The sequence below is a fragment of the Pagrus major genome, chromosome 5, assembly GCF_040436345.1.
Source record: "Pagrus major chromosome 5, Pma_NU_1.0".
Lineage (NCBI taxonomy): Eukaryota > Metazoa > Chordata > Actinopteri > Spariformes > Sparidae > Pagrus > Pagrus major.
Window position 1 is genome coordinate 40094965 of NC_133219.1, and position 288358 is coordinate 40383322.

The 288358-nt window shown below is 41.3% G+C and overlaps 14 protein-coding genes, 2 long non-coding RNA genes and 3 pseudogenes across 23 annotated transcripts in view; 7 read left to right on the forward strand and 12 right to left on the reverse strand.

Annotated features, from left to right (window-relative positions):
* LOC140995583 (transmembrane protein 150A-like) overlaps positions 1-6453 on the reverse strand; it is a 13855-nt gene extending 7402 nt beyond the window's left edge. The window contains exons 1-4 of one of the 2 annotated variants that reach the window (XM_073465640.1): positions 6410-6453; positions 1639-1908; positions 200-247; positions 12-98 (exon numbers count right to left, since the gene is read on the reverse strand). In XM_073465640.1, coding sequence (XP_073321741.1) covers positions 12-98; positions 200-247; positions 1639-1703 — 200 coding nt within the window. In that variant the 5' untranslated portion in view covers positions 1704-1908; positions 6410-6453. Of the gene's footprint in view, positions 1-11; positions 99-199; positions 248-1638; positions 2084-6409 lie in introns of those variants that run through there. The other variant, XM_073465639.1, reaches the window with a different exon arrangement.
* Positions 6454-12973: 6520 nt separating this feature from the next.
* Positions 12974-14831, forward strand: LOC140996487 (potassium voltage-gated channel subfamily V member 2 pseudogene; annotated as a pseudogene).
* Positions 14832-27799: 12968 nt separating this feature from the next.
* On the forward strand, positions 27800-30153 carry LOC140995726 (purpurin-like). Its single transcript, XM_073465802.1, has 5 exons — positions 27800-27913; positions 28880-29016; positions 29139-29251; positions 29345-29557; positions 30143-30153. Exons 1-5 carry the CDS (start codon positions 27800-27802, stop codon positions 30151-30153), a joined length of 588 nt encoding a protein of 195 aa, XP_073321903.1.
* Positions 30154-30683: 530 nt separating this feature from the next.
* On the reverse strand, positions 30684-37661 carry idua (alpha-L-iduronidase). The gene is made up of 14 exons (XM_073467218.1): positions 37362-37661; positions 36695-36835; positions 35679-35761; positions 35305-35412; positions 34641-34736; positions 34061-34263; positions 33426-33605; positions 33048-33264; positions 32744-32953; positions 32527-32648; positions 32271-32396; positions 32114-32190; positions 31448-31548; positions 30684-31337 (listed from the first exon to the last, which is right to left on the reverse strand). The coding sequence occupies exons 1-14, from the start codon at positions 37496-37498 to the stop codon at positions 31237-31239; spliced, it is 1902 nt and encodes a 633-aa protein (XP_073323319.1). The 5' UTR covers positions 37499-37661; the 3' UTR covers positions 30684-31236.
* A 1117-nt stretch (positions 37662-38778) lies between these two features.
* Positions 38779-58487, reverse strand: LOC140996738 (poly [ADP-ribose] polymerase tankyrase-1). Its single transcript, XM_073467217.1, has 28 exons — positions 57988-58487; positions 56014-56238; positions 54986-55081; positions 53730-53766; positions 53041-53116; positions 51238-51258; positions 48444-48538; positions 48291-48357; positions 47502-47688; positions 47171-47292; positions 46322-46413; positions 46031-46109; positions 45767-45938; positions 45434-45513; positions 44786-44931; positions 44500-44665; positions 43914-44133; positions 43614-43723; positions 43274-43462; positions 42888-43134; positions 42721-42803; positions 42382-42502; positions 41900-41997; positions 41445-41519; positions 41229-41334; positions 40757-40943; positions 40462-40618; positions 38779-39974 (listed from the first exon to the last, which is right to left on the reverse strand). Exons 1-28 carry the CDS (start codon positions 58436-58438, stop codon positions 39888-39890), a joined length of 3792 nt encoding a protein of 1263 aa, XP_073323318.1. The 5' UTR covers positions 58439-58487; the 3' UTR covers positions 38779-39887.
* Positions 58488-59002: 515 nt separating this feature from the next.
* Positions 59003-86651, reverse strand: LOC140995390 (GTPase IMAP family member 8-like). Of its 3 annotated transcripts, XM_073465374.1 has the most exons (7): positions 69247-69302; positions 68473-68544; positions 68230-68285; positions 66007-66066; positions 64641-64700; positions 62470-63735; positions 59003-61797 (listed from the first exon to the last, which is right to left on the reverse strand). In XM_073465374.1, exons 3-7 carry the CDS (start codon positions 68246-68248, stop codon positions 60122-60124), a joined length of 3081 nt encoding a protein of 1026 aa, XP_073321475.1. In that variant the 5' UTR covers positions 68249-68285; positions 68473-68544; positions 69247-69302; the 3' UTR covers positions 59003-60121. The 3 variants fall into 3 exon arrangements, with proteins under 3 accessions (XP_073321475.1, XP_073321476.1, XP_073321477.1); XM_073465375.1 differs by lacking the exons at positions 68473-68544; positions 69247-69302 and adding an exon at positions 86556-86651; XM_073465376.1 differs by lacking the exons at positions 64641-64700; positions 66007-66066; positions 68230-68285; positions 69247-69302 and having other exon boundaries at positions 68473-68522.
* LOC140995408 (uncharacterized) lies at positions 59003-209192 on the reverse strand. The gene is made up of 2 exons (XR_012178777.1): positions 208619-209192; positions 59003-59643 (listed from the first exon to the last, which is right to left on the reverse strand). It is a non-coding gene; the product is annotated as an uncharacterized lncRNA (long non-coding RNA).
* Positions 75098-79842, reverse strand: LOC140996672 (GTPase IMAP family member 8-like). Its single transcript, XM_073467133.1, has 4 exons — positions 79207-79842; positions 79054-79098; positions 77230-78435; positions 75098-76584 (listed from the first exon to the last, which is right to left on the reverse strand). Exons 1-4 carry the CDS (start codon positions 79715-79717, stop codon positions 75098-75100), a joined length of 3249 nt encoding a protein of 1082 aa, XP_073323234.1. The 5' UTR covers positions 79718-79842.
* Positions 88916-131959, reverse strand: LOC140995389 (GTPase IMAP family member 8-like). 3 transcript variants are annotated; one of them, XM_073465371.1, is made up of 8 exons: positions 98371-98447; positions 98089-98183; positions 96620-96679; positions 95792-96430; positions 95643-95687; positions 95497-95556; positions 93816-95018; positions 88916-91696 (listed from the first exon to the last, which is right to left on the reverse strand). In XM_073465371.1, the coding sequence occupies exons 3-8, from the start codon at positions 96630-96632 to the stop codon at positions 89997-89999; spliced, it is 3660 nt and encodes a 1219-aa protein (XP_073321472.1). In that variant the 5' UTR covers positions 96633-96679; positions 98089-98183; positions 98371-98447; the 3' UTR covers positions 88916-89996. The 3 variants fall into 3 exon arrangements, with proteins under 3 accessions (XP_073321472.1, XP_073321473.1, XP_073321474.1); XM_073465372.1 differs by lacking the exons at positions 96620-96679; positions 98089-98183; positions 98371-98447 and adding exons at positions 127238-127297; positions 131888-131959; XM_073465373.1 differs by lacking the exon at positions 95643-95687 and having other exon boundaries at positions 95766-96430.
* LOC140995406 (uncharacterized) lies at positions 104457-105828 on the reverse strand. 2 transcript variants are annotated; one of them, XR_012178774.1, is made up of 3 exons: positions 105738-105828; positions 105196-105286; positions 104457-104550 (listed from the first exon to the last, which is right to left on the reverse strand). It is a non-coding gene; the product is annotated as an uncharacterized lncRNA (long non-coding RNA). The 2 variants fall into 2 exon arrangements; XR_012178775.1 differs by having other exon boundaries at positions 105695-105755.
* On the forward strand, positions 108760-111678 carry LOC140996673 (GTPase IMAP family member 5-like). Its single transcript, XM_073467134.1, has 5 exons — positions 108760-108766; positions 109035-109088; positions 109245-109886; positions 111487-111579; positions 111668-111678. Exons 1-5 carry the CDS (start codon positions 108760-108762, stop codon positions 111676-111678), a joined length of 807 nt encoding a protein of 268 aa, XP_073323235.1.
* On the forward strand, positions 111737-115810 carry LOC140996677 (uncharacterized). The gene is made up of 2 exons (XM_073467138.1): positions 111737-112674; positions 113214-115810. Exons 1-2 carry the CDS (start codon positions 111816-111818, stop codon positions 115808-115810), a joined length of 3456 nt encoding a protein of 1151 aa, XP_073323239.1. The 5' UTR covers positions 111737-111815.
* On the reverse strand, positions 123682-125698 carry LOC140995393 (uncharacterized). Its single transcript, XM_073465381.1, has one exon. The coding sequence runs from the start codon at positions 125656-125658 to the stop codon at positions 124147-124149; it is 1512 nt and encodes a 503-aa protein (XP_073321482.1). The 5' UTR covers positions 125659-125698; the 3' UTR covers positions 123682-124146.
* LOC140996682 (GTPase IMAP family member 8-like) lies at positions 136506-150406 on the reverse strand (annotated as a pseudogene).
* Positions 167652-192235, forward strand: LOC140996683 (uncharacterized). Its single transcript, XM_073467147.1, has 13 exons — positions 167652-167756; positions 170934-170997; positions 171457-171525; positions 174603-174659; positions 174888-175457; positions 175732-175800; positions 176815-176871; positions 177100-177666; positions 181182-181195; positions 182578-182608; positions 187201-187254; positions 187460-187516; positions 187745-192235. Exons 2-13 carry the CDS (start codon positions 170970-170972, stop codon positions 189805-189807), a joined length of 3636 nt encoding a protein of 1211 aa, XP_073323248.1. The 5' UTR covers positions 167652-167756; positions 170934-170969; the 3' UTR covers positions 189808-192235.
* On the forward strand, positions 201459-206441 carry LOC140995395 (actin, non-muscle 6.2). Its single transcript, XM_073465383.1, has 9 exons — positions 201459-201645; positions 203440-203564; positions 203650-203778; positions 203867-203977; positions 204456-204540; positions 204711-204872; positions 204968-205159; positions 205512-205693; positions 205941-206441. Exons 1-9 carry the CDS (start codon positions 201474-201476, stop codon positions 206082-206084), a joined length of 1302 nt encoding a protein of 433 aa, XP_073321484.1. The 5' UTR covers positions 201459-201473; the 3' UTR covers positions 206085-206441.
* A 44-nt stretch (positions 209193-209236) lies between the features above and the next one.
* Positions 209237-232010, reverse strand: LOC140995387 (uncharacterized). Its single transcript, XM_073465369.1, has 6 exons — positions 231898-232010; positions 229120-229199; positions 227298-227351; positions 226498-227142; positions 212718-213905; positions 209237-212600 (listed from the first exon to the last, which is right to left on the reverse strand). The coding sequence occupies exons 2-6, from the start codon at positions 229157-229159 to the stop codon at positions 209467-209469; spliced, it is 5061 nt and encodes a 1686-aa protein (XP_073321470.1). The 5' UTR covers positions 229160-229199; positions 231898-232010; the 3' UTR covers positions 209237-209466.
* Positions 232011-235923: 3913 nt separating this feature from the next.
* LOC140996684 (GTPase IMAP family member 8-like) lies at positions 235924-239569 on the reverse strand (annotated as a pseudogene).
* A 32003-nt stretch (positions 239570-271572) lies between these two features.
* Positions 271573-288358, forward strand: part of LOC140995386 (protein mono-ADP-ribosyltransferase PARP14-like) — an 18610-nt gene continuing 1824 nt past the window's right edge. The window contains exons 1-20 of one of the 2 annotated variants that reach the window (XM_073465366.1): positions 271573-271823; positions 273249-273331; positions 275353-275380; positions 275843-275899; positions 276108-276275; positions 276584-276709; positions 276808-276909; positions 277659-279840; positions 280236-280421; positions 280628-280703; positions 280850-281086; positions 281421-281642; positions 281888-282002; positions 282140-282289; positions 282837-282899; positions 283077-283262; positions 285078-285281; positions 285511-285629; positions 288013-288248; positions 288341-288358. The exon at positions 288341-288358 is cut by the window's right edge and continues 254 nt beyond it. In XM_073465366.1, coding sequence (XP_073321467.1) covers positions 271640-271823; positions 273249-273331; positions 275353-275380; positions 275843-275899; positions 276108-276275; positions 276584-276709; positions 276808-276909; positions 277659-279840; positions 280236-280421; positions 280628-280703; positions 280850-281086; positions 281421-281642; positions 281888-282002; positions 282140-282289; positions 282837-282899; positions 283077-283262; positions 285078-285281; positions 285511-285629; positions 288013-288248; positions 288341-288358 — 4742 coding nt within the window. In that variant the 5' untranslated portion in view covers positions 271573-271639. The remainder of the gene's footprint in view (positions 271824-273248; positions 273332-275352; positions 275381-275842; positions 275900-276107; positions 276276-276583; positions 276710-276807; positions 276910-277658; positions 279841-280235; positions 280422-280627; positions 280704-280849; positions 281087-281420; positions 281643-281887; positions 282003-282139; positions 282290-282836; positions 282900-283076; positions 283263-285077; positions 285282-285510; positions 285630-288012; positions 288249-288340) is intronic. The other variant, XM_073465367.1, reaches the window with a different exon arrangement.

A 288358-nucleotide genomic window follows, 5' to 3' on the forward strand; every position in this document is an offset into this window, starting at 1 on the left:
GCGGAGCAGACCTGATGAGGGGGATGTCCTGGATGGTGCAGCAGGTCTTGGGGAAGCCTGGTCGGGGCAGCTCCTCTGTGCACGTCACATTGTAAGACCTGCGGCAGAGACACAACGAGTTCAGTGTCCACGTTTTAATAAACAAACATGTTGGCTAATAAAGAGTTTTTCTTCTGATCGAAAGAAGGAAATCACTCACCAGTTCTCCACAGGACAAACGTGGTGATTCATCACAGCCATGGCATACCTGTGGGCCACGAACACACCACCATTTACAGCGAGGAAAGACTTGTGTCAGACACCTTCTTCTTCTTCTGCATTATAATCCTTAAAATAAGGTGTCACATATCTACGGAAGCCCTGAGGGCCAAGTGAAGAATGATCAGCTTTCTACGTCTGATCTAAATTGTTTTCTCTCGTGTGTTTTTCCAGGATCATTTTTCCAGGTTAGTTTTTCACTCCGACTCACACATAAAAAAAATCCTCCAGATTTTTTTTCACACAATTATTTTCCACAACTCTGTCACAAATGGGGGGGGGGATTATTGGGAATAAAATTATTATTTTCTTATTGCCCATTTGCTTTCACGCATGACCAAAAATAATAATTGTAAAAAATATATTCACTTGGTTTCACACATGAAAAAAATAAATAAAAAATACTATTTTTCCCACCCAACTTGACCCGGTTTCTTTTCCTCATAATGGGAAAAAAAAAATAAAAAAAAAATTCACACATGAAAAGAAAATACCAGATTTTTTTTTGGCCCAATTGCTTTCACGCATAACAAAAGAAACAATAAAAAATGTAAACTATATATTCACTTGGTTTCAAACAGAGTGAATATGTAGTTAGAACATATATATATAATTTCCTCCTAAAATTTATTTTTACTCCATCACACATGAAAAGAAAAGTAGAAGAAAAATTTCAGGAGGATTTTTTTTTTCCACGCAGTTCCACATCTTGTTAACTTGGTTTGACACATTAGATTTTTTTTCACTCTGTCACACATGACCAAAAAATTACAAATAAAAAAAAAAGTCCTCCTGAATTTTTTGTTCACTCCGTTTCACACATGAAAAAAATGGAGGAAAAAATTCTCCAGATTTATTTTTTTTGCAAACTAGTTTTTACGCATGACAAAAAAAATTATATATATATAAATAATGTTATTGTCTTCTTGCATTTGTGTCTTCAATTTGTGTGAAATGGTTTGAATATTGATGTTTTTCAGTGTATTGTATCAAAGTTATAAAATTAAATTATCATGTTTAAGTGTCATGTCTTTGTGGATAAACACCCGTGACTCCTGCAGAGTCATTTGACCGGGGAGTGGATGCTGATTGTACACATTCACATTACAGACAAACATCAGTGGGTTTCTTGCACAGTGTGAACGAGTTAACAGCGTTATAATCCCTGCTGAAGTTTATACTGGTCTTGAAAAAAGGTTCGCTCAGCAGCACATGAATAAACTCAAATATTAATCAACGTTTCTGTTTGCAATGCCCATCTTTAATGTGATCATGTAAATAGCCTGTGATGTCCACAGCCCCGTAACTCTGCACTTGCAGCCCCGTCAGTACACTTGATAATGTGACGTCACCGTGTTTCACTGTGTCGCTGTAACTCACACGATCCATATTCCTGTGATGGAGAAGGCAGACAGGCTGACAGGCAGGACGATCCAGGCAGTCATTGGGCTGGCAGTGAGCTGGCTTTGGCCCAAGCATGGGGTGAGAGGGGGGCTTCGGGCGGGAGCGGCGACACGACGGGGGGGATCAGGTGGGGGGTGGGTGGGTGTGCACTAACACACAGGGAAACACACAGGGGGAGACATGAGAGGAAAAAAGGGGGAATGGCACAGCTCTTCTGCTCCACAGGGCCCCGCAACCAGCAGCAACCTGCAGGGACAGTGAATACAAACTAGTGTTATTACTGATATTAATGTTATTATTGATATTAATGTTATTACTGTGTCCTGCTTGTGTTTGCTTGTTATTGTGTTGTTTGTCTTTCCTGCACTGTAACTGTAACGTTTACTGTAAATTCTGATCGTTGTTTCAAACTCGTTTCTTGATTTTTAGTTGCCAACGTTCACACCCGGCCAGCAGCAACAGATCAAAACCAGCCTCTTGGCTGATTGAAGCATATTTACAGTAATGTCCGTTAACATGGACTGACCCGGAGAAATAAACTGGATAAAATTCACTCAAACTCTGCAACTATAATGAGTAATATTACTTCCGGAGATACTTTGTATCTTTGAGTTCAGATAGACGCTAAATAAAGTCATCTGATAAGATGTGTGTTTGCACGCCCGAAGCATTTAATCAAACTTAAACTCCTGCTCTAAACAAAATGGTCCAGAAGTAAGTAACACATTTGTCTCTGCTACCTTTTCTATACTTTCACGATGTTTTATGGCGACTTCTCTTTAACTCTGTTGATTACATAAATGCTGTTAGACAGTCAGACACGTCGCCCCTGAAGAGAAAGATAAAAGCTTCAGTCGAGGACTCAGCCAAGGTCAGCGAGCAACAACACCGGCTGGATCAGTTTACACGGCGTACAGTCACAAGTGTGTCCTTGGCTCAGAGGGAATATACAGTGAACTCAGCTCCAACTAATCCAGAGAAAAAGGAGCTCTTGTTCCTGCACAAAGGTCAAACTCGCAAATACGCCCACGTTGAAATGATGTTACCGCTTTTATGCAACTTTTATAGATCTGTCTTAACTTAATTATTTCAGGGTTGAAGAAAACGTCGGCACAAACGTTACAAGCTTTAACCTTTGCTCTAATTTGACTGTGTGGTCTTGTCATTTGTGATCTGATCATGTTTAAATGTTTTAATCACTCAGTACAGTGACAGTTTTAGACGCTCGCCCTCTTGTTCAACATTTTTACATATATTTTTCAACCGATCATCAGTCAGTTACATATTGGCTAACTCGTATGTTTCCATGAACTTCTTTCAAAACTTTCAGTATGCAGATGAAGGAAAACCAAAGCTGAACAAAACTGGAAGTCTTACTTCTGCCAAGCCAGTGGAGACACTTTGCCTCTATAGGAGTACATTTTGATTTTGGACTATTACTTTACTGTTTATCCTCAGATTGACTGATAATCTATCGGTTTATTAAGCCATTTTATAACTTCCCAAAGGTTTCTTGAGTCCTCTGTGATAGCAAACTGAATTCCTTTGAGTTTCTGACAAAACGAGACATTCGAAGACGTCAGCTTGTCTGGGAATTTGCGATGGCCATTTTTAACCACTAATAAGTTAATTGTTAAAAAAAAAAAATCAACAGATTAACTAAAAATTAAAATAATTGTGACTTCCAGCCCTTCAGGCAATGCTAACGTACAGGCTGGCAGCGTACCTGTGCTCAAATATACTTACAAATGAAATTAACGAAAAATTACATTCAGAAGGTTTCAACAAGATAAATGTCAGATATTTAAAGTCCATTATAAATTCAATTAATGTCTATTAAACATCCAGACTGGCAAAGAAGTACAACGGAAAATGAACACTGAATTTAATGGAACTTTATACAAGTAAAACATAATCAAATGCATTTTTTAAGGATCATAAAAATTGTATTTAAGACACTTTAAGGCCGGAGTATAGATGGTTTGAAGGGAGGGTCTGGTGTGGTTAAAGGTTGGGGCAAAGACTTTGCGGACAGCATGTCCATTGATACCCCCCCTCCTTATACTCTGAAAGACAATGCGTCATCCGGCCCAATGACCATCTGCCACACAGGCTCCTCCATCTGTACAGACGTCATTAAACAAACAGACGTCCACTCACACCGAGTTTATGATCGTTTGACTGCAGATCACCAGCTTTGGTTAATCAGTTTTGTGATTTTGTGCTGATGACAAACACTCGTCTCTCCTCTTTGGTTTTCATCTACATCTGCGTTACAGTGTTTAAGTTAAAATAAAATATTTAGCCAAGATGGAGTGACTTTTACATTAATCCAAAAACTGTCTCGTAGTTAATTTTTCTTTTGTCTTTTTGTTCTAGGTTCACATTTAATGTAACAGTGATCTGGAAAAACACAGCCAGATTTTGTACAATATAAACACACCGTCGTTCTCCTGCACTCAGCGTTCAAGTGGAGCCGAGTCCTCTTATGGTTTGTTCCCTGCAGTCCTTCCCTCCTCTGAATGTACACAGACAGTATAGATAATCAGCAGCAGAGTGTTTGTAAAGCCTTTTGAAGTGCTGTCAAATACGGTGCTCTGAGGCCCGAACGCTCGCTGCAAATAAAGGTTGTTGTAATGTTCGCACTAGATGGTGAAGCTTGCAACCCACAGAAGACATAAAGGAAATTGTAAAAACATGTGGTCTGCAGGACGTGCACAAAAATCACCTGACACTGTTGAAGCGGAGGAGGAGCAGGAGTCTGTTTCATATCAGACATTTAAGATTTTACTAATGAAAACGTGGGCTCTGATGTGCATTGTTCTTGTGACAACACCCAGAGAGATCGCTCACTTTCAGAAAAATAACAATAAAGACCGACCTCTGCTCAACCTTTAGGGCCGATGCTGATATTGGGGATTTTAAAAATCTGATACCAATATATTGGTTGATATACGCACATTTCACGGTGATACTTCAAATGTAGTTTCATTTATATATCGTGCAGCCCTGATCCACACAGCTGTGATGGTCCAGGTGACACGGCACAGAACATTATTTCTCTGTTTATCATTATTATTAAAATGAACGACATTTCTTTCCAACAGCAGCAATTAAATGCATCACATTGAAATGGTTAAAACCTCCCAACACACATTTGGACTGAGCGGGACAGGAAATTTACCAGATGGAACGAATAACGTACTCCTTGAGACGCCACCGATACGATAACTGATAATTACCTGACTCTCACGGCCGATACCGATAAAATAACCGATAATAGAAACCAACATTTTCTCTTGTGCACACCTGAGTGTAAGGACGGCTCAGGTGCTCGTGTCTACATCACTGGCTCGACACAGGTGCAGCAGTGCATCTCGAGCTAAAACTGTAATAAACTCAAGTTCACAAAAAAAATTGTAACGACATTTCAAACTCACAGTTTCCATAAAATTTCTATTGTCATATTCTTCAAAAGGCTTTATAGGAACATGGAGGGTCGTGCACGTACAAGCAAAACGTAACGTTAAAGTGGTGATCGCCAAGATTTCCACAAGCAACAATTGCAGGTGTATTTCTGGACCTCCAGTGTCACCTGTGTGACGTCAGTCTGTCGCCAGGTGGAAAACAGTTTGCACCTTTTGTTTTAAGTTTCATCGTCCGCTGTTATCGATCTTTTCTTTGTTTGTTTGGCCACAACCGTTAACAGCAACGTTAACCGTTAACTCCCAACGCTAGCAGAGACCAGGACAAACAAAACTGTTACGTCGCATGTGAACCACCTCCTCTCTCTGGCCGACCGACCGCTGCCGGGTGAACGCGTCACTAACTCGTCACTAACGCGTCACTAACGCGTCACTAACGCGTCACTAACGCGTCACTAACTCGTCACTAACTCGTCACTAACGCGTCACTAACGCGTCACTAACGCGTCACTAACTCGTCACTAACGCGTCACTAACTCGTCACTAACGCGTCACTAACGCGTCACTGACTCTGCGCCGCTTGTGACATCACAGTGTTCATCTTTGGTATTACAGCAAATGCAAGAGCTTTCATCAGTGGGTCAGAGGCTCAATCATCATCGTGTTACCTCATTCAGCGGTAGATAGTCACTGAACAGATATTTATTTACACGAAAGTCTTCCAGATTATTACTTTAAACTCTTCAACATTTAATAAAAGACAGCAGATACACTGATGAAAGTTCCCCGACAGGCTGCAGATGCTGCACAGTGAGACATACAGTACATTTATTAAAAAGCCTCTCAGAAACAGCTGATTAAAGCAGGATACTGAGTTAATTAAAGGAAATACTGTGTGTGTGTGTGTGTGTGTGTGTGTGTGTGTGTGCAGGGGGGCCATGACACCCCCCGCCCCCCCCCCCGCAGCCATTCACAGGAAATACTCGCCTCTGTACTTGTGAGTACTCGATACAACTGTGACAATATACTTTAATAAACACAATCATATTTTTTTTTATCCACTTAAACCGGAGCAGCCGGACCGACACCACCGAGCCCGGCAGCCCGCTCTCTCTCTCCAGAACCGGGAAACGGCAGCGCTAGCCTGTTAGCTTCCTGCTAGCTTAGCTGTTAGCTCGCACTTTAGTTGTCTTGACTTGACTCTTGGCCGCATCTTGATTTCCGCTAACAAAAGCGATGCGCGGCCGAAGACGGGACAGTTTGCGGACGCGGACGGCGACGGGACGGGGACAGACAGAGGACACAGACGAGCGGACACCTACCTTCAACCTGCTCTGCCCACCACGGACCTCAACAACCTTGGTTTCCCTTTAAAAACAGCGTTTTCTCAGCAGATGATGCTAGCGGCGAAAACAGCGTCCGGTTGGGATTTTCAAAATAAGACGTCGTGATAGTGGATCTGAGGAATCCATAAATTACAAAAGCATGTTTATTTATTTCTGTCTTTCTTTTTCCCACAAACACACTCCTTTGTTTTAACATGAGTGTAGAAATGTAGAAGACACTCACAAACACAATAATCACATATGTTGGAGGGAGTTTATCCTGCAGCCAATAAATAGAGATACCTGCAGAATAAATCACCTTAAATGTCACATTTATTTACATAAGTTTCACTACGTGTTCAATCCTGTTTATCTTAATATGATTAGTCTTTCTGATGGACATGACGCTTTTATTGTTGCGTATTCTCTGGTCTGATTGTGGTTGAACTGTAACTTGACGCAGCTCTCAGTGTGGTCAGGCCCTGATGTGTCTGCTCCACTGTGAACTTTGATTTAAATCTGCACTGAAGCACTAAACTTCCTACAATTTAAAAACAAAAAAGAGAAAAAGATGTTTGTAGGACCACAAACCTGTAAGTTTATCTGGCTTTTGATCCACAAATTAATGTTAGGCAGGCTGGTGGTAATAAGAAAGTTACACATTTAAAATGTCTTTGAAATTACCCCCAAGTTACCACAACAATATCTCAAAATGTATTGAATATTACCCAAAATGATCTCATAATAATATTCTGCTATTTTCCAACCAGCAGAAAATAAATAACTAATCATTTCTTCTGGAAAACTCCCAACTGGTTCCTGTCTGACTTCTGCAGCTCATTCTCACTTATTTCTATAATTCAGCAGCTCAGTCCAAGTTTGAAACAATTTTCCAAAGTGTCTCTTTTTTTTTTTACAATCACCATAAATTGCAGATAACCAACAGTTACAATCAAGCTACTAATCTCCATGATGAATGTGAAGGTGGCTCAGAGATGTGATAATTATATTAAATGGCTGAATTTTGCAGTCGAGCAGACGATTAAAGATCAGTTTCTGCAGAAGTGGCATCATGAACTCCAGCGTATGTCAACATGTGATCTATAATGTGAATTGTAAGAGGAGTTCAGGTTTGAAAAGTATTTGCTTTGTGAGAAATTGCAGCACGCCCGGGCTGTAATCTCAGAGTTTCTAAAACAACAGGAAGGTCTGGACAGGAATAAAAGATTTTGTTCATGATGTAATAATAATTGCCTGGTGGACGAATATCATGTTTTATTTGAGTGTAAAAACTCAAAAATCGTTGATAATAGAAAGAAATATTTGCCAAAACCCTTTGTTAGTCATCCGTCAATGTTTAAACTTCTGTTGTAACTGCAGACTGATAAACCAAAGATTGTAAATAAACTAGGAGCATTTTTAATTAATGTGTTTCCTTTCTTTAAATAACTTGGCCTGTGCTGAGAGTCTGTTCTGGTTGTTTACGACTGTATTATGGTTTTGTTTTGTGTTTGTGCTCCACATCACGATGTAGTGTTCAAATCTGAAATCATTAAAAAAGTTTCATTTCTTAATTACCTATCGAGGCCTAATAACAATGTCTTCACACATGTCAAGCTAAATGTCACACATTTTGAGATGACAATAGATTAGTAAATGAATTATTAACAGGAAAAATGTTATTTTTTAAGTGCCTGTGTATAATATCTGTGTATGTGTGTGTGTGTGTGTGTGTGTGTTAGAGAGGTAGACAGAGAGAGATTATTGATTGTTAAATTGGTGAAAATGTAAATGGTTTAAAAAATGACAAACTATTTTTTTTATTTTATTAACTGCTTGTTTGAAAATAGAAAACTATTATTAAATCATGTTGGGGTCATTTTAATACATTTTGAGGTAATTCATGTGGTGATTTTGGGGTAATTTTGAAGATTTCTTGGTAATTTTCTACAAACTTTGCTTTGCTTTTACTGCAAACTGTAGTTTACAACTCGGACCGACCTCGACAGAGTCAGACTGAACACAGTTTCAGTTTGGAGGCTCAACAGGACAGTTTGTCTGATGATCACTGTGATGTCACCCTCTGCTGGAGAGAGCAGACACCACACGCTACACAACTACACATTAAACACACACAAACACATGTCCACTGATGTCTCACAAAATGCTGATGTGACACATTTAACAACCTGAAATCAAAGCTGTGAACAGACTGACCTAATATTTAGATACACAGCAACACATTTAAATGTATTTACGAGACAAGTCTTTAGTTCAAACAAATAAAATCCCAAGTGAAGTCATTTTTTTTTCCAGCCGTGACCAGTTTAACCTGCAGTATCTTGATAAAGACAGAAGACAAAGTATTAATATTTGTCTCATAATTAATTATATTATTGGCCAATTAATCTAACCTTTTCAAACAGCATGACAATGAAGTGAATTTTGATTTATAATTATTGATATCCAGTGAAATAAAATGTCATCAAACAATAACAAAACAAATAACTTCACAGTTTCTTCTCAATAAAAAAAGAAAAGAAAAATCCCTCCTCTCACTTTTAAACAGCAAAAATATAATTCTGGTACGAACTGGGATCAAATGTGGAAAAACATTTCATCACTGAATCTGATAATGAGCTGAATAATTTATATTCGTGAGGCGCCGCTCTGTGTGTTCACGTCCTGTACTCTGTTGTTGTTTCTGTTGTGGTTGTCGTCTGTTCGTTAACTCTTGTTGTTTTCTGTGTGTCTACTTGTTCACAGATGAAATGTCAAAGTGTAAATAAAGAAACTCACAGCCAGCAACAAAAACACATTTTAAACACAGACGAGTCATTCAAGTCATCAATACTCAAGTCAAGTCAAACGTCTGAGTCGAGTCTCAAGTCAGTTATTTTCTGTCCAGTCAGCATGTTTTGTACTAGATGTGGTCTTTGAGATGATTTTTAATCAGCTGTTTGAAGGTTAATACACATCTGAATCTCACTCTCAGCCACACACGGCGTCACACTGAGCTCCTGAACGGTCGGGACGAGTAAACAGACACAAATAATCTCCTCACAGGTCGGATGTGTCATCAGGTGTCTATTCTTGCCTCCACCAGGGAGGCTGTTTTCACTCCGGCCTGTTTGTTGCTCGGTAGGTTGAAAATGTAATTTAAAAATGTTTTGCTCTGATGCAGCATGTAATCTGTAAAGTAACTTGTGACTAAAGTAATCAAATAAATGTAGGGGAGTAAAAAATACAGTATTTTCCTCCAAAATGTAGTGAAGTGGAAGTACAGAATGGAAACACTCAAGTAAAGTACAAGTACCTCAGAATTATACTTAAGTATAGTACGTTTTCTCAAGTACTGCACTGAAGTACAAGAATATTTTCTGTTACTTTTTACTTCCACTTCATGACATTTTAGAGACAAACATTGTACTTTTTTACTCCACTACATGTATCTGATTACTTTAGTTACTAGTTACTCTACAGATGTAGAGTTTACACAGAAACATGAGATCAGTGTATAAAATATGATGCTGTGTTTTAGATTTAACTGCACAAAAGTATTTAAAATGAGCTCCACCTCAACCAGCTGTAACATTACCCAGTGATGGGATGTAACTAAGTACATTTACTCAAGTACTGTACTTCAATTTAGTGAGAGTAGAGTATTTCCATTTTTTGCTACTTTATATTTCCATTATATTTATATAAAGTACCCAAACATCATACTTAAGTAAAAGTAAAGATATGGTGCTCAAATGTTACTTTGGTAAAGTTAAAGTAACTCATATTAAGAGTACTCGAGTAAAAAAAAGTCTGAAATGATCTGATATTAAATGTATTTAAGTATCAAAAGTACAAGTAAAATTAAAGTACGGGTCGACCGATTGTCAGATTTGACGTTCAGCATTTTCCTGATGATCAGAATCAATGTTTGAATAAAATAAATCAATAAAAAATGATTTGGCTCTGATGCAGCATGTAATCTGAAGAGTAACTAGTAACTAAAGTTATCAAATAAATGTAGTGGAGCAAAAAGTACAATGTTTGTCTCCAAAATGTGGAGTGGAAGTACAAAGTAGCAGAAAATATAAAATACTCAAGTAAAACACAAGATCCTCAAAACTTTACTTGAGTAAATGTACTTAGTTACATGCTATAAATACTCATGCTGGTGGTGATTTCAATCTGTTATAACTCAAATGTATCATCAGCTGAAAGAAGTGCCTGATCGTACCTGGAGGAGGTTGATGTGTAAACTGGGACAAAGTTTTGAGTCTTCGTGGAGTAAAGTTACATCTTAAAACAAACTTGAGGACGTCCAGCGTCTCCTCACAGTCGCTGAACAGTCTGTGTGTAGGTGTAAACAATGTAAATGTGACGGGAGGCTTTATAAACCTACACGAGGGATTAAAACCTACATTCTTGTCTACTAAGCAGCTTTGAAACGACGGCATTTGATCCGTAAATCTTGTGGACAATAGAGACGGACAAGAAAAAGCGTAGAGACCACGAGAGCAGATGATATTAATCCTACCACGTATGGAGAGAGATCCATTAATGCTTTTGTTTTGTTCTCCTGCCTCCACTCTGACCGGATCAATGAGGAAACATGTTGAATAGAAATAATAATAATAATAACTGGAGGGTTCCTGACCAGTTATTAACTAGAAGTTGGCTGATGGGGTTTAATAAACAGAATGACCACCTACACTCACCTCAGCAGTCATCTGTGAGGTCTCATACTGTGATATGATCGTCCATTTAGTAAGTTAAGTTATCACCCGTGCCTGATCACTGGATTCATTTTAAGTCACATCTATAATGTTTTATGATTTAAGTGCATCAGAATGTATCGTGTGTTTATAAATGAAGTCAGAAAGCATCACGAACACATTACAATTCACTATGAATGCCCTCAAAACACACTATAGATGTGGTCGTCATAGAAAGTTGTCTGTAAAAATAAAGAATGATCCACTGTGACAATATTTCATTATATTTTAAGGAGTTACAGCATCTAAAGCAGAACAACGTGACTTTAAAACCACTGACATATTCAGTTGACATGTTAAATAAAGCACAAATAGAAAAGAGTCATAAAGACACTTTTGAACACTAATATTTCAAATGTATTGATGAATTTTTATGTTTGTATTTTATTATTTGTACGTCTTTTGGGCCTGGTTGTCATTTAAACGATGGCAGGCTTCGACCACACCCTCACACATATTTCATATATTTCCTTCATGTGTTTTGTGTTAATGAGTGTGAAAAATAAAACTGACTTCATGTAAATACTTTAAAACAGGAACAGCAGCTGGAAATTGTTCATGAAAATGTGTTATGGAAAAGTAAAATACTTAACTGGAAAATTGTTTTTGTAAGACTACTGAAACTTTTACAGACAGCTTCTTTTTCTTAATATTTTTTTAAATCAATTTTATTTTATCTTTGTGTGTTTGTTCATTTTGTCTTTGTTTGTTTTTTGCTTTGTTTTTAGTTGTTTGTGAAACCTTAATGTACTACCGTTATTATCACTATGCTTCTTCTTCTTCCTATTTTTCTTCTTATTATTTTTATTATCACTATTATTATTATTATTATTGTTGTTGTTGTTGTTAATGATGAAGACGTTCTGTTCTGTTCATTGTCATAAAAACTCAATAAAAACTTAAGATGGAAAAACAATTAATAAATAAAACAGAATACTGACACAATAATGTCACAACATCTAAAGTCAGCTAACGTTACATAGTTTCATTTAAAAGACAAATTAGCAGCACAAACCGTTACAAATACTGTACATGATTTAGTTTATCATATCTAATAAAGATGAACATTTCCTCTTCTCACCGCGGCCTCCTGGTTCTGGTGTGACCTCGGTGGTTTGCATGACAAATCCAGTTTATCTCTGGTTCTTTAGACACACTACACTAACGAGACTAGCTTAAGTCTGGCTGCTCTATTTAAATGTCAATTCTTTAACAGCTTAAAACCTTAATTGTTTTAACGAGTCATCGGTGGCTGGCACCAGGAATGTAAATAATAATGAGGTTCATGTGTGTGTGTGTAGTTCATAACATCATCAGCCTGTTGCTTCACAAAACACCTTCTGTTAATCAGCAGGACAATAATCTAATGTCCAAGAAGAAGATTCGATCTGCAAGAAAAGTTATGTTAGATTCTTGTTTTGAGTTGAATCACCACCGCGTATTTGTTCAGGTAATGTCACAACTTTATTGATGTTTCAATAAAAATGAAATGGTGGTTTCTTAGAGTCCGCTGCCTCGACTCACTTCAGGTCCTGAAGACACCTGCACCCCTCCCAATCAGGAAGTAGGCTAATGCTTAAAGCCTTTATCCTCTTTTATTATGCATCCACCAGCCTTCCTTTGTTCCCCTTCAGTACGGGAGTCTTAAATCAAGCATTGCATAAAAACAAACATCATAAACAATTCATTGTAAATTTGAAAAAGACACTTCACCAAAAATAAAAAAATGTGAAGGATTCTTGTAATTTATCTGCAAAGAAAATCAGAATGAAGAGTTTTATTTTCCCTCAATGAACGAGAAAGAAACAAGACACATGGATGGTACTTTCCAATCGTAGCCTTCCAATGTGACTTCCTTGAGTAATCTGTGGGGATTTCATAAAGATTAATGCATAGCACAGTGCTTATGCTTTCATAAATAAAAGTAAGGTAAACAGCACTGATTGTTGCTTATTATTTTCTTTAAATCACCCAAATCAGCTGCAGGAACTTTATGCTCATATCATAAAATATTTAAAAACTAAAAAGAGGGTGCAGTCATGATGGGCATGTGGTGAGATGTGCCACACAGCCAACGTCATGTGAGCCAGGCAGCTCAGCAGGGGATAATAGTATTTAGATGTCCTGTAAGCACGCGGATCCTCTCAGTCAGCAACATTAATGGGGCCATGAGGCATCCTGCTCATGTCCTCCATGCTTAGGTAAAGGGGTATTAGACAGCAGTAATGCCGGCTGGTCTGAGTGCTCTGTCTGCTGTGTAGTCTGGGGGGGGGATGGACATGGGGACCTCCAGCAAGGTGGCAAACTTCTGGAACAGGAGGCAGAGTCTGTTCTCCAACTACAAAGTCACAGATTCGGACATTAATCGAAGACCCTCGGAGATCGCTTATCCACTCGCCAAAGAAAGCTGCGTGAAGACATGGAACTCCATGCAGGAGCTGAGCAGAGACATCTACGACATCTATGCCGAGTATGAGGATGAAGGGGATGATGGCGCTCCGTGTGGCTACTCCAGACAGACCTCACCCAAGAAGAACTACATGATCAACATCAATGTCGGAGGGAAGCCATATCAGATAGCCTACAAGACGGCTGCAAAGTATCCAAAGACCAGGATAGGACGACTGGCCACCTACACAGACCACAACATGAAGCTGGACCTGTGCGATGACTACACTGTGATCAACAACGAGTACTTCTTCGACAGGGACCCGGACGTTTTCCACAGTATTTTCAACTTCTACAGGACCGGAGTGCTCTGGATCAAGGACGAGTTGTGTCCCCGCAACTTCCTGGAGGAGATCAACTACTGGGGCGTGAGGATCAAGAACACCCACCGCTGCTGCCGCATCTCCTTCGAGGAGAGGCAGGATGAGCTGAACGAGCAGCTGAAGATCCAGAGGGAGCTGGAGGCGGAGGTGGAAATTGAGGAGAACGAAGAGCTCTTTCATGACATGTTCATGGGCCAGAAGCGCCGAGCAATCTGGAACTTGATGGAGAAGCCGTTTTCGTCCATCAAGGCCAAGCTAATGGCGTTGGCCTCCAGTGTGTTTGTCCTGATCTCCCTGGTGGCCATGACTCTCAACACGGTGGAGGAGATGCAGTACAGAACTGCCACAGGTCAACTCAGTGGTAAGACATACTGGGAATACGTGGAGTCCATGTGCATCGCCTTCTTCACCATGGAGTTCCTGCTCCGCCTGGTGTCCACGCCTGACCTCAAAGCCTTCAGCAGGAGCGTGCTCAACACCGTGGACCTGATCGCCATCCTGCCTCAATACCTGCAGGCCATCCTGGAGTTCTTCGACAACGAGGAGAACTACATGAAGCACGAGGCCGACATGCAGGCGGTGGGGCAGGTGGGGAAGCTCGGCCAAGTGCTGCGGATCATGAGACTGATGCGAATCTTTCGGATCTTGAAGCTGGCCCGACACTCCACAGGTCTGCGAGCATTTGGCTTCACTCTGCGTCAGTGCTACCAGCAAGTGGGCTGCCTCTTCCTCTTCATCGCCATGGGCATCTTCAGCTTCTCTGCCATGGTTTACACTGTGGAGCACGACATGCCGCAGACAAACTTCACCAGCATCCCTCATGCATGGTGGTGGGCAGCTGTAAGTACATCTATTTAAAGTCTAAAGGACCAGGAGGGAGTGACAACACAGGTGAAAGGTTCTTAAAGATCCTATTTGTAACAATTCCCAACTTGTCAAATACTGATGTTTGGGATTGTAGGTCGGGCTGGCCGCCGTCCCAAAGTGCCAGTATTTAAAAAGTAGGACTGAGACTCAAAAATTAGCTTTCTTACAAATTGGACCTTTAAAGCAACAGTTCACAAAAAAGAAAGTTCAGTCACTGTCTACTCACGTTCATGTGAATAGAAAGATTGTAGTCCAGGAATTGTTGTCTAGATCTGGAGCTTCTCCCAAACAACTGAAGAAGCTGGATTTTAAAATGTAAAAACATAACCAAAAGAACAAACATAAAATGGTTCCATACAGCTCGTCCAGCATAATCCAAAAGAAGCCCGGGATCCCAAATTGAATTGAAAAGATGTTTATGAAGCTGAAATCTTCACTGTAGCTGCTAAGCTAAAAGCGTTAGCATGCACCCCATCTGAAGTGGATGCACAAGCTTGACTATGCAAAGGGTGTAAATAGTCTTTTTGAATCAGTCAGCGATCTCAGGGCTTCCAGAAACTTGGATTGTGTAGGACAAGCAGACCCAACAATTAATCGATTAATCGTGAAAATGATAGAAAGAATAATCTACAAGTGAAAAATGAAAAGTTAATGCAGCCCGACAATGCTGTATTTCATTGTACGCTGATGATGTTCTGTTGCGCTTGGAGGTTGCCAAAATTTGGGATCTTGGGGCTTCCGGAGACTTGGACTACACTGGATGGGCTGCATGAAGTGATTTTATCTACTTTGTTTTGGTTGTTTTTAATATTATAAATCAAGGTTTGGGTGAAATGTTTTTCTGGACTACGATCCGCTCGGGGGTGAAGAGATAATGACCAATGAATTTTTGGCTGGACTGATAAAATCACCTAGCTATGTAACAGACCTGAGCTAACCTCTTTATATAAGTGAAATAAAGTGTCCTGCTATTGAATTAGTTTAATGCTGACACAGTCCCTGATTGGTGTGTGAACTGTTTAATGTTATTAGATTACTGTGCAGCACTGCCTGGCTTACTAAACACAATGAGGTCAACTCTCCTGCAGGACGTGCCAGCTCAGGCTTCACTGAGTGTTGCTTGTTTGGTCAATAGAAAGTTCAAACTATAGATTCATATAGTAAATGTACTGATTCATTAATGTCAGTACGTCTTTACTGAAGTTTGATTTACTGCCTGTTGCCATTAATAAACCCGTGAACAGATCGTTCCCCTCCCTCTCAGACCGAGTGGTAGAATCTTTTAATCCAGGGGAAGGAAATGATAATCCTCTTAATCATAGTAATGGTTATAGTGAAGGAAACTGTGAGTGCTGCAGATTCTGCTGTATTAATGTGAACAGATGCAGAGGAGTCATTGAAACACTCACTGCTGTCTGTTATTAACTATGATTATGAAGAGATAAAAGCAACATACGTACATTTAAAGAGACAGTTCACAAAGAAATCAAAACCGACAGTGTTCCTCTTACTTGTAGTTCTGTTTACATATCTAGATTGTTTTGGTGTGAGTTACAGTCTTTAAAGATGTCTGCCTTCTTTCCAATATATAGGCACTAGATGGCACTAAAAGCACCAAAAAATACATTTGAAAAACTTAACAGCAATGTCTCCCTCCAGAAATCATGACCCGGTATTCAAGCTAATCCAGACCTTGTTGTCAGCAGTTTCACGAAGGAACTATTTTCTTTACGTATCAAAGCGCTGAAGGAACAATGTGTCGACTCACGGGGGATGAAAACATAAACGGTGTAATGTTCACCAACCTCCTGTCAATGAGACGCTGCACACTTCTTCTAAGAAGTAATTCCTGCATGAAAGTTTAGCAGTTGAATAGTTTTGATTAAAGGACTCAAACTACAGTTGCTTTTGCTTTTCTTAATCTTAAACTGTCATCACACTGACAATAAGTGTTTTTTATTCAGAACCTTTAAGGGTTCTGTAACTCGGTACATATCTGACCCTCAAAAGCATCTCAGTAAGTAAATTTTATAGGATAAAAATATCCTTAATTAAACATTTTGAAAAGGCCAAAAAAATAAACAAGATCTCATTTAAAATTAAAGCTAAAAACTATATTTTAATTTTAATATATTTTTCATTTAAAATTTAATGGCAACTTTGCCGACAGAATATTACTTTTTTTTTACTTTTATTTTTACAGAGTAGTGTTGGAAATACTTTAATACAGATTAGTATTTGCAGTGTCTCCAGTTTAAATCCAGTCCTCCTCTGTTTCTTCTAATTATTCTTTTCTCTTGCTGCTGAATTTGTAGACAACATGTGTCCATGAACGGTCCATTAAACAGAACTCTGTCTGAACCGGTCTGCTGCTCAGGTTTTCTCTCCATCACCACTGACTGCTCTCCTCCCTCCCCTGCAGGTCAGCATCTCCACCGTGGGCTACGGAGACGTCTACCCGGAGACCATCCTGGGTCGTCTCTTCGCTTTCATCTGCATCGCGTTTGGAATCATCCTCAACGGCCTGCCGATATCCATCCTCTTCAACAAGTTCTCAGACTATTACTCCAAACTCAAGTCCAACCAGTACACGGCCTCGCTGAAGAAGCGAGGGAAGTTCAGATTCGCCAACAGGACCGGAAAACGGCTCAACCAGATCTTTGGAAGCCCTCACTGCCACGCACACTGACTTCTCTGGGTCTGAGTCTGCATGTGTGTAAGACTGCGGTGAATACATGGAAACAGCTACCAGAGACGAAGTGGCACACCTGACTGAGCGTTTGTTTGTTGGGAAGCCAGTGAGGGATCACCCAAGCACATGGCTGTCTACAACCTCTCTAAGCCAGCTGGGAATGAAAGGAAATATGCAGCAAGGAGGAGAAAGTGAAGTTTAAATGTTGGATTTTGTTTACAGAAACGACCCAATCGCCAGAGTAAATGTTGGAGGAGAATGTTTCTGCAACGCAAATTTAAAACTTTTCATTTCTTTATGTTGCAACTAGGTTAAGTTTTCAGTCTTATGTGGTGACAACGCTGTGTTAATGATCTGGTTAGGTTGATGCACAAAACCACTTGGTTACGGATACGAAAAGATCATTTTTTTGGCCTAAAATACCGGCTGCTGTCGCCACAAACATGGCTGGAAATGTCCCGACTTCTTATCAAAACTATCTGATGTCTGTCCACACAAAATGTCTCGCAGTATTGTCACACTTACAAATGTTAAAACGCTGTTGTCCCTCATCAAAACTCCAACAAATGTATCCGTGGTTTTTGCAGGAACATAAACTGCCAACGTCTGATCCTGGTGACTGGGCCGACATGGCACCATATTGTTGTTACTAAATAGTCAGAGGCATAAAACCAAACACTCCATTTATACAGTGTGACTGCTTTTCAAGAAGAAACACAAGGAAATGAAAGAAAAATCAACATCTCCTATCAGGATTTATTTGGAGGAAATGTTTATAAAGTACATTTACTCAAGTCTTGAGTTCATTTTCTGCTACTTTATACTTCCACTCCACTACATTTTGGAGGCAAATATTGTACTTTTTTACTCCACTACATGTATTTAGTTACTCGACATCAGAGCCAAAGTAGTGCAATTTTGAATTAATTCATTTTAGCAGCAATCAGTTAGAAGAAACAAAGATTCTGATAATCAGAGAAATGCAGGTCGAGCAGCAGAAAACAGATACACAAGTGATAATGTCTGATTTACTTTTACTTGTTCTTTTTATACTGACGTACGTTAATTGCCAGAAAATTACTTTTGATACTTAAATACATTTAATTTCAAATATAAAATTCATATGAGTGACTGTCACTTCTCACTAAAGTCAACACCTCTTCACTTTAACTCAAGTGTGACTTTTGGGTACTTTTGACTGCTTACTTCTGTTACTGTCGTCCAGAATGAGACGATGATTTTTGTGACTTCAAATCAAATGTGTGAAAACATGTTTTATAAGCAGTCGTTCAGGAACCAGCATCGATCTGAGTAACAAACATCAGCTTCTGTCTCTGTTGCAATGTTTTGATGTGCTGCTGCTTACAGAGTGTGCTACACCTCCACGGACAGGTGCTGCTACACCTTCACAGACAGGTGCTGCTACACCTTCACGGACAGGTGCTGCTTCACCTTCACAGACAGGTGCTGCTACACCTTCACGGACAGGTGCTGCTACACCTTCACAGACAGGTGCTGCTTCACCTTCACAGACAGGTGCTGCTACACCTTCACGGACAGGTGCTGCTTCACCTCTACAGACAGGTGCTGCTACACCTTCACAGACAGGTGCTGCTACACCTTCACAGACAGGTGCTGTTACACCTTCATGGACAGGTGCTGCTTCACCTTCACAGACAGGTGCTGCTACACCTTCATGGACAGGTGCTGCTTCACCTTCACAGACAGGTGCTGCTACACCTTCACAGACAGGTGCTGCTACACCTTCACAGACAGGTGCGGCTACACCTTCACAGACAGGTGCTGTTACACCTTCATGGACAGGTGCTGCTTCACCTCTACAGACAGGTGCTGCTACACCTTCACAGACAGGTGCTGTTACACCTTCATGGACAGGTGCTGCTGCTGCTTCACCTTCACAGACAGGTGCTGCTACACCTTCACAGACAGGTGCTGCTTCACCTTCACAGACAGGTGCTGCTTCACCTCCACGGACAGGTGCTGCTTCACCTTCACAGACAGGTGCTGCTTCACCTCCACAGACAGGTGTGGCTACACCTTCACGGACAGGTGCTGCTTCACCTGTTTGACCTGTTCGGTAGTTTTGCCTACAAAGTATGCAGTATGATTTAAATGCCACTAAGTCACATAATGCAGTGTGACGCTCTGCTTCAATAAACATTTTACTGCTCACTGAATCTCGTCCTCATTGACTGCAAACGTCTCTGCTGACCTCTTCTGGATGACATCTGCTATTGCAACAAACCTTTTCTCGGTGTGTAGTAGGCTGAATATTTTAGTTCAGTAATAATTACAGGTAGTGCAAGATATGGATCCTTTCAGCTGATTCCAATAAAATAACTTATTACATTTTTACATTTTAAAAATAAGTTTCATAACCTGTATTTTAAACACACCTGAGGGTAAGACAGACTCACATATACTGAGTAAAGACTGATGTTTAATTCTTCTTCTCCTTCCACTTCTTCTTCCACTTCTTCTTCTATTTCCCAAAATCAGGCTGATAATTTCTTGGTCTGACATATATCATGCATCCCTACTATTTACTATTAATGCTATTAAATAACAGAAACAAAACATAGAATAGAGGGATTCAGCATTTTCTAACAGCTGCTGATTTGAGGCAGATGCATTAAAGCAACAACACAGACTAAATAACACTTCAATTATCTCGAGGGGTAAGATTTGTCGAGACTGTTGGAGATATCATGGAAGATGTGACAGGTCTCCGATCCCATCATACTGGATTGATTAATAAAATGAGATATGGGATATATAACAGGATGTGTCTGGAGAGCGATTAATAAAAAGACCGTGGCTGCAGCGTTTTACGATGGAGAGAAAGCACATGACACAGTTCTCTGAGGAGACAGTGAAGGTCTTGATCGGATAATAGATTTTTTTTCTAATAGGAGAACTAAACATCTAAAATAAGATCATAAATAGTTTCTTCTTGACAATACAAAGATGTGTTCCATATTTCTATATTATTTGACATTATAAATATGTACGTATATCAACTAACTAGTCAATTCTGTAGTTTTGGTGAAGAAATATTAAATCAGAAGAGAAAGATCTTCATTGGCTGATATTGAACAAACTAAATAAACAAACTGAGCTTAAAGAACAACACAATTTCATACTTTCATAATTTCATACTTTGTTTATATGTGGCGGACCCTGCCACCTTTCCTCAACAGTGTTCTGGGACCTTATTTTCCTCTAAGAACAGCTTGTTTCTTCACTTATGGAAACTTGTATTATTACCTCATTAATATTGTAAATATTAAAATTCTGAGCTTGAATTTCACAGTGCCCTTTAAAGGGGCTTTATTGGCATGGGACATAACCAAAGCAAGGTTAAAATAAAAAAATAAAAAATGTATATAAACAGAATAAATGTGATTTTCCCTGTTAGTAAATCATATAAACAGATGAGTAAAAAATAAATTACAAACATGTAGACTTGCACTTTATAAATATATATATATATATAATTATATTATATAATATATATATATATATGTATATATATATATATATATATATATATATATATATATATATATATATATATATATATATATATATATATATATGAGTATAAAAACAAACTTTAATTTCTTGGAGAATGATCTATAAATCGCCACTGAGGTGATTTTACTTCCCTCCAGCAGGTGGCAGCAGCAGCAGCAGCAGCAGCTCCACGATGACGACATCTCTTTATGAGCTGCCGGTAAAAAGAAAAACACAGAGAAGAAGAAGACTCCTCCCAGAATCCTGTGCGGTGATAAAGTGACCTCTGCTAGCTGTTAGCCTGCTGTTAGCCTGCCGGGAAACTATGGCTCCTCCAGTTGCAGTGTCGCCTCTGATTAAGGTTCGTGTCGCAGAACATCGAGTATAAAAATGTTTATTCAGGTTCTGATGTGAAATTTAATTTGCGATCGTTTTTCAGTTCGTCGCTGCACGGAGCCGCTAACCTGCTAACCGCTAGCAAGGGAGCCTGCTAGCTAAGAGCTAAGAGCTAGTTGTATCGCTGCAACGTTATTGAAACAAGACCTGATAAGTAAACACCGTTGTTTTGAAGTGGATCATGATGCATTTGTTGAATGTTAACGTGCATTACCGGAACATTATGTTTCCTTTGACATTGCTAAACGCTCAGACGATCGGCTCCATTGAAACTTAGCAGCGCTACTGACTTATAAATAGAAACGTCCTTGGATATAAAATAACAGACATTAAATCCACCAGAGTGCAGTTTATAAACGACATCCCGTCCTTTATTTCTGCAAAAGTTTACCTGCAGTAAAGTATTTAATTCACCTGTAACTCGTCATGTTTTAGACTCAGCTTGTCGCCCGCTGCTGGTACTTTCCACCTCTTACAGGCTGCAAACAACAGATGGACAAGATGTTCAAGTTCAGGTTTTAATGAAACGGAAGCTTCTCGGTGGATTCTGTTTTTGCCGAATTCAAGACTTGTTTCCAACCTTTCTGCAAACCTGTAATTGAACTGCGTCAGATGTGTAGTTTGTGCCCATGACCAATGTCTCATTAAACTACCGCAGTAATACAGGGAGTTCAGTGGGTGAAGCAAAGCTCAGAAGGGCTGAATAGGATTTCTTAATCTAACGCTTCTTGTCTGATTGATTGAAATATAATCAAAAGCTCAATATGTCCAAGTGTAATATTAACATCACAAGAAGCTGCTATTTTTGATAACCTGTGTGTCAAACAGCCTTATAATGAATTACCTACACATGTTCTCCAGATGTAAGAAAACAGACGCCAACAAATGTCACATCATCATCTTTTAAGAGTTTCTACAGTTAAAATGAAAGTTATGATGCAAAAAATGATTGTTCCCACTAATTTTGAGTCATATCTGTCAGAATATTATGCAGCTTTAGCAACTAGATGTTCTTGATTGGTTATTTTTATTCATGTAGAAGTGACGAAGCCTCTGAGTGAGTCCAGTTATCGTCACCTTCATATTATAAAAACTTTCTTTCACCTGAATGACTGAGAATATATGAAGACTTTGCCGTGACGGTGCGACTGGTATTAATTTGCATCTTTTTCTCCTTCACAGACGGCAAGATATTCAGCTTTGATCGCTGGGATCATCTACGGCAAAAGGAGATATGGTGAGTTATTCGCAGTCGTTGTACACAGTGTACTTCACTGGAACACCTGTGAGATACAACCATGTTAAACACTCAGCAGCTTGGTGTCGCAGTGTTTTAGCACTGTTGCCTCACAGAAAGAAGGTCCTGGGTTCATATCCCGCTGAGATTTCTGTGCAGACTTTGCATGTTCATTGCATTTTCCATATGTTGTACATTGTATGATATGTGATCTCTGAGGTGGAGAGAAAAGAAATACTGCGAGAATCACAGATCCTGCTTTGGCTTTTGATTTTGATGATTGATGGAAGCTCATTTAGATCGTAACAGATTTTTGTGGCCAGTGACCGTATTAAAAGTCCAAGTGAATTAAAGGCTGAAACATTTATGTTCAATTCCTGCTGCGTATTTTTAAAAGAGGATGAGACACTTCAGACTCGTACTCGATCATTTCCTTGATGAATGTTTCTTTCTTGTTTTACTCAGACCACCTGAAGCCGATTGCAGCAGAGGAGAGGAGGATCGAGGAGGAGGAGAAAAAGGCTCGTGAGGAGCAGGAGCGTATTGCCAAGCAGCTAGCAGAAGGTAGCGGCCTCGTCCATCACGTGTCTACACGTTCAATCATCTGCATGTTGCTCTTGTGAATCATATTTCTATCTTCTTCTCTCCTCACAGCGAGTGAAGACACCATCCTGAAGTAAAGCTGCTGAGCTCTCAGAATTTTCTATGTGCAATCTCCAACCTCTGCCTCCTCCTCCCGGAGCAACGATGGCGACGTCGTGTCCCGACCTGTCAGACACTCCCGTGTTGTGGACGTTTTCACTGTTACCTTGAATATTACAGCTCCTCTCTGGACCACACAGTGATGTAAACTTAGTTACATGATATGAAATAAAGCTCTTTAACTCAGCATTTTTAGACTGCAGATGCAGCCGCACTCATAAGTTATTAAGCTCACGTTTGTAATGAAGCAATTCCATAAATACAGAAGAACATGAACATGTAGTCTTTGTCTTTGTTTACGAGCGTGATCTGATTCTCCTCCAGTCACTGTTACAGATGTTACAATAAAATTATTTTATCACATTAAACACAGAGGTTTTTAATTTAAATCATGTTCTCCTGCTTCCCAACAACTTTCAGGATCACTAAAGGATCTTCACTTATTTTCAGGTTTGTTTTGATACGATATCAGTATCTGAAATGCCTCCGATGCTGCAATTGGGCATTGACGAGTATGTGGATCTATGAATCTTTCCACTTACCAGAACTTTTCCCTGTTCGTGTCATGGATTTTCCCCAAAAATCATGTTAAAACTTGTGTGTACGCATGTGCGTCCAGGACCACATCGAAGCATCGCCTGCTCACCTGACCTCCTCTGAAACAACAAGCAGCCACAGACAGAATGGATTACACACCGTCTGATCTCTGTGTGCTTATGTTTGGTCTGTTAACCTGCCAAAGTGAACAGCTGATGTTTGTGAACACACTGTTTCAACTGATCCATCCATTGAACTAGTTACCACAATATCACCAGACTCCCTTAACAAATCACGCAATTTAAAGAGTTGATGCATTCGGACAAAATTAACAAACTTTGAAAAACCTTGCTACAACAAATTCTAACTCATCGTCTCCTTCTTGTAAATTCAGCATTAAATGAAAACAGTAAGTTGTGTGTTTCCTTGTAGAAAGTGTCAGTTTGTGGCAGCATGGCTGCACCAGCCTGTCTGCTTCTGTGTCTAAAGTGCTAAAGTCTGACCTGCCAACATTTAGCAGCTGTTTGAACACACTGTTTACACTGATTTCACCATTTACACTCAATTTATGAAAGAAGAAACATTTTATTGACACTAAACATGTCACATTTTACAGACACACTAAACAGTAACCAGTATAGGCGACTTCTTTGTCCCCAGACTCCCTTAACAAATGTGTCAGTTTAGTGACTTAAAGCTTTCAGCTTGTGATCGGATCGCTCAGGATGGATTTTAATACCAGGTCTGATTTCACTAGAGATGATCCAAATAAGAAACAAATCTCTTTTAAATGTATAAAACAAACACAAATAATGCCTGTTCTGATATTTCGTCTCTGACAATCAGCTGTTCTTCTCGTCGTTATGCAACCTCACAGTGACCTAACGTGGCTCCATCATGTCAACCTGGTCTCACCTCCAGTTAAGTAAGTTTGTGTCAAGAGGATCATTTAAATGTAGCTTTTGTTTTCAGATTAAAGAGTTAACACCGTTGACGGGTCACGTGTCAGACTGACAGTTTTGACAGGACGGAGCAGCCCAGAGAACTTACCTAATGTCCTCAGGACAGGTTATTATTGGACCAACAACAATGTCAGGCCGACTAAAAATACAGCTGAACTTACTGACATGCTACGAGTCTTTTCTCAGCTCTCACCTACTGTCGTTTACCAAAATACCTCGTCAGGAGCGGCGAGGGGAGTCATCGCATGACTGGATTACAGGGACCTGCTCACAGCATCTCTGGTGTCATTTTTAAAAAACAATAAAAATAATAACTTGCCTCAAACGTTGACTTTAAGTGTTTTAATGACATAAGATTTCAATTAAATTCTATTAACCAAGTTCAATTTAAAGTGTCGCATCTGATGCAACGTTGTTCTGTCAGGTTGAGTCGATGTGAATAAAGTAAATAAATTGAATGAGACTTTTAGATAAACCTTAATTTCTTTATTAAATTATTATTATGTAGAAATGGAACTTTTATATAAACGTAATGTGTTTTTTAAGAGTTTATTCTAAAAGTAATGAATTCAAATTAGTTTTCTGTTTTTCTGTAACAGACGTGCGACTGTTTACACTGAACTTGTGCCGTAAATTCAGACAGAAATGTGCTTTTAATTAAAAGCCTTAAAGTCACTGAGGCAGAGTTAAGCAAGAAACTGAATAAGACATGAGAGATGATGAATTAAAACAAAACAACGTGAGCTTAGAAACATTAGCAGGTCTATAAATAGGCTTCAAAATGTATCTTTCTTGAGAAAAGACAGAAATTATCTTCATAAATTCATGTGAAGCAGCACTGTTTGGATAAAGTTGTGTAACTGGAGTAGAGCCGCTCACTGTGGTCGGTGCTGTGGCTGTTTTAACGGCTGTTGGTGCAAAACTGGTGTAAACTTCCTTCATCACGCCTCAGCTGTTCCCTCCGTCACGTTTCCACCTGGATTACAGGTGGAGGCTCTGGCAGCACTCAGTGTTGAGGAGAAGTGAACAACGAGTCATTAAACTGGAAGTTAAACTACTTTTTGTGGCGTTAACTTCTGAAACTACAAACACATCTAGGCCATAAAAAGCAAAGGACTCAGTTTTTCTCTGCTGTAACTCAAAGCTGACTTTCCTCCACTTTCCCGTGAACACTGGGGTTTTTATTTTTTTTTGTAAACCAGACTAGATTTCTTCCTCGTGTAGTTCAACTTGTTCCAGTGTGAAGTCGTTGGTAGCTTTCAAAGTAGCTTCTGCATTAAGATGGTTACTTAACTGAGCGACTGACAGCAGGCGAACAGCTGAGCTCCTGCTGACATAACATGACTTCATGGCTCTGAGCTGCTTTTTATGTTTCATAAGGACTAAAAATGTTATTGTTCTTTTTTTTATTGTTCGTTAATGTGAAAATGCTTCTTTGTCCTTCATTTTCACATCTTTTATCTTCAAACTTTGTGGATTTTTTACATTTTACATCAAAATAAACCGTTTTGTCTTCAGTCACTCTGAACATGTTCGATGGCTGATGAATTAAATAATTTGAAAATGTGCTACTTTATAACTAGTAACTAAAGTTATCAAATAAATGCAGTGGAGTGGAAGTATAAAGTAGCAGAAAATAGAAATACTCAAGTACAAATACCTTAAATTCTGCTTAAGTACATGAATGTACTCCGTTACATTTCATCACTGCTCAAAAATAAACTGCAATACTCATGAAGTTTTTACAGTTCGGTTTTTATGTACTTCAGTAAATATTTGAGGTACCTTTTCTTGACTATTTCCATTTTCTGCTACTTTATACTTCTACTCCACAACAAATATTGTACTTTTTACTCCACTACATTCAGGTAGATAATCTGTCCTCCCATAGTAAACAGTATATTAATATATGTATCTCTTACTTTTAGTGATACTTTTGTTATTTAGTACATTTACTTAGTTACATTCCATCACTGCCCAAGAAGAAAATGGTCACGATCATGACTGACGAGCAACATTTTTACTTCTTTTTTATACTTCAGTACAAATTTCAAACTACAAATACCTCAAAATTGTACTAAAGTACAGTACTGGATTCATTATTCTGTAGCCGTGACATCAACATTTACTTCATGATGATACTCTGAAGCAGAAAACTTGTCTATTTACTGTTTAAATACATTAAACATCAGATTTACTCGAGTACTACTCATATGGGTGACTTGCAGTTTTACTCAAGTATCACGTGTGGGTACTTGTACAACACTTTGCTTGGGAGCAGTAGATTGTAGATTTGGGAATATTTTACCTGAAGATGGACGATAAAAACAGGAGAAGATGTCTGGATTCAAACAAGCCAAAATCATCTCAGTGCTTCAATCAGCCTGCATCAGATTACTCTCTCAGCATGTGTCAACAAATCTTTACAGGCGCACCTGTGTGCTCAGGTAAACACCTTCGCCGTGGACGTGTGACTTGAGGCTCAGGTGGCGACCTCTTGACCCCGGAGCGTCTGCCGTTATGTATCTCATTATAGAGCCCTCAAACAATTACATAAAGCCTATACACCGCTGAAAGCGAGCGATCATCAGCTTACTGAGGGGGATTTCGTTAACTGGATTAACGCTAGATTTAAACTCTGCATTTAGGTTCAAGAAGTGAAAATAATCAGTGAGCCCGTCTGTGCTGTGGGTATAAAGAGGCTCGCTGCCGTCTTCTCACCACACCGCAGCAACTCTGCACTGACAACTTCCTGCCGCTTCGATCTACACTCAAGGTAAGGAGGAGTTTTATCTCTTTAGCTAGACACTTCAAACTGTGCTGAAAACTGCATTATTCTATGGCTAAAGTAGCATGAAGAACTGTAGATGAAGAATAATCCCACGTTAACGTGCTCGGCTTTGGTTCTGCCAGGATGGACTTCCACATGTTCGCCCTGGTGCTGCTGATCCTGGCCTGCGTGGAGCGGAGCCTGGCCTCCTGCGTGGTTGACAGCTTCACAGTCAAAGACGACTTCGACCCCCAGAGAGTGAGTACACAAAAGTCACTTTTAGTTAGTTTAGTTAACAACTCCTGGATCCAAAAGAGGGAGGACAGTTGTATTCAGAACTCCAACAACTAAGCACAACCAACAGCACAAGTTACTGAAAGAGTAACAGCAGCAGTGTTGTAGAAAGTAGCCAAAAGTCGTGCTCGAGTTAAAGTGATGATATGGTGTTAAAATATTACTTTGGTAAAAGGGAGAGTCACTCATCTAAAAGTCTTTTAGTGTCTGATATTAAATGTACTTAAGTATCAAAAGAACAGTAATAACATCAGTCGTGAACATTGAAGTTCGTTCTTCATCTACTCGAGTTCTGTAGTTTAGTACAATTTTCAAGTATTTGTACTGTGAAACTTTTACTTACACTGAAGTTTAAAACCAACCAGTATAAATGTTTTTTCCTGGTCAGTGTTGGAATGTAACCAAGTGCACTTAAGTATTGAAAGGAATTTACTTAAGGGCCAAAAGTAAAAGTATATTAAACATATTTACATGTATGTATACACTGTATACTGTGGGCTAACGGATTATATGTCTGAACGTAGTGGAGTGAAAAGTACAATATTGCCTCCAAACACACTGAACTAAACAGTTTTTTCCTTCTTTGAGCAACGAAGCTTCTGAATCAGAATATACTTTGTTCTGTGGACTTTGGGATTTTCTTTCTTTAAGTCTTTAAATATATGAATATTTAGTTTTGCACTTAAGGTTTTGTGTTTTTGTTATTCTCATTTATTCCATGTGCACATTGTATATTTTGATTAGTGTGTATCCTTTTAAGTTTGATTTAAACATTCAAAAAAATAATAGCAAGATAAAACCTGATCTTTAATGCCAGGAGAGAGAGCAGGACTGCATCTTCGAACCAAATTATAATAATAGTAAAAATAAAAGTCAAACTTCTGACACAGTTTGTGTATCATATTGATCTCTGTGTTTTCCCCCTGACAGTATGCAGGGAAGTGGTACGCTCTGCAGAAGAAGGACCCTGAGGGTTTGTTCCTGCAGGACAACATCTCTGCTGAATACACTGTTGGAGACGACGGCTCCATGGTCGCCTCCTCCAGGGGCAGAGTCACTCTCTTTGGGTGGGTGTTTGTCATTTAAAGAAATCTATCTAGTAGCAGAGTTAAACTTACATGTCTAAATACTTAAAGGTTTCCATCCCTGCTTAGATGTGCGACTGATTTAATCTCTACTTGACATCCAGGTTCTGGGTCGTGTGTGCCGACATGGCTGCTCAGTACTCCGTGCCCGACCCCGGCACCCCCGGCAAGATGTTCATGAACTACCAGGGCCTGGCCAGCTACCTGTCCAGTGGAGGTAAGCCTCCTCAGGTGTACACACACACACACACACACACACATCATCTCTCTCACAAAATCAAGGCTGACTTCTCTCTCTCTGCTCTTTCAGGTGACAACTACTGGGTCATTGACACCGACTATGACAACTACGCCCTCACCTACGCCTGCCGCAGCGTGAAGGACGACGGAAGCTGCGAGGACGGCTACTCCCTGGTCTTCTCACGCAACCCCCGTGGCCTCCCCCCCGCCATCCAGAAAGTTGTCCGCCAAAAGCAAGAGGAGATCTGCATGGCCGGAGAGTTTCAGCCGGTGCTGCAGTCCGGTACGTACTCAGTCCATCACATCCAGCTAACAGAGCGACCGTTGAGCAAAAGGATTGAGTTGATGCACATCTTTATCTTTAACAGTTCACCAAAAAATAATTAAATTCAGTCGTTATCTTCTCACCCCAATGCTGATAGAAAGTCGAGGGAAGTTTCGTAGTCCACAAAACATTTCTGGACCACCAGAAATAATTACTTAATAATAAAATGGCTCCATACAGCTCATCTGGTGCAGCCCAAGTCTCCTGAGGCCCAAAAGATCCCAAACTGATTTTAAAAGAAGTTATTTACATCCTTGTTCCAGCCGAAAGGTCAGCATCCTCAAAGTACAACAGAACATCATCAGCGTACAATGAAATACAGCATTGTCGGGCAGCAACTAACAATTATTGTCATTCTGGATTAATCTGTTGATTATTTTCCAGAGTAATTGTTAAATTGTTTGGTAAACTTGTCCCATGCACCCACTTCAGACACATTAACACGTTTACAACTAATCTGAACTGCTTTTATTCTCTATGTTTGGAGTAAATGTGACACTAAAACTGACCTAACACTGTTTCCTCTCCTCTATTTCTGAACAGGAGCCTGCTAAACTCGTGCTGATCTGGAGTTTGTTCAGCCCTTCATCAGACTGGATTGATCATCTGACCCCAAGTGAAGATAGAGCACCTCTCAGAAACACAAAGAGGAGAATAATCCTTTTCATCTAAAGATTCGTTCCAACGTCACAGGAAAGAATAATCAGACAAATCCAATTCAACCTTTTTAAAAAATGTCATTAACACCACCAAGATGAAAATATGTATCCAAGCCAAATCCAATGTAAACTATGACTGTTTGTACAGTATTGTCACACTGACGGGTAACATCTGCTCTGTGGAAACATCCTTTAATGGTGACAATAAATTTTGTAAAGAACCTCTGTTGCACTTGTTTTTGTAAAAAACGACTGTCGGGAACGTTGATTAGTGATCAAACTTTTACTGATGCAAACATATAAAACACAAAGTATAAAAAATAGAAAATTAAAAATCTATAAACAGATTACAGATAAAAGATTAATGCATCCATTTGATTTGTTTGTCTGATTGTAACAGTGAGATCAGTGAATGATTCATCTCATTGATCAGTGATATTATTTATTTTTTGTACCAATAACAACATACAGGGAATCATAGTGATATAAATCATTTAACAATTAATTATATCCAGCTAACAAGTATTATGTGTGTATGCAAATGCATCATACTTGACATATTATTGTTCTGGGCCATTGGGCTGTTGTCCAAAATTATTAAAAACTAAAGTACCAGACATGTATTAATCCACTGTTTTAAGATCACCAGCCATGATAATCAGGTTTCTGTGAGCTTGATGCTGCCAGCAGCGAGTTTAAAAAGGTTTCTACCAGGACAGACTGTGTTCACTCCCTTTATCTATGCGCACAAGTTAATGAATCTACAGCAGCTTCAGAAATTAATGAATTTGGGCTGATGATTATTATATTCAATCACTTACATTCAATATTCTTAAAGTAGTCTGAGCAAAAACAAACTAATGACCCAGCCTGTGAAATGTAACGTCTGTATCATATAATCATCACACTGACCTCTTTAAAACACACCTAAGTTGTAGAAAACAGTATAAAACACCTGAAATGAATATTGACCTTGGTCTACTGCTCCTCTGAGTACCTCTCTGGCAGCGAGTACGAGCCGGGCCGTCCCCAGTAGTCCACAGCTCGAACTCTGTACAGACCTCCGACCTCCTGGTCCACTACACAACACAACACAACACAACACAACACAACACAACACAGTTTATGTAACATGTAGTTTAAAAAAGGTGAAGTAAATTCAGTTTTGTTGCTTTGAAACAATTCTCACCAGGTGAGTGAACATAAGAAGTGAAAATGGTGTCTCGAGAATTAATTCTGCTGAAATCCTTCTGGTCTGAGGAGAATTCCACCTCGAACGTCTTAATGCATCTGCAGACACAAAGACATTCAAACTCATCAGCGAGGGAGGAAACAGTGGCTCCTGTTGTTGTGGTCACATTTCATGTCATTTAACAGTCATACTGAGGTTAATCTGCTGCACAACTACAGGAGCCCTGAGGGGACAGTAAGGAGAAAAAAATCTGTTTTTGTTTTGATCTGTGAAGCTTTGGCAGCTGATTTTTTTCCCCTTTTTTCTTCTCAGGATTATATTTTAAGTGGTTGTTTTTGTAGTACTGGTTTCAGCCACCAGGCACCGCCACCTGCATTCATATGTTCTACTAGGCGAGTTTTATTTCATCTGGGCCGGGGCTTCAGGCCAAAACCGGCCCGCTGTAAGGTTCAATGTGGCTCGTCAGATGATTAATCGCTGTTTATATTTTGGGGATTTTTTATAATCTGAGCATGGCAGGAAGAGTGACACTTGAAAATCTTTCAGCTTCTGAGAAGGCACTGGTGGCGTCACCGCTGCTTTTGTTCAGGCATCCAATCAGTTATTAGATTATTTTAGCTGCCAAAACTTCCCAAAAATAAAGAAATAATCACGTTCACCTACTTGGAGTCAACACAATGGTCCGACCACACGATCAGGACTTGTCCTTTGGTGATGCTGATGAAGCGTAATCCATTGACCTGATCACAAAGTCGGAAAAGTTTATGAACGTCTCCTCTGGAACACTTAACACTGTTGTTCACGTTGTGCTGGTACTGACCTGGTCTGGCGCTGCTTTGGGCCGAGCACACACATGGACGAGGAGGACGGAGGGCAGAGACAGTTTGGCTTTCAGAGTCAGAGTGTCTCCTGCAGGAACGTCCCACGGTCCGTCGACACGAGGCTCCTGACAAAATCACATCCGACGTGTTAATTAAAGCTGCACGGAGCAGGATGTTCAGTCCATGAACACATCTGGACTCTGAACACTGTGAGAGGAGGAGATAAGTAGAGCTGGGAGCATCATCTGATCTCACCTGAACGCTCCTGAGGCGTCTGAACTGTTGTGCTGTGGGGAAGTCGGGGCTGCTCATGCTCCTCCACAGCTCGTACGGGTTCGTCACGTTGTTGTCGATGTAATAAACAACATACACCAGACCTGGAGACACACAGACAGATTAACAGGCAGGACTGACAGGAACCGCTCACTCGGACCTGAGAAGATTCTCTCCAGCAGCATTTTGTCAAACGTACCCTCATGTGCCGCCAGTCCTGTCAGTGACACGGTGACATCGTCGGTGTCGGTGGAGGTGCTGTTGTCGTCACTGTTGTAGACCAGCACCGCTGCCTGCCAGCTGTCTGAGCCGCCGGGTGATTTTGGTTTGTGGCTGCTGGCGAGAACTCCCAACGTGCTGCTGTTGGTTCCTGCTGAGCTCTGAACCTGAGCCAGAACCTGAGTCTCTCCTGAAAGATGAATCACACACAGGGAAAAAGATCTGTTCAGACCGGGTATCAACATCCATCCTTTTGGTTGAAAATGCCGTAAAGAGCCGGTCACCTAACAGAGCCAGCAGGCCCATGACGGTGAGGACGGGCTTCCTGATGAGCTGCACGTGAGGCGGCTGGGTGTTGTTGACCTGGAAGCGGGCGGTCAGCGTGCGCTGGGTGAACTGGTGCGGGTGGAAGCTGAGGAAGGCGTTGTCGTTGCTCAGCAGCGTGTAGTTGATGGTGCTGTTCGGGTCTGCCAGCAGGAGGTCCTGGTGCTGGTGGATCACCTGTTGGAGGGAGCAGGACAGGATTATATTCTATTTTTATTTTAAGTTATATTTTGTTTTTACTTGCTGAGGTTTGTGACAGAATCTAGTTCAGTTGACACTTCTGTCGATCTTCACCCTCCGGCGTACAAACACGATGTCGCTCCGTCCCTCCAGCTCACCTTCACCACCATCGCAGCGTAGGTCACGTCAGCCCTCCACTCCTGAGGCCTGGACCAGCCCACCAGCGGGTCGGCCTCATCGTTGAACACCGGCAGACTCCTGAACCGGGGGAACCGCTCCTGGATCTCCTCCATGGTCTGGACCTCCTGCTGGAGGATGGGCAGGGACAAGCCTCCTCCCTGAAGGACAGAGACAGGAAGTCAGCTTCCACAAATAATTAAAGGCACAGGATGTAGTTTCTGCTGCGACGGATCTCCCAATCAAAACAAAGCATGTAAGAAGCGTGGGATGATGGGAGATGTTGTCTTCAGTACGGAGCTCTGGAAGGGTGAAAAAAAGAGATGTACATACTTTTGCGAGATCTTGCAAAAAACACCATTCCAGATGAAAATCTATATTTTCATTCACGTTACGTTTGGTCTCCAACTCCTGGAGATCAGTGCTTATAATAAAAATACTGATGTCTGAACTTTTTCATGTCACAATTGTCAGGAATAGGTCCATCTGGACACTAAAACTCTTCACTGGAACCAAAAATAACCTCATTCTTTCTGGCAGCTGTAAGTATTTCCTTTGACAGACACAAATCTAAAACCTTAAGGCGACTCCCTGTCAGTTTGTTCTGAGTCCTGACCTTCTTGTGCAGGGCGATGTAGTCGATCCTGACCCCGGTCTCTCCAGTGAAGACGTTGGTGCCGTTGTAGCAGTGCTGCAGCATGGCCCAGCAGAACGGTGAGTGAGGAGGAGAGTGACAGGAGTCTCCCGGACCCCCGAACCTCAGGAGGCCGCTGGCAGCACGAAGACCCTCCGAACAGGCGTCATAGTAGTTGAGAAACCCTGAGGAGAAGTTTGTGACACCACAGAAGAGCTCATAGACAACACAGCACTGCAGGCTGGTGGTCAAGTTCAATGATGTAAAACAATCTCATTAATCTCAATAACTGCAGTTTAGTATTTTCAGGTGACAAAAGCCTTTAAACAGCTGTTCAACACAGAGTATTTCTACTTAACAGTATTAATGAGGTCTGTACAGGAACAACAATCAACAATTGTTTATCATTTCATGTCTGTTTCAGCATAATTTAGGTTTCAAATAAGCAGAACCCCTGGTCCGGTCATTTTTAGAGATTTTGATGAAGAAATCTGTGATAATATATCTTTAAAAACATAAATCATATGACATGAAAGTGTTGTAGGATGCACAGCGGCTTCACCTTGAATTGACACGCTGACGTTATCAAAGTCGTGGTTGTTGGGTTCGTTCCACGTCTCAAAGTTCCACTGAGAAACACTTCCCAGGCCGAACTTACCTGTAATTTATAATCAATAATGATGAACGATTAAACAAAATCAAACATGACATCACATCATGCAGGAGCACGGTCACACAGAGCACATTCAGTTTTAGTTTACTTATTGTTGTTGGTTATGTAAATTTATTTATGGAGATTTATACCTGAATGTTTCTGAGAAGGACAAACAGGCTGAAATTATCCAGCAATGTTTGATATTAATTAGAAAATACAAATCTCAGCAATCAAACAGATACATAAATATAAACTTGCCTTATTTTTCTGAGTAACATCGACCAAACTAGGCTGAAAAGTCTGTCACGTCTCATCTCACGTATTTTTACTGACCATGATTACAGGATACGGAGTTGATAAATATCCATACTGAATATCTGAGATGTGGTTTTTCGCTCCTTTTAATGAAAATTGTAAATCTTATCTCTCAATGTTGTGTTGATTTTTTACTTGTGGTATCGAGTATCAACCTTTTTCAAGGTATTGTATTGAAGTTAGAGATTCATGTATCCTGACAACACAAGTATGGAGCACAAACAACATACAATAAATACAAACAGCTCTCACTCACCGATGTACCTCTTGGCGATGAGATAAACCAGATTTCTCCACTCGATCACCTGAGATTTGTCCTCGAAGTCGGTGAAGTAGTTTGAGACGCTGCCCATCAGTTCAAAACCTGAAAAAAAGGAAAAAGATAATAACAGACAACAGAGATCAGCTGATATCAGATCCGACCAGCAGAGCTTTTTGATCCGTAAACACCGAGTCACATCCGATTCTGCTCTGATCGACGGGAGGAGAGCTCAGAGTTACTTTTAAACTTGTGGGATTAAAAAGTGGATTTATCTTCTCTCCTGTTGATCGACCTGATCTGGGACAAAAGTGCCTCAATGTTGTTCACTGAACATGACGTAGGATCAAAGAAGAGACACTTTTCAATACCTGGTCGGAGGCCGTTAATCCACAGGAGATCGATCAGCTGGTCCAGTTTAGTGAAGTTGTACTGAGGTCGTCCACCAATATCTCTACAACAACAACATCACACAGCTGTCACTCGTCACAAAACCAGCAACAGAAATGTCATTATACAATCCTGTGTTGCATAAAGATAATTAATTTTGAATCCATCCATTGGTATCAAACATCCGTCCTGAGTGATCCGATCACAAGTGGACGCTTTCAGTCATTAACATGCTTCTCACACACAGACGTCACCTCCCGGCTCTACATGCAAATAAACAACACTGGGACAAACAGACATGATGTTTCTACTCAAAGACAGAAAGAAGTTCATGTAGAACATCTGCTGAATTAACAAGAAGGAACAAATAAGTCAGAATCAGTCAGAGACAGAGTTTCACACAGTTTATAAAGTGTCTCCAACTCAACAACTCACTAAACTGACACATTTGTTAAGGGAGTCTGGGGACAAAGAAGTCGCCTATACTGGTTACTGTTTAGTGTCTTTGTAAAATGTGACATGTTCAGCATCAATAAAATGTTTCTTCTTTCATAAATTGAGTGTAAATGGTGAAATCAGTGTAAACAGTGTGTTCAAACAGCTGCTAAATGTTGGCAGGTCAGACTTTAGCACTTTAGACACAGAAGCAGACAGGCTGGTGCAGCCATGCTGCCACAAACTGACACTTTTTACAAGGAAACACACAACTTACTGTTTTCATTTAATGCCGAATTTACAAGAAGGAGACAATGATTCAGAATCTGTCAGAGACAGAGTTTCACAAAGTTTGTTAAGTTTCTCCTCATGAAACAACTCTTAAAATCACCACATTTGTTAAGGGAGTCTGGTGATGATGTGGTGACTGGTTCAATGGTTGGATCAGTTGAAACAGACGGTGTGTTCAGGGACAGCTGCTGCTGACAGTGACAGGTCAACAGAGTACAAACATGTCATTTACATTACACTGAAGCACCTGGAGATCAGACAGTGAACTTACTGTGCGGTGACCAGCTCCAACATCCAGTGTATCCTGACCTGCTGGATCCCTCCGTGGGGGACCGAGCCCACGTAGGCCAGGTTCAGCTGCTGGTCGATGCTCAGGTCAAACTGGTGGGACTGGGTGTGAGGGAGCGGAGGGCTAAACACAAACAAGAGCCTCTGAATAAGCGTCTGATGTGGAGGATGTAGTGAAATCTAGTGGTGAGGTTACAGATTGCAAAAAAACTGAATATCTGTCCAAAATATTGCACATTTTAACGTCTTATTTTAATTAAAAATATTCAGAAATAATTGAACAACCACTAAATCCAATAAAAGGGATGTGTCTCATTCAACCAGTAGAGGGCGACATTTCTGCATTGATTTTGAGTCAATAGTCACATGACATGGAAGCTATTGAAAAAAATGCTTAATTTTCATTAAAAATATTAATATAAAATATAACGAGCACTAAAATCTTTAATAAAGTGCTGTTTCCTAATCATCCTGAGTAGTATTACAATTCGGCATTGATTTTGAGTCAACTGGTCACATGACCTGGAATCTAGGTCAGTTTTTTCCCGATGTCAACATTAACGTTGCTCCAGTCAAACGGTGCCTTGGTGACATCAGAGTGTAATTATTCAGGATGACTTGAGAATAAACCCAGTTCCTGTTGGACCCACCAGAACCCAGTGCTCCTCCAGAAGTGCTTCAGCTCTCCTGCCGCTCTCTGCACATCCACCCTGACGACGTGTGAAGCCGCTGAAGTGTCGCTGAAGTTGAGCAGAAACACCAGAACAGAGAAACTCGTCCGCAGCATCTCTGCGGCTCAACATGGCCGCCGATAAAGACCCGTGACGTCAGTGCTGACGGCTCCGCGTGCTCACACACCAGGTGAGAGTGACAGAAAACTCACCTGAGACACTTTTCTTACGTTTCTGCTCGTTTCAACACATTCAACAGACTCGTGGACGCGGGGAGCCGTCGCAGTCAGCTGAGCGTGATGACGTTTAATTCGTGCGACGCTGTTGTTTACGGAAGTAAAGTTTGTTTTGATGAAAAAGAGCCAATTCAAAGTTTTCACAACAAATTGTTGATGTACAAAAATACTTAATTAAAATGAGATATGTGTGTAATTAAAGTTTAGTAATTATACTATAGACTGATGTAAACAAGATCAATAAGTCAAGAGTTTAAAGAGTTATAAATGATAAAATGATGATATAAATTTTTGTTGTCTTGATTTCTGCTCCTTGTTTTGGATCTTTGATTTCTTTGCTCAACTTTGTGTTTTTTTCATTTTTGTGCCTCGTCACAGGAAACATTTTACTACACTTTGATTTACAACTCCTTCATTTAAACAGGAAATTAAGAACTTTTATTGTGTTTGTTTTGCATAACTTATTGTTCTAATTGGTTGTTTTAACTTATTCATATTCATCCTGGTTTGTTTAGCTGTTCTGGCTGCATCTTTGCACAAAAAGTGCTGCACAAATAGTTATTATCAGTATTATCACTATCTGCATCCAACAGCCCGACAGTACTGCAAAGACTTAAATGTTGCACCTGGATCAGCTCCGGCGTCTGTGGTTGATCAAGTTAAGTCCACAGTCGAATAAGACCTGTTTGGTTGCTCGTTTGATGTCATGTTAGAAACTGTGACCTCATGGAACTTAAGATCTCGTGCACGATGAAGACAAACTTAACGAGGAACTGCCTCACAGTTGTTTCCCTCCTGCAGCCGCCGATGGCGAAGAATAACAGCAGCACACTGCAGATTATTATGACGTCACAGTGAAACTGACCTTTGAGACAGAAAATGTCAAAACTGTTTTAAAAGAATTTTGTCAAAATGATCATATGAATCGTTGTTTAATGGGCGAAAATGTGTTTTGTGAGATCTCGGTGATGTTTAACAACCAAAATCTAATCAGTTCATCCTAAAGTCTGAGTGGATCTGAAGAAAATCCCACGAGACGTTCTCCTGATATTGTCCTCACCAGACTGGAACGGACTGACAGACCATCAGAAAACACAAAACCTCTGGTGAGGAGGCGTAAAAACATGCGGCAGCTTTGTAAAGAAACATGAGACAACAGGAGCTGTTAATGGGACATTTATTTTAAAAAAAAAAGTTGGGAGAATCAAGAAGGCATGAAAGGAAAATTCATGTCATTTACAGTCGAACTCAAAGATACTGTTAAACAGCAACAGTTATACACAACCATTTACACAACCTGTACAAATATTTTTTTCCCGCAAATTTTGCATTTTAAATTCAAAATAACTTAAATAGGTTTCTATGTAAAAGTGCAAATCCTTATGATGTGTGAGCGAGACCATGGCGACATGAAGGGTGCTCTGATGAGTTCACTGACCAATCAGCTGCTCACTTGTAAGGCATCACAAGCACATTTACTGACTCCACTGTCACATATACAACGCGTTTAATGTACAACACCTGCAGGATCCCCCTCGTGTCGTTCTGATGCCTTACAAACGAGTCTCAACGTTCTCCATCGAGCACATCCAGCCCTGAATAAAACCACTAAAAACGTTTCAGCTCAGTGTTCGTAGTGTTCTGGGGTGAAGGGTCACAGAGTCAGCATGACAACAAAGAACTGTTTCCTGTGTAGTGTTATAGGTTAGCATTAAAATCACAGTTACCAGAGGCCTTTCTGTACACGGCGGGGCAGTAGTAGTCCACAGGTTTCAGGCTTTGACAGAGAGACAGTGTGTGTGTGTGTGTGTGTGTGTGTGTGTGTGTGTGTGTGTGTGTGTGTGTGTGTGTGTGTGTGTGGAGGTGAGGGGTCGGTGATTCTGCACAGTCACAAGGCATGAGGCGACAACGAGTGTTAGATAGATCAAAGTCTCTACAAGCATCCTCCTGATTGGTGAAGAGGAGGGGGAGGAGGAACTAACCCACGCACGCTATTGGGCCTCACATGCTTCTGTATTAACATGCAGCCGATGCAAAAAACGAAAAACAAAAAAACGAAGTGTGTCATCACGACGAGTAGGAGAGGATTATACAGCATATCTGCTCATGAAGCACTGGTCACCATGGGTTCTACTGGACTGCAGACTGGAAATGTGTTCGGTAAATAAGAGGTGTTCAGGCATTTGTAATACAAAGGAGGAACAAAACGAGCATCCAGTCTTTGTGTGTGTGTGTGTGTGTGTGTCTGTGAGTGTGTGTGATAAAGTAACTAGGACTTCTGCTCAGCTCCTGCAGCAGCCTGGGCCGCACTCTCCGGTTTAAGGATCTGGTAGGTGATGAGGTACTCGGGGTAGGCCTGAAGGAAAACAAAGACAAATCCATGTTCAAGTTTATGATCACGTTGTGTCCAACAACAGCAAACCGGCGGTTTGTTTGTACGTATTCTTGATGGTGTTTTAGAGTTTGTCATGTCCTGTAAAACAATATAAATATGTTGATGACTCGGAGTGTCACGATTTTGATTCCAGATCACAAATGGATCAAAATGAGCTTCAATTTTATCATCGAAAACAAAAACAGGATCAGAGATTCTCCCGATTTTGTTTTACCATTCCCGCCCACTGTCCGTGGAACGAAAACATCAAACCAAACAACACTTCAAGTGCTATTGGTTCCTGTAAACGTCTGTTCATATCTGTGACAAGTCCCGCCCCAGCTGCCTGTTTTCAAAGGAGTCTATGCTGCAGCAGATTAAACTCCACCGGCTGTTTGACGGGAACTTTAATGTGATAAAATAATGTCTCAGCTGAAACAGGATGTAGAGAAACAAACACTTTGTTTACCTGCTCTCCTCTGTAGATGACGTACTCGGCGTAGGCCAGGCCGTTAACGCTTGGCCGCCCGATCACTGAGTGGTGTCCCGGGGGGGCGTGGGCCATCTTCATGGCACTGAACTGTAGGAAGGACTTCCCCAGAGTGACTCGACAGAACAGCATCTGTCTGAGAGTCCAGATGAGGAGAAACAGTCAGACATACGTGTCTAATCCCAGAATATTTCATCTAAAACCTTCATTTTGATAAAGAACAGGACCAGGACATATTTTAGTGTTGTGGTTTACTCTGAAAGGGTCAGGTTACCTGTGGCACAGGTAGCAGGACCGGTCTTTGTGCGTCGGGCAGCCCGTCCCTCCACCGATGCCGTACACGTACTGATTGCTCTTTGATGAGTTCTCTGCGAAGTAGATCCCGGCTCCAAACATCCCTCCTATGTAGGCGTGGCGCTCGTCGAAGCCTTTGTGGATGATGGCGTTGATGAACGGAGAACCTGAAGGAGCAGGATGACATCACGTACAGGGACAGACAGGAAGTGACTTACTTTATTAGAAACCTTCAGTCAGTGATGGTTAGTGTCCACACGCTTCATCTCTGCGTTTCAGCTTTTTGTACAGACGTGAACAGAGTTTTAGGTAGCTGAAAATTGAGCTTTTAGAAAACTCCCTTCAGGGTGGAGATATTCAGAAACTGTTTTAGGTTTTGTTTTTGTGAACAATGCTACACACACACACACGTTGTGTTTGTAGCATTACTGTCAGACGTGAACTCAGATTACCGTGGAACAACATCCGCTCGTTGTGATGGTTGTGGTTCTCATCTGCGATCTCCTTCTGCCGGTGGGTGTAACGCTCCCTCAGCTTCTTATTCACCACCTTCTGAATCTGTGGACGAACATCACGTCGGGTCAGATCGCTGTCATCACATTACATTGATACAAAAATAGCTGCTCACAAGAACAAACAGAACAAGCAGAGAGACTCGTGGTTCGGACCTTGATGATGTTGTATCTGCTGAACACTCCGCCTGCGTTGCCTCCGTCTCTGTGCTCTCTGATGGTGCTCTGCATCTGAGGGGGAAACAACCAGAACACCAGCATTTATTATCAGGCAAAGCTTTGCTGCTGCTTCTCAGTTTATCACCCCTTTCATGCACAGCGCAGACAGGCTCCTGGAAGCCATTTTGAGCCGTTAGTAAACCACCACTGACTACAAGCCCAGCTGATGATAATCTTTGAGTCTCTTTGTCATTTTGAGATGCAGCATCATAAATTAAAAAATGGCAGAGAGAGGAGGAGATGCACCAAGTTCCTCTGAAGTAACTGTTAAATCCTCTTATTCTCAATAACATGTCAAAAACACTTTTATCAAGATTTAAAAAAACATTTCTCTGTGACTGAAAATCCAGCGGACGCTGTGTGAAGTCAAACAGAGAGTGAAGCTGACCCACCTCCTCCTCCACTGACTGGTACTCCTTGTCGTCTGGAGCCAGGTCGATCAGGATGGTGCCCTGGTTGGCACAATGGAATGTCAGGTACGGGTTCGCACCTGGGAAACAAAATACAGTTACTCAGAGCATCAGGTGATAACTGAACACAGCCTGACACTGTCTGTCCTGACTTTGGGAAAATTAAACGAGTTGTATTTTTAAGTCGTTTATACGTGTTACAGTTGGGCAGTAATATTGCTATCCCTCCTGACCGGCCGGCTGCTGCTGCTGCTCTTGGATTGTACCAGTACTATAGTAGTGTCTCTGGACTGGAGAGAGCGAACATACTGGATGTTTGGAGGCTTAACGGCATCAAACATTGGATACCAACCAGCCCTAGCATGTGTTGGGTTTGAAACTGAATTGACTCCTTGTGGGATCTAAAAAAATAACCCACCATTCCTCCGTGATGCTTAACAGAAAAGTAAAAGATGCACGTTTACCTTGCTGGCCGCCCAGCAGCCTCTCTACACCTTTGATTAGCTTGTGTCGGTGGCCGTAAGCGTTAATTCCAATCTCCTTCAGCTCCTCGTGACCCATGTCGGCCAGAACATCCAGAGTGATCTGGACGAAGGAAATGATGAGACATTAATACCACCACAACCTGGAGTCTGACACAGTGATTTATTATACCAACTTATACTAACTGAGAGAAATTGTGACACTTCTAATAAACACAAGCAACACGAATGTTTCTGCCGGCTGCATTTGATAATCTTCACTGGACTGTTTGTCTGAACGTTTAAACTTCAGGTACATGAGGAGTTCTTGAGGTATCTGACCTGCTCCCTCTCAAAGATGTCCCTCAGGTGCTCCAGGCCCAAACTCTTCAGGAACTGACTGATATTCATGTCCAGCATCGCCACTGTGAAAAACAATTCATCGGGTCAAACAGGGTTCAGTGTCAGCAGCTCTGTAACCGACCAGTACTCAGTATGATTAAACTCACTCTCTCCTTCCTTGCGGTCGGTGCCTGTGGCTCCATCTGCCACCCCGGATGACCCGGCAGCAGCGGCAGCAGCCAGCTCAGTGAGCGGGCCGGCCAGGTTGTCTATGCTGCTGGCGGCCGACAGACAGGACGGTGTGGAGGCGGGGGAGATCACCGAGGCGCTGACCACCGTAGCCTGAGGCTTAAAGCAGCTGGGCAGGGCGTCTGGAGGCATGGCGTCCATCAGCAGGGCCCGGATATCATCAGCCTGCAGGGACGGAAAGAAAACGTTCCAGTTGATTTATTTACTGTAGAGTGATCAGTTTGTCAGTGAACAAGAGAATAGAAGTAGCAGTGTGACGCTCGTGTAGCTACAGAAGTACTGAATATAAACCAGGAGCTGTTACCGTGGCCAGGTCCAGGGCAGTCTGGCCCTCCTGGTTCTTCATGGTGGGGTCGGCTCCATGAGCCAGCAGCAGCGCACAGAGCTGCGTCCGTCCCTTCTGGGCCGCCTCGTGGAGCGGCGTGAAGGCCCATTTGTCTGTGGCGTTCACACACGTGTTGTACTTAATCAGCAGGGCTGCGATGTCCACGTGCTGTGAGGAAGAGGCATCAGAGAGGAGGTCAGTGTGGAGGACACGTCAAACAACACAGAAACAATTCAGGACCACCAACACAACAACACAAGCTTTACACGCCCACAGGATCTGTATTTGATGTGTTTGTGTTCATGTTGTTGACACTGACCCCGTACGAAGCAGCATTGTGAAGAGGGATGAGGCCTCCTTTGTCCTGGGCGTTGACATCAGCCCCGTGCTCCAGCAGATACTCTGCCACCTCCAGGTTGTTGTATCCAGCTGAGGAGAACAAACATGTGAGTGAGGTGCAGCACGTGAAATACTCTTAACATCTATTAAACACAGCCAGACTAAATAAAGAGGACAAAGATCCTCGTGTGCAAAAAACCGTCAGGATGAGAATTTGTGATCCTGATGGATTTTTGCTTCCTGGCAGTGTGTGTAGCAGCACGCAGCTCATCCTGATCACCTGCGAGGTGGAGGGGTGTGGAGTTGCGTCCCTGTGTGTCTCTGCAGTTGATGTTCTCTGGCGAGCACAGTTTCTGGACTCGGGCCAGGCAGCCCTTCTTGGCGGCGTCCAGCAGGGCGGCGTCCCCCCTCAGCAGGTCCTGGATGTCCGTGTCTCCGTCTTTGACCATGTCCAGCGGCATGTTGCCGTCACGGTTCTTCTTGGAAGGGTCGGCTCCGTGCTGAAAGGAAGAGTTTTTCATTGGACTATTTTATAAACATGTTTGGTTTATGTGAGACTGAGCGGCTCCTGATCAGATCTCACTTCCTGCTCTATATGCAAATTAACACGTCCATCACTGGAACAAACACATCAGCTGCTGACAGGTTAACAGAGCCAAACATGTTATAGTAATGTGGTCACACGTGGCCCAGATCCTCAGTTTGTCTTTGTGCATTCAATCCTGAACTGTCCACCTCTGATCGGATCACTCAGGACAGATGTTGAAACCTGGTCTGAAGTCTCTAACTCTTCTTTTTGCCCTTATGATCATCATTGTAACAATAACTAACACAGGACACAAATGAATGTAATAATGGATCCTCACTTTGAGTAGCAGTTTGCAGATCTCATATTTGCCCTTGGCTGCAGCCTCGTGCAGCGGCGTGAACTTCCACAGGTCGGCCACGTTCACTGAAGCTCCGTGTCTGACCAGCAGCTCAGCCACCTCGTAGTGACCGTAGGAGCATGCGTTGTGGAGAGGAACCAGACCGCTGGAGGAGCAAAATCACATGTTAAACTCTTCATACCAGAAGGAGGATGTGATGATTTGTATTTGTTAAATATTAAACATGCAGGACATTTCTGGGTAAGATGGCAGTAAAAGAACCGACCCCTTGTCTTTAGCGTGGACGTCCGCTCCGTGGTGTAGCAGGTATTCAACGACAGCCACTCGGTTGTAACCAGCTGCAAAGTGGAGAGGAGTGGAGTGGCGGCCCTCCAGATCGCGGCAGTTTACATTCTGGGGGGTGCAGAGTTGCTGCCGTGTAAAGAGACAAGATGATGATTAGCAACTTGACGGTGTGCTGTGATACAGTCCCTCCAGGAATTAACGATCCCTGTGAATTCTGAAATGTTTTACATAAATTTGGGGAAGATCAGACAACGTGCACTCAAGTTACAACAAAGTCCTGTTTCATAGCAAAAAAGGCGTTGAACCAGCAACAGTGTCCAATGAAAACTCTGCCTCACTTCACAGATCGACTTCAAGACTAAAGTCTGGACTTTATACTTGTATTTACCAAATTTCATACATGTAACTGTTTAAAATATTTACTTTCTCAGACCGATGCCAAAGATTTTCTCCACAAAAACACAGATTCTGAGCATCTTCAGTCCTTCAAAAGTGTGAGTCGTTTCCATAAATAATAATAATAAAAATAATCAGAGCAATTTCAATAGAGTCCAAGCACTAAAAAAAGATGCAGTGTCCAAAACCCAAAGTGCATCCACTGCTGGTACAAACACTACAGTGAACTCACCTGCACTGTGTCCAGATCGCCTGCTTTGGCCGCCTCCAGAAACCTGTAGTCCACGTCAGAGTTACGTGTGGGAACGTTTTCTGGGGAAAAAAAGGAAGAAAGAAATTCAAAACAAAGCAAAACGATCAAAGCTGGAGTCTGTCTGGCGTTTCATTCATTCATCTGAGCAATGAAAGTCTCCTGGGAGATATACACCAGGAGTCTGCAGCTTTAAGACACATACATTTTATGTTTTTAAGACCTTTTCAAAGCAGTTTTAATCAAATCTCACTCTCATTTTTTTAAATAAAGCAAACAGTCTTAAACAGTCAGAAGTGCGTCGGCTGTGATTACCGTTGAGAATCTGCTGCACGGCCTCGTTGCCCATCTGAGCTGCGGTGAAGCCCTGCAGGGACACGATGGACGGGTCGGCACCGTAGCTCAGCAGCAGCTTGCAGGTCTGGATGTGACCGGCCAGCGCAGCTCTGTGCAGAGCCGTCTGTCCGAGCGTGTCCACAGCGTTTACCTGGAGTCAGAGGAGCTGCCGTTAACACAAACCTCACAGGCTACACAACAACAAGAAGAAGAGACGTGTACGAACAAAACACAACAACAGACCTTTGCTCCATGTTTCTGCAGCACCTCCAGGATGTCGTTGTGAGCTCTCTCAGCAGCAACGTGCAGCGGAGTCATGAAGCTACAAGACACAACGGACAGGAAGTTACGACCTGTGGATACTGTCTGTGTTGTTTTTATTTTCTTCTTCACACACAGTGAACTCTCTCATCTCAGTCGTCTAAGCTTGTGATTTGCACAGATTTTTAGGGGACTTGTTGGTAGCTAATATCTCACCTTGATATTAGTGCTGTTAAATCAGTAAAATGTGAAAACTAAATGTTGTGGACTCACTCTTTATTCTTCTCATTGATGTTGGCACCTTTACGCAGCAGCAGCTCGGTCACCTGCTTCCTCTTGGGGTGCGGGGAGGCGACGGCACAGTGCTGAAATACAAATACACTGGATCAGTGCGCTGGAATTAGTCAATCACACAGCCAGTCGTTGTTAATCAGACAGAACTTTCACTTTTAATTCACCAGGTGAGGTTTGTCATTGATATTATTTCCTCTATTAGATGTTTGGTTTATAACATTTCAGAAAATGTCCAAAATGACGTCCTCAAATGTCTTGTTTTGTTCACAACCCAAAGATTTTCAGTTTTTCAGTCACAGAGGAGCAAAGAAACCAGAAAATATTCACATACAAGAAGCTGGAATCAGAGAATTTAGACTTTTGTACTTGTACTGTATAAAAAACCCTCAAACTGAGTAATCGATCATCAAAATAGTTGACGTTTAATTTAGTAGTTTTTAGAGAACATGATGGTGGGTTGACTCATAATCAGGAGAGAAAAAACATTGATCCAAAAGATTTCTTAATGAAGAAACAGGAGTAAAGATTTTTTTGATAGTTTCGTTTGCACTTTCTCTCAATGTCTCTGACAACTATCATTCTGCATCTCTGGCCACAAAACGATCTCCCGCGGTCATTTTTAACGGGTTAACTGTAAAATATTTTGCCTACATTATGTTTTTGTGTTTTTAACAAATGTTTGTAAACCACATTTGAGAGATCGTTGCATGAAAATGTGCGTTTATGTATACAATATGTGTGTATCAGTTTCGGTCCATTGGGACGCAAAGAACAGGAGCTCAATCAGCACAGCAGTCGATTTAATCTCCATTAGTGTTTGTTCCTCACCAGCGCCGTCTCGTTGGTCTGAGGATGTTTGAAGCTGATGATCTCCAGAGCCAGAGTCTTCTTCACTTTGGCCATGTCTGCCTCCCGAGCCGCCTGCAGCAGTGAGTGACCTTTGAACTCGTCTACAAAACAAAGAGAAGGAAACGGAAAATGTGTTCAATGGTCTGACTCTTTAACTGCAGCTTGAGTGATGTCATGCTTCTTATTTTAGGAAAGAAAAGGCTTTAGCTGGTTCGTGCACTGAGCCTGTAGTGGGCATGTTTTCTGTGTACGAGTAGGTTTCCACTCATCGTTGTGTGTTAGTGTCTGCGTGTGCTGTGTGAGAGCTCACAGGTGAGTCTTTCTTTGAGCTCGGGGGTGGGGGCCATGTCCACGGCGCTCTTGCTGTGACAGTTGAGCAGGGTCGGGTCGGCGCCGTGGCTCAGCAGCAGGGAACACACCTCCACTCGGTTCTTGGACGCCGCCTCGTGGAGAGGAGTGAACTGCCACAAGTCCATCGCATTCACACAGGCTCCGTGCTGCAGAGAGACGACAGCAGATATTAAAGAGCGGCTGAAAATACTTTTCCATCCTGCAGGATCATCACAGAATAGCTGCCAACAATGTTTCAGCGACAAACATGTTTCACCATGACGGGCTGGGTTTTCACCAGAAGTAACTGAACATGACTCTTAAAATAGCTGAAGGTGAACAGTGATCAGTAAAACTGGACTCCCTAAACACTGTGTACTTCGCCCAGATGGTTGTGGTTTTGCAAGTCGAGCAGTCGACGCTTCAGCGATCTCTGTGAGAAAGTCGTTTTTCAATATTTCAGCATTCAACATCATCTATGTACACGGAAGCTGATATTCTGCCTTGTCAGACCGTTTGTGTGGTTTAATGAGAAGTTTCCTGCAGGGAAACCTTTTGGGAAGGTCGGTCTTCAGGTGATATAGTGTAAAAATACTCAGTATCACATTACTCTGATGAAGTGGCCGAGTGGACGGTGCTAACGTCATTTGTGTGGGTGAAATTCTAACCCAAAGTGTAGAAAAGAGACTCAACAATCAACAGCCTGTCTCCAGAATCACCTTCTCTAACTGTAATCACTGCATGAAGTGAATCTGCTCTGTGGTCTTACTTTAAGCAGAAGTTCGGTGACCTCGAAGTGACCGTAGGAGCAGGCGTTGTGAAGAGGAACCAGGCCGCTGCAGAAACAAGACTCTCAGGTTAATGTCACAAGTTATGGATGAAGACAGGTCAGTGTTCGTGGTCTTTTCTGAAAAAGTCTCACCCTTTGTCCTTGGCGTGAACGTCGGCTCCGTGCTGGAGGAGGAGCTGCACGATGCGGACTCGGTTGTAGCCGGCAGCCAGGTGGAGGGGCGTCGACTGTAAGAGAGGAGAGCCTGTTAGCAGACAGACGGCTGGATGGTTTAGTGTGAACTGCCTCCGATGGCCACGCGAGCAAGCGGCTGATTAGGGCCAGAAGCAGTGTGCTACGGCAGGCTAGGCTCTGTGAGTTGCAGATGAATGGCAGATATGATGATGATGCAAAGTCAATAAGAGTTTGTGGGCAAATCCAGCGACAAAATTCATTTTCTGTCCATGTTGTGTCTGTCTGACCTGAGCGAGTGACAACAAGCAACCTCATTACTCATCTAGCTCCACTTCCTCCTGACAAGGTCAGCAAAATAAAAGATTCCTCTCCGTCTAAGGAGTTTAAAATTAAGTTTAATGTGGTTAGATGACAAGAAAGAATCACTAGTGCAACTGTTAGACTGTTAAACTGAAAGTAGCTGGGAGGGGATTACGGTTGGGCGATGACAGCTGGTTACCTCAGTTGTTTTTGTGAAGAGTAAAGTGCGTTCAGGTCATTTAGAAGAAGTGTAACGATTCTGAAACCAGAACTTAAACCAGGACACAGAAGGTCTCGAGTAGCTTCCAGAAAACTCTGACTGTCAGTCCGCGGTTATCAGCTTCCTTCTTCTGTCAAGTGACTGCTCTCCATCTGGTGCATTCAGGGTTGCTTGGAATTTACATTTTGAGCTGCATTAGCGAGAGCCGTATGAAAACGGTGGTTAAACGCTGAGTTTTGCACATCCTCAGTCTTCTGGTTTACTTTAATGAAAGACGAACTCAGTTGATCATCAGCTGTAGTCGTTGCGACAACAATCTGCCTTCGTCGCTGCTGCTAGTTTTCTGATCCCTTATACCCGCCCCCACTAACAAAAATGAGCTGACGGGATTTTCACACCACCGACAGCCGCCGACCTGCAGGAGGATTCCCCCAGAAAGCAAAGCGTTTTTTAAAGCTGCTGCTTTTTCTTTTCCTGCACTAACTTGCAAATCTCTATATGTAAAATAAAGCTGGGGGAAAAAATATGGCTCATAGTTTGGTGGAAATGTCCAATTTTTCTTCTGGATGTCCTTCTATGAGGCTGGTGCCGTGTTGTTCAGCTTCTGGCACTCAGACATAAATATTATGAGCTCCTCCATGTTTGTGTCTAACCCGTCTTCTTCTATTCGCTTGACTTACACCAAAATCTGTGCGTATTCACGTTGGCTGCAACCTTTTCTTAGTCCAACCGCCACGGTCAAAACCACTTCCCCTGTGTGAAAAGCCCTTGAAGCTGTTTTCAGAATCGTTACACTCCTGATATTTAACCAAAGAGAAATCAGAATATGGCAAAATGTAGTTCTGTGGTTGTTAATCTTTGAGTTTTGGTTCAGAAATATTAAAACAGCAGTTTGTAGTTTGGGGAAGAAATGTTAATCAGAAGAGAACGATTTGTTTCTGCCTAAACTAAATAAATCTTTGTTTTCAGCACTGAAATGTTCATGTTCTACTTTGTTTATATGTGGCGGACCCTGCCACCTTTCACAGTGTTCTGGGACCTTATTTTCCTCTGAGAACAACTTTTTTATTCACTTATTTAAAACGTTTGTATTATTAGCTCATTAATATTGTAAATATTAAAATTCTGACTTTTAGTTTCTTCTCCAGAACAACACTGAGCTCCTTTACATTATTTATGACTGTTGTATCTTAAAGAAGCTGAACCTGCAGTGAAGAGAGAAACTTGATTCAGTACTGGACTCAGATTTGATAAAATGCTGTCAAAGCCCAACTGTAACAGGATGAAAAGAAGCTTCGATAAGCAGGCTGAGTGTTTGAGAAGCATCTCTGCAAGCTGTTAGCGACTCAAATCAAAAAGGCTTCGCGTCGGCCGAAAGAAACGTTAGTCTGAGCAAAGCTGCAAAATCAACTCCAGTGGCGTTTTTTCTCCATTTAAAAATAAAACATGTAGCTCAGGTCAAGCTTACGATCAAAAGAAAGGACATCGATCATTTCAGTTTCCATGCAGTGATGTTAAAATAAAGCTCAGAAAGCCAACTGTTAGAACTGAAGCCACAGTGATAACAATCAGACAGACGAGAGTCGAGTCATGGAGGCATCATTCAGTGTGGGATGACACGAGCAATCACACGTCATTACAGTGGAGGGTGGCATAGCACTAGTGACAGGTGACAGGTGAAGTCCATTCATTACTGCATACCAACTGATCCAACAGGCCACGTGACACAAAACTCACAGACACATATTTAGGATTCGCTTGACAAAATGCAGAAGGGGCAGGCCGTCAGGCATGCATGAGTGATCATCATCACAAAGAAGAAAATCAATCAATGAATCAAATACAAGCCAGATCAGATACTGACTGAAGAGAGCGAGTGATTGGAAGTTGGAGAAGTGTGGGTGAGTGTGCAAAGGAGAGGACAGACGCCGAAGAAAGCAGGCAGTGGACATTTTGAGCTCCTCTCCAGATCCAAAAAGATGAGTCGTCACCATGACACCAACCCAACACACTCGCTCACGCACACACATGCCACGCACACACACATACACACAGAGGAGCATCAGGGGAGGATACATGAGTGACCCGAACACCCAGGTCCATGATGTGCAATTAACAAGTGACAGCCAGCTTATTGGTCAAATAAAAACGATGGATTAAAAAAGGAGTAAAACAAAAATAAAAGATCACAACAGTGCATCAATCAAGTGGCCGTTATCAAGGTCGACTTACCAGCATTTTTTGGGATGTTGACTGATCGACAAATGTTGCCAGAGTCACACGGAAAACAAAACGAAACAAAAATTATAAAATGACAGTATCTTTTTTTCACAGCAATTCTTTCCTCCCTGCGTTAATCAATGAAACACAAGTCCAAGATATAAATCAGTGTTTGATCCGTCGTTATGGTCTGAGGTTAATGTGACACCAGGCCAGAGAGGGGAAACCACTCGTTTTCTCTGTGGCTGCGTCAAAACGGGTTAATGTCTGCTGCTTGACTCCCAGACCAGATCTAAACTGACATACTGGCTCAGATCATGCAAAGAAGAAGGAGTCACACTGTGGAAGAAAATGTGGTTAGAAAGGGATGAAAAGGTCAAAGCTTATATACCGTTAACGACAAAGGATCTGTATGGCAAAGTGGAGGTGGTGATTACAGTCTGTGAGTTATTAACAAAAATAAGACTAATCTGGTCAGATAAGACAGAAAATACTTCAGTAATAAACAATAAGTTAAACAAACACAGACAAAAACAGTTGGAGTTACACATCAGTGCCTGACATGACGTCAGAATGAACTGAAATAAACAGCACTGATAAATGCGATGTTAGAAAATAAGTGAAGAAACAAAAATATACCGTATCATGATCTAAACTCTGCTTATATTAGAGCCGGGCTACATTTTCTGTTCGGTGAGTAAATCTCTTTTTCTGCGAGCGCTCCGCCTGCTTTGTGCGGCTCTTCAGAAAAGCTCTGGTGACGTCAGCGTGGCTCTTTTTTCTCTTTTTCTAGACCATAATATTCACTGTATATATTATATTTTCACTTCCACTTCCTTTCTTGTTCTCTCACTTCAGCATTTTTAATAATTAGATGCTGAAACTGAAATCATAACAACCTGTTCATTTCTACAAAGTCAGATTTTAAGTGCAAATCTATAAAATAATGCACCAGGTTGGACGGTTTCTTGATTTTACATCATCAGTTCAGTAACAGCCTATCGACACTGAATAATCTGCAAAGTAACGAGTAACTTAATTTATTAAATAACTGTGGAAGAGTGGAAGTATAAAGTAGTAGAAAATGGAAATAATCATGTAAAATATCTCAACGACACTGAGATTTTCATTTTTGCCGCAAACTGTTCCAAATATCTGTTATTGATATAATCAGTATTGCTATCGCCTCGTAAAGGATAGTCAACAATTTCCAATAACAAGGAACAAGTGATGAGACACAAAGAGAAATAAACCTACATAGATTTCAAGATCACAAATAGATTTACTCCAGTATCTTGTTTAAAAAGCGATAACGAGGAAGCAGAGACGATACTGGCGTCGAGACGTCCAGACACGTTGAAGACTGAACTCTAAACTGTAAACAAAACGACTGGTTCGTCTACTTTGGTTCAAGAAGACGAACACATGAATCTAACCCGACGACATCAACAACAGAAGTGTCAAATTAATGTGGTTAGTGGTGTGAAAGACGAACTGTTACGACTGAAGCAAACAGATGTCAAGATGATCTGATGAGAGAAAGAAGAACATCTACAGTGTTTATGTTTCACAGTTTTTGTCACCCAGGTGAATAAATCCTCTTTTTACATCTGCAGCATCAATAAACAGCCACAAACAGACTGGAGTGCTTCTTCTTCTACTCAAACTGACTCAGAAACCTTCCTGTCATTTTTATCAAGAACTTAAATAAACTAAAAAAGAACATTTTTCAACCCTGCACATCGTGTTGCATCAAATGTGTCCTGACAGATGTCCGTCAGGTGTCATGTGGTGTTTGACTCGTGGCTCATTTACCTTTCGACCGTCGCTGGCATGGCAGTTGACGTTTAATGGAGTCAGCAGTGCCATCAGCTTTTCTTCGTTTCCACTCCTGTAATAACACGCATGAAAAGACTGATGTCATCAAGTATTCAACATCTTAAATCACTTCATCCTGGGATTCTTTAATCTACGTGTCTTTCCACAGGCTTTCAGGGACGAGAAACTAAAGTACTACTTTCTGGGCTTTGAAAATAACGTTCAGATTGAAGAATTGTACATTTACTTCTCCTGGATTTTAATGTTTTTTACCTTTCATTACATGAATTTAAGAAGTTAAGGTTCCGGTTTAGAAGCCCGAACAGAATAAAAATACTTAATATAAACACCTCAATCAGAATAAAGAGGCTCAAACCGAACACAATCTCGCTGGGTTTGCCTCGATCACACAAGCGCCAAAGAGATAAAATATCCGGCTCGGTAGAGGAATGCATGGCGTTACATCACTTCTGCGTATGTCACACAGCCGTTCTGATTAAATTTGTTGTTGCATGTTAACATCAGAGCCCATTAATCCCATCACAGGTAAACAGTTCACTCCAAATCTCTGACTGAATGAAGAAATATTGTCCATGTAAACACAGACAGTGACATCACATGTAAACACAAAGAGCAGACAGCTGCACAGTTTGTCACAGTGTGATGAGCGTCACACTGACACTCACCTGGCTGCTTCCAGAAGTTCATCCTTCTTGTATTCACCTGGATGAAAACAAACATTCAGATTAGAGCCGGACATCACAAACACTTTGAACACATTCTCACAACATGTGAGTGAACTGCTTGTGGTATGAAAGCTATCGCCGCCCATGTGTGTGTTGTGAGTGAGTCCACTGTGGTTTGTGTAGCATCCTGTGTTTGTGATAAACCTGCTGTGTTACTGGAACACGTCTGGTCCCATGTCGGGATTAGGATTGTTCCTGATGTCCTGTTTTAATGTTTTTAAACCCTGTTGTTGTTGTTGTTGTTGTTCAGTGATTACGTGTTGTCTTGTGTTGTGTTATTTATAATGTAATGTTTATTTTCTAATCAGAGATGTTGTCTGTCTCCTGCACCGGCACCACAGATATCAATTATCTTAAAGTTAACTCTGAGGAATTATCATGGTTTCATGAATATGATGCATTAATGTGTTTCACTAAACTGCAGATGTATAAAATCTATTAGTGTTTTAATTAGAGGTTTAATTGTATTTTGTCCGAGCAACATTTCTTTGTTGGCTTTTGTTTTTAACAGCTGCTGCACTTTGAAAACAGAAACAACAGAGTACAGAATAATAAATCTAAATAAAAACAGGTCAGGTCAAAGTGCAGATTTCGTAAAAGGTAAAAGAAAATTCGAGGTGTTGGACCTTTTTTCCTCAAGTTTAGCAGAGCGGATATCCGTCTTCTTGAACAATGTCCTGGTCTGTCTTTGTGTATCCAAAATACTCCCAAACCAACAACTGAGGGCATTTTTTGGTGGACACAAGCTTCAGTGTTTAGCTAATGTCGCCTCCTCAAATACAAATGAGGGGAGCTGCTCTGAAGACGGCATCAGTAACTTTGCTTACTTGAACTTTTTGCTGCTCTGCATTTCAAGCGGCACCAGGCTTTTTCCTTCTGTATTTGTTTAATTTCCTCACTGTTCAGCTGTTGTTCACAGAAATATAATGCACCATAATGTCTCTTTATTGAGAGCAAAGACAGCGCTACACTCAGTGTGACATTTTAAACCGCTGTACAATGTGAACGTTTGATGTAATGTGATACAATGATGTCAGGACAGGATTGTGTGTTTCTTCTTGTGTGAATGCCGTCTGACCGTTACACTTTCATGACTTGATGACTATCTGCAAACTGAAGCTTCATTCAGTCTGTTCACATGTTTTTTTGCTGTAAAAATGCAGGTTAAATCTAAAATGTAACTGAGAGGGACTGACCAGTGAGGACAGCTTTGGCTGAAGGGTCAGCGAGATCCAGAGCAGATTTGCCGTCAGTGTTGCGGATGTTTGGATCAGCGCCGTGTTGGAGTAACACTGAACGGGAGGAGAAGATAAAGAGAATACGTTAATATTTGTTCTTAAATCTTTCACATTCCCACCGTGCTGGTCGTACTTATGCACTAACAAATAACTTGGTCACACAACAAAACGGTTGGTAGACGACACCAAACCTGCCAACGGTAGAAAAACAAAACTTTGTGTTGTTTGTTAAATAAAATTCTGATTTTTCATCACTTCTAAAATGTTTTAAAAACCTTTTTCTTCAAGTCAGACGTCTGCATCAACCCGTCAAGCTTTTTAAAGCCCTTAGCATCTATGAGACATGATGCCGGGCTCAGGACCACAGGAGAGTTAAAGTCCTGATCGATTCAGACATCAGCTTGCATTTATGCACTTAAGGAGAAACTTTACTGATCTTATTCTCTCTCTCTCTCTTCCCCTCGAGATCTGACGTGATCTCCAGGGGAAGCAGATGTAAACAAAATGGAGCCTGACGTGGTGCTATAGTTTGAAAAAACAAAAGAGGAGGATTAAACGAGTCTGGATGCAAGATTGTTTGAAGAGATGCAGTCAACATGAGGCATCTGCTCTTCAACAAGAACTGGAAGTGAGATTTTAACAGTTTAAATATCAGTCAACAGTACGATGCTAGCTACGATAGCCTCAGGCTAGGATGTTTACGGTCGCTTGGCAGCACCGTGAGCTGCTCCAGGGCGTCTCTATCGTTAGTTGTTTTGGTCCCAAAAGTGTTCATTATATTTTTACTCTTTAATATCAAACATGTTTGAAATTATCAAGACGGTTCCAGACCAGACTTCTTCTCCGATTGTCAGAAGGGGGAATCTGGGATAAATCATCTCAAACTTTCTGTAGTCTGAGCCTGAGCCCGGTTCCAGACAAAAACAGTCTCGTAAAAACATTCTCAGACTTTCCTGTGCTGGGAAATAATCAACAGGGATCCTTACCGATACAAACATCAATCTTTCCCTTGATGGCAGCCTCGTGTAACGGAGTGTAGTTCCAGTTGTCTCTGGCGTTTGGGTCGGCGCCCTGACACAAGAGGAGGCTGACGACCTCTGCGTGGCCGAAGGAGCAGGCATTGTGCAGGGGGATGAGTCCTCCATCGTCCCTGGCGTGAACATTGGCTCCCGTCTGCAAGAGATGCTCCACCACATCTTTTCTGCCAAAACCTGAAAGGGGATTAAAATGCATTTAAAATGAGCAGCTCCTCGATATGAAGTTAGGAGTGAAGCACATACTCAAACTAGCCTGGCTATACATCTACAACTGCAGCAGAACAATGGGAATTTTTAGGATGAACCCACGTAGTTGTTTTTTCAGATTAAAAGATCGGTATTTAAACTCTGTGATTTTGGGTGCGTGTGTTTTTTCATCAACAGAAACACAAAGTAACTACACAGCCACCAGGATGTAGTTCAAATAACATAACTTCTTCTCCTCCCACCTGTCACAGTCATATGTGAACAACGGCTTTATGCTCAACGTGTCTATGAGAGGGTTGATATTGATGATGGCTCATGTGGAGAAAAATTTGCTAAATGCTCTACCCCTAAAAATCACTACTGAATAACCCTATAGAATAATATATATATTTTTCTGAGCTGAGTAGGACTGCAACTAAAGAATATTTCCATTTCGATTAATCCATCAATTAATCGATTAGTTGTTTGGTCTATAAAACATCATAAAGTGCTTAAAAGGTCAATCAATGTTTCCAAAACATCTTCCCCAAATGTCTTTAGTTCACTGGAGTCAGAGCATCTTTACTTTTTAATCTCTTACAGATGCAGTATGTAGTGTAGGAAAAGTGAATATTTTACAATATTGATAAAGTAAGAATACAAACTCAGAAGTATATATTATTTCCATAACTTACTTAAGGACAATAAGAGGATAAAAAGAAAATAAGGTCCCAGAACACTGTTTGAAGCTAGAGAGGTGGCAGGGTCCGCCACATATAAACAAAGTAAAATAGTATAAGTTGTGTTGTCCTTTAAGGTCAGTTTGTTTATTCAGTCATGAAAACAAAGAAAGGTAAAGACTTTCTGATTTAAAATGTCTTCCCCAAAACTGAATAAACAAACTGACCTTAACAGGACAACACAACTTATACTGATTGACTTTGTTTATATGTGGCGGACCCTGCCACCTTTCTTTCGGAGTTTGTATTATTACCCAATTAATATTGTAAATAGTAAAATTCTGAGTTTGAATTTCTTCTCCAAAACTACAGATCGCTCCTTTAATTCTCGTCTCCTTGCTCCTTCTTGTTTTGTATTTAGACTCAAGCCAATTAAATGTCAGATGTCACGAAAACAATTAAAATGTCATTATTATGAAGTCATACATACATGTGTATTTCTGCGTTTGTATTATTGCCTCATTAATATTGTTTATATTTACATTTCTCATTTCTTCTCCAAAAACAACATATTGCTCCTTTAAGACTGTTAGCCTAGCCTAGCCTAGCCTAGCTGCGTCGGAGGCCGTTTTGTGCTACCTGGCTAAACGCTATGTTATCGGGAGTTACGTCCTGTAAATATCGCCGATATGTCAGTTTAATATTTAAAATAAACTAGCTGGTTGGCTCTACTGGCTTATTAAACCAGACGTGATGAGCTGTCAGCAGAGTAAACGGTGATAAATCACGTTGGCAGTAAACACGTCGACCCAAACACAACAACAACAGCAGGATGCTAGCTGCCACGGGACGCTAGCTGCCACAGATGCTAGCTGCCACAGGCTGTCACAGGACGCTAGCTGCCACTGGACGCTATCTGCCACAGGACGCTATCTGCCACAGGACGCTAGCTGCCACTGGACGCTAGCTGCCACAGGATGCTATCTGCCACAGGATGCTATCTGCCACGGGAGGCTAGCTGCCACAGATGCTAGCTGCTGTTAGCTCGGCTCGTTACCCGCAGCGAAGTGAAGGGGAGTGGATTTCCGTCCAGCCATGTCCTTCGCGTTTACATTCACCGAGTCCACCAGCCGCTTCACCCTGGACACGTCCCCGTTGCGACAGGCCTCGAACAGCTCCCTGAAGGCCCCGCCGATGCCGCTGCTGCCGTCAGTGGGGCTGGCGGCTCCGGAGCCCGGGCTGGAGACGCTGCTGCTGCCGCCGCCGGAGGCTGTCGTGGTGAAGCTCGCGCTGCTGGCGAGCGCCGGGGCGGGCAGGTCCGGGGAGGCCAGAGGCGCGTCGATCCCGCCGCTGCATTCCCTGTCGCTCTCCGGGGGTCCGACAGCCGCGGTCAGCAGAGCCATCGGCGGAGAGGCCGGAGGAGCGCCCGAAATCGAGCCGTTTCTCGGCGGAGACTGCAAAGTAGTCTGCGGTTGTTGCTGCTGCGAGGAGCGACGAGGCACCGCCATTACAGCAGCTCTCGGCGACAATAAACGCTGCTCCGCCTTTCCGGTGAAAGTGGTCGCGCTTCCTGTCAGCTGTTCCCTGCGAGGGGGGGCGCGTGAGGAGGAGCAGTCCGGTGCTCTTATTTACAGAGACAGTGAACACATCTCCATCCAACACCTGCGAGAGCCTCGATACAAACAGGCTCCATGTTTGTAAACAAACAGGCTCCATGTTTGTTTACTTAAGTCTTTTCTTCAGGCTGATTTTAAAGGAGCAGTCTGTAGTTTCATCAGAGTACTGAGGACATTATTTACTTATGATCCTCTTATTTATACTTTATTAAGTTATAGAAAATAATATACACCTCTGAGTTTGTATTATTACCTTTTCAGTGATACAAGGTAAAATGCTCTGATTGTAAATATGTGGCGGACCCTGCCACCTTTCCAGTTTCTAGCAGTGTTCTGGGACCTTATTTTCCTCTGAGAACAGCTTGTTTTATTCACTTATCGAGGAAATACATATTTCTGAGTTTGTGTTATTACCTCAATAATATTGTATAAAAAACATTCATTCAGTCTATAATGTCATTCTTTATCATTTTTATTTATCTGATGAGCAGTTTATATGACATTAATATAAAGTATTTGACATCTAAACATTTCATTTCACTTCACAAACATCACGTTCTTTCTCATTTTCTTTCTTTACTGAGCTGTTGTCTGTTTTTAATCTGTAAATAAATCACACAAACAATAAAAGGAAAAAGAAAAGAAAACAATCAGCAAAAATTGAAATTATTTACAACTCAACCGTACAGAAGAAAACAATTAAAACATCATAAATACTTTCTACGAAGTGAAAATGTGTCGACATTGTGCCTTTTTCGCAATCACAGAACCGAGTGTCTTTATCATCATTACGCAGCAGTACGTGTCCGCTGTGTGTCTCATGAAAAACATAAACAAACAAAAAATAAAGCTAATGGAGGTGAATACATTTTTTTTTTAAATGGCACCATCTCTACAATAAATGCAGATTTTGCCAAAATGTAAATAAAACAAACTGAAAACGGGAGATCCTGAATCTTACACATTAAAAAAGTATTTCCAGTAATGCAGATTTATCACGAGACAAAACATCATCAACATTTTGTGATTTAAACTCAACATACAGAAATAAGAAGTAACCAGCTTTGACGGATGCTTTCCAGTTGTTATCAGACCTTCTTTACTCTCAGATATGGGATCATATCAGGCTCAAAGTCCAGTTTCACTTTGAAACAGCAGACTTTCTGAAAAACTTCTGAACTTGTGTTCGATTTGGAAATTTTTACTGCATTCTGTATTAACATCCTGTTTGACAACATTTTGACTTGACAATATATTTCTATATACACAAGTTGATAACATTAAAATAAACAAAAGGTTCTGATAAATACTGAGTAGAACTTTATCTTCTCCATATAAGACGACCTTAGAGTCCATTCTTGTCTCTTATACCACGTTGACTCACTGATTCTTTAAAGTTTTTGTGGTCACTGTAGATTAGGCTGAGGGCAGAAAACTCTTTGTCACAATCTGTGAGACCAAATTCAACTCCAGTCAGTGAGGAGTCCAAACAACACTGTAAGAGCAGTTCTTGACCTCACTGTGAATGATGTTAATTCAAAGTTTACATCTGACTCATCTGAAGCTGCTCGGTCCTCATGAAATGCAACATTCGTTGTGTTCGGTCAAAGGTTTCTGTATCAAGTTACTTATTTCTTTTTCATGTTTTTGCTGCAGATTTTTCTTTTCCTCTTCAGTTCTCACCCGTTTCATTTCTTCTTCATGTTTTTTCAGTAAGTCATCAATTTGTTTCAGATTTTCTCTCTTTTTGGTCACAAATTTCACCAAGTCAGAAACTTGACTGAGATGTTTTTTCCTCATCTCTTCTTCTTTTATCCTCATTTCTTCTTCATTGTGGACTTTAAGAGCCTTTAAAAGGTCGTATTGCTCATCTTTGTCCTTCATTTGTTCCTCATGTTCTTTCTTCTGATCTGCAAACTTCTTGTTGTATTTCTCTTTGAACTCATTGAGCTCTTCAGCTTTCTCTCTGGCTTCTTCGTCATACGTCTTCTTCAGATTCTCCATTTTCTGCTTAAACTTCTCCTCCATGTCTTTCTTCTCTTTCTCCTCTTGTTCTCTTCTGATTCGGTCCTCTTCTTTTCTTTTCTTTTCATCATTTTCTTTTTCTTGTTCGTATTCTTCTTGCAGTTTCCTGAGTCTGGTTTGTTCCTCCTGTCGTCTCTGTTCATCTTCTTGACGTCGTTTTTCCCACAATTCCTTTTGTTTTTTCTCCTCCTCCTCTCGTTCTCTCCTCATCTCTTCTCTGTTCCCCTTCAGCTTTCTGTCAATGTTTTCCTTTGATTCTGACTCTGATCTTATTTTTTGCTCCAAAGCTTCAACTTTTTGTTTCCACTCCTGTTTCTGACTTTCTTCCTCTTGTTTTCTCTTCCTGTCTTCTTCTTCTCTCCTTTCCTGTTCTTTCTTTCTCTTCTCACGTTCTCTGTTGATGTTTTCTTCCTTTTCTTTAAGTTGATTTTCTCTCAGTTTTCTCTCCTTTTCTATTTCTGTTCTCTGTTCATCCATTCCTCTTTTCATCCCTTCCATCTCTTCCTGATATTTTCCTTGAAGCTCCTCCCTCTCTCTCCTCATCTCTTCTTCCTTCTCCTTCAGGATCCTCTCCATTTCTTTCTGTATCGCTGCCTCGGCCTCTTGCAGCATCTCATTAGTGTAGCAGCTGCCTCCATTTGTCTTCACCATGGTGTCGATCTTGGTGATCAGCTCACTGACCTGCATGTGGTTTCGTTTATCATAGTTATTAAACACGTGGTATCTTCCTCCACAGTCAGCAACTAGCTTTTTGAAAGAATCATCACATTCTTCTTCAATATATTCTTCAACAGATGTCTCGTCATCAACCAGTTTATCTCCTCCAGTCAACAGAATGATGGTGAACCTCTCAGCATTCTTCCCAAAGCCTTCCTTGATAAGTTTTAATGTCTCCTTCTCTTCTGGTGTAAATCTGCCAACTTGTATCACCAGCAGGAAGACATGTGGTCCTGGAGCCAGAAGACTGATGCATTTCACCAACTCCTCATTAACCTCTTCATGAGACAGAGTTGTGTCAAACAGACCAGGAGTGTCGACCACAACGACTGGACGACCGTTTACTACAGTCTGTGCTTTCTGACAAAGTTTGGTGACTGATGTTTGACTTGATTTGGCTTTAAACTCCTTTCTTCCTAGAATGGTGTTTCCTGAAGAGCTCTTCCCGCTGCCAGTCTTCCCTATCAGCACAATCCTGAGACACTCTGGGCTCTGTTCTTCATCAGCACCTGTGAAATATAAAGACATGGAGTTACTTAAAGTGAAACTCTCGTCAAAATGCAACCTAGGCTTTTTTTGTGAATGTACCCAAGTCAAACCTTCGTGTAAAAGCATAATTACGATGAAAAAGCCAGATCCAAATCCTGCCAGCTCCATGTTATGTCGCACTCGGGGATTGACGCTTCTCGACTGGCAGGACGGCGGCGAGCGGAGCAAGCTACTGCTAGCGTGAGTTGTTCAAAAACCTTCTTTTTAGTAAACTCTGCGTACACAAACAATGTTCTCAATGCTTGTGTTCATGTGTAGAGACCCTGGTGATACTACAAGCAAAGATTCATGTTGTGTTGAGTCTTCTTAGTGTTTTAAAAATAGCGATTATGATGCTACCATAAGGTTGCCCCTAGCACGCAATTGAAAATGATTTTGAACCGAAAACGAAAATACGGTATATCTTAAAAGTGGCTTTTTCGTCGTAATTATGCTTCTACACAAAGGTTTGACTCGGGTACATTCACAAAAAAAGCCTAGGTTGCATTTTGGCGACAGTTACAATTTAAATATTACAAGTTGGGACATTATAGACTTTGGGTTTAATGCCCAGGGAATGTTTTGGGATAGGAGAATACAATTAAGAAAAATATAATTTATTACTATTTATATTAAAACATTACAGTACTTACAGCTGATGATGCTTTTTGTCCTCAGGTCCTTCAGCTCAGCCTGCAGTGTGGTGATGTTTTCCTCTTGTTGTCTGATCTTTTCTATTTGAGCAAATGCAAATGTTTCTGTTGTGAAGCTGCACGGTTTGTCTTTATAGGGTCTCAGTCTCATTTTATCCACCATGTCCAACAGCTCTGGGATCTGCTGCTTGTTGCTGATGTTGAGAACAACAGATCTTCCTCCACAGCTCTGAAGGAGCTCCTGGATGTCTCTGTCCTTTCTTACAAAGTTAACAACAGCTGGAGCTGTAGGATCTGACTCCACAGTGAACAGAATCATGGTGAAGTCATTGACTCGAGAGCTGAATGTGTTCTGGATGGTCTTTAACTCTCCCTTGTCTTCATCAGTGAGGGGACCCACAGGTAGGACCAGGATGAAGGCATGGACGCCCTCAGGATCACAGAGGGAGATACACCTGAGTGATTCCTCCATCACTTCCTCCTGAGGTTTTCCACACAAGGCAGGCAGCTCCACCAGGGAAACCCAACGTCCACACACCTCTCCCCGACTCTGAACACACTCTGATGAGATGGAGGCTGAAGGACCTAAAATGGCTTCAGCTGCTGAAGTCTTCCCTGCTCCTCTCCTCCCACACAGAACCAGGTTTAAAGCTGCTCTGATGTCTTCAGACTTTGGTCTTCGCGACATCATCAAACCTTCAGCTTCGTCTTCAAACACATCACGGCTGATGTGATCTCCATTGTTCTCCTTCACTATTTGACCCAAGCGTGTTAACAGCTCTGAATGCTCAAGATTCCTCTCCTTCAGGTATCTGTATCTACACATTCTGATCATGTTTTTCAATGGTGGGTGCTCCATGACCTTTTCCATCAGACCTGGACTCTCCTCTCTGGGTGTTGATATCAGAACCAGTGAATGATCAAACGCTTGATCACTGAAGTGTTCAAGGATTGATTGCAGTCTCAGTTTGTGTTCCTCAGTGAAGTCTTCAGGCTGCAGAACCAGCAGGAACACATGAGGTCCAGGTTTAGAGTAGCTCTCACAGGTTTCTACATGTTCTGTCAGTTTGTCTTCAGACATGTTGGGATGCAGCAGATCTGGGGTGTTGATCAGAACTATTGCTTTCTTCTTTAACATTGTACTGACTCTCTGACAGCGGTCTGGTTCTCCCTCAGTGTTGAACTTCATCTCTCCCAGTATGAAGTTCCCCACTGAACTCCTCTGAGACCAGCTGTTCCCCAGCAGAACCACCCTCAGCTCAGACACTGGAGAGACAAGAATGAAATTAAATGAAAAATCATCTTGCACACTTGCATCTAACTGCATACAGCCTTGTAGGTCTGCCCCTGATTGTGTACCCAATTTCCCCCCATGGGAATCAATAAAGTATTTCTGATTCCAATTGTGAATTAGAAGCCTCCTCAGTCTAGCCTTAATCCAAAATGAATAATTGGATTTATAACCAATGAGGAAGTCACAGCTTTTTGAGGTGGACTTAAGTGACTATGTCAGCAGTGAATTCAAATTAAATCACATGCACGTTTATACTGTAGCCGGGTGGAACTAACACAGGTGTGTGGTCTAGTCGGACCTAGTCCATCAGTACGGATGGGTGATTATGAGATAAAAGGCACCTGTTGGCAACCCGTGCAGGCGATTCTCGGCTTTGTTTGATTCTTGCGGAGGGCTGGCAAGCTGCCTGTTGTGTGCTCTGTGGGTGAATAAAGTTGGCTGACTGGGACTGCGGTGAGTCTCGCTTTGTGAGTATAAGTTAACTGCGCGGGATAATGTTGTGGCATCCTGGGTGCACTTCACAAGATTTTTTTGTATGCTTAGTTGTGCATTTATTTTGTTTGTAGATTTTTTGTAGCATGAGTGCCCATAGTTGTGAGGGGAAATCTGACTGGGAATCTGCTGTATAGTTGGTGGGTTTAATATATTCATTATATTTAGGCCTATATTATGTTGTCTTGTATGGGATTAATGATGTTTGGTTTGGTTTGGTCTGCAGTTAGTGAGCCACTGCCTTGGTGATATTTATTTTTTTGTTTGCTGTTTTGATTTAAGTATTATTAATTTCTGTATGGGGGGGGCGCGCCACCTACAAACACTGTAATTCTTGATGTTAATACAAAGAAGAATAATTCTGACTCAGGTCAGTTCAACTCACAGTTGGGTGGCAGTAATCCATAGCTGCCTTCTCGCCTCAGTGGTCTTAGATCACCTGTCACTGTGAAGATACAAAACACACATTCACATGTTTATTCACATGTAATCTTTTATTAATGTGACACTTAATGATTATTAAAAAAAACAAAGATGTGCAGGAATGTTGTCTGCCTTTGATCCGGACAAGGTCTGCAGGCAAAACTCTGATCACAGAAAACATAAGAAGAAGACTGAATGACAATATGGTACATCTCGGAGAAACATTTGGATATTGAGAGAGAATTAATCCAAAAAACATCAACCATCTTTGTCCAGATTCAGTTTTACAGTTTGCCTTCACAGTGTTCTTAATATTTGTCCACCTTAAGTTTTTTCACCAGCGATTTTGCTTTCCCAACAGGAGTTGAGCTACTTGTGGACGAGGGATGTTGTTCATGAAAACAGCAGGAAAGCAGGAAGCAGGAAACAGCTGATCACAGCAGTCAGTTCATCACTTCATCCAAGGACGTCAAGATGAGCAACTGGAAAGCTGCTGAGATCCGGGAGATGCCAACCATCACAGCCGAGAGAATAGTTAACAATCGGATCACGGGGACTGTGAAAGATGGTATTTTGTATGAAAAGGTCGCAGAGGAGCTTAGCCGACGTGGCTTTCGCCGGGAGAAGATGCAGCCCAACTTCGTGCCTCACGTCACGTCACATGTTTACGCCTACCCCGTGCCAGCTTTTTTCAAAAGGAGGAATATTACGCCTCCGTTTTACAAAGACAAGGCAGCAAATTGCAGCCTTTACCTGGCCGCAAATGTGGCGCATTTTCTATCTAAAGGGGCTATTGTCTTCGCCTTGGAGGGTCGCTTTTCAACCAGTTCCTTGTCAAGGCCTTTTTGGTAGCAATTGTCAATATTTTAAAGAGGTAAGTGTCTTTCTTTTCAATGACTTCAGCAGGTATAAGTCCCAGATATACAATCCGTGGATCCCTGGGTACTTTTAGGTTTAAAATTTCCTCCATTATTTGAATGACATTGTTCCAAAATAATTGTATTCTTACACATGACCAAAAGATATGGGAGTGATTGGCGTCTACATGTCCACTCCTACTCACCTTTTGCTGTTGGATTGCTGAAGGTTTTTGACCACCCAGTTCAGGGCAAAGAAACAGCTAATCGACTCCTCTCACTCAGACAGGGGGGTAGTTCAGTTGTTATGCTATTGAATTTAAGATTTTGGCCGCTGAATGTGGGTAGGATGAGATTTCACTACAGGGGATGTTCAGACAAGGGCTCTCAGACATGATTAAGGGTGAAACACTGTAATTCTTGATGTTAATACAAAGAAGAATAATTCTGACTCAGGTCAGTTCAACTCACAGTTGGGTGGCAGTAATCCATAGCTGCCTTCTCGCCTCAGTGGTCTTAGATCACCTGTCACTGTGAAGATACAAAACACACATTCACATGTTTATTCACATGTAATCTTTTATTAATGTGACACTTAATGATTATTAAAAAAACAAAGATGTGCAGGAATGTTGTCTGCCTTTGATCCGGACAAGGTCTGCAGGCAAAACTCTGATCACAGAAAACATAAGAAGAAGACTAAATGACAATATGGTACATCTCGGAGAAACATTTGGATATTGAGAGAGAATTAATCCATCACACATCAGCACCCTGGTTAAAAAAGCACAGAAAAGTCTCTCCTTTCTATGGAAACTTAGGTTAAATTCTGAAGCAAGACTCTGGTCAACTTTTCCAGAGGAGCAACAGAAAGCATCCTGACTGGAAACATCAGCAACTGGCATGGTTCATCACGGCCCAGGACAGGAAGGCTCTACAGCGCCCAGAACATCACTGGTACCATCTACAGAGCATCAGTGAAGTGAGACCTCTGCACAGAGCCCAAAGATACTAAAAGACAACACCCACCCAGCCACAGTCTGTTCACCCTGCTGCCATCTGACAAGAGATACAGAAGTATCTGCTGCTGTACCACCAGACTACAGAGCAGCTTCACTCCTCAGACTACAGAGAAGCTTCACTCCTCAGACTACAGAGAAGCTTCACTCCTCAGACTACAGAGCAGCTTCACTCCTCAGACTACAGAGCAGCTTCACTCCTCAGACTATGAGGCTCCTGAACTCATCCTCAACACTCCACCATAAAAGATAGTTATTTTCTTGTGGAGCGTAAAATGATGACAACTTACATTTGATTGTAAAACCTTGTGTTGTAGATGACAATTTAATGAACCTTGAACCTTGAGGTCTGCTCGCAACCTGAACCTGGCGGTTCTGGACAAAGTATCAGGTTGTAGGTTTGGCCTGTGTTGTTGCAAAAAGGTTCAGGCTCAAGTTTGTTTATTTCAAATAGTAATTATTAAGAAATGCATCTCTTTCTGTCTCTGACTGTGCCATTCCTCTCAGTCCATGTGTGCCTCAGAAGAATTAAAAAAACGAGACTGTAGTCGAAGCTTTGCTTTACACTGAACTGTCAGTAATGAAGGAAGTAAACAGAAATATAGCTGCAGGTCCTGGGTCGGGCTTGGATCTTAAAATTTGGGAGTACAGGCCGGTTCACTCAGGCCAACCCTTAATACATGGAGTCACTGTGATGTAGTCAGTGATGGAATGTAACTAAATATATTTACTCAAGTAATCTAATTAAGAACAATACTGAAGTACTTATACTTTGAGTATTTATGTTTTCTGCTACTTTATACTTCCACTGCACTACATTTTGGAGGCAAATACTTGACTTTTTACACATTTATTTGATAACTTTTGTTACTAGTTAGTTTGCAGATTACATGCCTCATCAGAGCCAAATCAAATTAATTTATTTTATTACCAATCAAAGAGAAACAGAAAATCAGAAATGCTGGATATCAGTGTGATAATCAGCCAACATAGTGTACAGTATGTATATATGTATATTTGTTATTGAAAACAAAACCTGAACTGACAAAGGAAACACTGACATTGAAATATGTGTATCTGAAAGTTGTTCTGACAATGAAACAAATATTTGGTCCTGTTGAAAAATAAAACACAGACATTAAATATTATTTAGTTTCTTTTAAATTAATTATCTTGATCTGTTTTTCAGTGACTTTTTCTTCATGTCTGTCTTTTTTCAGTGTCACTGGTTTTCAGTTTTAACGTTCTGTCATGGTTTTGGCGTGGAGAGGAGGGTCTGAGGGGAGGGGCAAGTCTGGATATTTATATTTATCTGATGAGACTTGAAATGAAAAGTGTAAATGGGGTCAAAGACTCAGGTCTCAGTTTTAGGCCTGAGCTCTAGTTTACATACGTAGTAAATGATTGTTGAAGTTAGACTTTGTTAACAGTATTTACAGTCACATTAAAGACTTGGTCAGAGGCAACATTTCATCAGATTATAGATCACAACACTTCTTTAAATCACACTGCAAATAAGGAATAAAATATGATGCTTCAGAACTGAGGTTGTCCGATCAGATAAACTTCATTCAGGACTCACAGACCTGATTTAAGGTCTGAGGACAAAGTTAATATGTTGACAGAGAGAGAAGACAGTGTGTTATCAGGACTAATCAAGTCTGACTGGACTGACCTGATCCTGCTCCCTCCATGATGACACTCTGCTGGAAACCTCAGAGACTCATTCACCTGGAGGGAAGAATGATCAGAATTTATGTTCTGATACCAAACTCTCTGTTTCACCCAGACAGCCATGATTAACTCATGATAGTCAGCTTGATTTATATGAAGTCAAGTCACAGTAAAAGTTATCTGATGACACTTCATCATGAATCGGTGTTAAGTTAATGTCTTTGTACAAACAGTGAACTCTTACTTGTGTCAGTGTTGCTGCACGGTGTCCTCTGATCTCTGAGGAGTGAAGTCAAACACTTTGTCACCAACTGTCCTGTAACATGTCATCATCATCATCATCACCATCATCATCATCACACAAGAATACAAACATCAACAAACACTTTATACATTCTATTTATTTAAGTTCAGTTCAGGTTGGGTTTTAGTCGGGCAATCCAGTGAGTGAAAACCAAGCAGCAACCTGCAGGTCTGAAAAACTAAGTCAACGCAGAAATACCAAAAACTGCAGTTCCTTGAATGGACACTTGTAAAATCAACAACCACAGACACTGTGTTGAGTTCTTTACTTGGTGTTTATATGTTTGGGTCTGTCTGATTGTGTGTGTGTGTGTGTGTGTTGGGTGTGTGTGTGTGTGGGTGTGTGTGTGTGGACGAGCAGTGTTAAAATCATTTTTAGATAAATAGCTTCATATAACATATTTTAACATGTATTTAAATATAAACTCAGAGAAACACTTGGTTTCTTTTTACAAGTGTCCTTAATGTCCACTAATGTAACTTTAATGAGTTATAACTCTTCTTCCTGCTCCTGTTGAGGCGCTGATCATCTAAAATGGCGGCGTGACATATTATCTCGGCCTACATGAAATAAAACAATAAAAGCTTAAAGAGATTATTCAGTTGAAAGTCGACACAGTGAAGTTACTGTGATGACAACAAGCTGTATCCTCTTTAACAGACAGGCTGCACTCATTGATTTCTTCTATTATTCTGGTTTTAGTCGTTTACTCACCTGCTGAATTTCGTGCTGCGCAATCACTGAGAGAAAGACGGACTGATGATGAAAGTGAAAGTAAAGAAAACACGCGACTCCAGAACATGTTCAGATCTGTCTTAAAGGTATATGAGCCTCAGTAACAAAACATAATTTGAAAAATGGTTTAAATACAAAACAGGCTAGAAGTGTATTCAAGAGTACCAGGCAGCTTCTTTTAAACTAAAGATAAGAGCGTATGCTTCCAGGTTACTTTTAATGCAGGGTAGTTATCACACAGATATACTGAACACAATTACACGTAAGTTTACTTGGTTTATAATGAAAAGTACACAGGAAAGTCCAGGTAGGCTTGTAATCAACTTAACCTTTTGATGGAGATATAGGCTCCTTAAATAAGAAGTATTCTCGCCTTATACTCAAGGTTTCTCTCACTACAGTCTGTATTCATACTGTGTGTTTTATTTTGAAATTAGACGGCTTCTGAACTTAAAGAGTAATATGAATGACAGCTGTTTGTAACTGAGACACTGAACAGCTGTAAACTTCACACTAATACCCAGTGTTGGGCAAGCTACTTGGAAAGTGTAGTGAGCTAAGCTACCAGTTACTCTACATTAAATTAAGCTTCACTACACCGAAGCTACCCCCCAGAAAAATGTAGCAAGCTAAGCTACAGCAACATGGCAAAAGTAGTTTAACTACATCGAAGCTATTTTTTTTTTTATATTGGAACAACTTCATTCCAAGGCAAAGCTATCTCAGTGATCAATAAAACTGTCAATCAGCTCACGTTCCATTTCCATGGAGGCCATTTTAGTTGGGTGGACCCTCTACAAAAGAAATAAAATTCTACAATTTTGTATATTGTATTATTCAACTACCAATGCACACTTAATTCTAACATCCATGGACAATCATGCACCTTACTACCATAGCAATATCCACCTGACTTGCACTAATGTACAGTGTCCTACACTGTAGCACATTAACATAATTAAACAGTGTATACTCAGCAAATAGTATATTATAGTTATAGTTTTCATTAGGGTTCTCTAGGCTGTATTCTAGTTTCAGCTTTTATATTTATATTTTATATTTGAGTTAGTCTATTTAGTTATTTATATAATTCAGCCTTTTAATTGTATTTGTTTCTTTTACCTACCTCATTGTTTTTGTATTTTGAATCATGTCAAGTGGCTGTAACACTTTAAATTCCCTTTGGGATTAATAAAGTACTCTATCCATCTACCAGTATCCCATATAATTGGCAGTTTCAAAAGTGGTATTTTTAGGCCCACTCTGTACTAGTAGCTATATCTACATACATTTTAAGCTGATAATTTTGACTAACCACCATACTTTGATTTTGTGTTTCTCTGTTCCCTCATTTCCCCACCTCTTACCTCCTATATGTAACGTTACTGTATTTGTTTATTATTTAAGTTTGTCTTTTGCAAGTTGTTAGCTGATGTTTGCAGACTGCACTGACTTGTGATAATTAGCTTGGTTGGCGATGGTTGTGTTAGCTTATTCTGGAATCACCTGAATGTGTGTTCTTAAATTTGTGTTCGAAGTCTTGGACGTTGAGAGCAGCTTCTTCTTGGGGTTGCACAGCAAGCACCTGAACACATAATTTTTCTCTGTTGTTTCATTCAAACTCATGTATTTCTCGAGGTACGGCCACGGCGACTCCCTCGGGATCAATTCGTCTCCGTCCTCCTCACCCTCTGCCATCTTTCCATCAAGTATCGTAACTCACTCAAGCAAGCTAACTTGTCTGTATTCCCCTGCAGCAGAGACGTTGTAGCCAGCCCAAGGATTGGTCCGTGATGTCACCGTCATACGGAAGTGCTTCTGTCGGCTCCACATACACGGCCGTGTATGGCGGTGGCGTCACTGACTGATCCTTTTATTTCAGACCGCAGCAGAAAGCTCCGCTACGCTGAGCTTCAGAGATGTTTGTAAAAATGTAGCTTGTGTGGACGCTACCGCACTACTTGGTTAATAAAAGAGCTAAGCTACTGAAAAGCTATTTGATTCAGAAAACAGCGACGCTACCACCACGCTACTGAGAAATGTAGTTAAACTAGTAACGCCGCTACTTGTAGCGACTCTACTGCCCAACACTGCTAATACCTCCAGTGTGTGAAAACATGCTTCAGTGACTGGACTCACTGATTTAAGTCAGAATAATGATGGAAACATGTTTCTAAACCCTGTCGTGGTTTCAAAAGTATTTAAAGGCATGAAGAGGAAATGTAAAATCAGTAAATGATGAGGAGAGTTAAAAACAAACAGGTCAGCAGCACGAGATCTAAAACTGACTTCAGATTAATGTTAGAGCGCCACCTGCTGGACAAAACACTGTCAACACACAGGAGCTGCAGAGGATCACAGTGGATCAACTCTGTATCAGCTGAAGCGTGCTGATTGTGATTGGACAGGGGGTGGACACAATGGCCGTGTCCAAATTCAGGGGCTGCAGCCCAGGAAGGGCGCATTTGAAGGCCAATTACGTCACAACGCTGCGCGAAGGCTGTCCAAATTCGAAGGCTGCGCCACATGCAGCCCACACATGCAGCCTTCCCCACCCTCGTTTAGGAGGACGCACCGCTACTATCCTTCGCGGCCTCACATATCCCAAGATCCTTTGCGCACCGCTGCTCAGTCCGAAACAGAAGAGGAAGCAAGAGAAAATGGCGACATCAAGTGGCGCAGACATGACATTTAAATTTAAGTAATGGGTTTATACTCGGTTTTTACTCATTTGAACATCCAACGCCAGATATGTTAAACTTCAAGAGACTATAAAACCTCCAAAGTTTAACTTTCAGTTAAAATACGTGACGCTGGTACTGCTGTGGTAAACATAGTTGTTATTCACCAATGGGTTCATGTTTATTTTGTAATGTTGATAATTCAATTCAGATTTGACACATTGTACACACACAAATAAATGTACACGTTTGATAGATTTGAACCAAAACAGACTTTAATGCATGAACACCTGGTGACGCAACCAGGAAATACTCCGAAGGCTAGACCGTCCCATTTAACAACGGTGGACGCGGCCTTCAAGGTCTCTCCGAAGGCCGCGGCCTTCGTGGACCGCTAAGGCCGCGTCCTTAAAGGCTGCAGCCCCTGAATTTGGACACAGCCAATAACAGGAACACTCAGTCTAATGCAGGATGACGGTCTGTCAGAGGTGTTGATTCAGCTCAGCGTCTCTCTGGAGGCTGCAGCTTGTCGCTCTGGCTCCAGTCTTTTGAGGACCTGCTGTGATCTTTGCTCAGAGGTTTCCTGTGTTGGGACCTTCATGTGAACTCATGATAAATGGCTCTTCTCCTCTGATCACATCACTTCTCACAGTGTCCCAGACGGATTCGGCAGCAGGTCACACAGCAGCTGTCTGATCAACTGTTGGTTTCATGAAGACTTAAAGAACAATAACTGTTCACACACACAGCACCACAAACCACATGCTGTAAAATAATCCTGCAGCTGAATCAACACCTGACCATTGTATCCTTCATGAAAGGAGGATTTGTTGCAGGACTGTTGGATTAGACTGCATCAGTTTATACGCTGCGACGGACAGGGTTGGGAGGGTAACTTTCAAAATGAGTAATTACAAATTACCAGTTAAAAAAATATCAGCAACCTAATCCAAGTAGGCTATCACGGTATTAAAGTAATGTAACTTGATTCATTTCTGTTACTTTTGGATTACCTCAATGCCAAACATATAAAGACAAGAGAAAAGACATATCAGTAAGATGACTGTTATTTAATCTACACAGGAAAACATGGTGGCTTAAAATACCTGCTTTGGGCACAAACACAGCTGCAAATGTCCTGAGGTCTCTCTAAAAACACCCGGGTCTGTCACCTTGACTCAAACACAGCTGGAGACGGCCCTGCTTTCTGCGAAAAACATCTGATTTTGGTGAAGGAGTCAAAAGTGAACACATTGTTTCCTCCAGGAGAAGTTCAGATACTTGTGTAAAAACAGACTCTGGTAAAAGTAGGAGTACTGATTCAGCTTCTTTACTCCAGTTAAAGTAATAGAGTACAGGCTCTGACATGTACTCAGAGTATCAGAGTAAAAAGTCTCCCTCTGAAGGACATTTGTGGTCAAAGCTACTGAAGCTCACGTCATATTAATATAATTCAAAGACTATTAAAGTTAAAGGTAGAGTCAGTAGGATTTGTCCCAGCTGTTCCTGAACGCACCACAAAGATAGTTGATAGTTGAGTCTCATTCCCAGGACGTCAAACAGCCACATGTTGGGTTGGTAAAGCGTCCCGAGCAGCAACAAAGTGAGAAAATAAGAAAACACTTCTCTGTACACACTGTATACTTGCATCCACATGAAAATATATAAAACAAGGAGAAACTATTTGCTTTATGTAATAACAAAATATCTAGGGGATTTACTTGAGTGTTTAACTCATAGATGGGTCTTTTTTACTGTTAGGATAACATGAGACACATTTAATCTGTGGAAATGACAGTTAGGTCCAAAACGACTAAAACTGACCAACATCAGCCTCTCAGTCCTGAAGTAATCTATTACTGAGGTTGATTCAGAAGTGCAGCTACAGATTTGATGTTTAAGTGTTTTCTACACAAACAATTCCTCATTTTAACTGCACAATATCAAGTGTTTCAGCTGCTGAAGTTGTTATATTTGTACATGTGTAGTATACAGTAGAACTCTTCGGATACTTTGAATACTTTGAGAGTATCTCAGTGTCAGAGTATCTAAAGATGAAGAAAATACAAAAATAACTAGAGAGGTGAATAAAGACGTGTTTCAGATTGAAGCCACTTCCTCCCTCAGTGTCTCCTGAGGTAGAAACAAAGCAGTCACACTGAACTACAGGGAAATACTTTATTCATCTTTTATAATGACAAAGAAACCAAAGATCACATACAGAACTATTTAAGATTCATCTGAATTGTTTTAAGTTGTTTATTTTTATTTAACATGGAAGAAAACAAAGAAAAATATAAACATTCAGTCTATAATGTCATTATTTATCATCTTCATTCATCTGATGAGCAGTTTATATGTAAATATATAATATTTGACATTTAATTTCACCCACAAACATCATGTTCTTTCTCATATTCAATGTAGAACATCTGTAGTGACAGAGAAAAAAAACATCCAGCTGTTGAAGTCTTTCTTTACTGAGCTGTTGTCTGTGAAAACTAAAAGAAAACAATCAGCAAAAAAGGAAATTATTCACAACTCAAGCGTACGGAAGAAAACAAATAAAACATCATAAAGACTTTCTACAAAGTGAAAATGTGTCGACATTGTGCCGACCTGTTTTCACAATCACAGAATAGAACAGAATTTCTTTCCACAGCAGTACAGTGACATCAGTCCGTCCACTGGGTGGCACATGAGAAACACAAACAAATACTAGTTTAACTGTAGTTAACTGTTCCTCTCTAGATAATTGTGAACCAGAACTACTTAATGACTGATGTCAGAGATTCATATTGAAAAAGTTTCCTTCTCTCACTTTTCTGTGAAAAAGTGTTTCCTGTGTCCATGGTCTACATTACAGTACAACCCACTGCTCCTCCTGAGTTTGTGTTTGACAACACCAGTGAAAGACTTCGTCCTTCAGAGTTTCACTTCTTAAAAGGAAACAATGAAAGAAACCAACTCGATTTGTCCTCTTCACTCAGGAGTTTCTGTATCAAGTCATTCATTAGTTTTTCATGTTGTTCCTGCAGATTTTTCTTTTCCTCCTCAGTTTTCACTGTTTTCATTTCTTTTTTGTGGTTTTTCAGTAATTTATTGATTTTTTCCAGATTCTTTTCATTTCTGATCACGTTTCTCAAATTTCACCAAGATGTTTTTTCTTCAAATCCTCTACTTTTTTTCTTCATCTCTCCTACTTTTTTCCTCATTTCTTCTTCATTGTGGGCTTTAAGAGCCTTTAAGAGGTCGTATTGCTCATCTTTGTCTTTCATTTGTTTCTCATGTTCTTTCTTTTGATCTGCAAACTTCTTGTTGTATTTCTCTTTGAACTCATTGAACTCTTCAGCTTTCTCTCTGGCTTCTTCTTCATACGTCTTCTTCAGTTTCTCCATTTTCTGCTTAAACTTCTCCTCCATGTCTTTTCTCTCTTTCTCCTCTTGTTCTCTTCTGATTCGATCCTCTTCTTTTCTTTTCTTTTCATCATTTTCTTTTTTTTGTTTGTATTCTTCTTGCAGTTTTCTGAGTCTGGTTTGTTCCTCCTGTCGTCTCTGTTCATCTTCTTGACGTCGTTTTTCCCACCATTCATTTTGTTTTTTCTCCACCTTCTCTCGTTCTCTCCTCATCTCTTCTCTGTTCTCCTTCAGCTTTCTCTGAATGTTTTCCTTTGATTCTGACTCTGATCTTATTTTTTGCTCCAAAGTTTTGACTTTTTGTTTCCACTCCTGTTTCTGACTTTCTTCCTCTTGTTTTCTCTTCCTGTCTTCTTCTTCTCTCCTTTTCTGTTCTTTCTTTATCTCCTCACGTTCTCTGTTGATGTTTTCTTTCATTTCTTTAAGTTGATTTTCTCTCAGTTTTCTCTCCTTTTCTATTTCTGTTCTCTGTTCATCCATTCTTCTTTCCATCTCTTCCTGATGTTTTCTTTGAAGGTCCTCCCTCTCTCTCCTCATCTCTTCTTCCTTCTGCTTCAGGATCCTCTCCATTTCTTTCTGTATCGCTGCCTCGGCCTCTTGCAGCATCTCATTAGTGTAGCAGCTGCCTCCATTTGTCTTCACCATGGTGTCGATCTTGGTGATCAGCTCACTGACCTGCATGTGGTTTTGTTTATCATCGTTATTAAACACGTGGTATCTTCCTCCACAGTCAGCAACTAGCTTTTTGAAAGAATCATCACATTCTTTTTCAATATATTCTTCAATAGATATCTCGTCTTTCTTTAGTTTATCTCCTCCAGTCAACAGAATGATGGTGAACCTCTCAGCATTCTTCCCAAAGCCTTCCTCGATACGTTTTAATGTCTCCTTCTCTTCTTGTGTAAATCTGCCAATTTGTATCACCAGCAGGAAGACATGTGGTCCTGGAGCCAGAAGACTGATGCATTTCAACAACTCCTCATTAACCTCTTCATAGGACAAGCTATTGTCAAACAGACCAGGAATGTCGACCACAACGACTGGACGACCGTTTACTACAGTCTGTTCTTTCTGACAACATTTGGTGACTGATGTTTGGCTTGATTTGGCTTTAAACTCGTCTCTTCCTAGAATGGTGTTTCCTGAAGAGCTCTTCCCACAGCCAGTCTTCCCTATCAGCACAATCCTGAGACACTCGGGGCTCTGTTCTTCATCAGCACCTGTGAAATATAAAGACATGGAGTTACTTAAATATTCACAGTTGGGACAGTACAGATTGTTGATGAAGGTTCTCAGTCATCCAGGTCATGGGTATTCTAAGTGCTGTATCGTAGGCAACTGGACTTGTTTCAGTTTCTTGAAGATGTTTCACCTCTAATCCAAGAGGCTTCTTCAGTTCTTACTAACTGGAGGGGAGTTTGCAGGCTTTTAAACTCTGTGTGGGAGTGTCTTTACAGAGTCGTTAAGGACACGTGCAAGCTCTGAGTTTCAGACTCGTTAGGGCCTACTGAGTTCCCTCCCCAGACAGCTTAACAACCATTCACACCTGGGCTCACCTAGCCCTAGCAACCCACATGAAGGCCGGTTGGGTCAACGACCCACAAGTTGCCCTAACGACTCTGAAACTCAGAGCTCACAGTGTTTAAAAGCCTGCAACTCCCATTCAGTTAGTTAGAACTGAAGAAGCCTCTTGGATCAGAGGTGAAACGTCTTCAAGAAACTGAAACAAGTCCAGTTGCATATGATACAGCACCTAGACAGACAGTGTAGATTGTACAATGTCCAGTGGATGTTTTAGGATAGAAGAATATTATTAACAAAAGTATAATTCTTTATTATTACTATCTATAATTTACAGTACTTACAGCTGATGATGCTTTTTGTTCTTAGGTCCTTCAGCTCAGCCTGCAGTGTGGTGATGTTTTCCTCTTGTTGTCTGATCTTTTCTATTTGAGCAAATGCAAATGTTTCTGTTGTGTAGCTGCACGGTTTGTCTTTGTAGGGTCTCAGTCTCATTTTATCCACCATGTCCAACAGCTCTGGGATCTGCTGCTTGTTGCTGATGTTGACAACAACAGATCTTCCTTCATAGCTCTGAAGGAGCTCCTGGATGTCTCTGTCCTTTCTTACAAAGTTAACAACAGCTGGAGCTGTGGGATCTGACTCCACAGTGAACAGAATTATGGTGAAGTCATTGACTCGAGAGCTGAATGTGTTCTGGATGGTCTCTAACTCTCCCTTGTCTTCATCAGTGAGGGGACCCACAGGTAGGACCAGGATGAAGGCATGGACGCCCTCAGGATCACAGAGGGAGATACACCTGAGTGATTCCTCCATCACTTCCTCCTGAGGTTTTCCACACAAGGCAGGCAGCTCCACCAGGGAAACCCAACGTCCACACACCTCTCCCCGACTCTGAACACACTCTGAGGAGTTGGAGACTAAAGGACATAAAATGGCCTCAGCTGCTGAAGTCTTCCCTGCTCCTCTCCTCCCACACAGAACCAGGTTTAAAGCTGCTCTGATGTCTTCAGACTTTGGTCTGATGGTCTCTTCACTGAAGGTGAGGAAGGGTCCCCTGTTTTCATGGACAATGTTCTCAATCTTCTGCATTAATGACCTGTGGTTGTCTTCAGACATGTTGTACTGTCTTCCTCCACAGTCTTTTAGGAGCTGATTCAGAGTGAAACTTGTTTTCTTCCCCCCATGCGTCACAATGACCATCGAGTGTTTAAAAGCATCTTGACCAAACAAACTCAGGATGAACTTCAGAGTTTCTCTGGTCTTCTCTGTAAACTTGGAAGGATTCACTAACAGCAGGAGAACATTTGGTCCAGGAGGACATTGACTGATGCAGCTCTTCACCTCTTCTCTCATGGTCTCCTCAGACAGACTGAACATGTGTGTAGTTTTCACTACAGTTAGAGGATTTCCTCTCCACTGTCTCTGGGCGGCCACAACTTGTTTGGAATGTTTTTGTAAATGAAAATCTTGATTCTTCAGGATGAAGTTACCAAGTTTTGTCATTTTGTGTTCACTCTTCCCCACCAGTACAATCCTGAGTGCAGACACTGTAATAAAGGAGAGGGGGAAAGTCACAGTTTAGGGTTGATGGCAGGTGAGTGGAGCCAAATTCAGACAAGAGGAAACAGGAGGCAGTGTGATTGAAAATCGTCTGTAACAGTGGTTCTCTCTTTTTGGGCCAGCGCCCCCTCATCCATCATCCAGGTCCCTTTTTGACCCCATCAGATAAATCCTGATCGAGGAGAAAAACATTTTCTTTGTGTTTTTCACTTTTCTTGTAATACGTGTAGGCTACTTATTATTTCTGTTAATAAAAAACTAAATAGAAACAACAACACACATTTGGTGGTCTGTCACTATAGATCAAGAGTTGAATGTTAATCTAGCCAGCCCCTCCTCCCCTCTGACACTATGAAGATAATCTTGGCACAGGGAAGACACACGGCGGGCCTGCTACTAAGTAAGTGTATTATGGCCCGATGCAACGATACACATTGCTGGATTTATTTAGTTTACTTGCACCGGTTGCTTGTGCTGTCAGCTGGTGATGGAGTATGTGATGTGGACCAAAGTTCATCAATGTTAAAAGACAAAACCATCAGTATTAATTACAGTAAATCAGCTTCCTCTCTAACTGCATGATAACTAATTCCCAGTGTACTCACAGTTGCTGACTGAAGACAGTTTGCTTGACATGAGATGTTTCAGCCCTGTAAAAAAGAGAAACACCATCAACTGAAAAAACCTGAACTTAATATTGAAATCTGATCATGGATGAGATGTTTTCATCACATTATAAAAGTAGTTCTGTCACTTACCAGCATCTCTAACAGGATCAGAGTTGACGAGGACTCCTTCACCTTGTTTCAGGCTTTGATGACCAGCAGGTAAATCAGATGTTACGTCTTTGAAAACCTCACAGCTCACATGACCTCCATTATTCTCCTTCACCATTGTGTCTATGAGTGTCAACAGCTGTTGATGGTCAATAAGCCACAACGATCTAGATCTACACTTTCTGATCATGTCTCTTAACGGTCGATTTGACATGTATCGTTCCATCAGACCTGGACTCTTCTCTCTGTGTGTTGATATCAGAACCAGTGAATGATCAAATAATCGATCACTGAAGAGGTTCAGGACTCTGCAGAGCTTCAGTTTGTGCTCCTCAGTGAAGTCTTCAGGCTGTAGAACCAGCAGGAACACATGAGGTCCAGGATCAGAGAGTCTCACACAGATTTCTACATGTTCTGTCAGCTTGATTTCAGACATGTTGGGATGCAGCAGATCTGGCGTGTTGATCAGAACTATTTCTTTCTCCTTTAACATTGTACTGACTCTCAGACAGCGGTCTGGTTCTTCCTCAGTGTTGAACACAGTTGTTCCCAGTATTAAGTTCCCCACTGAACTCCTCTGAGACCAGCTGTTCCCCAGCAGAACCACCCTCAGCTCAGACACTGGAGAGACAAATAGTTTAATTATTTAATCACCTTTATCAAGTAAAATAAAATAATTAAAGAACTGTTGCACTAATAACAATTTACAGTCAACAGCTTTTCTAAACTCTGAGAATGATAAACTATTAACAGTGAATTTAAATTTTATTAAGCACAAGAATAATTCTGACTCAGTTCAGTTTGACTCACTATCAAGAAGCATACGTTCAGAGCTGCTCCTGCGTTCACGAGGTCGAAGTTCATCTGTAACTATAAGATACAGAAACACAAACATTCCTTCAGTCATTCTCTCTTTTTCATGTAATCTCTGATGGACATGATTTGGATACAATGGCATCATTCAAATGTGCAGTTATTGTGGGGTTTTGTATTAATAACTGTGATTTACCACTTCTCTACTCTTAAGAATATCTTCTGTCATGTTCCTGTTTGGGTTTCTGTGATTTCCTGTTTTATTTTGAAATTGTGCCCTCGTGTGTTGCTTTTCATTTCCTCCTCTTGTGTGGTTTTCCCTCCTGTTGTCTTGTGGTAATCACCAGTCTGCTTTCCCTCCACACCTGCTCTGCATTTCCCTCTTTAGCCTTTCCCTCCTTCCAGTGTCTTCAGCTTTTCCAGCCTATCAGCCTCTTCCCTGTTTCTAGTGTTTGTCCGTTCATTTCCCTCACCTGTTTTTCTCCGCCTCACTCCACCTGCACCTCATCCCCTCGTTAGTGTTGTTTGTATTTAAGCCTGTGCCTGTGTCCCAATTCAGGGGCTGCATCCTTCGAGGGGCACATTTGAAGGCCAATTACATCACAACGCCGTGTGAAGGCCGTCCCAATTGAAAGGCTCCTTCAAATGCACCCCACAAATGCAGCCTGCCCTTCCCTCTTTTTGGAGGACGCACCGCTACTATCCTTCGCGGCCTCCCATATCCCAAGATCCTTTGCGCTCCCGAAACAGAAGAAAGAAAGAAGGAAAATGGCGACATCAAGTGGTGTAGATCGTCACTTTCGCGGGCCTGGGCAGCAGAAATCATGACGTAAGGGTAAGGGGTGGGAACATCTGGTGGCTGTATCTGATACAAGGGCTATTCAAGTCAGGTGCCAAGCCAGAGGACGCAGGGTAGATGTTTGGACGTAGAAGACAGGTGAGTCTCATCGCGACCAGCTTAAGCAGTCCCCTTTTAACTCCATATTAAAGTAACACCTTGTAGGTTTAGGGACCTAACTCTTTATAATGGAGAGCTGGTCCAGTACCTCCTGAAAAGGGGGATCTAACACAGGTTAAAGAGCCTGTGGACCAGAAAGTCCTATGTGGCCGTGCCATCTTTCCTGCACCATAGACATAAGGGGACAGATCCACCATCCTTCTACAGATAGACACCGACAGTCACACTTCAACCTAAAACTATTCCTCTGCCTAGCCCTTATATACCTTGACAATAAGAACAGCTCCATCAGGATGCTGTTTGTTGACTTCAGCTCAGCATCCAGCACAATCTCACCCATGAAGCTGACTGGAAAACTAAAAACTCTGGGCTTCAGTACAACACTGCAACTGGATATTGGACTTCCTCACAAGCAGAGCCCAGAGAGTTCTGACTGACAGCCACATTTCCTCTATATTAGTGTTAGTGCTCAACACTGGAGTCCCCCAGGGCTGTGAGCTCAGCCCCCTCCTGTCCACACTGTAGACCCATGGCTGCACTCCCAAACATCAAGACAACTCTATTGTGAAGTATGAGGACGACACCACCAACATCTGCCTCATTATAAACAACGATGAGAGTTCATATCATGAGGAAAACAGTCTTGCAGAGCGGTGAAAAGAAAACAATGTAATGCTCCAGAGGGATGGGTACTGAAGCCTGGTATTAATCGGGCCCTGGGGCTGAATTTAGAAAGGCCGTAGTATCAGTAAGCGCCAACGTTATCGGTTCTGCAAACAGTTTTGAAACAATGAAGCCAATCCTGAACACAGATCTGTGTGGGAGCCTGTCCTGTGCAGGGGGCGGGCTCTCAATGCCTGTCCGTCACTTCACACAAACGTTGGCACAGAGACACAGACACCTGCTCTGAGTGGTAAGGACAGAGAGAGACTGATATTCAGAAGTTTGGTTATACTTCATGAGAATCCATGCAGATGATGCTCATTGCCACAAGGGCAACAAGTCTTTTGCATGTCAGGGCGGGAACATGAGCAATCTTTCAAAACATCCACATAGAGAAAGTTCATCACATACAGACAAGAGAAATGCACAGTTTGACAGCCTAGCTCGTACTTCCTCTCCCGTGTTCCCATCTACCTCAGGTATGTTATGTTAGCAGGAGCCCACAGAGTTAGTTAAATTATACAGATATGGGCTGATAACCATTAGTAACCATTAGTCAGCTGAATGTTTAGCTATGCAGTCATGAATTCTGACTGACAGGTTGACAGCATAAACTTTCAGCTGACTAATACTAAAAGTTATTAACCCATATATGTATGTATATACTGCAGCCTGCTCATACGTGTTACCACTGGATTTTTTGATGTTGTTGTGAGTAATTTAATTTTTTTTACATTTCTTTAATCAAACATTATAGAGTCACTAATAGTAAATTGTAGGGATGTCCCGAGCCGATCTGCGGGATTGGGACCGGGGCCGATATGGGCATTGTTTCACTGATTGGGATCGGCAATTTTGAACGTGGACCCAAGCCCGAATGTTTTTACGTCAGCTGTAAACGGAGCACAATTTGTGGAAGAACGCAGACGCGCGCATAATGTTAGTCTGGCAACCCTGTGGATAAAATGTCTGCAGTGTGGAAACATTTTAAATTAGAAAGTGAAAGCGGTCCAACGGCAACATGTAACATCTGCAATACGACCGTTTCGCGAGCTGGTAACAAAAGAGCTGCATTTAATACTACATATTTGATACGGCGCGTAAAAAACAAACACTCAAAGGAATACAACGAGTTCACTCAAGCAATACAGGCAAAGGCATCGAAGCAACAAACACTCATGGATACTTTCAAAAGGAAAGAGAAATATCATGAGACAGCGACATGGCCAAAACTATTACAGAGAAGGTAATTGAATTCATCGCTCTGGATAACCAGCCCATCTCCGTGAGAGGATCAGGGTTTAGTTACTGACTTTGTTTACTTGGTTGTTTTTGTTAAAAAACAAATGAAAACCAATGTTGCAATAACATATGCAGAATAAGAAAGAACCATATGAAAGTGTTTACTTTGTTTCAATAAAATAAAAAAACCTATTAAGGAACAGCTTGGATGCAGGTAATTTTTTCTTAATGCAGCTGTATTCTAGGTATATCTAGGAAAATATTAGTTAGGGCTAAGTATCGGATCGGGACTAGGTATCGGCAGATACTAAATATTAAATGACTCGGATCGGGATCGGGGTAAAAAAAACTTGATCGGGACAGCCCTAGTAAATTGTCGAACATGGCTGTTAAGACAAGTTAAAAATGTTCATAAATGACTGTTTTGATTTATATTCACATTATACTCTATGGTAATTATTTGTTCAAAATAGTGCGGGCTCAGTATTCAAGAATGTTTATATAGAGTACAAGAAAATAAAGCAACTGTTCTTAAATTGTTAAATTTTTTTGTATTAAAAAGGTAACAAATAAAGGAACAGACCAATAAGCAGCATTGGTAAGAGTAGTGGTACCGTTAAAATGTTAACAATACCCATCCCTACTGTTTAACAATAAAAAAAACCAAGGAGCTGATTGTTGATTTTAGAAAAAAGGAGTCAAAGACACACAACCCTGTCTACATCAGTAGAGCTGAGGTGGAGCAGGTGAACAGTTTTAGGTTTTTAGGAAGGCTTAATTCTGGAGCAAGATTCTGGTCAACTTTTCCAGAGGAGCAACAGAAAGCATCCTGACTGGAAACATCACAAACTGGCATGGTTCATCACGGCCCAGGACAGGAAGGCTCTACAGCGCCCAGAACATCACTGGTACCATCTACAGAGCATCAGTGACATCAGTGAAGTGAGACGTCTGCACAGAGCCCAAAGATACTAAAAGACAACACCCACCCAGCCACAGTCTGTTCACCCTGCTGCCATCTGACAAGAGATACAGAAGTATCTGCTGCTGTACCACCAGACTACAGAGCAGCTTCACTCCTCAGACTACAGAGCAGCTTCACTCCTCAGACTACAGAGAAGCTTCACTCCTCAGACTACAGAGAAGCTTCACTCCTCAGACTACAGAGCAGCTTCACTCCTCAGACTACAGAGCAGCTTCACTCCTCCGACTACAGAGCAGCTTCACTCCTCAGACTACAGAGCAGCTTCACTCCTCAGACTACAGAGAAGCTTCACTCCTCAGACTACAGAGAAGCTTCACTCCTCAGACTACAGAGCAGCTTCACTCCTCAGACTACAGAGCAGCTTCACTCCTCCGACTACAGAGCAGCTTCACTCCTCCGACTACAGAGCAGCTTCACTCCTCAGACTACAGAGCAGCTTCACTCCTCAGACTGTGAGGCTCCTGAACTCATCCTCAACACTCCACCATAAAAAATAGTTGTTTTCTTGTGTAGCATAAAATGATGACAACTTACATTTGATTGTATCAACCTTGTGTTGTGGATGACTTATTGAATTAAATGAACCTTGAACCTTGAGGTCTGCTTGCAACCTGAACCTGACGGCTCTGGACAAAGTATCAGGTTGTAGGTTTGGCCTGTGTTGTTGCAAAAAGGTTCAGGCCAACCCTTTTCACATGGAGTCACTGTGATGTAGTCAGTGATGGAATGTAACTAAATATATTTACTCAAGTAATCTAATTAAGAACAATATTGAAGTACTTATACTTTGAGTATTTATGTTTTCTGCTACTTTATACTTCCACTGCACTACATTTTGGAGGCAAATACTTGACTTTTTACAAATTTATTTGATAACTTTAGTTACTAGTTAGTTTGCAGATTACATGCCTCATCAGAGCCAAATTAAATTAAGTTTATTTATTTTATTGCCAATCAAATAAAAGAGAAACAGAAAATGAGAAAAATGCTGGATATCAGTGTGATAATTAGTCAACATAGTGTACAGTATGTATATATGTATATTTGTTATTGAAAAAAAAAAAACTGAACTGACAAAGGAAACACTGATATTGAAATATGTGTATCTGAAAGTTGTTCTAACACTGAAACAAATATTTGGTCCTGTTGAAAAATAAAACACATACATTAAACATTAGGGATGTCCCGATCAGGTTTTTTTTACCCCGATCCGGATCCGAGTCATTTAATATTTAGTATCTGCCGATACCGAGTCACGGTCCGATACTTAGCCCTAACTAATATTTTCTTAGATAATACAGCTGCATTAAGAAAAAAAATCACCTGCATCCAAGCTGTTCTTAATAGCTTTTTTTTATTTTGTTGAAACAAAGTAAATACTTTCATATGGCTCTTTCTTATTCTGCATATTCAACAAGTAAACAAAGTCAGTAACTAAACCCTGATCCTCTACCACAGAGGTGGGCTGGTTATCCAGAGCGATGAATTCAATGACCTTCTCTGTAATATTTGTGGCCATGTCGCTGACTCGAGGATATTTCTCTTTCCTTTTGAAAGTATTCACGAGTGTTTGTTGCTTCGGTGCCTTTGCCTGTATTGCTTGAGTGAACTCATGTTTTTGTTTATGTGCCGTATCAAATCTGTAGTATTAAATGCAGCTCTTTTGTTACCAGCTCGCGAAATGGTCATATTGCAGATGTTACGTGTTGCCATTTGGACTGCTTTCGCTTTCTAATTTGAAATATTTCCACACTGCAGACATTTTATCCACAGGTTCTCCAGACTAATGTTACGAGCACGACTGCATTCTGCCACAAATTGTGCTCCGTTGACGACAGCTGACGTAAAAATAATCGGGCTTGGGTCCACGTTCAAAATTGCCGATCCCGATCAGTGAAAAAATGCCCATATTGGACCCTATCCCGATCCCGATTGCGGGATCGGGACATCCCTATTAAATATTATTTAGTTTCTTTAAAATTAATTATCTTGATCTGTTTTTCAGTGACTTTTTCTTCATGTCTGTCTTTTTTCAGTGTCACTGGTTTTCAGTTTTAACGTTCTGTCATGGTTTTGGCGTGGAGAGGAGGGTCTGAGGGGAGGGGCAAGTCTGGATATTTATATTTATCTGATGAGACTTGAAATGAAAAGTGTAAATGGGGTCAAAGACTCAGGTCTCAGTTTTAGGCCTGAGCTCTAGTTTACATACCTAGTAAATGATTGTTGAAGTTAGACTTTGTAAACAGTATTTACAGTCACATTAAAGACTTGATCAGAGGCAACATTTCATCAGATTATAGATCACAACACTTCTTTAAATCAAACTGCAAATAAAGAATAAAATATAATGCTTCAAAACTGAGGTTGTCCAATCAGATAAACTTCATTCAGGACTCACAGACCTGATTTAATGTCTGAGGACAAAGTTAATATGTTGACAGTGAGAGAAGACAGTGTGTTATCAGGACTAATCAAGTCTGACTGGACTGACCTGATCCTGCTTCCTCCATGATGACACTGCTGGAAACTTTAGAGAGTCATTCACCTGGAGGGAAGAATGATCAGAATTTATGTTCTGATACCAATCACATCACAGTAAAAGTTATCTGATGACACTTCATCATGAATCGGTGTTAAGTTAATGTCTTTGTACAAACAGTGAACTCTTACTTGTGTGAGTGTTGCTGCACGGTGTCCTCTGATCTCTGAGGAGTGAAGTCAAAAACTCTGTGTCTCCAACTGTCCTGTAACATGTCATCATCATCATCATCATCATCACACAAGAATACAAACATCAACAAACACTTTATACATTCTATTTATTTAAGTTCAGTTCAGGTTGGGTTTTAGTCGGGCAATCCAGTGAGTGAAAACCAAGCAGCAATCTGCAGGTCTGAAAAACTAAGTCAACACAGAAATACCAAAAACTGCAGTTCCTTGAATGGACACTTGTAAAGTCAACAACCACAGACACAGTGTTGAGTTCTTTACTTGGTGTTTATATGTTTGGGTCTGTTTGACTGTGTGTGTGTGTGTGTGTGTGTGTGTGTGTGTTGAGTGTGGACGAGCAGTGTTAAAATCATTTTTAGATAAATAGCTTCATATAACATATTTTAACATGTATTTAAATATAAACTCAGAGAAACACTTGGTTTCTTTTCACAAGTGTCCTTAATGTCCACTAATGTAACTTTAATGAGTTATAACTCTTCTTCCTGCTCCTGTTGAGGTGCTGATCATCTAAAATGACCGAATGACATTAATATTATCTCGGCCTACATGAAATAAAACAATAAAAGCTTAAAGAGATTATTCAGTTGAAAGTCGACACAGTGAAGTTACTGTGATGATGACAAGCTGTATCCTCTTTAACAGACAGGCTGCACTTATTTATTTCTTCTATTATTCTGGTTTTAGTTGTTTACTCACCTGCTGAAACTCGTGCCGTGCCATCGTTACCAGATGAACTAGTTGACAGTGAAAGTAAAGGCGTGACTCCAGAACATGTTCTGATGTGTCTTCAAGATGTGTGAATAAAAACATAATCGTCTTTAATACGATGAGAGGAGAAGACAACCCGTAGCGCCTTTTAACTGTGTTGCATAGAGCCTATAAGCAAAGAGGAAGTTTGTAAAACCTGTCTGAAATCTAAAGGAGTTTGGAAACAGCGTAATGTTTCAGCTCAGGTGCAGGGCTCAGGTTCTCTTCTCTGTGCTGCGGGCGCCATCTTGTGGAGCCCCTGAAAACTACAGTCCTTCACCCTAAATGGCCGGTCCCCTGAAACCTGTCCCGAGGCTGGTCCTGTGTCTGTACAAACTTTTCAATTTCGTGGGAACAAATGTTTTACATCAGTTTTGTAATGATAAAAAGTCCCCCTATTACTATTACGAAAGATTTTGTGACAATATCAGTCATGTGTAATTTGTTTTAGAGCCTGTAGAGCGAGATCGTTATAATCACTTTATTTCGTTATGTGTGGTTAGCTTGTAAACAAGTTAGCATTAGCTTTCTTTTTGTTGTCATTTTATATTATTTCATGGAGCCGGTGCCACCGAAGCTGTCGAGGAGATAGCTCTTTTTTGTGTGATATATTTCAGGTTTTAAATGTATTTATCCAGTCTAATGTGTTAGTGGACCAAGGGACAGCTGAAACATTAATTACCAGATTCCTGTTTGTGTCTCCAGGAGGACGGACAGACGGACTGAACCTGCAGACTGAGGCGGAGTGGGACTCACTTCAGCCTGGAGGATGGCTCACTGATGACGGAGAGAGGTGAGCTGGTAGTGACAGAAAAAAGACCCACCATGTGAAGAGCCTTTTCATTTCTACATTTTGTTATCTGTGGTAAAAATACTGTGGAAATGATCACTGTGATCACGTGATGCTTCAGTGATAACATCATTTTCACACTTCTCTCTATACACTGTATTCATGCATCCACATGAAAATATATAAAACAAAGAGAACAGAGTCGCTCTATGTAATGAACAAATATCTAGGGGGTTTACTTGAGTGTATAACTTTATAACTGTTAGGATATCATGACACACATTCAATCTGTGGAAATGACTACAACTGACCAACATCAGCCACTCAGTCCTGAAGTAATCTATTACTGAGGTTGATTCAGAAGTGCATCTACAGATTTGATGTTTAAGTGTTTTCTACAAAAACAATTCCTCATTTTAACTACACAATATCAAGTGTTTCAGCTGCTGAAGTTGTTATATTTGTGTGTAGTATACAGTAGTACTCTTCGGATACTTTGAATACTTTGAGAGTATCTCAGTGTCAGAGTATCTAAAGATGAAGAAAATACAAAAATAACTAGAGAGGTGAGGTAGAAACAAGTCAGTCACACTGAACTACAGGGAAACCCTTTATTCATCTGTTATAATGACAAAGAAACCAAAGATCACATACAGAACTATTTAAGATTCATCTGAATTGTTTTAAGTTGTTTATTTTTATTGAACATGTAAGAAAACAAAGAAAAATATAAACATTTATTGTGTATAATGTCATTTTGTATCATTTTTATCTATCTGATGAGCATTTTATATGTAAATATATAATATTTGACATTTATTTTCACTCACAAACATCATGTTCTTTCTCATATTCAATGTAGAACATCTGTAGTGACAGAGAAAAAAAACATCCAGCTGTTGAAGTCTTTCTTTACTGAGCTGTTGTCTGTTTTTAATCTGTAAATAAATCACACAAACAATAAAAGGAAAACTAAAAGAAAACAATCAGCAAAAAAGGAAATTATTCACAACTCAAGCGTACAGAAGAAAACAAATAAAACATCATAAAGACTTTCTACAAAGTGAAAATGTGTCGACATTGTGCCGACCTGTTTTCACAATCACAGAATAGAACAGAATTTCTTTCCACAGCAGTACAGTGACATCAGTCCGTCCACTGGGTGGCACATGAGAAACACAAACAAATAGTAGTTTAACTGTAGTTAACTGTTCCTCTCTAGATAATTGTGAACCAGAACTACTTAATGACTGATGTCAGAGATTCATATTGAAAAAGTTTCCTTCTTTCACTTTTCTCCTGTGTTGTGTGAGCTGTAACTGCAGCCCTGTGAGCCAGTTAATACATGTATGTAAACGTAAAGACATGTTTCTGGGACACATCCAGTCACGTCTGCACCATATTGACTTCTACTTTGTTGTTGTTGTTAGATGATGAAATCATTCACTTCAGTTATGAATCTCTTCAACTGAAACAACAGTTAGACTTGTATTTGTATTCATTTGCAGTTTTACTGTATGTAAAGAACTCTGTCACTGTTTTTAAAGAAGCTCTATAAATATAAAGTTATTCTTCTTATGAATAATCAGTTAAAACCTTGTTTGAGATCAGCTGTGTATCAGTTTCTTCTTCACAGTCTGAGACAGTTAACTGCTGATTAAGCTACTACACTACTGTTGCTATGGTTACCTCCAGTTTAATCTTGTACACTTAAATATTTAGACACCTGACAGCCAATGAGAAGTGTTTTCTGTGTCCATGGTCTACATTACAGTACAACCCACTGCTCCTCCTGAGTTTGTGTTTGACAACACCAGTGAAAGACTTCATCCTTCAGAGTTTCACTTCTTAAAAGGAAACAATGAAAGAAACCAACTCGATTTGTCCTCTTCACTCAGGAGTTTCTGTATCAAGTCATTCATTAGTTTTTCATGTTGTTCCTGCAGATTTTTCTTTTCCTCCTCAGTTTTCACTGTTTTCATTTCTTTTTTGTGGTTTTTCAGTAATTTATTGATTTTTTCCAGATTATTTTCATTTCTGATCACATGTTTCACTAAGTCACAAATTTCACCAAGATGTTTTTTCCTCATCTCTTCTTCTTTTTTCCTCATTTCTTCTTCATGGTGGGCTTTAAGAGCCTTTAAGAGGTCGTATTGCTCATCTTTGTCTTTCATTTGTTTCTCATGTTCTTTCTTCTGATCTTCAAACTTCTTGTTGTATTTCTCTTTGAACTCATTGAGCTCTTCAGCTTTCTCTCTGGCTTCTTCTTCATACGTCTTCTTCAGATTCTCCATTTTCTGCTTATACTTCTCCTCCATGTCTTTTCTCTCTTTCTCCTCTTGTTCTCTTCTGATTCGATCCTCTTCTTTTCTTTTCTTTTCATCATTTTCTTTTTCTTGTTTGTATTCTTCTTGCAGTTTTCTGAGTCTCGTTTGTTCCTCCTGTCGTCTCTGTTCATCTTCTTGAAGTCGTTTTTCCCACCATTCCTTTCGATTTTTCTCCCAGTTCTCTCGTTCTCTCCTCATCTCTTCTCTGCTCTCCTCCAGCTTTCTGTCAATGTTTTCCTTTGATTTTGACTCTGATCTTATTTTTTGCTCCAAAGTTTTGACTTTTTGTTTCCACTCCTGTTTCTGACTTTCTTCCTCTTGTTTTCTCTTGCTGTCTTCTTCTTCTCTCATTTTCTGTTCTTTCTTTCTCTCCTCACGTTCTCTGTTGATGTTTTCTTCCTTTTCTTTAAGTTGTTTTTCTCTCAGTTTTCTCTCCTTTTCTATTTCTGTTCTCTGTTCATCCATTCTTCTTTTCATCTCTTCCATCTCTTCCTCATGTTTTCTTTGAAGCTCCTCCCTCTCTCTCCTCATCGCTTCTTCCTTCTCCTTCAGGATCCTCTCCACTTCTTTCTGTATCGCTGCCTCGGCCTCTTGCAGCATCTCATTAGTGTAGCAGCTGCCTCCATTTGTCTTCACCATGGTGTCGATCTTGGTGATCAGCTCACTGATCTGCATGTGGTTTTGTTTATCATCGTTATTAAACACGTGGTATCTTCCTCCACAGTCAGCAACTAGCTTTTTGAAAGAATCATCACATTCTTTTTCAATATATTCTTCAATAGATATCTCGTCTTTCTTTAGTTTATCTCCTCCAGTCAACAGAATGATGGTGAACCTCTCAGCATTCTTCCCGAAGCCTTCCTCGATACGTTTTAATGTCTCCTTCTCCTCTGGTGTAAATCTGCCAATTTGTATCACCAGCAGGAAGACGTGTGGTCCTGGAGCCAGAAGACTGATGCATTTCACCATCTCCTCATTAACCTCTTTACGGGACAGAGTTGTGTCAAACAGACCAGGAGTGTCGACCACAACGACTGGACGACCGTTTACTACAGTCTGTTCTTTCTGACAACATTTGGTGACTGATGTTTGACTTGATTTGGCTGTAAACTTCTTTCTTCCTAGAATGGTGTTTCCTGAAGAGCTCTTCCCACTGCCAGTCTTCCCTATCAGCACAATCCTGAGACACTCTGGGCTCTGTTCTTCATCAGCACCTGTGAAATATAAAGACATGGAGTTAGCTTAAATATTACAGGTTGGGACAGTACAGATTGTTGATGAAGGTTCTCAGTCATCCAGGTCATGGGTATTCTAAGTGCTGTATCGTAGGCAACTGGACTTGTTTCAGTTTCTTGAAGACGTTTCACCTCTGATCCAAGAGGCTTCTTCAGTTCTAACTAACTAAATGGGAGTTGCAGGCTTTTAAACACTGTGAGCTCTGAGTTTCAGAGTCGTTAGGGCCACTTGTGGGTCGTTGACCCAACCGGCCTTCATGTGGGTTGCTAGGGCTAGGTGAGCCCAGGTGTGAATGGTTGTTAAGCTGTCTGGAGAGGGAACTCAATACTGTATTGTAGGTGGGTGATAAGTAATGTCTTAGGCCACCTCCTCTGTTCAGACAGTCGTTCCAGTTTGACATAGATGGATTCTTTTACTCCTCTTTCAAACCATCTGTCTTCTCTGGCCAAGATGGTTACAAAGAGTGCAACAGATTAATTTCACCATCGATGCACTCACTACTAAGACTGACCAGACATTTGAGGAACTAACATCCCTGCTACCAAGCAATGTCCTGGAAAATGTGTCAAAGTTTGTTTAGAAGGCACAAGCATCACAACACACTAAGGGTAAGGAACACGAAAACTCCAAACATTACAGACACGTCAAAGCAACTCCCATAGAACAGAAGTCCTTGCCAAAGGACTGAACCTTGCAGTAACTCCAGAACAGATACCGGTAGTAGATCTCATTACAGCAACAGAGTCAGCCATCAGAAACAACAAGTTGGCAGACACAGAGGCAGAACAGCTACGGTTCAAGGTATCAGCTGCTCTTGCTAATATAAAAGCACCCCCCAACCTCACTACTGAGGGAAAGGAAGGCTCTGGCATCACTCAAAAGATACTGGAACATCACCATCCGACCGGCAGACAAAGGGAGATGCCCTGTAGTACTAAATACAGCGAACTACCACACCAAAGTCACTGATCTGCTTAGTGATACTTACACATATGAGACACTGAGGTGAGACTGTACCCTGGGGAAGCTATCCCGTGCATCTATGGACTCCCCAAGGTACACAAAGAAGGAGCACCACTCTGACCCATCATCAGCAGCATCAACTCAGTTACCTATAACATATCTAAGTACTTGGCCAGTATCCTAGCTCTTTTGGCTGGTAAGACTCAACACCACATCAAAAGCTCACATGATTTTGCCAACAAGGTGAAAGAAATAAAACTAGACCCTGACGAAACAATGGTTTCTTATGATGTCACATCACTTTTTACATGCATTCCCAGTCAAGAAGCGGTAAATATGGTGAAGAAACGCCTGGTACAGGACAGCACTCTGTCCAGCAGGACCAGCTTCACCCCAGACCACATTTTTGCCTTACTTGACCTCAGAACAAGGGAAGTGGAAGCCTTCACAGAGGAGACAGTCTGCCCTTATTGGACTGTGCAGTACACATTGAAAGCTACACACACAGATTAATACTTGCTGTTTGACTCTCATCCCCCACTGGAGCACAAGCTGGGGGTCATGGCCAGAGAAGACAGATGGTTTGAAAGAGGAGTAAAAGAATCCATTGATGTCAAACTGGAATGACCGTCTTTGAACAGAGGAGGTGGCCTAAGACATTACTTATCACCCACCTACAATGCAGTACTGAGTTCCCTCCCCAGACAGCTGTTAAGCTGTTAAGCCGGCCTTCATGTGGGTTGCTAGGTGAGCCCAGGTATGAATAGTTGTTAAACTATTCATACCTGGGCTCACCTAGCAACCCACATGAAGGCCGGTTGGGTGTCGACCCACAAGTGGCCCTAACGGCTCTGAAACTTAGAGCTCACACTTGTCCTTAATGACTTTGTAAGGACACTCCCACACAGGGTTTAAAAGCCTGCAACTCCCCTCCAGTTAGTTAGAACTGAAGAAGCCTCTTGGATCAGAGGTGAAATGTCTTCAACAAACTGAAACAAGTCCAGTTGCATATGATACAGCACCTAGACAGACAGTGTAGATTGTATAATGTCCAGTGGATGTTTTAGGATAGAAGAATATTATTAACAAAAGTATAATTTTTTATTATTACTATCTATAATTTACAGTACTTACAGCTGATGATGCTTTTTGTTCTCAGGTCCTTCAGGTCAGCCTGCAGTGTGGTGATGTTTTCCTCTTGTTGTCTGATCTTTTCTATTTGAGCAAATGCAAATGTTTCTGTTGTGTAGCTCCACAGTTTGTCTTTGTAGGGTCTCAGTCTCATTTTATCCACCGTGTCCAACAGCTCTGGGATCTGCTGCTTGTTGCTGATGTTGAGAACAACAGATCTTCCTCCACAGCTCTGAAGGAGCTCCTGGATGTCTCTGTTTTCCTTTACAAAGTCAACAGCTGGAGCTGTAGGATCTGAGTCCACAGTGAAAAGAATTATGGTGAAGTCATTGACTCGAGAGCTGAATGTGTTCTGGATGGTCTTTAACTCTCCCTTGTCTTCATCAGTGAGGGGACCCACAGGTAGGACCAGGATGAAGGCATGGACGCCCTCAGGATCACAGAGGGAGATACACCTGAGTGATTCCTCCATCACTTCCTCCTGAGGTTTTCCACACAAGGCAGGCAGCTCCACCAGGGAAACCCAACGTCCACACACCTCTCCCCGACTCTGAACACACTCTGAGGAGTTGGAGACTGAAGGACATAAAATGACCTCAGCTGCTGAAGTCTTCCCTGCTCCTCTCCTCCCACACAGAACCAGGTTTAAAGCTGCTCTGATGTCTTCAGACTTCGGTCTGATGGTCTCTTCACTGAAGGTGAGGAAGGCTCCTCTGTTTTCATGGACAATCTTCTCAATCTTCTGCATTAATGACCCGTGGTTGTCTTCAGACATGTTGTAGTGTCTTCCTCCACAGTCTTTAAGGAGCTGATTCAGAGTGAAACTTGTTTTCTTCCCCCCATGCGTCACAATGACCATCAAGTGTTTAAAAGCATCTTGACCAAACAAACTCAGGATGAACTTCAGTGTTTCTCTGTTCTTCTCTGTGAACTTGGAAGGATTCACTAACAGCAGGAGAACATTTGGTCCAGGAGGACATTGACTGATGCAGCTCTTCACCTCTTCTCTCATGGTCTCCTCAGACAGACTGAACATGTGTGTAGTTTTCACTACAGTTAGAGGATTTCCTCTCCACTGTCTCTGGGCGGCCACAACTTGTTTGGGATGTTTTTGTAAATGAAAATCTTGATTCTTCAGGATGAAGTTACCAACTTCTGTCATTTTGTCTTCACTCTTCCCCACCAGTACAATCCTGAGTGCAGACACTGTAATAAAAGAGAGGGGGAAAGTCACAGTTTAGGGTTGATGGCAGGTGAGTGGAGCCAAATTCAGACAAGAGGAAACAGGAGGCAGTGTGATTGAAAATCGTCTGTAACAGTGGTTCTCTCTTTTTGGGCCAGCGCCCCCTCATCCATCATCCAGGTCCCTTTTTGACCCCATCAGATAAATCCTGATCGAGGAGAAAAACATTTTCTTTGTGTTTTTCACTTTTCTTGTAATACGTGTAGGCTACTTACTATTTCTGTTAATGAAATACAAAATAAAAATAAAAACAACAACACACATTTGGTGGTCTGTCACTATAGACCAAGAGTTGAATGTTAATCTAGCCAGCCCCTCCTCCCCTCTGACACTATGAAGATAATCTTGGCACAGGGAAGACACACGGCGGGCCTGCTACTAAGTAATGTATTATGGCCCAATGCAACGATACACATTGCTGGATTTATTTAGTTTACTTACACTGGTTGCTTGTGCTGTCAGCTGGTGATGGAGTATGTGGTGTGAACAAAGGTTTCATCACTGTTAAAAGACAAAACCATCAGTATTAATAACAGTAAATCAGCTTCCTCTCTAACTGCATGATAACTAATTCCCAGTGTACTCACAGTAGTTGACTGAATGCATTCTGCTTGACTTGAGATGTTTTAGCCCTATAAAAAACGAAACATCAACTGAAAAATCCTGGACTTAATATTGAAATCTGATCATGGATGAGATGTTTTCATCACATTATAAAAGTAGTTCTGTCACTTACCAGCATATCTAACAGGATCAGAGTTGACGAGGACTCCTTCACCTTGTTTCAGGCTTTGATGACCAGCAGGTAAATCAGATGTTACGTCTTTGAAAACCTCACAGCTCACATGATCTCCATTATTCTCCTTCACCATTGTGTCTATGAGTGTCAACAGCTGTTGATGGTCATGGTGCCACAACGAGCTGGATCTACACTTTCTCATCATGTCTATTAACGGTGGATTTGACATGTATCGTTCCATCAGACCTGGATTCTCCTCTCTGGGTGGTGATATCAGAACCAGTGAATGATCAAATGATCGATGACTGAAGAGGTTCAGGACTCTGCAGAGCTTCAGCTTGTGTTCCTCAGTGAAGTCTTTAGGCTGTAGAACCAGCAGGAACACATGAGGTCCAGGATCAGAGAGTCTCACACAGATTTCTACATGTTCTGTCAGCTTGATTTCAGACATGTTGGGATGCAGCAGATCTGGCGTGTTGATCAGAACTATTGCTTTCTTCTTTAACATTGTACTGACTCTCAGACAGCGGTCTGGTTCTCCCTCAGTGTTGAACACAGTTGTTCCCAGTATTAAGTTCCCCACTGTACTCCTCTGAGACCAGCTGTTCCCCAGCAGAACCACCCTCAGCTCAGACACTGGAGAGACAATTAGTTTAATTATTTCATCACCTTTATCAGGTAAAATAATATGATTAGAGAACTGCTACACTAATAACAATTTACAGTAAACAGCTTTTCCAAAGTCTGAGAATGATAAACTATTAACAGTGAATTTAAATCTTATGAAACACAAGAATAATTCTGACTCAGTTCAGTTTGACTCACAGTTAGGAGGCATACATTCAGAGCTGCGCCTGCGTTCACGAGGTCGAAGTTCATCTGTAACTATAAGATACAGAAACACAAACATTCCTTCAGTCATTCTCTCTTTTTCATATAATCTCTGATGGACATGATTTGGATACAATGGCATCATTCAAATGTGCAGTTATTGTGGGGTTTTGTATTAATAACTGTGATTTACCACTTCTCTACTCTTAAGAATATCTTCTGTCATGTTCCTGTTTGGGTTTCTGTGATTTCCTGTTTTATTTTGAAATTTTGCCCTTGTGTTGCTTCTCACTTCTCCACACTTCTCCACGTATAACTGCGGTATTTTTTCCCTCATATAAGTTGCCAAAGACACGACCAGTTACCACATTACTGTTATTTGGTCCTGTAACGTTGCTTAGTGGGTCATTTGATGAGTGAAGGATCTGTGAACACCATCAGATCGACACGCCCCCACTCCAAGCCGCCAGCTTATCCATTCACACAGATGCCAGCTCGCCTCAGCTGCGGCTCTGATACTACCTCCAGAGAAGGATCAGAGCTGCAGCAAAACTTTCCCCCCTCTCCACATCTGTAACTTTGACACAGAGGACGATGCGGAGAATCGGTGCATGTTTCCTGCACTGAAAGGGCAGTGTGAATGGAGCTAGTGATGGAATGTAACTAATATATTTACTCAAGTACTCTAATTAGGAACAATGTTGAAGTACTTATATTTTCTTTTATATTATATTTTCTGCTACTTTATACTTCCACTGCACTACATTTTGGAAGCAAATACTTTACATTAGTTTGCAGATTACATGCCTCATCAGAGCCAAAATAAATTAAATTTATTTATTTTATTACCAATCAAAGAGAAACAGAAAATCAGAAATGCTGGATATCAGTGTGATAATCAGTCAACGTAGTGTACAGTATATATATATGTATATTTGTTATTGAAAACAAAACCTGAACTGACAAAGGAAACACTGACATTGAAATATGTGTATCTGAAAGTTGTTCTGACACTGAAACAAATATTTGGTCCTGCTGAAAAATAAAACACAGACATTAAATATTATTTAGTTTCTTTTAAATTAATGATCTTGATCTGATTTTCAGTGACTTTTTCTTCATGTCTGTATTTTTTCAGTGTCACTGGTTTTCAGTTTTAACTTTCTGTCATGGTTTTGGCGTGGAGAGGAGGGTCTGAGGGGAGGGGCAAGTCTGGATATTTATATTTATCTGATGAGACTTGAAATGAAAAGTGTAAATGGGGTCAAAGACTCAGGTCTCAGTTTTAGGCCTGTAGTAAATGATTGTTGAAGTTAGACTTTGCTAACAGTATTTACAGTCACATTAAAGACTTGGTCAGAGGCAACATTTCATCAGATTACAGATCACAACACTTCTTTAAATCAACTGTTGTTTTCCCAAATTGTTTTCACAGTTGTTTTCTGTTGACAGAGAGAGAAGACAGTGTGTTATCAGGACTAATCAAGTCTGACTGGACTGACCTGATCCTGCTACCTCCATGATGACACTCTGCTGGAAACTTCAGAGACTCATTCACCTGGAGGGAAGAATGATCAGAATTTATGTTCTGATACCAAACTCTCTGTTTCACCCAGACGGCCATGATTAACTCATGATAGTCAGCTTGATTTATATAAAGTCAAATCACAGTAAAAGTTATCTGATGACACTTCATCATGAATCGGTGTTAAGTTAATGTCTTTGTACAAAGAGTGAACTCTTACTTGTGTCAGTGTTGCTGCACGGTGTCCTCTGATCTCTGAGGAGTGAAGTCAAAAACTCTGTGTCTCCAACTGTCCTGTAACATGTCATCATCATCATCATCATCATCACAGTCATCATCATCATCATCATCACACAAGAATACAAACATCAACAAACACTTTATACATTCTATTTATTTAAGTTCAGTTCAGGTTGGGTTTAAGTCTGTGTATGTGTGTGTGTGTGTGTGTGGACGAGCAGTGTTAAAATCATTTTTAGATAAATAGCTTCATATAACATATTTTAACATGTATTTAAATATAAACTCAAGAGAAACACTTGGTTTCTTTTCACAAGTGTCCTTAATGTCCGCTAATGTAACTTTAATGAGTTATCACTCTTCTTCCTGCTCCTGTTGAGGCGCTGATCATCTAAAATGACCGAATGACATTAATATTATCTCAGCCTACATGAAATAAAACAATAAAAGCTTGAAGAGATTATTCAGTTGAAAGTCGACACAGTGAAGTTACTGTGATGATAACAAGCTGTATCCTCTTTAACAGACAGGCTGCATTTCTTCTATTATTCTGGTTTTAGTTGTTTACTCACCTGCTGAAACTCGTGCTGCGCCATCGTTACCAGATGAACTAGTTGACAGTGAAAGTAAAGGCGTGACTCCAGAACATGTTCTGATGTGTCTTCAAGATGTGTGAATAAAAACATACTCGTCTTTAATACGATGAGTGGAGAAGACAACCCGCAGCGCCTTTTAACTGTGTTGCATAGAGCCTATAAGCAAAGAGGAAGTTTGTAAACATGTCTGAAATCTAAAGGAGTTTGGAAACGGCGTAATGTTTCAGCTCAGGTGCAGGGCTCAGGTTCTCTTCTCTGTGCTGCGGGCGCCATCTTGTGGAGCCCCTGAAAACTACAGTCCTTCACCCCAAATGGCCGGTCCCCTGAAACCTCATCACAGATCAGTAAGAGAAATAATATTTTTTTAAATGTGTGTATTTCACTACAACATATAACAGCAATATATAAAGAAAGTAGAACATTAGAAATATAAACGATATAAAAACATATGTGCATCATACTACACTGTATACCTCTGTGTAAATAATACTGAATACTATTTATAAATAGATATTTGCTTTTATTTAACTAAGTCACATTGAGATTAAAATCTCTCTTAGGACGGGATCACACCAGGTGTGACGCCCGTCCACATGTTAACATTCTGACCCAGAAGTACTCAGTAGTGATTACTACAGTATTAATCAGTACTCATAGGTCAGAACAGAACCAGCTTCAAACTCAGCCTTCATTTTGATTTCAGCTACACACCAGTGAACCTGACTGCATCTCACACAGTTGTGAAGCTAATGAAGCTAAAAAAATTAATCTGTTCAGAGGCAGACAGACAGACAGACAGGCAGACACGGAGAGAGAGAGAGACAGACAGAGAGAGACAGAGAGAGACAGACAGACAAACAGGCAGACAGAGAGACAGACAGACAGAGACAGACAGACAGGCCGACAGACAGACAGAGAGACAGACAGGCAGACAGAGAGAGAGAGAGAGAGACAGACAGACAGACAGAGAGACAGACAGGCAGACAGACAGACAGACAGACAGACAGACAGACCCAAACATATAAACACCAAGTAAAGAACTCAACACAGTGTCTGTGGTTGTTGACTTTACAAGTGTCCATTCAAGGAGCTGCAGTTTTTGGTATTTCTGCGTTGACTTAATTTTTCAGACCTGCAGGTTGCTGCTTGGTTTTCACTCACTGGATTGCCCGACTAAAACCCAACCTGAACTGAACTTAAATAAATAGAATGTATAAAGTGTTTGTTGATGTTTGTATTCTTGTGTGATGATGATGATGATGATGATGATGATGATGACTGTGATGATGATGATGATGATGATGATGACATGTTACAGGACAGTTGGAGACACAGAGTTTTTGACTTTACTCCTCAGAGATCAGAGGACACCGTGCAGCAACACTCACACAAGTAAGAGTTCACTGTTTGTACAAAGACATTAACTTAACACCGATTCATGATGAAGTGTCATCAGATAACTTTTACTGTGATTTGACTTTATATAAATCAAGCTGACTATCATGAGTTAATCATGGCTGTCTGGGTGAAACAGAGAGTTTGGTATCAGAACATAAATCATAAATTCTGATCATTCTTCCCTCCAGATGAATGAGTCTTTGAGGTTTCCAGCAGTGTCATCATGGAGGAAGCAGGATCAGGTCAGTCCAGTCAGACTTGATTAGTCCTGATAACACACTGTCTTCTCTCTTTGTCAACAGAAAACAACTGTGAAAACAACTTGGGAAAACAACAGTTGTTAGACCCAGGGCCGCGTAGGGCTTCCATACTTCCAAGAATCAGTAAGTGGCCATTGTATGAGAGACAGATATGGACTCTGGTTCTCTAAAGACTCGAAGTTCTAATATGGAGAAGATAAAGTTCTACTCAGTATTTATCAGAACCTTTTGTTTATTTTTGTTATCAACTTGAGTATATATAAATATATTGTCAAGTCATAATGTTGTCAAACAGGATGTTAATTCAGTAAATAAGACAAATTTCTGTCAAAGTTTCAACATTTTCCAACCTGCTGTGAAGATCAAAATTCTGTTCACGTTGAATCGAACACAAGTTCACAAGTTTTTCAGAAAGTCTGATGACAGACAAAAACTAAAATAACTCGTCTGATGGAGAAAATCACATGAACAAAGACTGAAGACTTCACAAAGTGAAACTGGACTTTGAGCCTGATATGATCCCATATCTGAGAGTAAAGGTCTGATAACATTTGGAAAGCATCTGTCAAAGTCGGTTACTTCTTATTTCTGTATGTTGAGTTTAAATCACAATATGTTGTTGATGATGTTTTGTCTCGAGATAAACGAGGCTTTTAATAGCTGATTAACTCAACAGATGTAATATGTTTAAAACCTCTGGTCTGTATTACTGGAAGTACTCAATGTGTAATATTCAGGATCTTCTGAGGGAGGAAGTGGGTTCAATCTGAAACACGTTATTTATTCACATCTCCATTTATTTATGTATTTTCTTCATCTTTAGATACTCTGAGACTGAGATACTCTCAAAGTATTCCAAGTATCCTCAGAGTACTTGGCCAGTAAGCTACACATGTACAAAAATAACAACTTTAGCACCTGCAACCACTGATGGAGTGTAACTGAGTACATTTACTCAAGTACTGTTCTTAAGTACAATTTTGCTCAGTGTCCCAACAGCTGCACAGCTTTAACTGCAGTCCTGTTTGTGATGGTTATTTACATGGTTTGGTTCCCTGTAAGAGCACATATGACTCATGTGGACTGAGTCATTGAAACATTAGATCAGTACTGTACAACCACCTCTGATCTTTGTGCTTTTTGTATCATGTATCATTAGTAGGCTATTATTACAAAGGACAGGGAGATTTGTTTGCGTATCAGAAGAAAAACCTGTATCCCTTCTTACCCTTCTTGAGGCTACAGCCTCAACTGAACTGTAAAAGCTTTTGGCATTTCATCATAGCTGATGACTAGCCCCCCATTTGTTGGACAGAAAGTGGTTTATTCCATAACCCACAAGTTAAAATGAACTTTCCATCTACAGCTGTATGACTTACAAGATCAAGTTTTTTCCTATCATGTATTTTATTCACTGCTTATTGTTCTCTGTATGTATGCCAAATTGGCTGATGACTTTTTATACCATAAATAAGAAATCACCTGGAGATTTTATCAGGTTTGATGTACTGACTCCTCTGACAGCCCAGTATCTGTCTGGCCACTGTGTTATATTAAGATATGTCTGCAGAGTGAATGCTGGAGAATTCAACATATTTCATACAAACCTGATGGAGTTGGGTTACTTTGATATATGTATTGTATATAGATAAGAATGTAATTGTGTATCACACTTGATTGATTATATTTAGTGCATGATTGCAAATCATTCTAATACTGTAAACTGTAAATAAAGCTATTTTGAGTAGAAAGTACTGATGAAAAAACCTTTGTCAAATATTTCTGAAAGCAATTTGTCTGCTTGTTATTACTTCATACACCACTCACCTGAGGACACCAACAATAAAGAAACAAACAGAACAGATTGAAGCGTCTATCTCTCAATAACTCCCTTTCTTCTAAATATGCACAATAATAAACCATGATAGAATATTCTGGACTCAATTAGGATGATAAACGCATATTTATACATACTTATACATATATTTATACATGGCAATCTTATTCGTTATCCACTTAAAAAAAGATATTCTAACTCTGAAATTAAAGTTTTTACCTGTAAATCTGTTCTAACTGGGATGAACATGGACGCTGACCTGACAGCTCATCTGACCTGACAGCTGGAGCTAACTTCTCAAAACTTAATCTAAACAACAACAGTTGGAGATAATAATGATAACTTACTTGTCTGCGTTGGCTCATGTCCTCCATCACTGCTGCTGCTGCTTAATACAAAATGCGTGCTGGGATACTTGACCATCGCAGGTTCACACAAGTTACGTCCCACAAACATCCTCGATAAAAATAAAATGGACGAAGCGAAAATACGTGACGGCATTTGAACCACACTTAAATGTAAACGTTAAATTCAGGACAGCACTTTGGTCGTGACTGATGACGTTTCACAAGAACAGACGTGAGTGTAGATTCTCAGATATCTGGAAGAGCCTCTGATGTCTGTTTGGTCTGTTGTTTAGGAGCGTTTTGGTTCCCCAGAAAGATACAGAGATTAACAGAAGTTTAACAGACAAAGTTTAACTCAAGGTGGGTATGTCTTATATTCTTAACCACCAAGACATCATCACCTCGATGAGTCCTGCTGTAATTTTCCTTGATGCGTGCATTAGTCAGTCTGTTAAAGGTCTAATTTGTAAGAAGGTTGATTTTTGAGTCGAATTCCCAAAGCGCCAGTATTGACTAGTTACATACAAGAAAGGTCTTGTCTGTATTGTACATAAACTCACTGCTGTTAATTTTGTACAATATCATGTTTATGTATATACAAGTCTATTCTATTTCTTACCTTTATAATTATATTGTTAATTTATGGCTATTGTTATTGTCTTTTTTGTAATATTCTGTCCTTTGGCTGCTGTGGCAAACAAATTTCCCCGTTGTGGGACAATAATCGAATACTGATTCTGACTGATTCTGATTCTGATTCTGAGTTGGAGTTCTTTTCAAATTGGACCTTTAAACCCGGCCTGTAGAAACCAGCAATTATCCACCGCCCATCAGCTGCTCTCACCACAGATGGGTGGATTTCTACAGCCACAGAGACAAACTGTGTCAACTGGACACTGGAGTAAAGTTAAATTTGACAGCCTGGCTGTAATTAAGTTCATTATAAACTTGTCTTAATGTAGAATTTTCATTTCAGATTTTCGAATGTGCAGAGAAGAGAAGGTTGTAGTAGTAGTAGTGGACATTATGTCAAAGATGTCTATGTCTATCTACTGAAGTAGCATGCTAACCAGCTAACTCTGTGCCTGAAAACCTTGGTCCAAGGCTCCGGTGCAAGCGGTGTAAACAGCCACACTCCCCAGGTAGTCCAGGTAGCTGCACTGCTAACTGAGCTAACTAGCTAACAATAATTACAGTCATGAAACAGAATACAGTTAGCAGCAGTTAGCTGTTACTCTGGTGATATGCTGCCCCTATTTGTTGGCAGTATGAATTCAACAGGAAGCCAATTCTTACTCACTGCACCTTTAATTGACCGTGTGACAGCATGTGAGCATTTTAATTCTTCCTGTGAGAATTAATATTATATCATTATTTGATGATGAACTCTGTGAACGTCTGAAGTCGACAGCAGGTCTGTTGAGCTGATCAGAACCCACCTTCAGAACTGCGTTCAATCTCTGATCATGTTGTTTTTATTTGTTTTTGTGTAGATTTCCTTTTTTAATGTATTTTTTAATGTAATTGTAATGTATAGTGTCTTTGAGGATCATGAAAAGTGCTATATAAATAACATGTCTTATTATTATTGGTTGAATCAGGAGAGTAAATGAGCAGCTGCTCACAAAATAAAACAGTCCTACCTCGACCTGAAGTCTGGACGCTGGTCCTCGGCTCAAGTTTAGCAGTAAAAGTCAGGAAAATGATGGTGCGAATAAAATACTGGAGAGAGAAACAAGAAGTATTCTGTCAATAATAAAAAAAAGTGTAAAATGGCCTTTCAGTGGGTTACATTTTTCAACCAATATCAGTCCTGATAATAACAACCAAATATTCATTCATTTTCAGGATTTTAACTCTTTAAATACCAGTTTGTTTACATGATAACACTGTTTTTTTAAATGAAAAAAATAAAAAGAACCCCCCCAACCAAAAAAATAAATAAAAACTCCATACACTTAATAAGTAGTATTTTTATGGTAGTCTTTTATCAGTTGCATGAGGGTTTTATTAGTTTTATTATGAGGCAAAGCCCCCTACAGGACACAAGGGGAAGAGCATGTATTTGACCTATGGGCCAAAATACAGGTAAATTGCCCTGTTATATGTATATGTATGTATTATAGACATATTATATGAGCTGAGGTTGAAATTTAAAAAAATAAATAAATAAAACAAACACCTTTGCCAAAATGTATGTAATATGCATTAATGCAGCCAAAATGATCCAAAAATGAAAAAATAATGACATAATTACTGAACACAGTTTGAACATAAAAAAGAAATTAAACTATATTCAAATATATTAATTATATTGTATTGCTTGTAAATGTCTTGCTTGTCTTTTTCCTGTCACTACCAGCTCACCTCCTCTCTCCGTCATCACTGAGCCATCCTCCGGGCTGAAGTGAGTCCCACTCCGCCTCAGTCCGCAGGTTCGGTCCGTCTGTCCGTCCTCCTGGAGACCCGAACACAATCTGTTAGCAACACCTGCTAACGTTTCAGTACCAACGTCCATTTAACACGTTCACTTACAGCACACCGACTACACATTTCAGCAGCTGGAATAAATTACACAAAACAAGATATTATCTCCTCCACAACTTCTGTGGTACCAAGATCCAAACAATATTAAAATAATGACAAAATAAAGAACTAAGTTGAGTGTTTGCTGGTGAACTGTGCTGATGTCTGGGTCAGCAGCTTAAATCAAAGAGTCACTGAACCATCAAGCTAGGTGCCTAAATGAATACTCACATATGCTCTACAACACAATACACACGACTAACACGCCACAGAATAATTAATAACAGTAATTAGGAGCCCTGCGAACATAACAAAGTAAAGAAAAAACGTTTCTACGTACAAAATGAAGATATTAACGGACTTTGACGGAGTTTGATACAGACCGACATGTTGCGGCTGATGCTCAGGAACTTTGGGGTGCACCACTCCAGTCTGCAGGGGCTCCACAAGATGGCGCCCGTCCCGAAGAAATGGAGCCCGATCACAACAAACTGAGTGAGGAGATTAATGTGTCAGACTTTGTGTCATTACAGCACAATTACGTGTTTATAGCATGATGGTCAAATATAGCAGCGACTAATAACACTTTACATTAACAGTGGTGATGCTAAATATATTTTAATCTGCTACATATTTAATATTTTGTTGAATTTGGAAACGTTTTACATGAATTGAAGTGACAGCACTCAACATGTTATCCTGTTAAAGGGAAACTCCACCAATTTTACACATTGAAGTGTATTAACAGGTGTTGGGGAGGAAAAAGGTATAAAGTCCTTTGTGGCTCCAGAGGAAGTTTGTGGGAAGCCTAATAATGGCAGCAGGTTTTAAAAAGGAAGAAGAATGTGAGGAATGAGGAAGGTGATATCTCTGAATCTGCTCCGTCAGTTTGGATCAGTTGTTTTAAAACTATCCATAATGTGTCCAACAGTGTTAAAGGAGTGTAATGCAAAACCTGGTGCCTACATTATTATGATCAAAACAAACTGAGTGAGGAGATTAATGTTCCTGCAACGTTTTGTTACAAACACTTTAAACAAAGTGATACAGTGGACTTCTCCTTCAGACCGTTCACGTGATGTGTCTGTATATTTTGCCAACTGAGAGGAAACGGTGACAGTGAATCAGACCTGCTGAACCTGTCTTGTGCGGCGGACAAGCGACGGGACCTGACGACGAATCACAACTAAACTAAAGGTAAATACCAACAAATAAATACAGTATAAAGTCTGTCAGTGTTGTAGATCAATAGAACGGATCAGTGATCAGAATGAAGTTGTAATTAGACATCAGCAGCTGACTGAGATGAAAGGATAATCACTCTGGTCCAAGTTACTTTACTAACTGAGCTGGAAACTACTTTTTATTTTTTATTCATTTTGAATTGTTCTCCAGTCCTCACACTCCTGCTGGACTTCAGATGAATCAGGCTGTGAATCTGACCATCTGAGTTCTGAAGTTTTGTCTGTGCACGCACAAAATATCTATATCACTTAATATCAACTTGAGGCGCCGCCATTTTGTAGATCAAGTTTACCTGAAGACATCAGGAAGTTACTCAACCACTGTTAGACTGATGGTTACAGGCTCAGTTTGTATGGTGTGTATTGTCTATATCATCTGACTACACATGTAGGTGTATATACATATATATACATATACAGACAGGGTGTAGTGCTGTTTATTGAAGTACAGACCGCACCTTATAAGACGCGCGTGTGTGTGCAGGTGTGGTGCCAAACAGAGAGCGCGCAGCCTGTTAAACCTGTATCACTCAGCTTATAAACGTCTGCAGCTGCTTTTATCCAGATCAAACAGTCATAACTACACGTACAAATAACTTTATGTCCGTGGGAACAGCAAAGCTATGTCTTTGTGAAACTTTAACATTTCTTGTAACCGAATAATCACAATTGTGGCCAAAGTGTTGCAGTTTATATCGTAATCAGGGCATGACACAATTACCTTATAATTTTCAATATAAGGTAATTGTCAACACAGGCCTTCACATTATCAGCTGTAGCCAGCTCATGGGTTGTTAGGTTGAATCCCCAGTGAAGTTGTGAAGGTGACCTCTGTAAAACAGGCTGGTGTGTGACATCATTTATACTCTGATCATTCCTCCTTCAGGTGCTCGATGCAGCAGCTGGTCTCCAGCTGAACGAGTCTGATGTTTCAGCAGTGACGTCATGGCGGCTGCAGCATCAGGTGAGTCCAGTCAGACTTTATTACTCTTTGACAAAACATTACATTTGGTGGATTCACAACACATCAGTGTGATGTCTGAGTTATCTGCTACAGGACTCTTTGCAGGACACCTGAAGTAAACTACAGGAGGCAGTTTCTGAAGGAACTAGTGTGAAAGCTCGACGTTAAAAATCGGACACTTCACTGAACTGATGTCTGACTTGTTTGAAGTGTTTTATACAGTATTACATGAAACTTAATGTAAATGTATGGGTGTCTGACACAGGCTACACCTGTAATAATAACTGTAATAAAATACTTTAAAAAAGCAGAAATTGGAGAAGGATACCATTTTAACTTTACCTGATTATTTGACCTCACCAACATTCTGACTCGACCCGACCTGGATCAGAGTTATTTCAGTCTAATCAGGCCTGGTAGGGTCAAGACTCAGGTCTTTGTACCAGTCAGAGATGCTCACAAGTCATTTTTTGCAAGTCCAAGTCAAGTCTCAGGTTTTGGTCACAAGTCAACACTATTGCTGCCAAATTATCTGAACTATACTGCAAGTCCATAAAGTGGTGAAAGCCAAACATGAACAGTTTTGTTCAAAAACAGATATCTACCATTTTTTCTTTGTGTGACAAAAATGTTACCTTGCATGAATATAAAACTCAATGAAATATAACTTATTATTGGTTTATATTAGTAGTTATGGGCCATCTTAAGTCCTTTTCTTACTGAACAGACCAGTGTTGTGGACAGTTGTCTGTGCTGTTTAACAGTAAACATCAGCTGACTTTTATTCCTGATAGAAATGTTTGTTTTTTTGAATGAAGCCCATCAAAACGCACTGTACTAAACGTGTGCAGCAGGCGCTGAGGTAACTTTCACACGACCAAGTGACTGACCTGTCAGGTACCTGATAGAGTTGTTGGGTCGATCCAGCATCCTTTATATTCATTCTGCAAACGTTGCATTTGGCGATTCTTCTGTTTGCACCTTGTTTGTAGTTCCTTCAGACAAAGCTGATGACAAACAGTCAGACGTTTTCTTAATGTTGATGCGCCAGAAAATTAAAAATCAAGGTTGTTCACGAGTCCCAAATCTTGAGTCCGAATTGAACCTCAAGTCTTTTGAGGGCGAGTCTCAAGTCACTGAGTGTGCGACTCGATTAAAAGTCGCAAACTTGATCCATCTCTGGTACCAATACGTCAAATGGGAGGTTGGGAGGGAGTCATGCTATGCCGGGTCGAGGTGAAGTCTGAACAAGTGAGTCTTGAGTCTTTTGCAGAAGATGGCGAGTGACTCTGCTGTCCTGACATTGGTCATGATTATGTTGGGTTCTGGACGGTTTTCCACGTGTTTATTTCAGATGTGGTCCAAAGTTTTAGAGGACTGCATGAATGATGACAATGATAGTGTCATGAGAAGGGCAGCAATAGATTAAAGAGGTAAATAAGCAAACATATGTTGTGTCCTTACATTCACAGATAATCCGCATCCTCTGAAGCGCAGCAGCAGTTTTGGGCTCCTGCCACCGAACAGTGAGTCAAACTGAACTGTGTCATCCTGCTATTTAAGAATATCTGAGTTTACAGTATTTCCAAGTTAAATTCTGTCGATAAATAATTGAACAGCAATAAAACTATAACTGAATAAATGCAAATGTGTGTTTGTCCTTTTCTGCCTTTTCTCTCCAGTGTCTGAGCTGAGGGTGGTTCTGCTGGGGAACAGCTGGTCTCAGAGGAGCTCAGTGGGGAACTTCATACTGGGAACAACTGTGTTCAACACTGAGGGAGAACCAGACCACTGTCAGAGAGTCAGTGGAACATTAAAGAACAAAATAGTTCTGATCAACACCCCAGATCTGCTGCATCCCAACATGTCTGAAATCAAGCTGACAGAACATGTAGAAACCTGTGTCAGACTCTCTGATCCTGGACCTCATGTGTTCCTGCTGGTTCTACAGCCTGAAGACTTCACTGAGGAACACAAGCTGAGACTGAAATCAATCCTTGAAAACTTCAGTGATCAAGCGTTTGATCATTCACTGGTTCTGATACCAACACCCAGAGAGGAGAGTCCAGGTTACATTGTAAAATTCATGGAAGATCCTCAAATTAAAGACATGATCAGAATGTGTAGATACAGGTTTCTGTGGCAGAAGACCATCGACCTCCCAGAGCTGTTGACACGGTTGGGTCAAATCGTAAAGGAGAATAATGGAGATCATGTCAGCTGTGATGTGTTTAAGGAAACAACATCGTCTTTACCAGCTGATCATCAAAGCCCCAAACAAAAGGGACCACAGACATCTGTCATCGGTGCTGTTAAATCTGCTGGTAAGTGCAGAAACAATTCTGACAATGAAAACTTTGTTCACATTAATCATCTTTGATTACATTAGAACAGTAAGCAACACATTAATGATGTCATTGTTTTCAGGGCTGCATGATGCAGGAATCACTGCTAAAGACCCTTCGACTCATTTTCCTTTAAATATAGCTTAAATCATTAAAAAAATGAACTAACATTATCAACAGAGTGTGAAGTCCACACAGTCTGTCCTCCAGGAGAAGTTCAGATACTTGTGTAAAAACAGACTCTGGTAAAAGTAGAAGTACTGACTCAGCTTCTTTACTCCAGTAAAAGTAATCGAGTACAGGCTCTGACATGTACTCAGAGTATCAGAGTAAAAAGTCTCCCTCTGAAGGACATTTGTGGTCAAAGCTAACTGAAGCTCACGTCTTATTAATATAACTCAAAGACTATTAAAGTTAAAGGTAGAGTCAGTAGGATTTGTCCCAGCTGTTCCTGAACGCACCACAAAGATAGTTGATAGTTGAGTCTCATTCCCAGGACGTCAAACAGCCACATGTCGGGTTGGTAAAGCGTCCGAGCAGCAACAAAGTGAGAAAATCCAGGCAGAGGGCTGCAGGGTCTGGAGGAAAAGTCAAAGAAATACTCAAGTGAAGTACAGATACCTGAAACATCTACTTCAGTACAGTAACTAAGTATTTGTACTTCGTTCCTTCCCACCTCTGGATGCACAACAGATTCCTCATCTGAGTCTGACTGAGGCTGAAGCATGTATGGTTGAATCTCTGTGCTTATTCTCACGATAGCCATGTTGATGTGCACAACTATTTCACTGGACAACCGAGCACGGTGGTGGGCAGGTTGAGAGTCTTGTGGTTAAAAAATTCATAATTTACCAGTGAGGGAGAAGAGCGGATGTACCTCCAGCACCTTTATAGATTTTTTTTTTTTTTTTTTACTTTTTATTTTGGAAAACCGTGTTAAACAAAAATATTAATCATAGCACAAAAGTTCCTCTTTTTCTAAAATGTAATTTCTCATGTAAAACAGTTGTACAGATAAATCATTTGGTAAGTTGTGGATAATATGACACAGCACAATTTAACATGTTGGCACAATGAATTAAACTACAACATTGGCCGAGCCTATAGGTGACTGATAAGATCTCCTCATATAGCCGTTACTGTCACTGCGATGCTACATGTCAGCGAACCTGATTGAAACTTGCCGTAGACATCAGCTGTGTAACACTAAAACCAATTACAATGTCCAGACATCACTTCTGGTGCTTAATTTATTACAAAGATAGAAAGATCCAAGTAGAACCCAACCCATTACACAGCTGGGTAGCTTAACCAAATCTGAGCCACTGCCAAGCTATATGCAAATGCCACAACCAAAAACTGTGTACCACCTGGCTGCATTACGCTCTCAGTGTAAATTCAGTCCCATGGGAGTTAACTGCCACCCAGTGTACAAAAATGTGTAACAGCAAAAATAAATGCAAAGTTAAACTAATGGATGAACATTATGAACTAAAGGCTGTTACACCTCATGTTGTGGTGTAAGTGTGGTGAGTTCAGCCTCTAATGTTATTTTATCTTCCTCTCTGTTGTATCACAGCATCTGGATTCAGGATTGTGCTGCTGGGAAAAAGTGAGGACAAACAGACAAAACTTGGTAACTTCATCATCGGGGACCAAAAAAACAAAAAACGTGTGGCCACATGTGGAGAGTGGAGAGGAAATCCTCTAACTGTAGTGAAAACTACAGACATCTTCAGTCTGTCTGTGGAAACTGTCAGAGAAGAGATGAAGAGGTGCATCAGTCTTTGTCTTCCTGGACCAACTGTTCTCCTGCTGTTAGTGAAACCTTCTGATTTCACAGAGAAGAACAGACAAACACTGAAGTTCATCCTGAGTTTGTTTGGTCAAGATGCTTTTAAACACTCGATGGTCATCACTACACATGAGGAGAAGAAAACAAGTTTCACTCTGCATCAGCTCCTTAAAGACTGTGGAGGAAGACACTACAACATGTCTGAAGACAACCACGGGTCATTAATGCAGAAGATTGAGAAGATTGTCAATGGCAACAGAGGAGCCTTCCTCACCTTCAGTGAAGAGACCATCAGACCAAAGTCTGAAGACATCAGAGCAGCTTTAAACCTGGTTCTGTGTGGGAGGAGAGAAGCAGTGAAGACTTCAGCAGCTGAGGCCATTTTAGGTCCTTCAGTCTCCAACTCATCAGAGTGTGTTCAGAGTCGGGGAGAGGTGTGTGGACGTTGGGTTTCCCTGGTGGAGCTGCCTGCCTTGTATGGAAAACCTCAGGAGGAAGTGATGGAGGAATCACTCAGGTGTATCTCCCTCTGTGATCCCGAGGGCGTCCATGCCTTCATCCTGGTCCTACCTGTGGGTCCCCTCACTGATGAAGACAAGGGAGAGTTAGAGACCATCCAGAACACATTCAGCTCTCGAGTCAATGACTTCACCATGATTCTGTTCACTGTGGAGTCAGATCCTACAGCTCCAGCTGTTGTTGACTTTGTAAGTAAGAACAGAGACATCCAGGAGCTCCTTCAGAGCTGTGGAGGAAGATCTGCTGTTCTCAACATCAAGGACAAGCAGCAGATCCCAGAGCTGTTGGACACGGTGGATAAAATGAGACTGAGACCCGACAAAGACAAACCGTGCAGCTACACAACAGAAACATTTGCATTTGCTCAAATAGAAAAGATCAGACAACAAGAGGAAAACATCACCACACTGCAGGCTGAGCTGAAGGACCTGAGAACAAAACGCATCATCAGCTGTAAGTTCTGTAATGTTTTAATATAAATAGAAGGGATGTAACGATACTGAATTTCACGAAAAATGCTGCGATGCCGTCGTGGGACTGTGACGATATCTACCATCCTAACATGTGGTTATTTTGCTTGTAAAGTTCATGGATCTAAGAAGTGAAATCAGTATGAATGTTTTCTTTTCTCTCCTTCTCATTGTATTGTTCTGTTATACTGCTCATTCTCATAAGACCCTCCTCACTCCGCCTCTGATGGCTCCGTTGGTTTCATTCTCAGTGCTACTGTGGCTCACACAGATGCTCTGGTGATGTCTGTTTTGGGCAGTGCTGTACACATCACAGTTATTATTAAAGGACATCTTTTTTTAATATTGTGATGAATATCATACCGTGGACTATACTGTGATGATATGGTACCGTGAGTTTTTGGTATTATTACATTCTTTTAAATAATATTTTCCTATCCCAAAACATCCACTGGACATTAAACAGTCTATACTGTGCCAACTGTAAATATTTAAGTAACTCCATGTCTTTATATTTCACAGGTGCTGATGAAGAACAGAGCCCAGAGTGTCTCAGGATTGTGCTGATAGGGAAGACTGGCAGCGGGAAGAGCTCTTCAGGAAACACCATTTTAGGAAGAAAGGAGTTTAAAGCTGAATCAAGTCAAACATCAGTCACCAAACGTTGTCATAAAGAACAGACTGTAGTAAACGGTCGTCCAGTCGTTGTGGTCGACACTCCTGGTCTGTTTGACACAACTCTGTCTCATGAAGAGGTTAATGAGGAGATGGTGAAATGCATCAGTGTTCTGGCTCCAGGACCACATGTCTTCCTGCTGGTGATAGAAATCAGCAGATTTACACCAGAGGAGAAGGAGACATTAAAACGTATCAAGGAAGGCTTCGGGAAGAATGCTGAGAGGTTCACCATCATTCTGTTGACTGGAGGAGATAGACTGGAACATGATGAGATATCTGTTGAAAAATACATTGAAGAGAAATGTGATGATTCCTTTAAGAAACTGATCGATGACTGTGGAGGAAGATACCACGTGTTTAATAACTATGATAAACGAAACCACATGCAGGTCAGTGAGCTGATCACCAAGATCGACACCATGGTGAAGACAAATGGAGACAGCTGCTACACTAATGAGATGCTGCAAGAGGCCGAGGCAGCGATACAGAAAGAAATGGAGAGGATCCTGAAGGAGAAGGAAGAAGAGATGAGGAGAGAGAGGGAGGAGCTTCAAAGAAAACATGAGGAAGAGATGGAAGAGATGAAAAGAGGAATGGATGAACAGAGAACAGAAATAGAAAAGGAGAGAAAACTGAGAGAAAATCAACTTAAAGAAAAGGAAGAAAACATCAACAGAGAACGTGAGGAAAGAAAGAAAGAACAGGAAAGGAGAAAAGAAGAAGACAGGAAGAGAAAACAAGAGGAAGAAAGTCAGAAACAGGAGTGGAAACTAAAAGTTGAAGCTTTGGAGCAAAAAATAAGATCAGAGTCAGAATCAAAGGAAAACATTGAGAAAAAGCTGAAGGAGAACAGAGAAGAGATGAGGAGAGAACGAGAGGAGGAGGAGAAAAAACAAAAGGAATTGTGGGAAAAACGACTTCAAGAAGATGAACAGAGACGACAGGAGGAACAAACCAGACTCAGAAAACTGCAAGAAGAATACAAACAAGAAAAAGAAAATGATGAAAAGAAAAGAAAAGAAGAGGATCGAATCAGAAGAGAACAAGAGGAGAAAGAGAGAAAGCGCACTGAAGAAGAATTGAGAGCAAAAACTGAAGAAGAGAGAAAACTGAGAGAAAAACAACTTGAGGAAATGAAGGAAAAGATTAGGAAGGAGCAGGAGAAAGAAAAGAAAATGAGAGAAGAAGAAGACAGGAAGAGAAAACAAGAGGAAGAAATACAGGAACAGGAGTGGAAACAAAAAGTTGAAGCTTTGGAGCAAAAAATAAGATCAGAGTCAGAATCAAAAGAAAACATTCAGAGAAAGCTGAAGGAGAGCAGAGAAGAGATGAGGAGAGAACGAGAGGAGGAGGAGAAAAAACAAAATGAATGGTGGGAAAAACGACTTCAAGAAGATGAACAGAGACGACAGGAGGAACAAACCAGACTCAGAAAACTGCAAGAAGAACACGAACAAGAAAAAGAAAATGATGAAAAGAAAAGAAATGAAGAGGATCGAATCAGAAGAGAACAAGAGGAGAAAGAGAGAAAGTGCATTGAGGAAGAATTGAGAGCAAAAACTGAAAAGGAGAGAAAACTGAGAGAAAAACAACTTAAAGAAATGAAGGAAAACATTAAGAAGGAGCAGGAGAAAGAAAAGAAAATGAGAGAAGAAGAAGACAGGAAGAAAAAACAAGAGGAAGAAAGTCAGAAACAGAGGTGGGAACAAAAAGTTGAAGCTTTGGAGCAAAAAATAAGATCAGAGTCAGAATCAAAGGAAAACATTGAGAAAAAGCTGAAGGAGAACATAGAAGAGATGAAGAAAGAACGAGAGGAGGAGGAGAAAAAACAAAATGAATTGTGGGAAAAACGACGTCAAGAAGATGAACAGAGACGACAGGAGGAACAAACCAGACTCAGAAAACTGCAAGAAGAATACGAACAAGAAAAAGAAAATGATGAAAAGAAAAGAAAAGAAGAGGATCGAATCAGAAGAGAACAAGAGGAGAAAGAGAAGAAAGACATGGAGGAGAAGTTTAAGCAGAAAATGGAGAATCTGAAGAAGACGAATGAAGAAGAAGCCAGAGAGAAAGCTGAAGAGTTCAATGAGTTCAAAGAGAAATACAACAAGAAGTTTGAAGATCAGAAGAAAGAACATGAGAAACAAATGAAAGACAAAGATGAGCAATACGACCTCTTAAAGGCTCTTAGAGTCCACAATGAAGAAGAAATGAGGAAAAAACATCTTGGTGAAATTTGTGACTTGGTGAAATGTGTGACCAGAAAGACAGCAAATCTGAATACAATCACTGACTTACTGAATAAACATGAAGAGGAAAGGAAACGGGAGAAAAAAGAGGAGAAAAAGAAAGCTCTGCAGCAAAAACATGAAAATGAAATAAGTGACTTGATACAGAAACTTTTGACTCAGGTCAACACATTAAACTGTTGCATTTTATGAGGACCGAGCAGCTTCAGATGAGTTAGATGTAAACTTTGAATTAACATCATTCACAGTGAGGTCAAGAACTGCTCTTACAGTGTTGTTTGGATTCCTCACTGACTGGAGTTGAATTTGGTCTCACAGATTGTGACAAAGAGTTTTCTGCCCTCAGCCTAATCTACAGTGACCACAAGAACTTTAAAGAATCAGTAAGTCAACATGGTATAAAAGACAATAATGGACTCTAAGGTCGTCTTATATGGAGAAGATAAAGTTCTACTCAGTATTTATCAGAACCTTTTGTTTATTTTTATGTTATCGACGTGTGTATAGAAATATATCATCAAGTCATAATGTTGTCAAACAGGATGTTAATTCAGTAAATAAGACAAACTTCTGTCAAAGTTTCAACATTTTCCAACCTGCTGTGAAGATCAAAATTCTGTTCATGTTGAATCGAAACACAAGTTCACAAGTTTTCATAAATTCTGATGACAGACAAAAACTAAAATAACTCGTCCGATGGAGAAAATCACATGAACAAAGACTGAAGACTTCACAAAGTGAAACTGGACTTTGAGCCTGATATGATCCCATATCTGAGAGTAAAGTAGGTCTGAAACAACTGGAAAGCATCTGTCAAAGCTGGTTACCTCTTATTTCTGTATGTTGAGTTTAAATCACAATATGTTGTTGATCATGTTTTGTCTCGTGATAAATGAGGCTTTTAATAGCTGATTAACTCAACAGATGTAATGTGTTTAAAACATCTGGTCTGTATTACTGGAAATACTTTTTAATGTTTAATATTCAGGATCTTCTTTGTTTCAGTTTGTTTTGTGTACAAAGTCAGCATTTTATTGTACATGTAATAACCTCTATTAGGTTGATTATTGTAAAGAAAGTGTCGGCACAATGAGCTGCAGCCGGCACATCTTCAGTCTTTAAAACATCGATATGACATGTTGTTGTTTTTCTGTGCTGTTTTATTGGGACTAAAAATTCTCTTTCTGCGGTTTGTTTTCTTTTACCTAATTTTTGGTGTGATAGATGATAAGATGTTTTACTTTCTAATATGATAAATAATGTGTTTGTAATGTATATTAAATGTTTAGATGTCATTCACTGTTTTAAATATCAAGGAAAATATAAATATTAAACCACGTCTCTAAACTGCTCATCAGATAGTAACCATAAATAATGACATTATAGACAATTCATGTTTATATTTTTCTTTGTTTTCTTCCATGTTAAATAAATATAAACAACTTAAAACAATTCAGATGAATCTTAAATAGTTCTGTATGTGATCTTTGGTTTCTTTGTCATTATAAAAGATGAATAAAGTGTTTCCCTGTAGTTCAGTGTGACTGCTTTGTTTCTACCTCAGGAGACACTGAGGGAGGAAGTGGCTTCAATCTGAAACACGTCTTTATTCACCTCTCTAGTTATTTTTGTATTTTCTTCATCTTTATATACTCTGACACTGAGATACTCTCAAAGTATTCAAAGTACTTGAAGAGTACTTGTCCAGTATACTACACATGTACAAATATAAAACTAGTAGCTGAAACCACTGATGGAGTGTAACTGAGTACATTTACTCAAGTACTGTTCTTAAGTACAATTCTGAACTGCTTGTACTTTACTTTAGTATTTCCATTTTCAGCACTTTTCACTTCACTACTTTTTTGATAACTTTAGTTACTAGTTACTTTCCAGATTACATGCTGCAACACATTTTTAAATTAATTATTTTACTTTGATACTTAAAGTAGCAGAAAATGGAAATAATCAAGTACAAGTCTCAACTTCAGTACGGTACTTGAGTAAATGTACTTAGTTACATTCCATCATGTGTCTAAAATGTAGTGAAGTGGAAGTATCAGAAAAAGTATCAGAAAACAAAGACTTTTGTACTTCAGTGCAGTATTTGAGAAAATGTACTTAGCAGTGTTGGAATGTAACTAAGTACATTTACTCAAGTACTGTACTAAAGTACAGTCTCGAGGTACTTGTACTTTACTTCAGTTTTTCCATTTTACTTCCATTCCACTAAATTTTAGTAGCAAATATTGTACTTTTTACCCCACTAGACTTTTACTCAAGTATGATGTTTGGGTACTTTATATAACACTGAATGTGGTGGAGAGGAAGTGTAAAGTAACAGAAAATGGAAATACTCTCGTTTTTATGTGCAGTACTTGAGAAAATGTATTTAGTAGTGGCTGAATGTAACTAAGTACATTTACTCAAGTACTGTTCTTGAGTACAGTTTTGATGTACTTGTACTTCACTTGAGTATTTCTTTATACTTCCTCTCCACTTCTCATTAAAGTAATATTTTAACACCATATCTTTACTTTTACTCAGGGATGACTTTTTATGGTATGATACTTTTCACAACACTGAGTACTTAGTTACATTCCATCATTGCATAAAGTTCATACATACAGCCTTATAGCCTTACTAATTACTAAAATATTAATTTGGAAAAGTGAAGAGAGTGATTATTTTCAACCTTCAGCGGGTTACATTTTTCAACCAGCATCAGTCCTGATAATAATGACCAAATATTCATTTTTCAGGATTTTAACCCTTTAAATACCAGTTTGTTTACATGATGCCACTGTCAAATGACAAATAAACACACACGAAAAAAAATCCAAATTAATTTTCCATACACCTAATATATAATATTTATATGGCAGTTTTTGACATGGAACATTTTTTGTACTAAATGTGGTCTTTTATCAGTTGCATGAGGGTTTTATTAGTTTTATCATGAGGCATAGCCCCCTACAGGACACAAGGGGATTAGCATGTATTTGACCTATGGGCCAAAATACAGGTAAATTGCCCTCCAAGGTGAAAAATAGTCAAAATTACAAAAACTCAACCAGGACAACATGATGAAAGACTGATAACTTTAATTACAATGGAATGGGAAAAAATAGTTTTAATGGGTTTTAATGGTAAAAAAAATATGTTCAACCTTTTTAGCTGTCTGTGTGTAATATACACAGTGTATTATATACATATTATATGAGCTGTGTGTAATATACACAGTGTATTATATACATATTATATGAGCTGTGTGTAATATACACAGTGTATTATAGACATATTATATGAGCTGTGTGTAATATACACAGTGTATTATAGACATATAAAATTTATGCAATAAATAATACAGCCAAAATGATCCAAAAATTAAAATTAAAAAACACTAAATGTATCATCAGTTGCATGAGGGTTAAAGTAAAAATAATGACATAATTACTGAACACAGTTTGAACATAAAAAAGAAATTCAACTATATTAAAATATATTAATTATATTGTATTGCTTGTAAATGTATTGCTTGTCTTTTTCCTGTCACTCCCAGCTCACCTCCTCTCTCCGTCATCACTGAGCCATCCTCCGGGCTGAAGTGAGTCCCACTCCGCCTCAGTCCGCAGGTTCGGTCCGTCTGTCCGTCCTCCTGGAGACCCGAACACAACCTGTTAGCAACATCTGCTAACGTTTCAGTACCAACGTCCATTTAACACGTTCACTTACAGCACACCGACTACACATTTCAGCAGCTGGAATAAATCACACAAAACAAGATATTATCTCCTCCACAACTTCTGTGGTACCAAGATCCAAACAATATTAAAATAAAGACAAAATAAAGAACTAAGTTGAGTGTTTGCTGGTGAACTGTGCTGATGTCTGGGTCAGCAGCTTAAATCAAAGAGTCACTGAACCATCAAGCTAGGTGCCTAAATGAATACTCACATATGCTCTACAACACAATACACACGACTAACACGCCACAGAATAATTAATAACAGTAATTAGGAGCCCTGCGAACATAACAAAGTAAAGAAAAAACGTTTCTACGTACAAAATGAAGATATTAACGGACTTTGACGGAGTTTGATACAGACCGACATGTTGCGGCTGACTGCTCAGGAACTTTGGGGTGCACCACTCCAGTCTGCAGGGGCTCCACAAGATGGCGCCCGTCCCGAAGAAATGGAGCCCGATCAAAACAAACTGAGTGAGGAGATTAATGTGTCAGACTTTGTGTCATTACAGCACAATTACGTGTTTATAGCATGATGGTCAAATATAGCAGGTGTAAATAAATACTCAAGTAAAGTACAAGTACAACAAAATTGTACTCAAGTACAGTAATTGCATAAATATACTTAGTTACATTCACATTGAGTACTTTTCATATGGGTGACTTTCACTTTGACCAAAGTAATATTCTAACATATTGAAGTGGCAATCTAACTACAAAAAAGGCCACTTGAGGGAATCTGAAGTCATTTCCAACTCATGGTGGTGTGTAAAAAATGAAGTCCTCCATGGGAATGAGTTTGACACTTTATTAACTTTAAATCTTTAAAAAACATCTACAAAAGGCCGGGTGCCAACAGACTTAAACAAACTCATACAAAAATACTAAGACTGTGATACAAAACTCATTCAGCCATTACACACACACAGGCACGGTTGAAAAACTGTGTGGCTTCCCTGATCCTGATTCCCTGCCACTCCTCTGCTGTGTCTCCCTCATCTAACCTTTGTGTGACTGATTAACCACCTATGCCCACAGGTGTGCAGGTAACCCATAGCAACCATAGTGCCTCACCACTGACACACCCACATTCATACACACACACACACACACACACACACACACACACACACACACACACACAGATCCAAATTGGCTACAACACATATCTTTACTCAAGTATGATGTTTGGGTACTTTTTACAGCACTGATATTAACACACTGTTCACATGTTACCAAGCTGATAATAATAATAATAATAATAATAATAATAATAATATTACAGTACTATAATGATATAACACTGACAGGGACCATTCTGAATAACAAATACTTCACTTGTGATTCCTTGAGTAGCTACATTTAGCTGATAATATAATTTTTACTTTTACTCGAGTAACATTTTGATGGAGTACTTTTACTTGTAATTTCATATTTTATTATACAGTATTTCATAGTATTATATGTTTTTAAAGCTTGGCCTGTATGTTTCAGTCAAGTGTTTCCTTCACAAACTTTGTCTGTTAAACTGATTTTACACTTTGAATCAAAGAAACAAGTTTACATTTATAAATGAAACACTTCATAACACTGATTTAAATCAGAATGTATTAGAAACATATTTCTGAGAAATAGCGTAGTGCGGTTGTTGATATGAGACGTCATTATGTAATATTAACATAAACATAAACAAACTTTAAGCTTTTCATTGATTAAAATGTAAAATCAGTAACTGATTGTTTAAAACAAACAGGTCAGCAGCAGATTTAAAACTGACTTCAGATTAATGTTAGAGCGCCACCTGCTGGACAAACACTGTCAACACACAGGAGCTGCAGAGGATCACAGTGGATCCACTCAATGAAACATCAACTGAAACATGCTGAGTGTTCAGAGAGTAGCTCTCTGGTCCTCTTGATGACTTTGATTAATCTGCCTTCTCGTTTTCTTCACCTGCATCTTGTCCTCAAGTCTTCTCATTCTCTTCTCATTTCTGCTCTAAAGAGATATTTGAGGATAAATAAGACCAGTCTTCACAGTCGTCTCTTACTGGGCCAACTCCCTCTTTTATTAGAGATATGAAAGAGTTCAGGCACTGAACAGAAATACAGGATTTTCACATGATATCATCATATTTCAGGATTTCAATTAGCAAATTAGATCCAATCAGAATAAAGGAATTCCCACAAAGGTGTTTAAACTTGATGGCAAACATGTTATTGAGTTTTAAGAAATCTTTTTTGATGATTCAGTTCATTTTTAATTGTTACATTTTTAGCATTTTGCCTTCATTTGAAAGTGGCAGTAGCAAAACAAACAAGACATTGATCACATATGATATTTTGATGGGTTTTAGGCTCTACGGTGCGCCGATTCAAATAATCCCTCAAATTGCCTTATCTCACACAGGGCGCCTTTTTTAAAATTGCTTTAGCCTGCTTACCCTTGATGCTTCCTCTGCAAGCTGCTTTGCAACCCGCCTGTAAGGCGTCCTTGGCTGCTCTGAAAGGGTCCTTTAAATAAGATGTATTATTTATTATCATTAAAGGTAGAAAACTACAGGAATTGATTTCCATGATTAGTTTTTTTCATTTTCTTATGTTTTAAAATTCTTTATTGCTCTACCATCTCTTTGGCTCAGGTCCATGATGTTTTTAATTCCTTAAGCCGAGAGGATGCCTCTCAAATTCAAGATAAGTTTCATTAAAGGGATAGTTCGGATTTTTTGACATGAAGTTGTATGACATCCTCACCATCAGTGTCGTGCATCAGCAGTGACTTTTCCCCCACTGCGTCCTGTGAGCCGAGGTCTGTCCCGCTGTTGTTGCTGAAGAAAGTAGTTCCTGCTAGTTTGCGGGGTCACGAAGATAAAGCATTTTGCTTCAAAAACCAATATCCGTTCAAAAGAGTAAAACATTTCCATCACAAAATCGTTTACGAGAAAAAAGTCAGACCTCACGATCACCTGGCACTACTTTCCCTCCCTTCGTATCACTGCGCGCTTCCGCCTGTTGGCACACGGCACCGCTCCGTCAGCTGTTTCACGGTGTTTACATGCTCGGATGTGCGTGAGAGCTAACGTGAGTACTAGCGACATTATTAGACAAGAGGATATATAAAAATGGTGCGGATTTGCGATTATCCGGGTTGCAACAACAAAGATCACACCAAGTCGCCGTATATATTTCACCGCTTTCCTGTCACGGACATTGCTATTAGGCAACTTTGGCTTCTTGCCATAGGCTTGAACATTGAAGCCAGACTGCCAAGGGTGAAAAGGCTTTGTGTGTGTAGTGCACACTTCAGCAAGGACGATTATGTTCCTACACGCCCAGGAAAGAGGAAGAAACATGTTTTGAAGAGCACTGCTGTGCCACGACCCCAGGTAAGAACAACTATCTACAAGCTAAAGACGGTGCCTTTTTATATGATGACTGTTATTATTATTGTCAGCAACTATGTACTGTCTGTACAGGTCCAACTTCAGCTGGGACCGCTTCTCTGTCTCTCTCCTCTCTCTCTGCCCGTTCTAACTCCATTTGACGAAGCTCGGTGTTTGTGTATTCGGGTTCATAAAGATATCCCTTTGGCTCTGTGGTAGAGGGAATGTCTTCATCACTCGTTTCGTAGTCAGACATATTTACGTTTACCATCCGAGCATGTAAACACCGTGAAACAGCTGACGGAGCGGTGCCGTGTGTCAACAGGCGGAAGCGCGCAGTGATACGAAGGCAGGGAAAGTAGTGCCAGGTGATCGTGAGGTCTGACTTTTTTCTCGTAAACGATTTTGTGATGCAAATGTTTTACTCTTTTGAACGGATATTGTTTTTTGAAGCAAAACGCTTTATCTTCGTGACCCCGCAAACTAGCCGTAACTACTTTCTTCAGCAACAACAGCGGGACAGACCTCGGCTCACAGGACGCAGTGGGGGAAAAGTCACTGCTGATGCACGACACTGATGGTGAGGATGTCATACAACTTCATGTCAAAAAATCCGAACTATCCCTTTAAAGCCCTCATGTGGGACCCCAGTAGTAGCGGTAGGTGGTAGAGCGTGCACCCCATGTACAGAGGCTGTGTCCTCGCCGCAGTGGCCGAGGGTTTGATTCCAACCTGTGGCTCTTTGCTGCATGTCATCCCCTCTCTCTCTCCCTGTTTCCTTCACTCTTCAAATAAAGCCTTGAGACTTTTAATACTACTTACAAACTACACTTTACTAAAGTCAAGAAGGCTTATGTCATATTTACAGAAACTAACAACATAGTTCAATATTAGCTAAAATATAACACAAACCTGGTGAAGATGACCCTCCAGGATTGTGCTGCATAACTCACTAGCCCAGCAACATTCAGACTACAGACAACCCATAATACACAATAAAGGCGTCAGACCGACCCTCTCTGATCTAGTGATTATGTAAAGTGTAGTCTTTCAATATAATATGACAAAACATTATTCTGTTTTCATTTTCAGATATATATGTTGTATTTTATCTGAGCCAATACTGTATTTGTAATGATAGGCCTCGCATTGACTACGTTGTACACTCTGTACAATAACAGGAAGTTCCTCTCATCACGAGAACCAGGAATAAAATGAAGGCTGTAACCGGTCAAAGTGTCAGATGATGCACACATGATAAATAATGAAGAATATATGATTCTTGTTCAGCTACACAACTAGAAAATCATGGGGTGTCCAGTATCAAAGGAGTCCACAGTTCCACCTTTCTTTCATGTCAAGACAAATGAATTCTGAGTGTAGGCTCTGCACGCTTCATCACAGGATGATACATTTCTTTTTCATTTCTTTTTGAATGTCAGCCATTTCTATTATTTGTTTTCTCGACAAGTCCTCCATCTTTCGTCTAAGGTCAGTCATTTCTTTTTCCATTGCCTCCGTTGTTTGTGTTCTGTCCCGTTTCATTTCAGAAGCCTGTGCTTCCATTTTTCTTTCCAGCTCATTCATTTCTTCGTCATGTTTTCTTTTAAGGTCTTCCTTCTCTTTCTGCAGCTCTTCGACCTCTTTCAAAATCATCTTTACATCTTTTTCCATTGTTAGCCCTGTGGTGTAGCAGCCACCACCATTTTTTCTCACCATGGTGTCAATCTTGCTCAGCAGCTCTCTGACTTGTTCACGGTTTGTCTCATCTTTGTTGTTGAAGACGTGGTATCTCCCTCCACACTCTTGTATTAGGTGTTTGACAAAGTCATCACACTCTTCCTCTATGTAACTTTCAATTGGTTGATTGTTCAGATCGTCTCCTCTGGTGAACAGAACAATGATGAAATCTCCTGAATTTTCACCAAAGAGTTTCTTGATAATTTTCACAGCCTCCTCTTCCTCCTGTGTAAAGCGTCCGATCTGCAGCACCAGTAGGAACGCATGAGGTCCAGGAGACAACATGTTGATGCATTTTAGAATTTCCTGTTGAATTTCATCATTGGAGAGAGTCGTGTCAAACAGGCCGGGGGTGTCAACCACAACAACAGACCGTCCATCAATCTCTCCTGTTTCTTTCTGGCAAGACTTGGTCACTGATCTCTGACTGGCTCTGGAGTCAAAATACTTCCCTAACATGGTGTTTCCACTGGAACTCTTTCCACTGCCGGTCTTCCCAGTCAGCACCAACCTGAGAGGCTCTCTGCTCTGATTTTTAGCACCTGTCTTTTTATCATTCATTTCCACGTCTTTGCTTTCAGCTTGAAGTCTTCGGCCATTTTTGTCTTGAACTGTGCCCTTAGCTCCCTGATCTTTAGCCAGCATGTCCTTTGTGGAGCTTCTGGATCCTTCTTCTCTCATCTCTTCCAAAGCATAGCCAGACTTTGGTCTGATGGTCTCTTCACTGCAGGTGAGGAAGGCTCCTCTGTTTTCATGGACAATGTTCTCAATCTTCTGCATGAATGACCTGTGGTTGTCTTCAGACATGTTGTAGTGTCTTCCTCCACAGTCTTTAAGGAGCTGATGCAGACTGGAACCCGCTTTCTTCTCCTCATGTGTGGTGATGACCATCGAGTGTTTAAAAGCATCTTGACCAAACAAACTCAGGATGAACTTCAGAGTTTCTCTGTTCTTCTCTGTGAACTCAGAGGGCTTCACTAACAGCAGGAGAACATTTGGTCCAGGAGGACAAAGAGTCACACACTCCTTCATCAGGCACTTCACTTTTTTCTCAGACAGACTGAAGATGTCTGGAGTTTTCACTAATGCTAATGTTTTTTCTCTCCACTCTCCGTGGTCAACCTCACATTTTTTAGTTTCTCCCTGACATGTAAAAGCTTTCTTCTTCATGATGAAGTTAGATAGAGATGTCTTGTCGTCCTCACTCTGTCCAAAAAGAACCATCCTGAGTCCATGTGCTGTAAAACAACGAAAACAAACGTCATCATTATTTCAATGATATAATTATTGATTTCCTGAAATGTAATATGTATTTATTTTCAGAGTTTGAACATTGATGCATGATTACTCCTTGATAATACTGTGTAATTTAAACACCACTCCACAGCCTCCAGTTTACCTGTGAAGGATCAGACTACATGAACATCATGGCTATCATGCTTTGTTATACATTTTTAGTATTCCCTTATTTATGTAAATTGAGCAGCAACTCAGTCCACTCAACTCAGCTTCACTGTTTATACCACTCCACACAAAAACAAAGTTGATCCTAAGTGCTCTGCATCACAGAGAGGAAACAAGAGCAGTTAAAACTGTGAGATGAACTGGCCCTCCCTGCCGGTGGCTTCAGGGCTGCTGCACACCCCGAAGCATGTGCGGGCCCTAATTACATAAAGGATAAAGCCACATGTTCACACAGTGAACAACGTTTATGGCTGGATGCTGTTTTTCAGATTCAGCCATGCAAAAATGATAATACCATTAAAACATTTCTTTGCACTTTTTAGGAAATAATATTTAGTGCACACTTCATCAAATGTCTTTCCTGCTCTTACCAGCAGCTCCTGCAGGACCCATCTGCCCACCGACTGCTCCTCCTTGTTTCAGGCTCTGAGGAGTTTTAGTTACACCTGTTGCTGCCCTCTTCAGTAAATCACACCTCAGATGCTTTCCATTGTTCTCTTTTGCAATTTGTCCAATACGTGTTAAGAGCTCTATTTGTTGAAGGTTCTTCTGCCTCAGAGACCTGTTTCTGCAGGTCTTGATCATCTCCTGCAGGGCCGGATGGTTGACGTAGTCCTTTGTGGAACCTGGACTCTCCTCTCTGGGTGTTGATATCAGAACCAGTGCTCTATCAAATGATCGATCACTGAAGAGGTTCAGGACTCTGCAGAGCTTCAGCTTGTGTTCTTCAGTGAAGTCTTCAGGCTGCAGAACCAGCAGGAACACATGAGGTCCAGGATCAGAGAGTCTCACACAGGTTTCTACATGTTTTCTGAACTTGTCTTCAGGGATGCTGGGATACAGCAGATCTGGGGTGTTGATCAGAAATATTTTCTGGCCCTCTATCTGTCCCCGTCCTATCAGACAGCTGTCAGGTGCTTTGTGAGTGTTGTACACAGTTTCTCCCAGTATGACGTTTCCCACTTCTCTCCTCAAAGACCAGCTGTTCCCCAACAAAACCACCTTCAGCTCAGACACTGAAATCAAAGGGAAATAAAACATTTGGATTGTTATTACAAAAATCACCATCTCTAATCCAAAGAGCAATACTTCTAGTTTTTAAGCTTTTAATTTGTGTTGGTGATTTTAGACTAAAGAGCGTGCAGTTTTAACATAACAGCTTTTCACAGCAAAGCTTTAAAACTAAAACTAAATGTTACTATATCTTGTGCATGTTTCTATAAAGAAATATTGGAAAAATACATTTAATGAAACACTGAAGCAGCTACTTCTTGGTTTAACTCACTGGAGGGAGGCAGAAAGTGTATGCTGTTGTTGCGCTTCAGAGGCTCCACATCACTTTTCTCTGTAAGAAAAAGAAAATATACTGTCAAACCTAATTCCTGCATTCATTGATTTCATACAGCAACAATGTTATTGTTTCAATTAAATAAAAATGTCACTGAATGTTTGCCCACACACAGAGCAGAGGATGCTAGGATGTGGTCTGAGGTAAGACCACCTGTATATGAACTGTATGGTCCCACCTTAACCTTCTTGGTACGGCCCACACTGCACCACTACAGCTTTCTCACTCCAAATGGTGAATTGAATGAACAGGCATGAGTGTACATATTACTGGCTTGTACCTGACATAATCCACTGTTAATAGTTTCCATCTGCCTTCCAAAGAAATGGAAATAGAGCCTTTATAAGGGCTGTTCACACTGCACTTAAAAACAGCTGAAAACATTCTCAAAACCATAAGAAAGCTTTTACAGTAGTCGAGGGCTTGCTGAGTGGGTTACCTAGGTAATCTACATTAGATCAGCCTGGGGCACCACCCTTGAAGAAGGGAAAACAGCCAATTCACCAAATCAGTCCCAGAAAAAGGTACTAAACTGTCAGTTTGTAACTCTGATTAATAATTAACTTAATAACTACAACCAAAATTACCACAACAGCTGTACTATGGATTCCTTGACAAAGTCGAGGTTGGAAACATTCACTCTTGTACAATATTAAAATAGAAAGCATGAAGGTTCAAAAGTGTTTTATCCAACACAAAGATGAAAACACACAATCTAATTAACATGTACTATATACAGGTGTGTGTGTGTGTGTGTGTGTGTGTGTGTGTGTGTGTGTGTGTATGTGTGTCTGGACGAACAGAAGCAAAATGGTGGCTAGGGTTCAAAGTATCACACCGCATGGCATGGTAAAAAAGGAAGACTACAAATAAGATGGCTGATTGAAGGGTTGGACTCAAGATGAGTCCAAGATGGTTGTTTGAGTGATAGGAGAGAACAAAGGTGGTGCTCACATCATGTGCTCACTGATATCACATGTGGGCGTGATATGCTCCAGGCTGAAGGCATGTGTGTGTGTGTGTGTGTGTGTGTGTGTGTGTGTGTGTGTGTGTGTGTGTGACGTGATGCCAGGTTATAGAAGATGGTTAGTTGCATCTAAAGATCCTGAGTCTGTGTGAAGCATCATTCAACTAACATTAAATTAGCCATGTAGCAAAGCAAACTACCAATAACCTGACCTTAGATCACAATAACACCAAACAGTGAACAAACACATAGACTGGACACATGTGCATTACATCAACCAGAGTTAAAAGTCCTGTACTTAGCCGTGCTATGCTATGATGTGTGCTATCTAGGCCCACTTCAATATTACCAGTTTTTGAAGACAAGGTGCTGGTGGTTCCTTGGTTCCTTGATGAACCAAGCAGAAGGTTGTAATCCCAATGTTGAACAATACTGTTCTTACTGTGCAATGTCTGATGAAAGACAGTGGGTGGAGGAAACTGGTCGCTCCTTTCCTTTGCAAGGATAGCAGCTCGTTGCTAACTTTCTTGGTGTTTCTCAGGTTGTGGAGTTAGCTGGCAAGCTTTGCGTCGCAGCTGCTGGTGCTAACTGATCTGGAATACTAGCAGGACCTTGTGTCGCTGCAGTGAGGAGAAGTTCTTTGGGCCTGCTGGAAATGTAGCTTGCAGCTCTCAGCAGCTGTTAGGCCCAGAAGAATCCAGGAGAAGAGAACTTGACGGCAGGCAGCCCGGTAGGGAATGAGGTGGACAAGAGAGAGAACAAAGGAAGCAGCTGGAGTTTTGACTATCTGGTCAGAGGGGGGTCTGTCACCCTGACTAATATGGCATTCCAGATGCATGGTACACCACCCGCCCGAGTTGATCGTACGCGTGAACGTGACGTAATTTCTTGGCTTGTAGCACTTTTAGCGTTCCCGTTTGTCTCGCTACACGACGAGTCTTGGGAAGAACATGGACGCCATCAGGGCAGTAGCAGGCTAGTTATTGTTATTGTTATTGTTAGTGTCACGGCCCTGCTGGCCTTTAACCTGTCTTCCCCTGCAGAGGTGCTGCTGCCCTGGTTTGGATGACAAGGCTGATCAGGCGCACCTGGGCCCGGTGCTTCCAGAGGCTTTAAAACCCAGTCCCCAGCGAGGCTCTCACTCTCTCTCCTCCCTGCCTGCAGATGCACATTTGCTTTCTTGTCTCTTGGTTTTACATCCAACATGACACCCACCCACACACACTCACCCACATTTACACAACTGACAAGACAGACTACCACACCTCATCCATTTTGTCTGTTGCAACTTTAAACTTTTGTGTTAATAAATTATTTCATTTATTGGCATTTTGGCACTCCGTGGTTCCTTTTGTCACTGCTTTTGAGCTAGGTTGTGACATTAGCTACATTAGCCTCTTTAGCAAACCAGCTCGAAAACAAAACTTTACATTGTATTGCATGCACAGCAAGACCGTGCAATGCATAAATTGGTGACCGGATTAAAGCAGCAATGTAATCAAGCATTTAAAATTGACATTAAAACGACCAACGTGGTACAAATACAAAGAAAATTCATAAATTACGGGCGCAGCCATCTTTGTTTGTCTAGTTGTACGGTTATCCTCGCTCTCCTCGGTGTACTCTCAGGAGCCCCGAGTGGGACAGTTGATATTACGACCAAAAGGGGGCGTGCCTCTGTGAAATGTTGAGAGACAGCTGGGAGATTTCCCACTTTGCAACTCGGGCGGGTGGTGTACCATGCATCTGGAATGCAGCAAAATAGTAGCTCAAAGATGAATTTGCACCTAAGTGGGGAATTCTGGGAAACTGAGTTCAGTTCAGGGTTTTTGAAATCCACAATGAACGACTTCATCTGGGTGTCCCAACAAAAGCGTATTGCCAATCGCCAATAAACAACAAGGGAGAAGCTGCTATGCTGCTCTGCTACAAGCATGCCGATCCGATGGCTTGATTGTCTCTTGATATTGACCGATTCAAAATTATTGGAAATGACCAGGATGCAAGGCATATCATTTCATACTAGAGCAGAAGTGAAACATAACGCTACACAAAGAAATGTCTCTATTTCCTTGTGGCATTAAGCCATGTGACTGCTGCACCCATGAATGACCCCACTCTGCCTCTGATCTGCAGGTCACACATCTGCCTTAGTAGGATTGATAATTTAGCATGTCAGTCCTACAGTGATTGTCCACACACTGCATGAGACCAAGCTGACTGCTTGCATGTGAAACATTACATCACACGTCATTGTGATTTAATAGTATGGTCAAAACCTGCTCTATATGACAAGTATCACAAGATAACTTTTGTTGTAATTAAGCTCTGTATAATAAAACTGATTTGACTTGCTAAGAATGATTGAAAGATGGACTGTAGGAAGAGGTCACCTCACATTTGCAGAGCTTCACATGAAATGTAAGCTTACAGACACTGATTATTTCTTTTTTTTTTAAATTCTTCTGTCCAGGATAACATCAATAAACAAGTTAAAGGGGCAGTATGTAGTTTCAGGGGGAAAAAATCAAACCCAGACAGTTAATATAAGAATATTAGTAAGGTAATAATACAAACTCAGAAATGGCTATTTGAAATATTTCCATATTAACAAGCTGTTCTCAGAGGAAAATAACAGTTTGAAGCTAGAAATGTGGCAGGGTCCACCACATATAAACACAGTAAAACAGTATAAATTGTGTTGTCCTTTAAGGTCAGTTTGTTTATTCAGTTTATTCAGTCATGAAAATGATTTTTCTCATCTCTTCAAGAGGTCACATTATGGTAATTTTCAGGTTAGCTTTACATACTTTAACTTTCAAAAAACACATAATTATTCTCACATGATGCATTGCTGCAGCATCCCTTTACACACTGTGACTTGAGCGCTCCGTTTTAGCTACAGAGTGAGACATCTCACCTCTGTTCCATCTTTGGTGAGAGTTGCACATGTGCCAAACTTAACGGGCAGGACGTGGCCAATCGGAGGCGTAGGGCGGGTCATGCTGAGAAAAGTAGTGTGATAGAAAATAACAGCAACAGCCGTAGCAGCTGTGTGTCTGCTGACTGACTGGAGTGTATATATTTTATAATAATTATATAAAAATATATATTTATATACGCCTGTTACATAGTGACGCACATAAGTTACAGAAGTAAAGGCTCGGCTCCATACAGGCGTCCCAGGCAGAGCAGGAGCAGTGTTTTCTTTTTTTCTTTTTCACTTTGCAGATCTTTTCCATGCACAAAAAATGCTACATAACTAAATAAAGTCAGGGCAAAAATCCAAAAAGCAGAATATGACCTCTTTCAAATATTTTCCTCAAAACTACATGGTGAACCTTTAATGTTTAATTAATTTGTGTATAGGATGAAGACTGAAAAGAGGCGTGTCTTTTCACATATTCAGCGTTAGTCAATAAAACCTCAGACAGAAAACTGAAATCAGTCTGTAACAGCTTCCTTTAGCCAGCGACTGATAAAACATCTGGGAATGATTATACATCTTCAGCAGCCATTTTTATTTTGACAAACCTCCTTCAATACAACTACAGTGTAGACACAGTGTGCGCAAATGTCAATACATTTGCATGTACTGTCGTGATACACATTCGACTCACCAGATGTTGTTGCTGACTCTGCTGTAGCTTCACTTTGCTGGAAACCAGTGACAGTAACATTCAGCTGGAAGTGCCCCGCTGACAGGAGTTGAGGAAGAAAAGGGACAATTAGTCAACTAAAACTTCACTTCCTCTGTAAAGACCTCATGTCACTGTTTCTTTCTGTCACACATTTGATCAATGTTTTGAGTCTGTCTTTATAAACTGTGTGAAACTCTGTCTCTGACTAATTCTTCATTATTTGTTCCTTCTTGTAAATTCAGCAAATGGTCTACATGAACTTCTTTCTGTCTTTGAGTAAAAACATGGTGTCTGTTTGTCCCAGAGATCTTTATTTGCATACAGAACGAGGGAAGTGACGTCTGATCACAAGTCGTCACTCACGGTGCATATCAGAATTGTCGAGTTACTCCCTTCAGATCACCAAATACACATGTTAATGTCGGGAATAAACAGCCTCATAGTTTATAATGAAGATAAAGATCTTCCTGTTCCAGTCTGCAGTATAGTTTATAAAATTAACTGATAAACCACAAAATTGTAGAGCAACTTTAGGCTCATGATCAAGTTTTTATATCCCGTGAACACTTCTGTTCATATTCTCACACCCTCTTTTTTGCGCTTGTCTACATGCTCCACATCCACCCAGTGTTCACATGGAGGGAGCTGACCTTTCACATAATGTTAGATGATACTGAGCAGCTCCACTACGTGACTCTCGCTCGCAGCAGTGGCTAAAATGCGTAGTGCTCGTTGTCTTGTTGTAACTGTAAACCATAAACCATATAAGAGAGGAGCTTCCTTGTTGACCTTTAGTCTGTACGTTAGATTCAGGAGTGATTCATGTTTATGGATCTGATAAACAGAGTTAATAACTCTCTCCACCTCATCAAAGTTTCGACACAACTTTCTTTCAAACTTTACATTATTAGACGTCATCCTCACAATTAACACAAAACAAAAATCTAAATAATCCCATTATATTTTTTTAGTACATTTACATTTGTAAATACATTTTCATTCATAAGGAAATAAACCTGATTTATTCTCTAATGAGTTTCTGTTGATTAACCTCAACATGTTACTTACAGGTGGTGGCTCTTGTAAAAATCTTGTGTGGTTTGTCGGCCATCTTTTCTGAACAGGTTTAATGTGAATCTGCAGTATACAGCAGTCTCCTCAGCTCAGTTAGTGTCCTCACTGCAAACAGTTATCAGGTCCATGTGGGGCAAACAGTCGACACACACCTGAGGATTATAGACAAAAGGGTTGTTAATTTGAGAATGTATTTACCGTTATTTACTCGCTTATATATTTGAATTTATATTTCAGTCGAGTCTACTCACCTGCTGACATTTTGGTGCGTCATTCTCAGCCCAAAATCAAACTCCACTCTGGTAACCAACACACCTGGGATCACCTTTACTCCAGCAGAGTGGGCAGGACGTCACCAGACATGATACGAATCAAACAGCTGAGTTAATGCTTAACTCGTCCTGAAGTGACACACCAGCACTGATGATTGATATCAGGTTATCTGTCATACATCTAACATGAGCTGTTTATACTGTTAATAACAACCGGGGAACACCAAAGATTATTAAAATGTTTTGACTTCATATGTTGACCTAAAACCTCAAATGTATCATCCAACAAGATTCATATTTGGTATTGTTTAATCTACAAAGCTACGTTTATCAATAACCAACACTTGGTCATCTGAGCAGTTGTATTGCATACTGGGAATCCTTTCAGCAATCTGTTTTATTTGCAATATCTTGTTGATTGTGGGAAGCATTTCAATTTTACTTTAGATAATGACCTTGAAGTTGTGACAAAACTACTCATCCAACCTGGATGATTTATTCTTTCAGCTTACAAAATGGAGGCCAGGTAATACAACATGAAAATGGTTTAAAGGTCATTTGGCACACAATGTCATGTGTTGTCCTCACTGCTATCAGTAAAACAGATTGGTAGCAGGTTTATTATATTCATAACAGGTCAAAGCTCTTTCGGCTCATCAACTAAAATGCCAGTTCCAGGACTCCTCATGAATCTGTTTTAACTTGTTCTGACGGTCTAAAGTGCTTAAAAGGAAAACTGAAGTCTGAACGTCGTTCAATGAGAACTTCCTTCTCAAGTCACAATATGTCGGTCAGGTAACAGCAGAGGTGGAAAGTCTCTGAGAAACTGAGAAGTGGATTTTAATGTGATCTATAAGGACTTTGGCTTTTACCAAAAGCTTAAAGAAACTTGAGATTTGTGAAAGAATAACAACTCCTGAACATTTAAACTGCTCAGGTAATACAGCATGTCTGACATGAAGGTCATTTACAGTGAAGAGTATAAGTAGTAAGTATTAGAGTATAAAACAACTTTCCATTTAGGATTTAAAACTCCTTCAGATGTAAAGTTACTGTCATAAAACACCTACAACCATCCTGTAGTTAGTGTTTTTTTTATAAATGTATCTATTTTTACGGAGATGACATAAAACTGAGAGCACATAGCAGTCAGGCTCAGCCATCATCTCCTCCTGATGATATAAAGTCAGGCTCAGTCATCATCTCCTCCTGATGATATAAAGTCAGGCTCAGTCATCGTCTCCTCCTGATGATATAAAGTCAGGCTCAGCCATCATCTCCTCCTGATGATATAAAGTCAGGCTCAGCCATCATCTCCTCCTGATGATATAAAGTCAGGCTCAGCCATCATCTCCTCCTGATGATATAAAGTCAGGCTCAGCCATCGTCTCCTCCTGATGATATAAAGTCAGGCTCAGTCATCATCTCCTCCTGATGATATAAAGTCAGGCTCAGCCATCATCTCCTCCTGATGATATAAAGTCAGGCTCAGCCATCATCTCCTCCTGATGATATAAAGTCAGGCTCAGCCATCGTCTCCTCCTGATGATATAAAGTCAGGCTCAGCCATCATCTCCTCCTGATGATATAAAGTCAGGCTCAGCCATCATCTCCTCCTGATGATATAAAGTCAGGCTCAGCCATCATCTCCTCCTGATGATATAAAGTCAGGCTCAGCCATCATCTCCTCCTGATGATATAAAGTCAGGCTCAGCCATCATCTCCTCCTGATGATATAAAGTCAGGCTCAGCCATCGTCTCCTCCTGATGATATAAAGTCAGGCTCAGTCATCATCTCCTCCTGATGATATAAAGTCAGGCTCAGCCATCATCTCCTCCTGATGATATAAAGTCAGGCTCAGCCATCATCTCCTCCTGATGATATAAAGTCAGGCTCAGCCATCATCTCCCGATGATATAAAGTCAGGCTCAGCCATCATCTCCTCCTGATGATATAAAGTCCGGCTCAGCCATCGTCTCCTCCTGATGATATAAAGTCAGGCTCAGCCATCATCTCCTCCTGATGATATAAAGTCAGGCTCAGCCATCGTCTCCTCCTGATGATATAAAGTCAGGCTCAGTCATCATCTCCTCCTGATGATATAAAGTCAGGCTCAGCCATCGTCTCCTCCTGATGATATAAAGTCAGGCTCAGCCATCATCTCCTCCTGATGATATAAAGTCAGGCTCAGCCATCATCTCCTCCTGATGATATAAAGTCAGGCTCAGCCATCATCTCCTCCTGATGATATAAAGTCAGGTGAAGTCTCGTCGTCCACAGAACATTTCTGGAGCTTCACAGTAAAACAGAGTTGCAGCGTTCTGCTGAACAACTGAAGCAGCTGGAGACTAAACAACAAACATCCGATGTCTCCATGCAGCTCGTCCACTGTGATCACAGTCTGCAGGAGAGAAGAGATCACACACTGATCTGAGGAGACCATATTTACACCCTTTATTAAGATGAAATCTTAATAATCTTCACTGTAGTTGACAGTTGACAATCTTCACTGAAGCATGAGTGTTAGCATGAACCCTGTCTGAAGTGGGTGCACGGGCTCGACCACACATTGATGGTGTAAAAAAACATCTTTTCAGAACAACCATAGAAATAAGACAAGTTACGTACAAGAGTAAACTAAAAATGAACTAAAATAGAAAAAAGTTGTGTCGGCAGTGACACTGAAAGGTAAAAAGTAACATTTCACTTGATAATCAGCATAATAATGCACATTTGTGTCTATTCGCATCTTTTCATCGACTTTATAAGTAATCTACATGCACGAATAATTTGCCTCTGCGTTCGGTCTGATTGCACCATTACAGAGCCTGAACCGTCAGTACTGATGCCGCAGACACCTGGAGACTTAGGAATACCGTAAAGAACATCTAAGCTGTTTAAATGTGAAAGGTCTCCGAGGTCAGGTGGGTTTATCTTCTGAGGAACATTAATGTCTGTACAAACGTTTTGGCCAATCTAACTAAATAGATTTTGAGATGTTTCAGTCTGGACCAAAGTGCAAACTGACAGCACCATCCAGGGATTCAAGGGATGACCTAAATGCACAGCCTCATGAGATCTGACACCAAGACCGTGTGTCTGTGTCCTTCAGAAGTTCCTCTATCAGTGTGTTTTCTGCAAGTTTTCCTTTTGCCTCTGATCTCCTGCACTCTCCATTTCCAGCTCCTGTTTTTTTAGCAAGTGACTAATTTTTTAAATATTTTTTTCTTTCTTTCGGTGAAAATCTTCACTAAAGTAATTTATTTCTTCTTAGTGTTTTCACTCCAAACATATTGAACTCCTCTGCTTTCTTTCTGGCTTCTTCTCCATATGACTCCTTCAGTGTCAGCAGGGATTTCTCGTACTTTCCCTACAGTTCTTTTTGCTCTTTTTCCTCCCGTTCTTTCCTGATTTTTTCCTCTTCTTTGCTGTTGTTTTCATATTTTTCCTTTTCCTGCTCAATTTGCTCTTTTAGCTCTTTAATTTCTCTATTTTTTCCCTCATTTTCCTGATTTCTTTTCTCCCTCCACTCTTCTTGTTCTCTTTCCAAAGCCTCTTGTTTTTCTTCCATCTCTTTTGTTTTTTGTTTCAGCTTTTTCCACTCCTCTCGCTGTAATTCTTCCTCCCTTCTCCTCACCCTTTCTTCTTCTCTCCTTTCTTGTTCTTTCCTTTCTTTCCTTCAGACTTTGGTCTGATGGGCTCTTCGATGAAGGTGAGGAAGGCTCCTCTGTTTTCATGGACAATCTTCTCAATCTTCTGCATTAATGACCTGTGGTTGTCTTCAGACATGTTGTAGTGTCTTCCTCCACAGTCTTTAAGGAGCTGATGCAGAGTGAAACTTGATTCATTCCCCTCGTGTGGTGATGACCATCGAGTGTTTAGGAAGACACAGACTGACACAGGCTGATGCCCCTGCTTATCTCTTCTCTCACAGTCTCCTCGGACGGGCTGAAAGTGTCAGGAGTTTTCACCATTACTGTGACTATAACTATAAAACAAGGATCTCTGTCTGTCTGTCTGTTCTTCGCATATCTCTAGAACTTTTCATTTGATTTACTTCATAAACCCAAGGTAGCGCAATGTCAAACTTGGTGCAATTTGGACACATTCTAAATTTTGACGCCAAGATATTTGTTTTACGTCACTTACTTGCTGAATATCAGTTCCAAATATCAGTTTTCAGTCTCTTTGATTTCTGATAATCAGTATTGGCCCTGAACAAGCCTAATCAGTCGACAAATTTCTACATTAATAAAGTTTAATAAACATAAAGATCCTGTGTTTATGTTGTGTTAAAGTTTCATATTTTCGTCTCTGTTAGTTTTCATGTTTTCCTTTTGACAGTCAGGTGTAAATTCTGACTGAACGTCTTCTTCACTGGACTCATTGAGCTCTTTACTCAGGATGTGTGCAGCTGTGACAGACAGTGACATCTTGTGGCAGCTTGCAGAACTGCAGCGGAGTTCATGTGTGAGTGGTCACTGCTGAAGCTTCAGAGTCAACGAGACAAACTGTCACCTGAACGCCACACACAGAGTCAACTAGGCAAACTGTCCCCTGAACGCCTCACACATCAGAGTCAACAAGACAAACTGTCACCTGAACGCCTCATACATCAGAGACAACTAGACAAACTGTCCCCTGAACGCCACACACAGAGTCAACTAGGCAAACTGTCCCCTGAACGCCTCACACATCAGAGTCAACAAGACAAACTGTCACCTGAACGCCTCATACATCAGAGACAACTAGACAAACTGTCCCCTGAACGCCACACACAGAGTCAACTAGGCAAACTGTCCCCTAAACGCCTCACATATCAGAGCCAACAAGACTGTCACCTGAACGCCTCACACATCACAGTCAACAAGAGAAAACTGTCACCTGAACGCCTCATACATCAGAGACAACTAGAAACACTGTCCCCTGAACGCCTCACAAATCAGTCAACAAGACAAACTGTCACCTGAATGCCTCACTAGGGATAGACTGATTATCGGCCAGCCAATTATCGGCCGGGCCGATTATCGGCGCCGATATTCGGCATTTTGACGCATATCTGCATCGGCCTTATTTTTTAATCTGAAGGCTGATAAGAGATCAATTTAAAACTTGGTTATTTTGGCTCTGATGCAGCCGCACCTCTCTGTCTGCTGTCACTATATGGAGCTATAATTGGTACAAAACGATTTGCAAATGCGTATCTCAATCTCTGTGTGTGTGTTCAGATCTGTGTGTAAAAAAATCCATATGTCTGTATTCAGATTTGCAAGTGAAGACAAATCTACAAATGCATGCAAAGATCTGTGAATGCGTACACAGATTTGTAAGTGTACATAAATCTGTAAATGTGTAAACAGATCTGTAAATGCGTACAGTTCAGTTCAGTTCATTTTCTTGACCGCTTTATCCGTGAGGGTCGCGGAGATGTTACCGCTTTATCCCCCCCTTTCAGGGGGTTGCGGGGGTTACTGGGGCCAAATCCAGTTTTCATAGGGGCGGAGGCCAGGGTATATAAATAAATAAATGCGTACATAGATCTGTAAATGTCTGTCATCAGTTACAACTCAGGCAGGAGCTCTCGATTGGCTGTCTTTTTACACGTGACTCTTGCTACACTTCTGCCGTGGCAGATCCGCAAATGTGTAGAAAAGGTTCGTCTGTAACGTCACTTTTCCTATGCCCTGAGCTCAGGCTCACAGGCTCAATGGGCTCTCGATTGAAGTATTATTGCTTCTGACAACTAAGTTACTGCTAAAACATGAACTTTTACTTACAGCAAACAATCGAGAATCCATCGTGGTCTGCCTCTCAACATCACAACACGCAACGGTCATGTGTTACCCCAACAATGACACGCTTAACAACACTGGGTGCTATGCGCCGACTCGTGGTGTGTAGGCTGTACTGCTACTGCAGCCAGGCAGTGTGAGCCTGTGAGCCTGAGCTCACACTTACAGATCTGTGTACGCATTCACAGATCTTTGCATGCATTTGTAGATTTGTCTTCACTTGCAAATCTGAATACAGACATATGGATTTTTTTTACACACACACAGATCTGAATACACATGAAGTGTATGGGCTGTTCTCCTCCAAAGGTGTCGGCGTGTAGTATGTTGATAAAAGATTCTGCGGAGGCAAGGCTGGGTGGATTAGACAGAGCAATCTTTATTGAAACAGATCTCAAGCCAGCGTCCGAACCAGAGTGTGCACTCCCTGGTATTCTCAAATCTCGGCAAAGTAATGCCCAAAATGCTTTGCCCTCTGCTCTATCAGAACTCCTCTCTGACCCTCAGTCTTAGGAGATCAACCAAAATTCACCCCCGTTCTCTGGTGTGCAGGTCCTTTTTAGAGTTCATTTGCTCAGGCCCGCCTGTTTCCTCTAATTGTTTACTTTTGGGGCACTGAGAGCCCTTCTATCCTGTGGGAAAAGAATAGGTCTGCATAACACCTCTAGAGAATATCTCTCAAGGGAATATGTGTATGTGAATGTGTGTGCGTGACTATATTGATGTTATCTAAAGTTGACCTGCTAGTCTCTCTATACTTAGATGAAAATGTATACATCGAATCAATCTTGAACCTCTGAACTGGTCAGTCCTCAGTGTGGGCCTCTTCCTTTAGCTATTCTCTGACGCACACTACAGGACTAATATGTTGTTCTCCTGGACATGAGACCTCTACATAGTCCCCTTCCCACATATACTTAAAGGGAAGCATCTGGTCCTGTCCCATCCTGTCCTGTCACTCAGAGCTCAGGAGGTATAAGAGACACTCAGACACTACACGCAGAGATACGCATTTGCAAATCGTTTTGTACCAATTATAGCTCCATAGTATGGATAATAATAACAATAATAATAATAATAATAATAATATTACAGTACTATAATGATATAACACTGACAGGGACCATTCTGAATAACAAATACTTCACTTGTGATTCCTTGAGTAGCTACATTTAGCTGATAATATAATTTGTACTTTTACTCGAGTAACATTTTGATGGAGTACTTTTACTTGTAATTTCATAGTTTATTATACAGTATTTCATAGTATTATATGTTTTTAAAGCTTGGCCTGTATGTTTCAGTCAAGTGTTTCCTTCACAAACTTTGTCTGTTAAACTGATTTTACACTTTGAAGCAAAGAAACAAGTTTACATTTATAAATGAAACACTTCATAACACTGATTTAAATCAGAATGTATTAGAAACATATTTCTGAGAAATAGCGTAGTGCGTTTGTTGATATGAGACGTCATTATGTAATATTAACATAAACATATAAACAAACTTTAAGCTTTTCATTGATTAAAATCAGTAACTGATTGTTTAAAACAAACAAGTCAGCAGCAGAAGATCTAAAACTGATTAACTTCAGATTAATGTTAGAGCGCCACCTGCTGGACAAACACTGTCAACACACAGGAGCTGCAGAGGATCACAGTGGATCCACTCAATGAAACATCAACTGAAACATGCTGAGTGTTCAGAGAGTAGCTCTCTGGTCCTCTTGATGACTTTGATTAATCTGCCTTCTCGTTTTCTTCACCTGCATCTTGTCCTCAAGTCTTCTCATTCTCTTCTCATTTCTGCTCTAAAGAGATATTTGAGGATAAATAAGACCAGTCTTCACAATCGTCTCTTACTGGGCCAACTCCCTCTTTTATTAGAGATATGAAAGAGTTCAGGCACTGAACAGAAATACAGGATTTTCACATGATATCATCATATTTCAGGATTTCAATTAGCAAATTAGATCCAATCAGAATAAAGGAATTCCCACAAAGGTGTTTAAACTTGATGGCAAACATGTTATTGAGTTTTAAGAAATCTTTTTTGATGATTCAGTTCATTTTTAATTGTTACATTTTTAGCATTTTGCCTTCATTTGAAAGTGGCAGTAGCAAAACAAACAAGACATTGATCACATATGATATTTTGATGGGTTTTAGGCTCTACGGTGCCCCGATTCAAATAATCCCTCAAATTGCCTTATCTCACACAGGGCGCCTTTTTTAAAATTGCTTTAGCCTGCTTACCCTTGATGCTTCCTCTGCAAGCTGCTTTGCAACCCGCCTGTAAGGCGTCCTTGGCTGCTCTGAAAGGGTCCTTTAAATAAGATGTATTATTTATTATCATTAAAGGTAGAAAACTACAGGAATTGATTTCCATGATTAGTTTTTTTCATTTTCTTATGTTTTCAAATTCTTTATTGCTTGTACCATCTCTTTGGCTCAGGTCCATGATGTTTTTAATTCCTTAAGCCGAGAGGATGCCTCTCAAATTCAAGATAAGTTTCATTAAAGCCCTCATGTGGGACCCCAGTAGTAGCGGTAGGTGGTAGAGCGTGCACCCCATGTACAGAGGCTGTGTCCTCGCCGCAGTGGCCGAGGGTTTGATTCCAACCTGTGGCTCTTTGCTGCATGTCATCCCCTCTCTCTCTCCCTGTTTCCTTCACTCTTCAAATAAAGCCTTGAGACTTTTAATACTATTTACAAACTACATTTTACTAAAGTCAAGAAGGCTTATGTCATATTTACAGAAACTAACAACATAGTTCAATATTAGCTAAAATATAACACAAACCTGGTGAAGATGACCCTCCAGGATTGTGCTGCATAACTCACTAGCCCAGCAACATTCAGACTACAGACAACCCATAATACACAATAAAGGCATCAGACCGACCCTCTCTGATCTAGTGATTATGTAAAGTGTAGTCTTTCAATATAATACGACAAAACATTATTCTGTTTTCATTTTCAGATATATATGTTGTATTTTATCTGAGCCAATACTGTATTTGTAATGATAGGCCTCGCATTGACTACGTTGTACACTCTGTACAATAACAGGAAGTTCCTCTCATCACAAGAACCAGGAATAAAATGAAGGCTGTAACCGGTCAAAGTGTCAGATGATGCACACATGATAAATAATGAAGAATATATGATTCTTGTTCAGCTACACAACTAGAAAATCATGGGGTGTCCAGTATCAAAGGAGTCCACAGTTCCACCTTTCTTTCATGTCAAGACAAATGAATTCTGAGTGTAGGCTCTGCACGCTTCATTACAGGATGATACATTTCTTTTTCATTTCTTTTTCTTGTTTTCTCGACAAGTCCTCCATCTTTCGTCTAAGGTCAGTCATTTCTTTTTCCATTGTCTCCGTTGTTTGTGTTCTGTCCCGTTTCATTTCAGAAGCCTGTGCTTCCATTTTTCTTTCCAGCTCATTCATTTCTTCGTCATGTTTTCTTTTAAGGTCTTCCTTCTCTTTCTGCAGCTCTTCGACCTCTTTCAAAATCATCTTTACATCTTTTTCCATTGTTAGCCCTGTGGTGTAGCAGCCACCACCATTTTTTCTCACCATGGTGTCAATCTTGCTCAGCAGCTCTCTGACTTGTTCACGGTTTGTCTCATCTTTGTTGTTGAAGACGTGGTATCTCCCTCCACACTCTTGTATTAGGTGTTTGACAAAGTCATCACACTCTTCCTCTATGTAACTTTCAATTGGTTGATTGTTCAGATCGTCTCCTCTGGTGAACAGAACAATGATGAAATCTCCTGAATTTTCACCAAAGAGTTTCTTGATAATTTTCACAGCCTCCTCTTCCTCCTGTGTAAAGCGTCCGATCTGCAGCACCAGTAGGAACGCATGAGGTCCAGGAGACAACATGTTGATGCATTTTAGAATTTCCTGTTGAATTTCATCATTGGAGAGAGTCGTGTCAAACAGGCCGGGGGTGTCAACCACAACAACAGGCCGACCATCAATCTCTCTTGTTTTTTTCTGGCAAGACTTGGTCACTGATCTCTGACTGGCTCTGGAGTCAAAATACTTCCCTAACATGGTGTTTCCACTGGAACTCTTTCCACTGCCGGTCTTCCCAATCAGCACCAACCTGAGAGGCTCTCTGCTCTGATTTTTAGCACCTGTCTTTTTATCATTCATTTCCACGTCTTTGCTTTCAGCTTGAAGTCTTCGGCCATTTTTGTCTTGAACTGTGCCCTTAGCTCCCTGATCTTTAGCCAGCATGTCCTTTGTGGAGCTTCTGGATCCTTCTTCTCTCATCTCTTCCAAAGCATAGCCAGACTTTGGTCTGATGGTCTCTTCACTGCAGGTGAGGAAGGCTCCTCTGTTTTCATGGACAATGTTCTCAATCTTCTGCATGAATGACCTGTGGTTGTCTTCAGACATGTTGTAGTGTCTTCCTCCACAGTCTTTAAGGAGCTGATGCAGACTGGAACCCGCTTTCTTCTCCTCATGTGTGGTGATGACCATCGAGTGTTTAAAAGCATCTTGACCAAACAAACTCAGGATGAACTTCAGAGTTTTTCTGTTCTTCTCTGTGAACTCAGAGGGCTTCACTAACAGCAGGAGAACATTTGGTCCAGGAGGACAAAGAGTCACACACTCCTTCATCAGGCACTTCACTTTTTTCTCAGACAGACTGAAGATGTCTGGAGTTTTCACTAATGCTAATGTTTTTTCTCTCCACTCTCCGTGGTCAACCTCACATTTTTTAGTTTCTCCCTGACATGTAAAAGCTTTCTTCTTCATGATGAAGTTAGATAGAGATGTCTTGTCGTCCTCACTCTGTCCAAAAAGAACCACCCTGAGTCCATGTGCTGTAAAACAACGAAAACAAACGTCATCATTATTTCAATGATATAATTATTGATTTCCTGAAATGTAATATGTATTTATTTTCAGAGTTTGAACATTGATGCATGATTACTCCTTGATAATACTGTGTAATTTAAACACCACTCCACAGCCTCCAGTTTACCTGTGAAGGATCAGACTACATGAACATCATGGCTATCATGCTTTGTTATACATTTTTAGTATTCCCTTATTTATGTAAATTGAGCAGCAACTCAGTCCACTCAACTCAGCTTCACTGTTTATACCACTCCACACAAAAACAAAGTTGATCCTAAGTGCTCTGCATCACAGAGAGGAAACAAGAGCAGTTAAAACTGTGAGATGAACTGGCCCTCCCTGCCGGTGGCTTCAGGGCTGCTGCACACCCCGAAGCATGTGCTGGCACTAATTACATAAAGGATAAAGCCACATGTTCACACAGTGAACAACGTTTATGGCTGGATGCTGTTTTTCAGATTCAGCCATGCAAAAATGATAATACCATTAAAACATTTCTTTGCACTTTTTAGGAAATAATATTTAGTGCACACTTCATCAAATGTCTTTCCTGCTCTTACCAGCAGCTCCTGCAGGACCCATCTGCCCACCGACTGCTCCTCCTTGTTTCAGGCTCTGAGGAGTTTTAGTTACACCTGTTGCTGCCCTCTTCAGTAAATCACACCTCAGATGCTTTCCATTGTTCTCTTTTGCAATTTGTCCAATACGTGTTAAGAGCTCTATTTGTTGAAGGTTCTTCTGCCTCAGAGACCTGTTTCTGCAGGTCTTGATCATCTCCTGCAGGGCCGGATGGTTGACGTAGTCCTTTGTGGAACCTGGACTCTCCTCTCTGGATGTTGATATCAGAACCAGTGCTCTATCAAATGATCGATCACTGAAGAGGTTCAGGACTCTGCAGAGCTTCAGCTTGTGTTCCTCAGTGAAGTCTTCAGGCTGTAGAACCAGCAGGAACACAAGTGGTCCAAGAGCAGAGAGTCTCACACAGGTTTCTACATGTTTTCTGAACTTGTCTTCAGGGATGCTGGGATGCAGCAGATCTGGGGTGTTGATCAGAAATATTTTCTGGCCCTCTATCTGTCCCCGTCCTATCAGACAGCTGTCAGGTGCTTTGTGAGTGTTGTACACAGTTTCTCCCAGTATGACGTTTCCCACTTCTCTCCTCAAAGACCAGCTGTTCCCCAGCAGAACCACCCTCAGCTCAGACACTGAAATCAAAGGGAAATAAAACACTTGGATTGTTATTACAAAAATAACCATCTCTAATCCAAAGAGCAATACTTCTAGTTTTTAAGCTTTTAATTTGTTTTGGTGATTTTAGACTAAAGAGCGTGCAGTTTTAACATAACAGCTTTTCACAGCAAAGCTTTAAAACTAAAACTAAATGTTACTATATCTTGTGCATGTTTCTATAAAGAAATATTGGAAAAATACATTTAATGAAACACTGAAGCAGCTACTTCTTGGTTTAACTCACTGGAGGGAGGCAGAAAGTGCATGCTGTTGTTGCGCTTCAGAGGCTCCACATCACTTTTCTCTGTAAGAAAAAGAAAATATACTGTCAAACCTTATTCCTGCATTCATTGATTTCATACAGCAACAATGTTATTGTTTCAATTAAATAAAAATGTCACCGAATGTTTGCCCACACACAGAGCAGAGGATGCTAGGACGTGGACCACCTGTATATGAACTGTATGGTCCCACCTTAACCTTCTTGGTACGGCCCACACTGCACCACTACAGCTTTCTCACTCCAAATGGTGAATTGAATGAACAGGCATGAGTGTACATATTACTGGCTTGTACCTGACATAATCCACTGTTAATAGTTTCCATCTGCCTTCCAAAGAAATGGAAATAGAGCCTTTATAAGGGCTGTTCACACTGCACTTAAAAACAGCTGAAAACATTCTCAAAACCATAAGAAAGCTTTTACAGTAGTCGAGGGCTTGCTGAGTGGGTTACCTAGGTAATCTACATTAGATCAGCCTGGGGTACCACCCTTGAAGAAGGGAAAACAGCCAATTCACCAAATCAGTCCCAGAAAAAGGTACTAAACTGTCAGTTTGTAACTCTGATTAATAATTAACTTAATAACTACAACCAAAATTACCACAACAGCTGTACTATGGAGTCCTTGACAAAGTCGAGGTTGGAAACATTCACTCTTGTACAATATTAAAATAGAAAGCATGAAGGTTCAAAAGTGTTTTATCCAACACAAAGATGAAAACACACAATCTAATTAACATGTACTATATACAGGTGTGTGTGTGTGTGTGTGTGTGTGTGTGTGTGTGTGTGTGTGTGTGTGTGTGTGTGTGTGTGTGTGTCTGGACGAACAGAAGCAAAATGGTGGCTAGGGTTCAAAGTATCACACCGCATGGCATGGTAAAAAAGGAAGACTACAAATAAGATGGCTGATTGAAGGGTTGGACTCAAGATGAGTCCAAGATGGTTGTTTGAGTGATAGGAGAGAACAAAGGTGGTGCTCACATCATGTGCTCACTGATATCACATGTGGGCGTGATATGCTCCAGGCTGAAGGCATGTGTGTGTGTGTGTGTGTGTGTGTGTGTGTGTGTGTGTGTGTGTGTGTGTGTGACGTGATGCCAGGTTATAGAAGATGGTTAGTTGCATCTAAAGATCCTGAGTCTGTGTGAAGCATCATTCAACTAACATTAAATTAGCCATGTAGCAAAGCAAACTACCAATAACCTGACCTTAGATCACAATAACACCAAACAGTGAACAAACACATAGACTGGACACATGTGCATTACATCAACCAGAGTTAAAAGTCCTGTACTTAGCCGTGCTATGCTATGATGTGTGCTATCTAGGCCCACTTCAATATTACCAGTTTTTGAAGACAAGGTGCTGGTGGTTCCTTGGCTGATGAACCAAGCAGAAGGTTGTAATCCCAATGTTGAACAATACTGTTCTTACTGTGCAATGTCTGATGAAAGACAGCAGGTGGAGGAAACTGGTCGCTCCTTTCCTTTGCAAGGATAGCAGCTCGGTGCTAACTTTCTTGGTGTTTCTCAGGTTGTGGAGTTAGCTGGCAAGCTTTGCGTCGCAGCTGCTGGAGCTAACTGATCTGGAATACTAGCAGGACCTTGTGTCGCTGCAGTGAGGAGAAGTTCTTTGGGCCTGCTGGAAATGTAGCTTGCAGCTCTCAGCAGCTGTTAGGCCCAGAAGAATCCAGGAGAAGAGAACTTGACGGCAGGCAGCCCGGTAGGGAATGAGGTGGACAAGAGAGAGAACAAAGGAAGCAGCTGGAGTTTTGACTATCTGGTCAGAGGGGGGTCTGTCACCCTGACTAATACGGCATTCCAGATGCATGGTACACCACCCGCCCGAGTTGATCGTACGCGTGAATGTGGCGTAATTTCCTGGCTTGTAGCACTTTTAGCGTTCCCGTTTGTCTCGCTACACGACGAGTCTTGGGAAGAACATGGACGCCATCAGGGCAGTAGCAGGCTAGTTATTGTTATTGTTATTGTTAGTGTCACGGCCCTGCTGGCCTTTAACCTGTCTTCCCCTGCAGAGGTGCTGCTGCCCTGGTTTGGATGACAAGGCTGATCAGGCGCACCTGGGCCCGGTGCTTCCAGAGGCTTTAAAACCCAGTCCCCAGCGTGGCTCTCACTCTCTCTCCTCCCTGCCTGCAGATGCACATTTGCTTTCTTGTCTCTTGGTTTTACATCCAACATGACACCCACACACACACACTCACCCACATTTACACAACTGACAATACAGACTACCACACCTCATCCATTTTGTCTGTTGCAACTTTAAACTTTTGTGTTAATAAATTATTTCATTTTATTTTACATTAGCCTCTTTAGCAAACCAGCTCGAAAACAAAACTTTACATTGTATTGCATGCACAGCAAGACCGTGCAATGCATAAATTGGTGACCGGATTAAAGCAGCAATGTAATCAAGCATTTAAAATTGACATTAAAACGACCAACGTGGTACAAATACAAAGAAAATTCATAAATTACGGGCGCAGCCATCTTTGTTTGTCTAGTTGTACGGTTATCCTCGCTCTCCTCGGTGTACTCTCAGGAGCCCCGAGTGGGACAGTTGATATTACGACCAAAAGGGGGCGTGCCTCTGTGAAATGTTGAGAGACAGCTGGGAGATTTCCCACTTTGCAACTCGGGCGGGTGGTGTACCATGCATCTGGAATGCAGCAAAATAGTAGCTCAAAGATGAATTTGCACCTAAGTGGGGAATTCTGGGAAACTGAGTTCAGTTCAGGGTTTTTGAAATCCACAATGAACGACTTCATCTGGGTGTCCCAACAAAAGCGTATTGCCAATCGCCAATAAACAACAAGGGAGAAGCTGCTATGCTGCTCTGCTACAAGCATGCCGATCCGATGGCTTGATTGTCTCTTGATATTGACCGATTCAAAATTATTGGAAATGACCAGGATGCAAGGCATATCATTTCATACTAGAGCAGAAGTGAAACATAACGCTACACAAAGAAATGTCTCTATTTCCTTGTGGCATTAAGCCATGTGACTGCTGCACCCATGAATGACCCCACTCTGCCTCTGATCTGCAGGTCACACATCTGCCTTAGTAGGATTGATAATTTAGCATGTCAGTCCTACAGTGATTGTCCACACACTGCATGAGACCAAGCTGACTGCTTGCATGTGAAACATTACATCACACGTCATTGTGATTTAATAGTATGGTCAAAACCTGCTCTATATGACAAGTATCACAAGATAACTTTTGTTGTAATTAAGCTCTGTATAATAAAACTGATTTGACTTGTTAAGAATGATTGAAAGATGGACTGTAGGAAGAGGTCACCTCACATTTGCAGAGCTTCACATGAAATGTAAGCTTACAGACACTGATTATTTCTTTTTTTTTTTAAATTCTTCTGTCCAGGATAACATCAATAAACAAGTTAAAGGGGCAGTATGTAGTTTCAGGGGGAAAAAATCAAACCCAGACAGTTAATATAAGAATATTAGTAAGGTAATAATACAAACTCAGAAATGGCTATTTGAAATATTTCCATATTAACAAGCTGTTCTCAGAGGAAAATAACAGTTTGAAGCTAGAAATGTGGCAGGGTCCGCCACATATGAACACAGTAAAACAGTATAAATTGTGTTGTCCTTTAAGGTCAGTTTGTTTATTCAGTTTATTCAGTCATGAAAATGATTTTTCTCATCTCTTCAAGAGGTCACATTATGCTAATTTTCAGGTTAGCTTTACATACTTTAACTTTCAAAAAACTTTTTTGATTATTGATCATTATTTTTCTCACATGATGCATTGCTGCAGCATCCCTTTACACACTGTGACTTGAGCGCTCCGTTTTAGCTACAGAGTGAGACATCTCACCTCTGTTCCATCTTTGGTGAGAGTTGCACATGTGCCAAACTTAACGGGCAGGACGTGGCCAATCGGAGGCGTAGGGCGGGTCATGCTGAGAAAAGTAGTGTGATAGAAAATAACAGCAACAGCCGTAGCAGCTGTGTGTCTGCTGACTGACTGGAGTGTATATATTTTATAATAATTATATAAAAATATATATTTATATACGCCTGTTACATAGTGACGCACATAAGTTACAGAAGTAAAGGCTCGGCTCCATACAGGCGTCCCAGGCAGAGCAGGAGCAGTGTTTTCTTTTTTTCTTTTTCACTTTGCAGATCTTTTCCATGCACAAAAAATGCTACATAACTAAATAAAGTCAGGGCAAAAATCCAAAAAGCAGAATATGACCTCTTTCAAATATTTTCCTCAAAACTACATGGTGAACCTTTAATGTTTAATTAATTTGTGTATAGGATGAAGACTGAAAAGAGGCGTGTCTTTTCACATATTCAGCGTTAGTCAATAAAACCTCAGACAGAAAACTGAAATCAGTCTGTAACAGCTTCCTTTAGCCAGCGACTGATAAAACATCTGGGAATGATTATACATCTTCAGCAGCCATTTTTATTTTGACAAACCTCCTTCAATACAACTACAGTGTAGACACAGTGTGCGCAAATGTCAATACATTTGCATGTACTGTCGTGATACACATTCGACTCACCAGATGTTGTTGCTGACTCTGCTGTAGCTTCACTTTGCTGGAAACCAGTGACAGTAACATTCAGCTGGAAGTGCCCCGCTGACAGGAGTTGAGGAAGAAAAGGGACAATTAGTCAACTAAAACTTCACTTCCTCTGTAAAGACCTCATGTCACTGTTTCTTTCTGTCACACATTTGATCAATGTTTTGAGTCTGTCTTTATAAACTGTGTGAAACTCTGTCTCTGACTAATTCTTCATTATTTGTTCCTTCTTGTAAATTCAGCAAATGGTCTACATGAACTTCTTTCTGTCTTTGAGTAAAAACATGGTGTCTGTTTGTCCCAGAGATCTTTATTTGCATACAGAACGAGGGAAGTGACGTCTGATCACAAGTCGTCACTCACGGTGCATATCAGAATTGTCGAGTTACTCCCTTCAGATCACCAAATACACATGTTAATGTCGGGAATAAACAGCCTCATAGTTTATAATGAAGATAAAGATCTTCCTGTTCCAGTCTGCAGTATAGTTTATAAAATTAACTGATAAACCACAAAATTGTAGAGCAACTTTAGGCTCATGATCAAGTTTTTATATCCCGTGAACACTTCTGTTCATATTCTCACACCCTCTTTTTTGCGCTTGTCTACATGCTCCACATCCACCCAGTGTTCACATGGAGGGAGCTGACCTTTCACATAATGTTAGATGATACTGAGCAGCTCCACTACGTGACTCTCGCTCGCAGCAGTGGCTAAAATGCGTAGTGCTCGTTGTCTTGTTGTAACTGTAAACCATAAACCATATAAGAGAGGAGCTTCCTTGTTGACCTTTAGTCTGTACGTTAGATTCAGGAGTGATTCATGTTTATGGATCTGATAAACAGAGTTAATAACTCTCTCCACCTCATCAAAGTTTCGACACAACTTTCTTTCAAACTTTACATTATTAGACGTCATCCTCACAATTAACACAAAACAAAAATCTAAATAATCCCATTATATTTTTTTAGTACATTTACATTTGTAAATACATTTTCATTCATAAGGAAATAAACCTGATTTATTCTCTAATGAGTTTCTGTTGATTAACCTCAACATGTTACTTACAGGTGGTGGCTCTTGTAAAAATCTTGTGTGGTTTGTCGGCCATCTTTTCTGAACAGGTTTAATGTGAATCTGCAGTATACAGCAGTCTCCTCAGCTCAGTTAGTGTCCTCACTGCAAACAGTTATCAGGTCCATGTGGGGCAAACAGTCGACACACACCTGAGGATTATAGACAAAAGGGTTGTTAATTTGAGAATGTATTTACCGTTATTTACTCGCTTATATATTTGAATTTATATTTCAGTCGAGTCTACTCACCTGCTGACATTTTGGTGCGTCATTCTCAGCCCAAAATCAAACTCCACTCTGGTAACCAACACACCTGGGATCACCTTTACTCCAGCAGAGTGGGCAGGACGTCACCAGACATGATACGAATCAAACAGCTGAGTTAATGCTTAACTCGTCCTGAAGTGACACACCAGCACTGATGATTGATATCAGGTTATCTGTCATACATCTAACATGAGCTGTTTATACTGTTAATAACAACCGGGGAACACCAAAGATTATTAAAATGTTTTGACTTCATATGTTGACCTAAAACCTCAAATGTATCATCCAACAAGATTCATATTTAGTATTGTTTAATCTACAAAGCTACGTTTATCAATAACCAACACTTGGTCATCTGAGCAGTTGTATTGCATACTGGGAATCCTTTCAGCAATCTGTTTTATTTGCAATATCTTGTTGATTGTGGGAAGCATTTCAATTTTACTTTAGATAATGACCTTGAAGTTGTGACAAAACTACTCATCCAACCTGGATGATTTATTCTTTCAGCTTACAAAATGGAGGCCAGGTAATACAACATGAAAATGGTTTAAAGGTCATTTGGCACACAATGTCATGTGTTGTCCTCACTGCTATCAGTAAAACAGATTGGTAGCAGGTTTATTATATTCATAACAGGTCAAAGCTCTTTCGGCTCATCAACTAAAATGCCAGTTCCAGGACTCCTCATGAATCTGTTTTAACTTGTTCTGACGGTCTAAAGTGCTTAAAAGGAAAACTGAAGTCTGAACGTCGTTCAATGAGAACTTCCTTCTCAAGTCACAATATGTCGGTCAGGTAACAGCAGAGGTGGAAAGTCTCTGAGAAACTGAGAAGTGGATTTTAATGTGATCTATAAGGACTTTGGCTTTTACCAAAAGCTTAAAGAAACTTGAGATTTGTGAAAGAATAACAACTCCTGAACATTTAAACTGCTCAGGTAATACAGCATGTCTGACATGAAGGTCATTTACAGTGAAGAGTATAAGTAGTAAGTATTAGAGTATAAAACAACTTTCCATTTAGGATTTAAAACTCCTTCAGATGTAAAGTTACTGTCATAAAACACCTACAACCATCCTGTAGTTAGTGTTTTTTTTATAAATGTATCTATTTTTACGGAGATGACATAAAACTGAGAGCACATAGCAGTCAGGCTCAGCCATCATCTCCTCCTGATGATATAAAGTCAGGCTCAGTCATCATCTCCTCCTGATGATATAAAGTCAGGCTCAGTCATCATCTCCTCCTGATGATATAAAGTCAGGCTCAGCCATCGTCTCCTCCTGATGATATAAAGTCAGGCTCAGCCATCATCTCCTCCTGATGATATAAAGTCAGGCTCAGCCATCGTCTCCTCCTGATGATATAAAGTCAGGCTCAGCCATCGTCTCCTCCTGATGATATAAAGTCAGGCTCAGTCATCGTCTCCTCCTGATGATATAAAGTCAGGCTCAGCCATCATCTCCTCCTGATGATATAAAGTCAGGCTCAGCCATCATCTCCTCCTGATGATATAAAGTCAGGCTCAGCCATCATCTCCTCCTGATGATATAAAGTCAGGCTCAGCCATCATCTCCTCCTGATGATATAAAGTCAGGCTCAGCCATCATCTCCTCCTGATGATATAAAGTCAGGCTCAGCCATCATCTCCTCCTGATGATATAAAGTCAGGCTCAGCCATCATCTCCTCCTGATGATATAAAGTCAGGTGAAGTCATCATCTCCTCCTGATGATATAAAGTCAGGCTCAGCCATCATCTCCTCCTGATGATATAAAGTCAGGCTCAGCCATCATCTCCTCCTGATGATATAAAGTCAGGCTCAGCCATCATCTCCTCCTGATGATATAAAGTCAGGTGAAGTCTCGTAGTCCACAGAACATTTCTGGAGCTTCACAGTAAAACAGAGTTGCAGCGTTCTGCTGAACAACTGAAGCAGCTGGAGACTAAACAACAAACATCCGATGTCTCCATCCAGCTCGTCCACTGTGATCACAGTCTGCAGGAGAGAAGAGATCACACACTGATCTGAGGAGACCATATTTACACCCTTTATTAAGATGAAATCTTAATAATCTTCACTGTAGTTGACAGTTGACAATCTTCACTGAAGCATGAGTGTTAGCATGAACCCTGTCTGAAGTGGGTGCACGGGCTCGACCACACATTGATGGTGTAAAAAAACATCTTTTCAGAACAACCATAGAAATAAGACAAGTTACGTACAAGAGTAAACTAAAAATGAACTAAAATAGAAAAAAGTTGTGTCGGCAGTGACACTGAAAGGTAAAAAGTAACATTTCACTTGATAATCAGCATAATAATGCACATTTGTGTCTATTCGCATCTTTTCATCGACTTTATAAGTAATCTACATGCACGAATAATTTGCCTCTGCGTTCGGTCTGATTGCACCATTACAGAGCCTGAACCGTCAGTACTGATGCCGCAGACACCTGGAGACTTAGGAATACCGTAAAGAACATCTAAGCTGTTTAAATGTGAAAGGTCTCCGAGGTCAGGTGGGTTTATCTTCTGAGGAACATTAATGTCTGTACAAACGTTTTGGCCAATCTAACTAAATAGATTTTGAGATGTTTCAGTCTGGACCAAAGTGCAAACTGACAGCACCATCCAGGGATTCAAGGGATGACCTAAATGCACAGCCTCATGAGATCTGACACCAAGACCGTGTGTCTGTGTCCTTCAGAAGTTCCTCTATCAGTGTGTTTTCTGCAAGTTTTCCTTTTGCCTCTGATCTCCTGCACTCTCCATTTCCAGCTCCTGTTTTTTTAGCAAGTGACTAATTTTTTAAATATTTTTTTCTTTCTTTCGGTGAAAATCTTCACTAAAGTAATTTATTTCTTCTTAGTGTTTTCACTCCAAACATATTGAACTCCTCTGCTTTCTTTCTGGCTTCTTCTCCATATGACTCCTTCAGTGTCAGCAGGGATTTCTCGTACTTTCCCTACAGTTCTTTTTGCTCTTTTTCCTCCCGTTCTTTCCTGATTTTTTCCTCTTCTTTGCTGTTGTTTTCATATTTTTCCTTTTCCTGCTCAATTTGCTCTTTTAGCTCTTTAATTTCTCTATTTTTTCCCTCATTTTCCTGATTTCTTTTCTCCCTCCACTCTTCTTGTTCTCTTTCCAAAGCCTCTTGTTTTTCTTCCATCTCTTTTGTTTTTTGTTTCAGCTTTTTCCACTCCTCTCGCTGTAATTCTTCCTCCCTTCTCCTCACCCTTTCTTCTTCTCTCCTTTCTTGTTCTTTCCTTTCTTTCCTTCAGACTTTGGTCTGATGGGCTCTTCGATGAAGGTGAGGAAGGCTCCTCTGTTTTCATGGACAATCTTCTCAATCTTCTGCATTAATGACCTGTGGTTGTCTTCAGACATGTTGTAGTGTCTTCCTCCACGTCTTTAAGGAGCGGATGCAAAGTGAAACTTGATTCATTCCCCTCGTGTGGTGATGACCATCGAGTGTTTAGGAAGACACAGACTGACACAGGCTGATGCCCCTGCTTATCTCTTCTCTCACAGTCTCCTCGGACGGGCTGAAAGTGTCAGGAGTTTTCACCATTACTGTGACTATAACTATAAAACAAGGATCTCTGTCTGTCTGTCTGTTCTTCGCATATCTCTAGAACTTTTCATTTGATTTACTTCATAAACCCAAGGTAGCACAATGTCAAACTTGGTGCAATTTGGACACATTCTAAATTTTGACACCAAGATATTTGTTTTACGTCACTTACTTGCTGAATATCAGTTCCAAATATCAGTTTTCAGTCTCTTTGATTTCTGATAATCAGTATTGGCCCTGAACAAGCCTAATCAGTCGACAAATTTCTACATTAATAAAGTTTAATAAACATAAAGATCAGTTTTCATGTTTTCCTTTTGACAGTCAGGTGTAAATTCTGACTGAACGTCTTCTTCACTGGACTCATTGAGCTCTTTACTCAGGATGTGTGCAGCTGTGACAGACAGTGACATCTTGTGGCAGCTTGAAGAACTGCAGCGGAGTTCATGTGTGAGTGGTCACTGCTGAAGCTTCAGAGTCAACGAGACAAACTGTCCCATGAACGCCTCACACATCAGAGACAACTAGACAAACTGTCACCTGAACGCCACACACAGAGTCAACTAGGCAAACTGTCCCCTGAACGCCTCACACATCAGAGTCAACAAGAAACACTGTCACCTGAACATCTCACACATCAGAGTCAACAAGACAAACTGTCCCCTGAACGCCTCACACATCAGAGACAACAAGACAAACTGTCCCCTGAACATCTCACACATCAGAGTCAACAAGACAAACTGTCCCCTGAACGCCTCACACATCAGAGACAACAAGACAAACTGTCCCCTGAACATCTCACACATCAGAGACAATTAGACAAACTGTCACCTGAACGCCTCACACATCAGCCAACAAGACATACTGTCCCCTGAACGCCTCACACATCAGTAAACAAGAAACACTGTCACCTGAACATCTCACACATCAGAGACAAGTAGACAAACTGTCACCTGAACGCCTCATACAGAGTCAAGGAAACAAGCAGTCACCCAAAGCTTCAAACATTAGAGTTAACAAGACAAACTGTAACATGAACACCTCACACATCAGCCAACAAGACAAACTGTCACTTAAACGCCTCACAAATCAGTCAACAAGACAAACTGTCACCTGAACGCCTCACACATTAACCAACAAGATAAACTGTCACCTGAACACCTCACACATCAGAGTCAAGAAGACAAACTGTCCCCTGAATGCCTCATACAGAGTAAACCAGACAAACTGTCCCCTGAACGCCTCACACATCAACCAACAAGACAAACTGATCCCTGAACGCCTCACAAATCAGTCAACAAGACAAAATGTTCCCTGAACACTTCACACATCAGAGTCAACAAGACAAACTGTTCCCTGAACGCCTCACACAGAGTCAACAAGAAACACTGTCACCTGAACGCCTCACACAGCAGAGACAATTAGACAAACTGTCACCTGAACGCCTCACACATCAGCCAACAAGACATACTGTCCCCTGAACGCCTCACACATCAGTAAACAAGAAACACTGTCACCTGAACAGCTCACACATCAGACAACTAGAGACAACAAGACAAACTGTCACACGAGAGCCTCACACATCAGTCAACAAGACAAACTGTCACTTAAACGCCTCACAAATCAGTCAACAAGACAAACTGTTCCCTGAATGCCTCACAAATCAGAGACAAGAAGACAATCTGTCACCTGAACGCCTCACACAGAGTCAACGAGACAAAGTGTTCCCTGAACGCCTCACACATCAGTCAACAAGACAAACTGTCACATGAGAGCCTCACGGATCAGTCAACAAGACAAACTGTCCCCTGAACGCCTCACACAGAGTCAACGAGACAAAGTGTTCCCTGAACGCCTCACGAATCAGTCAACAAGACAAACTGTTCCCTGAACGCCTCACAAATCAGTCAACAAGACAAACTGTTCCCTGAATGCCTCACAAATCAGAGACAAGAAGACAATCTGTCACCTGAACGCCTCACACAGAGTCAACGAGAAAAACTGTCCCCTGAACGCCTCACAAATCAGTCAGCAAGACAAAATGTTCCATGAACGCCTCACACAGAGTCAACGAGACAAAATGTTCCCTGAACGCCTCACACAGAGTCAACAAGACAAACTGTCACCTGAACGCCTCATACAGAGTCAAGGAAACAAGCAGTCACCCAAAGCTTCAAACATTAGAGTCAACAAGCGAAACTGTCACCTGAACGCCTCACACAGAGTCAACAAGACAAACTGTTCCATGAACGCCTCACACATCAGTCAACAAGACAAAATGTTCCCTGAACGCCTCACGCATCAGTGAATGAGACAAATTATTCCCTGAACGGCTCACACATCAACCAACAAGACAAACTGTCCCGTGAACGCCTCACACAGAGTCAACAAGACAAACTGTCACCTGAACGCCTCACACATAGTCAACAAGACAAACTGTCCCCTGAATGCCTCACAAATCAGAGTCAACAAGACAAACTGTCCCGTGAACGCCTCACACAGAGTCAACAAGACAAACTGTCCCCTGAATGCCTCACAAATCAGAGTCAACAAGACAAACTGTCCCCTGAACGCCTCACACATCAATCAACAAGGCAAAATGATCCCTGAACGCCTCACAAATCAGAGTCAACAAGACAAAATGTCACCTGAATACTTCACAAGTCAACAAGACAAACTGTCCCGTGAACGCCTCACACAGAGTCAACAAGACAAACTGTCACCTGAACGCCTCACACATAGTCAACAAGACAAACTGTCCCCTGAATGCCTCACAAATCAGAGTCAACAACACAAACTGTCCCCTGAACACCTCACACAGACTCAACAAGACAAAATGTTCCCTGAACGCCTCACACAGAGTAAACGAGACAAACTGTTCCATGAACGCCTCACACATTAACCAACAAGATAAACTGTCACCTGAACGCCTCACACATCAACCAACAAGGCAAAATGATCCCTGAACGCCTCAGACAGAGTCAACGCGACAAACTGTCCCCTGAACACCTCACACAGACTCAACAAGACAAAATGTTCCCTGAATGCCTCACACATCAATGAACGAGACAAACTGTTCCCTGAACGCCTCACACAGAGTAAACGAGACAAACTGTTCCGTGAACGCCTCACACATCAACCAACAAGATAAACTGTTCCCTGAACGTCTCACACAGAGTAAACCAGACAAACTGTCACCTGAACGCCTCACACATTAACCAACAAGATAAACTGTCAACTGAACACTTCACACATCAGTCAACAAGACAAGCTGTTCCCTGAACGCCTCACAAATCAGAGACAAGAAGACAATCTGTCCCCTGAACGCCTCACACAGAGTAAACGAGACAAACTGTCCCCTGAACGCCTCACAAATCAGAGACAAGAAGACAATCTGTCCCCTGAACGCCTCACACAGAGTCAACAAGACAAACTGTCACCTGAACACCTCACACATCAGAGTCAAGAAGACAAACTGTCCCCTGAATGCCTCATACAGAGTAAACCAGACAAACTGTCCCCTGAACGCCTCACAAATCAGAGACAAGAAGACAATCTGTCCCCTGAACGCCTCACACAGAGTCAACAAGACAAACTGTCCCCTGAACGCCTCACACATCAGAGTCAACAAGACAAACTGTCCCCTGAACGCCTCACACATCAATCAACAAGACAAACTGTCCCCTGAACGCCTCACAAATCAGAGTCAACAACACAAACTGTTCCCTGAACGCCTCACAAATCAGAGTCACAGCACAAACTGTTCCCTGAACGCCTCAGACAGAGTCAACAAGACAAACTGTCACCTGAACGCCTCACACATCAGAGTCAACAAGACAAACTGTTCCCTGAATGCCTCACAAATCAGAGACAAGAAGACAATCTGTCCCCTGAACGCCTCACACAGAGTCAACGAGACAAACTGTTCCCTGAACGCCTCACACATAGTCAACAAGAAAAACTGTCCCCTGAACGCCTCACACAGAGTCAACGAGACAAACTGTTCCCTGAACGCCTCACGCATCAGAGTCAACAAGACAAACTGTTCCCTGAACGCCTCAAAAGTCAATAACACAAACTGTTCCCTGAACGCCTCACGCATCAGAGTCAACAAGATAAACTGTTCCCTGAACGCCTCACGCATCAGTCAACGAGACAAACTGTTCCCTGAACGCCTCACAAATCAGTCAACAAGACAAACTGTTCCCTGAACGCCTCACAAATCAGAGACAAGAAGACAATCTGTCCCCTGAACGCCTCACACAGAGTCAACGAGACAAATCGTTCCCTGAACGCCTCACACAGAGTCAACGAGACAAACTGTTCCCTGAACGCCTCACATCAGAGTCAACGAGACAAACTGTTCCCTGAACGCCTCACAAATCAGAGACAAGAATACAATCTGTCCCCTGAACGCCTCACACAGAGTCAACGAGACAAACTGTCACCTGAACGCCTCACACAGAGTCAACAAGACAAACTGTCCCCTGAACGCCTCACACATCAACCAACAAGATAAACTGTTCCCTGAACGCCTCACACAGAGTCAACAAGACAAACTGTCACCTGAACGTCTCACACATCAGAGACAAGAAGACAAACTGTCCCCTGAACGCCTCACACAGAGTCAACGAGACAAACTGTCCCCTGAACGCCTCAAACATCAACCAACAAGATAAACTGTTCCCTGAACGCCTCACACAGAGTAAACGAGACAAACTGTTCCCTGAACGCCTCACACATAGTCAACAAGAAAAACTATCCCCTGAACGCCTCACAAATCAGTCAGCAAGACAAAATGTTCCATGAACGCCTCACATATCAATCAACAAGACAAACTGTCACCTGAATGCCTCACACATCAGTCAACAAGACAAACTGTTCCCTGAACGCCTCACACATAGTCAACAAGAAAAACTGTCCCCTGAACCCCTCACAAATCAGTCAGCAAGACAAAATGTTCCATGAACGCCTCACATATCAATCGACATGACAAACTGTCACCTGAACGCCTCACACATCAGAGTCAACAAGACAAACTGTTCCCTGAACGCCTCACACAGAGTCAACGAGACAAACTGTTCCCTGAACGCCTCACATCAGAGTCAACGAGACAAACTGTTCCCTGAACGCCTCACAAATCAGAGACAAGAATACAATCTGTCCCCTGAACGCCTCACACAGAGTCAACGAGACAAACTGTTCCCTGAACGCCTCACACATAGTCAACAAGAAAAACTGTCCCCTGAACGCCTCACATATCAATCAACATGACAAACTGTCCCCTGAATGCCTCACACAGAGTCAACGAGACAAACTGTTCCCTGAACGCCTCACGCATCAGAGTCAACAAGACAAACTGTCACCTGAACGCCTCACACATCAGAGTCAACAAGACAAACTGTTCCCTGAACGCCTCACATCAGAGTCAACGAGACAAACTGTTCCCTGAACGCCTCACAAATCAGAGACAAGAATACAATCTGTCCCCTGAACGCCTCACACAGAGTCAACGAGACAAACTGTTCCCTGAACGCCTCACACATAGTCAACAAGAAAAACTGTCCCCTGAACGCCTCACATATCAATCAACATGACAAACTGTCCCCTGAATGCCTCACACAGAGTCAACGAGACAAACTGTTCCCTGAACGCCTCACGCATCAGAGTCAACAAGACAAACTGTTCCCTGAACGCCTCAAACATTAACCAACAAGATAAACTGTTACCTGAACGCCTCACACATTAACCATCAAGACAAACTGTTCCCTGAACGCCTCACGCATCAGAGACAACAAGACAAACTGTCCCCTGAACGCCTCACACAGAGTCAACAAGAAAAACTGTCCCCTGAACGCCTCACATATCAATCAACATGACAAACTGTCCCCTGAATGCCTCACACAGAGTCAACGAGACAAACTGTTCCCTGAACGCCTCACGCCTCAAAAGTCAATAACACAAACTGTTCCATGAACGCCTCAAACATTAACCAACAAGATAAACTGTTACCTGAACGCCTCACACATTAACCATCAAGACAAACTGTTCCCTGAACGCCTCACGCATCAGAGACAACAAGACAAACTGTCCCCTGAACGCCTCACACAGAGTCAACAAGACAAACTGTCCCCTGAACACCTCACACATCAGTCAACAAGACAAACTGTCCCCTGAACGCCTCACGAATCAGAGTCAACAAGACAAACTGTCCCCTGAACGCCTCACACAGAGTCAACGAGACAAAGTGTTCCCTGAACGCCTCACGCATCAGTCAACAAGACAAACTGTTACCTGAACGCCTCACAAATCAGTCAACAAGACAAACTGTTCCCTGAACGCCTCACACAGAGTCAACGAGACAAACTGTTCCCTGAACGCCTCACAAATCCGAGACAAGAATACAATCTGTCCCCTGAACGCCTCACACAGAGTCAACGAGACAAACTGTTCCCTGAACGCCTCACACATAGTCAACAAGAAAAACTGTCCCCTGAACGCCTCACAAATCAGTCAGCAAGACAAAATGTTCCATGAATGCCTCACATATCAATCGACATGACAAACTGTCCCCTGAACGCCTCACACATCAGAGTCAACAAGACAAACTGTTCCCTGAACGCCTCACGCATCAGAGTCAACAAGACAAAATGTTCCATGAACGCCTCACATATCAATCGACATGACAAACTGTCACCTGAACGCCTCACACATCAGAGTCAACAAGACAAACTGTTCCCTGAACGCCTCACACAGAGTCAACGAGACAAACTGTTCCCTGAACGCCTCACATCAGAGTCAACGAGACAAACTGTTCCCTGAACGCCTCACAAATCAGAGACAAGAATACAATCTGTCCCCTGAACGCCTCACACAGAGTCAACGAGACAAACTGTTCCCTGAACGCCTCACACATAGTCAACAAGAAAAACTGTCCCCTGAACGCCTCACACATCAGAGACAAGAAGACAAACTGTCACCTGAACGCCTCACACATCAGAGTCAACGAGACAAACTGTCCCCTGAACGCCTCACACAGAGTCAACGAGACAAACTGTCACCTGAACGCCTCACACAGAGTCAACAAGACAAACTGTCCCCTGAACGCCTCACACATCAACCAACAAGATAAACTGTTCCCTGAACGCCTCACACAGAGTCAACAAGACAAACTGTCACCTGAACGTCTCACACATCAGAGACAAGAAGACAAACTGTCCCCTGAACGCCTCACACAGAGTCAACGAGACAAACTGTCCCCTGAACGCCTCAAACATCAACCAACAAGATAAACTGTTCCCTGAACGCCTCACACAGAGTAAACGAGACAAACTGTTCCCTGAACGCCTCACACATAGTCAACAAGAAAAACTATCCCCTGAACGCCTCACAAATCAGTCAGCAAGACAAAATGTTCCATGAACGCCTCACATATCAATCAACAAGACAAACTGTCACCTGAATGCCTCACACATCAGTCAACAAGACAAACTGTTCCCTGAACGCCTCACACATAGTCAACAAGAAAAACTATCCCCTGAACGCCTCACAAATCAGTCAGCAAGACAAAATGTTCCATGAACGCCTCACATATCAATCGACATGACAAACTGTCACCTGAACGCCTCACACATCAGAGTCAACAAGACAAACTGTTCCCTGAACGCCTCACACAGAGTCAACGAGACAAACTGTTCCCTGAACGCCTCACATCAGAGTCAACGAGACAAACTGTTCCCTGAACGCCTCACAAATCAGAGACAAGAATACAATCTGTCCCCTGAACGCCTCACACAGAGTCAACGAGACAAACTGTTCCCTGAACGCCTCACACATAGTCAACAAGAAAAACTGTCCCCTGAACGCCTCACATATCAATCAACATGACAAACTGTCCCCTGAATGCCTCACACAGAGTCAACGAGACAAACTGTTCCCTGAACGCCTCACGCATCAGAGTCAACAAGACAAACTGTCACCTGAACGCCTCACAAATCAGAGACAAGAATACAATCTGTCCCCTGAACGCCTCACACAGAGTCAACGAGACAAACTGTTCCCTGAACGCCTCACACATAGTCAACAAGAAAAACTGTCCCCTGAACGCCTCACATATCAATCAACATGACAAACTGTCCCCTGAATGCCTCACACAGAGTCAACGAGACAAACTGTTCCCTGAACGCCTCACACATCAGAGTCAACAAGACAAACTGTTACCTGAACGCCTCACACATTAACCATCAAGACAAACTGTTCCCTGAACGCCTCACGCATCAGAGACAACAAGACAAACTGTCCCCTGAACGCCTCACACAGAGTCAACAAGACAAACTGTCCCCTGAACACCTCACACATCAGTCAACAAGACAAACTGTCCCCTGAACGCCTCACGAATCAGTCAACAAGACAAACTGTCCCCTGAACGCCTCACACAGAGTCAACAAGACAAACTGTCACCTGAACGCCTCACACATCAGAGTCAACAAGACAAACTGTTCCCTGAACGCCTCACATCAGAGTCAACGAGACAAACTGTTCCCTGAACGCCTCACAAATCAGAGACAAGAATACAATCTGTCCCCTGAACGCCTCACACAGAGTCAACGAGACAAACTGTTCCCTGAACGCCTCACACATAGTCAACAAGAAAAACTGTCCCCTGAACGCCTCACATATCAATCAACATGACAAACTGTCCCCTGAATGCCTCACACAGAGTCAACGAGACAAACTGTTCCCTGAACGCCTCACGCATCAGAGTCAACAAGACAAACTGTTCCCTGAACGCCTCAAACATTAACCAACAAGATAAACTGTTACCTGAACGCCTCACACATTAACCATCAAGACAAACTGTTCCCTGAACGCCTCACGCATCAGAGACAACAAGACAAACTGTCCCCTGAACGCCTCACACAGAGTCAACAAGAAAAACTGTCCCCTGAACGCCTCACATATCAATCAACATGACAAACTGTCCCCTGAATGCCTCACACAGAGTCAACGAGACAAACTGTTCCCTGAACGCCTCACGCCTCAAAAGTCAATAACACAAACTGTTCCATGAACGCCTCAAACATTAACCAACAAGATAAACTGTTACCTGAACGCCTCACACATTAACCATCAAGACAAACTGTTCCCTGAACGCCTCACGCATCAGAGACAACAAGACAAACTGTCCCCTGAACGCCTCACACAGAGTCAACAAGACAAACTGTCCCCTGAACACCTCACACATCAGTCAACAAGACAAACTGTCCCCTGAACGCCTCACGAATCAGAGTCAACAAGACAAACTGTCCCCTGAACGCCTCACACAGAGTCAACGAGACAAAGTGTTCCCTGAACGCCTCACGCATCAGTCAACAAGACAAACTGTTACCTGAACGCCTCACAAATCAGTCAACAAGACAAACTGTTCCCTGAACGCCTCACACAGAGTCAACGAGACAAACTGTTCCCTGAACGCCTCACAAATCCGAGACAAGAATACAATCTGTCCCCTGAACGCCTCACACAGAGTCAACGAGACAAACTGTTCCCTGAACGCCTCACACATAGTCAACAAGAAAAACTGTCCCCTGAACGCCTCACAAATCAGTCAGCAAGACAAAATGTTCCATGAATGCCTCACATATCAATCGACATGACAAACTGTCCCCTGAACGCCTCACACATCAGAGTCAACAAGACAAACTGTTCCCTGAACGCCTCACGCATCAGAGTCAACAAGACAAAATGTTCCATGAACGCCTCACATATCAATCGACATGACAAACTGTCACCTGAACGCCTCACACATCAGAGTCAACAAGACAAACTGTTCCCTGAACGCCTCACACAGAGTCAACGAGACAAACTGTTCCCTGAACGCCTCACATCAGAGTCAACGAGACAAACTGTTCCCTGAACGCCTCACAAATCAGAGACAAGAATACAATCTGTCCCCTGAACGCCTCACACAGAGTCAACGAGACAAACTGTTCCCTGAACGCCTCACACATAGTCAACAAGAAAAACTGTCCCCTGAACGCCTCACAAATCAGTCAGCAAGACAAAATGTTCCATGAACGCCTCACATATCAATCGACATGACAAACTGTCCCCTGAATGCCTCACACAGAGTCAACGAGACAAACTGTTCCCTGAACGCCTCACGCATCAGAGTCAACAAGACAAACTGTTCCCTGAACGCCTCAAAAGTCAATAAGACAAACTGTTCCATGAACGCCTCACACAGAGTCAACGAGACAAACTGTTCCCTGAACGCCTCACGCATCAGAGTCAACAAGATAAACTGTTACCTGAACGCCTCACACATTAACCAACAAGACAAACTGTTCCCTGAACGCCTCACGCATCAGAGACAACAAGACAAACTGTCCCCTGAACGCCTCACACAGAGTCAACGAGACAAACTGTCACCTGAACGCCTCACACATCAGAGACAAGAAGACAAACTGTCACCTGAACGCCTCACACATCAGAGTCAACGAGACAAACTGTTCCCTGAACGCCTCACACAGAGTCAACAAGACAAACTGTTCCCTGAACGCCTCACACATAGTCAACAAGAAAAACTATCCCCTGAACGCCTCACAAATCAGTCAGCAAGACAAAATGTTCCATGAACGCCTCACATATCAATCAACAAGACAAAATGTCACCTGAACGCCTCACACATCAGTCAACAAGACAAACTGTCACTTAAACGCCCCACAAATCAGTCAACAAGACAAACTGTCACCTGAATGCCTCACACATCAGTCAACAAGACAAACTGTCCCCTGGACGCCTCACATATCAATCAACAAGACAAAATGTCACCTGAACGCCTCACACTTCAGAGTCAACAAGAAAAACTGTCCCCTGAACGCCTCACAAATCAGTCAGCAAGACAAAATGTTCCATGAATGCCTCACATATCAATCGACATGACAAACTGTCCCCTGAACGCCTCACACATCAGAGTCAACAAGACAAACTGTTCCCTGAACGCCTCACGCATCAGAGTCAACAAGACAAAATGTTCCATGAACGCCTCACATATCAATCGACATGACAAACTGTCACCTGAACGCCTCACACATCAGAGTCAACAAGACAAACTGTTCCCTGAACGCCTCACACAGAGTCAACGAGACAAACTGTTCCCTGAACGCCTCACATCAGAGTCAACGAGACAAACTGTTCCCTGAACGCCTCACAAATCAGAGACAAGAATACAATCTGTCCCCTGAACGCCTCACACAGAGTCAACGAGACAAACTGTTCCCTGAACGCCTCACGCATCAGAGTCAACAAGACAAACTGTTCCCTGAACGCCTCAAAAGTCAATAAGACAAACTGTTCCATGAACGCCTCAAACATTAACCAACAAGATAAACTGTTACCTGAACGCCTCACACATTAACCAACAAGACAAACTGTTCCCTGAACGCCTCACGCATCAGAGACAACAAGACAAACTGTCCCCTGAACGCCTCACACAGAGTCAACGAGACAAACTGTCACCTGAACGCCTCACACATCAGAGACAAGAAGACAAACTGTCACCTGAACGCCTCACACATCAGAGTCAACGAGACAAACTGTTCCCTGAACGCCTCACACAGAGTCAACAAGACAAACTGTTCCCTGAACGCCTCACACATAGTCAACAAGAAAAACTATCCCCTGAACGCCTCACAAATCAGTCAGCAAGACAAAATGTTCCATGAACGCCTCACATATCAATCAACAAGACAAAATGTCACCTGAACGCCTCACACATCAGTCAACAAGACAAACTGTCACTTAAACGCCCCACAAATCAGTCAACAAGACAAACTGTCACCTGAATGCCTCACACATCAGTCAACAAGACAAACTGTCCCCTGGACGCCTCACATATCAATCAACAAGACAAAATGTCACCTGAACGCCTCACACTTCAGAGTCAACAAGACAAACTGTTCCCTGAACGCCTCACCATATTTAAACATACACAACATGATTCAACGTCTCTATACATGTGTCATATACACTCACTTCATCAAGTACACACAGTACTGTGAGAGGTGTCACAAACTGGCTCAATGTGTGTGACAAAGAGAGGAGACAAGTCAGGACTTAAGGGAGGGGTCGTAACAGAGGACACACAGTCATACTCGAGTAAAAGTAAAGATATGATGTTAAAATATTACATATATAAGTATCTGATATTATAATAATAATATTAAAATAATCGATATAGATATATGGACTGACAGCAGATCCATATATTTACATGTATGTATAAACTGTATACTGTGAGTCAGCTGATCATCACAATCACTGTTTCCATCTGATTGATGATAAAATCAATTAATTTAAAAATGTGATACTTTGGCTCTAATGCAGCATGTAACCTGTAAAGTAACTAGTAACTAAAGTTATCAAATACATCCAGTGGAGCAGCAGAAACTGGAAATACTCTCATACTTATGTGCAGTACTTGAGAAAATGTATTTAGCAGTGGTAGTAACTAAGTACACTTACTGAATTACTGTACTTAAGTACAATTTTGAGGTACTACTTTACTTGAGTATTTTACTACTACTTTACACCTCCTCTCTACTTCTCATCAAAGTAATATTTTAATACCATATCTGTACTTTTACTCAGGTATGACTTTTGGATACTTTTTACAGTACTGAGTACTCAGTTACCCTCCACCACCGCCCAGTCCCTGAAGCTGTGCAGTCAGATCAGACTCCTCCTGCAGTTTCTTACTTTCACTTTCTACTTCACTTGTGTCGCAGCAGAATTCAGCAGGTGAGTGAACTCGATTAAAGAACAAGAAGCTGGAGTCAGGTCAGTTTGTCTGTGTTGTTGGTGGTCAGTAGAGTTGAGAAGTGACCTGCAGAAGGTTCCGGGTTTATATGATGAACTTATTAAACCATCGATCCCGTCCGGATCTGTAGCCGGATCCCTTCAGACGGACACTCAGTGACGTCACTGAACGATCGTGTGAGAGCTCCTCGTGTGTTTTCAGTGTTTCATGTGTTCACTTCTCTCTGAACTGAGCACATTCACTGAGACGACTGGGACAAATGTTTCTGGAACATTTGGACCGAGCTCAGCTGTCGACGCCATTTTGAAACCATGACTAACCGTCAGACTGTGAGGACATGTGGTGTCGGTGCTGCTGGGTGTGTCTTCAGTGTGTGTGTGTGTGTGTGTGTGTGTGTGTCTTCAGTGTGTGTGTGTGTGTGTGTCTTCAGTGTGTGTGTCTTCAGTGTGTGTGTGTGTGTGTCTTCAGTGTGTGTGTCTTCAGTGTGTGTCTTCAGTGTGTGTGTCTTCAGTGTGTGTGTGTCTTCAGTGTGTGTGTGTGTGTGTGTCTTCAGTGTGTGTGTGTGTGTGTGTGTGTCTTCAGTGTGTGTGTGTGTGTGTGTGTGTCTTCAGTGTGTGTGTCTTCAGTGTGTGTGTGTGTGTGTGTCTTCAGTGTGAGTGTCTTCAGTGTGTGTGTGTGTGTGTGTGTCTTCAGTGTGTGTGTTTCTTCAGTGTGTGTGTGTGTGTGTGTCTTCAGTGTGTGTGTGTGTCTTCAGTGTGTGTGTGTGTCTTCAGTGTGTGTGTGTGTGTGTGTCTTCAGTGTGTGTGTGTGTGTGTGTGTGTGTGTGTGTCTTCAGTGTGTGTGTGTGTGTGTGTCTTCAGTGTGTGTGTGTGTGTGTGTGTGTGTGTGTCTTCAGTGTGTGTGTGTGTGTGTGTCTGTGTCTTCAGTGTGTGTGTGTGTGTGTCTTCAGTGTGTGTGTGTGTGTGTGTGTGTGTGTGTCTTCAGTGTGTGTGTGTGTGTCTTCGGTGCTCGGAGCAGAGCAGCTCTCTGCCTTTAAGAGCCTGTAGAACATGTGTTGCCAGGTTGGACTACAGCCTGGCTACATTTAGTCAAAGTAACAAGCCAACGCCTCTCTGGGACTTTGAGCCCTTCAGTGTAACTCGAGTTGTTTTTACTCTCAAAATAAAGTTAAAATAACTAAAGCAGGGGTCTAAAACAGTTCTTGTTCTCTTATCTGATGTGTTCAGAGACAACACCGAGCGATAAACAGAAGTACTGATACACTAAGATGAGGACTATGACAGTTGGATTCGCCTCAGCCACAGTAAACAATCACAAATAAAAACCATAAGGACAATAAAAGAAATCAAGATAAAAGCATCCAAAGCAACGCTAAGATAGGAGAATGTAAATTTACAAGAATCAAGTTTATATCAATGTTTAATTAACTGGGCAAAGTCCAATAAATCAAAACAAACAATACTTTAACACCGATGTAAAGCAGCAGTGGCATTTCTGCTCTGCCTTGACACAAAACCCACCTTACTGTGGTTTGTCACTCCATGCTTATCAAACAGACGAGTACAGATGTAAGACTGAAGATTAAACGGTACCTTGGCTCAGTGGCATAGGCAGAATCTGTATTTTGGGCGGCCAGTGCAAAATTAGGTGGACCATCTTTTCCCAGATAAAAAGGACGAACAGACAAATTGAAAAAAACTGGAGAAACACTAATAATAAATGTAATTTATTAATCACTTGCGATTAATAAAGCACTCGTAAATGTTGCACCACCTCCGTTCTTTTATCTCTTTGACTAATCCAGAGGGAATTAATCAAATTTGACTGGACAAGGTGAACTTGGATCAATTCTAATCAATTTCAGATCAATTTATTTAATCTCATAACTGAAGCAGTGACTTCTACACAGTTTCCATCGGTTCTCCACACTAAAACAAACCTGCACAGACAACAAGGTACAGTTAAATATGTTTACTGACTAAATAATTCAGAGTAAATGAAGAAATGGCAAATGAAACAAATGATAACAGCTGACATAAAGATGCTGAGTCTCTAATGACATAATGAGATTATGAGTGAAATATGTGTGGATGGTGAAACTACGGGTTGGGTGAAAGCATTTCAATATTACGAGAATAATTTTAATACTAACGGAGCCCAAACAAATTTCTCTTAAGATCAAAAGATCTGAATCAAAGCCAAAGACACCAACTCGTATTTCGTGTGTGGATCCAGCAGGACGAGTGATGGTTATCCTACTTTATTTGAAGAGTTGTGGAGTCAGCAGGCGGCGGGTTTCGTTTCCGGTGTTTTGTAGCAGTCTCGGCCCAATAGCCGGAGGGATGTCGCGGCTCTCCCAGTAATATAATAAGTCCTGTTAACTTTCTGTCCCCGGCCAAACGTAATATATTCTAGGATAACACACAGTAAAGACTAGGCTATTTTTGGTTGGGGAGTAATGCCCTGCACTACAGACTTTGTCATATTTGTTTGTTGATGATTGAATGAAATATTGAAATATAAATGACAAGTTTTAAAATGTTATTCTGGGTAAATTCGTTGTTATATTAATCGAGTAATAAAAAAATAATAGTTAGATTAATAAAAAAAATAATCTAAAGATGAATCGATTAAAACATAATCAAAAGGTGCAGCCCTAGATAAAATGAAAGGTCATTATTTTACAAAATGTTTATACACAGATTTCTTATTGGCGCCTGAGAACTGAACACTGCCAGGACCATATAATATTTGTCTTGGTGGGAAAAACCTAAGACCTTTGTCATGTTCAGTTCAGTTCAGTTCATCCTTTGTCATGCTAAATTGCAAAGTTTTGAGTTTTCGTCAAAGGGCGTCACTGTGGCAGCATGATGAGGTTCACATTTGCCATGAAGCAGTAAGTGTTTTTTGTTTGAGACCCAGCCTGAGAACATCTGCATGCCAATAAGGTGCCATTGTGCTGTGTTGAATTTTGATGCTTTGCTATGAAACAGGAAATTGGTGTAACTCAAACATTACATTACCCAATCTGCCCCAAACGTCACATGTATGATCAAAGTTGCTAGTTCGTGTGACTCCAACATGAAGCTGCATCAGACGAGATACACAAGTTAACAAACAGGAGAATGAACATGTGTTGTGATGTTTTCTCTCTTCAGGTTCTTAAACTGTGACGTTTGCAGCAGAGTGACATCATGGGGAACGCATCATCTGCTCCGTCTGGTAAGACTGTGAACACACTGTCACATATTACACTCATCATAAAGAACTGCGGCTTCTTTCCTGTTCTTGTGAAGAATCGCTGTCAGCAATAGTTGTGTATGAAACAACACATTTCCATTAAATGTTGTTCAGTTGCACTATAAAAGTTGTTTCCTGTTGTGTGTTTCCAGAGCTGAAACAATCTTAATGCCTTAAGAGTGTGTGTCCAGCAGCACCACAGGACTTTACAACAAATTGATTACATGCAAAACACACACGACAAGATGAATTTGACTGACAGCGTTTTATTTTCACTGTTTTTATATATCAGGATAATATCGTGATGGTGAATTCTTTTGACGCGAGTGAAACCTGATATTGTGACAGCGCTAGTGGACACCAACAATCACTGATGAGCAGGTTTATTACAGATTACATGTGGATGAATGAATGAATATCTACATTTTCTGTGTCCATCAGGACCATATGAACCACCTGTGATGCCCAGCAGCAGCAGAGGCAGCGATGACACTGTCACGCCACGTCACAGTAAGTTAAACTGAACTGAGTCAGAAACATTCTCGTCTGTATGAACATCTAGAAATAAACAGTTTTTTATTTGTTGGCACAAACTCACTTTTTATTTACTTTTTATTTTGTGAGCTCGACCCACGAGGTCCTGGCTGTAGACCTCCACTGTGAGGTCGCTACCGCCGCAGGCTCCACTCTCAGGCCGCCTCCACTGTCAGGACAGGAAATGCACGGGATACATTTCAAAATAAAATCGCGAATGCACTTTCGGTTGAATCGTTTTCCTCACAAATGCATTAATTAGTAAACAATATGGCGTAAAATCTATTAATTCCTTGTCTATAGTATAAATCGTTATATCGTATTTATATAGTAAACTTTTTTTTTTTTGTTTTCCTTTTATGTTGCGCATGAGCCCCAACGTGGGCATTTTGATTTATTCTGTCCAAATCTAGGACAAAAAGCCCGACTAATACACTGCACTGCGTCATTTTACAACTTAGTCATTATGAAAAACAAACGGTGGTGATATGACTCGGGGCTCAATAGTCTATTTGCAGCCGACTACAAAGCTGAGGATCTTGAAAAGAGAAGGTCAAATAGTTGATAAATGAAAACAATGGAGGGCAGGAATAACATTGCTCAGTGCACAAATTGTCTTTTAAGTTATTACTCATATTCATAAGCCAACATCTCATAAGATGTCATTGGCCGATACATTTTATTGTGTACTACACAGTATATATACAGTACTTCACTGCCTTTTCATTATCATTGAACTTTATTGCACTGCTCTTTTTCTATATATTTTTTCAAATTTTTTTTCTGTTGTATTATTCTGTATTTTTATTCTTAACCACCATAAATTTCATGTTTGGTCTCATGTCTATGCTAATTATGTTCTTGTGCTGCTGGAACACCCAAGTACCACTGAATACTACACTTACTCTTGATATCTACAGTAAAATCCAAGTGAATTATTAAGGGATCAATGAGAAAAACATAAAAAAACACACTAAGTCACAACATGATTAAATGTTCTGTAGCCCTTTATTTTTGAACACAAACTCACTCATCTGTGTGACATTCACAACAGGCCAAATCATTTCTTCTGTCCATTATTTCTTCGCAGAATTTCCACATGTCCTCAGTGTTGTAAAACGTGAACTTGAAGGGCTCCAGGATTGTTTCCTTTTCATGCTCATCCTCTTCTTTCCACACCCTCCCATATTGCAGAGCAGCCTCAGCCTGTTTCTCCTCCCCCAATCACAGAACATCAGGCAGGTCCACTTTGGCAGACAACAGTTGTCTGTTGGCCTCAACCCACTCTGCTGCACGTCTGCAATCGTGAAGAATGCGATCTTCAACCGAGTCCTATGGAAAAGACAGAAAGAAAGATGTCTGTACATAGCTGCTGCACCAACAGTATCTGACCAATAGATGCTGTGAAAAAGCGTACCCCTTCCACTGGTGTGTCCACATCGGCAGGTCTGACTGAGACCTCAGCCTGCTGCTCTTCTTCCTGAAAATATACAGATAAGCAAAATGATCAGTTGTAATATTCAAAACACAAGCTCCAAAAAGAAAGAGAAAAGATCCCATCAGTCAGTCTGGAGGTCAGAGGGCCCTTCTCTTCTCAGACGTCGCTCTAAATGTGTATTTCCTTACTCAGTATCAAAAATAAAAGTAGTGATGGTGCAGAAGCTACTTCTCAGTAATTTCAGTTACTATTCGTTTTGTTTATATACTGTAGTGCCACGTTTTCAACTTTGTGACGATGCCCAGCTAAAGCAAGGAGAGTTTACAAAAATGTTTTATAACGTTACGTACAAACAAATGCGAACAGTTACTTTAGGTTATGCACTATACAGTTAATAATCCCTGATAACTTACGGTGTTGATGCTAACCGCCATTGGTGAGAGTGAACTTTGACGTTATCTAACTTTGCTTCAAAACAACAACCCCACCCGACATGTAACATTTGGTCATTTGCATCATTAATAACTTCTATAACGTTATTATTTTACGGCACCTATATTGACGAAGAACACAAGAAACCATGCATTTACTTTCTGTGGATAATAAAAATCAGCAACTCACCGCTACTCGGAACACAGGCTCACTCGCTGGTCTCTCTGAATGAAAAAGCAGGTGACATCCAGATTTAAATGTCTTCACTTCCCGTCCTGACAGTGGAGCCTGCACCGAAAGCGACTTCACAGTGGAGGCCTGCAGTCAGGTGCCTCTCGAGCTCGCTGGTGAATGAACAAGTTTAAAGTTAATGATGGATAAACAGAATGTGTTAAGTCTGGTTGTTAATCCAGTGTTATTGTGTTCAACATGGATTAAGTCCAAACTTACTGTGTTCACTAATTCACTGTTTTCTTTTAGTGGATCTGTTGATGGCTCATTGTGTCGGATTTCAACTTGAGTATAAGGAGGAAAAAATAGGAAGCAACAAGAGAAGAAGAAAAGAGACAAAAACAATAAAGAGAGTCAGTGACAGTAGAGGCTATTTAACAATATTTGATGACAATAAAATAATAATAACTAGAAAAATTGCATTTCCTGCGAAAATACAGTGTGAATGCTGACGGCTGAAGTGATTTGGGAAAAAACGCTGAATATACTGGAAAATACTCTCCTGAAATACATCAAACTATGAGAATAAATGGTCAAGATTTTGCAGAAAAAGCTGAATTTTTCAAAAACTGAAAAGTACAAGGCTGAAAGAGCTTAAAAAGCTAGTTAGTGTGGCACAGATCTGTTGTGTGGCTGCTCCTCATTGATTTACTGCTGCTGTGCTGAATCATGTCTGAGCCGACAGACGTTTGTACAGACAGTTGTATTATGAGTGTTGTTCATTTGACAGACAACAGACAAAACACACACGACAAGATGAATTTGACTGACAGCGTTTTATTTTCACTGTTTTTATATATCAGGATAATATCGTGATGGTGAATTCTTTTGACGTGAGTGAAACCTGATATTGTGACAGCGCTAGTGGACACCAACAATCACTGATGAGCAGGTTTATTACAGATTACATGTGAATGAAGGAATGAATATCTACATTTTCTGTGTCCATCAGGAGCAGCTGTAACACCTCTGAAGCGCAGCAGCAGCTATGATTTCCTGCCACCCGACAGTGAGTCAATCTGAACCGAGTCAGAAACATTCTCGTCTGTATGAACATCTAGAACTAGATCTGTTTACATTTAAATATTCACAAGCTCACTGCTGAACTAACAAGTTGTAAGTTAAATGGATGACAGAATCTCTGAAGTCCAAATTAAAGAACTTTCTTATCTGTTGTTAATCAAAGTCTGAACTTACTTCACAGTTACACTTTTCTAACGCAGTGTTTTCTCTCCAGTGTCTGAGCTGACGGTGGTTCTGCTGGGGAACAGCTGGTCTCAGAGGAGTTCAGTGGGGAACTTCATACTGGGAACAACTGTGTTCAACACTGAGGGAGAACCAGACGACTGTCAGAGAGAAAGAGGACGGGTAAAGGAGAAAGAAATAGTTCTGATCAACACCCCAGATCTGCTGCATCCCAACATGTCTGAGGACAGCCTGAGAAGAAATGTAGAAACCTGTGAGAGACTCTCTGGTCCTGGACCTCATGTGTTCCTGCTGGTTCTGCAGCCTGAAGACTTCACTGAGCAACACAAGCTGAAGCTCTGCAGAGTCCTGAACCTCTTCAGTGATCGATCATTTGATCATTCACTGGTTCTGATGTCAACACCCAGAGAGGAGAGTCCAGGTCTGATGGACACGTATCATCAACATCCACCCTTAAAGGAAATGATCAGAGACTGTCACTACAGGTTTCTGTGGCAGAAGAATCTTGAACCTCCAGAGCTGCTGACACGATTGGGTCAAGTTGTGAAAGAGAACGATGGAAAACATCTGAGCTGCAGATCTGAACTCCCGCCACCCGACAGTAAGTTAAACTGAACTGAGTCAGAAACATTCTCGTCTGTATGAACATCAAGAATTAAACAGTTTTTTATTTGTTGGCACAAACTCACTTTTTATTTACTTTGTATTTTGTGATCTCGCTGGTGAATGAACAAGTTTAAAGTTAATGATGATAAACAGAATGTGTTAAGTCTGAAACTGTGACTCCATTACTGGTTGTTAATCCAGTGTTATTGTGTTCAACATGGATTAAGTCCAAACTTACTGTGTTCACTAATTCACTGTTTTCCTTTTAGTGGTGGGGAGGATGTCTCATAGGATGAGGATGATTGACGACATGGCGTCTCTCAGCCTCTCAGAACCAGGTGAGCAGAAGGAGGAAAAACTGGGAAGTAACAAGAGAAGAAGAAACAAACAGACAATCAGAGAAGAAGAAAGAGACAAAAACAACAAAGAGAGTCAGTGACAGTAGAGGCTATTTAACAATATCTGATGGCAATAACATAATAATAATAATAATAATGTACATATATATACACACACATAATGTACAGGCATAACACAGCATTTGAGTGAGACAGATGAGTGTGTTGGGTAAACATAGTCCTGACAGTAAATCACAGATGGAGACAGCTCTCCTGGTCACGTCTCTTTACTTTCTAATAGAAGTGGTGCCACCCGGCTCCAGCGTCGGCTCCAGCATCGGCGCCGGCGGCTCGACCGCTGACTCCGACTTCTCTTCTGCATGGAGGTCGTCTGACCTGTCAGACTCTTTGTAGCCGTTTCAATATTCCACTCATGCTGCTTTTTAATCAGCGACTGACGAGTCTGAATCTCTCTGCAGTCATTCGCTCACTAGTTCATGTCGTCACGTCAGGTCCATGGACGTTTAGGCCACGTCATGTCTCCTCCACGTTCACCCTACAGGGCTGTGCAGTCTGTACTAGGTGGAGGTGATGTGCTGGTTGTCACCTGCCATTAAATGGAAAGAGAAAAAGCAGTCAGAGCTGCAGTGACAGTTAACTGTTAGCTAGTTAGTGTGGCACAGATCTGTTGTGTGGCTGCTCCTCATTGATTTACTGCTGCTGTGCTGAATCATGTCTGAGCCGACAGACGTTTGTACAGACAGTTGTATTATGAGTGTTGTTCATTTGACAGACAACAGACAAAACACACACGACAAGATGAATTTGACTGACAGCGTTTTATTTTCACTGTTTTATATATCAGGATAATATCGTGATGGTGAATTCTTTTGATGCGAGTGAAACCTGATATTGTGACAGCGCTAGTGGACACCAACAACCACTGATGAGCAGGTTTATTACAGATTACATGTGGATGAATGAATGAATATCTACATTTTCTGTGTCCATCAGGAGCAGCTGCAACACCTGTGAAGCGCAGCAGCAGCTATGATTTCCTGCCACCCGACAGTGAGTCAATCTGAACCGAGTCAGAAACATTCTCGTCTGTATGAACATCTAGAACTAGATCTGTTTACATTTAAATATTTACAAGCTCACTGCTGAACTAACAAGTTGTAAGTTAAATGGATGACAGAATCTCTGAAGTCCAAATTAAAGAACTTTCTTATCTGTTGTTAATCAAAGTCTGAACTTACTTCACAGTTACACTTTTCTAACACAGTGTTTTCTCTCCAGTGTCTGAGCTGAGGGTGGTTCTGCTGGGGAACAGCTGGTCTCAGAGGAGTTCAGTGGGGAACTTCATACTGGGAACAACTGTGTTCAACACTGAGGGAGAACCAGACGGCTGTCAGAGAGAAAGAGGACGGGTAAAGGAGAAAGAAATAGTTCTGATCAACACCCCAGATCTGCTGCATCCCAACATGTCTGAATACAGACTGAGAAGAAATGTAGAAACCTGTGAGAGACTCTCTGGTCCTGGACCTCATGTGTTCCTGCTGGTTCTGCAGCCTGAAGACTTCACTGAGGAACACAAACTGAAGCTCTGCAGAGTCCTGAACCTCTTCAGTGATCGATCATTTGATCATTCACTGGTTCTGATATCAACACCCAGAGAGGAGAGTCCAGGTCTGATGGACAAGTATCATCAACATCCACCCTTAAAGGAAATGATCAGAGACTGTCACTACAGGTTTCTGTGGCAGAAGAATCTTGAACCTCCAGAGCTGCTGACACGATTGGGTCAAGTTGTGAAAGAGAACGATGGAGAACATCTGAGCAGATCTGAACTCCCGCCACGTTTCCGTAAGTTAAACTGAACTGAGTCAGAAACATTCTCGTCTGTATGAACATCAAGAATTAAACAGTTTTTTATTTGTTGGCACAAACTCACTTTTTATTTACTTTGTATTTTGTGAGCTCGCTGGTGAATGAACAAGTTTAAAGTTAATGATGATAAACAGAATGTGTTAAGTCTGAAGCTGTGACTTCCTCATTGATCGTACATTCAATGTTATGATATTTGTTTGCACTGCAAGATTTTTCTAATTCATTGTTTTCTTTTTGACTTATTCTGCCTTCTCTGTTTGTTTTAGGGATTTCTCTTGCTGGGGAACAGTAATAATACAAACTCGGAAAGAAAAGTGTCAGGGTCCGTGACATACAAACAAAGTAAAACAGTATGAATTTGTGTTGTCCTTTAAGGTCAGTTTGTTCATTCAGCCACCTTATGGAGGAAAATCAGCCAATGAACAGCTTCCTCTCCTCATTAACATTTCTTCAGCAAAACTACAGACTGCTCCTTTAAAGTTAAAGTACTTGTTGGACAGATCGGTCCCGTTCACAGTTACATTGATCAGATTACTGTAATATTGTTACTGATGATTGCACATGTAAGCAGTGTTTTGATGTTACAGCTGGTGGAGGTGGAGCTCCTTGTAAATACTTAATATTAAATATATATTATGTAAATATTAACTGTTCATTCTATCACAGTATCATATTTGATAAATTGATCAGCTGTTTTTTGTGTAAAAAGAAAATATCAGACAGATGTAGAGGAGTAGACGTGTAGAGTAGCATTGATTACAGTACTCCTCTGTTAGATTACTAGATATTTAGATTACTCTCCTGCAGGTTGTTACTTTAAATGTTTTGTTGTACAACATTATATGCCTGTTAAGAAGTGTTCTTTGAACATAATTACTGTTCACCCTGATGTGTTTTTATGTTTATTATTGTTAGTTACTCTTCATATGTGCTTAATCCTGTTCTGCTCATTAACACAGTCTGAACAAGCTCCCCACCCTCTCCAGTCTGCATTAGTGGGACAGATGTGGAAATAGTGCAATCCTACAAATACCTGGGTGTTGTGCTGGACAATAAACTGGAGTGGCCTACAAACATGGAGACAGTCTACAAGAAGGGCCTGAGCCAGCGTTACTTCCTGAGGAGGCTCAGGTCCTCTAATGTCTGCAACCAGATGCTCCAGATGTTCCATCAGTCTGTTGTTGCGAGCACCATCTTCTCGGCTGTGGTGTCCTGGGGTGCGGGCATCAAAGCGAAGGACGTCAACAGACTGAATAAACTCATAAAGAAGGCAGAGTCTGTTGTTGGCTCTGAGCTCGTCACCCTGGAGGAGGTGGTGGAGGACAGGATGCTGACAGAACTGCTGCCAGTCATGGACAATGTCTCTCACCCCTCCACAAAACTCTGGACAAGCTTAAGAGCAGCTTCAGCCACAGACTCCTTCAACCCCGCTGCCTAAAGGAACGGCACAGGAAATCATTCCTACCTGGTGACTTTATAACGCTCACTCCAAAACACACAAATAATGCGCTTTAAATTATTATTACTGTAAGTAAAACTGCACCTTATGTTCCTCTTAACTTTTATCTTCTACCTCAGTATTTATTTTATTTTATTCTATTTCACTTACTACCTCTTATTTTATGTTATAGCTACTTAAACATTTTATTGTTTCTATATTTGCTGTTGTATTTGAATGTACCCACTGCTACGGGCGGCTGTTGCTTCGGGGTAGAGCCAGTGTCTAGTTATCGGATCGTCACTGGTTCGATTCCCCTGGTCTGCATGTCGAAGTGTCCTTGGGCAAGATACTGAACCCCAAACTGTTCCTGGTGTGCTGATTGGTACCTTGCATGGCAGCCACCACCATCAGTGTATGAATTACTGTAAGTCGCTTTGGACAACAGCGTCTGCTAAATGTAAATATCTTAAATATTAAATATCTATCTATCTATCTATAATATATCTTTCTGTATGTAATCATGCTGACATGTTCATTATGGTGTGTGTATCTTGTGTATCAGATTGTGTTTTTTTACTCTCCTTGCTCTTCTCTTCAGTTACATTATGATATATAAATTAAATCATATAATTGTAATAAAACCCTCAACATTAAAATACTGCGTGTGTCACAGCTGGTGGAGGTGGAGCTCATGTGTCCACGTTACATACAGCTGCATAGTTTAATCCATAAAGCTGCATTATATTTAAAACACTGGTCAGATTTTTCTGTGTAAAATCTTAATTTCAGTCAGCTTGATAGTAACTAAAGTTATCAAATAAAAGTACATTTATTTGATAACTTTAGTTACTAGTTACTTTACAGGTTACAGGCTGCATCAGAGCCAAAGTATCACATTTTTAAATTAATGGATTTTATCATCAATCAGATAAAATCAGTGATTGTGATGATCAGCTGACTCACAGTATACAGTTTATACATACATGTAAATATATGGATCAGTTACTTTTACTGATACTTTTGATACTCAAGTACATTTAATACCAGATACTTTTACTCGAGGATGATGTTTGGATACTTTATATAACACTGAATGTCCTGGAGTGGAAGAATAAAGTAGCAGAAAATGGAAATACTCAGGTAAAAACAAAGTACCTCAAAACTGAACTTCAGTACAGTAAATGTACTTAGTTACAACTGGGTGATGTTGCAGCTGGTTGAGGTGGAGCTCATCTTAAATACTTTTGTGTAGTTAAATCTAAAACAGCATCATATTTTATACACTGATCTCGTGTGTGTGTGTAAACTCGACATCTGAAGAGTAACTAGTAACTAAAGTAATCAAATACATGTAGTGGAGTAGAAGTATAACGTAACAGAAAATAAAAAAAGACTCATGTTAAGTGGAGTACTTGAGAAATGTACTTAGTGGTGGAATGTAACTAAGTACATTTACTTGAGTACTGTTCGTGTGGGGGACTTTCACTTTGATCAAAGTAATATTTTATCACCATATCTTTACTTTTACTCGAGTATGATGTTTGGATACTTTTTACAATACTGGCACTACTTATAATCAGCAGTGGAAAGTAACTAAATACATTTACTCAAGTACTGTTCTTAAGTACAATTTTGAGCTACTTTTACTTTACTTGAGTATTTCCATGTTCTGCTACTTTATACTTCCACTCCACTACATTTATATGATTACTTTAGTTACTAGTTACATTACAGATTACATGATGCATCAGAGCCAAAGCAGAACATTTTTAAATGAATTATTTTACCTGTACTTTCGATACTTTAGTACATTTAACATCAGAGACTTCAAACTTTTACTCGAGTACTGTTCATGTGGGGGACTTTCCCTTTGACCAAAGTAATATTTTGACACCATATCTTTACTTTTACTCGAGTATGATGTTTGGATACTTTCTACACCACTGAGTACTTCGTTACATTCACCAGTGTCCAGTACTTGAGGCTGCGCAGTCCGATCAGACTCCTCCTCTCCTGTCAGTTACTTTCACTTCGTCTGTTTGTGTCGCAGCAGAAGTTCAGCAGGTGAGTAATCTCGATACAACTCGATAAAGTAACGAGGTAACTAAAGTGAGAGTAGTGTGTGTAGTTGAAGGGACCTGTTTGAGCTTCTGATCAGTTTAATTAAAGAGTTTAATGAACCGGAAACGGTCGACACAGCGTGTAACGTAGATACTGGAGGAGACCTGAGGCTCCGTGTGATTCATCTCTCAGATATTCACTTTATAATCTTTAGTTGTTCATGTGATCTGAGTGGAAAGTGACTTTTGAGTTTCCTGAAACTGTCGCCGGCTGAGAGAGGAGGTCTCACTCTGTCGGAGCTGTAGGACTACAGAAACACTCTGGTTGTACAGTGGTCTCACAGAGCGGAGCATCTGTCCTCATAGATGATCTTTGGTGAAGTTGGACATGAGGAGCTGAGACCTGAAAGTTTTCTGAGATGCTCAGAAACTGATTCAAGAGATTATCTGAGGCTTTTCTCTGGAAGACTTCCAATAAAACACAAATCTCTCTTTGTGTCTCGTCCAACAGATGAATTCTACTTCATCTGAAGTGTTTTTAACAGTTTGTGTTGCTTTTACCGGAGAAAAGAGAAAAGACTGCGAGGATGAAGAGTTCTGGTTAGAGCTGGGTTATATGGCCTTAGAATAATGTCACAACACTTTAAAATAATGTCACGACACTTTAAAATAATGTCACGACACTTTTATAATAATGTCACAACACTTTTATAATAATGTCACAATACTTTTATAATAATGTCACAACACTTTTATAATTATGTCACGATACTTTTATAATAATGTCACAACACTTTTATAATAGATACTTTTATAATAATGTCACAATACTTTTATAATAATGTCACAACACTTTTATAATTATGTCACGATACTTTTATAATAATGTCACAACACTTGTTGTTTCAATTTTCCCAGCAGTTTAAAAAATGGAATCAAATATCAATATTGTGGGAGAAGAATATGACTGAATAAAGCTCTGCATTAACTTCCCTTGATATGTTGTTGAACAGATAACCATGTATGGGAGGGATGTTTCCTGAGCTGTAGATATAATCTGAGCATTTGGGAAGACTTGTGAGGATTATCATGGCATCACTCTGTGCAGACAGATGTGCTGTTATTTTGCTCCTCCATGATCATGTTTTATAAACTATTTCAACGTGAGTCATCGGTGTCTCTGAGTCTTCTTCATCTCTCCTGAACGGTCAAGTGAGCCGAAATTCCTCAACAAATATTATTCAAGGTATTTTATTGAAGTTAGAAATGTCAGTACTGTGTGATGTGCGTAACACCAGACAGCAGCAGGCACGTTAACAAACTGGTAACAGTTTATCTCCTCTGTCGGTTCTCAACCCAGCAGGTGGAGGAGTCTGATGTTTCCAGCAGAGTGACGTCATGGCGACTGCAGACACAGGTCAGCTCTTTATTATTTTATTAATATTTATTCCTGCACTAAAAGTCATTTGGTGTCCTGCTGAATAAAGGTTGTTACTATGGTAACATGCCTGTGGGCTGGATTACACTACATGTGAGCTACGCATGCGCTTGTGTTAAAATCAATTAATAGTAACTGTGACCAGCAAGTAGACGCAGACCAAAGAGATTTCTCTGTGATCTGACTCAATAAATGGATCAGAAGACGCTGAAATAACAACATCAAGCCTGAATTCATGCTGCGTCAGGTCTGTCGGCCAGACGACAAGCAAACAACTTTTAAAATGTTTGTTTCATGAATGGAGTTCTGATCGATCAGAGCTATGCTGTGCTGAGACATATTTCCATGACTTACCAGCCAGTCTCACTTTCCTCCACGCCAGTCTCAGTATGAGTACATGTGTTATCGCACAGCTCCGTGTGTCTGCACGGCCACGATTAGTTATTATCTTCTCCTCCATTGTGGTTGATGAATGTCCGAACATCAGCGACATTAACATCATGGCGTCAGCGTGAATGTCAATGCAGATAGGCTTTCACGAAACAGCGTTACGCAAAATCCTTGAGTTTAATGTTTTCAATATTTTCAACCAATGCAAAATTTGCGTGTTTGCGTCGTTCGCGCCACCAAGTTTAAATTCCCACAAATGTGCTCTATTTGCGTTGTTTCATTGAGTTTCTAAGTAATCTAGATGCGCAAATGACACATCTGAGATCTCATCAGCCAGGTGCAATCAACAAACAAGCAAAGTTTTAGCAACTCACCGATGAAGTGTCTGCGTGTTTCAGTAGTGAATCAAACTCCAACCAAAGCTGTCCTCTGTTATTCCCAGACGTGCAGTAGATCCATGTCAGTAACATATTTTATCCAAAACACTGATTAAATGGCGATGAACTGTGATGACGGATGCTTTTTCATGCTCTTATCGGTCCCAAAACTCCACCACTTGAAAGTAAAGTGCCATTAAACTGTCACCTAAAATGGACGCCGACCTCTGATCTATTGATTGACACCTTATTTGACTAGTTAGGAGCTTCTATGCCCGCCCTGTGGCCTGAAACAGCCAAAGAGTGATCAGAAGGACAGGAAACCCGCCCTCTCTTTTTCTCCCTGTCTCCTGAACCATTTACACGCCAGCCTCGGGATGATTGACGCATCCTGTAGCCAATGAGATTTCAAGTCTTTTAAATTGGTTTAAAGCCCAAAGCTTGAAAAGTTACGGACATTTTATGTGTTTTGTTGTTTGAATAGGCTGTTTTTCAACCTAAGCCCTGTCGAGGTCCTGTCATTTTAGTTTCATCTGATGTGTTCTGTGTGTTTTCTGGGTTTTTGTGGTGTCTTTATCTCAGTTTCTCTCCTGTGTTCTTTGCTCCTTACCAGTCTGCTTTCCATCCACACCTGCAATGCATCACCTTCATTAGCCCCGCCCTCTTCCCACTGTTTTTCTCCTCATTACCCTCACCTGTGTTTCTCCACCTCTCTCCACCTGCACCTCATCCCCTCGTTAGTTTAGTTTGTATTTAAGTCCAGTCTTTAGTTCTGTCTTTGTCGAGTCATCTGTTGAGTTTCCCTTGTCTTACCTGTATCCTATATTTGCAGGCATCTACTGCATTTTGGTCCACCTTATCTGCTCTGATGTGACAGGCACTTGTTTTTGACTATTTTACATGCACAAAGTTAGTGGACATATAGAATTTTATATATATAGAGAGAGAGTTTTTGTTTGCATTTTTGTTGCCAGATGCCTGCACATTTCCTCAATATTCAGAGATATTGATATTAATTTGAACTTGGACCATGTAAGACTATATGATGTGGACCCACTGTGTTTTCCAGCTAATGCAGGTCATCTGCAGGCTGATTTTTGCATTAAGTAAATAAATAATTCAGTGTGTTAAAGCTCGTATACATCAATGACAGAAGCACTTAAAATTCAGACAGTAATCTTTCAAAAGAGCCCAAAACCACACCTGTACTCCGTATGGTTCAACAGCAGCTTTGAATTTACTCTGATGTGTGTTTAGGATCATTTTACACACATTTTCAGGAACGTGACATGATAAACACACCAGGTATATTTTAATGAAACCAAAAGACAAACACGGTTGACAGTAACATGGTTGACAAACACGTTCCTCAGTGAAAATGAACGTAGGTGTGCTCTGTATTTACTCTGCCATCCTCTAACTCTCATGTCATTCCAGATCCAGCTGCTCCCTCCTGACCTGCAGTAACAACAGTCCACCACTAACCTCACCTGCCTCACATTTCCCCGTCAGCATGGCTACACACACACACACACGCACACACACACACACACACACACACACACACACACACACACACACACACACACAGCGGTCCATCGCTGCTCGTTCTCTGCCAGATTGTCTCGTTTGCATCCGCCTCTTTTCCAGCCTTTGTTCAGCCTGCTGACCCTCGGATTGATCGTCAGACAGGTTTGCATGTTCGCTGCTGTTAACCTGCTTCTGACCACAGTAAACATGAACTTTTATCTCACTCTGACGTCTTTGTGTTTTGATTTTGGTTTCAAACCTGCAGCTTTTCTGAGCCGTGACTCTCAGCAGGACCTTTTAATGAATTAACGTTTGAGATTAATGAATAAAATGAGATCGTAAGCAGCTGATGAACAGAAGCTCCTCCATGAATCAATCAAACTTAATTAACTTAACTTTAACACCTTTCAAACAAATTAAAATGCAATTCAAAGAGCTTTACAAGTGACTGAAAAAACATGTTATATTAAGGAAACAAGATGGGTTTAGTTCCAATACAATGAATAGTTAAAAAAATAAAAGATAAAAATAACGATGAAGATAAATAAAAGATTGCATGTAAAGGTTTATTTTAAAATTAAATATAATACAACAACAGTAAAATGTAAATAAAAATCTATATAAAAAACAGTGAAAAAGAATAAAGGGTTCTGATAAAAACAAAATAAATTCAAATTATTTATTTTGTAACATAAATATTAAATATTTAAACCATAGAAATATAAGACACGACATAAAAGCCAGACTGAATAGCGGTAATAATATTTCCAGCTGAAGATAAAGATCACAAATCAACATCTGATGATTTAATCTGAGTAACAGACACAGATCCATCAGCACGTCATCGCTCAGAGGGAATGAGTCATAGATTAAATCAGACAGAGACGCAGAGAGGCGTGACGAGCAGCATAGATACTGAATATCTGTCATGATGAGAAACTCCAGGAGACATTTGTTGTGTCACTCATCGCAATGTTAACAAGTTTTAGATCTTTTATCTGACGTCTAATGTTTAATGTGTCTGTACAGATTCATGGTGTATTTTAGATTCTTATCTGGAACAGAAAAAGAAACCATCTTCCTCTGGAGCCTCTACCAGCTGTCTGGTCCTGTGAGCACGTGGAAGTGTTAATATTAATTACTGAAGTTGAAGTTTCATGCAGATTTGTTGACTTATGATGATAATGATGATTTATTTTCATTCTACTCGAGAAATTAATCAAACTGACTTAAATAAAAGCTCATCATCCTTGTTACCATGGAGAACCTGACGTGCAGCTGTGAGTCAAGAGCTCGAAGACCTCACATGAAATTATGCAAAAGATTGAATGTTTTTAATATAAGTATTGTATCATTCAGCTTTCAAAGTCATACACTTTATTAAGTTAAAGTTAAAGTGTTGTTTCCTTGGTCTGGGGTAGAGTAAGTCTGTATTAGATACTTCAGAACCAGAATCAGAACTATATTGATCCCTGAGGGGAAATTGGTACGTTACAGATCTTCTAGAGAAGAAATGTTGCACTATAGAGAGATCTGAATAAAATATAGGTAGAGAAGACAATAAGAAATAATATTAAGTAAAAATAAATAAATAACTGCATTAAACTATATATGACAACAGTATATGTATTTACATTTACAAATAGAGGTGTGTGCCTGGTACCTCACTACTGCTGACTAATACTGCAGTATGAAATACTTTACAGTAGTTGATAGTGTAAATAAATGTCACATAAATGCAATACGTGATATTGCAAATCAAAGTTAATAAAAATAAAGTATGGTAAAAGAAGAACTGACCCAAATGCAGACACGGAAGCAGAAAGCAATCTTTAATGAAAACTGAAATCCAGTCCAATAATCCAAAATCCAAAATGAGATAAAACAAACAGGGCAGGTAACAAAAAGCTGGAGATGAAGAGACAAGTTAAAAACAAAACAAACCATGAATCCAAGAGGAACAAACACCAGGAAGAAACACAGGACGAAGGCAACAGGAGAGACGTGAGGACGAGAACCGAACAGACAAACCAACAAAGAGTGAGCGAACAACACAGGCTTACATACAAACTAAACTAAGAGACTGAGGTGAGACAGGTGTGGGGACGAGTGAAGTAACAGGAGAGAGGATAAAACTACAAAATAAAACAGGAAATCAACAACAGATGATGTTTAATTAAAGAAGTAAAAACACATGTACACATTTAGAGGAACATCAATAATAATCCTTTTCATTAAAAATGACGTGTTGAATCAGTGTTTCTGTACCAACAGGTGATCTGACGCCACTGAGGAGGAGCAGCAGCTATAACTTGCTGCCACCTCAGAGTGAGTTGAATTATTCTTTCTGTATGTTTACATCTGTAATCACAGTGTTTGTTGGTGGTGGGTTGCAACAGTTGACACATCCACCGAAGTCCTTAATGAAGCTGTGACTTCCTCATTGGTTATCCATTTTGATGAAGTCGTCACTGAGGAGGTTTTTCTAACGCAGTTTCTCTCCATGAATATCTACATTTTCTGTGTCCATCAGGAGCAGCTGCAACACCTGTGAAGCGCAGCTGCAGCTTTGAATTCCTGCCACCCAACAGTGAGTCAATCTGAACCGAGTCAGAAACATTCTCGTCTGTATGAACATCTAGAACTAGATCTGTTTACATTTAAATATTCACAAGCTCACTGCTGAACTAACAAGTTGTAAGTTAAATGGATGACAGAATCTCTGAAGTCCAAATTAAAGAACTTTCTTATCTGTTGTTAATCAAAGTCTGAACTTACTTCACAGTTACACTTTTCTAACGCACTGTTTTCTCTCCAGTGTCTGAGCTGAGGGTGGTTCTGCTGGGGAACAGCTGGTCTCAGAGGAGTTCAGTGGGGAACTTCATACTGGAAGAGACGAAGTTCAACACTGAGGAAGAACCAGACGGCTGTCAGAGAGTCAGTGGACGGTTAAAGGAGAAAGAAATAGTTCTGATCAACACCTCAGATCTGCTGCATCCCAACATGTCTGAAGACAGACTGATAGAACATGTAGAAACCTGTGTGAGACTCTCTGGTCCTGGACCTCATGTGTTCCTGCTGGTTCTGCAGCCTGAAGACTTCACTGAGGAACACAAGCTGAAGCTCTGCAGAGTCCTGAACCTCTTCAGTCATCGATCATTGGATCATTCACTGGTTCTGATATCACCACCCAGAGAGGAGAGTCCAGGTCTGAAGAAAACATATAAAAATTATATGCAACGTCAACCCTTAAAGGACGTTAAGAAAATGTGTGGATACAGATACTTGAAGCAGAAGCACCTTGAGCATTTAGAGCTGTTAACACGCTTGGGTCAAATAGTGAAGGAGAACAACGGAGATCACATCAGCCGTGATGTGTTTGACGAGGAAGCTGCAGGTTTAAGGAAGTCACGAAGACCAAAGTCTGAAGACATCAGAGCAGCTTTAAACCTGGTTCTGTGTGGGAGGAGAGGAGCAGGGAAGACTTCAGCAGCTGAGGCCATTTTATGTCCTTCAGTCTCCATCTCATCAGAGTGTGTTCAGAGTCAGGGAGAGGTGTGTGGACGTTGGGTTTCCCTGGTGGAGCTGCCTGCCTTGTGTGGAAAACCTCAGGAGGAAGTGATGGAGGAATCACTCAGGTGTATCTCCCTCTGTGATCCTGAGGGCGTCCATGCCTTCATCCTGGTCCTACCTGTGGGTCCCCTCGCTGATGAAGGCAAGAGAGAGTTGAAGACCATCCAGAACACATTCAGCTCTCGAGTCAATGACTTCACCATAATTCTTTTCACTGTGGACTCAGATCCTACAGCTTATCTCAACTTCGTAACAAAGGACAAAGACATCCAGGAGCTCCTTCAGAGCTGTGGAGGAAGATACGTTGTTCTCAACATCAACGACAAGCAGCAGATCCCAGAGCTGTTGGATGCTGTGGTAAAGATGAAAGAAGAAGGACCCAGAAGCTTCTCAAAGGATATGTTCGCTAAAGCTCAGATGGAGAAGGTTTCAAGACTTAAAGCTAAGCTGCAGGATGTGAAAAGGAAGAGTGAGATTGTAGGTGATGATGGACATCAGAGCAGAGAGCCTCTCAGGATGGTGCTGGTTGGGAAGTCAGGCAGTGGGAAGAGTGCGACAGCAAACACTATTTTAGGCAAGAAGCATTTCATACCCAGAATCACCCCGAAGCCAGTGTCGAAGAGCTGCGAGAGAGCAACAGGAGAGATTGATGGACGGCCCGTTGCTGTGGTCAACACTCCTGCGCTGTTCGACGAGACTCTGTCTGATGACGAAGTTCAACAGGAGCTTCAGAGATGCATCAGCATGTTGTCTCCTGGTCCTCACGTCTTCTTACTGGTGATGCAGATCGGGAACCTTACACAAAAGGAGAAAGACTCGTTGGAACTGATCAAAATGGTTTTCGGCAAGAGGTCTCAAGACTTCATCATCGTTATCTTCACCAGAGGAGACGAACTGGAAGATCAGTCACTTGAGAGTTATGTTGAAAACTGTGATGATTTCGTCAAACAACTCCTGAAGGACTGTGGAGGCAGATACCAGGTGTTCAACAACAAAGATCACACAAACCGCACACAAGTCAGAGAGCTGCTGAACAAGATCGAGACCGTGGTGAAGGAAAACGGTGGCTGCTGCTACGACACCGAGACGTTCCAGTGGAGAAAGGAAGCGATTCAAAGGGAAGTGGAGCAAATCAACAAAAGACAATGTGAAGAAATGCAAGAGATGAAAATAAAACTAGAAGCACAGATATCTGAAATGGAACAGAGAGCTCAACAACACGGAGAAAAAAGTCAGGAAGAATTAAAACATCTGAGACAAGAACTGGAAACCATGAAGCTCAAGAAGAACAGATGCTCCATCTGCTGATTATGTGGAACAAAGAATACAATACTGAGGAGCGAGTGACGAAAGGCTCAGGAGCTGCCGCATTATTAACGACTCGTCAGTGAGTAATTACTGAATAACTGTGATTTCAGGACTGTATAGTCAATAATGATGAGACACTAAAGAACAGACTGGGAGAGATCTGTGAATCCACATACTGACCACGTTATCATGAGTCGTTCCTGATCAATAACAACCTCCTGACACAAAGTGACACGCAAAGATTATCTAATGATTAAGTAATTAGTATTTAATGAGCCTATTGAGGAACTACTCAGTATTATGTTTTACTTAACTTGACTAATCATTATTGACTAATTACTGAATCATTAGTTACTATGTTCTTGCTCTTTCAAGTCAAATAAAACATCATACTGAGTAGCTACTAATTACTTAATCATTAGTTACTGTTTGTGTATCTTTAAAGTGAAATGTAACACTAAGTAGTTCCTCAATATACTCATTCATTACTCATTACTTAATCATTAGTTACTGTGTTTGTGTATCTTTAAAGTGAAATGTAACACTAAGTAGTTCCTCAATATACTCATTAATTACTCATTACTTAATCATTAGTTACTGTTTGTGTATCTTTAAAGTGAAAGATAATACTACAGTTATTCAACAGTCTATATATATCATATCATGCTATATAATGTCATCAGCTCACCCTACATGAATGAATGAAGGTCAGGGAGGGAGGCAGTCGGCTCGGCTCAATGTGACGCAGGACAAAGTTAATTCCACCTCTTCTTCGTCTCCTCATCCTGCAGAAATTTAAATAAAGTGACCGAGCTGTTCGGGGAAAGATGCATTTGCCAGACGAAGGCATAACTAGCTAGCAAAAAGACAATTCAGTATTATATAGTAAAATGTCTTTTAACACGTTTCCAACATTTATGTGTTTTGAAACTAATCTCGTTAAATGCTAATTACTTAATCATTAGTTACTGTGTTTGTGTATCTTACTTAATCACTTGCTCTTTATGTTCACCTGCAGGTGAAGTGAAACATCATACTGAGTAGTTACTCAATAGACTCATTTAATACTTATTACTTAATCATTAGTTTCTCTTTTCTTTTGTTATTCAAGCAAAGTGATTCAGTGATTTTCACATGTTTGTGTAAAGTGTTCACTGGAAGTCTGACATCATCCCGCTCTGTTCTCTGGAGGATTTGCTCTGGATTTCTTTCTTTTTTTCTTTTTTTTTTACTTTTGGACCAATGACAGGAAGTTCTTACAGGCTTTCATCAGAACATTGCAACAAAACAAAAAGAGCTGCAGGAGCACACAGGGAGAGGAGGAGACCACATGTTTAATGTTTCACGTCTTTATAAAGAGTCAGCTGAAAAAAAACCTCAAGAATTTTTTATTGTTTTCTGAAAACAAAACGAGAAACTGCAGCTTTCAGAGAGACTGAGCTGAATCACACCGCTGACAGACTCATCCTGCACTGTGAGTGTTCCTGTTATTGTGTCCACCCCCTGTCCAATCACAATCAGCACGCTCCAGCTGATACAGAGTTGATCCACTGTGATCCTCTGCAGCTCCTGTGTGTGTTGACAGCGTTTTGTCCAGCAGGTGGCGCTCTAACATCAATCTGAAGTCAGTTTTAGCTCTTGTGCTGCTGACCTGTTTGTTTTAACTCTCCACATCATTTGTTTACATTACATTTGATATTGCTTAATGATGTCTAATATAACAGCCACACTACAGTATTTTAATGTGTTTCTATTATTATTCTGACTTAATTTTCATTAATGAATGTAAACTTTCAGCTGTAAAATCAGTTTAAACAGACAGAAGGTTAGTGAAGGAGAACAGCTCTGTTCGGTTAATGAAGATCATTGTGAAGAGAAAGAAATATCACACTATATTTTAAACATGGACGATATATCTCAGCACGAATGAAGAAACATGTACACAAAGTTTAACGATGCAGCTAAAGGTGGAGCTCATCTTAATGTCTTTACTTTGATTATTATATTTTGTATTAATCTTCTGACTGTGAACTAACTAGTGACTAAAACTGTCAAATAACTGGAGTGAAAAGTACAATATGAGACTCGTAGTGGAGTAGAAGTAGAAAGTAAAATGGAAATACTCAAGTGAAGTACTTCAGTCCAGTAAATGTACTGACACATGTTGTACTGAACACCCAGCGGACTCTTTATCAGCTACACGTGTTTGATCCGTTGTGATTAAATAAGAAATTCAAACTCACACACTGATTTTATCTCTAAGCATTTTTACAAACCTTTGTAACGTTGTAACGTTTCTGAACTCTGCTGTGAGTTTTGTCAGATGTCTGCAGCCACGATATTCTGATTATCTGTTTGTTTTTGGGAGATTTTCAACACACATGTTGTTTGTTTCTTCTTCTTTTGTTCATAAAGTCTTTTAATAAACATGGTTGAAAAAAAACAAGTGATCCAAGACGTGATTTACACCCTTTATTAAGATGAAGTGTCACTGAAGCTGCTGAGATGAAGTGTTATCAGACTCTTCTTCTTCTTCTTCTTCTTCTTCTTCTTCTTCCTCTTCTTCTTCTTCTTCTTCTTCTTCTTGTTTCACAGAGCACATCAGTTGGCATCCTGTCACCGTAACAGCCATCATGTCTCAGACCGAGAGGCTCTGACCTCGATCCAAGTCCTGAGATCCTGAACTGATTTAAGAATCAGATGAAAGTGTTGCCGTGCATCCTGTCTGACGTGAGTGTAATTAAGGTCTTTTCAGATCAGTTTGGGAGCTCGGATGCTAACTTCACCTGACCTCACCATCAGCATGGGGCCGAGGACATAATGCCCGGATATTACTTTTTGGGTGAACTGCTCCTTTAATGAGGAAGTTATTATTACTTATTGTAACTGAGATGAATCATGTCAGGGACTCTGAGACCTGCTGCTAACCTTCTTCACACCCTTTTTCTGAATGAGTCCTCCCTCCTCCTGCAGCCACCAGTTTCAGCTCAGCAACATGTAAATCCGCCTGTAGAGACCTGAAACCTGCGTTTAATCTGTCAGTCAACACATCCTCATTCTTCGTCAGACTGGTTCTCCTCTGCATTACCACAAGACAAGACTGTAACTGTGACAGAGATAAAGGCAGACACGATGGATTATCTCTGCCGCAGGTGTCAAGTTGCTGCCCGTCCATTTCCATAAAAAGCAGTTTGATTCTGGAAGAGGAGGATTCCCGTCCAGCCTGGAAGTTTCTCTGCATTCACGCCTTTTTTGGTCTTTGTGTTGCTGCATGTTAATGGGCCTCGGAGTGAGTGTGGGGTTTGGCAGACTGACACTCCTCCGGCTCCAGCGACAGGCCTGAACCAGCCGGAGAATGTGGACAATGTCAACTGTGCCTGACTGCAGGGCGGTGATCACAGGTCGGGCCTCTAAACCAACATGCCGAGGCAAACCGGATCAGATCCTGCAGCAGGACGACAGCGAGAGACAATAACACAAGTGTTGGCAGTAAAACAACTCATTTTTATTGTGAGGAGTGAACTCTTGCTGTAATCTGATATTAAAACGACTTTCCGGCAGTTTGAATATTGAACTCTCCGCTTTTTATATCAAATAAAGTCTGACGGTGTCTTCAAATCCCAACGTCTCCTCCCAGCGTCTGACATTTTAGGATTTGAGCATCGTGTATCTTCAGCGTCCTCAGATTCTTTACTCAAGTAAAAAACATGCTCTGCCTTCAAGGAATTGGTCGTTAAATTATTGTTTGCATTGAAACATAAAAAAGTAAAAGCAGCGCTTTAAGTTCGTAGCATGTCAAGTTTTTATGAGAAGTTGTTGGGAAGTTTATCTTATCTGATCAATCTGAGTATGCAAAGTTTCCACAGCTGTCAGATATGAAATGTTGTGGAATTGAAGTAAAAAAGTAAAACAGCACCTCAGTAAATGTACTTTTCACCACTGTGTCTTTGATTTGCATCATTTAATTATCTAACTGTTCATTTCTCCAGTTAACGTAGCTGCAAACTACAGAAACGTCTGAGGTTGACATTTGTACCAAACGTGACACATCACGTTCACATTAAATTACTTTGAATTAATTACTTTCACATCAGGAGGTGGCGGTGAAGGAGGTCGAGTCAGAACAGACAACAATGCTGCAGTTTGAGTCTCACCACTGGATATTTTTTAGGACATTTCCAGATGTTTTTGTGGCGTCAGACATCTCCATCTGTGATGGTATCGACCAGAACAGGTATTTTAATCCAAACCATGATGTTTTCTAACCCTGACCGAGTGGATTTTGTGCCTAAACCTAACCAGAGCATCAGCGCAGCGTTGTGACGAGAGAAACAGAAACTTCAGCCCAAAGAGACGCAAAGTTTCAGCTGATTTGTGTTTTTGCAGAAAACATTTACTGTGTCGATCAGAAGCTGTGAAGCATCCTCCAGCTGAGTGTTACGTAAAACGGCAGCAGGTGTGTCAGCTGCTGGAATGTTCAGCTGCAGTTAAGACCATACAAGGACAGGTGGGAAGAAGGTTCTGTCTGATACGGGGGCGTGGCCACACCTGGCGAGGACCGCCTCCTGCAACCTGAAAAGCAGATTCAGGTAACGCCCTGAAGTCCTGTGTTACATTTGGCCCAGTTAGAAAGAAAAAAAGAAAAGATTTTGAGGTCTTGGGAAATTAGAGGAGCAGTGGAGCGGCTGTAATTGGACGTAAAGACAAGTCAGCGCAGGTTGAGGGTGTGGACACAATAACAGGAACACTTCTGCAACAGCAAGCAATGCAGACCTACTGTAAGACTGTGTGTCGCTGCAGACGCGTGGATAGAAAGTGAATCTAGTTCACAGTGAAAAACATTCTTCATGTAAACAGGACGAGTTTAAAGCAAAGAAACAGAAGAGTTAGAAAGAGAGAAGAAGAAGACAACAGCAGAGAAGAGGTGACAGGAAGAGAGAGGAAGGTGGAAGGAGAGGAAACAAAACTGAACGAGAGACAAAGAGACAAAACACGAGCTAATAAGAAAATATCTTCATCAGTTTGACAACACGTGGACAAACACATTGAAATGTTGATTTTGATGAAGAGGAATTAAATCCCAGAAACCTGCAACATGAATCCGTCCAGATATTAAATCTGAAAACAGCTGCTGTGTCTTTTTGAATATATCTAGTTTTAACGAGCACAATCAAAGTTAAAGAAGTTGAAATATAATTTGTTCCAGTGAAAATCTTTCATGACTCCTCTGACCTGTGGGGACTCAGTCTGTGAGAGCTGCTGTAATGACGGTGGCCCGCAGGGTCAAAACACAACAACATGGTGATTTGTTGTGTAAAGCGTTGTTGTGTTTTCTGAGATACTGATGTGTTTTGACCCTCAGGGCGGGAAGGGAGGGTCGACTAAATGTTAAAACATCCTGAAAGCTTTGGACAGATGAAGGTCGTCTGTGTGAATGTGGAAGTTATTCAGTTTCTAAACTATATAATTAAATTAAAATAGTTAAATGAACTGTGACACATGAAGTGCTGCGTGGACAAGCTCATTATTACTTACAGTATTTTATAAATCATCTGAGCAAACGTTCCTCCAGCATGTCTGTCACTGTAGTGAGAAGAAACGCATCCTTTAATAAAAAACATGTGATGCTTAGAAACAAGAGAGAGCAGTCAGTGTGCACCGTGAGGATTTGATGGATATCTATAAAAGTTATTCTGTCAGTCAGTTAAAACGGGACTAAACTTAGATTATAACCTTCATTTAAATGACATTTGATGGATATTTCCAACATGCAGGATGTTCTTCAGGTTCGTCTGCACATTTCTTGTGAGCAGCACTGAAGTCTGTACAAGCTGCAGCAGGTCTGATGTCACCTGCTGGAATTTCAGCTGCAGTTTAGTCCATAAAAGGACAGAAACACAAGCACAACGTCAAAATACTCATTTACAGGTGAGAACAGATTCTCAGTTGTTGAGGAGAAAGACAAGAGTCGAATTATTCAAGAAGAAGAAGAAGACACAACAACAGGACGAATGGATTACCATTGAACCAGTAACCACAACATCACCAGACTCCCTTAACAAATGTAGTGATTTTAAGAGTTGTTTCATGAGGAGAAACTTAACAAACTTTGTGAAACGGCTCCGACAGATTCTGAATCATTGTCTCTTGTTGTTCTTGTAAATTCAGCAAATGTTCTACACAAACTTCTTTCTATCTTTGTGTAGAAACATGGAGTCTGTTTTTTTTAATTTCTTTGCATATAGAGTGGGGAGGTGACGTCTGATCACAGGTGTTGTTGATGTCAGCTGTGAGCTGACGGGCGTTGAACTGACCACCTGTGATCAGATCACTCAGGATGAAGTGATATCAAACGTGAACAGCCTCAAAATGTCCCTGTTGACTCAGAGCTTCTGTCAGGACGGCAGTATCACACATCATCTGCTGTAAGAAACATTATCCGTACTGCATCCACCAGCCTCTCCTGATCAAAACCAAAGTCAAACACGTAGAATTTTTATTTCGAATATCCTTGTGGAGACTCCCAAACAAGTTATAAATGAGGTAAACTGATGCTGAGAGATCAAGACAACAGAGGAGCATAAATATTATAATGAGTCAAACCTTTCTTCTGTAAACTCGCGTCGTTGGTCCTGATTTTCAGGATTTTCCTGCAGCTTAAAACAAAACAAAACCACAAACATCCACAGTGGAGTTCCTGTTCTCAAGCTTTTGTTCTGACATCAGATAACGTCACCATCAGCAGCAGAATGAGGAACCTGACCAACAAAATAACTCTGATAGGTTTCAATGAAAATTAAACAGTGGGAGTGAAATCTGAGAGGACCAGCGCTCTTCACACTGGACTATTTCACATCCCTGTGATGTAAAACACTTTATCATTGTCTTTTATATCAGACATCTCACTACTGACATCACAGGAGCTCTGTAGCTGGGCGCTAATGACGTTCTGGTTCCTGCATGAACCAAATTCAGCACGAAAACAGGAATTGGGCGACATGATGAGGCCGACGAGGATCTGCACTCCATCACCCTGACACCTCGTCTACAAACTTCCAGATCTAACTTCATCATTTCTACTCTCTCAGTTTGTGATTTGATGTTACACAGTCATAAAATAGTGGTGCTGTAGAGTAACTATGCACATTTACTCAATTTTGATAACATATTTTATCATACTTACGGAAATATTGTACTTCTTTTTAGGCTGAAAACTTCATGTCACGATTATCCTCTCCAATGTAACTGTGCTTCATGATATTATCTCAATAATCTGCTAAATATTCTTAGAAGTTTAAAATAAAAAGTTAAATTGCTCTGAAACAGAGCTGCCCACAGTGAGAGTGATTTTATTGACGTTAAACATGTCAATCTTTTACAAATACAGTAAACAGTCACCACTATAGGCTACTTGTGGAGAAAGTCACCAGACTCCTTTAGAAAATCATTTGATTTTAAGAGTTGTTTCATGAGGAGAAACTTAACAAACTTTGTGAAACTGTTACGACAAATTATAAATCATTGGTGCCTTCTTGTAAATTCAGCATTAAATGTGATACATGAAGCCAACTATCATCCACGATTTCACCAGACTCCCTTAACAAATCAGCTAATTTTAGAAGTTGTTGAGTAGTGTAAAACTTAACAAACTTTGTGAAACGGCTACGACAGATTCTGAATCATTGTCTCCTTGTAAATTCAGCATTAAATGAAAACAGTAAGTTGTGTGTTTCCTTGTAGAAAGTGTCAGTTTGTGGCAGCATGGCTGCACCAGCCTGTCTGCTTCTGTGTCTAAAGTGCTAAAGTCTGACCTGCCAACATTTAGCAGCTGTTTGAACACACTGTTTACACTGATTTCACCATTTACACTCAATTTATGAAAGAAGAAACATTTTATTGATGCTAAACATGTCACATTTTACAGATACACTAAACAGTAACCAGTATAGGCGACTTGTGGAGAAAGTCACCAGACTCCATTTAAAAATGTGTCAGTTTAGTGAGTTGTTGAGTTGGAGACACTTTATAAACTTTGTGTCTCTGACAGATTCTTCTTCCTATTATGTCATCAACTTGTTTTAGCCAATCCAAGTCATCCAACAGTAGCTCCACCTCATCTAACCACAATGGTGACAAATATTTGGCATGATGAGGAAATAGATGTAGCCGATAACGCTCATGGATGTTTCATTTAAAGGAGTATTTCACCAACCCTGCATAAAACCAGGCTGAATTCCAGTAGAAAGAAAAGCTACTTTTAAATCAATAAATGATCTGGTTCTGGTCCAGGTATGTTTCAACATAGAGAAACCCCCACAGTGCAGTGTGAGGGGGGTGAATGGGGTCTTAACGGGCCCAGCGGCTCATTATTGCCACCAGCAGCTTCATCTGGCCACGTCTGACATGCAGAGACCTGCAGAACGAGACGAGGCTCAGACTGACTTTCACTGGAATCTTTAGATCCTTCAGCCAGTTTGCATGTGGCCTCTTATAGTTCAAGTCACTTTGGTGCAGTTAGACTTTGTTTTAATGATCACAAACGTCTGATACATATAGTTAGAATGAATATACGGCGACAGGAGTTTTCAGTCCGTCAGATGATCCCAGTCACAGTGTTTAATGTGTTAGTGGCTCCTGATGTGTCCTTGAGTATTTCCAAACTCCTGATTACGACCGTAGTCTTTGAATTGCATGCCTGAGTTTGTCCTCCCTTATTTTCCATATTTAATAAAGGCCTTAAATTAAATATGTTCTGAAAACCCGTCATCATGACTGTAATATGTTGTTTTTCTGTCAATCAAAACAATAAAAATAAAGACACATCCTGTGAAACACTTTCTACACATGTATGTGTGTTAGTCTCCTTCTGTGGTGTTACCTGTGTGAGTGTCTGATTGGCTGCAGGTGAGTTGATTGCTGATTGGTTCCAACCTCCAAGCCTGCAATTTAAAGACCGGCTTCTCTCAGCTGAGAGGAGGGGAGTCACATTTTTCATGTTGCACCAGGGTTTCCCCCGAAGCCAGAGCGTCAAAATCCATTGTAAAAACTGAAGGTCAATAGTTCTGAGTCGGTTTTCTCAAATTCCAACCTAAGAATATGTTTAACTCTGACATTAACATCCGTCCTGAGTGAGCACCTGTGATCAGACGTCACCTCCTGCTCTATAAGCAAATAAACATCACTGGAACAAACAGACACCATGTTTATACTCAAAGAAAGAATCAGAATCAGGATTCCTTTATTAGTCCTGCAAACGGGGACATTTGTGCATCACAGCAGCCAAAGGACAGCAATATTACAATAAACTATAATAATAGTAAAAAATAAACAATATGATAAAAAGGTAAGGAATAGAAATAGACTCGTATATACAAAGAAGTTCATGTAGAACATTTGCTGAATTTACAAGAAGGAACAAATAATGAAGAATCAGTCAGAGACAGAGTTTCACACAGTTTATAAAGTGTCTCCAACTCAACAACTCACTAAATTGAGACATTTTTAAATGGAGTCTGGGGACAAAGAAGTTGCCTATACTGGTTACTGTTTATCTGTAAAATGTGACATGTTTAGCATCAATAAAATGTTTCTTCTTTCATAAATTGAGTGTAAATGGTGAAATCAGTGTAAACAGTGTGTTCAAACAGCTGCTAAATGTTGGCAGGTCAGACTTTAGCACTTTAGACACAGAAGCAGACAGGCTGGTGCAGCCATGCTGCCACAAACTGACACTTTCTACAAGGAAACACACAACTTACTGTTTTCATTTAATGCTGAATTTACAAGAAGGAGACAATGATTCAGAATCTGTCAGAGACAGAGTTTCACAAAGTATGTTAAGTTTCTCCTCATGAAACAACTCTTAAAATCACTACATTTGTTAAGGGAGTCTGGTGATGTTGTGGTTACTGGTTCAATGGTTGGATCAGTTGAAATAGACGGTGTGTTCAGGGACAGCTGCTGCTGACAGTGACAGGTTAACAGAGCCTGAACATGTCATTTAGATAACAGTCACAACACAAACATAAAGTCCACTGCTGTGATGTCATGTGTGTTTATGTTGGGGAGGCTCGGTGGACCAAAAATCACTTTTCCGTATTGAGGTAATTTTTTCTGAGGAGTTCAGCAAATAGTTTTACAACACTGTGACGTTGTGTGGGGTCATGGGTCCACAAACATTTCTGGAGCTTCACAGTAAAACAGAGTTGCAGCGTTCTGCTGAACAGCTGAAGCAGCTGGAGATGATTTAAACATCAGATGTCTCCATGCAGCTCGTCTGCTGTGATCACAGAAATCAACCTGATCTGAGGAGACTTTACTTAATACTCAAACTTTTAGCGAAGCAGCAATGAGGAAGATTTCAGCATTAGAATTGACACTCCCTTTATGTGCAGAACTTGCCTTAGAAACATCACATTTTTAAGTTTTCTTCAGTATCTAAGTGATCCAGTGATGGTTGTCTCAACGTCCACAGGTTCACTGCAAACAGGAAGTGCTGACAGCTGATTCAGCAAAGTTTAAACTTAGTTTTGGAGAATTTGATTTTGGTTTTTTTGGTTGTTTTTTACATTTTAAATCATCTCCAGCTGCTTCAGCTGTTCAGCAGAACGCTGCAACTCTGTTTTACTGTGAAGCTCCAGAAATGTTCTGTGGACTACGAGACTTCACCTGACTTTATATCATCAGGAGGAGATGATGGCTGAGCCTGACTTTATATCATCAGGAGGAGATGATGGCTGAGCCTGACTTTATATCATCAGGAGGAGATGATGGCTGAGCCTGACTTTATATCATCAGGAGGAGATGATGGCTGAGCCTGACTTTATATCATCAAGAGGAGATGATGGCTGAGCCTGACTTTATATCATCAGGAGATGATGACTGAGCCTGACTTTATATCATCGGGAGGAGATGATGGCTGAGCCTGACTTTATATCATCAGGAGGAGATGATGACTGAGCCTGACTTTATATCATCAGGAGGAGATGATGGCTGAGCCTGACTTTATATCATCAGGAGGAGATGATGGCTGAGCCTGACTTCATATCATCAGGAGGAGATGATGGCTGAGCCTGACTTTATATCATCAGGAGGAGATGATGGCTGAGCCTGACTTTATATCATCGGGAGGAGATGATGGCTGAGCCTGACTTCATATCATCAGGAGGAGATGATGGCTGAGCCTGACTTTATATCATCAGGAGGAGATGATGGCTGAGCCTGACTTTATATCATCGGGAGGAGATGATGGCTGAGCCTGACTTTATATCATCGGGAGGAGATGATGGCTGAGCCTGACTTTATATCATCGGGAGGAGATGATGGCTGAGCCTGACTTTATATCATCGGGAGGAGATGATGGCTGAGCCTGACTTTATATCATCGGGAGGAGATGATGACTGAGCCTGACTTTATATCATCAGGAGGAGATGATGGTCCACAGTGAACTTCTCTTCTTCACAGAAACCTTTGACTTCCGGTCTGACGGCCCTCTCGGCCTCCTGCTCTGGAGGAATCTGTGATTTCAGTGAAAACCTGCAGGGTGTTGGTTTTTTTCCGGGGGTAACAGGTTTTTGTCCCGCGTGCCCACTCCCTTGACAGATGCTTGCTGTAGCCAATCAAAACGCGAGCTGAGAGAACCTGAGGAATCCTGCTCACCTGGACCAATGGCAGCGCCCGCTGAGAGAACGTTACCTTTTATGGACAACGCCAGCAGCCCCGCACGCGGGAATAAAACCGGTGCGGTGCGAGTGAGCAGGCTGCATTCACCGAGCACAGCTGGGGCAGAGCTACACCCGCAAGACTTCACCAAGACACACCTGAGACTCACCTGCACAGGTAAGAGCCAACACACCTGAGCGTCTGGAAGTTTTACACAGGTTGATTGATTTATTGATCAGACTCATCGACAGAGAATCTCTGCAGGTGTGACAGACACGATGTGTTTGTCAGGTTTGAGCTCATCCTGGAGAAAAGTTAGAGCCAGCAGCCTTTTTGACTTGAGTCTGACTGGATGCAGAGTGAGAATTGTCCTGCACAGATTAATTTAGAGATTAAACTTTGTGACAGAAGCTACAAGACAAAAGTTTTCATCTGCACAGAAACGCGTGTAACCTGAGGAGGAGACTGAGCTGTGGTGAAGGATCAGCCTGTCAGGAGTCTGACAATGGATCACATGACGTTATTAATTTAAAATGATTTCCCACAAGTTGAATCTGCAGTTTTTAAAGAAGTTCTGCTAAAATAAATTAGTTTTTGAGTTGGAAACAGGAGAAATCAGAGATCTGATGAGACAAACACAACTTAAAGTTAAAAGGTTTGAATCCAGTAAAATGTTTCCAGTGAAGTCAGACTGGATTGATTTTATGTAACAATCAATACTTTGCTAAAAGCATTTTCTGATTCTTTTATAAACTATAACAAATGGATCAAGAATTGATTTAAGATCTATTTGTAGGTCTGTTTTAACTTGATTTAGAGTGTGTGTGTGTGTGTGTGTGTGTGTGTGTGTGTGTGTGTGTGTGTGTGTGTGTGTGTGTGTGTGTGTGTGTGTGTGTGTGTGTGTGCGCGCCCTGAGGGAAGGGCCGCTCCTACCTGCATCACACTTCCTGTTTCAGACCCTCAACAAAATAAAACTTCCAGAACTTTTATTAAACCTATTTAATTCGTCAGATAACTTGACTCCTCGCACATGACGGACATTTAAAAAAGGCGTCGTTGATGTGAAAACCTTAAATAAATGCGCAGAGGCTGTGGAGTCTGGGGGTTTCTGAACACTTGAGGTTACGTTGTGCCTGAACCTGTTTGAGGAGCCCTGAGGTGTTTGGACTCTGAAAGGTCACTAAGTGAAGCAGGTTGGACGACTTGAGCTGCCACGCCCGACACAACTGTCATTCCACTGCAGGTTTAAAGAGTTTTTAAAACGGGCTTCAGTTTTTGTCCCTGAAGGCGAAGAGGAGCTTCAGAGCAGGAACGTGCAGCGTTAACACTTAACTGTTTTAATCTGCGTTTAACTCGGCGAGGTTCTGGCTGAGACGAGCAGGTTGCATCACTCCGGATATTCCCAAAACTGAGTAGGCACATTTTAGGGCCGGGCAACATCTCATCATCGTATGAGACTATATATGGTGTTTGTGCATATCATTACAGTAAAGTGACGTCATTTCCTGAACTTGGACTGTTCCACTTGTTCTAATACTACTTTACACACTCAGTCAGTAATTACTGATGATTATTAAGAAATCTGATTGTGTTCATATTTTAAGTCCTCCCTACAGTATGGTCTCAATATTGACTTATTTGGTTAAAAAATATGGTGATATTTGATTTTTATATTTTGTTGCTTCATGTGTCACCGTATTGCCGCGCCCTAACAAGTTTCATCATGTCGGTGATGAGCTGGGAGGAAAGGTTGTGTAACCTCGCCTGAAATGCATTCGGCATTTGACATATTTGACATATAATACTGTTTTTAGATCCTCGTTTTAAATCTAGTCAGTGTGCCGCTTTTAAAAACACGTAACAGATATTTCAGTGTTTTTTCTGACATTTGTATCCAAACAAAACGTAACAGTTTAGAGACGAGGTGTGACTATGAAAAGGACTAAAGCATCTTTGTATGTTTCTTTGTAGACATGGAAGACGACGTCGCAGCCCTCGTTGTTGATAACGGCTCCGGCATGTGCAAGGCCGGTTTCGCCGGCGACGACGCCCCCCGCGCCGTCTTCCCCTCTATCGTGGGTCGACCCAGACACCAGGTACTGAGAGCCTCATCACTGAGAATCTAACACACTGATAAACGTGGTGAAACGAGACTGTAAAGGCGTGTTTGTGTGTGTGCAGGGTGTGATGGTGGGAATGGGACAGAAGGACAGCTACGTAGGAGACGAGGCCCAGAGCAAGAGAGGAATCCTGACCCTGAAGTACCCCATCGAGCACGGCATCGTCACCAACTGGGACGACATGGAGAAGGTGACGACATCTTCAAGAACTTTTATTTTCACCCATTTGAAAGTGGTGTCAGCTGATGGTAAAACTAACTGCCCCTCCTGCTCTGCAGATCTGGCATCACACCTTCTACAATGAGCTCCGTGTGGCTCCTGAGGAGCACCCGGTCCTGCTGACAGAGGCTCCACTGAACCCCAAGGCCAACAGGGAGAAGATGACACAGGTGTGTTCAGAACAAATACTCAGTCTTGATTCATTTTGATCTTAATGCAAGAGCTAAAGCCTTAAGCAATAAATCTAGCTGGCCTTGTAAAGTCACGCACAATGAGTTCAAGCTCTTTCAGTCCAAATTACTCTCCTGGCTTTAACCTGACGAGGTCATGGGCAATGAGTGCACGCAGGTAGACGAGCAGCAGGGCCGCCCACATTCAACGACTGGACGGGATTATTAGAGGCCTGACTCAGACATCAGATTTGTTTTTCCTCCAGAGCATTTGATTTGATTTCCGTCTGAATGTTGAGATGATTTCTACAAATATAACGATGCTTCTAAATCTTTGTCTTTTGATGGAGCGTTAAGCCTCTCGGGACTCAGATATTAAAGCTGCAGCTCATTTACACTTAATTTCTTGGTCAGAACTCGTTTTCCAGCTGCTGTTTTAGTCTTCAGTTGACACCTGTCATCTTTCTCTCGGCTCCAGATCATGTTCGAGACCTTCAACTGTCCGGCCATGTATGTGGCCATCCAGGCCGTCCTGTCCCTGTACGCCTCCGGTCGTACCACAGGTGAGGACTCAAACACAAACATGACGACTTCCTGCTTATGAATAACTCATGTCTCCAGAGGAGTTTGGGTTGCGTTTGTCTTGGAGCAGCATCTGGTGGCCGTTAAAGGAAGTGCAGCTGAATGTTGAACGATGAGGGATGCAGATCATCATGTGGTGTTTGTCCTGCAGGTATTGTGTTGGACTCTGGTGACGGTGTCAGCCACACTGTGCCCATCTACGAGGGTTACGCTCTACCTCACGCCATCCTCCGTCTGGACCTGGCTGGCAGAGATCTGACAGACTATCTGATGAAGATCCTCACAGAGAGAGGCTACAGCTTCACCACCACCGGTACATCCCAAACTCTGAGCTTTACTTCTAACAGGCTTTTCTTCCTTCTGAATACTTTTGTTTGTAACACAAATGTTTCATCTGTTGACCTCCAGCCGAGCGTGAGATCGTGCGTGACATTAAGGAGAAGCTCTCCTACGTGGCTCTGGACTTCGAGCAGGAGATGCAGACGGCTGCTCAGTCTTCCAACCTCGAGAAGAGCTACGAGCTTCCCGACGGTCAGGTCATCACCATCGGCAACGAGAGGTTCCGCTGCCCCGAGACTCTCTTCCAGCCTTCATTCATCGGTGGGTGGCGAGCGCCGACGCTGAACCGCTAAAGTGATTCAAAACAAACATGTCTACCTTTTCTGAAAACCACTGGACTTGGCTGCTGCCTAGTTTTTTGATATCGCTTCCTTGAGTTCCTGGTCAGTCCAGCAGGACGGTCTAACTTTAAGTCTGCTTTTCCACATCGGTGTAACTTCAGCAAACGGTTTAGCTCCAACATTAAGATTCAGAAGGCCACTCGAGGAGTCTTTGCATTTTGTAGCCTTCAGATGGTAATTTTGTTAAAGTCTTGTTGTTTGTGAGGTTCTCTGCTGCGATCAGGATGTCGGCACTTTGCTTCACACATCTCTTGTTCCATCTGTGTGTTCAGGGATGGAGTCCGCTGGCATCCACGAGACGACTTACAACAGCATCATGAAGTGCGACGTGGACATCCGTAAGGACCTGTACGCCAACACTGTGCTGTCCGGTGGCACCACCATGTACCCCGGCATCGCTGACCGTATGCAGAAGGAGATCACTGCCCTCGCCCCACCCACCATGAAAATCAAGGTACACATTAGTTTTGGATGCTGATCAGGGAAGGACAAGTTTGTTTTTCCAGCAAAGGGGAAACTAGAAATGTTTAAATTTAGTTTCACTTGGTTTCCAAAGTGAGTTTGCTTGTTGTTCCTTCAGTGTTGACGGAGACTAAAGACACTTGCTAAAGAGATCGTACAGATCTGACGAGCTTTAACTTTGACTTTTGTTTTTAAATCAAAGCTGTTTAGTCATCGTCACCTTTTCCTCTCCCCTGCAGATCATCGCTCCCCCAGAGAGGAAGTACTCTGTCTGGATCGGCGGCTCCATCCTGGCCTCCCTGTCCACCTTCCAGCAGATGTGGATCAGCAAGCAGGAGTACGACGAGTCCGGCCCCTCCATCGTCCACCGCAAGTGCTTCTAGAAAGCTGCTCGTCCTCGTCGTCTTCCTCTGCTCCAGCTAACTATAAATGTGCCTGTTTTATCTTGTGTGAACAAACTAAAGATGTGAGATGCCACATACAAGATGAATCAAGCGCCTGTTTACATTTTAATGCGTCGGCTCGGCTGAACTCCATCAAACATCCCAACATGTCCTCTCACTGTCACAGCTCTCAGTTCTTCTGGTGATAAACTGAAGTCCAAGAAAACAAACAGTATTATCACTGCATCTTTTTCTACCCACGTCTTTCTACCTCTGTAACAAACCCCATCAACATTCAGCTTTCCTCCTCGTCCAGTCTGTTACTCACATCATCATCAATAAAATCCCAACATTTGATATTTACAGCTTCTGTCGTCATTTGCTGCTGAGATCCAGTGTTTATTTCCTCTGCACAAGAGACATGTCTTCTCTTTTTACAGATTCAGTTTGTTAATTTACACTTAAATCACCTGAGGCATAAAAACTTCTAGTTTAGTCCTAGTTTCAAAGTGAATCAAGAAACTTCTTGGAGCAACTCTGAGCAGGAAGAAACAAACTATATCTTGGTTCACCCTGTTGCTGGGTGTGACACGTTCTTTTAAAGCTGTGGTTGATATAAAACAGACAGAGAACTGACTGACACTGATCGGCCTCATCATGAAATGTCTCTATTCAGACATGATGTAGTAATAAACATGTTGAATACATTTAAAAAAGGAGCACACCAGTGAGGACAGCTATTAAAGAAGAGGGGGGGATTTTAGATGAAGCTCTAGTTGATTATCAGTTTGTCACTGTCTTTGAGGAGTCACATGATGAATTGCTGCATTATTTAGTTATTTTTACATTAAAGTTGTCTAATATCTCAGTGTTGTGATCACTTTAGTTTCTGCTGTAAGTGTTGCTGCCTTGTGACAGATGTGAGCACATCTGTAATGAGATTGACTGAGTTCATGAAACACTAGTTTAGATTCTGCAGGGAGGTTTGTGGTCATTCAGCGTTTGGAGAATATTTCTCCTCTGACTAAGAAACTCTTAACTCCTTCCTACCCTGAACAAATTTCCACCTCAGGAGTTAGTGATTCACTTCTTACTTTACAAGGATCTACTCCAAATTTTACAAAAAATGATTTATTTAAATTTCCTCCCGTCTGTCTGTCCCATTCTTTGTCACCTTGGACTATTTGAAGGTTTTTTACTGTAGAGAGGAGAAGATGTACTGTATCAGTCCCCTTTCACTCTGTTTCTTTACAAACTCAGACCTGAAAAATGGCACCTATACATATGCATTATATACAGTATAACAGGAGGTGTCTGAGCTGCTGCTGCGCCAGTCGCATTAACACTTTGATGTGTGCAGACATCAATAATCCTTTTCCACCAAGGCAGATCTGGGGCCGGTTCTGAGCCAGTGCCCATTGTTGAACCAGCCAAAGAACTGGCTCCCATCCAGGAAAACTGCTTCACATTGGTGGAAAGGGGGTAAAAGTGTTTCCCTTACTAGAAATTATGAATGAATTACTTTTGTATTTTTTACTTGAGTAAAGAATCTGAGTACTTCTTCCATCACTGAAGATACACGATGCTCAAAGTCTCGAGAGCTGAGAGGAGATTTGGGGATATGAAGGCATCATCAGGGTTTATACGGAGCTAAAAGTGGAGTGTAGAGTATTTAAACTGCCCAAAGGTGTGTTAATATCTGAATACAGCTTCAAGAAGGTTCATTCTTCACAATAAAACAACTTTATTTTACTGCCAACACTTGTTTTCTGCTTTGACGCTGCAGCACCTCCCGACCTGTGATCACCACCTGCAGTCAGGCACAGTCCACACTCACCGGCTGGCCCATAGGCCCAATACATGCTATTTCCCTTGTGTCCTGTAGGGGGCTTTGCCTCATGATAAAACTAATAAAACCCTCATGCAACTGATAAAAAAACCACATTTAGTACAAAAAATGTTCCATATCAAAGATTTAGAAAAATCCTATAAATTAAGTGTATGGAAAATTAATGTTTTTTTGTTGTTTTTTGTTTTTTCATTTGAAAAAAAGTGTCATCATGTAAACAAACTGGTATTTAAAGGTTTTAAATCCTGAAAATGAATGAATATTTGGTCGATATTATCAGGACTGATGCTGGTTGAAAAATGTAACCCACTGAAAGTTGAAAATAATATTAATATATTGGGTTTTTATGACAGTTTTTGACATGGAACATTTTTTTTGTACTAAACGTGGTCTGAGTACTTTTTTAGTTTTTAGTTTTTTTTATCAGTTGCATGAGGGTTGAACTAGGGGACTTTATCATCAATCAGATAAAAAACAGTGACTGTGATCCTGAATTTAAACACATTGAGTATTTCCAGTAATACAGACCAGAGGTTTTAAACACATTACATCTGTTGAGTTAATCAGCTATTAAAAGCCTCGTTTATCACGAGACAAAACATCATCAACATATTGTGATTTAAACTCAACATACAGAAATAAGAAGTAACCAGCTTTGACAGATGCTTTCCAGTTGCTATCAGACCTTTACTCTCAGATATGGGATCATATCAGGCTCAAAGTCCAGTTTCACTTTGTGAAGTCTTCAGTCTTTGTTCATGTGATTTTCTCCATCAGACGAGTTATTTTAGTTTTTGTCTGTCAGCAGAATTTATGAAAACTTGTGAACTTGTGTTCGATTCAACATAAACAGAATTTTGATCTTCACAGCAGGTTGAAAAATGTTCAAACTTTGACAGAAGTTTGTCTCATTTACTGAATTAACATCCTGTTTGACAACATTTTGACTTGATGATATATTTCTATACACACAAGTCAAATAAACAAAAGGTTCTGATAAATACTGAGTAGAACTTTATCTTCTCCATATAAGACGACCTTAGAGTCCATTATTGTCTTTTATACCACGTTGACTCACTGATTCTTTAAAGTTCTTGTGGTCACTGTAGATTAGGCTGAGGGCAGAAAACTCTTTGTCACAATCTGTGAGACCAAATTCAACTCCAGTCAGTGAGGAATCCAAACAACACTGTAAGAGCAGTTCTTGACCTCACTGTGAATGATGTTAATTCAAAGTTTACATCTGACTCATCTGAAGCTGCTCGGTCCTCATGAAATGCAACAATCGTCGTCTTGAGTCAAAAGTTTCTGTATCAAGTCACTTGTTTCATTTTCATGTTTTTGCTGCAGAGCTTTCTTTTTCTCCTCATTTTTCTCCTTGCTCATTTCCTCTTCATGTTTATTCAGTAAGGCAGTGATTGTATTCAGATTTGCTCTCTTTCTGGTCACACATTTCACCAAGTCACAAATTTCACCAAGATGTTTTTTCCTCATTTCTTCTTCATTGTGGACTCTAAGAGCCTTTAAGAGGTCTTATTGCTCATCTTTGTCTTTCGTTTGTTCCTCATGTTCTTTCTTCTGATCTTCAAACTTCTTGTTGTATTTCTCTTTGAACTCTTTGAGCTCTTCAGCTTTCTCTCTGGCTTCTTCTTCATACATCTTCTTCAGATTCTCCATTTTCTGCTTAAACTTCTCCTCCATGTCTTTCTTCTCTTTCTCCTCTTGTTCTCTTCTGATTCGATCCTCTTCTTTTCTTTTCTTCTCATCATTTTCTTTTTCTTGTTGGTAATCTTCTTGCAGCTTTCTGAGCCTGGTTTGTTCCTCCTGTCGTCTCTGTTCATCTTCTTGACGTCGTTTTTCCCACCATTCATTTTGTTTTTTCTCCACCTTCTCTCGTTCTCTCCTCATCTCTTCTCTGCTCTCCTCCAGCTTTCTCTGAATGTTTTCCTTTGATTCTGACTCTGATCTTATTTTTTGCTCCAAAGCTTCAACTTTTTGTTTCCACTCCTGTTTCTGACTTTCTTCCTCTTGTTTTCTCTTCCTGTCTTCTTCTTCTCTCCTTTTCTTTTCTTTCTCCTGCTCCTTCTTAATGTTTTCCTTCATTTCTTTAAGTTGTTTTTCTCTCAGTTTTCTCTCTTCTTCAGTTTTTGCTCTCAGTTCTTCCTCAATGCACTTTCTCTCTTTCTCCTCTTGTTCTCTTCTGATTCGATCCTCTTCTTTTCTTTTCTTTTCATCATTTTCTTTTTCTTGTTCGTGTTCTTCTTGCAGTTTTCTGAGTCTGGTTTGTTCCTCCTGTCGTCTCTGTTCATCTTCTTGATGTCGTTTTTCCCACCATTCCTTTTGTTTTTTCTCCTCCTTCTCTCGTTCTCTCCTCATCTCTTCTCTGTTCTCCTCCAGCTTTCTCTGAATGTTTTCCTTTGATTCTGACTCTGATCTTATTTTTTGCTCCAAAGCTTCAACTTTTTGTTCCCACCTCTGTTTCTGAATTTCTTCCTCTTGTTTTCTCTTCTTGTCTTCTTCTTCTCTCCTTTTCTTTTCTTCCTCCTGCTCCTTCTTAATGTTTTCCTTCATTTCTTCAAGTTGTTTTTCTCTCAGTTTTCTCTCCTTTTCAGTTTTTGCTCTCAGTTCTTCCTCAATGCGCTTTTTCTCTTTCTCCTCTTGTTCTCTTCTGATTCGATCCTCTTCTTTTCTTTTCTTTTCATCATTTTCTCTTATTTGTTTGTATTCTTCTTGCAGTTTTCTGAGTCTGGTTTGTTCCTCCTGTCGTCTCTGTTCATCTTCTTGAAGTCGTTTTTCCCACCATTCCTTTTGTTTTTTCTCCTCCTTCTCTCGTTCTCTCCTCATCTCTTCTCTGTTCTCCTTCAGCTTTTTCTCAATGTTTTCCTTTGATTCTGACTCTGATCTTATTTTTTGCTCCAAAGCTTCAACTTTTTGTTTCCACTCCTGTTTCTGACTTTCTTCCTCTTGTTTTCTCTTCCTGTCTTCTTCTTCTCTCCTTTCCTGTTCTTTCTTTCTCTCCTCACGTTCTCTATTGATGTTTTCTTCCTTTTCTTTAAGTTGTTTTTCTCTCAGTTTTCTCTCCTTTTCTATTTCTATTTCTGTTCTCTGTTCATCCATTCTTCTTTTCATCTCTTCCATCTCTTCCTGATGTTTTCCTTGAAGCTCCTCCCTCTCTCTCCTCATCTCTTCTCTGTTCTCCTTCAGCTTTCTCTCAATGTTTTCCTTTGATTCTGACTCTGATCTTATTTTTTGCTCCAAAGCTTCAACTTTTTGTTTCCACTCCTGTTTCTGACTTTCTTCCTCTTGTTTTCTCTTCTTGTCTTCTTCTTCTCTCATTTTCTTTTCTTTCTCCTGCTCCTTTTTAATGTTTTCCTTCATTTCTTCAAGTTGTTTTTCTCTCAGTTTTCTCTCTTCTTCAGTTTTTGCTCTCAGTTCTTCCTCAATGCGGTTTCTCTCTTTCTCCTCTTGTTCTCTTCTGATTCGATCCTCTACTTTTCTTTTCTTTTCATCATTTTCTTTTTCTTGTTCGTGTTCTTCTTGCAGTTTTCTGAGTCTGGTTTGTTCCTCCTGTCGTCTCTGTTCATCTTCTTGAAGTCGTTTTTCCCACCATTCCTTTTGTTTTTTCTCCTCCTCCTCTCGTTCTCTCCTCATCTCTTCTCTGTTCTCCTTCAGCTTTCTCTGAATGTTTTCCTTTGATTCTGACTCTGATCTTATTTTTTGCTCCAAAGTTTTGACTTTTTGTTTCCACTCCTGTTTCTGACTTTCTTCCTCTTGTTTTCTCTTCCTGTCTTCTTCTTCTCTCCTTTCCTGTTCTTTCTTTCTCTCCTCACGTTCTCTGTTGATGTTTTTTTCCTTTTCTTTAAGTTGTTTTTCTCTCAGTTTTCTCTCCTTTTCTATTTCTGTTCTCTGTTCATCCATTCTTCTTTTCATCTCTTCCATCTCTTCCTGATGTTTTCCTTGAAGCTCCTCCCTCTCTCTCCTCATCTCTTCTTCCTTCTCCTTCAGGATCCTCTCCATTTCTTTCTGTATCGCTGCCTCGGCCTCTTGCAGCATCTCATTAGTGTAGCAGCTGCCTCCATTTGTCTTCACCATGGTGTCGATCTTGGTGATCAGCTCACTGACCTGCATGTGGTTTTGTTCATCATCGTTATTAAACACGTGGTATCTTCCTCCACAGTCAGCGATCAGTTTCTTAAAGGAATCATCACAGTCTTTTTCAATGTAATCATCAATGGACAGCTCCTCGTGTTCCAGTTTATCTCCTCCAGTCAACAGAACGATGGTGAACCTCTCAGCATTCTTCCCGAAGCCTTCCTTGATATGTTTTAATGTTTCCTTCTCTTCTGGTATAAATCTGCTGATTTCTATCACCAGCAGGAAGACATGTGGTCCTGGAGCCAGAAGACTGATGCATTTCACCATCTCCTCATTAACCTCTTCAGGGGACAGAGTTGTGTCAAACAGACCAGGAGTGTCGACCACAACGACTGGACGACCGTTTACTACAGTCTGTTCTTTCTGACAAAGTTTGGTGACTGATGTTTGACTTGATTTGGCTTTAAACTCGTCTCTTCCTAGAATGGTGTTTCCTGAAGAGCTCTTCCCGCTGCCAGTCTTCCCTATCAGCACAATCCTGAGACACTCTGGGCTCTGTTCTTCATCAGCACCTGTGAAATATAAAGACATGGAGTTACTTAAATATTTACAGTTGCTGCAGTATAGGATCCAGGAAGTCGTGTAGAAATGTTTTTGGACAGATTTTTTTAAAAATTCAGAGTACTTACAAGTGATCTTGTTCAGCCTCTGAAGTTCAGCTTGTTGACTGTGGATTTGTTTCTCTTGTTGTATGATTTTATCCATCTGTGCATGTGCCAATGTTTCAGTTGTATAACAGTGAGGTTTATTTTTAGACTGGCAATTTGTTTCCACCGTGTCCAACAGCTCTGGGATCTGCTGCTTGTCCTTGATGTTGAGAACAACAGATCTTCCTCCACAGCTCTGAAGGAGCTCCTGGATGTCTTTGTCCTTTCTTACAAAGTCAACAACAGCTGGAGCTGTAGGATCTGAGTCCACAGTGAACAGTATCATGGTGAAGTCACTGACTCGAGAGCTGAATGTGTTCTGGATGGTCTCTAACTCTCCCTTGTCTTCATCAGTGAGGGGACCCACAGGTAGGACCAGGATGAAGGCATGGACGCCCTCAGGATCACAGAGGGAGATACACCTGAGTGATTCCTCCATCACTTCCTCCTGAGGTTTTCCACACAAGGCAGGCAGCTCCACCAGGGAAACCCAACGTCCACACACCTCTCCCCGACTCTGAACACACTCTGATGAGTTGGAGACTGAAGGACCTAAAATGGCCTCAGCTGCTGAAGTCTTCCCTGCTCCTCTCCTCCCACACAGAACCAGGTTTAAAGCTGCTCTGATGTCTTCAGACTTTGGTCTGATGGTCTCTTCACTGAAGGTGAGGAAGGCTCCTCTGTTTTCATGGACAATCTTCTCCATCTTCTGCATTAATGACCCGTGGTTGTCTTCAGACATGTTGTAGTGTCTTCCTCCACAGTCTTTAAGGAGCTGATGCAGAGTGAAACTTGTTTTCTTCTCCTCATGTGTAGTGATGACCATCGAGTGTTTTAAAACATCTTGACCAAACAAACTCAGGATGAACTTCAGAGTTTCTCTGTTCTTCTCTGTGAAGTTGGAAGGTTTCACTATCAGCAGGAGAACAGTTGGTCCAGGAAGACAAAGACTCACACAGCTCTTCATCTCTTCTCTGACAGCTTCCACAGACAGACTGAAGATGTCTGGAGTTTTCACTACAGTTAAATGATTTCCTCTCCACTCTCCACATGTGGCCACACACTTGCTGGTGTTTTGATGATGAAAAGCTTGGTCCGTGATGATGAAGTTCCCAAGTCTTGTCTGTTTGTCCTCACCTTTTCCCAGCAGCACAATCCTGAATCCAGATGCTGTAATACAACAGAGAGGAAGACAAAATAACATTAGAGGCTGAACTCACCACACTTACACCACAACATGAGGTGTAACAGCCTTTAGTTCATAATGTTCATCCATTAGTTTAACTTTGCATTTATTTTTGCTGTTACACATTTTTGTACACTGGGTGGCAGTTAACTCCCATGGGACTGAATTTACACTGAGAGCGTAATGCAGCCAGGTGATATACAGTTTTTGGTCGTGGCATTTGCATATAGCTTGGCAGTGGCTTAAATTTGGTAAAGCTACCCAGCTGTGTAATGGATTGGGTTCTACCTGGATGCAAAACAAATCTGATTATTTGTAATAAATGAAGCACCAAATGTGATGTCTGGACATTGTAATTGGTTTGAGTGTTACACAGCTGATGTCTACGGCATGTTTCAATCAGGTTCGCTGACATGTAGCATCGCAGTGACAGTAACGGCTATATGAGGAGATCTTATCAGTCACCTACAGGCTTGGCCAATTTTGTAGTTTAATTCATTGTGCCAACATGTTAAATTGTGCTGTGTCTTATTATCCACAATTAACCAAATTATTTACCTCTACAACTGTTTTACATAAGAAATTCCATTTTAGAAAAGTGGTACTGAGAATCCAACAAAAAAAGTTTAAAAAAAAATAAATCTATAAAGGTGCTGGAGGTACATCCGCTCTTCTCCCTCACTGGTAAATTCTGAATCTGTTAACCACAAGACTCTCAACCTGCCCACCACCGTGCTCGGTTGTCCAGTGAAACAGTAGTGCACATCAACATGGCTATCGTGAGAGTAAGTATTGAGTTACAGAGTTCAACCATACATGCTTCAGCCTCAGTCAAACTCAGATGAGGAATCTGTTGTGCATCCAGAGGTGGGAAGGAACAAAGTACACATACTTTGTTTCTGTACTTCAGTAGATGTTTCAGGTGTCTGTACTGTACTTGAGTATCTCTGTGACTTTCCCTCTCTTCATCTGAACACAAATATCAGAACTTTCTCCTCCTTACATTTCCAAAACAGTCTCATTACTTTAGTTTGATGCATTTGAGGTGAATTATGGATAATTTTTATTTGGCGTCATCGCACGCCGCCTTCCCAACATCACAAGACTGATGTCGACCTATCAGAGTACATCACGCATGGCAGTGTCAGAGGTAGTACCAGAGGTAGAGTCAGAGGTAGAGTCAGAGGTAGAGGTAGAGTCAGAGGTAGTATCAGAGGTAGAGTCAGAGGTAGAGTCAGAGGTAGAGTCAGAGGTAGTGTCAGAGGTAGTTTCAGAGGTAGTGTCAGAGGTAGTGTCAGAGGTAGAGTCAGAGGTAGAGTCAGAGGTAGTGTCAGAGGTAGAGTCAGAGGTAGTGTCAGAGGTAGAGTCAGAGGTAGAGTCAGAGGTAGAGTCAGAGGTAGAGTCAGAGGTAGTATCAGAGGTAGAGTCAGAGGTAGTGTCAGAGGTAGAGTCAGAGGTAGTGTCAGAGGTAGTGTCAGAGGTAGTGTCAGAGGTAGAGTCAGAGGTAGTGTCAGAGGTAGTGTCAGAGGTAGAGTCAGAGGTAGAGTCAGAGGTAGTGTCAGAGGTAGTATCAGAGGTAGAGTCAGAGGTAGAGTCAGAGGTAGTGTCAGAGGTAGTGTCAGAGGTAGAGTCAGAGGTAGTATCAGAGGTAGTGTCAGAGGTAGAGTCAGAGGTAGTGTCAGAGGTAGTATCAGAGGTAGAGTCAGAGGTAGTATCAGAGGTAGAGTCAGAGGTAGTATCAGAGGTAGAGTCAGAGGTAGTATCAGAGGTAGAGTCAGAGGTAGTATCAGAGGTAGAGTCAGAGGTAGTGTCAGAGGTAGAGTCAGAGGTAGTGTCAGAGGTAGTATCAGAGGTAGAGTTAGAGGTAGAGTCAGAGGTAGTGTCAGAGGTAGTGTCAGAGGTAGAGTCAGAGGTAGAGTCAGAGGTAGTGTCAGAGGTAGTATCAGAGGTAGAGTTAGAGGTAGAGTCAGAGGTAGTATCAGAGGTAGAGTCAGAGGTAGTGTCAGAGGTAGAGTCAGAGGTAGTGTCAGAGGTAGAGTCAGAGGTAGAGTCAGAGGTAGTGTCAGAGGTAGAGTCAGAGGTAGTGTCAGAGGTAGTGTCAGAGGTAGTATCAGAGGTAGAGTCAGAGGTAGTATCAGAGGTAGAGTCAGAGGTAGTGTCAGAGGTAGAGTCAGAGGTAGAGTCAGAGGTAGTGTTAGAGGTAGTGTCAGAGGTAGAGTCAGAGGTAGTATCAGAGGTAGTGTCAGAGGTAGAGTCAGAGGTAGTATCAGAGGTAGAGTCAGAGGTAGAGTCAGAGGTAGTGTCAGAGGTAGAGTCAGAGGTAGTGTCAGAGGTAGAGTCAGAGGTAGTGTCAGAGGTAGAGTCAGAGGTAGTATCAGAGGTAGTGTCAGAGGTAGTGTCAGAGGTAGAGTCAGAGGTAGTGTCAGAGCAGAGGTAGAGTCAGAGGTAGTGTCAGAGCAGAGGTAGTGTCAGAGGTAGTGTCAGAGGTAGTATCAGAGGTAGAGTCAGAGGTAGAGTCAGAGGTAGTGTCAGAGGTAGTGTCAGAGGTAGAGTCAGAGGTAGAGTCAGAGGTAGTATCAGAGGTAGAGTCAGAGGTAGTGTCAGAGGTAGTATCAGAGGTAGAGTCAGAGGTAGTGTCAGAGGTAGAGTCAGAGGTAGTGTCAGAGCAGAGGTAGAGTCAGAGGTAGTGTCAGAGGTAGAGTCAGAGGTAGTATCAGAGGTAGTGTCAGAGGTAGTGTCAGAGGTAGAGTCAGAGGTAGTGTCAGAGCAGAGGTAGAGTCAGAGGTAGTGTCAGAGGTAGAGTCAGAGGTAGTATCAGAGGTAGAGTCAGAGGTAGAGTCAGAGGTAGAGTCAGAGGTAGTGTCAGAGGTAGTGTCAGAGGTAGATTCAGAGGTAGTATCAGAGGCAGTGTCAGAGGTAGAGTCAGAGGTAGTATCAGAGGTAGTATCAGAGGTAGTATCAGAGGTAGAGTCAGAGGTAGTATCAGAGGTAGAGTCAGAGGTAGAGTCAGAGGTAGAGTCAGAGGTAGTGTCAGAGGTAGTGTCAGAGGTAGTATCAGAGGTAGTATCAGAGGTAGTGTCAGAGGTAGTGTCAGAGGTAGTATCAGAGGTAGTATCAGAGGTAGTGTCAGAGGTAGAGTCAGAGGTAGTGTCAGAGGTAGTGTCAGAGGTAGTATCAGAGGTAGTATCAGAGGTAGTGTCAGAGGTAGTGTCAGAGGTAGTATCAGAGGTAGAGTCAGTGGTAGAGTCAGAGGTAGTGTCAGAGGTAGTATCAGAGGTAGAGTCAGAGGTAGAGTCAGAGGTAGTATCAGAGGTAGTATCAGAGGTAGTATCAGAGGTAGAGTCAGAGGTAGTATCAGAGGTAGTATCAGAGGTAGTATCAGAGGTAGAGTCAGAGGTAGTATCAGAGGTAGAGTCAGAGGTAGTATCAGAGGTAGAGTCAGAGGTAGTGTCAGAGGTAGTGTCAGAGGTAGTGTCAGAGGTAGTATCAGAGGTAGTGTCAGAGGTAGAGTCAGAGGTAGTATCAGAGGTAGAGTCAGAGGTAGAGTCAGAGGTAGTGTCAGAGGTAGAGTCAGAGGTAGAGTCAGAGGTAGTATCAGAGGTAGAGTCAGAGGTAGTGTCAGAGGTAGAGTCAGAGGTAGTATCAGAGGTAGTATCAGAGGTAGTATCAGAGGTAGAGTCAGAGGTAGTATCAGAGGTAGAGTCAGAGGTAGTATCAGAGGTAGAGTCAGAGGTAGTGTCAGAGGTAGTGTCAGAGGTAGTGTCAGAGGTAGTATCAGAGGTAGTGTCAGAGGTAGAGTCAGAGGTAGTGTCAGAGGTAGAGGTAGAGTCAGAGGTAGAGTCAGAGGTAGAGTCAGAGGTAGTGTCAGAGGTAGTGTCAGAGGTAGTGTCAGAGGTAGTATCAGAGGTAGAGTCAGAGGTAGTGTCAGAGGTAGTGTCAGAGGTAGAGTCAGAGGTAGAGTCAGAGGTAGTGTCAGAGGTAGTGTCAGAGGTAGAGTCAGAGGTAGTGTCAGAGGTAGTGTCAGAGGTAGAGTCAGAGGTAGAGTCAGAGGTAGAGTCAGAGGTAGTGTCAGAGGTAGTGTCAGAGGTAGAGTCAGAGGTAGTGTCAGAGGTAGAGTCAGGCTAGCATCTCAATGCATTCAACAACAAAATAAACTTGAAGATTTGGAGGCTTGCTCACGCTGGCAAAACATTCGTATAGTTGGAATTAAGGAGAAAGCTGAAGGCGGGCAACCAACGGAATTTGTGACTATGCTACTTCCGAAGCTGTTGGGAGATGAACACTTCGACAAACCAATAGAAGTGGACCGTGCCAACCAGAGCCTTGCACCGGCTAAAGATGGTAAATCGAGGGCTATTATAGCCAAACTGCATTACTTCCAGGTTAAAGAGCTGGTGCTGAGGCTCTCTCAGGAGAAGGCTCCGCTACAATAAGAGGGGCGCCCAGTGTTTATTTTTCCCGACCTCACGTCTGCTACCATGAAGAAACGCCAGGCTTTTCAAGTGTAGAGCCAGAAGAATCAGATTTGGCTTCAGACACCCAGCGAGATTCGTGGTTACAGTTTTTTTTAATTTTTTTTTATTAATGTTTTTATTCATTTGACAGGTAAAGGTACATACAATGAAAAATAAGGATTTTTTCTTTTTTTTCCAAAAACAACAACCACTTATTCCCTCCCTTTCCCAGCCCTCCCCAATCCTACAAAATTTGTCACAGATCAGTAATAACACACATCCTTCCTTCTTACCGTAAACAGGCATGCAAATATAAAAGTACCTAGACAATTAAGAGAGAGTAATAAAAATAAAATAAAATAAAAAATAAAAAACACCACAAAACTGAGAAGTAATATTTTCAATGGGTTGAGATGAAATAAGGAGGGAAAGGAAATTCAAAAGTCAGTTGTCAGAAGTGAACATTTCACTTGTCCTGTAGTGTCTTTAATTTAGCTATGTAACTAATCATGCAGCCCCAAACCGAATCAAATTTTCCAGGTGTCCCCCTCAGATCGTATTTAATTTTCTCCAGATCTAAGTACAGCATGAGGTCCTTAAGCCACACGGAAGCTTTGGGGGCAACTGGTGCCTTCCATTCCAACAAAATTCTTCTACGTGCTAATAAAGAAGCAAAGGCGATACTATCCTTAAACTTTTTCCTAATTGTTTGGTCTGATAATACTCCAAAAATAGCCAGTTCTGGACAAGGTGTCAATTCCATATTTAGTGCCTCTGCAAGATGTTTAAAAACAGCCGTCCAGTAAACTTGCAGACGGGGACACGACCAAAACATGTGGGTCATGTTTGCTGGTGACAAGTGACACCTATTGCATGTGTCTGCGACATTGGGATAAATTTTGGAAAGTTTGGAATTGGTCAAATAAATACGATGGACAACCTTAAATTGTATCAGATTAAGCCTGGAGCAAGATGTGCTGTTATTTACACGAATTAATGCTGAGTCCCAGTCACCGTCATCGATAACCCTGCCAAGTTCTTGTTCCCAGTCTTTCTTGATTTTATCAAGAGATGTCTCTTTGAGATGGGATATTAAGGTGTACATTTTTGAGGTAAGGCCTTTCTGATTTGTGGGAATTTCCAAAATTGATTCAATTACTGAGTTAGGAGGGATATTGGGGAAACAGGTACTATTGGATTTAACAAAGTTACGAACCTGGAAGTATCGGAATAGGTGAGACTTGGGAAGGTTAAATTTTTCACATAATTCGCTGAAGCTAGCGAAGACATTGTTAATATATAGATCACTTAGCCTGACAAGGCCTGAGCGCTGCCATAGAGAAAATGCATTATCAATGTTGGGAGGGAGGAAGAGATGATTGTTATGTATGGGGCTGTGATTAGACAATCCTTTGAGTCCAAAAGTACATCTAAATTGGAACCAAATTTTAAGGGTGGAGACTACAATTGGGTTACATGTATATTTGGATGATTGAAAGGGCAATTTTGATGTAAGTAGAGCTAGGAGTGATGTAGAACAGGATTTAGCTTCTAGTTTACACCAGATTAATTCAGGTTCACGAATCCAGAGAGTCATTTTGCTTATGTTAGCTGCCCAATAGTAGAGTCTTAGGTCAGGGAGTGACAAACCACCAACGGACTTATGCCTTTGTAAAAACTCTCTCCTTATCCTGGCGGTCTTGCCTTTCCATATAAAACATGAAATTTGCTTATTTATAGCACGAAAAAAGGAATTGGGTAAAAAGATCGGCAAGCATTGGAAAAGATACAAAAAACGTGGAAGCACGTTCATTTTGATGCAATTTACCCTGCCTTGTCGATTAGGGGTGAAAAGTTGTTGATTCGTGGTTACAGTTAACAACAACACCAGCACATTTGACACTCCAGCTGAAGCTGAAAAGTTCCTGCGCCGAGAGGCTGGGGACTGGGACTGTTGCTGCATCTGACCGATAAAGAAACTATGTTCTTTGTTTTGACATGTGTCAACATCAAGAGACATATTAGCTATGTTCAACAACTGAGACGCCGGAAAATATGCTCACGTTAAGATTTGGGTGAGGACTGAATGTTATTTTTTCTATTCTTAATTACTTTTTCATTTGTGAAGTGGAGAGTCTGTCTCCCTGGTTTAGAGAGAGATTGGTAGTTATCTTGCTAGTCTGGCCTCAGGCAGGCCTTCACGTCTAGCTTTAACTGAAGGTTTGGGGTATGGAAGCGCTGCTCCTGGGTTTGTTCTGTCCTTTGGGAGGGTTTTATTGTTATTTTGGTGTTTTTTTCAGCACATCTGTTTGTTCAGATTATTACTTATGTTCTGCCACAGTCATATTACAGATTCCTCTAAGCAGTAGATATTATGTTAACTAATTCACATAGGCACGGAAACGGCGACATTAAAATAATCAGATGGAACGTACGCAGGATTAAGTCCATTGAAGAGAGGGAAAATATATGCACATCTATGTGCGCTCAAAACTGATATTGGTTTTCTAGGAAACACACATTAAGAATACAGCAGCGAAGGTACTTCGTCCTTCATGGGCATCTCAGGTTTATCAGTCGAACTTCAGCACAAAATCAAGAGGTGTTACAATCTTGATGAGGAAAAATATACCTTTTATCCACTCCCAGACTATTTCTAACCAGAGGGGCAAATATTTAATAGTTTGTGGAACATTAAACTCTATACCATTAACTTTAGTGAATGTGTATGGGCCCAATTATGATGATCCCACCTTTTTTCAGAATCTTTTCAGCACTATACCAAATCTATCTGACTCAAACATGATCATAGGTGGAGATTTCAATTGTGCTTTAGATCCCGTTTTAGACAGGCAGCGCCCCAAGTAAGTTTTGTGTACAAAATATTGAAAAGGCGTCGCAGTTCATTTAAGAATAGTGGAACACTCAATAATCTCATGCAGTCTTATAATGTACTGGATATTTGGAGGCTCCTTTATCCCACAGCAAGAGATTTTTCATATTTCTCTACGGTGCACAAATCCTACTCAAGAATTGATTATTTCTTATTGGACTCAAAGTTGATGACTTCAGTAGCTATACCTGAATACCAACGATACTGGTGATGTTGATGACTCCACTTTATGGGAGGCCATGAAGGCTGTTATTAGAGGCCACATAATATCTTATGAGGCAGCAGAAAAGAAAAAAATCAAAGAAAAGATTGAGTGAAATAGATAATCAGTTAACTAATCTAGAAGCTTCTTACAAAACAGAGCATAAACCAGAATTGCTTAAAGGGGACATATTATGCAAAACTCACTTTTTCCTTGCTTTAGTATGTATATTTGCGTATCCGGAGTGCCTCCCCACCCCTTAAGCATGATTTTTCGACAACTAAGTCAATATTTCATAAATTACTGGAGTCAGGGATTGGGTCTCTAAACGAGCCGTTTGGATTTCGACCGGATTGTGACGTCACAATCCGGTCTTTTGCATACTCCAGTCCTGGCGCTGGCTATCTCCTCCCACACTTGGCCAGCTACCTGGACGAGGATCCGCCATTTTTCTCGTTCTCGCTTAACTTGTACGCGACAGCCTGACCGCTACCATGTACAACCCATAGGCCGAGCACTGCTGCTCTGTCGTCGGATGCACGGATCCTCCTGTTTCGCTACATGGCCTCCCTACCAAAGAGGATATCAGAGCGAAGTGGCTACATTTTATTTATCAGGGAAACGTCCCAGCTTCAGTGAGTAAAAGTGTTACGTCTGTGCCAGTCACTTCACGCCGGACTGCTTCAGCAACCAGGGTCAGGACTGGACGCTGGACTGGCGACAAGATTGTCCCTTAAAAGATGGATCCATACCCACCGTCAATGATGGAACTGTAAGTACTTAAAAAACAGTGTAGTTTGTGTTACTTTGGCCGTTTAGCACATGAGCTAACGCTAACGCTAACGCTAATGCTAACGCTAATGCTAACCGTCGATGTAAATATGAGGCTAACGTGAAGTTATCAACGTTGGGCTTACTGGCCGTAGGATTCACGATTTGTCATATCAGCACTCTTTTAAAACATGACAGTGAATTGAGAAAATGAATTAGGATATTGAGATTTTATCGCTTCTAACCGGCCGGTGAACCACTGCTCGGCGTAAACAAGCAGAGGAGATTGTATGAAATCATCTCGGTTGTTAGCGGACGGTGAGCTACGTTCATTCATTAGCATGTTGTGCTAAAGGACAGTGACCTGCACGTTACCTGCAGTAAAGCAATCACTACTTTGTTTTGGAGCTGGAGACAGGGGTTAGCTGCTACATGTCTGCTGTGCTACTATCAGTTATATGCAGGGATGGACACAGAAAAGTTGCTTCGCAAATGTGTATAGCTCGTTGCCATGGTCACGCGATGCCGTCCTCACGTCTTCCGCCCGGCAGGAAGAGGTGGGCGGCGCACGCAGCAGCTCATTAGCATAAAAGGGAAAGGCACTCAAACCGGCCGCTTAAAACAGGGCTGTGAAACTGGTGTGTAAACACCCCTGCTGTGCTCAATCCTTCGGTTTTTTCGACCAAAGCATGTTACTATCATTCCATTTAGACATCAAGGAACCATGTCAACAAGCAGAAATGAGCATAATATGTCACCTTTAATAAGATTACTGCTTTACGGTACGAGTATAATTCTATTATGTCCAAAAATGTTTTGAAGCTACTAGTACAAGTCAGACAGAGATACTTTGAGCTCGGCGAAAAACCCCACAGGCTGCTAGCTCGTCAGCTAAGACAATCGCAGGCCTCTAGAGCTATACATTGTATTAAATCAAAAGATGGTACTCTACTGACGGACCCTGTAAAAATTAATAAATGTTTTGCAGAATTTTATGCAAGTGTTTACCAATCTCAGGGCGAACCATATCATGAAACTATAGATACTTTTTTTGAAAATCTAAATTCACCCAAATTGTCAAAGGATTCAATTAATGTGCTAGATGCTGATATTGATCTAGATGAGATTAATACAGTTATCTCCTCCTTCCCCAATAACAAGGCAGCAGGTCCAGATGGCTTTAGTGTAGAATTTTTTTAAGTATTTGGTTGTAGAATATCACCCCTGCTTTTAGGCATCCTGAAGCATTCTAGGATGACCTTAAGTCTGCCGCCCCACTATATAAAGCCAATATATCTTTGATTCCTAAACCTGGCTGTGACCCCAAAGTGGTTTCATCACATCGTCCCATTTCACTGTTGCCCATTGAAACTAAAATTATTGGTAAAGTTCTGGCCAATAAGCTAAAAGAATGCATAGGTCTTATCATTCATTCTGACCAAACCGGCTTTATACCAGGTAGACATATGTATTACAATCTGCAACGCCTTTTCAATATTTTGTACACAAAACATACAGAAGAGGCTGCTGTCATTTCCTTACACGCACAACTTGCGTTCGATCGAGTGGAGTGGCCTTATATGATGTTTGCACTCCGGAAATTTGGATTTGGACCTTCCTTTATGAAATGGATTGAGATCATTTATTCGCACCCAACTGCCTCAATAATCACTAACCAAAATATATCTCCTCCCTTTGCAATCCATCGAGGGACACGTCAAGGTTGTCCTCTCTCCCCCTTTTTCTTTGCAATTATCATTGAGCCGCTGGCCACTAGCATCAGGCAAGGCCCTTTTAATATCTCCCATCGACATGTATGGGCATAAACATCACCTCTCGTTATATGCTGATGACATCCTCTTGTACATCTCCAACCTACAAACATCAATACCCTCCCTTCTGACTTTAATTAATAACTTTGGCAGCCTGTCAGGATTTTCTATTAACTGGGACAAAAGCGAATTGATGCCAATTTCTACAATGGTTAATAAGACCTACTTGCAGTCCATTCCTTTTAAGAAAGCCTATGAAAAATGTTCATATATTGCTGTGATTGTAACAAAGAATCCAGATGATCTTCTAAGAGTAAACTGGCAAAACAAAATCAAGCAAGTTAAAAGTAATACTGATTCTGGAGAACCCTCCCAATCTTTTTGGTTGGGAGGATTAATGCAATCAAGATGATTGTACTACCACACTTTCTCCATCTCTTTCAGTCAATTCCTTGTTTGCTCAATCTTACTTTAAAAAGCTAGATTCAATTATTATACCCTTCATATGGAACTATAAAGCCATCAGAATTTCTAGAAAACACTTATCAAATTGAATTATTGGACGGCTCATTTATCCATTCTTGCATGCTGGAAAAAGGTTCCCCTTTCTACCACAAACTCCTGTCCGGCATGGTTACTCATTGAACGTTCTCTTTGCAAAAAATCTTCCTTGCCTGCTCTCCTCAACAGCCCCACTACAGTTGATAAATCAAATTTTAGTAAAAGCTTTGTAGTTGGCAGTACTTTAAAAATCTGGAAGCAAATAAAACTATTCATTAAGGCTCCAAAAATCGTGGATATATGTGGATACTCCGATTTGTGAAAATCACTCCTTTACACCCGGCCTGAACAATTTAGTTTTTTCCACATGGAAGCGGAGAGGCATATGTAATGTAGGGGACCTATATATTAGAGGGAACTTTGCCTCATTTGCACAGTTGAGAGAGGTCTACAATATCCCTGTATCAAGTTTTTTCAGGTATCTACAAATCCGAGACTATGTCAGGAATCACATGCCCAACTTTAAAAAATTGGATGAGCATGAGTCACTAGAGGCAATGAATAGATTTGATCCCAATACTCGTGGGGCAGTCTCCTTTTTCTATTGGATCCTGCACGACAGTTCTCTGATAAACACAGCAAAAGTTAAACAGGCATGGGCGGACGAGTTAAATGTAGAATTAGAGGATGAGGTCTGGGACGAATGTTAAGGGAGTATACATGATTGTTCTGTTAATGTCAGACACAACCTTATACCGTTTAAGACGATTATTCCAGGGAAAAATTGCACAGCTTTTATTCTGATGTTTCACCTGTGTTTAATCGATGTAAATCCACAATCAGTAATTTGACACATGCTTTCTGGTTTGCAGTAAACTTCACACATATTGGAAAAACATCTTTCATTGCTTCTCGGAGGCTTTTGGGAAGCGTTTGGAACCAGATGCACTCGTAGCCATTCTTGGAGTAACAAGCTCCTTAACTTCTGCCAATAAATATGAAAAAAAGGCTGTCTTGTTTGGGATGGTGATTGCAAAAAAGTTAATACTGCGAGTGTGGAAAATGGACCCTGTACCCATGTATGATATGTGGATGAGTGAAATGGCAAACATGATGAATCTTGAGAGACTGAGATTTTATAATGACGATAGAGGCGATGTGTTTGAAAAGATCTGGGATCCTTTACTGAAATATTTTCAGGGTGTAGATTAGTGTGTTGTTTCTAAGGTGCCTTACTGTGTATACTCTCTTTTTTTTATTTGTCTCTCTATTTGTCTCTTTACAGTTTATGTGTGTATCTATTCTTTGTATGTGTATATTTATATGTATGTATATATATATGTTTATATATATAGAGAGATATATATATTTTCTGTACTGCCAAAAACTGCTTTGCTTTGTATTTAGTTTTAATATGACTGTTGTTATTGGTATCACCACGGATGTGCTATGTCTGTTTTGTTTTTATTTCTGTGTTCTTGTGAAACTTTAAATAAGTAATAAACACATTTAAAAAAAACTTTAATAGTCTTTGAATTATATTAATATGACGTGAGCTTCAGTTAGCTTTGACCACAAATGTCCTTCAGAGGGAGACTTTTTACTCTGATACTCTGAGTACATGTCAGAGCCTGTACTCGATTACTTTTACTGGAGTAAAGAAGCTGAATCAGTACTTCTACTTTTATGCCTTGCCTTCCCTTTTACAAGTGTCTGTTTTTACACAAGTATCTTAACTTCTACTGGAGGACAAACTGTGGACTTTTGCCTCCTTTACGTCTTTGACATAATGTCGACACAGTTGTTTCTTCACACTCTGTTGATAATGTTAGTTCGTTTTTTGAATGTTTTAAGCTATATTTTAAGGAAAATGCAGCATTAGTTCCTTTAAAATGTATGCTTGTATTTGCATATGCAAAGTATATGACTTTAACAGATGGGTGAGAACAAAGTTTTCATTGTCAGAATTATTTCTGCACTTACCAGCAGCTTTAACAGCACCGATGATAGATGTCTGTGTTTCCTTTTGTTTGGGGTTTTGATGATCAGCTGGTAAAGACAATGTTGGGTCCTCAAACACATCACAGCTGACATGATCTCCATTATTCTCCTTTACGATTTGACCCAACCGTGTCAACAGCTCTGAAGGTTCAAGATTCTTCTGCCACAGAAACCTGTATCTACACATTCTGTTCATGTCTTGTATTCGAGGAACTTCCATGTATTTTTCCATGAAACCTGGACTCTCCTCTCTGGGTGTTGATATCAGAACCAGTGAATGATCAAAGGATCGATGACTGAAGAGGTTCAGGACTCTGCAGAGCTTCAGCTTGTGTTCCTCAGTGAAGTCTTCAGGCTGTAGAACCAGCAGGAACACATGAGGTCCAGGATCAGAGAGTCTCACACAGGTTCCTACATGTTCTGTCAGTTTTTCTAAAGAGATGTTGGGATGCAGCAGATCTGGGGTGTTGATCAGAACTATTTCTTTCTCCTTTACCCGTCCTCTGACTCTCAGACAGCCGTCTGGTTCTCCCTCAGTGTTGAACACAGTTGTTCCCAGTATGAAGTTCCCCACTGAACTCCTCTGAGACCAGCTGTTCCCCAGCAGAACCACCCTCAGCTCAGACACTGGAAAGAAAAGGCAGAAAAGGACAAACACAGATTTGCATTTATTCAGTTATAGTTTCATTGCAGTTCAATTATTTATGACAGAATTTAACTCAGAAATACTGTAAACTCAGATGTTCTTAAATAGCAGGATGACACAGTTCAGTTTGACTCACTGTCAGGTGGCAGGAGCCCATAACTGCTGCTGCGCTTCAGAGGATACAGATTATCTGTGAATGTAAGGAAACAACATGCTTATTAATCTCATTCATGCAGTCCTCTAAAACTTTGGACTACATCTGAAATAAACATGTGGAAAACCGTCCAGAACCCAACATAATCATAAAAGGGACCCAATCTAAAAGTGACCCTAGGACAGTCAGACTCAGTCCTGAATGTGGTGGACCTGAACAGACCCAAACAACAACACAGCACTAACGCTGGGAGCAGCATGATGCTCCACCAAATAACAAGCGACGTAACAAGTGATGGAAAAAAGGAACAACAAGTAATTTTTTCTGCCATATTTTCTGTGATGATGATGATGATGATGATGATGATGTAACTTTGATCAATTTGACATATTGGTACCAGAGATGGGTAATCAAGTTTGCGACTTTGACTTAAATCGCACACACAGTAATTTGAGACTTGACTTGAGACTCGCCCTCAGAAGACTTGAGACCCGACTCGGACTTAAGATTTGGGACATGTGAACAACCTTGATTTTTTATTTTCTAGCACATCAACATTAAGAAAATGTCTGACTGTTTGTCACAAGCTTTGCCGATAGGAACTACAAACAAGGCGCAAACAAACGAATTGCCTAATGCAACGTTTGCAGAATGAATATAAAGGATGCTGGATCGACCCAACAACTCTATCAGGTACCTGACAGGTCAGTCACTTGGTCGTGTGAAAGTTACCTCAGCGCCTGCTGCACACGTTTAGTACAGTGTGTTTTGATGGGCTTCATTCACAAAACACAAACATTTCTATCAGGAATAAAAGTCAGCTGGTGTTTACTGTTGAACAACGCAGACAACTGTCCACAACACTGGTCTGTTCAGTAAGAAAAGGACTTGGGAAAAGGATGGCCCATAACTACTAATATAAACCAGTAATAAATTATATTTCATTGTGAGTTTTATATTCATGCAAGGAATCATTTTTGTCACACAAAGAAAGGTGCCAATCTTCATAAATGTTAGATTTCTCTTTGAACAAAACTGTTGATGTTTTACTTTCACCTCTTTATGGACTTGCAGTACAGTTCAGATAATCTGGCAGCAATAGTGTTGACTTGTGACCAAAAACCTGAGACTTGACTTGGACTTGCAAAAAATGGCTTGTGAGCATCTCTGACTGGTACAAAGACCTGAGTCTTGACCCTACCAGGCCTGATTAGACTGAAATAACTCTGATCCAGGTCGGGTCGAGTCAGAATGTTGGTGAGGTCAAATAATCAGGTAAAATTAAAATGGTATCCTTCTCCAATTTCTGCTTTTTTAAAGTATTTTATTACAGTTATTATTACAGGTGTAGCCTGTGTCAGACACCCACACATTTACATTAAGTTTCATGTAATACTGTACTGAATACAGCTGCACCTGACAAAAACATCATGTCATCTACATTATGTGTCCAACGAAATGAGTCACTGTTGGAGAAAAGTCCTGCGGCTGCCAGTTCAAACACAGCAGCTTGTGATATGACTCCATCACACTTTAATGTTTTGTCGCCACCATGTGGGACTCTGCTGGCTCTGCACCCTTTCAAATAAAGACACTTCAAACTAATCAGACAGCAGTTCAGTGAAGTGTCCGATTTTTAACATCGAGCTTTCACACTAGTTCCTTCAGAAACTGCCTCCTGTAGTTTACTTCAGGTGTCCTGCAAAGAGTCCTGTAGCAGATAACTCAGACATCACACTGATGTGTTTTGAATCCACCAAATGTAATGTTTTGTCAAAGAGTAATAAAGTCTGACTGGACTCACCTGATGCTGCAGCCGCCATGACGTCACTCTGCTGAAACATCAGACTCGTTCAGCTGGAGACCAGCTGCTGCATCGAGCACCTGAAGGAGGAATGATCAGAGTATAAATGATGTCACACACCAGCCTGTTTTACAGAGGTCACCTTCACAACTTCACTGGGGATTCAACCTAACAACCCATGAGCTGGCTACAGCTGATAATGTGAAGGCCTGTGTTGACAATTACCTTATATTGAAAATTATTATTATAGTTTAACTTTTAAATCTATAGAATGATGTAATCTCTGTAGTTTGTGTTGATGCTTTGCTGTAATTTGTTCCTTAGATTTTAAGGCTTTCTGAATAAATCTTATTAAATACAGTTGAGCTGCTTCAGTTACAGTCCTAGATAAGTATTCCTGCATCCACATGTGTTAAACACAGGTGTAGTGCTGCCGGAGCACCGCTCCACCACTTTTTCCTCTAAGTGAGGAAATAAAATGTTCAGTTTACAAAATCTGGTTGAATGTTAAAATATCAAAGTGATGAATCTTAGTTGTTTGGCATGTTTTGAACAAAGGTGGGCATCTTCTCATCAGCAAAGCTCAACAGCTGTTCATGTGCCACTTGTTACATTATGTGATGAATACTGTCTGTAACGAGCTGCACGTACAGTATCGTCCTGTCATTCACTCTGTGAGGCGGCTGCATGTTGTCCACCTACACACTCAACACAAGAGTTACAGAAACAGCAACTGCATTTAGGACCTGAGCCAACAAACTACTGAGCTGTACTAAAAAGTGACATGTCCAGGGTTTCTGCTCTGACATCATCAGTGGCAAAAATAAAACAGTGTTGACAAAAGTGAGTAAACTATCAGCCTGCCGCAGTCACACTGTCTGTTACTGGGTCAGTGTGCTGTTGTTTAATAAAAACATTTTATAATTATTTTTAATGCTGCTCCTTCCAGCAGGTCTGCATGACCTCAGTGTTTATACAAGCCTGGCGACAGGCCTGCATGCAAACAGTCATAACTACACGTGCAAATAACTTTATGTCCGTGGTAATAGCAAAGGTCTTGATGGTTAGTAAGATAACTGTTCCTCCCCATAACAAATCCATTCTTGAACCTTTTATTCACAGTTTGCTGATCTTGGGTGGTTTTCCAGTGTCATTTGATAACTCTGCTTCAAGTATTAACGTCATAAGACAGGAGACTGCAGTCTGTCTCCTTGAGGATACAGGTGTACAGTCATGTGTTTATTCAAATATTCTATGTTGCAAGTATGAATAGAATAGCTCCAGAAATACTCTGCCAATTGATAAACAAACAGAACAGTAGAATGAGAACTGGGGCTGCAACAAGTGGAAATTGCAGTAAAGCGAAACGCAAAACCACATTCGGACAATCATCCTTTGCAGTGAAAGGCACCAAACTGTGGAATACATCACCATCAGAAATTAAAACATTGACAGAGTTCAAGGTTTTTAACACACAAGTAAAACAATGGCTGAAACTCAATAAACTCTGTGAACATTGACCCGCACATGCGCGCACATGCGCACACACACATTAATCGTTGTCCTTGTTTTTGTCCTTATGTCTCCTGTATTTGATCTGTTCTGTCACAAGGTAGGAGCTGCAGTCACTTTTTGGCAGGTAAAATACTGCGTTTTATGAGTTGTATTTTCCCTTTAAAGGTATTTCAACAGGTAAAAAGGACTGGGTTGGTTATAATCTAGGGCGCAGGTAAAATAATGGAGAGTCATAAGGATAATTGCAATAGAGATCAAATCTTTATTTTATACATAACCCATCCATAAATCATGTTAATAACAGTCTAGTTTCCAAATATCATCAAGGATATTAGACATACAAACACATTAACACTGGAAACAATACTACTGCCTGTGATCACGTACATGTCATGCCCTGATTACGATATAAACTGCAACACTTTGGTCACAATTGTGATTATTCAGTTACAAGAAACGTTAAAGTTTCACAAAGACATAGCTTTGCTGTTCCCACGGACATAAAGTTATTTGTACGTGTAGTTATGACTGTTTGATCCGGATAAAAGCAGCTGCAGACGTTTATAAACTGAGTGATACAGCTTTAACAGGCTGCGCGCTCTCTGTTTGGCACCACACCTGCACATGCACGCGTCTTATAAGGTGCGGTCTGTACTTCAATAAACAGCACTACACCCTGTCTGTATATGTATATATGTGTATATACACCTACATGTATAGTCAGATGATACACACCATACAAACTGAGCCTGTAACCATCAGTCTAACAGTGGTTGAGTAACTTCCTGATGTCTTCAGTTAAACTTGACCTACAAAATGGCGGCGCCTCAAGTTGATATTAAGTGATATAGATATTTTGTGCGTGCACAGACAAAACTTCAGAACTCAGATGGTCAGATTCACAGCCTGATTCATCTGAAGTCCAGCAGGAGTGTGAGGACTGGAGAACAATTCAAAACACATGAATCATATTTCCTGCCGAGGCCTTTGGTTTAATGTGTGAAGCAACCTGCTCACTTATCTGAGGTCATTTATCTGCAGCTGCAGTCTGTCGCAGTATTTCTGTTTGTCGGTCAGCTTCATGTGGGACTGAATAGAAAGTAGTTTCCAGCTCAGTTAGTAAAGTAACTTGGACCAGAGTGATTATCCTTTCATCTCAGTCAGCTGCTGATGTCTAATTACAACTTCATTCTGATCAATGATCCGTTCTATTGATCTACAGCACTGACAGACTTTATACTGTATTTATTTGTTGGTATTTACCTTTAGTTTAGTTGTGATTCGTCGTCAGGTCCCGTCGCTTGTCCGCCGCACAAGACAGGTTCAGCAGGTCTGATTCACTGTCATCACTTCCTCTCAGTTGGCAAAATATACAGACACACATGAACGGTCTGAAGGAGAAGTCCACTGTATCACTTATGTAATAAAGGCCATAACTGGCGCGCGGGCACGAGCGCACCTGAACGTGCGAACGGACCCGAGTGGACCCGAGCTCGTCCGAAAAAACTGCGACAAATTTCCCATAAGGAATGAATGGAAATGTGATTTTTTTTTCACAGAGTTGTAGCCACACTTGTCTTCTTTCTCCCAATGTGTCACGAGTGAGACGCGGCGGGGGAGATCACTCGGGAAGACGTGATGAGTTCATGCTTTCTTTCTCTGTCGCTCGAGTTACGAGCAGGACTCCAGCGGTGCACAGACTGTCTCCTGTTATCTGTTGTTCCTGTGTGCGTAGATGAACAGACCGTAAGTTATGTGTGTTATTTCTCCCGTGATTATGAACGGTCTATATTGTACGTGAAGCTATCGCTGCTTTGGCTAATAAGCTGTTGTTATGCGGCCGTATTCTGTTTATATGCAGCGAATACATGTGTGCTATTCCTGTTTGAATATAACTGTATATACAGTTGGATTAGTGTTTATGTTTACCTGTAACCTGGTCAGTGCAATACCTGAGATTATTATTTCTGTTACTAATAATATGCTGATTTATGTTTATATTCTTTTTCCTATTGCAGACCACACACACACACACGCCTAGATAACTGCTTTGCTGCACATTCAGTGGGTCTGCTGTGTTGTTGTGCTGTACTGAAGACTATATCTCAGTAAAAGGTTAAAGCTGCATCCTGCCTCCTGTCCAGTGTGTTTTGATTGACACCCCAGGGCGAGTACTATCCACACCTTGTAACCTCCTAATTAACAACTTAGTTTAAAGTGTTTGTAACAAAACGTTGCAGGAGCATTAATCTCCTCACTCAGTTTGTTTTGATCATAATAATGTAGGCACCAGGTTTTGCATTACACTCCTTTAACACTGTTGGACACATTATGGATAGTTTTAAAACAACTGATCCAAACTGACAGAGCAGATTCAGAGATATCACCTTCATCATTCCTCACATTCCTTTTTAAAACCTGCTGCCATTATTAGGCTACTCGCAAACTTCCTCTGGAGACACAAAGGACTTTATACCTTTTTCCTCCCCAACACCTGTTAATACACTTCAATGTGTAAAATTGGTGGCGTTTCCCTTTAACAGGATAACATGTTGAGTGCTGTCACTTCAATTCATGTAAAACGTTTCCAAATTCAATAAAATATTAACTATGTAGCAGATTAAAATATATTTAGCATCACCACTGTTAATGTAAAGTGTTATTAGCTATATGCTATATTTGACCATCATGCTATAAACACGTAATTGTGCTGTAATGACACAAAGTCTGACACATTAATCTCCTCACTCAGTTTGTTTTGATCGGGCTCCATTTCTTCGGGACGGGCGCCATCTTGTGGAGCCCCTGCAGACTGGAGTGGTGCACCCCAAAGTTCCTGAGCATCAGCCGCAACATGTCGGTCTGTATCAAACTCCGTCAAAGTCCGTTAATATCTTCATTTTGTACGTAGAAACGTTTTTTCTTTACTTTGTTATGTTCGCAGGGCTCCTAATTACTGTTATTAATTATTCTGTGGCGTGTTAGTCGTGTGTATTGTGTTGTAGAGCATATGTGAGTATTCATTTAGGCACCTAGCTTGATGGTTCAGTGACTCTTTGATTTAAGCTGCTGACCCAGACATCAGCACAGTTCACCAGCAAACACTCAACTTAGTTCGTTATTTTGTCATTATTTTAATATTGTTTGGATCTTGGTACCACAGAAGTTGTGGAGGAGATAATATCTTGTTTTGTGTAATTTATTCCAGCTGCTGAAATGTGTAGTCGGTGTGCTGTAAGTGAACGTGTTAAATGGACGTTGGTACTGAAACGTTAGCAGATGTTGCTAACAGGTTGTGTTCGGGTCTCCAGGAGGACGGACAGACGGACCGAACCTGCGGACTGAGGCGGAGTGGGACTCACTTCAGCCCGGAGGATGGCTCAGTGATGACGGAGAGAGGAGGTGAGCTGGTAGTGACAGGAAAAAGACAAGCAATACATTTACAAGCAATACAATATAATTAATATATTTGAATATAGTTGAATTTCTTTTTTATGTTCAAACTGTGTTCAGTAATTATGTCATTATTTTTTCATTTTTGGATCATTTTGGCTGCATTAATGCATATTACATACATTTTGGCAAAGGTGTTTGTTTTATTTTTATTTTATTTTAAATTTCAACCTCAGCTCATATAATTTGACAGGAAAAGACCCACCATGTGAAGATTCATTTCTACACTTTGTACTTGTGATTAAAAACACTATTTATTGATTACAACTATATCTGATAATGTTTGATTTCCTTCTAAACAGAGAAGTTATTTCAGGGCTCGACGCAAACTTTATTCCTGAGGAGCACATAAAGAGATTTAGAGACACAATGAAATGACATGTTTTATGAGAAAATGTTTACAAGCAATTCAATATAATTATTATATTTGAATAGAAAAAGTGCATTTTCTTTATGTTCAAACTGTGTTCAGTAATTATGTCATTATTTTTACTTTAACCCTCATGCAACTGATGATACATGTAGTGTTTTTTAACTTTCATTTTCGGATCATTTTGGCTGTATTAATTATTGCATAATTTGGCAAAGGTATTTGTTTTATTTTTTTTCTTTTACATTTCAACCTCAGCTCATATAATATGTCTATAATACACTGTGTATATTACAGACAGACAGCTAAAACTGTTGAACATATTTTTGTTTACCATTAAAACTATTTTGAGAGGTGAATAAAGACGTGTTTCAGATTGAAGCCACTTCCTCCCTCAGTGTCTCCTGAGGTAGAAACAAGTCAGTCACACTGAACTACAGGGAAACACTTTATTCATCTGTTATAATGACAAAGAAACCAAAGATCACATACAGAACTATTTAAGATTCATCTGAATTGTTTTAAGTTGTTTATTTTTATTTAACATGGAAGAAAACAAAGTAAAATATAAACATTGTCTATTATATATATATTTTTTTTTTATCATCTTCATTCATCTGATGAGCATTTTATATGTTAATATATAATATTTGACATTTCACTCACAAACATCATGTTCTTTCTCATATTCAATGTAGAACATCTGTAGTGACAGAGAAAAAAATCCAGCTGTTGAAGTCTTTCTTTACTGAGCTGTTGTCTGTTTTTAATCTGTAAATAAATCACACAAACAATAAAAGGAAAACTAAAAGAAAACAATCAGCAAAAAAGGAAATTAATCACAACTCAAGCGTACAGAAGAAAACAAATAAAACATCATAAAGACTTTCTACAAAGTGAAAATGTGTCGACATTGTGCCGACCCGTTTTCACAATCACAGAATAGAACAGAATTTCTTTCCACAGCAGTACAGTGACATCAGTCCGTCCACTGGGTGGCACATGAGAAACACAAACAAATACTAGTTTAACTGTAGTTAACTGTTCCTCTCTAGATAATTGTGAACCAGAACTACTTAATGACTGATGTCAGAGATTCATATTGAAAAAGTTTCCTTCTTTCACTTTTCTCCTGTGTTGTGTGAGCTGTAACTCCAGCCCTGTGAGCCAGTTAATACATGTATGTAAACGTAAAGACATGTTTCTGGGACACATCCAGTCACGTCTGCACCATATTGACTTCTACTTTGTTGTTGTTGTTAGATGATGAAATCATTCACTTCAGTTATGAATCTCTTCAACTGAAACAACAGTTAGACTTGTATTTGTATTCATTTGCAGTTTTACTGTGTGTAAAGAACTTTGTCACTGTTTTTAAAGAAGCTCTATAAATATAAAGTTATTCTTCTTATGAATAATCAGTTAAAACCTTGTTTGAGATCAGCTGTGTATCAGTTTCTTCTTCACAGTCTGAGACAGTTAACTGCTGATTAAGCTACTACACTACTGTTGCTATGGTTACCTCCAGTTTAATCTTGTACACTTAAATATTTAGACACCTGACAGCCAATGAGAAGTGTTTCCTGTGTCCATGGTCTACATTACAGTACAACCCACTGCTCCTCCTGAGTTTGTGTTTGACAACACCAGTGAAAGACTTCGTCCTTCAGAGTTTCAGTACCAGAAAGAAAACCATGACCAAAACCCACTCCGCCATGAGTTGTCTTCACTGAGAAGTGTCTTTATCAAGGCACGCAATTCATGTTCATGTTGTTTCTGCAGATTTTTCTTTTCCTCTTCAGTTTTCACCTCCTTCATTTTTTCTTCATGTTTTTTCAGTAAGTCATCGATTTGTTTCAGATTTTCTCTCTTTCTGGTCACACATTTCACCAAGTCAGAAACTTGACTGAGATGTTTTTCTTTCATTTCTTCTTCATTGTGGACTCTAAGAGCCTTTAAGAGGTCGTATTGCTCATCTTTGTCTTTCATTTGTTTCTCATGTTCTTTCTTCTGATCTGCAAACTTCTTCTTGTATTTCTCTTTGAACTCATTGAACTCTTCAGCTTTCTCTCTGGCTTCTTCTTCATACGTCTTCTACAGATTCTCCATTTTCTGCTTAAACTTCTCCTCCATGTCTTTTCTCTCTTTCTCCTCTTGTTCTCTTCTGATTCGATCCTCTACTTTTCTTTTCATCATTTTCTTTTTCTTGTTTGTATTCTTCTTGCAGTTTTCTGAGTCTGGTTTGTTCCTCCTGTCGTCTCTGTTCATCTTCTTGAAGTCGTTTTTCCCACCATTCATTTTGTTTTTTCTCCTCCTTCTCTCGTTCTCTCCTCATCTCTTCTCTGCTCTCCTCCAGCTTTCTGTCAATGTTTTCCTTTGATTTTGACTCTGATCTTATTTTTTGCTCCAAAGTTTTGACTTTTTGTTTCCACTCCTGTTTCTGACTTTCTTCCTCTTGTTTTCTCTTCCTGTCTTCTTCTTCTCTCCTTTCCTGTTCTTTCTTTCTCTCCTCACGTTCTCTGTTGATGTTTTCTTCCTTTCCTTTAAGTTGTTTTTCTCTCAGTTTTCTCTCCTTTTCTATTTCTGTTCTCTGTTCATCCATTCCTCTTTCCATCTCTTCCATCTCTTCCTCATGTTTTCCTTGAAGCTCCTCCCTCTCTCTCCTCATCTCTTCTTCCTTCTCCTTCAGGATCCTCTCCACTTCTTTCTGTATCGCTGCCTCGGCCTCTTGCAGCATCTCATTAGTGTAGCAGCTGCCTCCATTTGTCTTCACCATGGTGTCGATCTTGGTGATCAGCTCACTGACCTGCATGTGGTTTTGTTCATCATCGTTATTAAACACGTGGTATCTTCCTCCACAGTCAGCGATCAGTTTCTTAAAGGAATCATCACAGTCTTTTTCAATGTAATCATCAATGGACAGCTCATCATGTTTCAGTTTATCTCCTCCAGTCAACAGAACGATGGTGAACCTCTCAGCATTTTTCCCGAAGCCTTCCTTGATAAGTTTTAATGTCTCCTTCTCTTCTTGTGTAAATCTGCCAATTTGTATCACCAGCAGGAAGACATGTGGTCCTGGAGCCAGAACACTGATGCATTTCACCATCTCCTCATTAACCTCTTCATAGGACAAGCTATTGTCAAACAGACCAGGAGTGTCGACCACAACGACTGGACGACCGTTTACTACAGTCTGTTCTTTCTGACAATGTTTGGTGACTGATGTTTGATTTGATTCAGCTGTAAACTCCTTTCTTCCTAGAATGGTGTTTCCTGAAGAGCTCTTCCCGCTGCCAGTCTTCCCTATCAGCACAATCCTGAGACACTCTGGGCTAAAGACATGGAGTTACTTAAATATTCACAGTATAGACTGTTTAATGTCCAGTGGATGATTTAGCATGAGAAAATATTATTTAAAAGAATGTAACAATACCAAAAACTCACGGCACCATATCATCACAGTCCACGGTATGATATTTATCACAATATTAAAAAAAGATGTCCTTTAATAATAACTGTGATGTGTACAGCACTGCCCAAATCAGACATCACCAGAGCGTCTGTGTGAGCCACAGTAGCATTGAGAATGAAACCAACAAAGCCATCAGAGGCGGAGTGAGGAGGGTCTTATGAGAATGAGCAGTATAACAGAACAATACAATGAGAGGGAGAGAAAAGAAAACATTCATACTGATTTCACTTCTTAGATCCGTGAACTTTACAAGCAAAATAACCACATGATAGGATGGTAGATATCGTCACAGTCCCACGACGGCATCGCAGCATTTTTTTTAGCTGGAAATTGTGAAATTCAGTACCGTTACATCCCTTCTATTTATATTGAAACATTACAGAACTTACAGCTGATGATGCTTTTTGTTCTCAGGTCCTTCAGCTCAGCCTGCAGTGTGGTGATGTTTTCTATTTGAGCAAATGCAAATGTTTCTGTTGTGAAGCTGCACAGTTTGTCTTTGTAGGGTCTCAGTCTCATTTTATCCACCATGTCCAACAGCTCTGGGATCTGCTGCTTGTTGCTGATGTTGAGAACAACAGATCTTCCTCCACAGCTCTGAAGGAGCTCCTGCATGTCTCTGTCCTTTCTTAAAAAGTCAACAACAGCTGGAGCTGTAGGATCTGAGTCCACAGTGAACAGAATCATGGTGAAGTCATTGACTCGAGAGCTGAATGTGTTCTGGATGGTCTTTAACTCTCCCTTGTCTTCATCAGTGAGGGGACCCACAGGTAGGACCAGGATGAAGGCATGGACGCCCTCAGGATCACAGAGGGAGACACACCTGAGTGATTCCTCCATCACTTCCTCCTGAGGTTTTCCACACAAGGCAGGCAGCTCCACCAGGGAAACCCAACGTCCACACACCTCTCCCCGACTCTGAACACACTCTGATGAGTTGGAGACTGAAGGACATAAAATGGCCTCAGCTGCTGAAGTCTTCCCTGCTCCTCTCCTCCCACACAGAACCAGGTTTAAAGCTGCTCTGATGTCTTCAGACTTTGGTCTGATGGTCTCTTCACTGAAGGTGAGGAAGGCTCCTCTGTTTTCATGGACAATCTTCTCAATCTTCTGCATTAATGACCTGTGGTTGTCTTCAGACATGTTGTAGTGTCTTCCTCCACAGTCTTTAAGGAGCTGATGCAGAGCAGAACTTGTTTTCTTCTCCTCATGTGTAGTGATGACCATCGAGTGTTTTAAAGCATCTTGACCAAACAAACTCAGGATGAACTTCAGAGTTTCTCTGTTCTTCTCTGTGAACTTGGAAGGATTCACTAACAGCAGGAGAACATTTGGTCCAGGTGAACAAAGACTGATGCACCTCTTCATCTCTTCTCTGACAGTTTCCACAGACAGACTGAAGATGTCTGGAGTTTTCACTACAGTTAGAGGATTTCCTCTCCACTCTCCACATGTGGCCACACACTTGCTGGTGTTTTGATGATGAAAAGCTTGGTCCGTGATGATGAAGTTCCCAAGTCTTGTCTGTTTGTCCTCACCTTTTCCCAGCAGCACAATCCTGAATCCAGATGCTGTGATACAACAGAGAGGAAGATAAAATAACATTAGAGGCTGAACTCACCACACTTACACCACAACATGAGGTGTAACAGCCTTTAGTTCATAATGTTCATCCATTAGTTTAACTTTGCATTTCTTTTTGCTGTTATACATTTTTGTACACTGGGTGGCAGTTAACTCCCATGGGACTGAATTTACACTGAGAGCGTAATGCAGCCAGGTGATATACAGTTTTTGCTCGTGGCATTTGCATATAGCTTGGCAGTGGCTCAAATTTGGTAAAGCTACCCAGCTGTGTAATGGATTGGGTTCTACCTGGATGCAAAACAAATCTGATTATTTGTAATAAATGAAGCACCAAATGTGATGTCTGGACTTTGTAATTGGTTTGAGTGTTACACAGCTGATGTCTACGGCATGTTTCAATCAGGTTCGCTGACATGTAGCATCGCAGTGACAGTAACGGCTATATGAGGAGATCTTATCAGTCACCTACAGGCTTGGCCAATTTTGTAGTTTAATTCATTGTGCCAACATGTTAAATTGTGCTGTGTCATATTATCCACAATTAACCAAATTATTTACCTCTACAACTGTTTTACATAAGAAATTCTATTTTAGAAAAGTGGTACTGAGAATCCAACAAAAAAAGTTTAAAAAAAAAAAAATCTATAAAGGTGCTGGAGGTACATCCGCTCTTCTCCCTCACTGGTAAATTCTGAATCTGTTAACCACAAGACTCTCAACCTGCCCACCACCGTGCTCGGTTGTCCAGTGAAACAGTAGTGCACATCAACATGGCTATCGTGAGAGTAAGCAGAGAGATTCAACCATACATGCTTCAGCCTCAGTCAGACTCAGATGAGGAATCTGTTGTGCATCCAGAGGTGGGAAGGAACGAAGTACAAATACTTAGTTACTGTACTGAAGTAGATGTTTCAGGTATCTGTACTTCACTTGAGTATTTCTTTAACTTTCCCTCCAGACCCTGCAGCCCTCTGCCTGGATTTTCTCTCTTTGTTGCTGCTCGGGACGCTTTACCAACCCAACATGTGGCTGTTTGACGTCCTGGGAATGAGACTCAACAATCAACTATCTCTGTGGTGCGTTCAGGAACAGCTGGGACAAATCCTACTGATTCTACCTTTAACTTTAATAGTCTTTGAATTATATTAATATGACGTGAGCTTCAGTAGCTTTGACCACAAATGTCCTTCAGAGGGAGACTTTTTACTCTGATACTCTGAGTACATGTCAGAGCCTGTACTTGATTACTTTTACTGGAGTAAAGGAGTTGAATCAGTACTTCTACTTTTACCAGAGTCCGTTTTTACACAAGTATCTGAACTTCTCCTGGAGGACAGACTGTGTGGACTTCACACTCTATTGATAATGTTAGTTCATTTTTTAATGTTTTAAGCTATATTTTAAGGAAAATGCTGAATCTGAATTTAACAGATGGTTGAATTGTGGGATGTGTTAAGATTCCTCCTGGAGAAAATATGCCACCCAAAACTCTATCTGCAAATGCACATGATTAGCATTGTGATGAATTTACTTACTGTGACTCGAACGGTCTTTAGCAGTGATTCCTGCATCATGCAGCCCTGAAAACGATGACATCATTAATTTGTTGCTTACTGTTCTAATGTAATCAAAGATGATTTATGAAGGTAGATTTGTGTCTTTATTATTCAATCAAAAAAAAGGTTGCTTCAATCAAAAAATATATTTTCAATCAAAAAAACCCGTTTCAATCAAAGAAAAAAAGTGTTTGAATGCAAAAATATATTTGAGACTCAAAAAATGCATTTGAACACTATTTTTTTTTGCTTGAAAATGTTTTTTTTGATAGAAGTGAAGGTTTTTTTGTTTGAAGCAACTTTTTTGATTGAAGTATTGTTGTTTTGTATTTGGGCCATATTATGGGTAGGACATTTGTGTCAAACAAACAAAAAATATTTTCAATCAAAAAATAAACCTTTTCAATCATAGAAAAAATGTTTTTGAATGCAAAAAAATATTTGAGACTCAAAAAATTGCACTTGAACACTTTTTTTTTTATTGAAAATGTTTTCTTTGATTGAAGTAATCTTTTTTGTGTTTGGACCATGTTGTGGGACATTTGTGTCTTAATTATTCAATCCCAAAAAAAGTTGCTTCAATCAAAAAAAATATATTTTCAATCAAAAAAAAAATATTTTCAATCAAAGAAAAAACTGTTTAAATGCAAAAAAAAAATCATTTGAAGTGTTTTTTTTTTTAAATTGAACTTTCTCTTTTTTTGAATGAAGTGAAAAAAGTTTAAGTCGTTTTTTTTTTAAAATCATTTTGACACAAACGTACCGCAGTGGGCGGCTGCTTCCCCATTGGTCAGACATGTTTGAGTGACAAGTGTCTACACCAACGACGTCTTTCTGACAAGCAAGTCATGGTCGCCAGCAGCCAGGAAGCAGTGGTGGAGTTGTTGTATATATGTCTATGGCATGAATCTATAATAGATCCATGGTCTGTGGTGGTTAGTAGATAAAACCACAGACATAGATACAGAGACGCCTCACTGAGCGGGTTGTTCCGCTGCTGCGATACGTCGACGTCGCCGCCATATTGGAGGAGGCAGATCTGCCCCGTGAACTAATACACGTGAATGGAGTGAACTTTAGAAAGCTCCTTCTACAAAGTGCTATAAGTTAATGTCTCTCATTTACACATTCACACACGTACGAATATATTCAGGAAACAGACAGGAACCAGAAACAACGTCTGTAACGTCCTCGGATGATTATAAACGTTAACTACTCCTGACATGTTCAGTAAACAGGTGGGCACCAAACCACCGGATGTATTTTTATAATGTTTTTATGAGTGTTTAAAGCTGCCAACGTATGTAACGCTGCTACTGTGATGATACATGACGGTAACACAAGCAATTTCCCGTCGGGGCTTAATGAAGTATTTCTGATTCTGATTAATATATGATGCAGTCAGTTGTCCATATTTAAGTTGACAGTATGGTAGACAGACATCACATTTACGTGTCAGGATCTGGTTATTATAGACACAGATTCAATATTTAACCGTCATGTATCATCACAGTAGCAGCATTTGTTTGCTTATTTACCTCTTTAATCTATCACTGACCTTCTCATGACACTATCACTGTCATCAGTCATGCAGTCCTCTAAAACTTTGGACCACATCTGAAATAAACACGTGGAAAACCGTCCAGAACCCAACATAATCATGACCAATGTCAGGACAGCAGAGTCACTCGCCATCTTCTGCAAAAGACTCAAGACTCACTTGTTCAGACTTCACCTCGACCCGGCATAGCATGACTCCCTCCCACCCCCCATCACACTCAGTGACTTGAGACTCGTCCTCAAAAGACTTGAGACTCGACTCGGACTCAAGATTTGGGACTCGTGAACAACCGTGATTTTTTATTTTCTGGCGCATCAACATTAAGAAAATGTCTGACCGTTTGCAGAATGAATATAAAGGATGCTGGATCGACCCAACAACTCTCTCAGGTACCTGACAGGTCAGTCACTTGGTCGTGTGAAAGTTACCTCAGCGCCTGCTGCACACGTTTAGTACAGTGTGTTTTGATGGGCTTCATTCAAAAACACAAACATTTCTGTCAGGAATAAAAGTCAGCTGATGTTTACTGTTGAACAGCACAGACAACTGTCCACAACACTGGTCTGTTCAGTAAGAAAAGGACTTAAGATGGCCACTAGCGGCGCCAGGATTTTGATTGTGGGTGGGCCTCCAGAAAACTGGATGGGCCAGTTAAAATAAGCCCCCCCAAAAAAACGGGTTCCCCTTAATCTCCGTTTCAGCGCTTTTCTGCAGCACTGAGGACAGCGACTCAGTAGCCTACCTGTGTGGCTCTTGTGTCGCTGTCCTCAGCTCAGTGCTGAAGCGGACAAAGACATACACCTTGGCAGTAAGCCTAACTTCATTTATCTCTTTTGATCGTTAAATACACAACAAGACTGAAACGGAATTATATCTTTGGAGGGTCTGTTTCTCTCCCCATTTGTTTACCCAGCATGGCGGGCAAGGAACTGTCCAAAATTATTTAACTGTTTCTCATACATTCAGAATGACACAAGAACTGTATCGACATGAAATAACAGCAGCATTGAATCCAACACAGCTGCTAAACACAAACAGCAGGAAGACGATCCAAAATTATTTCTCCTGTAGCTTATTTCTTGAGAATAATTAAATGAATAACATATCTAACCATATAAACAACAGCATAACAATCCGAGATAGCTGATAAATAATCATACAAGACTTACAAAAAACAGCATCAAACAGCAAAGCAGATGCTGTATTCCAGCAATGGGAATTTTGAGTACCACCTGTCAGAAAATCTATCTTTCCCCGATATGCGTGTGGCTGGGAATGTACGGAGTTTGGGCCGGCTTGCAGGCTCATCTATTGATGACAGGTCTAGCGGAGGTTGTGACAGGTCTTCTTGGGGAACGGCGTTTGTGCTAGGCTGCTGAACCCTGTCTCCTATAACACATAAAACGCTATCATAAGTTACCTCTGCCTACTGCCAATATTATTTTTCCCCCCAGAAAATGTGCATACAGACAGCCAGACACTAACGTTAAAGTTAGCCTAACTGTTACTTGCCTTGCTGGTGTGAGGGGGAGGCTATGGGAGGACTTGATGTGGAAAGGGCGGCCAAGATGGATGGTAACTCGTCACTCGTAACGTTACTTAAAATGGTAGGAGTTTCCTCCTCCTGCTCCTCGGAGCATTTCTTGGTGAATTTAAATGAAAACAAGCTGCTTTGCTTTGCCATGTTGACATTTCATATTAGCTAATAGCTAGCTACCGTCTGTGTCTGTCTCGTTGAGCTTGCTTGAAAAGCTTGCGCGCCAACGTCATTCATTTCATTGGATCATTTGCTGGTGACGATGCAGCCTGTGGGCAGGCTTAAGAGTCCACACGTGGGGTAGAAGCCGCTGATTGGCTGAGGAAAGCTTTCACTCAAAGCTTTCCTCAGGCTGCTTATTGGATGAACAGCTAGAATGAAAATCACTCACTACTCACTATAGGCCCAGGCCCACCCGGGCCCAATAGTAGCGCCGCGGGTGAAGATGGCCCCTAACTAATAATATAAACCAATAATAAATTATATTTCATTGTGAGTTTTATTTTCATGCAAGGTAACATTTTTGTAACACAAAGAAAAAACGGTAGATATCTGTTTTTGAACAAAACTGTTCATGTTTTACTTTCACCTCTTTATGGACTTGCAGTATAGTTCAGATAATCTGGCAGCAATAGTGTTGACTTGTGGCCAAAACCTGAGACTTGACTTGGACTTGCAAAAAATGACTTGTGAGCATCTCTGACTGGTACAAAGACCTGAGTCTTGACCCTACCAGGCCTGATTAGACTGAAATAACTCTGATCCAGGTCGGGTCGAGTCAGAATGTTGGTGAGGCCAAATAATCAGGTAAAATTAAAATGGTATCCTTCTCCTATTTCTGCTTTTTTAAAGTATTTTATTACAGTTATTATTACAGGTGTAGCCTGTGTCAGACACCCATACATTTACATGAAGTTTCATGTAATACTGTACTGAATACAGCTGCACCTGACACAAACAACAGTGTCATCTACATTATGTGTCCAACGAAATGAGTCACTGTTGGAGAAAAGTCCTGCGGCTGCCAGTTCAAACACAGCAGCTTGTGATATGACTCCATCACACTTTAATGTTTTGTCGCCACCATGTGGGACTCTGCTGGCTCTGCACCCTTTCAAATAAAGACACTTCAAACTAATCAGACAGCAGTTCAGTGAAGTGTCCGATTTTTAACATCGAGCTTTCACACTAGTTCCTTCAGAAACTGCCTCCTGTAGTTTACTTCAGGTGTCCTGCAAAGAGTCCTGTAGCAGATAACTCAGACATCACACTGATGTGTTGTGAATCCACCAAATGTAATGTTTTGTCAAAGAGTGATAAAGTCTGACTGGACTCACCTGATGCTGCAGCCGCCATGACGTCACTCTGCTGAAACATCAGACTCGTTCAGCTGGAGACCAGCTGCTGCATCGAGCACCTGAAGGAGGAATGATCAGAGTATAAATGATGTCACACACCAGCCTGTTTTACAGAGGTCACCTTCACAACTTCACTGGGGATTCAACCTAACAACCCATGAGCTGGCTACAGCTGATAATGTGAAGGCCTGTGTTGACAATTACCTTATATTGAAAATTATTATTATAGTTTAACTTTTTTTTTTTTTTTTTAATCAAAATCTGTTTATTGAAGGATTTTCAATATATATATATATATATATATATATATATATATATATATATATATATATATATATATATATAGGTGCAATGCTGAATGGACATTACAGAGACAGGAGGTAAACATGAGTACAACAATCAACACCAATGTGTCCAGACAGACATGAATTGGGCAATATAACTTCAGGAAAAAAAACACAAGGTAACAAAAAAAAACAACAGAAAAAAGAAACCCCAAATGCAACGTTATGCAGAAAAGAAAGAATAGAAGTAAAATCTTCAAATGAAAAATAATCCCTTCCCAGTCACTGCCAATACACTACAATAATATGAGCACATTGCCACATCTAGAGCCTGCGCTAAAAATAAGCATAAGCAAAGAGTACATAGTGTTGTTAAGCTGCACCTAATGGCCAAGTTTTCACAAAGTCTGGAATGCATTAAGAAAAGGACCCCATGCTTTCTGAAATCTCCCACTTGATTGCTTAAGTGAGTATCGAACCTTCTCCAATTTTAGGCAGGACATGATTTCTTCTAGCCATTGTGCATGAGTGGGGGGGGGAGGCGTCCCTCCACCTGAGCAGGATCAGTCGTCTAGCTAGCAGGGAGACAAAGGATATAGTACGTCGTTTTTCTATGGACAACTCAACCTCCGCCTCCATGAGCCCAAAAAGAGCAATCAACTGGCTTGGTTCCAATCTGATGCCTAACACCCGAGAGAGTGTATGGAAAATTTCCCTCCAGTAGTTGGTAAGGCTCGAACAGGACCAGTACATGTGGATGAGTGAAGCTTCAGCAAAACCACATTTGATACAATGTGGGCTAATATCAGGGTACATAGAGGCTAGTTTTGCTTTTGAGATATGAGCCCTGTGCACCACTTTGAACTGAATTATCTGTGGAGGCACGCCCAAGATCCAACACCATGTTATACAGAGCTGAAATTAACTTTTTTTTAAGTGGATTGACAGAGAGGACTCTATCAACAGTGGTCAAATCTGTTGATATTAAAGAGCCAAGTAAATGAGAAAGAACAAAATGCCTTGCTTGAAGATATCTGAAAAAATTTGACTTAGGAAGACTGAATTTTTCACTTAGCTGCTCAAAAGATGCCAGGCTGTTGCCTATGAACAAGTCTTTAAAGCGCATGATACCCTTCCTGTGCCATTCACAAAAAACAGAATCCCGGCAGGACGGTTTAAAAAGATGGTTTGATGCGATGGGGCTCAGAAGAGAGAAGCTGTGAAATCCAAAATATTTCCTAAATTGTGCCCAATTTTTTAAAGAATGTTTAACCACCGGATTTTTAATGAATCTGAGTGAGGGAAGTGGGAATGGGGATCCGAGAAGTACAAGAATTGACATATTATCATCCGACTGTAGCTCCATCTCTACCCAGTCAGGGCAGTCAGGTTGGCTGTAATAAAAAGACCAAAACGCAAGACAGCGCAAGTTAGCAGCCCAATAATAGAAACGAAAATTTGGGAGAGCAAGACCACCAGTAGCCTTGGTTTTCTGCAGGTGGTTCTTGTTCAAATGTGGTCGTTTACCTTGCCATAAATATGAAGAAATAACTGAATCAAGAAGTTGAAAAAAGGATCCAGGGATAAAGAGAGGTAGGGCCTGGAAGAGGTACAGAAATTTTGGTAAAATGGTCATTTTGACAGAGTTAATACGTCCGACAAGAGATAATGACAAGGGTGACCACTGTGCTAATATTTGTTTAGTTTGATTCAATAACATGGTAAAGTTCTCTTGGAATAGATCTTTGTGCTTTCTTGTAACTGAGATACCTAGATAGGAAAACTTCTTATTCTCAATTTTAAAAGGCAAATTGGCAAGGTCTAAAGCTTGTGCGTCGTTGTTGATAGGAAACAGCTCGCTTTTGTTGAGGTTTAACTTATAGCCTGAAAATTTACCAAACTGACTGAGCAGCGAAAGAGCGGGAGGTAGTGAGGCGGTCGGATAAGAAATAAAAAGCAAAAGATCGTCAGCATATAGCGAAACTCTATGCTCTGTGCTACCTCTCCAGGTGCCAGATATGTCCTTGCAAGTACGGAGTGCTGTAGCAAGCGGCTCAATGGCCATATTGAAAAGCATGGGGCTCAGGGGGCATCCCTGGCGGGTTCCACGATGCAAATTGAACGGTCTTGACCGCTGTGAGTTCGTGCAAATTGTGGCTGTGGGGTGTGAATAAAGTAACTTAACCCATGAAGTAAATTTTGGGCCAAAGCCAAATTTGTCCAGCACAGCAAATAAGTACCCCCACTCAACCCGGTCGAATGCCTTCTCTGCATCGAGAGAGGCAATGCATTCTGGGATATCTTCAGAAGGAGAGTAGATAATGTCAAGCAGTCGTCTAATATTGAAATAGGATTGCCTGCCTTTAACAAAGCCAGTTTGGTCTTTAGATATGATTGTAGGGAGGGCAGTCTCCAATCTATGGGCTAGGACCTTGGCTACAATTTTAGCATCCGTGTTAAGGAGGGAAATAGGCCTGTAGGAGGCACATTCAGTCAGATCTTTACCTTTCTTTGCAATAAGGGTAATACAGGCCTCAGTCAATGATGGAGGAAGTGAACCTTGCCTGCAAGATTCAGAGAGGACTGAGCATAACAGTGGGGAAAGCAGCAGAGAGAATTTCTTAAAAAATTCTGCCGGGAAGCCATCGGGGCCTGGGCACTTGCCTGACTGCATTGAAGAGATGGCTGAAGCTATTTCTGTCTGGGATATAGGTTCTTCCAATCTCTTCGTTATATCTGATGAAAGACTAGGGATGTTAAGACCACTTAGAAAGTCAGAAATTGCATTAGGATCACTCTGACAATCTGAGGTGTAAAGCTGGGTGTAAAAGTCCCTGAATGCTTCATTAATCTGTAGGTGATCTGCAGTTATAAGGCCATTTGGTAACCGGATCTTAGAAATATTTTGTTTTGCTTTATGACCTTTGAGTTGATTGGCTAATAATTTGTCAGATTTGTCTCCATATATGTAAAACATGGTTTTACTCTTTAAAAGTGATTGTTCAATTGAGTAGGCGGTGAGCAGATCGAATCTGGTCTTAAGTTCCAACCGTTTTTTATACAAATCTGGACACTCAGTCTGGGCGTATTGTTTGTCAATCTCTCTGATTTGGTGGGCAAGGTCTGATTGTTCTTGGTGAGATTTTCGCTTCACTTGTGCGGTGTAGGCTATAATCTGCCCCCGAAGGTAGGCCTTAAGAGCATCCCACACAATTAAACAAGAAATGTCTGGAGACATATTTGTAGTAAGAAAAAAGGCTATTTCCTCCTGCATGAATTTGACGAAGTTATCATCCGACAGCAAAGTTGAATTGAATCGCCACTGTGTGTTCCTCTGAGGGAGGCCAGGGAAAGACATGGTCAGGACAATAGGGGCGTGATCCGAGATGACAATACTTTGATAAGCGCACGAATGAACCAGTGGAATAAGTTCGTTATCGATAAAGAAATAATCGATCCTTATGGACGTGTGAAATAAAAGAGTATTCTCTGTCATATGGATGCAAAGAACGCCATATATCACAAGCACCATAGTTAGAGAGAAAATCTTGAATAGAGCGGGCTGACCTACTCGCTGCGCTGGGGTTAGTAGAAGATCGGTCCAAAACCAGGTCTAACCAACAGTTAAAATCACCTCCGAGGATAAGAGAGTATGTATTAAGATCTGGGAGCAATGAAAACAGTCGTTCAAAAAAACCTACGTCATCCACATTAGGAGCATAAATGTTTACGAATACTACAAGCGTGTTACATAGTTTACCTGAGACAATCACATACCGACCGAACCTATCAGAGATTATGTTGCACAAAGGGAATATGTTGACTGATGAGAATTGAAACTCCCCGGGCTTTGGTTTGGAAAGAGGAGTGAAATCCCTGCCCCAACAGACGGACGTTATCTGAACTGCGAATATGGGTTTCTTGTAGGAAAGCTATTTCTCCTTTAAGTTGTTTCAAATGTGAGAAGACCTTTCTTCTTTTTACAGGATGGTTCAGACCCTTAACATTCCAACTCAGTAGACCTAGATGTCTGTTCATAGCGCTTGATAAATAAAGTTAGAACATGAGCGCAGTGACCTAAGCAAAATATTAAGAGATAAGGTGTGACTAGTGCATTGTGCTGGTTTCGAAAAGATTATTACAAAATTACCGGCAGTGACATCTAACCCCAACCCACCCTCCCCAACCAAGACAGCTGCTAGAAAAAAAGCAGCAAGCTCTTCAGAACAAACATCATTCAACAACACCTCTTCCTGTCTCACACACATCTAACTATTGCTCCCGTGTCATACACAAAAAGGGAGTCAGCACCTCCTTAAAAAAAAAGAAACATGTGTAGACCTAATCTAGGAGGTCTTTACAAACAAAATAGAAAGAATAAAAAATAAACGAATGTGAGCTCCAAGATATGATTACAGATAACATAAAGCGTCTAGTTCCAGGTAACGTAGAGTTAAAATTGTCTCCCAACGTAAACAAACGCTCACAGGTGGAAAAGCGCATTGCAGAGCTAGACTCTATATTAATAACACTCATAGCAGGACCGGGCCTCATATGAGAACAGAGAGAATAAGTAAATTCAGTTTTAGATACATTATTTATGCAAAGTGACCAAACACCGTGAGACTTGCTTGTAATATTAGTAATAGTCTGTGGAAGCTGTCAAAAGGAACAGCGTTAAAATACTCACGTATGAACCACTGGACCAAACATATTCACCAGTATAAACAAATCACGCCGTCCATCCTGTAACTAGCCATGCAGAAAGGCAGGACCCAAAGTGGAGCTACCTTTCCTCTGCTGGGTTAGTCGTTAAACAGTCCCGTTACGAAGTTTTCGAGGATTTGGGGAGACTCCTGATGTACTCGTGTGGTTTATAAAGTTCAGTCATTACGTCTCTATACTCCGCTCGCTGGGTGACAACCATCGTCTGGTAGCGGTGTAGGCGGAGGAGGACTGGTCGCGGTCGCTGTCCGGGGGCCGGTTTCGATGCCAGAGAGCGATGAGCTCTGTCGATTTCTGGTGGAGATGGCAGTAACTCGCTCCCAAAAACCTCACACAGCAGCTTCGAAAAAAAGTCGGTGGGACGTCCGCTTTCGGTCGACTCCGGCAGGCCCAAACTGCGCATGTTTTGACGTCTGCTTCGGCTCTCCAGGTCGGAGACTTTAGCCTTGAGCTTAGCATTGTCGTCTCTCAGAGTCGAGCAGATGTTCTCAAGGTCCGAAACTCTTTGACTGATGTCCTCTGCAGCGAGTTCAAGGGACGAGACACGCTGGCCGTGGTCCTCTACTGCGAGCCGCGTTTGGTCGAGCTTCGAGTCGAGCTGGCTGAATGTTGTCTTGAACTCGGCGGCTAGAGAGTCACGATGCTGTTCGAGCAGCGCAGTGATGGCTTCCAGCGTTAAGCTAGCGTTAGCTTCTTCTTTTTTGCTCGATTTTCCGCTTTTCGAAGCCATTTCAGAGAGAAAACTTGGTTTTTCTGGGCAAAACAGGACGGGAGATTAAAGAAGACAGAAAATAATTCTTCCTAACAATTAAGTTTGAGGGCTGGGTTGTTTGAAAAGTTCAGCATTCACGGGAGGTCTCGCCTACACGTCTACTCCATCTGCCCTACCGACCGGAAGTCCATAATGTAACTTTTAAATCTATAGACTGATGTCATCTCTGTAGTTTGTGTTGATGTTTTGCTGTAATTTGTTCCTTAGATTTTAAGGCTTTCTGAATAAATCTTATTAAATACAGTTGAGCTGCTTCAGTTACATTCCTAGATAAGTATTCCTGCATCCACATGTGTTAAACACAGGTGTAGAGCTGCCGGAGCACCGCTCCACCACTTTTTCCTCTAAGTGAGGAAATAAAATGTTCAGTTTACAAAATCTGGTTGAATGTTAAAATATCAAAGTGATGAATCTTAGTTGTTTGGCATGTTTTGAACAAAGGTGGGCATCTTCTCATCAGCACAGCTCAACAGCTGTTCATGTGCAACTTGTGACATTATGTGATGAATACTGTCTGTAACGAGCTGCACGTACAGTATCGTCCTGTCATTCACTCTGTGAGGCGGCTGCATGTCGCCCACCTACACACTCAACACAACAGTTACAGAAACAGCAGCTGCATTTAGGACCTGAGCCAACAAACTACTGAGCTGTACTAACAAGTGACATGTCCAGGGTTTCTGCTCTGACATCATCAGTGGCAAAAATAAAAGTGTTGACAAAAGTGAGTAAACTATCAGCCTGCTGCAGTCACGCTGTCTGTTACTGGGTCAGTGTGCTGTTGTTTAATAAAAACATTTTATAATTATCTTTAATGCTGCTCCTTCCAGCAGGTCTGCATGACCTCAGTGTTTATACAAGCCTGGCTACAGGCCTCACACACACACGCGCGTCTTATAAGGTGCAGTCTGTACTTCAATAAACAGCACTACACCCTGTCTGTATATGTATATATGTGTATATACACCTACATGTATAGTCAGATGATACACACCATACAAACTGAGCCTGTAACCATCAGTCTAACAGTGGTTGAGTAACTTCCTGATGTCTTCAGGTAAACTTGATCTACAAAATGGCGGCGCCTCAAGTTGATATTAAGTGATATAGATATTTTGTGCGTGCACAGACAAAACTTCAGAACTCAGATGGTCAGATTCACAGCCTGATTCATCTGAAGTCCAGCAGGAGTGTGAGGACTGGAGAACAATTCAAAATGAATAAAAAATAAAAAGTAGTTTCCAGCTCAGTTAGTAAAGTAACTTGGACCAGAGTGATTATCCTTTCATCTCAGTCAGCTGCTGATGTCTAATTACAACTTCATTCTGATCAATGATCCGTTCTATTGATCTACAGCACTGACAGACTTTATACTGTATTTATTTGTTGGTATTTACCTTTAGTTTAGATGTAATTCGTCGTCAGGTCCCGTCGCTTGTCCGCAGCACAAAAAAGGTTCAGCAGGTCTGATTCACTGTCATCACTTCCTCTCAGTTGACTCTGGGCCAAAATATACAGACACACATGAACGGTCTGAAGGAGAAGTCCACTGTATCACTTAGTTTAACATCATTATTATATGAACGAGGCTACTTCATCCTGTTGGTAACAAAACGTTTGCAGGAACATGAATCTTGACAAAAAATACATTGTCTAATGTAGCTCTATGCTCTCAGGTGAAGCACACTGGAGGCAGAAGTCACTCATTTTTTACTTTTTAAAAACATTTCAGAATGTTTTGATGAAATTTAATTGAACATACTTTCAGATAAAGTTCACGAACACGCTACAGATCTCAGGCTATAATCAAATTAAATATGGTGGAACAGCTACGTAGAAAATATTGTTGTTTATAAATTTTTTCAAAGCACTTTATATAAAAAAAACATTTCTGCTCTGAGTGGTAAAGTTAAAGTGTAATTAGAGGTTGTAAAATCTGTAATTTCAAATCTTGGTTTTATAGCTGCTATTGTCTCAACGTGACATCCGTGTTCAGCTTCAGTCTGAACTTTGGATTCTGCTTACAGCGTAGCTTATCTGTTCATTTTTAATAAAGGTACCAATGAATTTCTCAGTATCGGTAAACTGTATAGCTTTGGCTTTAATCTTTTTCTTGACATCAGCCATAAGGACACCATGGGGCTCTGTGAGTGGTAAAAAGTTCATGTGTTATCAGAGGTGGTAAAACCTGCAATTGAAAGTTGTGTTTTATAGATGCTCTTATTTCAAGATCAGTTATAAGACCCAGCCTGTTCCTGAACTTTGGACTCAGGTAAAACTACCTGTGAAACACCTGTCTCATCTGTTAATTTTTAATAAAGGCACCAAAGCATTTCTCAGTATCAGTAAACTTTGTAGCTTTCTGCTTGATCTTTTTCTGGAATTCAGCAAAATTTCATTTCCATGTCATGACTTACCGGAGGTGGCTGCTGCTGTTATCTCTGCCTGTCTCACATCATGGATGGTTGAAAGTAGACAATATTTTCAGCTCTGTTTATTTGGTTAATAGGAGCAGCGGTCCAGGTAATCACAATCACCTGAGGATTAGTAATATACAGTTTTACTCTTCAGTCTGAGAACGTTGTCTTTCTAATAATCAAACACATTTGATTATTTGAATTTCTATTTCAGCTCTGTGTACTCACCGTCCTCTCTGCTGCCAGGCACATCGGTGAAATTACCGCTGCACACTGAAGCCAAACTCACCTTGGACAACCTTTCCCTTCAGACTGGGCAGGGCACGACACAGATATGACATCAGTTAAGCAGTTAATGATTAACATTTCCTCAGTTCCCACTTTAAAACAGCATCATAAAAGTGTGTGTGTGTGTGTGTGTGTGTGTGTGTGTGTGTGTGTGTGTGTGTGTGTGTGTGTGTGTGTGTGTGTGTGTGTGTATGTGTTATAAGTATCAATCAAGAAATCAGTTTTCTAGTTTGACGTGAGGGTGGGTCATTGGTCACAGACTTGTTTAGAAAAGATACTGACAAATGTTGTCTCTTGAATGATGATCATGAATAATCATTTCATCCACTTCACTTCAACACAAAAACAAAAAAAAGCCTCCAGTTTAACCGTATCAGGTGAATCTGCACCGAACAAACAGACTGTGATCACACTGTAACTCATCTGACTTCTGACCTGCAGTTTGACTGTAAAAGACGCCTCTGGAGGAGATTAAGTTTCTGTGTGGATACTTACAAACCAAAGAGAAAGTCCCACCAAATGATTCGAGGGAAAACTTGGCCCACAAATTAACACCTGTCAGTAATACTACATCCATGAAAATGAAGAAACAATGCTTCTTACATTTCTTCAAGTTGTTTCAAAAGACTGCTGATGTCCGTTTAAGGTTTTGGTGCTAGATTCAGTCTGCAGGTCCGACTTCAGCTTTATTTGTGTTCGGTGCTGGAAGAGAAGCAGAAGCTGAGTAACTAGTTCAGTGTTATACTTAAGGAAGCAATCACCAGATAAATGTTGGCAATTTACGTTTCTGCAGAATACCAATATGATGAAACTTAACATTTCTTTATGTTGCAACTTTAAGTTTCTTGAATTTTGTATGTTGTGTCAGTGCTGTGCTCATGGTCTGGTTAGGTTTAGGCACAAAAATCATTTGATAAGGGGTTAATGAAAGGTCGTGTTTTGGTACGGCTGCGCCACAAATCTTTTTATTAATTAATTTGAATTTGTGGTTTAGGATGATTTAAAATGAAAATTGTTTTTCTCCCCTCGGGCTCCCGTAGTTCATAGTGGGCTCAGTGGAAAGCTACTACAGATGCAGTCGTGTTGCATGTCGCTCACATGCCTCAAGCCGGAGGTAGTAGACAGGCTTGTCTGTAAAAACAAAAAAAAGAAAATGTTGAAACTAAAAACAGCGAGCACAGTGACACCACATGTGCTGTACCTCTACCAACATGTGATGTTTACTAGGCAATGCAACGCAGGCAGATGTTTTATTTTGTTTACATACCATCAGAGACTAAAAATACTTTTTGCTAACAAGAGGCACCTTTTATTGATCTGCAAAAAATGTGAAGCTTAATGAAAGTTATGTTTGCACTATATCAGTCAATTGATCTATTCTTGTAATAGCATTCAATCTGACGTGTTAAATTTAGGTTTACAAAATTGTTTTATCAGAAAGGGACACATTTTTCTTTCTTCAAAGGAAATGGAGGTCCCTGGAAGTTGGGACATTGTTAAGCTAGCAGAAAGCTAAATGAAAAGTCACATGTTCACTGTTGTATACAGAGGCAGGGCCAGTGTGTTTACAAGCATATTTCTTGGCTTGTGTTTGGTTGCACTTTAACCCCAGTTCAGTTTATTAATCCCAGGAGGGAAAATCAGTGTGTCTTTGTTAATTGTATTATTAAACTGAAAACTATACTTGTTTTGAATAATTTATTTGTCTTTTGTAGTTTTTAAGAAGGAAAAAAAAAGATTAAAATCATAGACATTTTATTTTTAGGCCAAATCTCCCAGCCCTCTGTTTTGTCCCAAAGTGGTTCTGTCAACACAAACACAGCCGTCCAGAAAATGTCCAGATGTCTCGTCAGAAATGTCTCAGTGGTTTCATTCTTACAAATGTTGAAAAGCCATCTCAAACTGTGGTGTCTTACTCAGTACAGCTGTCCCACCACCACTGTCCCCACTTACACCAAAGATAAGATCTTCTAAACCTCTCAAATGGTTTCACTTAAATAACTGTTCAAGACATAAAGAGGTCAAAAATCTATTATTTCAGAACAAATCCAAGATTAGAGAAAAGTCCAGGAAGTGAAAACAGATGTATGTATATATATTGATAACATAAAATAAAATAGAAAAATAAAAGATAACAAGAAAACATACAGCATGATGTGCACACAGGATGTGTTTTACTACATTTCACAACAGATTCAAATAATATTGAATTCACTTCATGTTTTAAAACTTAATCTACAGTCTTTAAAGCCACAGAAAGCAAAACTAATCATATGTAACCAATAATGTTTTTTATAACTGGTCATAACTGGAAAAACAACCTATAAAACATACTAATTTGTATGTGCTGTCAATGGTGAACATCTAGTGGTTACAGAGTCTCCTGGTGTCCGTGGAGAAGAGAGTATCATGTTTGTCTACAAATGTACCGTCTGTGATCAGGACAAACTAAAATCCAATAAAAAGAGGAGTGTCTCCTTCAACCAGGACAGGAAGACATTTGACACAGTTTGATTCAAGGGGTCACATGACCTGGAAGCTGCTGAAAAACCAGCGATTAATATCTATTTCAATATTTCTGTTCACTTCCTTCTCAAATGTAGTTTGCTCTTTATACAGTCCACCATCATGGAGACATGGAGACATGGAGACATTCACTGACATTAGGAAATACAAGAAAACAAGAAGTTAACGTGAAAACATAACAAGAGCCACAAACTTTCCACTGTATGAACGAGGTGTCGAAGGTAAAAGGATTAAAGCAAAAATAAATAATGAATAAATTCCCTCAGGCCAAGTCATGTTTATCTACAATGTGTAAAACAAGTTAACCTGAGGTCGACATCAGCCCTCAGCACCTCCTGAACAAATATGCTGATATGTAAAATGTTCAAACAGCCTCCAGCATCAGCTGTTGACTGAAGCTTTGTCTCCTGGAAAACATTCAAATTCTTAACGTATGTCAACATCTCCATGTAAATATATGATAAACGAGCGAAAACAGCAGCAGGATGTTCGTCCTGATCACGACACCGTATTTGTTTCAGTCCTGTAATTTGTCACCTTTGTGGGAGACGAGAAATGTTTCCAGTTAAACAGAGTTCAGTGGATTTAAACCAGCATGAACTTCTGTAAAGAAAATCATTGTGTTGTCTTCCTGTGTAATATTCAGGGAGGTGAAGGTTCAGTCAGTAGTTTGACTGCAGCAGTAATTTCATCGCTGGTTGTTCGATATTTTGACACAGAGTTTAATCTTTACTGCCAATGATTCGCTCCCAAATATCAGTTTTCAGCCTGCTTGATTTTAATAATCGTTATGGGCCCAGAAAAAGCCACATGGGTCCGGGCCGGTCGCCCTCACCTGGTACTACTGCTCCTTAACGTGAGGACTTGTTCTTAATGACTCACCTGGTCGAAATGAAGGACTGATAAAAAGATCACTGAGTCTGTTTTTAAACTGTCACACAGATTAAATTCTCCTATGAGAGCTTGTATATGACCCGTCGTGTAGAACGAGTGAGAAAACCTTCAGAACCAACACATGTCGTTAACCCGGTCCTCCCTTGGATAACAGCTTCTGGTGTCCCCTGCAGCTCTAAAGGGGATTTGCATGTTCGTCACATCACCAGGTCCTGTTTGTCTTCGCCGGCGGTTGGACAGGTGTCAACATGTGGGCTGCGAGGACAGATGCATAAATACCTGGACGCAGAGATGCTCTCGGTACCAGACCGTCTGCAGGTGAAGACAGAAGAGAAGCAAACATGGTCCAACTGAGAGTCGTCGTCCTCGGCTGTGAGTGTCCTCTCTGCTGTCAGATACATGTAGTTGAGTTAAAGTACAGTGTTTGCCTCTAAATGTAGTGGAGTACAAGTGTAAAGTATAAAGTGAAGTACTTACTTACTGACTAAGTAAATGTACTTAGTTACTCTCCATGACTCCATATGTGTCATTGACTTTCTTCCTACACGTATGTTGACATTTCTAATAATGATGTTGGTGCTGAAGGTGAACTGATCCCAGGTGATGATGTTCTGGACCCTCGCAGGGTCCGGACACGTTCACGTCTTCACAGCAGCTTTTATTTCCAACTAAAGACGACTGATGAGTTTATTCTCTGGTGTGTGTTTTCTAACCGGCCTCCAAGCAGCTGTCACGTTGTCAGAAGAAAACAACCTTCTTCAGATCTTATTTTGGCCTCAGAGGTCGTTTCATTGTCAGTTTGTGAGTTGCAGCAGTCGACAGTGTGAAAGTGACTCAGATGAGCTGGTGTGTTGTGTTGTGTTGTGTTGTGTTGTGTTGTGTTGTGTTGTGTTGTTGTGTCATGTTGTGTTGTGTTGTTGTGTTGCAGTGCTGGCTGCAGCTTGCTGCTTCACTGGAGCTGCCGGTGAGTTTTATCTGCTCATCTACATTATTTACTGTTCTGCTGCTTTTACAGCTTTTTTTTTTTAAATGATCAATTTCCTGCTGGTGTTGATGTCGTCCTTTAATTCCTTTAGTTTAATTAATGTTTCTACATGATGCATGTACATGAGGTTCAATGTTAGCATGCTACATAATACACACATACATATATAATATGTTTGACTAAATACAAAATAAAGACAAAAACAAAGTGGTGATGATGATGATGTGATGATGATGATGGTGATGATGATGATGATGTGATGATGATGATGATGATGTGATGATGATGTGATGATGATGATGATGATGATGATGTGATGATGATGATGATGAAGATGATGATGTCACTGCTTGCGGTCTGACCTGTGTGTGTTTTCACAGAGGGGAAGGTCGTCAAAGCCTGTCGCGATGACGTCGTTCGGATGCCCTGTGGTAAGACGACACACACTCGTCTTTCTGTCCTCGTGTCACAGACTCGTCGACTACGTTCAGTCTGTTTGTCTCTTTCACTTCACCATCATTGTAACTTTAACCTGGAAACAAAAGTTGACTCACTTTCAGACACAATCCCTCTTAAAACAGTGTTTGGTGATTCTTTGTACAGATTTAACAGATGAGAACATCAGAGATTCACTGATCTGATTCTGGCGCCTGAGTTTGGACTCACATTGCTCTCCAAACTTTGTAAGACTTCACTGAGTTGCTATTTATTTGTGTCCAGTTCATTTCTCTGGGGCAGTGAGTATTAATGAACCTGTCTGTAAATATGCCACAATTAGCCAAGAGGCTTGTTTTCATCTGTTGTCCAACAGAAAATCAAGAAACAAGTTTAAAACAACAGTCATGATGTAAGGCCTGTCAGTCAGAGACACAGTTACTGTGCTCCAGAGCAAAGACACACAACTAAACAACAAGCTGACACAAGCGAGCACAGACAGGACACGTGTCACACAACAACTCTGCAGCAGCTGATCCAAGAAAGAGAAGACTGTTTATCACATATTGTATCTTACTCTGCATCTTCACGTCCACCCTACGTGTCTGTGCGAGGCCAACTTCATTTCAAAATGTCAAACATCTAAAGGAAGAACCTCTGTTTTCTCATGTGATGTGTATATATAACTTCTGTGTGTAACACAATGAAATGAAATGACAGTTTCTGGTCTTTGGGCCAGTTTGGAGTGCAGTTTCAGTGAGGCTCCTGCTGACCACCAGGTGGAGCTACAGTTGGTACCACAGTTATCACACCTTCAGTCAAAGTCAACTGGAATGAATTGGCGACGAAATACAACTTGTGACAAATGAAACGAAGTCTTCACTGTGTGACACTTCACACTCCTCTCTTCTCCAGATGGTGCCGAGAAGATAAAGGTGAAACATGTTTTTTTCGGAGTCGGGGAGAACTCATGTTTGAAGGGGAAACCCTACGTAAACCCACGCAACATGAGATGCCACAACCTCTTTGCAGTGTTGACGGTGCGGTCCAAGTAAGAAAACATCCTCATCTTTGTGCTTTAAATGATTTATGTTTCGTCCACTTGAGGGCAACACTAACATGGTTATTATGGGACAAATATAGAGATGAGCAGCGAAACCAGAACTGCAGCAGACAGTCAGATGTGCGGTCCACCTCTGGTTCTGATCACATCTCCTTTCTGTTTCCAGATGTGACGGCCAGTACTACTGTGCGTTCGCCGTCAATGAGAAGATGTTCGGTAAATGGTCTTGTGGAAAGAGGACGAACTGGACCCTGGAGATCACATACACCTGTGGCAAATAGACCTGACTGTATGTACACACACACACACACACACACACACTTGTACTTATACTCTCAGTATTTTACTCAAACTAAATATTTTAAATTAAAGTAACAAAATGTTTCTTATTATTGTTAATTTAAAGGAGCAGCGTGTGGTTCTGGAGAAGAAATCCAAACTAAGAATATTAATATTTACAATATTAATGAGGTAATAATACAAACGTTGTTCCATAAGTGAATAAACGAGCCGTTCTCAGCGGAGAATAAGGTCCCAGAACAGAACTGTTTGAAGCTGGAAAGGTGGCAGGGTCCGCCACATACAAACAAAGTAAAACAGTATAAAGAGTTTGTTAATTTAGTTTGTTACAGACTGCTCCTTTAAACTACAGACTGCTCCTTTAAAGTTAATCTAAATGTATTGAAACATTGAAGGAGATGATGTTTTTGTTCCCAGCATCAGAGAAACTCTTCATCTTCTCAAGAAAACAGACATTTATTAACGACACATTTAACAGCGAGAAACGATCTTGTAACATAGTTTGTTTTAATCTTTTACATCCTGTCGACGTGTCGTCTTCCATCACCTTGTCTTCCTCTTGTATCTTGTCCTCACGCCTCTGTCTCACGTACAGCACTTTATATTTCCTCGTCGTTTGAAGGTGTAAAAATAAATCTACTTTCCTACAAATGAAACTCAGCAGAATAGATGAAAACATTCATTTCACACAGCACATTTTTAAAAGCTTTATGAAACATCTTCAGATAACAAACAGGCCTCATCGTTGTTAAACACAGCTGATAATAATAATACAAAGTGATTCACTTTATCTTTGAGGGGTCCCGTCAATAACTCAACTATTTTAAAGATTATAAAAGATTTTCAAGTCATTTTTAAACTTTGGCTGCTTGAATGATTCTTGTTGATGTCACAGCACAAATCACTGAGATGTGTTTTTGTTTTACGTTGTGTTTGTTTCTTCTGCTGTTTCTCATCACTGCTCCTGTTTCTCTGCAGGTGAAGACCAATCAGCTGATCATCAGGAGACCAATCAGCTGAGGCCTTTTCAAACTGCATTGATCAGGCTGTGGACAGAAGGTTTGAAGACACATGAGACTGATCAGAGGTCAGATCAGATCCTCGTCCTCTGTTTGAAGTCGTGTATTGAAATGATTAAAACATGTTCAAACTGAAGGATTTGAAATTAATAAAATCAAAGTTTTCCTCTGACAGCATTTATTTTGTGTTGACTTGTATTTGTCTCTCTGCAGCTTCAGTCTTCAGTTGTGCTTTTATTACTTTATTTATTACTTCATTCAGATGATGTTGGTTTGTTGGTCGCTGGCAGACGAGCTGTTCACTCAGTTGATATGAGGATGTTTTATAAAGGACTTACACCATCGTCTGATTGGCTGCATGAACAAAACCTGTAAGGATCATAAACTTGTGTTTGACAAAAATCCAATTCTGATCCAAAAGCCTCCAAAAATACATCATGAAAACACACGATTCAACACGTAAAACAGACAACAAGCAGCCACTACTGACGGTGATTATAACATGACAGTGATCAACATTTAAAACACATAAAAATACATTACTGGTTAATGTTTTCTTCTTTGGCGAGGCTCCATGGTACGAGCGGGATACTGGTCTTTGAGGTGTCCATAATCAGGATTTAATGGACTTGTGTGAAGGACAGAACCGTCTCGTCTGCAGCCGCTGTGCAGCATCATGTCTTACAAATCATCTCCGTTCCCAAAACAACATGAGCGCTGCAGCACGACGGACGTACCAGACCCTGGTTGTACACTCACAGTTCGCTCAGCTTCAGGAAAGAAAACCACTTGATTAGTTTTAGGACAACATTGTGATTTAGGTTCAAATAAATATCACTTCAGTTTATTCGATTGTACCTCGTCTCTTTACTACATCAGTAAGTTGAAATAAGTCACCACTCACCTTTTTTTTTTCCCGACTGTGGACTTTGTCGCTCTTTGTAGGTTACTGTTTCACACGACTTCCTCCTTTGCTGCTGTAATAATTACTGTGCCCACTAGAGGTCGCCGCCCCAAAGTAACATCAGTATAGGAAGTAATAAGCTGCTTTCACAATCGACCTATAAGGGCCCCGTGTCCACAGCCGGTGTCTTTCTGGCTCTGAGAGAGAAAACGCTGCACGTACGTCTCGTCTCTATGACAACGATATCTTGTGAGCCGCCGCTGTGTGATGGACACTCATCCTTTGTGGTTTACTATGTGTTTGGAAATCATTAAAGTCCCCGACCTGCCTCACGTGAATGTCTCTTACAGCTGTGTGGAAACTTCTGACCAATAACTGAACCCATGAAGAGCTGCACACATGTGATAGCACGAGTGACACGAGTCCCGACATCCGTCACAACATGTACAACACAGAAGACATGAAATCTTTACTGCTGCAGTCTGACTCGAGTCTCTGTTCGCAAGTCTTGACTCGACGCAGATCGTTAAATCTGACTGTTGAACCTTGGTGTCAGTTATGTAAGTTCATAATGACGCTGGCGTCGTGTTGCCGAGCTGCTGCAGTGGACTCTGGTATTTATGAGCCTGAGGCGACCACCTGGACTCCTTCAACAAGCTGCATGTTGGGACATTTTCTGAGTTTTGGTGTTGTGGTGGTCCAGAGCAGTAATTATCTGTGAACATGTGTGTCTGGTTTTGGCTGCTTCTTCTGAAATCAAAGGAAATGTGTGTAATTTGTTATTGTGCACGACTGTTACACCAACTACTCAAACTGCTGAGTTTAATGTTACAATGAGGAACATTTTCTATCCAGTTTAAACATCAACTCAAGTAAATCATTATGTTCACACTTTCCAGCATCATAATGCGATGTGCTGTCGTTGTTGTGTAGTTTGCGCCATAATTGTAAATTCAGCCGTGTTGTAAAAGTAGCCAACAGTCATACTCGAGTAAAAGTAAAGATATGGTGTTAAAATATTACTCTGGTCACTCATATGAACAGTACTTCAGTTAAAGTATCTGATACATATATTTACATGTATGTACACACTGTATGCTACGTGTTGACTCAATATCAGATCTAAAATAAACATTTTAATGATTATCTGCTCAGTGTTTATGTTAATCTGATGCAGATAAAATGAATTGATTTTAAAATGTGCCACTTTGCCTCTGATGCATCATGTAATCTGTTATTAGTAACTAAAGTTATCAAATAAATGTAGTGGAGTAAAAATGTCCAACTGTGGTGGAAGAAGTGTTCACATCCTCCACTCTGAACCTGAATGAAGTATTTAAGTTTAATCAGCAAAACGAAATGTACTTACAAAATGCTGTGAGGCAGCGAGTAATCTGCAAGTAACTAGTAACTAAATTATCAGATGAATGTAGTGAAGTGGAAGTCAAAAGTAGCAGAAAATGTAAAATACTCAAGTTAATATACTTCAGTCTTGTCAAGACCTCATCAGGACAAGACCAGTGCAGATGTTTATAACATCTCAGCGTCTTGGTGATTGGTGGAGGTGATTGTTATCCGTGTGAAACATCCTCCTCATACACATCAGATTCTCACCTGACTGTTGTTGTCCCACAGAAACTGACTGGCCTTGAAACAACACCCACAGTCCTCTGGGTCTGAGATCAGACAAGACTGCAACTGCAGAAACTTCAGCCCTGTGGAAATATCAGAGCAGGTAACATTAAAGTCCCCTACACAGCCCATGTACGTGTCCTGTAGTATAAAAAGAGCCACGGGGCCTTCAAGACACACTTTTAGTAAACGTGTTAGCGCGCAGAGTTTCCAGCCCGGGAGACCAGATCCAGATGTTTCTCTTGCTAATGAGGAATATGGAGCAGAATGAGGTGCAGCTGGGATGTAAAGGTCCTGAAACCTGTGGATTTATAGACCTCTCTCCTGCAGCTCCACAGGGTTTTACATGTTCATCACATCTGGGTCACGAGGCTCCGCATGCCTGCAGCGGCGGGACAGGCGTCTGCATGTCTGCTGCGAGGACGGACGCATAAATACCTGGACGACCAGACGCTGCTGCCACTGTCCCACTGTCTGCAGGTGAAGCCAGAAGAAGAAGAGGCTGAGAGACGCCGACATGGTCCCACTGAGGCTCGTCACCCTCGGCTGTGAGTGTAACATGTTTCACGAACCTGCTTCTGTTTCTGTTGTGGCTTTTACTCTTTGGACCTGTACAGTAGTTAAGTAAATGTACTTAGTTACTTTCCAGGTTAACAACAGTGATAAATGATGATGATGTGGTGAATATAATACAGGACAAGTGTTTTATAAGAACTTGTTTGTTGAGGTTTCTGTTCGCTGTGTCCACTGATGGAGTGTAACTGCATGTAATCTGTAAAGTAACTAGGAACTAAGATAATCAAAGAAATGTAGTGGAGTAAAAAGAACAATATTTGTCTACAAAATGTAGTGAAGTGGAAGAATAAAGTAGCCGAAAAAGGAAATGCTCAATTAAAGTACAAGTACCTCAAAATCATACTTAAGTCCAGTACCCTAGTAAATATACTTAGTTACATTCCATCAGTTGAAACAGCTAAAAGAAAACAAACAAGTACTTTGTGTAACTGATGATTACAAAACACGTTTCAGTGTTTTTAACCTGGAAACTAAGTACATTTACTCACCTACTGTACAGGTACAAAGTCAAGGTGATTTTCTCAAGTATTTCCATTTCATGCAACTTTACACTTCTACTCCACTACATTTGTCTGACAGCTTTAGTTACTAGTTACTTTTTTTAGATTACCCTTAGTGTCCAGTGAAAACCATGTATCTCCAGATGTGTTCATGTTGAATGTTTGATATAAACTGACAGTGTCGTAAAAAGTACCAAAAAAGTCGTACTCGAGTAAAAGTCTTAGAGTATCTGATATGAAATGTACTTAAGTATCAAAGTAGCAGTAAAAGTAACTGATCCATATATTTACCCGGATACGTATTTACTGTATACTCGGCTGATTATCACAGTCATTGTTGTTTTATAAATTAAATTTAAAATGTGCTATTTTGGCTCTGATGCAGCACGTAATCTGTAAAGTAACTAGTAACTAAGGTAATCAAAGAAATGTAGCGGAGTAAAAAGAACAATATTCGTGGAGTGGAAGTATAAAGTAGCCGAAAATGGAAATACTCGAGTAAAGTACAAGTAGCTCAAAAACTGAAGTTCAGTGCAGCGTCTTTTAAATGTTTCCTCGTCAGTTTGAGTTACAGCGATGATACAAGTTACTCAGATGAGCTGCTGTTGTGTTGTGTTGTTGTGTCATGTTGTGTTGTGTTGTTGTGTCATGTTGTGTCATGTTGTGTTGTTGTGTTGCAGTGCTGGCTGCTGCTTGGTGTTTCACTGGAGCTGCTGGTGAGTTTTATCTGCTGGAAGCTGTTTGAGTCACATGTACAGGACTTACAGACGTCAGTGTCAACAACGTCTTTACATTTTGTTTTTAAATGAATGAAGTTGATAGAAATGTTCTGTTCACTTCCTGTGTTGATGTTGTTCTTACTTAAATTAAATTGTCCACATGCTAAAAATCAAAGAAAACATTTCTGATAACTGTTCTAGAGATGTTTTATCATAAAATAATAACAATAATACATCTTAGTTACATGAAAAGATAAAAGACAAATACACAAACATTTAATAAAGATGAAATATAGAATGGTCATAATGGGACAATACAACCCAGAAAGACAATAATCAGAAATTCTTTCCTATAAAATAAAGTTTTAAGAAGCGATTTGAAAGATGCTGATGACACAGCTTCATATTTTCTGATATTATGACTTCATTATAATTTCATTTTAAATACAAAACCAGAACCAGAACAAGGAGACGAGACGGAGAAGAAATTCAAACTCAGAATTTTAATATTTACAACATTAATGAGGTAACAATACAAACTTTGTTCCATCAGTGAATAAACGAGCTGCTCTCAGAGGAACATAAGGTCCCAGAACTCTGTTTGAAGCTAGAGAGGTGGCAGGGTCCGCCACATATAAACAAAGTAAAACAGTATAAACTGTGTCGTCCTTCAAGGTCAGTTTGTTTATTGAGTCAGTGCAGATAAAACTACAGAGCGCAGCTTTAAGGAAAACACTGATGATGATGATGATGATGATGATGATGGTGATGATGATGATGATGATGATGGTGATGATGGTGATGATGATGATGACAGTGATGATGATGGTGATGATGGTGATGATGATGATGATGGTGATGATGATGGTGATGATGATGATGATGATGGTGATGATGATGGTGATGATGATGATGATGATGATGACAGTGATGATGATGATGATGATGGTGATGATGATGATGATGATGATGGTGATGATGATGATGATGATGATGGTGATGATGATGATGATGATGGTGATGATGATGGTGATGATGATGATGATGATGGTGATGATGATGGTGATGATGATGGTGATGATGATGATGATGATGATGGTGATGATGATGATGATGATGATGATGATGATGGTGATGATGATGGTGATGATGATGGTGATGATGATGATGATGATGGTGATGATGATGGTGATGATGATGATGATGATGTGATGGTGATGATGATGATGATGATGATGGTGATGATGATGGTGATGATGATGGTGATGATGATGATGATGATGATGGTGATGATGATGATGATGATGGTGATGATGATGGTGATGATGATGGTGATGATGATGATGATGATGGTGATGATGATGGTGATGGTGATGGTGATGATGATGATGATGATGATGGTGATGATGATGATGATGATGGTGATGATGATGGTGATGATGATGGTGATGATGATGACAGTGATGATGATGATGATGATGGTGATGATGATGATGATGATAGTGATGATGGTGATGATGATGATGATGGTGATGGTGATGGTGATGATGACGATGGTGATGATGATGGTGATGATGGTGATGATGACGTCGCTGCAGACAGTCTGACCTGTGTGTGTTCCTGCAGAGGGAGAGGTCATCTACGCCTGTCACAATGACACCGCACTGATGTCATGTGGTAAGAAGTTCTTGGTTGTCGCTCTACGATCTGAGACTGAGACACGTTCACATGCTCCAGCCTTGACTCACAAATGTGTCCTGTTCATGCTGTGACTCCTCCTCCTCCTCCTCCTCCTCCTCCTCCTCCTCAGACGTCGGCACTAAGATCAATCTGGAGCACATCCTGTACAAGGTGGGCGTGGGGACGAGGTGTGGGGAGGGAAAACGCCACCCTGACGACGGGCCTGACACCTTCTGCTCCTTCCCCTGGGCTGAGATGGTCGTGGACGATCTGTAAGAAAACTTCTCCTCATCTTTGTGCATTAATGTGACATCATTCATGGCTCGGTCCAAACAGAACCTGTCGTCATCATCAGATACAGTACGTGTTTTTCTGGAATAAGGAGATATGAGAAGGAAAGGGACTTCATAGAGGTGGGAAGTTACAAAGTACAAATACTTCATTACTGTACTTCAGTCCATGTTTCAGGTGTCTGTCCTGTACCTGAGTATCTCTGAGACTTTCCCTCTCTACATCTGAACACAAACATCTGAACTTTCTCCTCCTCACAGCTTCAAAACAGCCTCGTTACTTTAGTTTGATGCATTTGAGGTGAATTATGGATTAAAAGACGTAAAAGACGTGAACAGACAGAGAGGGAGGCTGAATGGGGAGAAAAGGCATGTTAGTGTCTCGTATCTGCAGAGAGTTTCTTATTCTCTCTCTTTGTTGCTGCTCGGACGCTTTACCAACCCAACATGTGGCTGTTTGACGTCCTGGGAATGAGACTCAACTATCAACTATCTTTGTGGTGCGTTCAGGAACAGCTGGGACAAATCCTACTGACTCTACCTTTAACTTTAATAGTCTTTGAATTATATTAATATGACGTGAGCTTCAGTCAGCTTTGACCACAAATGTCCTTCAGAGGGAGACTTGTTACTCTGATACTCTGAGTACATGTCAGAGCCTGTACTCGATTACTTTTACTGGAGTAAACAAGTTGAATCAGTACTTTCACCAGTACCTGAACTTCTACTGGAGGAAACAGTGTGTGAACTGTTGACACATCTGGGGCTACAAATACAAAATGGTGTCACTCCACCGTGTTGGTGAGAAGGGAAACTGCAGCCAACGATCCAGACTGGTTATATCTGCCATGATACTGCAGATAGACTCACTCTGCAGTGCTGCTCTGGTTCTGATCTCTGTCTGTCTGCCTGTCTGTCTCTCTGTCTGTCTGTCTGTCTGTCTGTCTGTCTGTCTGTCTCTCTGTCTGTGTCTCTGTCTCTCTGTCTGTCTCTCTGTCCAGCTGTGGTAACAGGAGGTCCTGTGATGTCCCGGTCACTGAGCGAGTGTTTGGTGAATATCCCTGTCAGGAGCAGACCAGGTACCTGGAGGTGTCCTACACCTGCGTCAAGCCGCCTCCTCCTCCTCCTCCTCCTCCACCTCCACCAGCACCCATCAAACCTGACTGTACGTACACACACACACACACACACACACACAAGTGAAGCCAATGAGGAAGTACCTTAGAGTCCCCATGAAACGCAATAGTTGAGTGTTTCCTGTAAAAATGTAAACGGTCGCTGTCGCTGACTCCACCTGAACACAGTCGGACCAGGACGGGAAACGCTGCCTCTGAGAAGACGGAGGCCAGTTTGACGAAGGGACAACAGAACCAAGCTTGTTTTCTTGCCAGGGACCGCTCACCCAGCTAAATGCAGCTAACTATAGTTAGCAGCAGTTAGCGCTTGCTCACCTCGGTGCTGTGACTGTCTCCTGTCGTCGTTCTCGGAGCTGCTCATCGAGAAGCTGCTGGTTTAAGCACGTGCAGTAATCTGTGAGCTCCTTCTTCTTACATCCATCATAAAATAAAGAAAGTATGATCGATACACGCCCGAGTGCACGATGAGTCATCAACATTTCTGATGGGTTTCCAGGAAATCAATGAACACGTCAACGTTTCAGGTCTCAGCTGTGAATCTTGGTTCAGAAACAAACTCAGTGTCGTGTTTGCTCCTGTAAGATTCTGCTCTCTGTGGATGGATCTGACCCGGTCTCAGCTGGTCTGAGATCAGGTTCCTGTCTCCAGAGTAGAAACAAACACAAACTACAACTCTCAGTTATTTCAAATCAAAGATTAAACCTGTGCTGCTTGACTTTTATCACACTAATTGTTGAGGCTGTTTATTCACATACATATGTTTTGTTTCGTCTTTTGTTTTTCTATTTTATCTTAATTGTTTCTTCTGTTTTATTTTGTGTGGATTTCTGTTGGTTTCTTCTTGTTTGCATCGTCTGACTCTTCTCATCGCTGCTCCTGTTTCTCTGCAGGTGAAGACAAACCAGCTGATGAAGCCTGAACAGTTTGAAGACACGTCAGACTGGTCAGAGATCAGATCTCAGTAAAAATGTATGAAAGCAAAGCAAAGTACATTTGTGTTGTTTGATACAGTTTCTGAGTTTGAACTGATTTATTGAAATGTTAAAAACTCAAGAAGGATTTTAAATCAATAAAAAAAATCTAACTTTGCTCTTGAGTCATTAATTTGTGAAATAAATTGATCTGCATCTTCACTTGTACATGTTAAAGGTTTAATATGATGGATAGATCAATGATAGATAGATGATAGATGATAGACAGACAGACAGATAAATCTTTATTGTCCTTGTTAAAAACAGTTCAGCAGCTCAATCAATGAATCAATTCCCAGATTTCTCCACTGAGCGGCGCTGTTGCTCTAAGAACTGAGTGGCAGCAGTGACTGAAGAGCTGGTTCTGGTTCAGTTCTGTGAAAGGAGAGTTGGTTCTGACAACTTTGATTTAACTCGCTGCTTTTAATTATTGTAAGACTTAATGTTACGAATGATTAGGGGCGTGGCCACTTTGAGTGACAGCTGTGAGCTGCTTCTGCTCACTGGTCTTATATTATTATCACAGATATATCATATATATCATATATATCATATATATTGGTGTCAGTGTGTGTACTGTCCGATATGCACCGATATGAAAACCTGATATTTAAAAACATTAATGCAGGATGACATGCTTTGGGTAATTTAAAATTGGTGTAATGACATAGTTTGTCCAGCAGAGGGCGCTTCAACAGGGGATAAAACAGCTGGTGTGAGTAACAGCTGCGTCACTAATGGTTAAAACTATAAACCAGCACAAACATGACAGGTACCAACAGAACATGAGCCCCGTGTTCTGAACAGGCGCTGAAACACTTACACAAGGTCACATTTTAGTTTCAGAACAAGAAAACTTGTTGTTGCTCCTCCTCGACACAGAGACGCGCTGGGAATCCACCGGAAGCTGCTCTATGACGTCACGTCTGCTATAGGTTTTGTTGTCATACCATGAATGTATAAAGAGAACCCAGCGGGACCCTTTCAGAACCCAGCGGGAACCTTTCAGAACCCAGCGGGACCCTTTCAGAACCCAGCGGGACCCTTTCAGAACCCAGCGGGAACCTTTCAGAACCCAGCGGGACCCTTTCAGAACCCAGCGGGAACCTTTCAGAACCCAGCGGGACCCTTTCAGAACCCAGCGGGAACCTTTCAGAACCCAGCGGGAACCTTTCAGAACCCAGCGGGACCCTTTTACGTGTTGACGTGCTGCATCTTCTTCTGCCAGTTGTTTGTTCGGTCTCATTAAACATGTTCGGTTCTGTCCAGTCAGTGTTTAGTTTGTGTAAGTGACGCTGTGGCCACCTGAGGTGACGCAGGCAGGAGGACAGGTGTGGGACCATGATGCACCGGGGTGGGCCTGTGACGTGTACACGGTGCAGCAGAAACACGTGTCTGATCCGTCCAGAACCTCTGAGGTCGTCAGGTTCCGGTCCGCTCTCAGTCCCTGCAGTCAGAACTACAGCTGGAGAAGCAGCTCAGTTATTATATTATACTGTGATTTCATCTTCTGGTTCTGACTCTTTAAACTTTTCTACTTTAGTTTAACTTGTGTTAATCTTCTGTTTGATGTCTTGTTTAATGTGTGAAGCACTTTGAGCATCTGCACAAATAAACTTCCTTTGATTTTATAATTTCTGGTGTAATTTAAAGATGATCACGTGTCCTCTGCTCTTCTGTCAGTAAACCAGGTAACTTCAGTCTGTGCTGAAGTTGGACGCAGGCTGCAGTTTTCTGACACTGCACCATGTTTATTATTGTTTATTCTGCGTGTTGTTGTGTGTTTGTGTGTTTGTGAGTTATTAATACATGATGTGATGTGATGTGCTGTGCTGTGATGTGCTGTGATGTGATGTGATGTGATGTGATGTGAGCCTCGGTGCGTCAGCTGCTGGCGGCTCGCTTTCATTTCTGCGTCCTGGAGCGAAGAATCGAAAGTGAAAGCAGCCTGAAGCCTGAAGCCGCCGCCGAGGCTCAGTCCGCCGGAGTGACACGATGGAGGCGCCCGAGTGTGAGCCCGTGTCCGTGGAGGGGTTCTGGAGTTCGGCTCAGACCAAAACCGTCCAGAAGAAACTGCAGCTTTACTTCGGCAGCAAGAAGAAGTCGAGCGGAGGAGACTGTCGGGTGGAGGCGGAGGACGGAGCCCCGAGGGCCGCCGTGTACTTCAGCTCAGAGCAGGGTGAGTCCGCCGCGGCACCACGGTCCGTTTACACAGGAACACGGCACCGAGGTCCGACACGACCCCGAGGTCCAACACGGCCCCGAGGTCCGACACGGCACCGGGGTCCGACACGTCAGGACAAACAACCAGCTGATCGAACTGATCGAACTTTAACTTTAAACTTTTTCGATAATGAGACGAAATCAACTCAAACACTCGAAGCTTCCTTTTATTTTGTGTTAAACTGATTAACTGATTAAATGTTTTGGGGGATTTAATGATGAAACTGTGAAACGTCACAAGTTAGTTAATGATAAACACTCCCAGCATGCACCTCGCTGCTCCCTCTGGTTCAGGTGATGATGAGTCACAGCAGCTGATTTGTCCCCTCAGGTGTTTCAGGTGTCAATCAGGTCTAATCAGTTTGATTCATGCAGCCTGATGATCCCACTCACGTCTCCTCAGTGGGAGACTCGTACAGCACCCTGCGGCCTCAGAGTCACCAGAGGAAACAGTTTAACAGGAGGAAACCGCTCAGAGGAGGAGGAGGAGCTCTGCCAGGAGACAGGAAGCAGATGTCACATGTAGACAGAACAACAGAACCACGTTTACGGGCTGCACCGACAGAACATCTCATACAATCATCATATATGTGAAGTGTGTGGATCCAGGAGACGACTGAGCAGGACGAGCCTCCTCCCCACCTCCTCTCTGCCTCCTCTCTGCCTCCTCTCCACTTCCTCTCTACCTCCTCTCCACCTCCTCTCCACCTCCTCTCCACCTCCTCTCTACCTCCTCTCTACCTCCTCTCTACCTCCTCTCCACCTCCTCTCTACCTCCTCTCAACCTGAGAGTCATTGAAAATGTTACGAACATAAACACCAGAAACAGCTGTTCATGTGTAGTTTAAAGGAGCAGTCTGTAGATTAAAGGAGCAGTCTGTAGATTAGTAGAATTAAATGTTAATGAGCAGAGAAGGATCCTCATTGGCTGATTTTAAACAAACTGAATAAACAAACTGACCTTAAAGGACAACACAGTTTATACTGTTTTACTGTTTATACGTGGCGGACCCTGCCACATTTATAGCTTCAAGCAGTGTTCTGGGACCTAATTTTCCTCTGAGAGCAGCTCGTTTATTCACTGATGGAAACAGTTTATATTATTACTCATTATAGAATAAAAGAGTTTGAATTTCCTCTCCAGAGCTACGTACTGCCCCTTTAAGCGCTCTGAGTAATGAAATGCGTCGTTGTCCGTGTGACTCCTCCCACATTCGGACTTGACACATGACCACAGCGAAAGTCGGAAGAACGACTTCCGAACTCTGGAATGGGACCATCGGAGCAGCAGAAGATGGTAGAAAGATAATAAACATGTTCCTTTGAGAGCTCAGTAGAACAGTTCTGTTCTGATGATGACGAGTGTTTCTGCTTCTTGCAGTGAGACAGCGAGTCCTCGCCAGAGCGAACCATGAGATCATCGTGGACAATCAGACGATCCAGTTACGTCTGAGTCTTGGATCAGTGAGTACAGACGATGTGTTGTTTTATTAATTAACTTCTTAAACTTCAGACTTCTTCTATTTTTTATTTATTCAACTATTCAGTTATAAACGAGCAGAACCAGCTTTTTAATTGTGTCGCTGAGACCACGCTGCTATTTAATGACCGGACATCGTTTTCTGAATAGAGTTTTCATATCGGCTGATATCGACAACCGTGAGAGGCCGATCACATCATCCAGCGCCGCGTCGGCCGGACTCTGCTTTGTTTCAGCCTTTTAAAAGAGCGAGTTGAAGGTTTCAGTCAGTGGCCTCATCAGACGACACACACGTTTATATTAATACAATGAATATTTAAATGAGCGTGAAGAAACAACAGCTTTATAACGTCTTAAAAAACTCATATAATGCATATTTTATAACAACACAGCAAAAACAATAATAACAATAATATACATAATAAATAAACACTCCTGGACGTGTGACGGCAGCAGGAAGTTGGACTTTAACGCTCTTCTTCTTCTGTTGTTGTTGTGGTGTGTTTTGGACTCTGCAGTGCGACAGGGTGTGTTTCACTAATAACCTGACTGACTGGAACAGCAGCTGCTGTAAACAGATCAGTCATGATCCAAAGTTAATGTTTGTTAGAGACGGGACGTCCGTGTTTAACCTCCAACACTGACTGACTCACAGTCGTCACGCTGCACCTGTTCAAGCTTTATGACGAGTGAAACGTCAAACTGACTCATCAGGTCAAAGTATTTTAGACGTCTCGTGCGTCGTTTCAGAAACACGTCCGCGACGTTCAGCCTGACAGATTTAATATCTGTGAAAACTTTAGAAAAAGTCAAATAAAGTTCAGGTAAAGGTCGCCTGGAGTCGATGAAGGTGACACAGACTCATGAAACTAGTCTCAGAGGTTATAATCGAAAAATCAGTTGTAAAAAAGGGCGAAACATGGAGCTGATAAAGACTCACCTGAGTGAACAAGTTAAACATTTACACACAGAGCGGCTGTAAAACGGCCCTGTTGGGTCGGGTCGGTACACACAGAGCGGCTGTAAAACGGCCCTGTCGGGTCGGGCCGGGCAGGGTAATTTAGTGTCGTTCATCTGGATCTCCAGCTGTTGTGAGTTTGTTCTCAGGGTCACAGCTTTGATCCAACATCAGCTCGCTTTTATTTCTGTTAGTAGATGAAATTAAAGGGCCATTCCTGTGTTTTCTGCTGTATGTTAGAGCCCCACTGTGCAGTTATATACAGACATTCGGATATTAACATATCGGCCGATTATAAACACATTTTCTGCGATGATCCCTCAAATGAGGTCATCAAACACTGGTGACAAACATATTTTACAGTTTAATGACGAACTTTATTGTCTGAATGACATCAGAGAACTGAAACAGTAAACTTAGCTGGAAATGTAATAAATATAAATCACCTCAGACGTCGTGTTCTTTAAAACCAAAAGTTTTCATATTGACATTTATAATAACATAATGAAAATGTTATTTACATTTACATTTCTTAATAAAACCTATAAAATACGTTTTGGTAACATTTTTGTAACAATGATAATAATAATAATCAGAATGCTAATTAAACTTGAGTTAACAGTTGTAACTGATGATTAATAAATAATTTATAAACCATTTCTGTGTTTGTTAACAGTGAAATAACTACAAACTGAAGTTTAATGAACTATAATTGTACCTCTTACTAATGAAGCGTTACATAAACGCTGTAGATGTGTTTATTGTAAATAATATTGTTTGTATGTGGTCGTTGTCCTACAGCTTCAAAAATATATTTTATTGTTTTTCATTTGTTTGTTTGATCTTTTAAATGTTCGTTATGTGTTGTTTGAGGATCCTGATGAAGGCCACAAACTGAGACCCACAATAATAATAATAATGATAATAATAGTAATAATAGTAATAGTAATAATAACACCACCAGAACAGAACAATCTGTACATTTCTGACCTGTCCAGGCTGTGAAACAGATGTTCAGACGTTGTTTTTGTTGTCGTCTCTCCTCAGCACCCAGCGAACAACGATGACGTCTCAGGTAAAACTGCTTCTTCTCTGTTTGGAGCTTTTCTGTCACAGTTAACTTTTTCTAACGACTTCCTGTCTGTGGTCGTCAGCTCAGAGCTCATTGGTTCCTTCTGAAGACTTCAACATTTAAAAATAGAAACACATAGTTTGAGTAGTTTGGTCAAACAGCTGCTACCTGCAGGTTTTACCAAACAAACAGGAGGAAATAGTGTTGGGGACTATTTTCAGTGGCGGAGGGATCCACATGTAGTGAGTATTTGTGGCAGCAGGACGTGTGAGTCTTTTTATTGAAGGAAATCTTTCAGTAATAATTAAATAGAATTGTTTGCTCTGTGTTTATTAATATTATTATAATGACACTGATGTTTTATTTGTGCTTCTCTGAACTTTCTGTCGTGTTTCATTGAGTTCATGTGTGCAGATAATTAATCTCAACGGGACGAAGCTGATTGATTCTTTGATTGGTCGACAGATTCACAGACGCAGAAGTCGAACGCTGAAGCTGGAAAAGTTTCTGAGAACAAAGACGGTAAAAACATTAACTCTGTGTGAAATAAGAAGATGAGACAAGAAAAACTGCAGAAACATTTTGTTTTTGTTTTGTAAACGCTTTATTTCAGTTTTCTGATAAAAATTCTGTTGACGAGTTTTGTTTTAACTTCTTATTGATTATTTTTTCACTGATGAAAACAATGACGTCATGAAGGTGAAGCAGGTTTTGATTTGTTTCCTCTCAGAGTTTGTTCAGAGCGTCGCTGTGGTTCTGGAGAACGTCGCGGACGACAAGTCCAGAGATCTGCTGGTCATGCTGGTGGAGAACATCTCGGGTCTGGACGACAACTGCTTCAGTCTGGAGATCATCTGGGAGAGTAACAGAGCCGTGATCACATTCAACAACGCTGCAGGTAAGAAAACACAAAAACACTGATCCACATGACTGCAGCGAAGACCTGCTGGTCCAGACCTCCACTTCAGGACCAGATCCCAGATAGATCAGTCTCAAACAAGCAGAGCCATTTTTTAAATATGACATCATGACGTCAAAACATCCATCTCATCTTTAACTTCAGGATTTAAAGGGATATTTCACCCAAAACCCTTTAAAACTATTTTGATTAGAGTGTATTTTGTAGTTTTATGTAAACGCAGCGTCTTTGTACTTTCAGTCTTAAAGGAATAATCTTGAATATTATTATTATTATTATTCTTACAGATGTGGAGAAGTTCCTCACTGTGGGTCAGTCCAGCCAGAAGCTGCAGAAACAGGGACTGACCGCCCGACCACTGGAGGCAGCAGAGAGCGTCCGGGTGGAGAGTCTTCCTCCGACTGTGGTCAAAGGTTCGCACACTGTTCAATCCCTGCTGGTCTGTTGTAATCCTGAGCTCCATCTGAGCCGTCTGAAAACTTCTGTTTTATCATTTCTGTTTCCTTTCCAGACATGTTGGAGCTGTATTTTGAGAAGAACTGGGCCTTGCCGGACAGAATCATGATGATCCCAGAAGAACAGGCGGCCATTGTCACTTTCAAACACCCCAAAGGTTTTTCATTTTCGTGTCTACTGATGTTTGACTCTGTTACCTTTCTGTGTAAAACAAAAGTGTAGAAGTGTCATGAAGCAGGACTCGACTCAGAGACATCTTGTTGACCAAACAATAAGAAATACATGATGCGGCCAAAAGTATGTGGACACCTGAACATATTGGATTTCATGTGTTTCTTAATCTATGAGCATTAAAGGTTCAGTATGTGAGAAGTGGCCACCTGTCAAATCAAAACAAATTATAGGGGGGCGAGCTAGCCGCTAACACAACTCCCTGCTGTTCATGTGTTCTGGTGAAGGACTCTGGATGGAGGCCTGAGGGGACGGGCGGGGATTGTTTTGGTTTGATTTTTAGTTTTCTAGCTTCTGTCAGTCTTTCCACCTGATTCAGATCCTGGGTGCAGGGATTTGCTCCCATTCAGCCAGTGCTTGTATTTTTGAGGCTCATCATCCCAAAGGTGCTGAATGGGGTCCAGGTCAGGGTTTCTGTGCAGACCAGTCAAGTTCATCCAGAAAGCTGTGGTTTAAAATATCTCTGCATTCTGTTGCGTTAATAATCATTACTCTGGGACTACTCAGGAAAAACAGACTCCCACCAAAAGCAAGTGAAAGAACAATGCTGTCCACATACTTTTGGCCATATAGTGTGCCTACTGACCAGGAAGACAAATGTTTATGAAACCTTGTAGCTATAAATAGACGAACCACTTACCAGAGCTTTCTTGTTTATGTCCTGTGTTGCTGCAGTTGTGGAAAACATTTGCACAAAACAAGACTACATGATGGGATCCATCCCTGTCAAAGTGTATCCGTACCACGAGTCCCTGGGCAGCGCTTTGTACGGCAAAGAACGACCAGCATGGAAGATGCCGGAGCCGTTCACAGAGAAAGTTCACCATGTCGTCTGGAAGTTCCTCCAGATGAAGAAACTCTTCCAGAACATTAACGATCAGATGGGTCCGTACTTCTGCAGCGTGGACTTGAATAACAACGAGGTGAAACTCAGCCCTCTCCCGGGCTTTTTGAGGCAGAAAGGTCTGACTGCAGAACGGGTGAGCAGGTGGATGAGCACCACCCTGGACGCTTTCCGTCAGCAGATGTCTCAGTACACGGCCTTTGAATGTGAGGTGAACGCAGATGCGTGGAAAGCTGCAGAGAAAGATGTCCGCTCAGTCGTCAAGGACGACGCCGTCCTGGTGATGGATGCATCCAGGGACACTTTGACCGTGGCTGGCCAAGCTGACGACATGAAACAACTCAGGGCTCCTGTGGAGGACATCGTTCGTAAAGCCATAATTCAGATTAAACGGCAAACAGATGCGGTCTCTGAGGGAATGGCTTTGCCCCCTGCAATGTTCTACATCCTGAAGCAGGAAGGGCTGAAGAAAGCTGCACAAGACATCTCCCCCGACATGAGCCTGGCCTACGATGCAGGCACCCAGATGATCACCATCACAGGACTCCCTGCAGAGGTTTACCAGACCAAGTCGTGGATCCTGGAAAAGAAAGTGGGTATGAGCAAAAAACAGATTGATGTCCCTCCTGGTCTTTTAGACTTTCTGAAGACAGTGGATCCTATGGACATGTCACACGACCTGTTTACATCCCAAGGCATCACCGCCATCTACGGCATCGAGGACAAAGGGGTTATGTTGTTGGGCAGTTCTGACAGGGTCCTCGCTGAAGCAGAGAGTAAGATGAAGCAAGTTTTGTCCCTGCAGACTCTGGATGTAGAAGACCAGGAAGTTCTGAAACGTCACAATTGGATGAGCCTGAACCAACAGCTGTTAGACACCTACAACAGCTCAAAGAAGAAAACCGTCACCATCCAGATCCACCCAGACAGAAGAAACAAAATAACGGTGGCCGGCTTCCTGACTCCAGTGAAGGAGATCAGCTCCAGTCTGAAGGAATGCATTGTCAACTACTCACAAGTTCAAGAAACCATTCGGGTCAAGTCCGGTGCTGTTGTTCAGTTTATTGACAAGAAAAAAGGACAAGATTGTACCAGTATCGCCAAAGCCAATGATGTGACAGTCCATTTTGATGAAGAAAGGCCAAAAATCATCATCGCTGGGGCTCGTGTTCATGTCCAGAAAGCCAAATCCTGTTTTTTGGAGATGACTGGTGCTCTCTCCACCGACACCTTCACCGTGGACAAACCCGGAGCGAAGAAGTACTTCCAGTCTGCAGGACGCATGGTTCTGTCTACAATGATGTCGGAGCTGAACTGCGTGGTGATTCTTCGTCCAGACAACCAACCGGAAGAGGAGGAAGAGAACTATGAGGGAGAAGATGGTTCTTGTTATTGCAAAGTGCGGACCGCCAGTGGCGTTCTGGTTTCAGTCAGCAAGGCAGATATCTGTAGATTTAGTGTTGATGCAGTGGTCAACGCAGCTAATGAGGAATTGCAGCACATTGGTGGGCTGGCGTTGGCGCTGCTCAAGGCTGCAGGACCGGAGCTGCAGAAAGTCAGCAATGACTACGTTTCCAGAAACAGAAACCTTCGCCCAGGTGAAGCCATCGTCACGCGTGCATTTAACCTGCCCTGCAAGCACGTCGTACATGCCGTCGGTCCACGGTTCTCTGACTTTGACCAGAAGACATCAGTGTCGCGTCTGAAGCTTGCTGTTAAAGAAAGTCTGAGACAGGCAGAGAAGGTCAACTGCTCCACCGTCGCACTGCCAGCCATCAGCTCAGGTGTGTTTGGATTTCCTGTCGACCTCTGTGCTGACACCATCGCTCAGTCAGTGCGGGAGTACTGCGACAGTCCCGAGAGTCCACGAACGCTGACTGAGATTCACCTGGTGGACAATAATCACAACACAGTGAGAGTCCTGGCCACAGCGGTCAACACAGAGTTCAATGACCTCGGACCTACTCTGACGATACCACAGCCGGCAGGAGGAAGAGGCGCTGGAGCTTCAGGGTAAAGTTGTTGTATCATGACATTTTTGTGTTGATTGTTGCTGTTTTCAGGCTAATTTTCAGCTAATTGGCTGCTAACTGTAGCTAATGTTAAACAGACAGATATGAGATCCAGCTCGCCTAGCTCCACCAAAAGAGAGACATAAGCTCACCTCCAGATTCGTCTGGTTTACAGGCTGCATCTTGTTAGTTAATAAGCCCCGTTAGCTGGTCACCAAACCATCCAGAAGAATTAGTTTTTTGGACTGATTGAGCTCGTACGCTAGTGTTTCTCACAAATCCAACAGTTACTGCTGCTAAAACCACAATGTTTCCTTAAAACAGCATTTAACTCATGAATCAGACAGGAAGTTGTGTTTCTGTGTGTTTATTTAACTCTATTGTTCATTTTCCCAGCAGAAATCAGCGCGGCCAGGGTCAGAACCAGGTGCCCAGGGACCGAGGGTTTGGTGAAAGAGGAGGAGGAGGAGGACAACGAGGAGGAGGAGCTCAGGGGGGAGGAGCTGGATCCAGGGGGGGTTGGGAAGGTGACAGTGGAGATCAGAACCTCAGGGGACCCATCAGAACTGGAGGGCCCGGAGGGTAACTCTTCTTCCTCTTCGCTTTCTTATTATTCTTTCCTTTCCTTTCGTTTCTTCTTCTTCTGTCTTCTTAACAAGAATTTAACCACATTATTGGAGTCCGAGATTTTTCCTTTCTGAGTAACAAAAACATTAAACACTGTGGACGTCGTACGGATGATCATTATCGCTCTGATGAAATCAGTCCTGTTCTTTGATTGGCTGTAGGCCGAGGAGGGCGGAGCAGACCACAGCGGAGGGTCTGAAGATTGTTCTCTGGAGGGGAAACATTCAGGACCAGACTGTGAGTACGACCCTCGATGGCAACACAAGCCTTCACACACTTTACGCATGTTGTTCTAACTGATGTTCATATGATTGATAAATAAAGTAACTGATCGTCTCAGTTGGAGTTCTGATCTTGTACGATGCTGTGATGTTGGTCCACAGACGGATGTCATCGTCAACACCATCTCAGACACCATGAACCTGAGCCAGGGAGCTGTTTCCAAAGCCATCCTGCTGGCAGCCGGGCAGAGCCTGCAGCAAGCTGTCATCTCTGAAGCCGGGGTGTCCAGGCTGCCATTCGGCAAAGTCATCGTCACCGACGGCTACAACCTCATGTGTCGGAAGGTGTTTCATACTGTTTGCCCTTTCTGGGACAACGGAGCCGGCCAGGCAGAGGCGGTGAGTGAGTCTGTTGAAAGTCTGGGAGCAAACCCATCATCCATCACCGCTTCACCTTTTGAGGACTAACTGAGTACAGTAGTCACTTAGTAACTTAACTTTCTAACTAATACTCACCTGCACCGAACTGGTACTTCCTGGTTCTGTTCCAGAAATAAGAAAAATGTCATCAGAAATCCCATTTGCATAAAAATGTGTGTTTCACTCTGTATGTTTCAATGAGGAGGCTCATTTTTGAAAAAACGATCTCATCTCGTTTCAGTTTTTAGCAGCGAACACTGTTGTTAGAGGCCCAGACGACCCGCAGCTTGTTAACTCTCACTTGTTCTGTCAGGATCTAGCATCCATCATCAGAGGCTGTCTGGACGAGGCTGAGCAGCGAAAGATGACGTCACTGTCCTTCCCGGCCATCGGTACAGGAAACCTGAGCTTCCCCAGAGACGTGGTGTCCAGAGTCCTGCTGCAGGAGATCCACTCATACAGCCGCAGCAGAAGTCCTCGCCATCTGAGGGAGGTGGCCGTCGTGGTTCACCCGAGCGACGGCCAGACTGTGGATGTGAGTGTTCGTTTTGTTGATGAGAGCATCTGACTTCATTAGCCTGAAGCTACCGCCCAGCTGTCAGCGGCGGAGTCACAGTGTGAGGAGTGAAGGGAACAGGTTGGAATAAAAAACCTGCTTCTGTCAACACAAAGCGTCCGTCATGAGTGTGATGGTGTTGTAGGAATGTGATGATGTCACAGCAGCGTTTAGTCTGAAACATCACCTGTACGAACTTAACGTGCCAACATCTTGTTTGTCAGCGTTTCACCAGAGAGTTCAGCGGCCAGACGGGTCAGAGAGTCATCCAACGTGAAGCACCAGAATTTAATCAGTCAGCGGCCGTTCAGTCAGTCAGACAACCGCAGCAGAACTCAGGTGAGAAGCCTCCAGAACCTTTTATCTAAACCTTCATGTCTTCATGGACCAAAACACAGCACACAGAAGTCATCTGTCAGTAGAGACTTGTAAAGATCAAGTGTGTGTGTGTGTGTGTGTGTGTGTGTGTGTGCCAGCCTCCTTCAGTCAGGTGTCGTCCCCGACCCTCGGTGTGTACAAGATGCAGATGGGCCAGCTCACCCTCGAGGTGTCGTCTGGAGACATCACCAAGGAGGCCTGTGATGTCATCGTCAACTCCTCCAATCAGGACTTCACCCTTCAAACAGGTGAGAAACCCTCCTGGAAGTGAAACTCTGGGTTTCTTCCTCATCATCTTCCTCAGTCTGTCGAGAGGAGGCGACCGTCAGAATAGAAAACGTTTACTGAAGAAAGAAACTTTTTTGTCGTCGTTTAAATTGAAGACTGGTGCGACACATTTTTAATGTAGTGCAATGAGTTAATGCATTTTAATGTTTCAAGACATTTGAACATAATAATGTGAAGCAACTGACTCATTAGATTTATTTGTCATTAAAAATGATCGGGGCCACTTAGACTCGACTTTAAAACTGATTATCACACAGCCAGAAGATTAAAAGATAAAAGTCTGTGCAGACTGGAACCAGTGGCTGTCTGGAGCGATTCAATACGAACACTGATGGATGATTTGCAGATTTTTTAGTGAGATTGGAAAGAAACAGACAAACAAGAGTTTTTTTGTGTTTTGTTTCTTTGTGTCAGGGGATTCCAGCTTTGTTTTCAGTCTGACTTCTCTTCTGACTTGCAGCAGCACCTTTAATTCAACCTGTTCTTCTTTTGATTGTCGTTTCTCAGGAGTGTCGAAGGCGATCTTAGACAGCGCTGGGTTCGCAGTTCAGCTGGAGTGCTCACAGATCGGTACGTAGCTGCAATCTATTCATCTACACACAGTTCAGCCCCGTCAGCAGACTTTCCTTTTACAACCACAAAGTGTGAGAGGGAGAATGAACTAAAGTGACTTCACGTTGTCTTCGCTCCCTGTATCACCATGTTGCAGCAGACTGTGTTGTGAGTGTTGTTGGTTCCTGTCCGTAGTGAGCTCTCCGGGTTACCAGCCTGGTCCGATGATCCTGACGTCGGCCGGCCAGCTGCCGAGCAGTAACATCATCCACATCATCGGCCAGAACGATCCTGCAAACATCAAGGACGTGGTTTACTCGGTGCTGAAGGTCTGCGAGGAGAACAAGTTCAGCTCCGTGTCCTTCCCCGCTCTGGGAACAGGTCGGTGAAGACACAAACTGTGTTTTAGACAGATTTCTTATTTCGAGGAGGTGAAACGAGGCTCAGAGTCTGTGACTTCTCTCTAACATTTCCACCTGCTCGTTTATTTGTTCATTTTTCATGTTAATCATCTCCCTGATTCGTTGTGCAGCCATGTTGTTTGATTTACAGTCTGACTTTAATTTCTTGGACTTCATTCGCTCATCTCGCCGCATTTGAACAGACAGAAGCTGCACAGAGCACATTCACACTTCTCAGAGGATGAACGATATTTTACTGAAGTAACAGTCGTGTTACTACGATGTAAAAATACTCACCGACTGATTCATGTTATGATCGTGTCAGACTGAACGGCTTACAGGACGACATCATCAGAGAAAAGAACAAACGGAGCAGAAACCAGAGCAGCAGCATAACAAAAATAATCATCCTGACGTTTTTTCATCTTTAGAAACAAAAGTAGCTGAATGAAGAAATCATTCAAATGAAACAACCATTCGATTATTCTGTAATCATCCGTGCACCAGAACATTTCCTGATGTCGAACAAACATTTCATTCAGTGCAGGAATCATAATAATCGACAGACAACAGAGAACACTTTATATCAGCATCCATATGATGATAAACAGTAAGCGGGTCCATGTTTAGATTTGCAGGTGGTCTCGCCTCTTTGTGCTGTGTGAAACGACACTCTGCAGCATCTTTGGTTCATTTTTCTTCTAATCCAGCGAGTAACTCTCCTCTAGCTGTGCTCACGTTACAAAATAAATAGTTACCGTACAGATACTGTAAGTCAGCTTCCTCAACAATAGCACGAGTCTCTGCAGCCCAAATCAGCCCAAAGAGAAAACTTCTCATTGAACCAAACGATCACACGATTTAATCATTTCACATTTTCAGTTTATTGAACCAGAAATCCAGCCCAGATCAGCCAAAGAGAGGGCAGACTTATGAACGCCTAAACCGGGAAAGGATGGTTTTGCTCCATCGTCAGGCAACGGCCACCGGCTGGGTTTAGGGTGCAGCACTGCTGGACAGCTGGAGTTGTGAGACCAAGTAGTTCCCACGATAATTACAGAATCACACGCGACCGCAGTTATAGGTATGTGTTACAAACTCAGCAACAGGAAGTGTTCCCACCCGAAGGATTAGAGGAAGAGCTTGGATCTGTCTCTTTTTTTAGAATTGCTGGCGTCAACACGGAGTGTTTTATTCTGAAAATTAACCGGATGTCGTGTCGTTGTTTCAGTGTGTGACTTCCTGTCTGCTCTGTGCTGAATTTGGCTGAATTGTTGCGTCGTGCTCCGGCATCCAGCAGAAATAGAAGTCCTGCATATCTGCTCCGGAAGAGTCTCCCAGTAAAAGTGCATTCACAGAAAATTATTATTAATAAAGTAACAAGAGTATAAAATGTACCTCTGAAATGTAGTGAAGTGGGTGTTTAAAATAGCAGAACATTTAAATACTCAAGTTAAAGTACCTCGAAACTGTACTTGTACTTTATTTAGGCATTTCTGTACAGTACTCGAGTAAAAAGATATTCAGATCAGAATCTCTGATCACGTTTTGTCTTCATATATAACATTTACTGTTTTGCTGTTTAATGAAACGGAAACAAAGACGAGTTTAAACATCAGTGAACTGTTTCATATCGGGGCTGTGATGAACGCTGCAGCCTGCAGGAGGCGCTGGCAGGACACCATCAGGTTTCACAGACCTTACCGATCCTCTTCATCCATCCTCACATCCTCACAGCATTGTCATCATCTTCATCTTCATCTTCATCTTCATCTTCATCTTGTCTGTGCGTCAGGTCAGGGAGGAGCCAGCCCGTCGGCGGTGGCGGACGCCATGGTGGGAGCGGTGGTGGAGTTCGTGAGGAAGAAGCACGCCAAGTTTGTTCGCAGCGTGAAGATCCTGATCTTCCAGACGGTCATGGTGACGGAGTTCCACAAGAGCATGAAGAAGAGGGAGGGAGAGGAGGTGGAGGGGAAGAGCGTCTTCACCTGGATCAAAGGTATTTTAGTGCAGCAGCTGCTGACTGTAGTTTTTCATCAGAAAGGAGGAAGCAGGTCATTTGTTGAGGACTATTTATTTTCAGCAGTGGATTAATCCACATCAACTGTTCTGGTGAGGCCTCAGCATCAAAACCTCCTTTAAGGAATGTGTGTGTAGAGTCAGAGCCTGTGTGTGTGTGTGTCTGTCTGTCTGTCATACAACAAATGATATGTTCATTGTCGTTCCAGACAAATTTACCTCCATATTTCCTGCACGTGGGGAGGAGCGGCTGAACGCTGACGCCCTGGTGCTGGAGAGGGAGGAGTTTGAGCCCACAGTGTTGCAGCTGTGTGCCGACAACGAAAAGGTCATTCACGTTTATTCACGTTTATTCACGTTTATTCACGTTTATTCACGTTTATTCACGTTCATTAGGGCTCAACCCTGAAGTGCTGTGTTGGTTGTTTTTGTGTTGGATCAAAATAATTTGTCTCCTGTCGCGGCTCAAACTGTCTCGAGCTGGAACGAGCTAGACACATGAAACTTGGTCCAAAAACTAGAAATATGAGCCAAATCAACCACATGGTGGCGCTGTCAAAAAGGATATTTTCAAAAGGCCACAGTGACTCCGATCAGTAAAAAAAACATGGCCGCCGTCAGTCCAAATATCCTCACAAAGGGCTCAATAACTATCAGTTCAGTCATCATATAACTCGGTAGATATCTTCAGGTTGAGTTTGGGAATAGGTCTGCCAAAGCATTTTCAGCCTCAACCATAGGGGGCGCCACAAATACCAAAAATGTGTAACTCAAAACCTGGTGGACAGAATTTTACAATTTTCACGGTACCCGACCCGAAAAACAGGGAAGAACAGAAAACCATCCATCCATCCATCCATTTTCTTCCGCTTATCCGGGGCCGGGTCGCAGGGGCAGCTGCCTGAGCAGGGACACCCAGACTTCCCTTCCCCAGACACTTCCTCCACCACCACCACCCCCCGAGGATCCCAAGGCGTTCCTAGGCCAGCCGGGCGACAGTCACTCCAGTGTGTCCTGGGTCTTCCTCGGGGTCTCCTCCTCCTGGTGGGGCATGTCTGGAACTCCTCCCGAGGGAGGCATCCAGGGGGCATCCGATACAGATGCCCGAGCCACCTCAGCTGGCTCCTCTCATTTCGGCCGCTTGTATCCGGGATCTTATTCTTTCGGCTCAGCTCTCTCTTCACCACGACAGACCGATACAACGACCGCATTACTGCGGCCGCCGCACCAATCCGCATGTCAATCTCGCGCTCCATCCTTCCCTCACTCGTGAACAAGACCCCAAGATACTTGAACTCCTCCATTTGAGGCAGGAACTCTCCCCCAACCCGGAGGGAGCAAACCACCTTTCTACGGTCGAGAACCATGGCCTCAGACTTGGAGGTGCTGATTCTCATCCCAGCTGCTTCACACTCGGCTGCAAACCGCCCCAGGACATGCTGGAGGTCCTGGCTCGAAGGAGCCAACGAGACAACATCATCTGCGAAAAGCAGAGATGAGATCCAGTGGCTCCCAAACCAGATCCCCTCCGGTCCATGACTGCGCCTAGAAATTCTGTCCATAAAAATAATAAACAGAACCGGTGACACAGGGCAGCCCTGCCGGAGTCCAACATGCACCGGGAACAGGTCTGACTTACTGCCGGCAATGTGAACCAGGCTTCTGCTCCGGTCATACAGGGACCGTACAGCCCTTAGCAGAGGGCCCCCGACCCCATACTCCCGAAGCACCTCCCACAGAGTGCCACGAGGGACACGGTCGAATGCTTTCTCCAAGTCCACAAAACACATGTGGACTGGTTGGGCAAACTCCCATGAACCCTCCAGCACCCTGCGGAGGGTATAGAGCTGGTCCAGTGTTCCACGGCCAGGACGAAAACCGCATTGTTCCTCCTGACCATTGGCCGAATTCTCCTCTCCAGTACCCTGGAATAGACTTTACCAGGGAGGCTGAGGAGTGTGATCCCCGATAGTTGGAACACACCCTCCGGTCCCCCTTTTTGAATAGAGGGACCACCACCCCGGTCTGCCAGTCCAGAGGCACTGTCCCCGACAGCCACGCGATGTTGCAGAGACATGTCAGCCAAGACAGCCCCACAACATCCAGAGACTTGAGGTACTCAGGGCGGATCTCATCCATTCTCGGTGCTTTGCCACCGGGCAGCTTCCGAACTACCTCGGTGACTTCGGCTTGGGTGATGAATGGATCAACCTCCGAGTCCCCAGCCTCTGCTTCCTCTGTGGAAGGCTTCCCCTTCCTGAGGCGCCGGATGGTTTGCCAGAATTTCCTCGAGTCCTCCTCCATGGCCTCCCCGAACTTTTCCCAGACCCGAGCCTTTGCTTTCGTGACCGCCCGCGCTGCAGCACGCTTGGCCTGCCGGTACCCATCAGCTGCCTCAGGAGTCCCCCGAGCCAACCAGGCTCGATAGGACTCCTTCTTCAGCTTGACAGCATCCCTTACTTTCGGTGTCCACCACCGGGTTCGGGGGGAACAGAAAACCTTGTATTAGAATTTGTGGACATTCATTTTCAATAATGAAATCAGCTGCAGGCTCAGCTCCTCGTGAGCAGGAGGAGATCCTCAAGTTTAAACAAGTGATTTATGAGGAAAGGTCCATTGAATCGGGTTTCACAGTTAGAATATAAAAATGTTCTTTCATGTCGCAAAACTTGTTTGTAACTGAACTCCTGGCCGTTGCCTCACCACTGCAGGCTGTGAGTCAGGCTAAGAGAAGGATTCAGGATCTGATTGTGGCCGAGCAGGCGGAGAGAACCATCACAGACTCCTTCATCAGTCACCTGTCCAGGGCTGACATGGAGCAGCTGAGCGCCCTGCAGAGGAAACTGACCGTTAGCATCCGTCTGGAGAAGGGGCTGGGCGACCAGGAGCCCAAAATCCACCTGGAGGGTCTGACCAGAGACGTGTTCACCGCCGAGTCTGAAGTCAGGTCAGCAGAGTCACTTATAGAGGAGCAATGCTTCACTCCAGAGGACCAAATGTTAACATATTCCTTCAAATGTGTTTGTTTCCGACCATCAGGGACATCATCAAAAAGGT

What these genes read in the sequence shown, in the direction of transcription:
- LOC140995389 (XM_073465371.1), bottom strand. An exon ending in AATGCATTCAGTCAACTACT is followed by an intron (nt 95,557 to 95,642) that starts GTGAGTACACTG and finishes GTCTTTTAACAG; the next exon opens with TGATGAAACCTTTGTTCACA. An exon ending in TGACAGCACAAGCAACCAGT is followed by an intron (nt 95,019 to 95,496) that starts GTAAGTAAACTA and finishes CTTTTATTACAG; the next exon opens with TGTCTGCACTCAGGATTGTA.
- LOC140995726 (XM_073465802.1), top strand. Translation starts at nt 27,800, where the DNA reads ATGGACTTCCACATGTTCGCCCTGGTGCTGCTGATCCTGGCCTGCGTG. An exon ending in ACGACTTCGACCCCCAGAGA is followed by an intron (nt 27,914 to 28,879) that starts GTGAGTACACAA and finishes TCCCCCTGACAG; the next exon opens with TATGCAGGGAAGTGGTACGC. An exon ending in GGCAGAGTCACTCTCTTTGG is followed by an intron (nt 29,017 to 29,138) that starts GTGGGTGTTTGT and finishes CTTGACATCCAG; the next exon opens with GTTCTGGGTCGTGTGTGCCG.
- LOC140996677 (XM_073467138.1), top strand. Translation starts at nt 111,816, where the DNA reads ATGGTCATCACTACACATGAGGAGAAGAAAACAAGTTTCACTCTGCAT. An exon ending in AACAAAACGCATCATCAGCT is followed by an intron (nt 112,675 to 113,213) that starts GTAAGTTCTGTA and finishes TATATTTCACAG; the next exon opens with GTGCTGATGAAGAACAGAGC.
- LOC140996673 (XM_073467134.1), top strand. An exon ending in TGGGCTCCTGCCACCGAACA is followed by an intron (nt 109,089 to 109,244) that starts GTGAGTCAAACT and finishes TTTTCTCTCCAG; the next exon opens with TGTCTGAGCTGAGGGTGGTT. An exon ending in CGGTGCTGTTAAATCTGCTG is followed by an intron (nt 109,887 to 111,486) that starts GTAAGTGCAGAA and finishes GTTGTATCACAG; the next exon opens with CATCTGGATTCAGGATTGTG.
- LOC140996683 (XM_073467147.1), top strand. Translation starts at nt 170,970, where the DNA reads ATGGGGAACGCATCATCTGCTCCGTCTG. An exon ending in TGATTTCCTGCCACCCGACA is followed by an intron (nt 176,872 to 177,099) that starts GTGAGTCAATCT and finishes TTTTCTCTCCAG; the next exon opens with TGTCTGAGCTGAGGGTGGTT. An exon ending in TAACTTGCTGCCACCTCAGA is followed by an intron (nt 187,255 to 187,459) that starts GTGAGTTGAATT and finishes TGTGTCCATCAG; the next exon opens with GAGCAGCTGCAACACCTGTG.
- LOC140995395 (XM_073465383.1), top strand. Translation starts at nt 201,474, where the DNA reads ATGGCAGCGCCCGCTGAGAGAACGTTACCTTTTATGGACAACGCCAGC. An exon ending in ACTGGGACGACATGGAGAAG is followed by an intron (nt 203,779 to 203,866) that starts GTGACGACATCT and finishes CCTGCTCTGCAG; the next exon opens with ATCTGGCATCACACCTTCTA. An exon ending in ACAGGGAGAAGATGACACAG is followed by an intron (nt 203,978 to 204,455) that starts GTGTGTTCAGAA and finishes TCTCGGCTCCAG; the next exon opens with ATCATGTTCGAGACCTTCAA.
- LOC140995393 (XM_073465381.1), bottom strand. Translation starts at nt 125,658, where the DNA reads ATGAAGAAGAAAGCTTTTACATGTCAGGGAGAAACTAAAAAATGTGAG.
- LOC140995390 (XM_073465375.1), bottom strand. An exon ending in TGGATTACTGCCACCCAACT is followed by an intron (nt 63,736 to 64,640) that starts GTGAGTTGAACT and finishes TTGTCTCTCCAG; the next exon opens with TGTCTGAGCTGAGGGTGGTT. An exon ending in GACAAAAAGCATCATCAGCT is followed by an intron (nt 61,798 to 62,469) that starts GTAAGTACTGTA and finishes TATATTTCACAG; the next exon opens with GTGCTGATGAAGAACAGAGC.
- LOC140996672 (XM_073467133.1), bottom strand. Translation starts at nt 79,717, where the DNA reads ATGTTAAAGGAGAAAGAAATAGTTCTGATCAACACGCCAGATCTGCTG. An exon ending in TGATCCTGTTAGAGATGCTG is followed by an intron (nt 79,099 to 79,206) that starts GTAAGTGACAGA and finishes TCTTTTTTACAG; the next exon opens with GGCTGAAACATCTCATGTCA. An exon ending in AACAAAAAGCATCATCAGCT is followed by an intron (nt 76,585 to 77,229) that starts GTAAGTACTGTA and finishes TATATTTCACAG; the next exon opens with GTGCTGATGAAGAACAGAGC.
- LOC140995387 (XM_073465369.1), bottom strand. Translation starts at nt 229,159, where the DNA reads ATGTTTCAGCAGAGTGACGTCATGGCGGCTGCAGCATCAG. An exon ending in CATGGCGGCTGCAGCATCAG is followed by an intron (nt 227,352 to 229,119) that starts GTGAGTCCAGTC and finishes TTACATTCACAG; the next exon opens with ATAATCTGTATCCTCTGAAG. An exon ending in GAGGCTGAACAAGATCACTT is followed by an intron (nt 212,601 to 212,717) that starts GTAAGTACTCTG and finishes TATATTTCACAG; the next exon opens with GTGCTGATGAAGAACAGAGC.
- LOC140996738 (XM_073467217.1), bottom strand. Translation starts at nt 58,438, where the DNA reads ATGGCGGTGCCTCGTCGCTCCTCGCAGCAGCAACAACCGCAGACTACT. An exon ending in GCTCAAAGAAAGACTCACCT is followed by an intron (nt 47,293 to 47,501) that starts GTGAGCTCTCAC and finishes TTTGTTTTGTAG; the next exon opens with ACGAGTTCAAAGGTCACTCA. An exon ending in ACAATGCTGCTTCGTACGGG is followed by an intron (nt 43,463 to 43,613) that starts GTCAGTGTCAAC and finishes TCTTCCTCACAG; the next exon opens with CACGTGGACATCGCAGCCCT.
- idua (XM_073467218.1), bottom strand. Translation starts at nt 37,498, where the DNA reads ATGCTGCGGACGAGTTTCTCTGTTCTGGTGTTTCTGCTCAACTTCAGC. An exon ending in TTGGAGCTGGTCACCGCACA is followed by an intron (nt 35,762 to 36,694) that starts GTAAGTTCACTG and finishes TTGTTGTTGTAG; the next exon opens with AGATATTGGTGGACGACCTC. An exon ending in GACCATTGTGTTGACTCCAA is followed by an intron (nt 31,549 to 32,113) that starts GTAGGTGAACGT and finishes TTGTGTCTGCAG; the next exon opens with ATGCATTAAGACGTTCGAGG.